This window comes from Ranitomeya variabilis, chromosome 2 (assembly GCF_051348905.1).
Source record: "Ranitomeya variabilis isolate aRanVar5 chromosome 2, aRanVar5.hap1, whole genome shotgun sequence".
Taxonomy (NCBI): domain Eukaryota; kingdom Metazoa; phylum Chordata; class Amphibia; order Anura; family Dendrobatidae; genus Ranitomeya; species Ranitomeya variabilis.
In genome coordinates this window covers 985529087-985817444 of record NC_135233.1, presented here as the reverse complement: position 1 = coordinate 985817444, position 288358 = coordinate 985529087, and positions in this window count along the sequence as shown.

The window sequence follows — 288358 nt, the reverse complement described above, 5'->3', positions numbered from 1 at the left end:
TGTTGAGCCTCCTGCTCCGGTGTTGGTTGAGGGCGAGTTGGAGTACGTGGTGGAGAAGATCTTGGATTCTCGTCTCTCCAGACGGAGGCTTCAGTATCTGGTCAAGTGGAAGGGCTATGGTCAGGAGGATAAATCCTGGGTGGTTGCTTCTGATGTGCATGCGGCCGATTTAGTTCGTGCCTTTCACGCTGCTCATCCTGATCGCCCTGGTGGTCTTGGTGAGGGTTCGGTGACCCCTCCTTAAGGGGGGGGTACTGTTGTGAATTAGACTTTTTGGCTCCCTCTTGTGGTTACTTGTGATATTACTCTGGGTTTGTCTTTCCTCAGTTTGGCACCCACCTGGGTCGTTAGTCCAGGGGTGTTGCTATATAAGCTTCCTGGATCCTTAGTCCAGTGCCTGGCATCGTTGTAATCAGATCCTTTCTGTTTGCTCCTGTCTGCTGGTCTTGGTTCGTGCTAAATTAAGCTAAGTCCTGCTTCTTTGTTTTTTGGTTATTTGCTTTGCTCTTAATTTTGTCCAGCTTGTACTAAATGTGATTCCTGACTTTGCTGGAAGCTATGTTTGTCTTTTCCTCTTACCTCACCGTTATTATTTGTTGGGGGCTTGTATCCAACTTTTGGGGTCTTTTCTCTGGAGGCAAGAAAGGTCTTTCTTTTCCCTTCTAGGGTTAGTTAGTTCTCCGGCTGGCGCGAGACGTCTAGAATCAACGTAGGCACGTTCCCCGGCTGCTGCTATTTGTGGTGCTAGGATTAGATATATGGTCAGCTCAGTTACCACTGCTGTTATGACCCCAATGGCGAGGGTCTCAGAGGAACGTGGAAGTCTGCAGAATACAAAAATCCAGCTCATAGGGCAGTGGTAACTGGGTTGACCATATATCTACTCCTAACGCCAACACTAGAAGTAGCCGGGGATCATTCCTACGTTGATTCTAGATGACACGCGCCAGCCGGAGAATCTAGCTACCCCTAGTAGAGGAAAACAAAAGACCTTTCTTGCCTCCAGAGAAGGGGACCCCAAAGCTGGATAGAAGCCCCCCACAAATAATGACGGTGAGGTTTGAGGAAATGACAAACACAGAAATGAACCAGGTTTAGCACAGAGAGGCCCGCTTACTGATAGCAGAATAAAGAAAGGTAACTTATATGGTCAACAAAAACCCTATCAAAATCCACACTGGAAATTCAAGAACCCCCGAACCGTCTAACGGTCCGGGGGGAGAACACCAGCCCCCTAGAGCTTCAGCAAAGGTCAGGATATAGATTTGGAACAAGCTGGACAAAAATACAAAACCAAAACAAATAGCAAAAAGCAAAAGGCAGACTTAGCTGATATAACTGGAACCAGGATCAGTAGACAAGAGCACAGCAGACTAGCTCTGATAACTACGTTGCCAGGCATTGAACTGAAGGTCCAGGGAGCTTATATAGCAACACCCCTAACTAACGACCCAGGTGCGGATAAAAGGAATGACAGAAAAACCAGAGTCAAAAAACTAGTAACCACTAGAGGGAGCAAAAAGCAAATTCACAACAGTACCCCCCCCTTAGTGAGGGGTCACCGAACCCTCACCACGACCACCAGGGCGATCAGGATGAGCGGCATGAAAGGCACGAACTAAATCGGCCGCATGAACATCAGAGGCGACCACCCAGGAATTATCCTCCTGACCATAGCCCTTCCACTTGACCAGGTACTGAAGTCTCCGCCTGGAGAGGCGAGAATCCAAGATCTTCTCCACCACGTACTCCAACTCGCCCTCAACCAACACCGGAGCAGGAGGCTCAGCAGAAGGAACTACAGGCACAATGTACCGCCGCAACAAGGACCTATGAAATACATTGTGAATAGCAAACGACACAGGAAGATCCAGACGAAAAGATACAGGATTAAGGATTTCCAATATCTTGTAAGGCCCAATAAAACGAGGTTTAAATTTGGGAGAGGAGACCTTCATAGGAACAAAGCGGGAAGAAAGCCATACCAAATCCCCAACGCGTAGTCGGGGACCCACACCGCGGCGGCGGTTGGCAAAGCGCTGAGCCTTCTCCTGTGACAACTTCAAGTTGTCCACCACATGATTCCAGATCTGCTGCAACCTATCCACCACAGAATCCACCCCAGGACATTCAGAAGGCTCCACATGACCCGAAGAAAAGCGAGGATGGAAACCAGAGTTGCAGAAAAAAGGCGAAACCAAGGTGGCGGAACTAGCCCGATTATTAAGGGCAAACTCAGCCAACGGCAAGAATGTCACCCAATCGTCCTGATCAGCAGAGACAAAACACCTCAAATAAGCCTCCAAAGTCTGATTGGTTCGCTCCGTCTGTCCATTAGTCTGAGGATGGAAAGCAGACGAAAACGACAAATCAATGCCCATCCTACTACAAAAGGATCGCCAGAACCTGGAAACGAACTGGGATCCTCTGTCTGACACAATATTCTCAGGGATGCCGTGCAAACGAACCACGTTCTGGAAAAACACAGGAACCAGATCGGAAGAGGAAGGCAGCTTAGGCAAAGGAACCAAATGGACCATCTTGGAGAAGCGATCACAAATCACCCAGATAACGGACATGCCCTGAGATAGCGGAAGATCAGAAATGAAATCCATGGAGATATGTGTCCAAGGTCTCTTCGGGACAGGCAAGGGCAAGAGCAAACCGCTGGCACGAGAACAGCAAGGCTTAGCTCGAGCACAAGTCCCACAGGACTGCACAAATGACCGCACATCCCTTGACAAGGAAGGCCACCAAAAGGACCTGGCCACCAGATCTCTGGTGCCAAAAATTCCCGGGTGACCTGCCAACACCGAGGAATGAACCTCGGAAATGACTCTGCTGGTCCACTTATCCGGGACAAACCGTCTGTCAGGTGGACAAGACTCAGGCCTATCAGCCTGAAATCTCTGCAACACACGTCGCAGATCCGGAGAAATAGCTGACAAGATAACTCCATCTTTAAGAATACCAACAGGATCAGCGACTCCAGGAGCATCAGGCACAAAGCTCCTAGAAAGAGCATCGGCCTTCACATTCTTTGAACCTGGTAAATACGAGACAACAAAATCAAAGCGGGAGAAAAACAATGACCAGCGGGCCTGTCTCGGATTAAGGCGTTTAGCAGACTCGAGATACATCAGATTTTTGTGATCAGTCAAGACCACCACACGATGCTTAGCACCCTCGAGCCAATGACGCCACTCCTCAAATGCCCATTTCATGGCCAACAACTCCCGATTGCCCACATCATAATTTCGCTCGGCAGGCGAAAACTTCCTAGAGAAAAAGGCACAAGGTTTCATAACAGAGCAACCAGGGCCTCTCTGCGACAAAACGGCCCCTGCCCCAATCTCCGAAGCATCCACCTCAACCTGAAAGGGAAGTGAGACGTCAGGCTGGCACAAAACAGGCGCCGAAGTAAACCGGCGTTTCAACTCCTGGAAAGCCTCCACGGCAGCAGGAGCCCAGTTAGCTACATCGGAGCCCTTCTTGGTCATATCCGTCAAAGGTTTCACAATGCTAGAAAAATTAGCGATAAAACGACGGTAGAAGTTAGCGAAGCCCAAGAACTTCTGAAGACTCTTAACTGACGAGGGCTGAGTCCAATCAAGAATAGCTCGGACCTTGACTGGGTCCATCTCCACAGCAGAAGGGGAAAAAATGAACCCCAAAAAGGGAACCTTCTGCACACCAAAGAGACACTTTGAGCCCTTGACAAACAAAGAATTTTCACGCAAAATTTTAAAGACCAACCTGACCTGCTCCACATGCGAATCCCAATTATCAGAAAAAACCAAAATATCATCCAGATAAACAATCAAAAATTTATCCAGATACTTCCGGAAAATGTCATGCATAAAGGACTGAAAAACTGAAGGCGCATTGGAGAGCCCAAAAGGCATCACCAAGTACTCAAAATGACCTTCGGGCGTATTGAATGTGGTTTTCCATTCATCACCTTGCTTAATGCGCACAAGGTTGTACGCACCACGAAGGTCTATCTTGGTGAACCACTTGGCACCCTTAATCCGGGCAAACAAGTCAGACAACAGCGGTAAAGGATACTGAAATTTGACAGTGATCTTATTTAAAAGCCGATAATCAATACAAGGTCTCAAAGATCCGTCCTTTTTTGCCACAAAAAAGAATCCCGCACCAAGAGGGGAAGAAGACGGACGAATATGTCCTTTCTCCAGAGACTCCTTGATATATGAACGCATAGCGGTATGTTCAGGTACCGACAGATTAAACAGTCTTCCCTTAGGAAATTTACTGCCTGGGATCAAATCTATAGCACAGTCACAGTCCCTATGAGGAGGCAGTGCACTGGACTCAGACTCACTGAAGACATCCTGATAATCAGACAAATACTCCGGAACTTCCGAAGGCGTAGAAGAAGCAATAGACACAGGCAGGGAATCCCCATGAATACCACGACAGCCCCAACTTGAGACTGACATAGCCTTCCAGTCCAGGACTGGATTATGGGTCTGTAACCATGGCAGCCCTAAAACGACCAAATCATGCATTTTATGTAAAACCAGGAAACGTATCACCTCGCGGTGTTCAGGAGTCATGCACATGGTAACCTGTGTCCAATACTGCGGTTTATTTGCTGCCAATGGTGTAGCATCAATACCCCTAAGAGGAATAGGATTTTCTAATGGTTCAAGAGTAAAACCACAGCGCTTAGCAAATGAGAGATCCATGAGACTCAGGGCAGCACCTGAATCTACAAACGCCATGACAGGATAAGATGACAGTGAGCAAATCAAAGTTACAGACAGAATAAATTTAGGTTGCAAATTACCAACGGTGATAGGACTAATAACCTTAGCTATACGTTTAGAGCATGCTGAGATAACATGTGTAGAATCACCACAGTAGTAGCACAAGCCATTCCGGCGTCTATGAATTTTCCGCTCATTTCTAGTCAGGATTCTATCACATTGCATTAAATCAGGTGTCTGTTCAGACAACACCATGAGGGAATTTGCGGTTTTTCTATCACATTGCACCGAATTAGGTGTCTGTTCAGACAACACCATGAGGGAATTTGCGGTTTTGCGCTCCCGCAACCGCCGGTCAATTTGAATAGCCAGTGCCATAGTATCATTCAGACCTGTGGGAATGGGAAAACCCACCATAACATTCTTAATGGCTTCAGAAAGGCCATTTCTAAAATTAGCGGCCAGTGCACACTCGTTCCAATGTGTCAGCACGGACCATTTCCGAAATTTTTGGCAATACACTTCAGCCTCGTCCTGCCCCTGAGACATAGCCAGCAAGGCCTTTTCTGCCTGAATCTCAAGATTGGGTTCCTCATAAAGTAAACCGAGCGCCAGAAAAAACGCATCAAGATCAGCCAATGCCGGATCTCCTGGCGCCAGTGAAAAAGCCCAATCCTGAGGGTCGCCCCGTAAGAACGAAATAACAATTTTTACTTGCTGAGCAGAATCTCCAGATGAACAGGGTCTCAGGGACAGAAACAATTTACAATTATTCACGAAATTCCTAAACTTAAACCTGTCTCCGGAAAACAGTTCAGGAATCGGTATTTTAGGTTCTGACCTAGGATTTCTGATAACATAGTCTTGTATGCCCTGCACACGAGTAGCCAGCTGGTCCACACTTGTAATCAAGGTCTGGACATTCATGTCTGCAGCAAGCATAGCCACTCTGAGGTAAAGGGGAAGAAGAAAAAAAAAAAAACTCAGAATCTTCTTTCTTATAATCCCTCTTCTGCAATGCATTAAACATTTAATACTGGCCTGGCAAACTGTTATGACCCCAATGGCGAGGGTCTCAGAGGAACGTGGAAGTCTGCAGAATACAAAAATCCAGCTCATAGGGCAGTGGTAACTGGGTTGACCATATATCTACTCCTAACGCCAACACTAGAAGTAGCCGGGGATCATTCCTACGTTGATTCTAGATGACACGCGCCAGCCGGAGAATCTAGCTACCCCTAGTAGAGGAAAACAAAAGACCTTTCTTGCCTCCAGAGAAGGGGACCCCAAAGCTGGATAGAAGCCCCCCACAAATAATGACGGTGAGGTAAGAGGAAATGACAAACACAGAAATGAACCAGGTTTAGCACAGAGAGGCCCGCTTACTGATAGCAGAATAAAGAAAGGTAACTTATATGGTCAACAAAAACCCTATCAAAATCCACACTGGAAATTCAAGAACCCCCGAACCGTCTAACGGTCCGGGGGGAGAACACCAGCCCCCTAGAGCTTCAGCAAAGGTCAGGATATAGATTTGGAACAAGCTGGACAAAAATACAAAACCAAAACAAATAGCAAAAAGCAAAAGGCAGACTTAGCTGATATAACTGGAACCAGGATCAGTAGACAAGAGCACAGCAGACTAGCTCTGATAACTACGTTGCCAGGCATTGAACTGAAGGTCCAGGGAGCTTATATAGCAACACCCCTAACTAACGACCCAGGTGCGGATAAAAGGAATGACAGAAAAACCAGAGTCAAAAAACTAGTAACCACTAGAGGGAGCAAAAAGCAAATTCACAACACACTGCCCTATGAGCTGGTTTTTTGTGTTTGCAGACTTAGTAATTATTTCTGAGACCCTCTGCCATTGGGGTCATAACACTACACCATCTAATTTACCTGGCTTGCCTCCTGTTTATTGGACATATGCTGATATCTTCAATAAAAAGGAGGCAGAGACATTGCCACCCCATAAGTCAAACGACTGTTCTATAGACCTCCTTCCTGGCTCTTTGCCTCAAAGAGGCCGTATTTACCACCTGTCCCAGGCTGAGACCCGAGCCATGTCCGAGTATATCAAAGAGAATCTAGGCAGGGGATTTATCCGGAAGTCATCCTCCCCGGCTGGAGCATTATTCTTCTTTGCAAAGAAAAAAGACAGCTCACTTCGAGAAGTATGAGTGTCCTAAGCTACCCTCGTATAAGTTGGGTTCTCGCTTCATCAGTCCGTTCGAGGTTCTCAAACAAATTAATGCCGTAGCTTACAAATTCCCAGCTTCTTTACAGATTTCCATTTCCTTTCACGTCTCTACTCAAGTCTCTCATCTTCAGTTTTTTCTTCAAGGACCCGAGTACCACTCCTGCTCCAGTCATCACTGAAGATGTTTTCGAGGTAGAGAATATTCTAGCCACTATAGAGGTAATAGGAAAAATCTTTTTTCTTGTGGATTGGAAGGGGTTTTGTCCTGATGGCAAGTCATGGGAGACCAGGGATTTCTTGAAGGCTTGAAGAAAAGGGGGGGCGTATAGAGAGGGTTACTGTAATGTTGGCATCCCTGCATGCTTCCTCTCTCCCCCAGGAGGGATGCCGACTCACTCACCACCCTGACGCCCGCACCTGCTCCTCCTTCCTCTTGTGTCCTGGGTCTGTGCAAAGGGACAGCACTCGCTATCCTAAAGTGTCTCCAGCCAATGGCTGGGAAACACTTATTATTTAAGGCACCTCAACCTGTTAGGAGGAGCCTGAGCAATGTGTTATGTCAGTAGTCTGCACGCTTGCTAGTTCTCAGGTCCTCAGTACCTTTCAGTCAGTTTGCCTGTCCTATACTTGCCTGCCCATGCTTGCCGTGTTTTCCTGTATTCCAGCCATGCTCGCCAGCACCTGCCTGCTTGCATATCAGCCGGGTCCCCCAGCACCTACCTGCTTGCATATCAGTCATGCCCGCCAGCACCTGCCTGTTTGCATATCAGCCATGCCCACCAGCACCCACCTGCATATCAGCCATATCTGCCAACACCTGCATATCTGTACATTAGCTACAGGGGTTGCAACCAGTAATTTCAGGACCCAATACTGGCAAAATTTTAAGGCAAAATTTTTGGGTCCCTTTGAGACACCGCCCATGCTCTACCCTATCTCTGCCTCCACCCCACAAACCTTCCACAGCCCCAACACCCATTCTTGGAAAAACTCCACTTATGCATTACGTCCTCACCAATCACACATTAACAGTTCCCATCAAACACCATATCACATACATAACCGTCAGCTTTTGGATTGGCAAAAAGATTTTTTAAATTGTCACCACGGCAAGATAAACTCTTTCGGCAGGACCCTACTCTCCTGTAACTTACTAAACATTTGCTAAAATATCCAATACACTCTTTAGGTATATTTTTATTAATTTTTCTTTAAGGGAATGTGTCACATACATTTTTTTTTAAATGACCAATAATACCACATACAACAAGGGACAAATACCGTCCTATCATGACCGGATCACACATTACCACCAAATAATGAGCAAATAATACCACATATAAGGAACAAATACCACCATGCCTTGACCAGATAACATATTACCACTACATAGTGAGCAAATAATACCACATCCAAGGAACAAATACTGCCACACCATGACCAGACCACATATTACCACCAAATATTGACTAGTGACTGAATACTACAATACTGATCATTAATAAAAAAACACAATACTAATATGACCATACATGCCATTATACACAGGAGCTCTGTACATAGTATACAGTGTATAGTATCAGTGTACAGGTAATAGTGACTCACCAGTAGAAATGAGCGAACCTTTCAAGGTTTGGTTTGGTTTGGTTCGCTGAATGCCTGAATGTTCGCCGAACGGTTCGATAAACATAACCAAATCTCATTAGATTCAATGGGAGGCCAAACCAAATGTATACGCAACACCTTAAGGGGTGACAAAAAGCTTCCCAAACAGAAAAAAATAGGGGCAGACCCATGAAAGGTGGCATCATTTGCTAATGGGACAGCAGCAGTCAGTCATGGGCCATGCATGATGTATCAGGGTCTGGGCCAGCATTTACAGCTTTGAAATGAAGTTTCAATGAAGATTTGGTGGTTAAGGAAGTGGTGTAAGCCTTCTTTGCTGGGAGCCCTGATGCCTCATGCAATAGTTCCAATTTTTTTTCCCAGCCACATTCAGATAGCACAAACATCAATATCATAGAATACTATGGGTAGAAAAAAGTAAGGAAATAACACAGGTTTTGACTGAACAACTGACCCACATTAGAACATTTTATAATGGCACAGAAACAGTCAGCCAGGGGACATGCATGCGGTATCACAGTCTGGGCCAGCATTTACAGTTTTGAATTGAAGTTTCAATGAAGACCTGGTGGTTAATGGAGCTGTGTAAGCCTTCTTTGCTGGTCCTCATACCTCATGCAACAGCTCCAACTTTGTTTTCCCAGCCACACTCAGATGGCACAAATTTAAGTTTCATAGTGTACTATTAGTAGAAAAATGTAAAGATAGTAACACAGGTAGTTGACTGAAGGTAATTGCAGGCCTGCCTGTCTGGGAGCCCTATTTCTACAGGCAACTCACATGAAGGAGACCCAAAATGGATTCTACACATTTCAAAAAATTATCGTCACTTACCACTAATGTGGCATCAACTTTCGCAATTTCCACACTGCATCAGGGCTTGTCGCTGCTGCCACAGTCACTGCAACATGTGCAGAGTAGAATTTTACCGTTTTCGAACATCGCAAATCAAATAGTTAACCAGTAGGCTGAAGGACCTCCTGTGGCAATGCAAGTCGATGATCTGCGGGGTGTGATCATCGGAAGTGAGCTCACAACAACCGTGCTTTCTGTAGCAGCTCATCCAGGCTGGGATAGTGTCAGGGAGATTGCTGCACCACCAGGTAGATGACGTGAGCTATGCAGGGCATGTGTGTGAGATTGCCACTAGGGTTGCCACAGGTTGGTACCGTTATTGCACACGGCCTTCCATGGCTCCAGGTTCAGTGGAGACAGCCATTGCTCTAAACAGCCTGAATAGCTGTCCAGAGCTCTTGGCTTGTGTGCCTGAGATTTTCAAGGCATATTAATTTTAACACTATCAAACAAAGTCCAGCTCACCATGATCGACATCCTTGGAGACTCGGAGCACGGAACTGCTGTGTCAGGGCGTGGAAGAATCAAGGAAATGATGAGGAATCCAGCTCAACGAGATAGTGAAAAAAACCTTTTCTTTATTCACTTGAAAAACAGAAATTAAAAGTTATCATAACTAAGGGTGCTTGGTCTCCAGAAAAGCGTTGATATCACATTTTATTTTCTGTTATTGCTGATGTTTTTATCCTCCACTGAACATATTTTTGTGAATAAAGAAAAGGTTTTTTCACTATCTCGTTGACCTGGATTCCTCATCATTTCCTTGATACTAATTTTAACGCTACCTGATTATGGTGAGCCATTGCTACACAGTACAGAGGTGGGGAGGATCTATCTGCACTGTCTGATTAAGAGAGAGGTTGAGGGAACAAGTAGAGGCCCTAGAGGAGGTCGAGGAGCCAGAAGCAGTTGAAGAAGTGTTAGATAGAGAGGCTTGTCCCGCAAGCCTTGAGGATTCAAAGACTTCTGGAGCAGCCCCTTCATATCCTGCCTCCACAGCCACCAGAGTCACCCAGTGCCTAGTCAGTGACGCCCCCACCCATGCTTGCTTATACAAGTGTCAGTGGTGAATTGCACCATGGCAGACATAGATTTTTTCAGGGAGCAGGTGATGTTATCCATGACATGCTGGAGTAGCGCAGGCACAGCTTTCTTAGAGAACTAATGGCAACTGGTACTGGGGGACTGCAACGGCATCAACTTTTGGAAACCATCTGTATCCACCAGGCGGAAAGGCAGCATTTCCATAGCCAACAGATTGGAGATGGTGAGTTCAAGTTCTTAGCTTTGGCATGTGTAGGAGAAAGCGTTATTTTACATAACAAAAACTGCAGGACCAAGGGCTGGTTGCTGTGAGTTTCATCTGGATCACCTCAACCCCTGGTGGTTAACGTCTGGCGACAAAGGTCTGGATTCTGCTTGGACCCTACTTCGTTTGGCCCTGGATCCAACATGAATTGATTTTATGCATCGATGCAGATGCTTTCCTCCTCTGGATTATGCGATTCTTTAGAACAGACCACTGATGCCCATGGAATAGAATGTGTGAACAGCTCTGCAGAATGGCCCGTCTGTGGTTCCCTACAGTCAATTGATCATTTGGAAATTAGTGACATGGGAAGGGGGAAACAAGGGTGATTATGGTGCCACCTCTGAGGATTGGACTGTGTGTGATGCTAACGTGGAGGAAAAGGAGAAGAGGCCACTTGATGCAGCACTTGCCATCCACTGGAGTGTATGCTCTTACTGGCCCCCATCTACAAGGCGTACCGCTGTGTGGCTACCAAAGGAAGGGAGTGGAGTAGCCAGTAACAGACATTCAGTGGTCTTTGGAAAGGACAACACTGTGTTTGTTCAGTTGAGCTTTCATTAACATTAACACCTAACCCACATACATGCCAACCCCAAGCCTATTCCCTCTTCCACCACAACTTTGCTTTTTCCCCATTCATGTTGTATGTGGCCTTCTCCTCTTGTAACCTGCTGTCTCACAGCTGTCAGTCATCTGTCACTAAATGAACAATCACTATTTATTTTCTTAGTGTGCCTGAACAACACTGTTATACCTAATGATTTTTAAGAGAAAATGTGGCCCTCTAATTTCTCACTGCAACACAGTTTTATCACAAATAATTTGGATTAGCAAATTGGGCCTCCTGGCTGAACCCCAATATTAAGCCGAATGATTATTAAGCGGAAATGTGGCCTTCTGATTTCTCACTGCAATACAGTTTTATCACAAACCATTTGGATTAGCAAATTGGGCCTCAAGGCTGAAACCCTATGTTAGGCCTAACTATTTTTAAGTGGAAATGTGACCTTCTGATTTGACACTGCAACACAGTTTTCGCCCAAATGATTTAGATTAGCATATGAAGCCTCCTGAGACTGCAACACAGTTTTAGCACAATCTTGTTAGATGCTGGAAGATCGATTTCACACAGAACAGGATCCTATCAAGCTAACTGACAAGTTCACTTTCAGTAGAAGCAGCACTGATAAAATGGCGGCAGCAAAACAAGATGTCCACTTTTAATATGGACAGGGACATGTGACTTCGGCAGCCAATCACAGAAGACCTTGCGTCATGATGTTGTGGATGGTTTCTGCGCCTTGATTTGCTGCTGGAATGTATACACATTAATTTATTAAAGAAAAAAAAAAAACACTCCGCAGCTCCTCTGACCTAGACACACCCTCCCCTTATCAAATACGTTCCCACCGCTCGTCACACAGCACCACTATCCTAGCCAAAGTCATAACAAAAGCATGAGTGGAAATGCAATGATTTATCCGACTGTGACCACATTTTTAAGACTATTAGTAAAAATGCTCGTAAAACCAAACACGAGTCCGAATGAGCGTGCAAAATTACGGATTGGAAAACGTTTTCCGAACAAGTTTGCTCATTTCTAGGTGTGGGCCCCCTTATGCCTTGGGCCGTTGTATGACCACACAGGTTGCACTTATGCAAAGTCCGCCCCTGCTCTGTACTCTTTAGTTACAGTAATTAATAAAACTACACAACTCCGAGGAAACCACCACTGCTGCCTCAATCAAAAGGCAAGTGTCTTATATTTATGGAGCGCCCCCACACCGCCGCAGGGCCGAGGGGTACCCGGAGCCGGGCCTCTGGGATCTCAGTCCTGGGGTTGTCACGGTGGCTAGACCCGGTCCGTGGCCCTGTCTGTCAGTGGGGGACGTCCGGTGCAATAAGTGGTGTTGTAACGGTGCAGTTGTGGGGTGCAGGTCGCGATAAATAATGAGGACACCAGGTTGCAGTCTCTTTACCTCTTTACTGAAGATCTCTGGGTCCTCAATCCAGAATACGGCTCACCAGGCTGCGCAAGTCCGGCCGGTCCAATGACACTTCCAGAGTTCTCTTCACAGGAGGAAATCTGTGCCTTCCCCCTAGCGCTATGTGTTGTAGTCCTTCCCTGCTGTGCTTACGGAAAGTACCCCACAACTGTTGTGTCTGTTTCTGATGTTCCCTCACAACTCGACTAGATGATGTTCTGCTAATCCTCCGTCCCTCCCTGAGGTTCGGGTAGGAACGGCACCCGTTTGACGGGTAGGCCTGGAGTTCTTCCGGGACCCTAGAGACGCCCCTCTCCCACAATTGCCTCCCAAGACTTCATAGGTGATTTGAGTTAGACAGCCCGCCTGAGACTGACTGTCCTGCCGCTGTTTGGAGTATTGCTTGAAGCTGAATGTTGTTCTACTCCCTCGGCGTTCCGGCCACCGGTATTGCGCCTCAGTAGGATGTTGCTTCGGTCTTACAGCACGACTCCTACTGGTATTTCTCCTTTGCGTGATCCCGTTTCTCACTCAGCACAATCTATCTCTCTTCTAATCCTTTCTTGGGCACCGCCGCTACCCGGAGCAGGCACGGTCCCGTTACGTTCGTTCTCGTTGCCAAGCCTCTGTCAGGATCCCACCCCTGACAGAGACCCTACTGTATCTTCCCCTACAACACCCTCTGCCACAAGGTGTTGTCTGGTTCCAACCCAGTCAGCTTTCTGATCTAACTTCCTGCCTGACCCCCAGTTTACCCACTATGGTGGGGAGTGGCCTAATGAATAGCACCCTTAGCTCCCCCCGGAGGCCCGGCTGTGAAATGTATTGGTGTCTGTGATACCTGATCAGATGAACTCCTTCAGTGCCATCGGACGCACCATAGCTCCCCATAGTGGCGGAGCCACAGTACTGCAACGACCAGGACTCTGGGGCGCTGCACTCCCCCCTGGTTAAACACAGTACTCCGGGACTGGGAAGAAAACAACAATACAAGTTTAGCAAAAAGACATACAGTTTGGTTGAGTGCAATAACAATAAGTATACTTGAACAAGCTTCCCTTTATGGGAGGTGAGGACACTTGAACGTTACAAAACATGGTTAAATATCATAGCAACATGCTATAATTAACTTTCCTTACCCAACCGGGTATTCTACTAAGTGCAAAAATTGTTGAACAATAATTTAACCTTGCCTTTAAGGACATACACTCTTAGTCCACTAAAGACCTTCCTATAATCACATTATAAGGTATTTTAACTTTTTCATTCTCCTTCTTTAAATCTGCAGGACCGCCTGTCCTATCGGCACCAGACCTACTGCCTCTCCTTTCTGTTACAGGACCGCCCCGTTCAGCCAGGGCCTACTGCCTTTTCAACTACTATACACAGTATAGAACATAACATTACTTTCAGTTTAAGAGCACTGAGCCATCTCTACATGACTCCTATGAGGACTCAGGGTTTACCTTCTATCCTAACTATCTATCAACATTATCAAGCATTTTCTTCTGAACATTAAGCCTTCTCATTATCTTTCTTTCTATCATGCATGCTGGACTCCACGTCTATCCCTACGGGTCCACTGCATCCTTCTTCTACCTTTCACCTTTTTACTTCTCAGAGCACATCATCAGTATTTCTTCACATTTAACTAATTAAACACATATAACTTTCTCGTACAACATTATCATCACTTTTCTCTCATCAACATTATTGCTACTTGTCTTAAGCAATATTTCTATCGAAATGCGGCAAATGAACATCCCCTTTAAGAGAGGACCAAGTCTCTGTGAGGTAGCGTATTTTCTCAAGCTACCAGTCCATACTCAGCAAAGGTTCCAGTGCGGTATCTTCGCAAAGAGTCCTTCTTTAAGTAAAACCAGTAGGGAGCGCCTTTAATAAGGTGCAAACTATGTACAAGAAGTTCGGATCATGCACTGTTCATGATTTCAGCAGTTTTTAAATAACATAGAAAAAATAGAAAATAACCAAAAACAATAGGGATCCATAAGGAATTAACCCTGAACGGGTTTAGCAGCAACAGTAAACAAACAGTTAAAAGAAGAACTATTTACACTTTCTTAAAGCATTCATGCTTACTCTTTTTCAGAATCCCCCACGAGGCGCCACCTGGCGGGTGAACCCCTGCAGCCCAGGTTCCAGGTCCACTCCCGCTGCCAGGTACACCCCATGGGTTCGGGTCTGTTGCACAACCAGATCGTGTGCGGTAATAAAGGTCTGTGTCCCCACTTCTCTCTGTGCTGGCACAGCAGGAACACCGGTCACTCGAGGAGGCGCCTCCTTGGCCACTACAGTGGTGGTGGTGGCAATACTGCAGGTCATGGTCTTCACTAGTGTACCGGTGGGGGTGACCACGGTGGTCTGGGTAGTGGTCACGGGTCGGCCACAAGGCGGCACTTTGGCTACAGGGGACGGTTTCTCCTTGTGGACGTTCAAAGCAAACCACCCCTTCTCCCCAAAATGCCTGGTATAGGTGACGCTGTCCCCCGGGTAGAGGTCTCGATCGGGGTGACCCTCTCTAAGGTGCGACTCCACGTCCCGGCGGTTAACAAAGACCTCCGCGTATAGCCCCGGTTCTTTAATAAAGCCCCAGCCTCCTCGGAGCTTAAAGGTGGTGACGATGCCCTGCCTGCGCGGGGCCTGGTGAGCGGTGGGGTCCTTGCGGGCCCGGTCCTTAACTGCTAGGTCTTTCTGATGGTACGCCTCCATCCCGGCCTGGTGCTCCTCCTTCCACCGCTGCTCCAGCTGGGCCTGATATGCCTCCCAGCTCAGGGCCTGCACCATCTCCCCTTCTCGTGTCTGCACCCCGGGGAATCCCATGAGGTCAGACCCTGGGTTCACCCAGCGGTATACCGTGCGCTCCGCACGGGCCTCGCAGGACAGGGTGATTGGTGTGATCGGGGCCTTCATACGATGTTCCATGCCCGTAGCTTCCTCCCAGGGCAACAGACGTTGGAGCTTATGAGTCCCAGGGGAAGGGGGCGCTGCAACGGGGCCCACTAACACACCCTCTGCTAGCGGGGCAGGATCGGCGGACTCACCAACCGGTGCAAGTTCACTTTCCGCGACAGGTCCCGCTGGTTCCTCCGGTGAGGTCTCCGATGTCTGGGAACTCTCTGCCGGTACCACTAAGCGCGGAGCCTGGACCCCCACATTCAGTTGGAGAAGTTGGTTGAATAAGTCCTCCATCTCGGCCCTCAGGAATCTGGTGTTGTCCACGGAAGACGGGCTGCTGTGCTCATCCGGGTAGTCGGGGGAGATTTCCACTTCAACCCCACTGTCGGGTTCAGAGCTGCTGGCCATGGCGTCCTCCACGTGGGTCGCTTCCGGGTCTCTTTCCCGCTCTCTCCTTCGTGGGCGGTGACGTTTTCTCGGTCTTCGCCCTCCATTGAGGATTAGGAGGCGGATCTCTGCCGCTGACGGACACGTCCTCACCGTGCAGAAATATTTAGACTGGGCGGCCATTGTCCTTCGCGCTCTCCAGTTTGTCTACGCCCACTCCACGCCCCTCTTCTTCTCCTGCGCTCTCCTCAGCGCTGCAATGGCGGCAGATTTTGGCGGCAAGTGGCGCAGCACACAGTCTTTGCAATAAAGTACAGTCCAAGCACAGTAAATCACAGTTCCAAGGCACACATGACCTGATTCTTCAGGCTTAAGTAGATCCTGTTCGTGACGCCACGTTTGGAGCGCCCCCACACCGCCGCAGGGCCGAGGGGTACCCGGAGCCGGGCCTCTGGGATCTCAGTCCTGGGGTTGTCACGGTGGCTAGACCCGGTCCGTGGCCCTGTCTGTCAGTGGGGGACGTCCGGTGCAATAAGTGGTGTTGTAACGGTGCAGTTGTGGGGTGCAGGTCGCGATAAATAATGAGGACACCAGGTTGCAGTCTCTTTACCTCTTTACTGAAGATCTCTGGGTCCTCAATCCAGAATACGGCTCACCAGGCTGCGCAAGTCCGGCCGGTCCAATGACACTTCCAGAGTTCTCTTCACAGGAGGAAATCTGTGCCTTCCCCCTAGCGCTATGTGTTGTAGTCCTTCCCTGCTGTGCTTACGGAAAGTACCCCACAACTGTTGTGTCTGTTTCTGATGTTCCCTCACAACTCGACTAGATGATGTTCTGCTAATCCTCCGTCCCTCCCTGAGGTTCGGGTAGGAACGGCACCCGTTTGACGGGTAGGCCTGGAGTTCTTCCGGGACCCTAGAGACGCCCCTCTCCCACAATTGCCTCCCAAGACTTCATAGGTGATTTGAGTTAGACAGCCCGCCTGAGACTGACTGTCCTGCCGCTGTTTGGAGTATTGCTTGAAGCTGAATGTTGTTCTACTCCCTCGGCGTTCCGGCCACCGGTATTGCGCCTCAGTAGGATGTTGCTTCGGTCTTACAGCACGACTCCTACTGGTATTTCTCCTTTGTGTGATCCCATTTCTCACTCAGCACAATCTATCTCTCTTCTAATCCTTTCTTGGGCACCGCCGCTACCCGGAGCAGGCACGGTCCCGTTACGTTCGTTCTCGTTGCCAAGCCTCTGTCAGGATCCCACCCCTGACAGAGACCCTACTGTATCTTCCCCTACAACACCCTCTGCCACAAGGTGTTGCCTGGTTCCAACCCAGTCAGCTTTCTGATCTAACTTCCTGCCTGACCCCCAGTTTACCCACTATGGTGGGGAGTGGCCTAATGAATAGCACCCTTAGCTCCCCCCGGAGGCCCGGCTGTGAAATGTATTGGTGTCTGTGATACCTGATCAGATGAACTCCTTCAGTGCCATCGGACGCACCATAGCTCCCCATAGTGGCGGAGCCACAGTACTGCAACGACCAGGACTCTGGGGCGCTGCACTTACTTCATACATTAAATATGTGCCAATAGGCCATTGTATCATATATGGAAGTGCAGCGTCCCAGGGTCCTGGTCGTTGCATTAATGTCATTTTCCTCTAGGGGAGAGTGATATTACATTTGGAGGCAAAGAAGGACAACTGCATCCAGGTATCACAAACATGCAACACATTTCACACTTCAGGCCACCAGGGGGAGCTCTGCTCCTATTTATTAGGTCACTCCTCACATTGGTAAAACTGGTTGCCTGTAGAAAAAGTTAGTTAGTTGCTGGCTGAGCTCTGCTCAGGTAGTTGGTCCCTTACAGGGGTGGGATCCTGTCAGAGATCGAGGAAGAAGGACACGGAGCTGTGCATGCCCTGAGAGCTGCAGCTCCTACAAAGAGACACAGAAGGAGAACTATATTGCAGCGAGGGTGAAAGAAGTCGTAGCAAAGGAGTGGATACCAGAAGGGGATCAGCCCTACACAGGCTGCCTCCTTCTGAGGCGCAGGATCCCGGTAGCCGGAACACCGAGGGAGCAATGACCCTTTATTCCTTGCTCCAGAGACCGGCAGGACAGATAATTTCATGTTACCTGTATTGTATTGCAGCGAGGGTGAAAGAAGTCGTAGCAAAGGAGTGGATACCAGAAGGGGATCAGCCCTACACAGGCTGCCTCCTTCTGAGGCGCAGGATCCCGGTAGCCGGAACACCGAGGGAGCAATGACCCTTTATTCCTTGCTCCAGAGACCGGCAGGACAGATAATTTCACGTTACCCAGGAGGCAAGGTGGCACCCCTTAGAGGCTGGGGCCTGATAGAGTCCCTATAAACCGCCTCAAGCCACCGGTCATACGGGTTTGTCCTATCCTATCCGGGGGGATAGAGGGAGAGAGAGACATAACATCTACAACATCTGTGAGGACCTTATGAGAAGCTTAGCAGTAAGGGACTACAACACCACTGCGCTAGAGGAAGGCTACTGATTTCCACCTGGACAAGGGGACTCTGGACTTGCCTCCAAACCGGCCGGACTCTGTCTACCCTGTGATCTGGTGCTCTGGACTGTGGATGCTGAAGTCTTCAGTAAAGGTAAAGAGATTGCAACCTTGTGTCCTAGTTCTTCACTGCGCCACTCACCATCCACCATCTACACACCGGGAAGCCCTGGGGATACACTTCACCTGTGAGAAGGTATACCATCTAGCTGCCATAAAATCACCCCAGCGGACCCCTTAAAGCAGCGTCGGTCACCCTGACCGAATACCACAGGTGGCGTCACGAACACTTCCTTTTACACGGACATCCCAGGGCCTTGGACAGCCACCGTGACATCCCACCGTGAACTGAAGGACACGGTACCGAGTACCCCACGGCCCCATGGGGGCGCTCCAGAAGCATCAAGATTCAGAAATTTGTTTGAGATCTGTCAACTGAAGAAAAGCAATATAAAGAGGCAATGACTGCAGACAGTAATTAGCAATGGGCTCAACTATTTCCTGCAAACCCTCCTGGGGCCTGAAGAATTCTTACACTTATTTTATTTCTGAAGGACCAAGAAGAATCCCTGAATAATAGATCATGCTTTTACGTGATGAGAAACTAACTGATTTACTCGCAGATCCAAACCTCTATCTAGCCATTTAACCTGTTACTGAGAGACATCAGAGGTCATTACTCTCATGTACTGTGGAACCATCACAAATAGCAGTGAAGAACACAGTGGATAATATCAGATTTGGGACAACTCAAGGTAATAATTCTATTGCTCACCATCAGGGGTGTACCTAGAAGTCATGGAGCCCAAATCACCCCCTTACGATACCAAACAAAACAAAATATTTTGCTAAGTAGGTGAGGTCAGGGCACATAGTTGTAGTTACTGAAAAGCATACCTCCCAACTTTTAGACATTGGGTGAAGGACACTCACTCACTACAATACCCCTTTCATAGCCCCCATTCATTATGATGTCTCCCAAAATGAGACACACACAGAGTAAAACCTCACAGTGAATTCCTCCACAAAATGTGCCCCCACAATACACCTCAGGTGCACATTATGATGACAACATAGCAAATCTACACAGTATGTTGTACCCACGCTGGCCACCACAAAATAATGTCTGCACAGTGACTACCCCACTGTTTAAATCCCCCACAGTTGTCCCACACAGCATGAAGGCCCCAGAGTACATGCTCTTCACATCTCCCCCAGTATGATGGCCCCACACTGACTCCCCAAAAATAATGCCCTCACAATGACTTGCCCCACATTATGATGTTCCCACAGTGCATCTCCCCCACACAGTATGATTTTTTTCACAGTATACCTCCCACAGAATAATGGTGTGCTCAAAGCCCCCTTAGTATGATGCCCCCACAGTTCCCTCATAGAGTTTGAATCCCCCACAGTTCCCCCCCACACACACAATATTATGTCCATATAATTCCCCCACAAAGTACAGTGGGGGAAAAAAAGTGTTTAGTCAGCCACTAACTGTGCAAGTTCTCCCACTTAAAAAGATGAGAGAGGCCTGTAATTGACATCATAGGTAGACCACAACTATGAGAAAATCACCTTGTCTGATTTGGCAAGATTTATTTTGCAAATTATGGTGGAAAATAAGTATTTGGTAATTAACAAAAGTTCATCTCAATATTTTGTTATATATCCTTTGTTGACACTGATAGAGGTTAAACATTTTCTGTAAGCCTTCACAAGGCTGGCACACACTGTTGGTGGTATGTTGGCCCAAAGGTTTTCTATGGGGTTGAGATCTGGAGACTGGCTAGGCCACTCAAGGACCTTCATATGCTTCTTACAAAACCACTCCTTCGTTGCCATGGTGGTGTGTTTGGGATTACTATCATGCTGAAAGACCCATCCACGTTTCATCTTCAATGCCCTTGCTGATGGAAGGGGGTTTGCACTCAAAATCTCACAATACATAGCCCCATTCATTCTGTCATGTACACAGATCAGTTGTCCTGGTCCCTTTGCAGAGAAACAGACCCAAAGCATGATGTTGCCACCCACATGCTTCACAGTAGGTATGGGGTTCTTTGGATGCAACTCACCATTCTTTCTCCTCCAAACACGACGAGTTTTGTTTCTACCAAGCAGTTCTACTTTGGTTTCATCAGGCCATAAGACATTCTCCCAAAACTCTTCTGGATAATCCAAATGCTCTCTAGCAAACTTCAGATGGGCCCGAACATGTACTGGCTTAAGCAGGGGGCATGTTTGGTACTTCAGGATCTGAGTCCCTGGTGGCATAGAGTGTTGCTGATGGTAGCCTTTGTTATGGTGGTCCCAGCTTTATGCAGGTCATTCACTAGGTCTCTCCCGTGTGGTTCTGCGATTTTTGCCCACCGTTCTTGTGATCATTTTGACCCCACGGGGTGAGATCTTGCATGGAGCCCCAGATCGAGGGAGACTATCAGTGGTCTTGTATGGCTTCCATTTTCTTATTATTGCTCCCACAGTTCATTTCATCACACCAAGCTGCTTGCCTATTGCAGATTTAGTCTTCCCAGCCTGGTGCAGGGCTACAATTTTGTTTCTGGTGTCCTTCAAGAGCTCTTTGGTCTTCACCATAGTGGAGTTTGGAGTGTGACTGTTTGAGGTTGTGGACAGGTGTCTTTTATACTGATAACAAGTTCAAACAGGTGCCATTGTTACAGGTAATGAGTGGAGGACAGAGGAGCCTCTTAAAGACGATGTTACAGGTCTGTGAGAGCCAGAAATCTTGCATGTTTTTAGGTGACCAAATACTTATTTTCCACCATAATTTGCAAAATAAATCTTGCCAAATCAGACAAGGTGATTTTCTGGATTTGTTTTCTCATTTTGACTCTAATAGTTGTGGTCTACCTATGATGTCAATTACAGGCCTCTCTCATCCTAATAAGTGGGAGAACTTACACAATTGGTGGCTAACTAAATACTTTTTTCCCCCACTGCATGATGCCTAAACTGCTCCCCCCATACATAGTATTGTGTTCCCACACTACATTTAATTAACACAGTATGATTTATTCACAGTACATCCCCTTAGATTATGATGGCCATCCACAATTTCCCCCACAATATTATGCCCCTACATTTTCGCTGAACCTTTAATGATGCCCCCATAACCCTCTGCACAGTATGATGACCAACACAATCCTCCACCATGAATGATGGGTCCTACAGCTCCCGAAACAGTATCATAGTACCATTGGCTCCTTACAGTATGATGTCTCCACAGGCACCACGCAGTATTATAGATTCGTAGACCCCACACAGATTCAGATGCACTAGCAGAATAGTGGAGTATTGAGCCAACTGCTCACTGGTATTCACTGGTATCCTCATCCTGAGGATATAGATACCATTGAAATCGAAATGCCTGGTGGAAGAGGGGTGGTACTACTCAGCACAGGACCTCCCTCATGGGCCCCTTGGCCGCATGGTCTGCCTCTTTGGGTGGTACGCCCCTTCTTACTATTTATAGCAAACACAAGGACATTTACCTGTGATCTCACTGTAATCATTGTTACTGTGTTATCACACACAGGACCCTCATTATTTTATAGCCTAATTGTGAATAAACTTCAAAAACATAGCCTCAAGTGGTAAATGTTGGAGCCAAAGTTGCCTTCAAATATGATGTAGGGACATTTAGTTATAAAAGTGCCTATATGTTACAATAATATTAATATATTTAAAGGGAACCTGTCACTCCCAAAATCGAAGGTGAGCTAAGCCCACTGGCATCAGGGGCTTATCTACAGCATTCTGTAATGCTGTAGATAAGCCCCCGATGTATCCTGAAAGATGAGAAAAAGAGGTTAGATTATATTCACCCAGGGGCGGTCCCGGTTCTGTTATGGTCCGATGGGCATCGGGGTCTGGTCCGGGGCCTCCCATCTTCTTACGATGACGTCCTCTTCTTGTCTTCATGCTGCGGCTCCAGCACAGGTGTACTTTGTCTGCCCTGTTGAGGGCAGCGCAAAGTACTGCAGTGCGCAGGCGCCGGGAAAGGTCAGAGAGGCCCGGCGCCTGCGCACTGCAGTACTTTGCTTTGCCCTCAACAGGGCAGGCCCCTGGGTGAGTATAATCTAACCTCTTTTTCTCATCTTTCAGAATACATCGGGGGCTTAGCTACAGCATTACAGAATGCTGTAGATAAGCCCCTGATGCCGGGGGGGCTTAGCTCACCTTTGATTTTGGGGGTGATAGGTTCCCTTTAATCTTTGCACTCTCTAGCTCCCCCACCTGCCTGAGATGTTTTAAACATTTTTTGGACCAATAAAGTTTGGACTTTATTCCGGTGAGTGCCACCTCTTTGCATTTAATTTGGATTATGCACTTTGCTCTGGTGTGCACCTGAAGGAAACAAGGTTTTATTCCTGCGGTATTTTTGATCAGCTGATGGTATTGGCTCCAGTGGTGCTCGGCTTTCTCTATTTCTGTGATTAATATATTTAGGTAAGGCTATATAACCTCCCATAAACAAATGTTTGGATTATTTTCCGCAGGCCTGCTTTTTACAGTAGAGGAATATTTCATGAAAATTTTGTAAATTTGCCTCATTCATGGATTTCCTATAGTAGAATCATATTTCCCCCACTGAAAGTGACCCTTTAGTCAAAGCTAGAAATTTGCCAATAAAAGTCAAATGTATGTGCCTTGTATGTGCCTATAGAATGATCCTGCCACCGTTAGTTCATTGCAGAACCCCCACTGGCAATAGGTACTATGGGATTGTCCCAGCAACAACAGGAGAGTTGATATTTATGTTCTTTATAAGAATGAAGGTAAATGAGGTCTAGTTCTAGCTCATAATTGAAAAATGAAAATTATGGAAATTTTCTTCCAAAGACTTCAATGTTGGTTATATGAGATTTGCAACTCATAGGTGATCTGTCTGTGATTTGGCTGTGATTTTTTATTTACAGCCAAATCACAGCTCTATAATAGTCACACAAAATTTTCGCAAGCCGCGCAAATGTTTTTGGTCCAGGGACTTGTCTTGGGGAGGTTGTTTTGTTGATGTGGGATTATTCTTAGGTGGTTCAAGGATTGGACTTATTTTATTTCCACTTTTTAAATCCGCCATATGATTTCTGAGATATAGTTTTTTTTGTTCAGTACTAATATTGGTCTTTACAAATGGAGGGTGGCTCACAGGATTCTTTGGAGGTATGTCCGGCTACCATTCATTATGCCAGCCAGACACTTCTAATCTTCTTCATTAACCACTTGGTGTTACATTGATTTGGTGGTAAAACCACTGGTGCAGCTTTTTTTCTTAAGTGTCCTAGGAGCCATTTTAAGACGACATTTGATACTCACACTCAACATTGAATAAATCGAGATGTTTTGAAAATTTATGTTCAATTTTTTCATCACTTGCATGCTATTAACATGTCTGTCCATAGTGTGTTTTCCAATATCCCACTAATAAAAAGACCCATATATCGTAAACCATGTGGTCAACTTAGAAATAATAAAAAGTGGAATACTTACGAGCAGCTGGAATAAAATAAGAGCAAACACTGGCCACTTTGGAAGTGTTGATGTTGATCCAACTGTGGTCTTCACTGTATCCTCTGTGTCTACATCTTTTTCTTGAACCTACATTCCATTATTCACTGTCCCTCGCCTCCTGCTTTCGGGCTCTGCTGTATCCTAATTTAGGGAATATACCCAAATTTCACAGAGTTTCTACTACAGATTTCTATTGAATTTTCTGTGTTTAAGATTACATCAGCGTATACTTCTTGCATCTCTGTGTTGTATATCACTGGCAGATATAGAAAGAAAAAGGCCCCTGTGCAAGAACAATATATGGGCCCTTTGCAACCAAAAAGCTCCTAAAAAATGCTAAATTGGACCTGCTTTGGAGGCAGAAAGGGGCCCCATTACCTCTCGGCCCCTGGGCAGCTGAGCAGGTGGCACCAATGATATGTCCCCCCCTGTTGTACATACCAGCATTATAGTATTTGTTTGCACTATCACAAAGGAACATTATCTATTTCACCACCAGGAGGCAGTAAAAGACTAATTTGCCAAATATTTTATCACTAGAAAATAAAATATAATATTATGCAAATAATAAAAAATATTTATTTTTACAAGATTAAATTTTTGCTCTGGAATTCTTGATTTTGTTAATGAAATGTTAACATTCCGAAAGATTAAATAAATGTTAAAATGTTCCAGCATAATTTGTCCTCCATGACATTGCTATTGTAAAACATCTGGACATGAAGGTTTAAGATCTGTCTTTTGTCTGTGTCGTTTTTAAAGCAAAGGGATGGAGTGAAGGTTGATACCTACAATAAAGTGGTAGTGGCTGGCGTGTCTATATTTATCCAGCCATGAACAATGTGTGAGTCACTGATAGAAAAGTGAAGACGTTGCTTGACAGTGTTAGTAAAAGGGCCCCTAAACTTTGCTAACACATAACAGACATGGTCATTAGGTTAAAGTAGTGTTGAATGTGATTAAGCCCAACAGGAATCCCTCAGTATTATCTGTATAGTTGCATCTAAACCTCCCCCGCATCTGCACAACATATTGCCGGCAGAACAATGTTGTGCGGCACACAGAGCTGTCCGGGAGATGCCACTCCTTCCCCCCGTATTCAAATGTATTAGCATCTTTCAAATGGCAATTTGGTACATTATGGGCAATCTGGAACATTATGGGGGACATTATAGGGCAATTTGGGACATGGGGCAGTTTGGCACATTATGGGGAAAATTATGGATCAATATGGAACATTATGATGCAATTTGGAACCTTAAGAGGATATTATGGGGCAATTAGGGGCGATTATAAAAGGGGGTATAGTGTAGCGAGGGTCAGTAGGGTAGAGGGACTGTTGTGAATTCTGTTCTCGAACTCCCTCCTGTGGTTATGAATTGTACTTCGGCGAGTTCTGTTCATGGACTCCCTCTGGTGGCTGTGAGTGGAGCTGCTGGTCCTGAGGTTCCTTCCCCAGCTGATCTCGTTCAGGCCTTGGCTGGCTGCTCTATTTAACTCCACTCAGATCGTTACTTGATGCCAGCTGTCAATGTCCTAGTACTGGTTCAGTTCTCTTGGATCTTTCAGATGACCTGTCTACTTCAGCAAAAGCTAAGTCCCTGCTAGCTTATTTGTTTACCACTGTTTTTTTGTCCAGCTTGCTATCATGATTTTGTCTTGTTAGCTGGAAGCTCTGGGATGCAGAGTGGCACCACCGCGCCGTGAGTCGGTGCGGTGGTCTCTTTTGCACACTCTGCGTGGTTTTTTGTTAGTTTTTTATGCTGACCGCAAAGATACCTTTTCGATCCTCAGTCTGTTTAGTTAAGTCTGGCCTCCTTTGCTGAAACCTATTTCATTCCTGTGTTTGTGACTTCCATCTTAACTCACAGTCAATATGTGTGGGGGGCTGCCTATTTCTTTGGGGAATTTCTCTGAGGCAAGGTAGGCTGTATTTTCTATCTTTAGGGGTAGTTAGCTCTTAGGCTGTGAAGAGGTGTCTAGGCAGAGTCAGGTACGCTCCACGACTATTTCTAGTTGTTGTGATAGGATTAGGGGTTGCGGTCAGCAGAGCTCCCACTTCCCAGAGCTCGTCCTGTATTACTAGTTTGCTCATCTGGTCATTTCTAGTGCTCCTAACCACCAGCCCATCATAACAGGGGACTTGGAAAGGAGCATTTTGGGGGAGATATGGAAAGGGGCAATATGCAAGGGGACATTATTGTGTAAGGAGGTTGCTTTCCCTGCTCCTTACCTGGAACCACTTAGTCAGACAGCTGGGTTGTCGGGGGAAGACTGTTTACTGTTTGATTCATCTCTATTAACCCCCTGTCTACTCCCTGCGAGGAGAATCTTACTCCTGTTAATAAATTCCCCTCAACAGTTGGTCTGTCTGTTCCGTGGTGACATACTCAACCCTGCACTCTATTACACTTGGCGTAGTCGGCAGGATGTCACACGGTAGCGCGGAAGGGGCAGACCAAGCAGTTGGGGGAGGCCCCAGGTCTAGAATCTCTCTGGGAACCATGTTGGTTAACCTGCCAAAATTCTAGGGGAGCGATGTCATGTTGTGGAGTTGGACGGAGCGCATCCGAGGGATGATGCGGATGCATCCTATGATGCCGGCTCTGCAGGCGGAAATAGCTGTGATGGCCCTAGAGGGGGATGCACGGGACTCTGTTATGCTCAGACCCGCTCAGGCGAGAGATACCCTGGACAAAGTATTACGTATACTTGAGGAGACGCATGGGGACCCCACTGACGTAGGGGAGCTGCGCATGCAACTGTTTCGCCGGGTACAAAGAGAGGGGAGACCGTGATGCAATATATGAGTGCCCTGCAGGAGCTTCATACTGCCATCATACGGAAGGACGGCGTAGGTGTGGGGGCAGTTGACGTTGTGCTGCGAGACCAACTGGTGACAGGCTTGCGAGATGTGTTGATGAAACAGGCCCTGCGAGAGCGCATGCGCGTAAAGCCAGATATGACTTTCTCTGAGGTCGGGAGTGAGGCACGCACGCGCGAGCAAGAGCAAGGGGTGGTAGTGCCAGTGGGAAAGTATGGAGTGGGGAGGTAACCGCCCCTCAATGGGTAGAAGACTTGAAGAAGGAGGTGAAGCGGGTCCATGAGGAAGTGGCTGAATATAAGAAGACCTCTGCTGCAGAGTACAGACCTCCAGTGCGAGAAAGAGAGACCGCTTCCCAAACTGAGACTAGCGCCGCTCAGCGAAGAAGACTGCCTACATGCTACCATTGCGGAGCATCCAGTCAGAATGAAGAGGAGATGACATGGACCTGGGATTCCCGGTTGAAGATAAGAATCTGGGAAGAGATTGAGAGTCTGAGGAGAGCCCTTACTGCAGTCTTGGGGATCAGCAGCATATCCCGAGGTAACGTGAGAAAGCAGCCAGAGGGAGATAGAGGAGAGGTGCGCAGCATGAAGAAGGCTTCAGTGGCGGCTCCAGAGAGTAACTCTGTATCCTGGAGTGAACAGCAACCGCAGATGAGAGATGTCTCTCGCTGAGATCGACGATCCGGACGAAAGCGCCCTCCAGACAGACGCAGACGTGAGTGCTGGGCGTGCAGAAGGGTGGGACACCTGTCCAGAGATTGCCCTACCCGAGAAAAGCGGTGGCCGAGATCCGTTCACCCCTCTGAAGGTCCTGCTAACTGGAGGGAACGTTGCCCCTGGAGGGAATGGTACCGCAAGAAGAGAAGAGTTCCACCTAGAGCAAGACAGTACCACAATGTCGGATGCCAAGGAGAGGTGGAGAAGGTGTCGAGCATCTCTGGTGGAATGACTGCGCTGTCCCGACGTGTGAAGGCGAGCCTGGTGGAACTCCAGCTTGGGTCTGAAGGTTCTGTCTGTGAGACTCAGCCCGGAGGGAAGAAAGGGACGTCCACTCGAGAAGACCACCTAAGTGCTTTACTACCTTGCCCAGCACGAGTTCCCGAAGAAGGAGAGAAAGTGCCAAGTGTTCCTGCGGCACTCGTTTTTGAAGCCCCCGTCGATCAGAAGGAGGAAACACTAATATTGTCCCCTGAGGTGAAGAGTGTGCTGGCTGTCAGCTCACAGGATCCTGATCGAACAGAGGAAATGGAACAGCTGTGTGAGACAGGGAGTGTGCCTGAGAAGCCCTGTGGAGTGATGCCCGCAGAGCCCGGCAAGGATGACGAAGAGTCCGACCTGACTGATGAACAGCTCCTAGACCATTTAGTTTGGCAGTATGTGCAAGAAGAAAGGCAGAAGGAGATGTGAGAATTGCAGGTATCTGACTCCCCTCAAAAGAACAAAGAGAAGCACAAAGAGTCCTCGCCCGTGGAATGGCGAGCTTCAAGAGAGGGGGAATGTAAGGAGGTTGCTTTCCCTGCTCCTTACCTGGAACCACTTAGTCAGACAGCTGGGTTGTCGGGGGGAAGACTTTCTGCCCTGGACAGAGGAGACCATGTGACTGCTGGGGGCAGAGAGGAAGAGAGGGCGGTGTGGTCAGAAAAGAGCGGGAGAGCAGAGCACGCGAGACAGAGGGGACAGCGTGCCAGACAGAGAGCAGGCTGCAGTGCCGTGCTCCCCGAAAGAGAGTGCTCGCCATGAGGGCACTGAGGCTGAGATACCAGCCGTAGTAGAGGCTGGATGTGAGAGTGTGGACTTGGAAGCCTCCGTAATCAGAGAAGACGTATCCCCTTACAGTGACCTGAGCATGCAGCCCCGGTGACCGCAGTGACAAGCCAGGACCCCCGAGTGTGACAAGTAAACTGCTCGGTGTGTGTGTAGCATTGCTACTGCAGAAAGCCTGCCAGCCTGATATACAGAGACTCACAGCAGAGTGACTGAGTTACTTCCTGCTTTCAGCTTCACTGGAAGAAAAGACTTAACCCCGGAGTCTCCAGTTCTCAGGACACAGAGGAGAGACTTCAGGATCTCAAGCACTGCTGGTGACTGTACCCACGTTGGAATTAGGACCCTCCAGTCAGGACCTCCCTGGACTGATAAGTTACAAGAACACTCATTAACCCTTTTGATTCCGCTTAACTGTTTACTGTTTGATTCATCTCTATTAACCCCCTGTCTACTCCCTGCGAGGAGAATCTTACTCCTGTTAATAAATTCCCCTCAACAGTTGGTCTGTCTGTTCCATGGTGACATACTCAACCCTGCACTCTATTACAATTGAGTGGGGTTGTGTGTGGGGATAATTTGGAGAGGTGTAGTGGGGGGATATTGTACAGATGGGCAGAGTGGGGGGATATTGTACAGAAAGGGGAGAGTGGGGGATATTGTACAGAAGGACAGAATGTTGGATATTTTAGTGACGGTCAGTGTGTGTGGTATTTTATAGAGGGGAAGTGTGGGGGGTATTTTGGAGAGAGGAAGTGTGTGTGGGATATTTTGATTATGGGAAATGGTGGGTATTATAGAGAGAGGTAGTGTGGGTGGGATAGTATTGTTCCACATGCTCCCACTTCTCCATATTATGCCCCCTATACGCCATTCAATCCCCCCACACTACCACTTCTCCATACAGTATATCTATATATGGTGTTATACAGAATTAGTGAGTACACAATGTACTAAGGGACTGTGTTATACATAATAAGTATATACACTATATACTAAGGGACTGTGTTAGACATAATAAGCAATAATAATGTCTTCCTCCACCTACCCCTGTTCCTAAGTCCATTATATGTCCCCCTTTCTTCCCATCCCAATCACCCAGACCCCTCATTGTCCACCTCCCCGCATCCCATTATTGTCCTCTCCCCACCCCATCATTGCCCATTCCACCACCTCCATCATTTTCTCCTTCCCCACCATCCCCATCATTGCCATTTCTCCCACCTCAATCATTTCCTCCTCCCACACCATCCCCACCATTGCCCTTCCCACCATCTACATCATTTCCTCCTCCCCACCACCCTCCATTATTGTCCTTTCCACTACCACCATCATTGCATTCTCCCCCACCACCCCATCATTGTCCTATCCACCACCACCATCATTGCATTCTCCTCCACCACCCCATCATTGTTCTTTCCACCACCTCCATCATTGCTTTTTCCGCCACCATCCCATCATTGCTCTTTCCACCACCTTCATCATTGCTTTCTCCCCTACCACCCCAATCATTGCCCTCTCTATCACTCCCATAATTGCCCTTTCCACCACCTCCATCTTTGCCTTCTCCTCCACCAATTCTATCATTGCCTTCTTCCCCACCACTCCCATCATTGCCCTTTCCACCACCTCCATTTCCGCCTCACCACCATCCCAATCCTTGCCCTTTCCACCACTTCCATCATTTCCTCCTCTCCCACCATCCCCATCCTTGCCCATTCCACCACTTCCATCATTTCCTCCTCCCCCACCATCCCCATCCTTGCCCATTCCACCACTTTCATTATTTCCCCCTCCCCACCATCTCCATCGTTGCCTTCTCCATCACCCCATCATTGCCTTCTCCCCATTACCCCATCATTGCCCATTCCACCACTTCCATCATTTCCTCCTCTCCACCATTCCCATCCTTGCCCATTCCACCACTTCCATCATTTCCTCCTCTCTCACCATCCCCATCCTTGCCCATTCCACCACTTCCATCATTTACTACTCCCCCACCATCCCCATCCTTGCCCATTCCACCACTTCCATCATTCCCCCCTCCCCACCATCCCCATCATTGCCTTCTCCATCACCCCATCATTGCCTTCTCCCCATTACCCCATCATTGCCCTCTCCATCACCCCATCACTGTCTTCTCCCCATTACCCCTCCATCATTGCCCTCTCCTCCACCTAGACATACACACACAGACACACACAGCACCAATCACATCTCTGCACATTCCCCTGCAGCGCTTAGCATGCACACACATACACACACCACCACTCATCTCTACACACACACACACACACACAACACACATACATACAACAAAACACACACAGCACCTGTCCGCGCATTTTCCCACAGCTGAAGCATCACCGTCAGCAGCTTCCTCTCTCTGGCACAGCCAGCCGCTGAATGATTACATCATCCAGAGGTGCTGCTGTCTGTGTGAGAGGAAGCAGGACAGATCGCTGCAGCTCTGCTCCACTGCTATTTTCTCCTGTAGGCAGCAGAGCCGCAGGGATCACTCGCTGCCTGACGCACATAAGGGTAATCTGGCCAGGGGCCCCCCGGAGCCTCGGGGCTCGATAAACAGGCCAGATTGCCCTCATTATTTGCCACCCTGCAGGGGCTCGATCCACCTCCGGGCCCCGGTGGACATGCGGTATGTCCGCTCATGAAAGAAACTATTAGGTGCCATTCAAGGGACCAGGGTAATTTACAATAGCCAGTAGAATAACCATAGGCATCCCAATCAATGAATTAATGCATGCCTTCATAATAATATTTTCATGTAGCCATATGTGCCCCAACTAATATCTTTCTTAATTCTTGTTGGAGTATCAAAAATATATAATAGCCAGCATCACACAGACAAACTAAGGGCAGATAATAGTGATGATATTAAATGAGTAGCCATAAGTATCCCAATCTGTGTTTCTATTCAATAGATATGGTACAAACCACAGCAAGAGTATACCATTATATAACCAAGGGCACTCCAATCAATGTCCCATGAGCATCTCAAGCAATGCCTCTCTCATAATCTTGACACGTGCCAGAGTCGACACTATGGTGCATGTTACCACCAATGCAATTACAGGGCTGATGCAATGACAGTGCCAATGCAATTATGGTGCCAGTCCTCCCCTTACTGTAACCAATCTGCTACTACTTCAAGTACCTGAGTTAAAAATGAATACTAGAGAAAAACAGGAGGTACTCCATGGCAAGAATGAAGAAAGCTTTGATTTACAGTAGCAAAATATTAAACAAGGGATTTAAAGTGATATTGTCACCCTCCTTTCAAGTGCATCCCTAACTACCCTGGACTTTGTTCACAATTGCACGGTAGTGACCCATGGTATGTGCCTATCCTACATCAAAGAGTGCTGACATCATGGTACATGTTAGCGCCACTGAAATTACAGCCCTAATGCAATTCCAGCGCCAACGCCTCTACTCAAAGTCTGGACTCTGTGCAGGTTCCAAACGCTATTAACCTGCAGATTGATCCCATATCAGCAAGTTAATGGAAGTATCCACTACTAGGACAACCTCTTCTCGATCTGAATGTTTGGTGCCGATAAAATTAAAACACTTATACTCACCTCCCATGCCGGCATCGTTACAGTAGTGTCAGCACTCGCGTTCCCGGGGCTCTTGTGTGGTTGTTATGACACGTGAGCTCTGCACCCTATCAGGAGGTATTGAACATCAATAAGAAGTCAGTGATGCTCTATGACTTCCTGTTGATGCTCGATTTGTCTGAAAGTGGGGACAGTGACACCAGCACTGATTGGGCGCAGGGCTCATGTGTCATAACAACTGCGAGGGAGCCCCAGGAACGAGAGTGTCGATGCTACTGGAACGGCGAAGTCAATGGAGGTATAAGTTTTTTATTGTATAAATATTCAAATCGAGAAGGGATTATGTTTTTTCATGTAACAGGTTCTCTTTAAATCCATGATCCATTATAGGTGTCAGGACTCTGAACATTTTTTATTACCTTTTAGTGCATTACTGCCCTTTTCCAAGATGGCGTCTTTGGTCTCATGTGCACTGTGTCTTCCTGCTATAAAACTCCACCCCAGCCTCAGTCTGTGCTAGAGTATTCTGCCTTGCATCCAGCTCCTGACCTCTGTTGACTCCCTGGCTATATACCTGCTCCTGTGAACCTGTGGGGTTATCTTGCTACTCTGCTCTGAGTTCCTGCTGCATACACCAGTTCCAGTAATCCTCCTTCATCTGCTGCTTGTGTTTGCTTCCATCTGCATTTTCTGGACATGTAAGCTGTTTCTGCTCTGCAAGAACCTGAGACTATTACCCAGACCTCCCTGGTTGAGCTAAGATATTATTTGAACTGCCTTATAAGCATACCTATCTGTGTTTTGGACTAAGCAAGAATAATTGTACTTCATAGACTTTCTGCGTGATTGCATTTTCCTCTGAAGTTTCCTATAGACTGCTGAGCTGCATTTGATATTTGCACCAAGTGTTGTGGACTTGAGTTTCTCTCTGCACCTGTTTGAATCACCGTGTGATAATATAGACTTTACCACTTATAAAACTGTGTCCTGTAGTTGTCTTGTTCCACGCAAAGAGTCTCCTGAGTTATCCCCTATAATTATTACAGGATACTCTAGCCTAAAAAAAAAAAGGAGACTGCTGGAACAATGACTGCAAAAAGCAGACTAGAGCAGGTGTTTTCCATAATTAGATCACTGCAGAAAGATGTGGAAGGTCTGCAAAAGAAGTTTGGAAGCTTTGAAATCAATCAACAAGTGTTTAGACAGACTTTGCAGGACTTAAGCACCCGCATGGCAGCCCAGGAAAACAAACTTGCTGGCATAGAGTCCCAGTATGGACGGGCTTTTCAGGACATAAGCACGCGAATAGCTGCACAAGCGACTTTTCCCTCTGGTCAACCGCCACCAGCTAGCCCACCTAAGTTGCCCCCATTCAGATTTAATGGTGATCGTGACATATTTCGTGGCTTTGTGAATCAATGTATGCTATATTTTGATGTGCATGCTGACCGTTTTCCTAATGATAGATCCAAAGTATTGTGTGTAATAATGCTGCCGACCGCACGAGCGCTTGCCTGGGCGAATCCGATGATTGAGTCTCGTAACCCATGGTTAAATAACTTGGATGATTTCTTGGCCGCTATGACATTAATGTTTGATGATCCTAATCGCTGTGCAACCGCTGAATCTGTTTTATTGTCTTTACGCCAGGCAAAACGTTCTGTTATTGAGTATGCTACTGAATTCAGGAGATTAGCGGTAGATACCAATTGGGACAGTTATGCACAATTGCCTGTTTTTAAAAGGGGTCTGTCTAGTATTGTAAAAGATGAACTAGCTCGCTCTGAGTCACCACAAGAGCTAGAGACATTTATACAGCATTGTGTGCACATTGACATTCGCCTTACTGAGCGCAGGCAGGAGAAGTTTGCTGCATATAACCATATTTCTAACTTTTCCCTTCCTTCCAAAGAGCCTGCAGGTAAAACATCTCGGGAGGTGGAGGAGGTGCCCATGCAAATTGATTCCGTTCAGAGGCGCGAGATCAATGAGCGCCGGGAGCATCGCCTTTGTGAAAGTCTATGTTTCTACTGCGGCCAGTCTGACCACTTCTTGATCAATTGTCCTAAGTGTCCTAGACGGCCTAACAAGGTGCTAGCTGCAGTAGGGGAGAATGACAACTGTGATGATGAATCTGACATCTCTGAATGTAGCCTGCCTTTAAACGCTGTATTCCATTCACTTTCTATGACTTCACCCCCCAAGAAGCTTAAGGAAAAGAACTCTCACTGTTCTCTCCCTATTAAGATCCTGTGTTCAGGACAGTGGATTTCCAGTGCAGCTATGATTGACTCTGGTGCAGGTGGCAATTTCATGGATATCGCATTTTCCAAGGAACATGGTATTGAAATTCAGCAAAGAGCCTCTCCAATTACCATGGAAACAGTGGATGGTTCACCTTTAATCTCTGAGCCTGTGGATCAGGAGACCGTACCCCTTGAAATTTTGTTGGAGCCTAATCATCAGGAGCAACTTTCTTTCTTGCTAATTTCTTCTCCTCATTTTCCTGTGATTTTAGGCATTCCTTGCGTTCTCAGAACCCAATTATCAACTGGGAGACCAAGGAGATTATCTTTTCAACAAGGAGCAACTCAGCGTTAACAGAAGCTGTCCCTGAGTCCATGGCTACGGAACCACATGTACAGGTATTTTCTTTACTTCCAGCATATAAAGAGTTCTCTGACATCTGTGACAAGAAGAATGCAGATCAGCTTCCTCCACACAGGCATTATGACTGTCCCATTGAGCTGCTTCCTGGGGCAGCTATTCCTTTTGGTAACGTATACCCTTTGGCGGCACCTGAGCTTCAAGCCTTAAAGGAGTATATTGATGAAAATCTGGCCAAAGGCTTCATACGTCCTTCTTCCTCACCAGCAGGGGCACCTATCTTTTTTGTAAAGAAGAAGGATGGGACCCCGAGACCCTGTGTTGACTATCGGGAACTCAATAAGGTAACCGTACGAAACTGTTACCCTTTGCCTCTGATTCCCGAATTACTGGAAAGAGTCCGCCATGCTAAGGTGTTCTCTAAACTGGATCTTCGTGGGGCTTATAATTTGGTGCGTATTCGTCCAGGGGATGAGTGGAAGACAGCATTCAGATGCCGGTATGGACACTTTGAATCTCTTGTGATGCCCTTCGGGCTTTGTAACGCCCCTGCAATGTTTCAACACCTTGCAAATGACATTTTCAGAGATTTGTTGGACCAGTTTGTAGTGATCTATTTGGACCATATACTAATCTTTTCTGACTCTCTACAGGAACATGAAGAACATGTCAAAACTGTTTTAAGACGTCTGAAAGAGAACCATCTGTATATTAAGCCGGAGAAATGCAAGTTCCATCGTTCTGAGATACAGTTCTTAGGTTATATCATCTCTCCCCAGGGGCTGAACATAGAATCTGGTAAGATTCAGGCTATCCTTGACTGGCCGGTACCCAAGAACGTTAAGGAGGTCCAACGTTTTTTTGGTTTTGCAAATTTCTACAGACGCTTCATTCGAAATTTTTCTGATATTGTCCGTCCCATTACTTCCTTGACAAAGAAGGAAAAGCCCTTTAAGTGGTCATCACAGGCTCAAGAAGCTTTTGATCGGCTTAAGATCTGTTTCACATCAGCACCGCTGTTGATACACCCAGATCCAACACTTTCTTTCATTGTGGAGGTGGACGCTTCTGATAATGCTTTGGGGGCTATTCTCTCCCAAAGAACTGGAGAGAAAGGTCTGCTACATCTTTGTGCTTTCTTTTCCCGTAGACTAACCTCAGCAGAGAAGAATTACGACGTGGGAGACAAGGAATTGCTGGCTATTATTGCAGCTTTCAAAGAATGGAGGCATCATCTGCAAGGAGCTGCACAACACATCATAGTGCTAACTGACCATCGCAATTTAGAGATCCTTAGATCCGCTAGATGAATTTCTCCTCGTCAGGCTCGTTGGAACTTATTTTTAAATCAATTTAACTTTGTTATCTCGTACCGTCCAGGTTTTCGTAATGGGAAGGCTGATGCTTTATCCCGAATCCATGCTGCGGATTCCGTTCCTGGAGCCCCGTCCAAGACCATTCTATCTGATGCCAATTTCGTCGGAGTTATCCACGATCAGGACTTGTGGAAAGAGTGCAGGGAGGCCTATGACGGTGATGTATTTCTGGCCAACCCACCTGTGGATATTAATCTTGTCTTTAAGGGTGGCATGTGGTTCAGAGATCGATGTATCTATGTCCCTGAGGTCGTCCGTCTGCAGATCCTCAAGTTGGTACATGACTCCAAGTTGGCTGGTCACAGGGGGGTACAGAAGACACAAGAGTTCCTGAGCCGATTCTTCTGGTGGCCAACTTGCCTGAAGGATACCAAGGACTATGTTCTCTCTTGCGAGGTATATGCTCATTACAAGACTCCTCATGTGGCACCTGTGGGTCTTCTACAACCATTACCTGTTCCGTCCCGCCCTTGGGGGTCTATATCAATGGACTTTATTGTGGAGCTGCCTACATCGGGGGGGGAATGAATACAATCATGGTGGTAGTTGATCGTCTGACTAAAGCTGCTCATTTTGTTCCGTGCACTGGCCTCCCCTCAGCTAAAGATACAGTGAACTTGGTTATACAGAATGTCTTTCGGTTGCATGGGGTTCTGGATGAGATCATCTCTGACTGTGGAGTGCAGTTCAGTTCAAGATTCTGGAAGGGGTTTTGCTCTGCACTCAATATTAATGTCTGTCTCTCTTCCGCTTACCATCCCCAGACAAATGGTCAGACTGAGCGTACCAACCAGACCCTGGAACAATATCTAAGATGCTATGTCAGCCATCTCCAGGATGATTGGTTGGAGTTGCTGCCGTTAGCCGAATTTTCATATAACAATTCTCAGATTAAATTTACACCTTTCTTTGCCAATCTGGGTTTTCATCCGTGCATCTTACCTAGGTCTCCAATTAATTCTCCAGTTCCGGCAGTGGAGGAAAGGCTGACTGCGATGAGGCAAAATCTGGAGGTTCTGAAGGAATCCCTGACCACAGCTCAAGAACGTTATAAGAGATCGGCTGATAGATTCCGTAAACCTGCACCCATGTTCAAGGTAGGAAATTCCGTGTGGTTAGCAACTAAGAAGCTGAAGTTAAACGTTCCTTCACAAAAACTTGGAGAGAAATTCATTGGCCCTTTCAAGATCAACGGTATTGTGAGCTCTGTGGCCTGCCGGCTGAAGCTGCCTAGGACTATGAAGGTACACCCAGTTTTTCATGTATCTTTACTAAAGCCTGTATCTCCTAATACCTTCCAGGGACGTGTAGTGCCACCTCCGCAGCCTGTGGTGATTGATGGGCAAGAACAATTTGGGGTGGAGGAAATTGTTGATTCCAGGATTCGCAGGAATCGGCTCCAATATCTGATAAGATGGCAGGGATATCCCCCCCCCCCCCCCCGAGGAAGACTCTTGGGAACCTGTGGAAAACATCAATGCCCAACAGAAGATTTCTCGTTTTCATCAGAGATTCCCTGAGAAACCAGGTCCAGGATCGTCCTGAGGCCGCTTTTAAGGAGGGAGTAATGTCAGGACTCTGAACATTTTTTATTACCTTTTTGTGCATTACTGCCCTTTTCCAAGATGGCGTCTTTGGTCTCAGTGCACTGTGTCTTCCTGCTATAAAACTCCATCCCAGCCTTCAGTCTGTGCTAGAGTATTCTGCCTTGCATCCAGCTCCTGACCTCTGGTGACTCCCTGGCTATATACCTGCTCCTGGCAACCTGTGGGGTTATCCTGCTACTCTGCTCTGAGTTCCGGCTGCATACACCAGTTCCAGTAGTCCTCCTTCATCTGCTGCTCGTGCTTGCTTCCATCTGCATTTGCTGGACATGTAAGCTGTTTCTGCTCTGCAAGAACCTGAGACTATTACCCAGACCTCCCTGGTTGAGCTAAGATATTATTTGAACTGCCTTAAAAGCATATCTATCTGTGTTGTGGACTAAGCAAGGACTTATTCGTGTCAAGTATCCTCAAGAATAATTGTGCTTCATAGACTTTCTGCGTGATTGCATTTTCCTCTGAAGTTTCCTATAGACTGCTGAGCTGCATTTGATATTTGCACCAAGTGTTGTGGACTTGAGTTTCTCTCTGCACCTGTTTGAATCACCGTGTGATGATATAGACTTTACCACTTATAAAACTGTGTCCTGTAGTTGTCTTGCTCCACGCAAAGAGTCTCCTGAGTTATCCCCTATAATTATTACAACAAGTAAGGAATGATATAGTAGGGGTCTGATGGCTCCTCTCTGTTTGACTATTTTGTTTAACTGTATTTGTGCCCTAATTAAGGAACAGTTGTGAGGTATGATGAAACCAATATCTTGTTGTAGCAGATATTAGCCATGGGAAGGTCGGGATCCATGATAACACTGTTGGACTGGGGTGAGAAGAGCCCACCACTGACAATGATTCTGGAACCCCACTGTTCAGCTACATGCAATATTACCTGACCCTTATTACCTGACCAAATTTTTTTATGCTTCTGTGACACCTCGGGGTCCTGGTTGTCACAGTGGCATTGCTTTCCTCACGGGGGGAGTGATGTCACGCTTTGAAGCGAAGGAAGATCTTCTTATCAGGTAACCACAAAGCACACAACATGTTCACACTCCAGGCCAGAAGGGGGAGCTCTAAACCTGGTTTAGGGGGAACTTCAGTATATATATTCTGGTCTGGAGGGAAAGTTAGTCAGTGAATGCCAGACAGCAGACTGGAGCAGTCTGAGGCAGAGAACAATGTGAGGGGCCGTGCAGCCAAAGGTGCTGCAGCTCCAGGATTGAGAGAGTACGGAAGGAAGAACAGCATATAGTGAGCATGTAGGAGAGCAAATCACAGGAGAGTGACAATTTGGGAGGACAGCTGTGACTGGGCTACCTCCCTGTCAGAGTGCAGATACCGGTAGCTGGAGACCGAGGTTGTGTCGGACTCTAGGAGGCACAGCAGAAACCGGCAGGACAGCTAGAATATGTAACCTGTCCGCCCTAATACCCAGGAGACACAGTGGCGCATAGAGCCCGAGCCATGATAGAGACCCTGTAAAAAATCTCGAGCCACCTGTCATATGGGTTTGTGTCCCACCTTTATGGAGGACAGAGAGAACTGTGAGGACCTTGCCAGAAGCCATAGGCAGTAAGAGACTACAACACCACAGCGCTAATAGGAAGGCTTTTAACTCCACCTAGTAAAGGGGACTCTGAATTCACTTCTATGCCGGCCGGACCCTGCCTGTACCTGTGATCTGGTGCCCTGGACTGTGGCTGCCTGAAGTCTTCAGTAAACCAGGTAAAGAGTCTGCAAACCTGTGTCTTCCATTCTTTACTGCATCACTCACCATCCTCATCCATACACCGGGAGCCCTGGGGACCTGCTTCACCTGTGGGAAGTTATACCATCTCAGCTGCCTTAACATCACCCCAGTGGATCCCTTTAAGCAGCGTCGGTCCGTACTGACCGAATACCACAGGTGGCGTCACGAACACAAACTTTATTTCAAACCCCTTTTAAGACTGTATTCCTTTTACTTGGGTGCCCAGGGCCACGGACCGGGTAGCAGCTACAGTGACATCCCCTTTAAGTACTGGACCCCAAGGTCCTGGTGGCCGACTCAGGAAGGGTATTTTAGTGACTGATGTACCCGCTTGAGTGGTTTATAGGCAAGGCAAGCTTTGACAAAGGAAGCCACACAGGGTAGGGCAGACTGCATTACCTACTATATGATCACTTTCACGTGACCAAGATCCCCAGCCATGGAAGAGACTACTCAAAGGGAATCTGCCACCAGGTGTTTGCACCTAATCTGAGAGCAGCATAAAGTAGAGACAGAGACACTGATTCCAGCAATGTGACACTTTCTGTGCTGCTTGGTGCAGTTTTGAGAATATCACCGTTTTATCAGCAGAAGGTTATCATAGAGGACTAGTAAACCTGCTGCCATATAGTTAAGCATATAACCCTGACGTTCAGTGAACTAGAAGATCTGCAACAGATAAAACAGTGATTTTATAAAAATGACAGCAAGCAGCTCAGAAAGTGACATTACTGGAATCAGGGTCTCCACCCCTACATTATGCTACTCTTAGGTGGGGCAGCAAAAACCTGGTGACAGATTCTCTTTAAGTCATGACATATTGCATCATTAAAAATATGTTTCGGCACCATCTATGGCTTATTCGTGTGCACTCTTGCATGCTGCTGGACATCAATGCTCAGTCTGTTTTCCCACAGCCAGGGCTCTGCAAAATGATTCCCTGCTCACTACAGAGGAGCTAATAGAAATAACTTCCAGCCCTACTTATCAGGAAAGAGCAGAGACTTTTCAGTATCATGGCAGTATACAGCTGAGAAGATTCATTCTGCAGGGAAAATAAGAAGTGTACTATGTTGTCAGCTGCCAGAAGGGGAAGAGGTCTAATCTCGTACAGAGGCTGCTCCAGCAGGACAGAATATGATTGAACGACAACTATTGTGTCGTTATTTAGAACAACAGGTTCTAACAAAGCCCAACTACTGTTCTTTCATCTAGGTCTCTCAGATTTGGCAAGAAAGGCATTTGCATTCTTAGTCTAGTTTGCAATCAGCTGCGTGTAAAGTTTATTTTTATTTTCATCAATTCAATGACCTGAAAACAACAGATCTCAGCTAATCCAGATTCTGAACCCCGTAATGTAGCTTTGATTTAGATTTTCTGTCATATAGGCCCCTCAAAGTCACTTTTTCCCTAAAACAAAATGGTTTTGTAAATTTAGTTGTAAAAATGAGAAATCGCTGGTAGTCAACTTTTAACCTTTCTAAGGCTACGTTCACATTTGCGTTGTGCGCCGCAGCGTCGGCGCCGCAACGCACAACGCAAACAAAAACGCAGCAAAACGCATGCACAACGCTGTGTTTTGCGCCGCATGCGTCCTTTTTTTCATTGATTTTGGACGCAGCAAAAATGCAACTTGCTGTGTCCTCTGCGCCCGGACGCGGGCGCCGCAGGGACGCATGCGGTGCAAAACGCAAGTGCGACGCATGTCCATGCGCCCCCATGTTAAATATAGGGGCGCATGACGCATGCGGCGATGCTGCGGCGCCCGACGCTGTGGCGCCGACCGCAAATGTGAACGTAGCCTAAATTCCTCACTTTGAAAAATTATCAAAAATTGTACTGATGTACAGTAGACATGTGGGAAATATTATTTATTAATTACTTTGTGTGACATGACTTTCTGATTTAAGGGCATAACATTTTTCGCCAAATTTCAATTTATTTTTTTTACAAATAAACACAAATCATATCAAGCAAATTTTACCACTATAATGAAGTACATTATGTCACTAAAAAACAATCTCAGATTCACTGGGATCCGGTGAAGCGTTCCAGAGTTATTACCACATAAAGTGACACTGGTCCGAATAACATTTGGCCTGGTCATGAAGATGAAAACAGGCAAGGGGGTGAAGGGGTTAAAGAGAAATTAAGCTATTGCCTATGTGTACTAACAACAACTGGACTAGCAGTAGAAAAATATTTAGAATTGAGAGTCCTCAGTGGTTGATACCTTTTAATGGCTGACTGAAAAGATGGTAACAAATTGCAAGCTTTCGAGAGAACTCAGGACCCTTCATCAGGCCAAGGCCACACAGGCAGAGGAGACTGGTAAATGCTCCATGAAGGAGCCGAAGATTAAATGCTAGGTTATTTTAGATGAGGAGTTGGGGGGGGGGGGGGTAGTGCTACAAAGGGGGCACATAATATGGTAATTTGGGACATTAGAGGGGACATTATGGGGCAATTTGGGGAGATTGTGAAAGGTGAATGGGAGGATAGTACAGTGATGGGTCTGTTCCAAAAAACTCAGTTTAAGCATGTGTTAACACTGATTTTTCTGGGAGCAGAAACTCTCCAAATTCTTCTTAAATACTCAAAATTTGGTTCTGGTGATGCATTAGTGCACGGATAGTGGTTCTGGTGATGTATTCGTGCACGGATAGTGGTTCTGGTGATGTATTCATGTAACTACCCCTTTAAAAAAATGTTTCCGCCTTTGGGATGGGTTTGGTATGGCAATATGGCCCTTGGACGAAAAATTGTTGTGAACTCTTGGATTACACCATTATAAAAATACTATACACAACCTTTTTCAGGATTGTGATTATTACCCAAAAAAACAAAGAGATCCATAATAAATATTAAAAATTGCAATAATCTTTATTTATATAAATGTACGAAAGGTACAAGTAAAGTTAACAAAAATGTTAGTGTATTGAGCTCTTTTTTGGGATACGATATGGCGCCAACCTCCGCTGTTAAGAAGGGACTCTATTATGGATAGGCAACTCTATCTTCCCTAGTCCATTTTCCTTAACCCCTTAACGACCGCCGATACGCCTTTTAACGGCGGCCGCTAAGGGTACTTAAACCACAGCGCCGTTAATTAACGGCGCTGTGGAAAAAGTGAATAGCGCCCCCCAGAGTCGGATTTTCTCTGGGGTCTCGGTTGCCGAGGGTAGCCGAGACCCCAGAGAACATGATTCGGGGGGTTTTTACCGACCCCCGAGTTGCGATTGCCGGTAATTAACCGTTTACCGGTGGTCGCAACAAAAAAAAAAAAACGCGATTTGCCGTTTAATTTCTCTGTCCTCCGATGTGATCGCACATCGGAGGACAGAGAAATGTGGTCCCCGATGGCCCCCAATAGCCCCCCGATACTTACCTACCTCCCCCGGTGCTCCTCGTGGCTCCCGATGGGCGCCGCCATCTTTTTTCCGGGAAAAAATGGCGGGCGCACGCGCAGTACGCCCGCCGCCCGGCACCCGGAAGATCTTTGGGGTCTCGGCTGCCGGGGGTAGCCGAGACCCCAAAGAACATGATCGGGGTTGGTTTGCACCGACCCCTGCTTTGCGATCGCCGGTAATTAACAGTTTACCGGCGACCGCAAAAAAAAAAAAAAAAAAAAAAAAAAAGCGATCAGTTATTTCTCTGTCCTCTGACGTGATCGCACATCAGAGGACAGAGAAATAGGGGGATTCGGGGACCCTAACATACTCACCTGGTGTCCCTGGGTCCTCTTCTGTCTTCTCCTGCCAGCCGGCTTTTTCATCATGGCGGGCGCATGCGCAGTGCGCCCGCCATCTGCTGCCATCTGCCGGCCGGCAGGAGAAGACAATTTGGGGCTAAAATTAGGGTTAGGGTTAGGGTTAGGGTTAGAGTTAGGGTTAGAGTTAGGATTAGGGTTAGAGTTAGGGTTAGAGTTAGAGTTAGGATTAGGGTTAGGGTTAGAGTTAGGGTTAGAGTTAGGGTTAGAGTTAGGGTTAGAGTTAGGGTTAGGGTTAGGGTTAGAGTTAGGGTTAGGGTTGGGGCTAAATTTAGGGTTAGGGCTAGGGTTAGGGTTAGGCTACTTTCACACTAGCGTTTTTTGGCTTCCGTCGCAATGCGTCGTTGGAGAAAAAACGCATCCTGCAAAAGTGCTTGCAGGATGCGTTTTTTCTCCATTGGCTTGCATTAGCGACGCATTGCGACGGATTGCCACATGTCGCATCCGTCGTGCGACGGATGCGTCGTGCTTTGGCGGACCGTCGACACAAGAAAAACTACATGTAACTTTTTTGTGCGACGTGTCCGCCATTTCCGACCGCGCATGCGTGGCCGGAACTCCGCCCCCGCCTCCCCGCACCTCACAATGGGGCATCGGATGCGTTGAAAAAACAGCATCCGCTGCACCCGTTGTGCGGCGCTTACAACGCTAGCGTCGGTACGTCGGCCCGACACACTGCGATGGGCCGAGTACGACGCTAGTGTGAAAGTAGCCTTAGGCTTCTTTCACACTTGCGTCGGTACGGGGCGGTCGCAGTGCGTCGGCCCGACGTACCGACGCACGTTGTGAAAATTGTGCACAACGTGGGCAGCGGATGCAGTTTTTCAACGCATCCGCTGCCCAGTCTATGTCCTGGGGAGGAGGGGGCAGAGTTACGGCCACACATGCGCGGAAATGGCGGACGCGACGTACAAAAAAAAGGTTACATTGAACTTTTTTTGTGACGACGGGGGCTAAAGTTATGGTTAGGGTTGGGGCTAAAGTTAGGGTTGGGGCTAAAGTTAGGGTTAGAGTTGGGATTAGGGTTAGGGTTTGGATTAGGGTTGGGATTAGTGTTACGTTTGGGATTAGGGTTGGGATTAGGGTTAGGGGTGTGTTGGATTTAGGGTTTTGATTAGGGTTATGGTTAGGGTTGAGATTAGGGCTGTTTTGGAGTTAGGGTTGTGATTATCGTTAGGGTTGTGATTAGGATTATGGATCGGGTTGAGATTAGGGTTTAGGGGTGTGTTGGAGTTAGGGTTGGAGTTATAATTTGGGGGTTTCCACTGTTTAGGTACATCAGGGGGTCTCCAAACACGACAGCCAATTTTGCGCTAAAAAAGTCAAATGGTACTCCCTCCCTTCTGAGCTCTGCCGTGCGCCCAAACAGTGGTTTACCCCCACATATGGGGCATCAGCGTACTCGGGATAAATTGGACAACAACTTTTGGGGTCCAATTTCTCCTGTTACCCTTGTGAAAATAAAAACTTGGGGGCTAAAAATCTTTTTTGTTGGAAAAAAAAATATTTTTTTATTTTCACTACTCTGCATTATAAACTTCTGTGAAGCACTTGAGCTTTCAAAGTTCTCACCACATATCTAGATAAGTTCCTTAGGGGGTCTAGTTTCCAAAATTTGGTCACTTGTGGGGGTTTCTACTGTTTAGGTACATCAGGGGCTCTGCAAACGCAACATAACACCCACAGACAATTCTATCAAAGTCTGAATTCCAAAATGGCGCTCCTTCTCTTCCGAGCTCTGCCGTGTGCCAAAACAGTGGTTTACCCCCACATATGGGGTACCAGAATACTCAGGACAAATTGGAGAACAAATATTGGCATCCAATTTCTCTTGTTACCTTTGTGAAAATAAAAATTTGGAGGCTAAAAAAATCTTTTTTGTGGGAAAAAAAATATTTTTTATTTTCACTACTCTGCATTATAAACTTCTGTGAAGCACTTGGGCATTCAAAGTTCTCACCACATATCTAGATAAGTTCCTTGGGGGGTCTATTTTCCAAAATGGGGTCACTTGTTGGGGGTTTCTACTGTTTAGGTACATTAGGGGTCTGCAAACCCAACATAACGCCCGCAGACAATTCTATCAAAGTCTGCATTCCAAAATGGCGCTCCTTCCCTTCCGAGCTCTGCCGTGCGCCCAAACAGTGGTTTACCCCCACATATAGGGTACCAGCATACTCAGGACAAATTGGACAACAACTTTTGGGGTCCAATTTCTCTTGTTACCCTTGTGAAAATAAAAACTTGGGGGCTAAAAATCTTTATTGTTAAAAAATATATATTTTTTATTTTCATGACTCTGCATTATAAACTTCTGTGATGCACTTGGGCATTCAAAGTTCTCACTACACATCTAGATAAGTTCCATGGGGGGTCTAGTTTCCAAAATGGGGTCACTTTTGGGGGGTTTCTACTGTTTAGGCACATCAGGGGCTCTCCAAACGCGACATGGCGTCCGATCTCAATTCCAGTCAATTTTGCATTGAAAAGTCAAATGGCGCTCCTTTGCTTCCGAGCTCAGCCATGCGCCCAAACAGTGGTTTACCCCCACATATGGGGTGTCGGCGTACTCAAGACAAATTGTACAACAACTTCTGGGGTCCATTTTCTCCTTTTACCCTTGGTAAAATAAAAATTTGGAGGCAAAAAGATCATTTTTGTAGAAAAAATGCGATTTTTTTATTTTCACGGCTCTACGTTATAAACTTCTGTGAAGCACCTGGGGGTTTAAAGTGCTCACCACACATCTAGATAAGTTCCTTAAGGGGTCTAGTTTCCAAAATGGTGTCATATGTGGGGGGTCTCTACTGTTTAGGCACATCAGCGGCTCTCCAAACGTGACATGGCGTCCGATCTCAATTCCAGCCAATTCTACATTGAAAAAGTAAAACGGCACTCCTTCTCTTCCAAGCTCTGCGGTGCGCCCAAACAGTGGTTTACCCCCATATATGGGGTATCGACGTACTCAGGAGAAATTGCACAACAACTTTTGTGGTCTAATTTCTCCTGTTACCCTTGTGAAAATAAAAATTTGGGGGCAAAAAGATCATTTTTGTAGAAAAAATTAGATTTTTTATTTTCACGGCTCTACGTTATAAACTTCTGTGAAGCACTTGGGGGTTCAAAGTGCTCACCACACATCTAGATAAGTTCCTTGGGGGGTCTAGTTTCCAAAATGGTGTCACTTGTGGGGGGTTTCCACTGTTTAGGCACATTAGGGGCTCTCCAAACGCGACATGGCGTCCGATCTCAATTCCAGCCAATTCTGCATTGAAACAGTCAAACGGTGCTCCTTCACTTCCAAGCTCTGCGGTGCGCCCAAACAGTGGTTTACCTCCACATATGGGGTATCGGCATACTCAGGAAAAATTGCACAACAAAATTTGTGGTTAAATTTCTGTTTTTACACTTGTGAAAATTAAAAAAAATGGTTCTGAAGTAAAATGTTTGCAAAAAAAAGTTAAATGTTCATTTTTTTCTTCCACATTGTTTTAGTTCCTGTGAAGTACGTAAAGGGTTAATAAACTTCTTGAATGTGGTTTTGAGCAGCTTGAGGGGTGCAGTTTTTAGAATGGTGTCACACTTGGTTATTTTCTATCATATAGACCCCTCAAAATCACTTCAAAGGTGATGTGGTCCCTAAAAAAAACATGGTGTTGTAAAAATGAGAAATTGCTGGTCAACTTTTAACCCTTATAACTCCCTAACAAAAAAAAAAATTGATTCCAAAATTGTGCTGATGTAAAGTAGACATGTGAGAAATGTTATTTATTAACTATTTTTTGTGACATATCTCTCTGATTTAAGGGCATAAAAATACAAAGTTTGAAAATTGCAAAATTTTAAAAATTTTCGCCATATTTCCATTTTTTTCATAAATAATTGCAAGTAATATCGAAGAAATGTTACCACTAACTTGAAGTACAACATGTCACGAAAAAACAATCTCAGAATCAGCGGGATCCAATAAAGCGTTCCAGAGTTATAACCTCATAAAGTGACACTGGTCAGAATTGTAAAAATTGGCTCGGTCATTAAGTACCAAATTGGCTCTGTCACTAAGGGGTTAATAAGAATAAATATAAACAATATTTGGCATACATATATCACAAAAGGAGCTAGGCGGCTATATATATATTTATTCATTTTTTAACTTATCCATAAGGTACCCTGCCAATTTTTAATGTGTGGTCTTTTTCTTGATATTTTTAATCATTACTATTAAAAATCATTGTTTTAGGTATTTTGTTTTTTGCTGGTTCTCATATTTGATATAAAGCCTTAAAAATATATTTTTTTGTGGTTTTCAATGCTATTTTGATAAGTCTTTAAAACAATGCATATCTTTGCATCAATATACGCATTTATAAAATCCAGATTTAAATTCCGAGTGGAGAACTGCATGGCTTCTAAGTCTCTTTAGGCCGACTTAGCATTCTCTACAAGGAGAAACTTTACCCCTAAGACTCCCTGCCAGAGACCTCTCACCCAGCCAAATGACCTCTCTTGCACTGATGAGGGGCCAACAGCTTGAAACATATGTCTGAAAATGTAGTTTCTGGCTTGGCTTCTTATCCTGAGTTTTTTGGCAATTCCCTTAAAGGGTTCATATTGATTTTTAGGACTGCTACTTCCAATAGGTTGCACTGGAATTCACGTCCTCTTCCTCTCTGAAGACACTATTTGCATGTACAAAGAGATACGTTATGTATACCCATCTTTGAGATCTGCCTTCCTGTTCCTTCCTAACTTCCAGGCCTAAAACCATAATCCAGCTAAGAGGAGACCATTTTGAGTTACCATTATATATATTTCAATGAACTGGAATCAGGGTCTTAGCCTCTACATCATGCTGCTTTCAGAATACATAACAAAAACCTGTTCAAAGATCCCCTTAAAAATAAATCCTCTTTAATCCAAGTTTGCTTATTACAACCTTATGATGAATCTTAATTCTCATCAGCATAACTAGTGCCATCTCCTTAAAGTTTCAAGCAGCTTAATTTATTGGATTGAATGTTGTGCCCTTTTCTCCTATCTTCCATCTGCAATTTCTACTGGTATCACATAAACAGCAGAGAAGTTTAGTTTGGTTGCAGGGTGATACTTAGATAAAATCCCATCCAATGAAGATAAAACTATCAAACTATAATAAATAATAATAATAATAATTTTATTTATATAGCGCCAACATATTCCGCAGCGCTTTACAACTTATAGAGGGGACTTGTACAGACAATAGACATTACAGCATAACAGAAATCACAGTTCAAAACAGATACCAGGAGGAATTATGGCCCTGCTCGCAAGCTTACAAACTATGAGGAAAAGGGGAGACACGAGTGGTGGATGGTAACAATTGCTTTAGTTATTTGGACCAGCCATAGTGTAAGGCTCGGGTGTTCATGTAAAGCTGCATGAACCAGTTAACAGCCTAAGTATGTAGCAGTACAGACACAGAGGCTATTGACTGCATAGAGTGTATGAGAACATGATGCGAGGAACCTCATTATGTTTTCTTTTTTTTGTTGTTTTTTTTTTATATTAGGCCACACAGGGATAGTTAGGTTAATGCGTTGAGGCGGTAGGCCAGCCTGAACAAATGCGTTTTTAGGGCAGCTTAAAACTGTGGGGATTGGGGATTAATCGTATTAACCTAGGTAGTGCATTCCAAAGAATCGGCGCAGCACGTGTAAAGTCTTGGAGACGGGAATGGGAGGTTCTGATTATTGAGGATGCTAACCTGAGGTCATCAGCGGAGCGGAGGGCACAGGTAGGGTGGTAGACTGAGACCAGAGAGGAGAAGTAGGGTGGTGCCGAGCCATGGAGTGCTTTGTGGATGAGGGTAGTAGTTTTGTACTGGATTCTGGAGTGGATGGGTAGCCAGTGTAATGACTGGCACAAGGTAGAGGCATCGGTGTAACGGTTGGTGAGGAATATGATCCTGGCAGCAGCATTCAGGACAGATTGGAGCGGGGAGAGTTTGGCAAGAGGGAGGCCGATTAGTAGAGAGTTACAATAGTCCAGACGAGAATGAATAAGTGAGACAGTAAGAGTTTTTGCAGAGTCGAAAGTAAGAAAAGGGCGAATTCTAGAAATATTTTTGAGATGCAGATAAGAAGAGCGAGCCAGTGATCGGATGTGGGGGGTGAACGAAAGCTCGGAATCAAGGATGACCCCCAAGGCAGCGGGCATGTTGCTTGGGAGTAATGGTGGAACCGCACATGGAGATGGCAATGTCAGGCAAAGGTAGGTTAGTAGAGGGAGAGAACACGAGGAGTTCAGTTTTTGACAGGTTCAGTTTCAGATAGAGGGAGGACATGGTGTTAGAGACAGCGGTAAGACAATCACTGGTGTTTTCTAAGAAGGTCGGAGTGAAAGCAGGAGAAGAGGTGTATAATTGGGTGTCGTCAGCATAGAGATGGTACTGGAAACCAAATCTACTGATTGTTTGTCCAATAGGGGCAGTATACAAAGAGAAGAGGAGGGGGCCTAGGACTGATCCTTGAGGAACCCCAACAGTAAGGGGAAGGTGAGAGGAGGAGGAACCAGCAAAACATACAGTGAAGGAGCGGTCAGAGAGATAGGAGGAGAACCAAGAGAGAACAGTGTCCTTGATGCCGATGGAGCGGAGCATAGTGAGGAGGAGCTGATGATCCACAGTGTCGAATGCTGCGGAAAGATCCAAGAGAATTAGCATGGAGTAGTGACCATTAGATTTAGCTGTTAGTAGGTCATTAGAGACTTTAGTGAGGGCAGTTTCAGTAGAGTGTAAAGAGCGGAAGCCAGATTGAAGAGGGTCGAGAAGAGAGTTATCTGAGAGATAGCGGGTAAGACGGGAGTGGACCAGGCGTTCCAGGAGTTTAGAGATGAAGGGAAGATTAGAGACAGGTCTATAATTAGCGGCACAGTTTTGGTCAAGGGAGGGTTTTTTAAGTAATGGATGTATGATGGCATGCTTAAATGAGGAGGGAAAAATACCGGAAGTGAGGGAAAGGTTGAATATTTTTGTTATGTGAGAGGTGACAGCCGGGGAAAGGGACTGGAGGAGATGTGACGGAATGGGGTCACTGGTGCAAGTGGTCGGGCGAGAAGATGCAAGGAGCCTGCTTACTTCTTCTTCTGTAACTGGTTCAAAGTCAGAGAGTGAACTAGATGCAGTGGGGGAGGGAGGACAGTGCCTGGTATGAAGAGATTGGGAGATGATTTCCTGGCGAATGTGGTCAATTTTTTCTTTGAAGCAATTGGCCAGATCGTCAGCGCAGAGATCTGTGGTTGGGGCCTGCTCTCTTGGGTTGAGTAGGGACTGGAAAGTGTCGAAGAGACGTTTAGGGTTAGTGGACAGTGAGGTGATGAGGGTGTTGAAATAGGTTTGTTTGGAGAGGTGAAGGGCAGAGTTGTATGTTTTTAGCATGAACTTATAATGGATGAAATCTTCGGGTAGATTAGATTTTCTCCACAGACGTTCGGCGCACCTGGAGCACCGCTGCAGGAAACGTGTTTGCAGCATGTGCCACGGTTGTCACCGTCTGTGTCGAGTTGCTCTATGTATAGGAGGAGCAGCTTCATCCAGGGCACTTTGCATGGTTTCATTGTAATGCTTCAGAGCAGAATCAGGACATGAGATGGAGGAGATTGGGGCCAATGAGGACTGCAAGTTCTTCATAAGTTTCTGGGTGTTAATGGCCTGTATGTTTCTATAAGTGTGGAAAGTGGGGGTGACCTGAGCGGGATGGCAGTTCTTGATAGAGAATGAAAGAAGGTTGTGGTCAGAGAGCGGGAGAGGGGAGTTTGTGAAATCATCCACTGAGCAAAGCCGGAAGAAGACCAAGTCAAGGGAGTTTCCATCTTCATGCGTTGGAGAGTTAGTATGCTGGGAGAGGCCGAAAGAGGAGGTTAGAGATAAAAGGTGAGAAGCAGATGGGGAGAGGGGAGAAGCAATGGGGATGTTGAAATCACCCATGATAAGGGTGGGGGTGTCACAGGAGAGAAAGTGTGGAAGCCAGGTGGCAAAATGATCCAGGAACTGATGAGAGGGGCCAGGAGGACGATACACCACCGCCACTCGCATGGAGAAGGGGATGTAGAGTCTGACAGCATGGACCTCAAAGGAAGGGAATACAAGTGAGGGTACTTGGGGGATAACTTGGAAGGTACATTTGGGTGAAAGGAGCAGACCAACGCCTCCACCTGCTCTGTTGTCTGATCTTGGGGTATGAGAAAAGTGTAATCCACCATATGAGAGAGCAGCAGCAGCGGTGGTGTCTGACTGCTGGATCCAGGTTTCAGTAAGAGCCAGGAGATTAAGAGAATTAGAAAGGAAGAAGTCATGAATGAAGGAGAGTTTATTACACACAGAGCGAGAATTCCAAAGAGCACAATTGAAAGAGACAGAAGGCATGCATGGAATATTAATAAGGTTAGAGGGGTTTCTGGGTGTAGCAATTGGGAGGTTTGACTGGCTATAACATGGGGGGCCGGGGTTTGGAGAGATGTCTCCAGCGACTAGGAGAAGGAGGATAGAAAGAGTGAGCAGATGGTTAAGTGATTTGTGAGAGCGTCTCTTGTGTTGGATGGTGGGACTGAATGGATCTGTGCTGTTAAGCAATGTGAACAGAGCATGAGTGCTATACATAGGAGAGGCAAGGACAGAGGGGCCGATATGGATGGAGTTTAAAGAGTTTATGCAAGGGCGGTGAGTGAATGCAGCAGCCAGGATATAGATTATACAGATACATATGGTGTGTATTTGTTTTGTTTCAAGTGAATAGGGAATTGTTTTAGATTGTCTTACCTGTCTCCTGCCCTGTCTAACTGCCATGTTATAACTGCCGCATACTTTGAAAAAAAAACTACACGAATAATAGTGCACGAATGCACCCCTGCATGAATGCATCCCCAAGCTATGTCTACATTTATAGAAGGCTAGCTCTTAGATCTCACTTTTTTTTTTTTTTTTTTTTAAAGGGTGTTTCTCCCCCTCTTGTTACCAATCAATCTAACTCAGTTGAGACAGCAGGACACAATAAATGTAGTGATCAGATAAACAAATGTCCAGGTCTACATGGATCATAAACCCCTTTGAAAACAGTTATGTGATCTCTCCACATAAGGACAAGCAAAAGTGAGTTAAATAGCTATAAACACAAACAAATGCATAATAAGATGACTAACATATATAGATATATGCAGGATTCAATGCCGAAGATTAGAATGACTCAGATACCATCCAAGCCGCTTGCTGTCAGGGAATGGAGCAATAGACATGCAGGATATTTCAGTTTAGGGAATGAATGATATGTTTACCATCCAAGCCGCTTGCTGTCAGGGAATGGAGCAATAGACATGCAGGATATTTCAGTTCAGGGAATGAATGATATGTTTACCTGTATGAAGAGAAGAGAGATGCTTGTTATATTCTGCCATGTTATAACTGCCGCATACTTAAAAAAAAAAAATACTTTGAAAAAAAAACTACACGAATAATAGTGCACGAATGCACCCCTGCATGAATGCATCCCCAAGCTATGTCTACATTTATATTGTATCCCAAGGCAACAAAAAGAAACAAACATTTAGCCTAATGTTATACAGAGTGCCAGAGAGATAAAGGAATATATTTGGTAACAGCTGAGGGTCACCCATAAATTCCAGTTATTTACTGTAGATAATCTTTGCTTTATATGGAGCTGGAGACTCTGAACTACAATATTACACATCTATCAGTAGATTTCATTGCAGACATTCACGCTTCGGATAGACACATGACTGTTAACTGTTGCCTCTTAGGCTGGAAACACATGTACAGTTTTTGATAGATTTTTTTTCAAAGCCAGTGAATCCAGCAGAAAGAAAAGATTAAAGGTTTTTATTTTATATTTTCTATTTCTTTTAATTCACTTATGGCTAAGACTCAAAAAGACTGCAACAAAACTGCACCAAAAAAACGTGAAAATCAAAATCTGCTCTCTAGGCAGTAAAAATTCTGTATTCAAAATGCAGGTTCTGCTGTGTTTTTGCAGCTTTTTTGTTAAGGTTTTTTTCTGCATTTTTTGGGGGGTGCGGATTACTTGTATGTTTTGTCTACAATACAGGTATAATTAAGTTAATTTTATTCACCAAAAGGCCAGAGTCACACTAGCGAGGAATACGCACGAGTGCTATGCGAGAAAAAAAATCACAATTTTCAAGTCTTGCCACAGATTCTTAAAGGGAATTTAGGTCTGGACTGTGACTGGCCATTCACACACATGAATATGTTTTGATTTAAACCATTCCATTGGATCTCTGGCAGTATGTTTACGGTCGTTGACCTGCGGGAAGGTAAACCTACTGCCCAGTCTCAAGTCTTTTGCAGCCTCTAACAGGTTTTCCAGGATTGCCCTGTATTTAGTGCCATCCATCTTCCCATCAACTCTGACCAGCTTCCCTGCCCATGCTGAAGAAAAGCATCCCCACAGCATGATGCTACTACCACCATGTTGGAAGGTGGGGATGGTGTTTTCAGGGTGATATGCAGTGTTAAAAGACATGACAGGAAAAAAAATCAGCCATTCTTGGAATACCATGTCCAGACACAAATGCACAAATGCATAACAAGATGCAGCAGGTCTCTCATGATAAAGGCAGGGGCAGTACAGCTTCAAAATACTAATAGAAAAACCATTTACTACCCCACCAAACATCAGTGAGGTGGCTGCCTACTATTCAAAATGCACACAGGCTTGCATAGGGTGCCATTCAGACCATTACAGGAGATGCACCTCTGTCCATATTACTACATCAGGTGGGCTGATGTGGACATTCCACATTACCCAGCCACCACAGAAGGGCCTGGACCCTGACCATATGTACAGTAGAACGTGTCTATCCACATATAATACCATAAGGCCGTGTTCACATGCAGCTTTTTTTTTTTGCTGCATATTCTTCTGCAGCAAAGAAAATTTGTTTTATAGTACCAACTAAGCTATGATATTTCAAAAAATCTCATGCACACGCTTGTTTTTTTTCAGACTGAATTTGAGAACTGCAGCATTTTGAAAAAAATGTCAGCATTTTTTCACTCATAGAAAGCAATCAGAGTGCAAAAACTGCTGCAAACAGGTTTCTCTTAGTTTGTCCGGAGTCACACTCAACATATAAAAAATCGGTCCGACTTTGATGGCTAAGAATCGTATATATATATATATATATATATATATATATATACGTATATAAATACCGTATATATATATTAGATTAAAAGCCAGCAAATTATCTGCCATGTACAGTATAGAATAGGTTATAATAGAAAAGTTAGAATATAGAATATATACACATAGAATAGATGTATATATATATATATATATATATATATATATATATATATATATATATATATATATGTATATATATATTCAAAGAAAAGGAACAGCACAACACTTCCACTTATCTCTGGGTGCAAAGCCTCCAGGCAACCTGTCCACTGGTTATCCAAAGTCCATAAAATTCAAAAAAGAAGGCAGCACTCCATTTTTTCTTAGCAACTATGCAGGATTTAATCAGACCCACATGTCTGTGCGACGTTTCGGCTCTGAATGAGCCTTTCTCAAGCAAAGGCTCATTCAGAGCCGAAACGTCGCACAGACATGTGGGTCTGATTAAATCCTGCATAGTTGCTAAGAAAAAATGGAGTGCTGCCTTCTTTTTTAAAATATATATATATATATATATATATATATATATATATATATATCTTTATATTTCATAGAGAGAAGAAAAGCCAGTAATTCATTTGTTGGCTTCTGTAAAATCATAGCAGGAGCCTACAGGATAGAAGATATGGTTAACATACAGGAAATAGATGCAGAATAGGTAAATATATAGATGTCAGTGACCAATACAATTAGTGGTGTGTGTGTGCAAATTAGGGGACATGTATTTAATTAATAAATGATTCTTTCTGGGGGAAAAAATGGCGTGCGCTCTTTGAAATTTTCAAAAAAAGCAGAGGGAAAGCCAACAACTGGGGACAGATGTTTATAGCCTGGGAAGGGGGTAATAACCATGGAGCTTCCCAGGCTATTAATATAAGCTCACAGCTGTATACTTAGCCTTTACTGGCTATTAAAATGGGGGACCCCCCAAAAAAATGACATTTGGGTCCCCCCATAATTTATAACTAGCAAAAGCTATGCAGACAGCTGCAGGCTGATATTAATAGCCTAGGAAGGGACCATGGATATTGCCCCCCCCTGGCTAAAAACATCAGCACTCAGCCACCCCAGAAGAGGCACATTTATAAGATGCGCCAATACCGGCACTTAGCATCCCTCTTGACACTTGCCCTGTAGCGGTGGCAAGTGAGGTAATAGTTTGGGAGTTATTGTCACCTTTGTATTGCAAGGTGACATCAAGCCCGGCTTAGTAATGGAGAGATGTCAATAAGACACCTATCCATTGCTAATCCTATAGTTGTTACAGGTTAAATAAAGACACAGCCAGAATAAAGTATTTTAATTAAATAAAACACTACAGTTTCCCATCTTTATTATACTGCTAATCCATGCGACTCCTCAATCCCCTGTAATAAAAATAAAATAAAAAAACAATAATATATCCATACCTGTCCATTTCTGTCTCCCACACAGTAATCCATGTCGGGGGATATACAGTTTACAACCAGGACGGTGCTAAGGTGCGACCATCCTGGCTGTAAACCACTGATGAATGAATGAGATGCTGCCGGAGCATCAGTGACTAGCTGTGCCATCACTGATGCTGCACACCCTAACAACCTGACCTGCGCTGAACTCTGGAACATGGGAAAATGCCAGTTCATTTTCCCATGCTCCAGAGTTCAGTGCAGGTCAGGCTCAGGGCCGGACTGGCTATCTGGCAATTCTGGCAAATGCCAGAAGGGCCTGTCTGGTCATGGGCTGCCTTGTCTGCTATGTTGTTAGCAGAATTGCTGTTCTCAAGACACCCATACTGTTAAAGAGTTGTGATGGAGCACAAAGTGGCTGACTCCATCACTTACCCCAGCAGGCCACGGGTATTATTAGAAATATTTGTCTTGTAGAAAATCTTCCTTTCCTCCATCCAGGGTAATATTAGTAATATATCCACATCTTGTGCTTGGGGATGGGGACCGCATGGGCCTGTGTGATTTCAAATGCCAGGGCTGAATTTCAGCCCCAGTCCGTACCTGGTCAGGCTATGAGGGTGTACAGCATCAGTGACGGCACCGCTAGTCACTGATGCTGCGCCGTAGCATCTCATTCATTCACCAGTGGTTTACAGCTGGGGCAGTCGAATCTTAGCACCGTTCTGGTTGTAAACTGTATATCCCCAATCCCAGACATGGATTACTGCGTGGGACACAGCAACGGACAGGTATGGGTATATTGTTGTTTTTTTATTTTATTTTTATTGCATGTGTTCAGGTTGTCTAGCAGCCGTAAATCATACAGCTGCGGGTACTCAAACATAATCTATGAGCACGCCCAAGATACTCGGAGAACACCCGAGCATGCTCGGAAAACTCGAGTAACAAGCACACTCTCTCCTCACTTGTCTTATGTAAATATTATGTAACATGAACTGTATGGTATTGTGGTGTTTGTCTGTGTAATGCTTAGTGTGTATTTATCTATAGTGTGGGTTAGAGTTAATGTTTAGGATGAGCCCATAGTTAGAAGGGCTAATGTTAAGGAAAAGTGAGCAGTGCTGCTTAAGAGGGTTACCTTAAATGAGAGGAGACTGAATAAGAGGGATAGCGAGATTATTATTATTATTATTATTATTCATTTATATAGCACCATTAATTCCATGGTGCTGTACACGAGAAGGGGTTACATCAAAATACAAATATCACTTACAGTAAACAAACTAACAATGACAGACTGGTACAGAGGGGAGAGGACCCTGCCCTTGCGAGCTTACATTCTACAGGATTGTGGGGAAGGAGACAGTAGGTCAGGGGTTGCAGGAGCTCCGATGGTGTTAAGGTGGTTGTGTGGTCATTACAGGTTGTAAGCTTTTTTGAAGAGATGGGTTTTCAGGTTCCGTTTGAAGGATCCAAATGTGGTGGATAACCGGACGTGTTGGGGCACAAAATTCCAGAGGATGGGGGATATTCGGGAGAAATCTTGGAGGCGATTGGGTGAGGAGCGAATAAGCGTGGAGGAGAGAAGGAGGTCTTGGGAGGACCGGAAATAACGTGAAAGAAGATATTGAGAGATTAGTTCGGAAATATATGGAGGAGAAAGGTTATGAATGGCTTTGTAGGTCAGTGTTACTTGTTTAAACTGGATACGCTGGGAAATTGGGAGCCAGTGAAGGGATTTGCAAAGAGGGGAAGCAGGAGTGTAGCGAGGAGAGAGATTAATTAGTCGGGCAGCAGAGTTAAGGACGGACTGGAGGGGTGCGAGAATGTTAGAAGGTAGGCCACAGAGGAGGCTGTTGCAGTAGTCGAGGCGGGAGATGATTAGGGAATGCACAAGCATTTTGGTAGAGTGAGGGTTAGGGAAAGGACGGATTCTGGAAATAGTTTTGAGCTGGAGGCGACATGAGGTCTCGAGAGCTTGGATGTGCGGTTTGAAGGACAGGGCAGAGTCGAGGGTTACTCCGAGGCAGCGGATTTCCAGTACAGGGGAAAGTGTAATTTCATTTATTTTGATGGATAGATCAGGTAGGGAAGATATGCAAGATGGAGGAAAGATAATTAGTTCAGATTTGTCCACATTGAGCTTGAGGAAGCGAGAGGAGAAGGAGGGCATGGCTGATAGACACTCTGGGATTCTGGAAAGCAGAGAGGTGACATCTGGGCCAGAGAGGTATACCTGAGTTTCATCAGCACATAGATGGTGCTGGAAGCCATAGGACTTTATGAGTTGTCCCAGGCCAAGGGTATAGATTAAGAAGAGAAGGGGTCCTAGGACAGAGCCTTGAGGGACACCAACAGAGAGGGGGCGAGATGAAGAGGTAGTATGGGAGACATCTTGAAGATAAGTGAATAAGAGAGACAGAGTGGCCTTTCTGAGATGGTCCTAGGAGACGACGCCTAGCCACGAGACCCTGGGCTAAGATTTAACAGGTCTGAACAGGAGTGAGTACGGGGGACTAGTGAAGGGTCCCGGGTGGGAGATCTAGGATGACAGTAGTGGAAGAAATAGAATGCAGAACTGCTGAGCAAGTAAAGCAGACTTTTTGATCAGGACTGTAGTGTTAAAGATGGGTTGTGACAAAGAAGGGAGAAACAGTGTGCCTCACTAGCCCTGGAGTAAACTACCGAGAAAGGACATTGTGTGGAAAATAATTCATACTGTAAAAGAAAAGTCCATAAGACTGTGTAAATCAAAAGAGAAAAGTAGAATGGCACTAAGAAACAGTCTACTTACTGGTGGAGTAGGTGGACTCTGAGTCAGCGACACCTTGATCTGGACCAGTGGAAGCGTGTTATACGCGAAACGGCTGTAATCCTGTTCTTTTACCTGCATGCCTGCATTTGTCCTACCCTTATACAACTTGTCCATGGCAAGTATTCATAAATAAAGGACTAAGGTTTTTATGACACGATAAACGGAGTGTTGCTGCTTTTTTCTTCATTCTTGGATTATTATAAGACTGAGTACCCGCTATCCCTAGTATATAACTTTTTAACCTTTATCAAGTTACTATTCAGTAAAGAGTTTATCTTTGAATGGTGGTCTTCCTTATTGAACCGTGAAACATCTGGTCCTGGCAAGTCCACAACACCGGGTCCATGTGGCCTGCAAGGACTGAGGGCCTCACAGCAGAAGTCCATGCTCAGTCAGGACCCACACTTTCATTTAAGGTGCCAGAGCACTGAGGACAAGTGCCTCACCCATGGCTACTGTCCGCATCATATGACAGAGACCACCCCCTAAATACTTTCAGCGATAATTGCAATGAAAAGTGATCCTTCAAAATATTGACTCAGGGGGCTGAATACAAATGCACGCCAGAAATTTCAGATTTATAAAATATTTAGTAAACTGTGTACCATCATTTCCTTTACACTTCACAAATACTTACTACTTAGTTTTAGTATATCACATAAAATCCTAACACAACACATTTAAGTTTGTGGCTGTAATGTGAAAAATTTTTAGAAACGTTCATGGGTATGAGTACTTTTTCAAGGCATTGCACATAGTGCATATAACAATAAGGTTCAAAATATTATTTAAAAAACAAAACAGCATATTGATGGCAAAACTGAATGGCGATTAAAATCAATCATGCCATTCTGTTGGTAAAACCTGTTAGTTTTTTAGTACTTAATTTCACCCATTTAGCAGCTCATCAGGGTGATAGCATTGCTATCCCATCTGGCCTTAAACTACTGGCCAGCGATTGGCTCCAAATTCAACTTTTTCTGGACCTTTGGTATCTATTATTGTGTCAAATATCAGAGGCTGTATTAACAATGTTTTTTTATCCTTTCAGTTGCTTTCAAAGCCTTGTTTTGAGACTTCCATCTACTGAAAAATGAATCTTTCCGTAAAAATGGCAGAATTCGACTGTCCCCAATAAGGTCAAATTAAGTTAAAGTCCAGTAAAGCTGACATTGCTCAGATAAATGAATGCCATGACTCCTGGGTGAACAAAGTCTCTCTTGCATCTCTTATGTGAGCATAAAAATTATCAACTGTCAGCAGAATATTCTGTAATGTATACAAAGATGACCTGCCGACAATCATGTCCATTCAATTTGCACATTCAATAATCACCACGAGTTCTGAGTGTCTTCTACATCAGTGATCAGTGCTGGCAGTGGAATAGCTACAGTCCGATGGGCCGTGGTGAAAAATTTGGACTTGAGTCTATGTATGGGCCCTTGTAGCGATCTAGATACTATAAAGATATACGTGTTAATCCTCCATGTAATAATGTCCCCGTCCTGGCTCCTTCCTTTAATAACCTCCCCCATCCTGGGTCCGTTCCTATAATAATGTCCTCTGTCCTGCCTCCTTCCTGTAATAACTGCCCCCATCCTGGGTCCATTCCTATAATAATGTCCTCCATCCTGGCTCCTTCCTGTAATAACTGCCCCCATCCTGGGTCCGTTCCTATAATAATGTCCTCCGTCCTGGCTCCTTCCTGTAATAATTGCTCCCATCCTGGGCATGTTCCTATAATAATGTCCTGTGTCTGGCTCCTTCCTGTAATAACCGCCCCCATCCTGGGTCCGTTCCTATAATAATGTCCTCTGTCCTGCCTCCTTCCTGTAATTACTGCCCCTATCCTGGGTCCGTTCCTATAATAATGTCCTCTGTCCTGCCTCCTTCCTGTAATTACTGCTCCCATCCTGGGTCCGTTCCGATAATAATGTCCTCCGTCCTGGCTCCTTCCTATAATAATTGCCCCGATCCTGGGCCTGTTCCTATAATAATGTCCTCCGTCCTGGCTCCTTCCTGTAATAACCGCCCCCATGCTGGGTCCTTTCCCATAATAATGTCCTCCATCCTGGGCCTCTTACTGGTATAATTCCCACCATCCTTGGCCCCTATCATTCTTCTCCAGCACATTTTAAAAAGAAGCAAACGATTATTCTTACGTTCCTCTTCATCCACAGCATATGGCATCCTCCTCTATAGCCGGCGCAGAAGCCGGCAGCTGACTTTGGCGTGTCATCATGCGCCACCTATCACAGTCAAGCTGATGTCTGCTACCGGCTTCTGATTGTCCAGCAGCGGGTATTGCAGTGCAGGGAGTCGGCAGGTGTCTGTCTCGCAATATATTTCAGAGGAGTGTGCATCCAATGATACACATCTAGGGGAAATTGGGGCTGGTATTGGTGAGCCCCCCCACCGCATGGGCCCGGTCTTTACACCTCTGAGTCCTGGTTGTTGCCTGCGTGAAAGGACTATAAGGTTATTTGAAATGCAATGTTGAATAATGTGATATGATACAACTGTAAAGGCATAGAGCAGTCACCATTATACAAAAATGCAACGTCTAAATCCTGATTTGCCCAAATAATGTAATAAAATAGCACATTTTCCTTAACAGGCAAATATTCTCCCTTACATTCCAGCATGCCGGCTTATGGAGTGAATCCCGAACTCTGATATGATCAAACAGCAAGACGTGGCCTATTGAGGTGTAGCAGCTTTATTATACACAGATAAGATACAGGACTTTACATGGACTGGAATCTGCATATTTAGGGTAGCAGCAAAGATAATAATATAAAGGGGGAAGTCTTAAAGAAACATTACCTTTTTAAAAGATATGCTGCTTGTATGTAAATGAAGATATCCGTGACATCACTTAGTTTGATATTTTGATACTAGGCATAGCTGGGTGATATGGCATCATAAAGCAATGATAGCAAGAAGTGACAGGAAATTCAGTGACCAGAGCTATCGGAATAGGCACACATTTTAAGTGTAAGCATACCACTAGTTTTTTTTCTTAAAGGGCTGGTACATAATTCTTTTCTTCCACAAATCGCTCACAAGTTGTTTGGTATTACAGCTCACTACCATTCAATGGAGTCAACCTGCAATAATAGACTCAATCTGAAATGCCATTGATTGGTCGCCTTGCAGAGCTCAGGTTCTAGGTTTGAATCGGACCAAGGTTAGAATTTGCATGGAGTTTCTGTCCATTTACTCTAGGTGCTATAGTATGGTTTCCTCGCACACTTTGAAGGCATATTGAAAAGTTATGCAATTTAGATTGGGACTGAACCCAAGATACAGTAAGTGATGGCAATTTCTGTATAGCGCTGTTGAATACATAGGCATTATATAAACAGACTAAACATGTTTAGATAAAAAATAACTAACTTACTGATACTTTTGTTTTACCTTTTTAACTGGGTCCCCTCTCTACCATGACCCCCTTTGGTCAGAAACATGAAAAGTTAGTAATTATTTTGGCCTAATGCATAAAGTGATGTAACAATAGAAGAAAATCACAGACAGATATGTAATCATTAAAAAGGAAATTTACACAGTGATGTCACAATAGGGACATATTGCAAACAGTGATTTCATATCACAGGAAATGTGCACACCATGATGCTACAATAGTGGAATAATATCAACAATGGTGTAAGTACAGAGCACAGTGATGAAGGGATAATCAACTCTGAAGATACAACACAGAGATTATACTAGCAGTGATGTCATAGCACAGAGGTAACACATGAAGTGATGTCAGAGTGAAAGTAAAAGGGCAGACAGTGATCTCATAGTACAGGGTAAGTTTACAACATCATAACACAGCAATAAGTTTTGCAAAAAAAACATGTTATATGCCGGTATAATCCACAAACGCTACGATTAAAACTGTTGAGTCGAAACGCATCAAGGTCCATTTTCCATACAGTTTTACAAAGCTACCTGTTCTTGCACATTTTTGGAGTTTCTTATCTGCTGTAGGGTCTCTACTCACTCGGTTGTGTTTTAGGTAGGCACAGGAAGCGTGTTCAGTAAAAATGTCCAGGCTGGTTTACTAAGAATTCATAAACCGCTCAGGAAACCAAGCAAAACAGACTTTTCTGCAACAAAGTGAAAACACAAATTAAATAGTCCGTACAGTATTGCGAGTTTGCCCACTTGGATAAAGGTACCGTTACACTAAACGACTTACCAACGATCACGACCAGCGATTCGACCTGGCCGTGATCGTTGGTAAGTCGTTGTGTGGTCACACAGACAGCTCTCTCCAGCAACCAACGATCAGGGGAACGACTTCGGCATCGTTGAAACTGTCTTCAACAATGCCGAAGTCCCCCTGCAGCACCCGGGTAACCAGGGTAAACATCGGGTTACTAAGTGCAGGGCCACGCTTAGTAGCCCGATATTTACCCTGGCTACCATTGTAAAAGTAAAAAAAAACAAAACACACTACATACATTCCGATGTCTGTCACGTCCCCCGCCGTCAGCTTCTCGCACTGACTGTGTCGACGCCGGACATAAAGCAGAGCACAGCGGTGAAAAAGGTCCTGATCATTCCCTACAACCAACGATCTCCCAGCAGGGGCCTGATCGTTGGTCGCTGTCACACATAACGAGATCGTTAGCGGGATCATTGCTACGTCACAAAAAAGCGTGACGTTGCAACGATATCGTTAACAAAATCGTTATGTGTGAAGGTACCTTTAGTGTCCAGTTCTTGAGTCGTTGGCAAAGACAAACAATACTAGAGGTCTGCTCACTCCCATAGATGGACACTGAAATAGACACCTGATCTCCTTTTTATCTGCCATACCGCGCCCTGGGGTGAAGATGAGTGAACAGCCAGTCCCATCCATTTCTCGGATTGCTTGTAAAAACCCAGTCTTGACATGCCCTATTAAATCTCTCAGCATTATAAGTGCTAGAGCCCGCTTTTCCGGGCTTACATCAGTGAGGCTACCAGCCTTAATGAGCCATATTTCCAATTGAGGACCTGTGCGGCGGCCATCTTACACTGCCTTGACCGACGGGTTTACTGGACTTCGGCATTTTAGATCTGCAGCAATGGCAGTTATCGCTCTGGTAAGTGGAGAAAAAACTTTTTTTTGATAATGCACAAATGTTCATTACAGGGAATGGGATGACAATTATTTGCATAGATGGATCCCATATAGTTGTTGTTGTTGACAAGCGCCATTATGCAGAAGCTATATATTCTAGGAAGATAATTCAAGAAAGTCCCAGTGTATATAATGCTGTCAGAATGTAGATGAAGAGTAACCATTCATCCAGAGAGAGCGGATAGCAAGTTATCGAATATGAGAACTGTGACAGCTCCAAGATAGAGATGGGGCAAATTGATTATTCGCAGGGTCTAGTTCTACTAGTTTTGTGTGAAAGGATAGCAGTATTAAATGCAGTATCCAAAATGCCATTAAGAATCAGAGCAGGCTACACAATAGTAGCCAGTTATAGTTGCAAGTGATTGGACAGATCTCTCACTATGGAAGAGAACGGCCGGCCGGAAGCTGCGCCGGACTATTCTCTTCTCTGACTATGGTTCATATATTTGTATGAAGCCACCATGCTTGGAAAGTAAGACCCACCGGCCAGTCCAGCAATTGTCGTCCTATCTCAGTCCGATTTATACGGCCCTCTGACTGTGATCTTCTTATACAGGTCTTATTTTCTGCTCACCAATGCTTGCTATGTTATATAGAGATACAAAGTAATAATTATGGTATCTTGTACAGAGAATGAAATGACAACTTGGATTCAGTAGATTCTGAACGATGTGAAAACAAAGTGGAAAACCTCAGAGTACTGTCAAGGAAAAGCTGTTTCAGAACTGTGGGAACAAATGCATTTGAACTAAGTAACCAATTACAAGTGTGTGGGCTTTGAACTATAGACATTACCACTGACCTCGGTTATTAGTAACATTTTCCAGCCTGTACACAGCAAAATAAATATACATAGCAGAGAGCATCTACAAGGAACCAGTAAGGGGTATTTCAAGGAAAAGGCTACTCCCAAACAGTTATTTTATAAAGTGAGTGTTTGCAGCCATTTGGGTTTGACATCAGTTTACGTTCGTTTCAGACTAGCAAGTAATATGAATAATAATATCTTTATTTTAATAAGACAATGGAGGCCAGTATATCACTGTATTAGGAATAGTATCTACCATTTGATCACCATTGACCAGAGAAAATCGAGAATGTAATCGTCATGATTTTCACCAAGTTTATAAAAAGATACAAGCCAGTTAAGCAATTTGGTGCAAAAATGCAAAAGGGCATATCTATCAGTTTTGTCTAATTCTTAGACAGTGCAAAGGTAGACTACACAGTTTTAAAATGCTTCTGATTTATGTCATAGTGGTTCCTGAAGCTTTGCAAACTTGTCTGATATTAAGAATCTCTAGTCAAAGTTTACACCCAGCAACTTTTCTTATCACTTTAGAGGGGAAGAATAGTTCAAAAAACCTGCAAAAATGTGAGATATCCAAAACTGCCATAAATACATTTGTAAATGAAAGTGGTTGTTTTACTCTTAAAGGGGTTGTCCACTACTTTCAATTAACCCCCCAATGTACCCCCCCGGGGCCCCTAATGAATTGTGCCATTACCTTCTGTTGACGTTTTCGCCTGTGAGCGGCGCTATTCCTCCTGCTGAGTCCGGGTCACATGACCCCCAGACTGCAGCCGCCGCTCATTTCCGCCGACGTCACGTCAATTTCCAGGTTCTGAAAATTGACGTGACGTCAGCAGCAGGCGTGACCAGCCCCCACAGTCAGCAGTCACTCAGCAAGAGTGACTGGGCTGTGGGCGGTGCTGGGGGCTGCCTGCAGGGCTGTGCTGGGGGCGGGCAGGGCTGTGCTGGGGGCGGGCGGGGCTGTGTGTGCTCACTGCCAGTGCTCAGTGCTGGGATCATGATGTGTGGCTGGGCTGTGCTTCGGTCGCCGGGGGTCTGCCGGTGCTTGTGCCCGCCGGCGCCGGTGTTTCTGCCCGCCGGTGCATGTGCCCGCCGGCGCCGGTGCTTCTGCCCGCCGGTGCTTGTGACCGCCGGCGCTTGTGCCCGCCGGCGCTGTGCGTGTGTGTGCCGGCGCTGTGTGTGCGTGTGCCGACGCTGTGCGTGTGTGTGTGTGTGCCGGCGCTGTGCGTGTGTGTGCAGGCATCGTCCGATGGGACTACAAGTCCCATCGGGCTCTGCCTGCTACACTGACAGTGAGTGACACATTAGCCAATGATGGGACAGTAGTAGTCCCATCATCCGGCTAATGTGTTGAATGTTAAAAAAAAAAAAAAAAAACACAGTACATACATACATACACACCATGCGGCAACATGCACCATGCGGCACCATGCGACACATGCACCATGCGACGACATGCACCATGCGACGACATGCACCATGCGACGACATGCACCATGCGACACATGCACCATGCGACGACATGCACCATGCGACACATGCACCATGCGACACATGCGCCATGCGGCGACATGCACCATGCGACGACATGCACCATGCGACATGCACCATGCGACATGCACCATGCGACGACATGCACCATGCGACGACATGCACCATGCGACGACATGCGCCATGCGACGACATGCACCATGTGACATGCACCATGCGACGACATGCGCCATGCGACGACATGCGCCATGCGGCGACCTGCACCATGTGATGACATGCGCCATGTGACGACATGCGCCATGCGACGACATGCGCCATGCGACGACATGCACCATACGACACCATGCGACAACATGCACCATGCGACGACATGCAACAACATGCACCATGCGGCACCATGCGACATGCACCATGCGACGACATGCACATGCGTCAACATGCGACATGCAGCATGCGTCGACATGCGCCATGCGTCAACATGAGACATTGCACCATGCGACGACATGCACCATGCATCGACATGCACCATGCATCAACATGCACCATGCGACGACATGCGCCATGCGACAACATGCGACATGCACCATGCGACGACATGCAACATGTGACATGTGACATGAAACATGCCACATACAGTACGTACATACAACAGACATACAGTACATATAACATAGATTACATACTCACCATCACTTGTCACTTTGATCCCCGAAGCCATTGTCATCTGTAAAAAATATTAAAATAATAAACAAACACTATACTCCCTGATCCGCAGAAATCCAATTAAAACGAGTGTCCCACGACGATCTCCCGTGGAGAGCAGGAGCCTCTGCTGATGCAACCACTCTCCAGGGGCTCCAGGAACACAATGAGGGGAGGAAGGTATCCTTCCACAATGTATTCCCCACAATGTATTCCTACACCCCTGTGAGAAAATAGTCCCTAGTCTCACTTTATGGCATGCTGTATGAGAAAGTTCCCATGCAGCTTTTTGCCATAAAGTGATACCAGTGAACTTTAGTAACCTCAGTGATGCACTACAGGAGCCATTGTCTTCTGTCAGTGTGTCACTGAGGGTCCTATAGAGCAGTGACACTACCCAATGTCACTGTTCTATAGGGGAGATCGTCGTGGGACACTCGTTATTAATTGGACTACGGCGGACAGGTAGTATACGGGTTATTATTTTACTTTTTTGCAGGTGCTGGAGTATGGTAAGTATGGTTAAATGAAGAATATTAAAATACTTTTTCCTAATGTGTGTGTGTTTCATTAACCCTTTTTTAGTATTGGATTAATAATGGATAGGCGTCTTATTGACGCCTCTCCGTTATTAACCCGGCTTAATGTCACCTTACAATAGCAAGGTGACATTAACCCCTTATTACCCCATATCCCACCGCTACACGGGAGTGGGACTGAAATACATGGCACTTTAATACGTGGCACTGAAATACGTGGCACTTACGTACGTGGCACTGAAATATGTGGCACGTGGCACTGAAATACGTGGCACTTACATACGTGGCACTTATATACGTGGCACTGAAATAGGTGGCACTTAAATCCGTGGCACTGAAATACGTGTCACGTGGCACTTACATACGTGGCACTTACATACGTGGCACTTACATACGTGGCACTTACATACGTGGCACGTGGCACTTAAATCCGTGGCACTTAAATCCGTGGCACTTAAATCCGTGGCACTGAAATACGTGGCACTGAAATACGTGGCACTGAAATACGTGGCACTGAAATACGTGGCACTTACATACGTGGCACTTACATACGTGGCACTTACATACGTGGCACTTACATACGTGGCACTGAAATATCGTGGCACTATGACTGTCAGAAAATGTTCATTAAACGGTTAGGGGTGAGGTTAGGGGTAGGGTTAGGGTTTGGATCCCTTTATCACCGTGATGGTGGTGGGTGTTTTTTCAGTTTTTTTTCTATAAAAACGCATCATCGGTGAGGGTGGAAGATATGGTTATCGCAATCCCAGTGATGACATAACCAAAGTAAAGACCATAAATATAAAGTAATGGACAAGTACTGAACAATCCCTTTAATATATGATACTAAAACTGTTTTGAATCTATAAAATGCACAGTGTAGACTACAGTCTACAAATCTGTAATTTCTCAGTGTGAATGCAGATTTTTGGTTACTCATATTACACTCAGAGTGAATACAAGGATGTGATTTGAATACCCCCAATGTTGTCACCACGGTTTCTCTCACGGAGAATTTGTGTCAGTGTCATTATGTGAACCCTGTGGACAATCAGTGGCTGCTTCACTGTCTTCGCCTTAGGAAGAAGTGGCTTACATTTGGTAATTCTTAAAAAAAATGCAGCAACACTCACTTCCTACAGATATAAGAGTTTGCTTAGAAGGTGGTGAGAGTGATGCGGCCACTGATTGACCACAGGTACAATCGCTGCGAGACACCGCGCCGACACTATTGGAACGTGCAGGCACTGGAATCTAGTAAACATACAGACTGAGAGGGGGTTGTTAGAATAGTGGACAAACCCTTCAAAGTTCTATATGTATGTATATATCACTGCAACAAAATATTAAAGTGTATGTATATGAATAAATAATTTATTCCATACATACACATAGAAGTATATATTGGTGTGTATATAAAAGGTGTGATCGCATATTGGTGCAATCTGTGCAGCTAAAATGCAATGGGGGCCATTTCTACCTCGAAAGCAGGTGGAATTGTGACTTAGGATGAGCTGTTATTTCTGCAAATGGCCCATATATTGTTTCTGAAACTGGGGCCTCTCCTGTATATGAGCACAAATAGTGTAAAATAAGAACACACATAATATATATACATGCACACAAGCGTATGTAGATGGACACATATAACCACACATGTACTGTGTAATTTACATATCTAAGACATATACGCAGTAGGATCTCTTTACAGTATATCATATGTATACTAAACTATATATACTATGAAATAGATGAGAAAGAAAAAAAGCTAAAAGCTTGATCACCATGGTTGTGCAGTGCTTGGTGCTGCTTTACAGCTTGTGACCAAGATGTGACCTCTCCTCATCAGCCTGAAGAGAGAGGAGGGAGAGGAGGGAGGGTTTGGGGTGTGTTTTGGAGTGGGTGTGCTAAGTTCGGGCTTAGAGGACAGTGCAAAGCATCATGGAACTTGTAGTATTAGGGCACAATAAGGAAGTAGTCGATTAACCCCATGAGAGCTGAATCCAGCACTGAAGATGTGCTGCTACAGCATGATAACAGGTAATATTGTTAAAATAAACACAGTGGATGTTTTCAGTGGCACATAATAGCAAGATTTATGAAAAAAATACTACATGATGAGTGGTTGAAAAAGTTAGGCTTGTTTAGCTTAGAAAAAAGACGCCTCAGAGGGGATCTCATTTACATGTAGAAATATATGTGTGGCCAGTACAAAGAAGTGGCACATGACTTGTTCCTTCCAAGGACCATACTAAGGACCAGGGGGCACTCATTACAAGTGGAAGACAGGCGATTCCGACAGCTAAATAGGAAAGGGCTCGTTACAGTTAGAGCAGTCAGACTGTGGAATGCCGACCACAAGAGGTAGTAATGGCAGACACTAGAAAAAAGGAAGTAAATCCCCAGTGTGAAACTTGGATAAAAGTTCAATTTATTTAGACAAATCCATTAAATCCCCGTTCCATAGTGGCACAGCAAACAATGGAGAACATGATGCGACCAATGCGTTTCGACCCGTTAAGGTCTTAATCATGTCTTTATCCTGTTTCTACATAGAGCTTTGAAGTGTTCAGCTTGTCTGTTTGTAATCATGTGATGTCATAGATCTAATGGAAAAGAGAAGAATTAGCTGGGTAGAAGGACAAAATTGTAAGCATACAGTGACATACAATATGATGATTGCAATATATTAAGAAGATGAAAACTTTGATGAGAGGAGTGCTTCTTTAAATTGAAAGTTACTTTTCAAGTTATTCAATAACAGTTGTCCGGTTTTCTCACTTTAAAGAAGCATACCAACAATTGTGTTCACGTGTGTATGAAATATACAGGATGGGTGGCTCACATGTCCAAGCACCCTTTTATTCAATCACTGACTGAGGTTGTGGGACAATGTTCTACTGACAGGTGAGGTCCTAGAGGTGGATATACTGTATATATCCTGTTAATAAGTCATAAATCATGGGAAAACCTCTTTTATAATAGAAGCTAAGGTGATAGATAGATAAATAGACCATGAATTAGTGATTCAGCAATGACATTGATGCACCAGAGATGGATGAGAAAGACTTTCTTCTGCTGAAGGAGACATGACTTAGTAGACTATTAGGTATTTAACTACAATACCCCTTAAGTATTATTTAGCTAGATGTCAGTCTGGTTCCTGTGCGCTAAACAAAAAGAGCTAAAAATGGCTAATGTAAAAACAAGAAAAAGAAACGAGACGGTCATTAGTTTAGATAGTCAAACAAAATCCTTTCTATAATATCACAATATTTATCTGGAGAATGATTTAGGTTTTACACTGCATTTACTCTGCGTACTTCTGGTCGTGATATTCCTTCGTATTTTTAGATCTATATTTATGAGAAAAAATCATTTTGTTAAGGTTAGCATGTCTGCATATTATACACTTTTTCACCAAAGTACTGTGATTGAGACAACAGGCCTTAGCTTTGTTTTTCCCTAAAAAAAATAAGTTTACAAATAGCTTCATTCCTTTCTCTATATTTATAGAAATTATCTGTCACCCTCAATCTAATTACTCACAGGCTGGTTTTAGTACAATGGCATTATTATACTGAATACATTTGACTTTTTATCATAAAGTGAAGCCACTTGTTTCTTTGTACAGGGATAGTGACTTGACAATTGCCTTAGGATACAATATTGTATTGGTGCAGGAGGTGTGATGCATTAATGTAATTAATTACAATGGGATGGCACAAAGAAGGCCACTATAAAAGTATGGTGCAAAGGGGGATTTATTAACGTTTTGGAGGGGGTAAACAAGGATGCGTCCTGGCTGACAAAAGTTTTCAAGGATGACCAGTACCAGATATGAAAAAAATCAACTATAATTAGAAAAGATGCCGCAGGTAAGGCCGGGGCCACACTTGTGAGTGCAATGCGAGAAACTTGCACGAGTCTCTCGCATCAATACTCGGCACTGCCACCGGCTCTCGGGACCGGAGCGTGCGGCTACATGTAACATCGCATAGCACTCGGACCAGTATTCATCTATGGGGCAGCTCACATCAGCGTTTTTTTTCTCAGCCGTTTCCAACATGCAAGTAAAATCACAGCATGCTGCGATTGTCACCGACGCTCGTCCGAGTCTCGCTCACTCATCTACTATATAATTGTCTAAGGGTCACTTCCGTCTGTCCTTCTGTCTGTCTGTCACGGATATTCATTGCTCGCGGCCTCTGTCTGTCATGGAATCCAAGTCGCTGATTGGTCTCGCTAGCTGCCTGTCATGGCTGCCGCGACCAATCAGCGACGGCCACAGTCCGATTAGTCCCTCCCTACTCCCCTGCAGTCAGTGCCTGGCGCCCACTCCATACTCCCCACAGTCACGGCTCACACAGGGTTAATGCCAGCGGTAACGGACCGCATTATGCCACGGGTAACTCACTCCATTACCGCCGCTATTAACCCTGTGTGACCAAGTTTTTACTATTGATGCTGCCTATGCAGCGTCAATAGTAAAAACATCTAATGTTAAAAATAATAAAAAAAATAAAAAATCATTATATACTCACCTTCCGCTGCCTTTCCCGCTCCTCGCGATGCTCCGGTGACCGCTCCATGCAAGCGGCAGGTTCCGGTGCTAAAGATGGTATGCGACAAGGACCTGCCATGACGTCACGGTCATGTGACCACGACGTCATCACAGGTCCTGCGACGTCATCACACCCTGGGACTGGAAGCTGCCGCCTGCACAGCACACAGGCGACAGAACTACAAGGGGCCCTCAGAAGGTGAGTATATGTTTATTTTTTATTTTTTAACCTGTGACATACCTGGCTGGGCAATATACTACATAGCTGGGCAATATACTACGTGACTGGCCAATACACTACGTGGCTGGGCAATATACTACGTGGCTCTGTGCTGTATACTACGTCGCTGTGCAATATACTACGTGGCTCTGTGCTGTATACTATGTCACTGGGCAATATACTATGTAACTGGGCAATATACTACGTGACTGGGCAATATACTACGTCACTCGGCAATATACTACGTAACTGGCCAATATACTACGTGGCTGGGCAATATAGTACGTGGGCTGTGCAATATACTACGTGGACATGCATATTCTAGAATACCCGATGCGTTAGAATCGGGCCACCATCTAGTACTCATATAAGCCTATTAGTGCGAGTGAGACAGTGCACATCACTCGACTATCATCCGATTGCTGTGCGATATACGCTGACCCCGGCAATGGAGGAGATGGAGAAATTAATTTCTCCGTCTCCTCCGCACCTGTGCTGAGATTCTCTCTGTGCGTGAGGCTCGGAGCACAGACGCATGACACTCGGCTCCCGCTTGCAGCAGAGCAGGAGCCAAGGGTCATTAGCATATCTCATCCAATGCTCTCGCATCGGATGCCACACGCTAGTCTGACCCAGGCCTAAGTCATTTAATTTATCTGAATTAATGCTCACTCACATAGCCATCTATTCTCTCCTGCAAGAGAATAGGGTCAATTATGCAAATGACACTCGGCTCAAAGTCCTCTCTCATCTCTGTCTATCACCCTACATGTGCCCTCCGTTCTGAAACTGGCCTAAGGTTGGGTTCACATTGCGTTATGGCAGTTCGTTAATGCTGCCATTAACCCCCATTATCGGGCGCATCGCCAACGCATGCCATAATCGGCATGCCCTAGCGATGTGCTGTCATTCAGTGAGGGAGCCTCAGACGCGGGCTGCAGCATCTGAGGCTCCGTCACCGCTAGCACAGATGAATCATCTGCGCTAGCGGTATAGCATAACGAGATGGCATGTATGCTACAGCTTTACCGCAGCCCGTCAACGCTATGCGTTGAACCGGCTGCTTTAACGCAATGTGAACCTGGCCTTAGACTAACAACCTGAATCTCGCACCTCCATCTCCCAGACCTCTACCGTGCTGCCCCAGTTCTCTGGAATTCACTACTCCAGACAATCCGACTGATACCTAGCCCCTATCTCTTTAAACAAGCCCTTAAGCTTCAACTCACTAACCTAACTCTCCCCTGTTCCCTCCTTTTAAATATTATTCAAAATCTGTTACCTCCTATTTATCCATCTCCACACCCTCCATGCACATGATAACTGAACTTGATAATTGCACTTAAAACACTCTGGCTGATGACCAGATAATGCAGCTCTATATGAAGGTCCCTATTTATTATGATTGCTGGTCCAGATATAACCTGCTCTTATAATACATTTCAAAAAACTGACCGTCACATCCAAACATAGACTAAGTGTGAACAGGTGCTGAACCTTAGAGTCACCAACTCCTATACAGTCAAGCAAATAAGGCAGCACACTGCAGCGCTAAAATATACAAACATGAAACACGAAAATTTAACTGCATTACTGCACTAGAAATATGAAAAATGAGAGCGTTTAGCGCATAAAAAAGGCCAATTTTATGTGTACCTGGTAGCCACTTTACGGCATCTCTCTTATACCAGGTCCTATGCTTTCCTTCCTCGCTGAGAATAAACGTCTCCATGTGAATGGGTACCTGTGAAAACCTCTTATGAGACTAACATTCTCTCTCTCTATGGAGGGGTACTGGACCTGTTGCAATCAAAACACCTGTGACTAGGAGGCGGAGTGCTCGGTCAGAAGGCTAAATAATACATTTCAAAAAACTGACCGTCACATCCAAACATAGACTAAGTGTGAACAGGTGCTGAACCTTAGAGTCACCAACTCCTATACAGTCAAGCAAATAAGGCAGCACACTGCAGCGCTAAAACATACAAACATGAAACACGAAAATTAATTTTTCATATTTCTAGTGCAGTAATGCAGTTAAATTTTCGTGTTTCATGTTTGTATGTTTTAGCGCTGCAGTGTGCTGCCTTATTTGCTTGACTGTATAGGAGTTGGTGACTCTAAGGTTCAGCACATGTTCACACTTAGTCTATGTTTGGATGTGACGGTCAGTTTTTTGAAACGTATTATTTAGCCTTCTGACCGAGCACTCCGCCTCCTAGTCACAGGTGTTTTGATTGCAACAGGTCCAGTACCCCTCCATAGAGAGAGAGAATGTTAGTCTCATAAGAGGTTTTCACAGGTACCCATTCACATGGAGACATTTATTCTCAGCGAGGAAGGAAAGCATAGGACCTGGTATAAGAGAGATGCCGTAAAGTGGCTACCAGGTACACATAAAATTGGCCTTTTTTATGAGCTAAACGCTCTTTTTTTTCATATTTCTAGTGCAGTAATGCAGTTAAATTTTCGTGTTTCATGTTTGTATGTTTTAGCGCTGCAGTGTGCTGCCTTATTTGCATAACCTGCTCTTATCACCTATTGTGTCCCCCTATTTCCTTGTAAGCTTGTGAGAAGCCAGACCCTCACTCAAACTCTCTTACCTTGTATTGAATTTATGGTCTGTATATGTCATCGCTTAATTGCGGAATATGTTGGTGCTATATTAACAAAAAATATTATTACGATGATTATTATTATTATGATTATTATTAAACTCTGTCAGAGTTTGATCCAAGTGTCAGTGCGCTGGGCTCCGATTCTCTTGCATGAGAGAATCGCAGTACAGGTGCAGAGAAGATGGAGAAAGTAATTTCACCATCTCCTCCATTGCTGGTGTTCGCAGGAATCTGACTGAACGCAGATGACATCCTAGTAGAGTCGGATGTTTGACATGCACCCCTAGACTTGTATGGGTGAGTGTGATCCGATTCTCTGATACACTCACAGCATGCTGGTTTTGCCTTCTCATGCTGAATCAGCATGAGAAAATAATCACTGATCGGCACTGCCCCATAGTATAACATTGGGCTGAGTGTTATCCAATAACACATCGGATAGCAGGCGGCCGTGTTATACGGCATTGTGAGCGATCATTAATATTCACTTTTGACTATGTGTTACAGTATATTGTGTCCCGATTAGTGTTGAGCATTCCGATACCGCAAGTATCGGGTATTGGCCGATATTTGCTGTATCGGAATTCCGATACCGAGTTCCGATATTTTTGTGATATCGGAAATCGGAATCGGAAGTTCCCAGTGTATGGTTCTCAGGGTCTGGAGGAGAGGAGACTCTCCTTCAGGCCCTGGGATCCATATTCATGTAAAAAATAAAGAATTAAAATAAAAAATATGGATATACTCACCCCTCCGGCGGCCCCTGGACCATAGCGATGTAACCGGCAGCCTCCGTTCCTAAGAATGCAGTGAGTTTAGGACCTGCGATGACGTCGCGGCTTGTGATTGGTCACGTGAGCGGTCACATGAGCTGTCACGTGACCAATCACAAGCCGCGACGTCATCGAAGGTCCTTCACTCCTCATTCTTAGGAACGGAGGCTGCCGGTTGCATCGCTAAGGTCCAGGGGCCGCCGGAGGGGTGAGTATATCCATATTTTTTATTTTAATTCTTTATTTTTTACATGAATATGGATCCCAGGGCCTGAAGGAGAGTTTCCTCTCCTTCAGACCCTGGGAACCATCCAGGATAGCTTCCGATACTTGCGTCCCATTGACTTGCATTGGTATCGGGTATCGGTATCGTCGATATCCGATATTTTTTGGATATCGGCCGATCCCATCCGATACCGATACCTTTGAGTATCGGAAGGTATCGCTCAACACTAGTCCCGATTATTTAAAAGTATACCATTAAATACAAAGCTGAACCACTGCATCTAAGACTCCCACATTATCAAAGTTGTCTTATAGATATGTTGTCTTTGGTTTTTTTTTCCTTTGAAGTGGAGGGTTATAACATATGTCTTGTGCCCTCTCTCTTTTAAGGAGGTCACAGGACCTTGAAATCCAAATTCTTTTTAGCTAATCTGTTCTGTTTTGTAACATATAACACCCCCAGACATTTTTTTTTTATTGCAACCTTTCGTTCCTCATGAATTTCACTTTATTCCCTGCACCCAGTTTGCAGACCAGGCTTGACTTTTCTTTCTGGGCTTACAGCCAGAGCTAGCCCCGCCACTGACCTCAGTGTCCAACACCGTGCACTGCCTGCCCACACCACACTCATTGGCTGTTAGTAACTGTACCAGCACCACGCTCTACCCACCCACTACATATTCATTTGCTGTTAGTTACTGCCCCAGCACTGCCTGACTGCTCGCCCACTACACATCCATTGGCTGTTAGTAACTGCCCCAGCACCACCCTCTGCCCTCCCACTACACAGTCATTGGCTGTAACTGCCCCAGCACCACCCTCTGCCCGCCCACTACACACTCATTGGCTGTTAGTAACTGCCCCAACACCACGCTCTACCCACCCACTACATATTCATTTGCTGTAACTGCCCCAGCACTGCCTGACTGCTCACCCACTACACATCCATTGGCTGTTAGAAACTGCCCCAGCACCACCCTCTGTCTGCCCACTACACACTCATTGGCTGTTAGTAACTGCCCCAGCACCACGCGCTACCCACCCACTACACACTCATTGGCTGTTAGTAACTGCCCCAGCACCACGCTCTACCCACCCACTACATATTAATTTGCTGTTAGTAACTACCCCAGCACTGCCTGACTGCTCGCCCACTACACATCCATTGGCTGTTAGTAAGTGCCCCAGCACCACGCTCTACCCACCCACTACATATTCATTTGCTGTTAGTAACTACCCCAGCACTGCCTGACTGCTCGCCCACTACACATCCATTGGCTGTTAGTAAGTGCCCCAGCACCACGCTCTACCCACCCACTACATATTCATTTGCTGTTAGTAACTGCCCCAGCACTGCCTGACTGCTCGCCCACTACACATCCATTGGCTGTTAGTAACTGCCCCAGCACCACGCTCCACCCACACACTACATACTCATTGGCTGTTAATAACTGCTCCAGCACTGACCTCTGTCATTCATCTCTGTATTTGAAGGGACAGAGGGGTAATCCTCGTCCTCTCATCTGTGGCAGTGCAGTTCCGTTCATATATACCTCACATCCATATCCACAGTGGTGACTGAGCCATGATATGTCCCCTACATCACCACTTCTGTATGAAAACTGTGAAGTGAAAAGTCTATAGTCATGCGTATGTGTGTATACATCTGCAGTATAGCCCACACACACACACACACACATAACACACACACGGTCTATTCTATGCTGGGGCTACACAACTTTTTGGTCAAAACATAGGTCAAGCTGCCAAACTTGATTCTATGCCACTTCTACATAGCAGTGTGATGCTACATTGCATCCCCTGCGGAAGTCGAGCACGTTTAGTTTGCACGTGACCGCAAGTTTGCACTGGGGAATCCTGACAGCGTGCAATCTAGAAAAAGGCTCTTTGTAACCGAAACGTCACCAAGCAACTTGTGATAATAAAAGTCCACTTATTTGCATAATTTGTAATGCTGTTGTTTTTTATTTTTCATATTTACCTTACAACTGGAAATTTGTTTGGGAGGCTTTACACCCGCATTCTACTGTACATTGTGCTGTTCCATTTTTTTCTTCATAGATTAAGAGATATTAGACAGATGATAAATAGATGATAGATATTTGATTGATAGATAGCTGATTACACTGGTTAGTCCAATCAGCTGAGTCTTGCCACTGCTGCCTTGTACTGTTTGTGCCTTGATCGGGTAGGCTGAAGCAGGAGGAGGGTCTGGCAGAGACAGGGTGTGAGCAGCTCCTCTAGAATCAGGAGGAAGATTTGTCATGTGCTTAAGTGTGGTATCTAGGCAACAGTGCAGAATGCTGAGAGGGAATATATTACAAACTGTCAGCATTCTGGAGCCTAGATGCACACAAAGGATAGATAAGTAGATAGATAGATAGATAGATAGATAGATAGATAGATAGATGCTTGAGAAAGGCTGTTCACAGCCGAAACATTGCCACATCAGATGAACCAATAAAGTCCTCTTTTTTTCACTATTTTTGGAGTGCCGCCTGCTTTTCTTATAACATATTTATATGACAACGGGATAGTTGTCTGGGAGATCTTGCACTCAATTTGTGTTTATTTGGTGCTGTTCCTGTACTTTTTCTCTAAATTGAAAGATATATAGATATGTGATAGATAGATAGATAGATAGATAGATAGATAGATAGATAGATAGATAGATAGATAGATAAAGAGAAAACAGGACCAGCAAAGAAGTAAGGGTGCCAAGCCTCCCAGGCAAGGACCTAACCTTGAATGTATAACAAAGAAAATGAAGGCAGAAAACCAATTGAACAAAGTGAAAAATGCTATTTTATAGCTCATAATGGTGATGTTTCGGCTCCAAGTGTGAGCCTTTTTCAAGCAATGACAAAGTGAATGTGTATACCTTATAAAGCATATCAATTATTAACAGTGTTTAACAAGATTTACATGAGTAACAGCATAACACATCATCTAATATATAAAGCTGAATGTGTGTATGTGTGTATATGTCCGGGATTGGCATCTGAACCGTCGCAGCTACAGCCACAAAATTTTGCACAGTCACACGTCTGGACCCCGAGAGCGTCAAAGCTATGTTGTGAGGTGAAATTTTAACCCCGCGCTTTCCAATTCACCAAACAATTTTGCCCCTATCTACATAATGGGGAAAAAATGAAAGGAAAAGTGTTGGAGGCAAATTAACAGCTGCCAGATGTGAACAAGGGGGACTTAAAGAATGACAGCGATGGCGCCAAAGAGTATATACTGTACAGTTGCTAAGGTGGGGCCCCGACATGGGATAATCACCACACCACCACGGGGATATGAACACACACACAAAATGCGCCACACACTACCACGTGCTCGAACACATATACCACCCTCAGCGCACATTTCACCACACATACACCAACCTCGCCACATAAAAGTCGAAACACAAAAGTCGCCGCTCAAAACTCGCCACGCGCAAAACTCTCCACATGCAATACTCGCCACACGTGCAAAACTCACCTCATGGAAAACTCGCCACATGCAAAACTTGCACACGCAGAAAAATTGCCACATGCACAAAAGTTGCAACACATGCAAAAGTTGCCTCACACAAAACTTGCACATACTCAAAAGGCACCACACATAAAACTCGCCATGCGCAAAACTCGCCATGCGCAAAACTTGCTGCACACAACTTGCTACACTAACCTGTCACATGCAACTCGACACACAAAAAGTTGCTACACGCATGTCGCCACACAAAACTCATCTCACAAAAGTCGCTACATGCATGTCGCCACACGCAACTCAACACACACAACTTGACACACGAAACTCGCCCTAAAACACACACAAGTCTGGTATTATCCTTCAAAAATAAAAATCTGATTAATAAGCAGACAAACTACAAGAGCAACAAATGTACCATATAGGAATCCGGCAGCTGTCAGTCACATGACCAGTCTATTATGTGTATGTGTGAGCTAATATATACTGCCAGGGGGTGGGCTTACTGTTGGCTGGGGATTTATCAGGCTGTCAATTTAGCTTACAAATACTGAGGTAAAAATACTGACCAAATAACCTGTGAACGAGGACTAATACAGGAGGAGATGACATACAGATATATACTATATACAGGAGGAGATGAAACACAGGTATATACTATTTACAGGGGAGATGACACACAGGTGTATACTATATACAGGAGGAGATGACACACAGATATATATTATATACAGGAGAGATGACACACAGGTATATACTATATAGAGGAGGAGATGACATACAGGTATATACTATATACAGGAGGAGATGACACACAGGTATATACTATATACAGGAGCAGATTACCTACAGGTATATAGTATATACAGGAGGAGATGACATACAGGTATATGCTATGTATAGGAGGAGATGACATACAGGTATATACTATATACAGGAGGAGTTGACACACAGATATATACTATATATAGGTGAGATGACACACAGGTATATACTATATACAGGAGGAGATTACATACAGGTATATACTATATATAGGAGGAGATGACATACAGGTATATACTATATACAGGGGAGATGACACACAGCAGGTATATACTATATACAGGGGAGATGACATACAGGTATATACTATATACAGGAGATGACATACAGGTGTATACTATATATAAGGGAGATGACAAACATGTATATACTGAGGTGAAAATGAGAGGTGTGAGGTGAAAATGAAAAGGTGTGAGTGCAAAATGAGAGTAGTGAGGGAAAATAGTGGAGTGATCGGAAAATGACAGATGTGAGGTCGAAATGACAAGTGTTAGGGGGGAACGAGAGGAGTGAGGGGGAAAATAAGAGGAGTGAGGGGGAAAATGAGAGGTGTGAGGGAGAAAATGAGAGATGTGAGGGGGAAAATGAAAGATGTGATGGGGAAAATGAGAGGCGTGATGGGAAAATAAGAGAAGTGAGGTGCTATAACTAACCACAGATATTTACTATGCCCAGGCAACGCCGGGCTCTTCAGCTAGTATTAAATACAATACACATATTGTGAATACCAATTTAAATGAAGGACATCCAGTTAAAGTGCATTATAGTGACTACAGTGTAACAATAACTGACATTATACAGTACATGAGTAACATTAATTGTTAATTAAGAATCTGCTGTACATGATTAATCATGCCATGACTCATCCCCAGCTCTCCCTGGCTCCTGAATGTCTCTGCATATTGCATTGATTTTCTATGGTATGCACGGACTTTCCCTAGCTCTCCCTGGCTCCTGAACGTCTCTGTATATTGCATTGATTTTCTATGCTTTCCCTGGCATCTGAGTGTCTTGGTGCAGCACATATAATCCTTTTCTGGTATGCTTTCTTACCTATCATCTTGTTTCCAGGACCTGTTTCATGTCTCTCATTATGTTATTCTGGCATCTCTTTGAGTGGTCACTCCAACCCCTCCCTCTCTTTATGACATCTGCTTAACTCTCTACATCTGGTCTCCCATACCCAGCCACCTCCTCATTCACACCTGATCGCCCTTAACTGGGGATATATTCACATGCAGGCGTCTGCTCCAGATGCAGTCTGCTGCATTCATCTTTTAACTTCCATCTTTTAAATTACATCTTTTTAATTACGTTGAATTAGACTGAATTGGACTGGAATTAACTGGAAGGTAACAGAATACCAACCACTACAATGTTTCGGTTTCTTTTCTCTTTTACTCCCATACTACTTTCCTTCTTACAATCTCCTGCGATCCCTCAACCTAGTAAAGAACTAGTCATTTCTCCCTCAATACTCCCCAGCCATCTCACCTTCTCCTCAGAACTGTTCCTCTATGTCACGCTCATGCCCTGAATGGTGGGCGTGAGCTCGGGGGGTTTGTGGCCCCACTGTGCCACAAACCAGACTACCCTGGAAGGGGCGTGACTATGACAGCTGCCTGGGTTTTCACTGGAGCCTCTGATGGAGAGGTCATGCTTGTGCAGCAGGCAGCTGCCAGGTGCTACTCCAGGGTGGTGTCTGGCTGTGGCTGCTGATCCCACTTGGAGAACAGGAACACTAGGACAGGTGCGAGCATCAGGCAGGACTGGCAGAAGAGCACGGCTGAAACTCAGACGAGTAGGCTGGCACAGCTGAGACACAGGGCTGGCAGAGAACACAGGGTTGGCAGGCACAGCAGAGAACACAGGGCTGGCAGACACGGCAGAGAACACAGGGCAGATTGGTGTGGTGTATGAAGGAACAGGTAGGGACCTGTTCACACAGGAGGTGCAGGTATGGATATGTAGTATGAATGAACAGATAGGGACCTGTTCACACTGGAGGTGCATGTACGGAAACAAGCAGGAAGGAATGAAATGGGAAGGAACAGGTAGGAACCTATTCACACAGGAGGGAACCGCAAGGCTGCGGATAGGAATGGTAGAGCAGCAAGAGTTAGCATAGCAACAAAAGCTAAGCAGAGCGGAACTGCAAGGAATGCAGAGAGCAGCTGCAGCAAGAGATTTCTGCAGAAGCTAAGCAGAGCGGAGCCACAAGGAATGTGGAGAGAAGGTGCAGCAAGAGATTACTGCAGCAGCAGAAGATAAGCAGAGCGGAGCCACAAGGAATGTGGAGAGGAGCTGCAGCAAGAGGTTTCTGCAGCAGCAAAGCAGAGCAGAACCGCAAGGAATTCGGAGAGGAGCTGCAGCAAGAGATTACTGTAGCAACAGGAGTGGAGCAGAGTAGAACGGAGCAAAACCGCAGGAGTGTGGAGCAGAGGTAAAGCCACAAAGGTACGGAGCAGACAGAGCAGCAAGAGTGCGGAGCATAAGCAGACTGAGAACACAAGGAAAGACACAACAGGGAAGGAAGCCACAGACAAGGAGACCGAGATAAGACTAAGTACAGACAAGGAAATGAAACAAGACAAGAAACAAGAACAAAGACACAGGGACCAGGATATTCTGCCTCCTGGAGGGCGGACAACAAGATCAAGGCAAAAACACTGAGAAAAGCCTCTAGAGAGGGAGTAACACAGAGCAAGGCCTGGCAAACTCAGAAGCTAAGCACAAACTGAGCTAACACATTGCACAGGCCCAGTCCACTGGGTGGAGCCACACTAAATACTGGAGGCCTCTTGGTAATTGGTCAGGAACAGATTAGGCAGGTGCACCGATTCCTATAAGAACCAGAGAGTTCAGGCGCCTCCCCCCTATACACACAGCCAAGAAGCATGCAGAGAGCAGAGGAACAGAATATGGAGCTGGCAAGAAACAGAAACCACAATATGACCTGGAGCAGTGGGTAAGATAGTGTGAGAGATGAGAGGCCATGCCGTGATGCCAGCAGAGTTGTTACACTCCACATACAATCCTTTCTCTCCAGACACTCACGGCCGCATCATGTCCTATCCTTCTCCCACCTTCTAACGCTCTGTCTGCTACTCCTCATCTCTCGTGACGTATGCCCAAATCCCAGCCCTCCTCAACACATCCCCACACTCATTTCTAACCCCCTGCCATGATCTTCTGCACATTTTCCCAACCATGACAACCTCATACCCATTCATCCAGCCCCCAGTCCCCTTACCTGGAGTATTATGGAATGCACTCTCCGTCTGCAACAAACTACTATTTCTCCATGACCTCTTCATCACCAACAAACTCTCCTTCCTCAGCATCACTAAAACCTGGCTCACCCCCTCTGACTCAAACTCTCCAGTTGCGCTTTCCTATGGCAGATTCCACCGCTCTCACACCCCTCTCTCCAGCAACAAATGTGGTGGAGGGGTTGGCTTGCTCCTGTCCGACACCTGCTCCTTCACTCCAATCCCGCTACCACCCTCCGCTACTTTTCCATCATTTGAGGTGCACTCCATCTGCATCTATTCCCCCTCCAACCTCCAGCTGGCTGTCATCTACCGCCCCCCAGAACTAGCCATCTCCACCTTTCTCGACCACTTCACCACCTGGCTACTTCATTTCCTCTCTGCTGACATCCCCACTATCATCATGGGTGATTTCAATATCCCCATTGACACTTCCACCTCAGCTGCCTCTAAACTTTTATCCCTCACTGCCTCCTTTGGCCTCACTCAATGGTCCTCTGAGGCGGCCACTCACAAAGATGGCCACATGCTGGACCTCATCTTCACCTGCCTCTGCTGCCTTACTAATCTCATTAACACACCCCTTGCCCCGTTTGACCAAAACCTATTGACCTTCTCTTTCCTCTCCTCTCCTAGTGTGCAACCCCCACTCCACAAATTCACTCACCCTCACAGAAATCTCAAACGCCTCAATTTACAATCACTCTCTGAGTCCCTTCTCCCTCTTACAGACATAACTTCCTTCCATGACATAGATGCTGCTGCCACTTTTAATAACACCACCATAACAGCAACACTTGATTCGGCCGCCCCGCTCATGCATAACAAAACTCGTACACTCAAGAGGCAGCCCTGGCTGACCAGCCTGACTAAAGAACTGAGATGGGTTTCCAGGATCACTGAGCGGAGATGGAAGCGATCCTGCTCTGCCGACCACTTCACTGCATACAAGCAGTCCCTTGCCAGCTTCAAGTCCACGCTCACTGCCGCAAAACAAACTTACTTCTCATCTCTCATATCTTCCCTGTCTCACAACCCTAATCAGCTTTTCAACACTTTCAATTCTCTACTCCATCCCCCTGCACCCCCTCCCTCCCCTCTCATTTCTGCTGAAGACTTTGCCTCTTTCCTTAAACAGAAGATCGATACGATCAGAGAAAGCTTTGGCCCACAGCGCCCAATGCCCCTCTTAGCTGCTCAACCCTGCTTCTCCAAAACCAGCTTCTCCACCATGACAGAAGATCAGCTCTCTACCCTCCTGTCAAGATCACACCTCACCACCTGCACGCTCGAACCACTCCCGTCTTACCTCATCCCTAACCTTTCCACGGTCTTCATCCCAACTCTAACGCACCTCTTCAACCTCTCATTAACAACAGGTGTCTTCCCCTCATCCTTCAAGCATGCCAAGATCACACCCATTCTCAAAAAGCCCTCCCTCGACCCATCCTCTGTGTCTAGCTATTGCCCGATATCTCTTCTCCCTTATGCCTCCAAATTACTGGAGCAACAAGTCCATCTTGAACTGTCCTCCCACCTCTCCTCCTGCTCCCTCTTTCATCGGTTACAATTTGGCTTCCGACCCCATCACTCAACTGAAACTGCCCTAACTAAAGTCACCAATGACCTACTAACTGCCAGGAGCAAGCGACACTACTCTGTCCTCCTTCTCCTGGACCTGTCTTCTGCCTTCGACACTGTGGACCACTCCCTTCTGCTACAGATCCTCTCATCTCTTGGCATCACAGACTTAGCCCTATCCTGGATCTCGTCTTATCTGATAGACCGAACATTCAGTGTCTCCCTCCCCCACACCACCTCCTCACTTTGCCCCTTGTCAGTCGGTGTTCCTCAAGGCTCTATTCTAGGACCCCTACTCTTCTCCATCTACACCTTTGGCCTTGGACAGCTCATAGAATCCCACAGTATGCAGTACCATCTCTACGCCGATGACACACAGATCTACCTATCCGGACCTGACCTCACCTCCTTACTTACCAAAATCCTGAACTGTCTGCTATTTCAGCTTTCTTTTCTGCTCGCTTTCTAAAACTGAACATGGACAAAACAGAATTCATCATCTTTCCCCCATCTCACTCTTCCCCTCCACCAGACCTATCTATCAATGTCAATGGCTGCTCACTTTCCCCAGTCCCAGACGCCCGGTGCCTTGGGGTGATCTTCGACTCTGCCCTCTCTTTCAAGCCATATATCCAAGCCCTTGCCTCCTCCTGCCGTCTCAAACTCAAAAATATTTCCCGAATCTGTGCATTCCTTGACAGCGACACCACAAAAACACTAGTGCATGCGCTTATCTCCCACCTTGACTACTGCAACCTCCTACTCTCTGGACTCCCCTCTAGCACTCTGGCACCACTTCAATCCATCCTACACTCTGCTGTCCGACTAATCTACCTGTCTCCCCACTATTCCCCAGCCTCTCCCCTATGCCAAGCACTTCACTGGCTTCCTATCGCCCAGAGACTTCAGTTCAAATCCCTCACAATGACATACAAAGCATCCACAATCTATCTCCTCCATACATCTGTGACATGGTCTCCCGGTACCTACCTACATGCAACATCCGATCCTCTCAAGACCTCCTTCTCTACTCCCCTCTCATCTCTTCTTCCCACAACTGCATCCAAGACTTCTCCCGTGCTTCCCCCATACTCTGGAACTCTCTACCCCAACACATCAGACTTTTGCCTACCATAGAAACCTTCAAAAAGAACCTGAAGTCTCACCTCTTCCGACAAGCCTACAGCCTGCAGTGATCCTCAACCTACTGAACCACCACACAACCAGCTCTACCCTCTTCTAATGTATCCTCACCCATCTCCTGCAGACTGTGAGCCCTCGCAGGCCAGAGGCCTCCTTATGTACCTGTGTGCCTTGTTTTTGCTCATGTTTAATGTATTTGTCTATATTTGCCCCGTATTCACATGTAAAGCGCCATGGAATAAATGGCGCTATAAAAGTGTATAATAATAATAATAATGACTCACCTTATTAGATTTATGAAAAGAGCGCCAATATCAGCATTTTGCTATGTAAAGTGTGTATGTCAGAAAAAGAAAGGAAGTAAAGGAGAGAGAGAGGACAATTTTATTTAAATTGAAACCCCATGCATATGAAATTTGGCACAGGACCAATCCAAAGTAATACATGATCACCCCCCATTAGCTGGAGTTGGTGTCTTGCAAACACAAAGGCTCAAGGGGAGGTATGCATTTTATGAGAAACACAACTAACTGGGAAATATAGAGTGGGATTTTAATGGGGGGTGATCATGTATTACTTTGGATTAGTCCTGTACCAATTATCATGTAGATGGGGTTTAAATATAAGTTAAATGTTTCTCTCTCTCTCTCTAGACTGTATACAGTATATTAAATATGTTGCTGTATTAACAATCCTCTGTACAGACCTCCCTAACTGGGAAAACAGGGAAAGAATGGGATGTTATCCGTGTCTCAATTGTATGAATTGTTCTAATATATTGAAGGGAGATCACTTTCAACATCCCATAACCAATAAGACTTTTTACATTCCTATCTCCAAGATCCTATTCTAATATACACTCACCGGCCACTTTATTAGGTACACCTGTCCAACTTCTTGTTAACACTTAATTTCTAATCAGCCAATCACATGGCGGCAACTCAGTGCATTTAGGCATGTAGACATGGTCAAGACAATCTCCTGCAGTTCAAACCGAGCATCAGTATGGGGAAGAAAGGTGATTTGAGTGCCTTTGAACGTGGCATGGTTGTTGGTGCCAGAAGGGCTGGTCTGAGTATTTCAGAAACTGCTGATCTACTGGGATTTTCACGCACAACCATCTCTAGGGTTTACAGAGAATGGTCCGAAAAAGAAAAAAAATCCAGTGAGCGGCAGTTCTGTGGGCGGAAATGCCTTGTTGATGCCAGAGGTCAGAGGAGAATGGGCAGACTGGTTCGAGCTGATAGAAAGGCAACAGTGACTCAAATCGCCACCCGTTACAACCAAGGTAGGCCTAAGAGCATCTCTGAACGCTCTGAACTGCGTCGAACTTTGAGGCAGATGGGCTACAGCAGCAGAAGACCACACCGGGTACCACTCCTTTCAGCTAAGAACAGGAAACTGAGGCTACAATTTGTACAAGCTCATCGAAATTGGACAGTAGAAGATTGGAAAAACGTTGCTTGGTCTGATGAGTCTCGATTTCTGCTGCGACATTCGGATGGTAGGGTCAGAATTTGGCGTAAACAACATGAAAGCATGGATCCATCCTGCCTTGTATGGAGCATCTTTGGGATGTGCAGCCGACAAATCTGCGGCAACTGTGTGATGCCATCATGTCAATATGGACCAAAATCTCTGAGGAATGCTTCCAGCACCTTGTTGAATCTATGCCACGAAGAATTGAGGCAGTTCTGAAGGCAAAAGGGGGTCCAACCCGTTACTAGCATGGTGTACCTAATAAAGTGGCCGGTGAGTGTATATTAGGTATAATAATAATATAAGCAAATTCCTCCAATTAGAAATGTAGTAAAGTATTTCTGATTCGCTATGTCTCTTTCCTCATGTGCAGGTATTGCAGGACCTTAGGTATCAATGATTACATCCACTGATGAAGTGACAGTTAGCTAATTGTTAGTGGTCGTAACCATGGATATCTAAGGTCCTGCAATGCCTGCACATGAGGAAAGAGACATTGTGAATAAGAAAAAACTATACTACATTTCTAATTGGAGGTATTTGCTAATATTATTACACTTACTACATGGGGGATAGGATCTTGGAGATGGGAATACCACTTTAATTATTATTTGACATGTTCCACTGAATATGTGATTTACTTACGACAATGTTCTTGCAATATGTGGTATGGGGGTGGAACCACGTGGGATTTTTTTTATTTTATAGGTCTGTTTGCCTTTGCAATTCTGATCTTGCTCTGATTCTTAGAATTCATGGTATATCTATTAAGAAACATTTCTCATACTTTTTTCTTCTTTTGTAGAGTATTGAAATACTGTGGAAGATTTTTTTTGTGTACTTCATGTGCTATCCTTATTATTTTTTCATTTCTTTTTTGTGCCCTTTTTTCCCTTTGTTTTCTCTTATTATTGATGCCAGAGATATAGAGTTTTTGAGGACGCTGCCCCTTTAAATATTACATTATGGCTGTTATATAAACAGTATGTTCCAAAACGGTGCTTGGGTTGACGATTGTGCTTCTCACGAGATACACAGTCCTCTTCAGCCCTTGTCTTTGCGAGGTACCAACTCCAGCTAATGAGGGGTGATTATGTATTACTTTGGATTAGTCCTGTGTTCGAGTCAGCAAGACTCCTCTCATCGCAACTTATCTCAGGGAAAACAAAACAATTGGCAGCCCAAAATTGGACACATCCAATCTTTCTCTCCCCTGAGATGATCTGTCAGAGGAGAGTAGAAAGGCCTTGATACTCATTAGGTTGTCAGACAATTCTGCCTATATTGGGGGATTCAGCCAACTTTATTCTAATGTCTATGGTGGCCTTTAGGATACTCATATATCTCAGAATGTAAGACTCTCCCTAATACCTTCTGGTTCTATCATCCTTCATCAGCAACAGGTAAGCCACCATTTAATCTGGTAGTGTAGCCAAAAAGGTGCTCTGCATAAACCTCCAATGCTCACACATTTGTCTGTTTAGTCTGTGTTTATTTTATATCATTAGTTTCTATTCCTAGATCATGCATAGTATTCCACAATGGAAGGTATGTGCATAGCTAGAAATCAGCCTTCCCCGCTTTCTGTGAACATGATGTCCACCTTCAATTCATGTTTTATAGAATTGCACTATATCAGTGGTGATTATGTACAGTAAGTAGGTGACCGGATGCATTGCACAGATGAGCATGTGGTGGGAACAGACAACAATCTATTTATTGTTTCCATTATGGCGGGAACATGTGGAACTTGGGAAGCATTTTAATAATAGAAAACAGCACAAACACAAGTGGGTTATACAAAGCAGAACATACAATAAGTTTTAAAGTTCAATCTGAACAATGGGAGAAGTCACTTAAAGGATTATACTGGTGTCTCTCAGACAGGGCTAGTACATCCATTTCTGGGAGAGGTGCTACACTAGCTCTTCTTGACACAATGGGCCTAGCGGGGGGTCACCGTTTTTTCCAGCTTAACCAAAAGTCCTCCTGACTAAATTTATCAAGGAATGCTGAGCCTCTTTTGCCCAGCCGACCCTCCCCCCACCTGTTGTCCTAGCTCAGGTCGACCCCTGTACCATATATTGGTGCCAGAAGCAAAGACCCAGGTCACTCTTGTCTTCCTCCTATTACCACAGGCCTCCTCCCTCAGTCAAAGTCTTCTCTTGGATCTTCAGTGCTTGACTGATGGCCTGGTCCTGGGGTAAAGAAGGCTAGGCTCCAGCTCTCTGCTGGCTTCATCTCATTTCTGGAATTTAACTGGCATAGAGAGGGGATTTGGACCTTGACCAATATAGTCTGGGCTCTGGCCCTTGACCAGCATACAGTGTACATCGGGTCCTCGAGTCTTGACCGGCGTAGTCGGGTATTTGAATCTCACTGGGCGACGTCAGGGCTTTGTCTGACTTTGCTGGCACATGCTTTCCACTGAGGCCTGTCACTCTGGCTTCAGAGTCGTCCTTGGTGAAAGTCTGCTCCTTTCCTTCTCTTGGTGCAAAATCTTTGGCGTGCAGTACCTTTATATCTGGGAACTTCGTCATCCAAGGCACCTGACCGGGTGCCATATCCGAACTCGTCCCCCCTGCAACTCTTCCTGTTGATTCTGCATAGTCCCATCTAGCCAGTAGGTGACAGGTTTCCTGCACAAATGATACATGACGCAGGGGCTCTACAAGAGTGTCATCGCTTCCTCTTACAGTTATTTTGTTAAAAAAGTGTGAGGTAAATATTGGATGCAGATGACTCAACTATAAGACATATTTAAATCCCTGCTACAGTTTGTAAGAGTGCAGCAGCAGGCTACCAAAAAGAGCACAAGGCTATTAAAGAGATTATAATGCATAAAACCCACATTCCATTAGGACTTATGATGTCATAGAGAGAGATCCCCACTCAGAATCCCCCTACACATGCCACCGTTGGGAGTCCTATGATAGAAGTTCCCTCTCTGACTGACCCAACTCATTTATGTACAGTATAACATTACAGTCATTTAAAGACCGGCTATTAAAGAAATAAATCACATCCATATAAAAATAGTAAGTGCGGTTCTGGCCACAGTGGTTACAACCGACGCGTTTCAGCTCCGATGAGCCTTATTCATGGTTGTTTAGACAGTGTGAACAAGCACAGTTCTGAGAATAAAATGCTTTATTAAAGAGGGATTTCAATGACCCTTCAGGTGCTTCACTGGAATAAATGGAATGTGAAAGGAAAAAATTAAAGTTTTACTTTTCCCCACAAAAATAATTGATACTTTAACCCCAAATTTTGCATTTTCAAAAGGGTAACAGGAGAAAGCACACCATAAAATTTGTTGTGCAGTTTCGCCTGAGTATGTCGAAACCCCATATGTGGCGGAAAACTACCGTTTTACAGAGAGCCCCTGATGTGCCTAAACAGTGGAACCCCCCACAAGTGACACCATTTTGGAAATTAGGCCCTTCAAGGAACTTATCTAGATGTGTGGTGAGTACTCTGAACCCCCAGGTGCTTCACAGAAGTTTATAATACTGAACCGGGAAAAGAAAAAATCTAATTTTTACCACAAAAATGTTCTTGTAGCTCACATTTTTTATTTTCACATGGATAACAGGAGAAAGTACACCATACAATTTGTTCCGCAATTTCTCCCGAGTACACCGATACCCAGTATGCGGAGGAAGACTACTGTTTAGGTGCACAGCAGAGCTTGGATGGGAAGGAACTACATTTGACTTTTGGAGGTCAAAATTAGCTGGAATCATTAGCAGATGCCATGTTACATTTGGAGAGCCTCTGATATGCCTAAACAGTAGAAATCCTCCACAAGTGACTCCATTTTGGAAACTAGACCCCTTAAGGAATTTATCTAGACGTGTGGTGAGCACCTTGAACCCGCAAGTGCTTCACAGAATTTTACAATGCTGATCTGTGGAAATGAAAAAAAAAAGATATCCACAAAATTGTTGTTTTAGCTCCAATGTTTTTCATTTTCACAATGCTAACAGGAGAAAATGGACCCCAAAATTTGTTGCGCAAATTCTACTGAGTACACCAATAACCCATGTATGGCACAGTGCAAAACTCAGAAGGGAAGACGCCCAATTTTGGAGTTCAGATTTTGTTGGACTGGCTTGGGTGTGCCAAGTCACATTGGCTGAGCCCTTGAGGTGCCAGAACAGCAGAAACCCCCATAAGTGACCTCATTTTACAAGCTATATTTCTAAATGAATTAATCTAAGGGTGCAGTGATCATTTTATTTGATTGGGCAGTGACGAAAAAATAATTACATTTTTAGCACCAAAATGTTGCTTTAGCTCCAGATTTTACATTTTCACACTGGGAAATGGGTAAAAATGGCACAAAAATTTCTCCCACAATTTCTGCTGAATGTAGAAAAGCCCCATATGTGGGTGTAGAATACTGCTTAGCCACATGCATGCCTAAAAAGACAGACACCGCTGGATCAAAGGCTAGGAAATGTCCACAGTGCCTCCATCTGCCTCATTATAGGGAGTCTTCCACCAGGGTTACGTCTGAATCGTGTATTTCAGAGATTTACACAGAAACCACGGTGTAAGTGCGTGTGTTAAAATTTATAAGGCAGCTTTATTGTTCAGATCAGTATGATTACAGTGATACCACATTTATATCTTATTTTAATTATTTTTGCATCGCTTTATTCTGAGAGCTATAACTTTTCTATTTTTCCGCTGATAGAGCTGTATGGAAGCTTGTTTATTGTGGAACAAGATGACGTTTTCAGCTATTCCATTTTTATTTCCATTCATCTTTTTGATCGCCTTTTATTTAACTTTTTGTTCGGCGGTATTACAGTGTTTACTGAAGTGAAAGTTTAACTAGTGGAAAAGTTTTATAGGTCGGGTTTTCCCTGACTGGGGCTATACCAAATATGTGTACTTTTGTCATAAAAATATTTATTTATGGGTACAATATATATATATATATATATATATATATATATATATATATATATATATATATGTAAATATATATATATATATATATAGAGAGAGAGAGAGAGAGAGAGATTTTTTTTATTATTATTATTTTGTAGTTTTAACAATTTTTTAAAATTTTGAAATTACTTTTTTACTTAATCCCTTTATGGGACTTTCACTCTATCACTTATAAAGCATAGCAATGAATGAGCATTGCTATGCTTTATAAACTGTGAGCACTGCATTAACATACAAGCTTGATAGACTCATACACCATGCTCTGAGCATGGTGTAACTGTTACGGAACTGCAACGCAGAACTAGAATAGAAGGGGGGAAAACTGACCCTGCATTGAGACTAGGCTGATACCCTATAACGGAGTGGGCAACCCATTCCTTGCGAATAGACCCACCGACGATCCTAGGATAAACTCAAGCGAAGACCTATAGACAGGAGGAAGGAGGTCCCTGAAAGATCTAAGGACTGGTTATAAAAACAGTATATATCCAAAAACTCAGCATTAGTACCGAGTTTTTGGATATATATTGATGGTTTGGGAACCTACTCGAGCACCTCTTCTGGTTTTGCGCACGATTATCTATTTCACTTGGTTATAAAAACAGGTCACCTCCTAATAGAAAACACAGAGATGGTTGCAGAAACCAACTGAAAACAGAAACTAAGGATAGCAGAACCAGAGATCCCAGAACTGCACAATATCAAATACAGAAAGCTATCAAAGCACCTAACCAGAACTCTAGAGGATTAACACTGTTGTCCAGCAAGGAATGGGAGGCAGGTGCTGGGTAATAAAGGGTGATACAATCACCTGACCTAAGACAATCCAGCACCAGGGGGAAAAGACCAGCAGCCAGAAAACCACAACAAGATGGCAGATGGTCAAAAAACAAAACAGATTCTACCAGTACCTCCCCTTTTACGAGGATCCTCTAGATCCTCTTGGCCGAGCCTTATTCGGAAATCTCCTGTGAAAAGCCTTAATCATCCTTGAGGCCGAGACATCCTCAGCTTTCACCCAGGAATTATCCTCGGGACTGAAACCCTTCCAGGACACGAGATACTGCAACCTTCCTCTGTGCCACCTGGAATCTAAAATGCGTGAAATCTCAAACTCGCCGTCCTCATCAACTGGAGGAACAGTCGGCATCACCTCCTTATCTGGTGGTCAACTTTCTTCAGTAAAGATACATGAAAAACTGAATTAATTCCCCAGGACGATGGGATGTCTAATCTCACCACTGCCGAGTTGACAACCTGAACCACTTTGAAGGGTCCTACAAACTTATGCCCCAGTCTTTTAGAAGGGATCTTCAAATGCAGATTCCCAGAGGACAACCAGACCATGTCCCCAACTGCAAACAATGCCTCCCTTCTTTTCTTGTCAATATATTTCTTTGACCTCCTATTTGCCTCTTTCAGATTATAGCGTACATTGGTCCACACCCTGTCCAAATTTCCAGAAAAACTCTCCTCCTCAGGCACCGCTGCCCCAATCTTTGAAAATGGACCGAAAGATGGATGTCTCCATGTACAGCAAAAAAAAGGAGAACAGTTGATGATTTCTGTTTTCCATCCTTGCCACCAGAAACTTCTACCGATCGACTTTCTAGTTTCCGAAATCCCTGGATGACCCGCCAACCGAGACTCATGACATTCAGCAAACAAAGCTCTCCGCAAGGCTCTAGGCACAAATAATTTACCATACGGAGTATTATTTGGTGCAGCATTCTGGGCCTGTAGGATGCTACTCTCCAACTCAGAAACCAATGCTGCCACCACCACCCCTCTCTGCAAAATACATTCCTCCTTCTCAGAATTAACTGCTGGAGAGAAACTACGAGAAAAAGCATCCACTTTAACATTCTTCGTCCCAGGGATATATGTTACGGAGAAATGAAACTGGGCAAAAAACAGTGCCCACCTGGCTTCACGGGCATTCAAATGTTTAGCAGCATCCAGATATATCAGATTCTTATTATCAGTAAAAACCTGTATCGGATGTCTAGCCCTCTCCAAAAAATGTCACCAATAGTGTTGAGCGATACTTTCCGATATCGGAAAGTATCGGTATCGGAAAGTATCGGCCGATACCGTCAAAATATCGGATCCAATCCGATACCGATACCCGATCCCAATGCAAGTCAATGGGACGAAAATATCGGAATTAAAATAAACCCTTTATACACTTGTAGGTTCATTCTACATGAAGGAAAACAACTAAGAATAATGTAGGATGTATTGGGGGACGTGGCGGAGACATTAAAGGCACAGAGGTTTAGCCCAATGTAATAGAATAGCAGGATTTTTTTTTTTTTGGATGACGTTCGGCGTTAGAAAGAATTTGACTATGTTAATTTTTTTTTTTTTTTTATGCCACATATTGATGTTTCACTACTTCAACGCCCTTCACCTTCTTTTTTTCTTCTCCCACGCTTTCTTCTTCATTATCCTCATCATCAGCTTCTTTGACATCAACTTCTTCACCTTATTCATCTTCTTCTTCATCTTCTACCTATTATTTTTTGGGTTACATTGTTCATATTCTTTTTATTTTACTATTATCTTCATCATATTCTACTTCTTCATCATATTCTTATTTGTGACAGGCATTCCTGTAGTTGTTATCTATAAAAGTTTGAAGATTACACCTTCCGTTCTGCCTGTCACAAAACAGTTACATTTGTCCGCGTTCAGTTTGGCCTGCAGCATCAGGCTTTATCCAGGGGCACCACGAGGAGGAACGGACTCACCCCCATACACTGCTTAGTCTTCTTCTGCTTATAATTTAGATAATATTTTTTGCTCTGATATTTAGTGTTATGCTTAATGTTCTTCTGCTCTTTGTTCTGCAGCCTCTTGTTCTTCTGCTTCTCGGTCTTCCAGGTCGTCGTCGTCTCCAGGGTCGTCGTCTCCAGGGTCGTCGTCTCCCGGGTCGTCGTCATCGGGGTGGTCTTCAGGGTCGTCGTCTCCGGGGTCGTCGTCATCACGGTGGTCTTCAGGGTCATCGTCTCCAGGGTCGTCGTCATCACGGTGGTTGTCGTCTCTGGTGTCGTCGTCATCTTAGGGGTGTTCTTCCGGGTCATCGTGTTTAGTCTCTTGAACTTGGAAATGTAGCAGAAGGTACAAGAAGGCTGAGAAAATGCCGAGAACCAGCTGATGGAACTGGAACTCGGATGGCTACCCAAAGGTCCAAGAGCCAATGGAACTACCGAGGACCAGCTGACGTTACTGGAACCCGGTTACTAAGCAGGAGGTACCCGTGCCTGAAAGCACTACCAAGGACCACCTGACGTTGGTGGAACTCGGATACCCAGAGGGAGGCACCTAAGCCAAAGGCTCTGCCCGGAACCAGCTGACGGTACTGGAACCAGGATGGGGAGCAGAAGGTACAAGAGCAAGTGTCTGCGTGGCTTTTGCAGGACACGATGCCGGCTGCACAGCAGGGGAACAGCTGGCGGTGCTGAACCCCACTGACACATTGGCGAGGTGTTTTTCTCTGTGCAGCTAGCAGTACCGGGCCCCAACTGGCGGTGTTGGAGCCCGGGGTCAGCAGGAGGAGGAGAGGGAGCAGAGTGTAGGCCGAAGCCTGCACTGGCGGCAGCTTTGGGTCTGTTGTGCCTGCGTGGCTGTTGCAGGACACGTTGCCGGCTGCACAGCAGGGGAACAGCTGGCGGTGCTGAACCCCACTGACACATTGGTGAGGTGTTTTTCTCTGTGCAGCTAGCAGTACCGGGCCCCAACTGGCGGTGTTGGAGCCCGGGCTCTGCAGGGGGAGCAGAGTGTAGGCCGAAGCCTAATCGAACCAATTTCAAAGGTAACCTTTAACCCCCCCTCAGGGGTTACAAAGTAGAAGAGCCACAGCTTATGCAGCAGTAGTGGTGCACAAGTCAAAGGTTGCTCTTTTAATTTGGCTCCTTGCACACGCTGAATGGAACACGTATAACATTTAGCCCTTTATACAGTCAAACTGTGTTGGAGGCGCGAGTTCCCTTTGTAATGAGACGCAGCACAGATGTCAAGAATCCCACCTTGGTGCTGGGTGCAGCCTCCTGAGCGTTGTTATTTGCTGTACAGGAGTCTGCGCTGTCGTGTTATCCCCTGGCCTAGCGCTGTTAGCGCTGCCCATCTTCTGACCTCATTTAATGTTGGCTGGTGCGGTTCGCGATGCCCATGAATCACAGCCCCGCAGTGTATTGACATAGTTAAAACACTGCGGGGCTGGGATTCATGGCCTGGCGCAGTACATATGTTCGCCTCTCGCTTGGGTTCTTACACCTGCTTCAGACTATGTGGCGTCAGCTGATCCCTTATCGCATGCCACGGCCATGAAGCCGCACAGTCTGAAGAAGGCGGAAGGAGATGAGGGACAGGCGAACTGATGCACTGCTCATGCCCATCAAACACACCCTCGCAGTCCCAAGAAATAAGACACCGAGGGGCGTTGTGTGGGTCAGGGCGGCCGCAGAGGCGCAGGCAGCCAAACAATGATGCCAGAAGACGGGCAGCGCTACCAAGGGGGTTGCAGCGTGTCATTACAAAGGAAAGTCACACCACCGGGACGGTTAAATGGTCACACAGAGGACACATTTTAGACGTGTTTTCCGTTCCACATGTGCGAGGAGAATACGTTTATGAGCCACCTTGCACACATGCAGCATTACCGCTGTACAAGGTGGCCTTAAAAACGTACAAACGCCTGGGGGAGGGGGGACAGGTTCCCTTCAATTTCAGTTCTGGTGTCTGCGTGGCTTTTGCAGGACACGATGCCGGCTGCACAGCAGGGGAACAGCTGGCGGTGCTGAACCCCACTGACACATTGGCGAGGTGTTTTTCTCTGTGCAGCTAGCAGTACCGGGCCCCAACTGGCGGTGTTGGAGCCCGGGGTCAGCAGGAGGAGGAGAGGGAGCAGAGTGTAGGCCGAAGCCTGCACTGGCGGCAGCTTTGGGTCTGTTGTGCCTGCGTGGCTGTTGCAGGACACGTTGCCGGCTGCACAGCAGGGGAACAGCTGGCGGTGCTGAACCCCACTGACACATTGGCGAGGTGTTTTTCTCTGTGCAGCTAGCAGTACCGGGCCCCAACTGGCGGTGTTGGAGCCCGGGCTCTGCAGGGGGAGCAGAGTGTAGGCCGAAGCCTAATCGAACCAATTTCAAAGGTAACCTTTAACCCCCCCTCAGGGGTTACAAAGTAGAAGAGCCACAGCTTATGCAGCAGTAGTGGTGCACAAGTCAAAGGTTGCTCTTTTAATTTGGCTCCTTGCACACGCTGAATGGAACACGTATAACATTTAGCCCTTTATACAGTCAAACTGTGTTGGAGGCGCGAGTTCCCTTTGTAATGAGACGCAGCACAGATGTCAAGAATCCCACCTTGGTGCTGGGTGCAGCCTCCTGAGCGTTGTTATTTGCTGTACAGGAGTCTGCGCTGTCGTGTTATCCCCTGGCCTAGCGCTGTTAGCGCTGCCCATCTTCTGACCTCATTTAATGTTGGCTGGTGCGGTTCGCGATGCCCATGAATCAAAGCCCCGCAGTGTATTGACATAGTTAAAACACTGCGGGGCTGGGATTCATGGCCTGGCGCAGTACATATGTTCGCCTCTCGCTTGGGTTCTTACACCTGCTTCAGACTATGTGGCGTCAGCTGATCCCTTATCGCATGCCACGGCCATGAAGCCGCACAGTCTGAAGAAGGCGGAAGGAGATGAGGGACAGGCGAACTGATGCACTGCTCATGCCCATCAAACACACCCTCGCAGTCCCAAGAAATAAGACACCGAGGGGCGTTGTGTGGGTCAGGGCGGCCGCAGAGGCGCAGGCAGCCAAACAATGATGCCAGAAGACGGGCAGCGCTACCAAGGGGGTTGCAGCGTGTCATTACAAAGGAAAGTCACACCACCGGGACGGTTAAATGGTCACACAGAGGACACATTTTAGACGTGTTTTCCGTTCCACATGTGCGAGGAGAATACGTTTATGAGCCACCTTGCACACATGCAGCATTACCGCTGTACAAGGTGGCCTTAAAAACGTACAAACGCCTGGGGGAGGGGGGACAGGTTCCCTTCAATTTCAGTTCTGGTGTCTGCGTGGCTTTTGCAGGACACGATGCCGGCTGCACAGCAGGGGAACAGCTGGCGGTGCTGAACCCCACTGACACATTGGCGAGGTGTTTTTCTCTGTGCAGCTAGCAGTACCGGGCCCCAACTGGCGGTGTTGGAGCCCGGGGTCAGCAGGAGGAGGAGAGGGAGCAGAGTGTAGGCCGAAGCCTGCACTGGCGGCAGCTTTGGGTCTGTTGTGCCTGCGTGGCTGTTGCAGGACACGTTGCCGGCTGCACAGCAGGGGAACAGCTGGCGGTGCTGAACCCCACTGACACATTGGCGAGGTGTTTTTCTCTGTGCAGCTAGCAGTACCGGGCCCCAACTGGCGGTGTTGGAGCCCGGGCTCTGCAGGGGGAGCAGAGTGTAGGCCGAAGCCTAATCGAACCAATTTCAAAGGTAACCTTTAACCCCCCCTCAGGGGTTACAAAGTAGAAGAGCCACAGCTTATGCAGCAGTAGTGGTGCACAAGTCAAAGGTTGCTCTTTTAATTTGGCTCCTTGCACACGCTGAATGGAACACGTATAACATTTAGCCCTTTATACAGTCAAACTGTGTTGGAGGCGCGAGTTCCCTTTGTAATGAGACGCAGCACAGATGTCAAGAATCCCACCTTGGTGCTGGGTGCAGCCTCCTGAGCGTTGTTATTTGCTGTACAGGAGTCTGCGCTGTCGTGTTATCCCCTGGCCTAGCGCTGTTAGCGCTGCCCATCTTCTGACCTCATTTAATGTTGGCTGGTGCGGTTCGCGATGCCCATGAATCACAGCCCCGCAGTGTATTGACATAGTTAAAACACTGCGGGGCTGGGATTCATGGCCTGGCGCAGTACATATGTTCGCCTCTCGCTTGGGTTCTTACACCTGCTTCAGACTATGTGGCGTCAGCTGATCCCTTATCGCATGCCACGGCCATGAAGCCGCACAGTCTGAAGAAGGCGGAAGGAGATGAGGGACAGGCGAACTGATGCACTGCTCATGCCCATCAAACACACCCTCGCAGTCCCAAGAAATAAGACACCGAGGGGCGTTGTGTGGGTCAGGGCGGCCGCAGAGGCGCAGGCAGCCAAACAATGATGCCAGAAGACGGGCAGCGCTACCAAGGGGGTTGCAGCGTGTCATTACAAAGGAAAGTCACACCACCGGGACGGTTAAATGGTCACACAGAGGACACATTTTAGACGTGTTTTCCGTTCCACATGTGCGAGGAGAATACGTTTATGAGCCACCTTGCACACATGCAGCATTACCGCTGTACAAGGTGGCCTTAAAAACGTACAAACGCCTGGGGGAGGGGGGACAGGTTCCCTTCAATTTCAGTTCTGGTGTCTGCGTGGCTTTTGCAGGACACGATGCCGGCTGCACAGCAGGGGAACAGCTGGCGGTGCTGAACCCCACTGACACATTGGCGAGGTGTTTTTCTCTGTGCAGCTAGCAGTACCGGGCCCCAACTGGCGGTGTTGGAGCCCGGGGTCAGCAGGAGGAGGAGAGGGAGCAGAGTGTAGGCCGAAGCCTGCACTGGCGGCAGCTTTGGGTCTGTTGTGCCTGCGTGGCTGTTGCAGGACACATTGCCAGCTGCACAGCAGGGGAACAGCTGGCGGTGCTGAACCCCACTGACACATTGGCGAGGTGTTTTTCTCTGTGCAGCTAGCAGTACCGGGCCCCAACTGGCGGTGTTGGAGCCCGGGCTCTGCAGGGGGAGCAGAGTGTAGGCCGAAGCCTAATCGAACCAATTTCAAAGGTAACCTTTAACCCCCCCTCAGGGGTTACAAAGTAGAAGAGCCACAGCTTATGCAGCAGTAGTGGTGCACAAGTCAAAGGTTGCTCTTTTAATTTGGCTCCTTGCACACGCTGAATGGAACACGTATAACATTTAGCCCTTTATACAGTCAAACTGTGTTGGAGGCGCGAGTTCCCTTTGTAATGAGACGCAGCACAGATGTCAAGAATCCCACCTTGGTGCTGGGTGCAGCCTCCTGAGCGTTGTTATTTGCTGTACAGGAGTCTGCGCTGTCGTGTTATCCCCTGGCCTAGCGCTGTTAGCGCTGCCCATCTTCTGACCTCATTTAATGTTGGCTGGTGCGGTTCGCGATGCCCATGAATCACAGCCCCGCAGTGTATTGACATAGTTAAAACACTGCGGGGCTGGGATTCATGGCCTGGCGCAGTACATATGTTCGCCTCTCGCTTGGGTTCTTACACCTGCTTCAGACTATGTGGCGTCAGCTGATCCCTTATCGCATGCCACGGCCATGAAGCCGCACAGTCTGAAGAAGGCGGAAGGAGATGAGGGACAGGCGAACTGATGCACTGCTCATGCCCATCAAACACACCCTCGCAGTCCCAAGAAATAAGACACCGAGGGGCGTTGTGTGGGTCAGGGCGGCCGCAGAGGCGCAGGCAGCCAAACAATGATGCCAGAAGACGGGCAGCGCTACCAAGGGGGTTGCAGCGTGTCATTACAAAGGAAAGTCACACCACCGGGACGGTTAAATGGTCACACAGAGGACACATTTTAGACGTGTTTTCCGTTCCACATGTGCGAGGAGAATACGTTTATGAGCCACCTTGCACACATGCAGCATTACCGCTGTACAAGGTGGCCTTAAAAACGTACAAACGCCTGGGGGAGGGGGGACAGGTTCCCTTCAATTTCAGTTCTGGTGTCTGCGTGGCTTTTGCAGGACACGATGCCGGCTGCACAGCAGGGGAACAGCTGGCGGTGCTGAACCCCACTGACACATTGGCGAGGTGTTTTTCTCTGTGCAGCTAGCAGTACCGGGCCCCAACTGGCGGTGTTGGAGCCCGGGGTCAGCAGGAGGAGGAGAGGGAGCAGAGTGTAGGCCGAAGCCTGCACTGGTGGCAGCTTTGGGTCTGTTGTGCCTGCGTGGCTGTTGCAGGACACGTTGCCGGCTGCACAGCAGGGGAACAGCTGGCGGTGCTGAACCCCACTGACACATTGGCGAGGTGTTTTTCTCTGTGCAGCTAGCAGTACCGGGCCCCAACTGGCGGTGTTGGAGCCCGGGCTCTGCAGGGGGAGCAGAGTGTAGGCCGAAGCCTAATCGAACCAATTTCAAAGGTAACCTTTAACCCCCCCTCAGGGGTTACAAAGTAGAAGAGCCACAGCTTATGCAGCAGTAGTGGTGCACAAGTCAAAGGTTGCTCTTTTAATTTGGCTCCTTGCACACGCTGAATGGAACACGTATAACATTTAGCCCTTTATACAGTCAAACTGTGTTGGAGGCGCGAGTTCCCTTTGTAATGAGACGCAGCACAGATGTCAAGAATCCCACCTTGGTGCTGGGTGCAGCCTCCTGAGCGTTGTTATTTGCTGTACAGGAGTCTGCGCTGTCGTGTTATCCCCTGGCCTAGCGCTGTTAGCGCTGCCCATCTTCTGACCTCATTTAATGTTGGCTGGTGCGGTTCGCGATGCCCATGAATCACAGCCCCGCAGTGTATTGACATAGTTAAAACACTGCGGGGCTGGGATTCATGGCCTGGCGCAGTACATATGTTCGCCTCTCGCTTGGGTTCTTACACCTGCTTCAGACTATGTGGCGTCAGCTGATCCCTTATCGCATGCCACGGCCATGAAGCCGCACAGTCTGAAGAAGGCGGAAGGAGATGAGGGACAGGCGAACTGATGCACTGCTCATGCCCATCAAACACACCCTCGCAGTCCCAAGAAATAAGACACCGAGGGGCGTTGTGTGGGTCAGGGCGGCCGCAGAGGCGCAGGCAGCCAAACAATGATGCCAGAAGACGGGCAGCGCTACCAAGGGGGTTGCAGCGTGTCATTACAAAGGAAAGTCACACCACCGGGACGGTTAAATGGTCACACAGAGGACACATTTTAGACGTGTTTTCCGTTCCACATGTGCGAGGAGAATACGTTTATGAGCCACCTTGCACACATGCAGCATTACCGCTGTACAAGGTGGCCTTAAAAACGTACAAACGCCTGGGGGAGGGGGGACAGGTTCCCTTCAATTTCAGTTCTGGTGTCTGCGTGGCTTTTGCAGGACACGATGCCGGCTGCACAGCAGGGGAACAGCTGGCGGTGCTGAACCCCACTGACACATTGGCGAGGTGTTTTTCTCTGTGCAGCTAGCAGTACCGGGCCCCAACTGGCGGTGTTGGAGCCCGGGGTCAGCAGGAGGAGGAGAGGGAGCAGAGTGTAGGCCGAAGCCTGCACTGGCGGCAGCTTTGGGTCTGTTGTGCCTGCGTGGCTGTTGCAGGACACGTTGCCGGCTGCACAGCAGGGGAACAGCTGGCGGTGCTGAACCCCACTGACACATTGGCGAGGTGTTTTTCTCTGTGCAGCTAGCACATCTGGGCCCCAACTGGCGGTGTTAGAGCCCAGGGTCAGCAGGAGGAGCAGGGGGAGCGGAGTGTAGGCCGAAGCCTGCACTGGAGCAAGTTGAAAGGAAACCTTTAACCCCCCCCCCAGGCGTTTGTAGCTGGAAGAGCCATCGTGTACAGCACTAATGCTGGAAAAGGTAAACTTAGCTCTTTTAATTATGGTCCTTGCAGATGCTGAACCTAACACTTATGAAATGTGTCCCCTCACAGCGTTCAACCGTCCGGTAGGTGGAACTTTCCTTTGTCATGTGACGCAGCACAGCCGTCATTTTTACCCCCTTGTCGCCGTGCGCCGCCTCCTCAGCGTTGTTTGAATCTGTCCCGGAGCCTGCGCTGTTAGGTTACCCCTTGACCATGCACACATTTTGCGCTGCCCGTCTTCTGACATCATTTGCTGTCAGGCTGGCTGCGCCTGTGCGGGTGCGCTGTCCGAGATTCAGCCTCGCGGTGTCGTCTAATGTAATCCCACCGCGGGCCTGGGATCCGTGTCCATGCGCAGTGCATATCCTCGCCTCTCACTCCCCTCCCTACGGCTTCTTAAGACTGTGCGGTGTCACGGCCGTGGCATGCTATTAGGGATCAGCTGACACCGAACAGTCTTTAGAAGCCGTAGGCAGGGGAGTGAGAGGCGAGGATATGCACTGCGCATGGACACGGATCCCAGGCCCGCGGTGGGATTACATTAGACGACACCGCGAGGCTGAATCTCGGACAGCGCACCCGCACAGGCGCAGCCAGCCTGACAGCAAATGATGTCAGAAGACGGGCAGCGCAAAATGTGTGCATGGCCAAGGGGTAACCTAACAGCGCAGGCTCCGGGACAGATTCAAACAACGCTGAGGCGGCGGCGCACGGCGACAAGGGGGTAAAAATGACGGCTGTGCTGCGTCACATGACAAAGGAAAGTTCCACCTACCGGACGGTTGAACGCTTTGAGGGGACACATTTCATAAGTGTTAGGTTCAGCATCTGCAAGGAGCACCACGAAAAGAGGCACTTTTTCCCTTTGCATCATTACTGCTGCACAAGGTGGCTCCTTCAGTAACAAACGCCTGGGGGGGGGGGGGGACAGGTTCCCTTAAATTTAACTTGTTGTGCCTGCGTGGCGGTCGCAGTACACGTCGCCGTATACACAGCAGGGGAACAGCTGGCGGTGCTGAACCCCACTAACACATTGGCGAGGTGTTTGGCTCTGTGCGTACAGCACTTCTGGACGGCAACTGGCGGTGTTGGAGCCCAGGGACAGGTGGAGGAGGAGGAGGTTGGAGGAGGTAGGAGGGATTGCCACACACACAGCAGGGGAACAGCTGACGTTACTGAACCCCAATAACAGAGGAGGGACTGTTGACTGTGCGTACAGCACTTCTGGACGGCAACTGGCGGTGTTGGAGCCCAGGGACAGGTGGAGGAGGAGGAGGTTGGAGGAGGTAGGAGGGATTGCCACACACACAGCAGGGGAACAGCTGACGTTACTGAACCCCAATAACAGAGGAGGGACTGTTGACTGTGCGTACAGCACTTCTGGACGGCAACTGGCGGTGTTGGAGCCCAGGTACAGGTGGAGGAGGAGGAGGTTGGAGGAGGTAGGAGGGATTGCCACACACACAGCAGGGGAACAGCTGACGTTACTGAACCCCAATAACAGAGGAGGGACTGTTGACTGTGCGTACAGCACTTCTGGACGGCAACTGGCGGTGTTGGAGCCCAGGGGCAGGTGGAGGAGGAGGAGGTTGGAGGAGGTAGGAGGGATTGCCACACACACAGCAGGGGAACAGCTGACGTTACTGAACCCCAATAACAGAGGAGGGACTGTTGACTGTGCGTACAGCACTTCTGGACGGTAACTGGCGGTGTTGGAGCCCAGGGGCAGGTGGAGGAGGAGGAGGTTGGAGGAGGTAGGAGGGATTGCCACACACACAGCAGGGGAACAGCTGACGTTACTGAACCCCAATAACAGAGGAGGGACTGTTGACTGTGCGTACAGCACTTCTGGACGGCAACTGGCGGTGTTGGAGCCCAGGGGCAGGTGGAGGAGGAGGAGGTTGGAGGAGGTAGGAGGGATTGCCACACACACAGCAGGGGAACAGCTGACGTTACTGAACCCCAATAACAGAGGAGGGACTGTTGACTGTGCGTACAGCACTTCTGGACGGCAACTGGCGGTGTTGGAGCCCAGGGACAGGTGGAGGAGGAGGAGGTTGGAGGAGGTAGGAGGGATTGCCACACACACAGCAGGGGAACAGCTGACGTTACTGAACCCCAATAACAGAGGAGGGACTGTTGACTGTGCGTACAGCACTTCTGGACGGCAACTGGCGGTGTTGGAGCCCAGGGACAGGTGGAGGAGGAGGAGGTTGGAGGAGGTAGGAGGGATTGCCACACACACAGCAGGGGAACAGCTGACGTTACTGAACCCCAATAACAGAGGAGGGACTGTTGACTGTGCGTACAGCACTTCTGGACGGCAACTGGCGGTGTTGGAGCCCAGGGGCAGGTGGAGGAGGAGGAGGTTGGAGGAGGTAGGAGGGATTGCCACACACACAGCAGGGGAACAGCTGACGTTACTGAACCCCAATAACAGAGGAGGGACTGTTGACTGTGCGTACAGCACTTCTGGACGGCAACTGGCGGTGTTGGAGCCCAGGGGCAGGTGGAGGAGGAGGAGGTTGGAGGAGGTAGGAGGGATTGCCACACACACAGCAGGGGAACAGCTGACGTTACTGAACCCCAATAACAGAGGAGGGACTGTTGACTGTGCGTACAGCACTTCTGGACGGCAACTGGCGGTGTTGGAGCCCAGGGGCAGGTGGAGGAGGAGGAGGTTGGAGGAGGTAGGAGGGATTGCCACACACACAGCAGGGGAACAGCTGACGTTACTGAACCCCAATAACAGAGGAGGGACTGTTGACTGTGCGTACAGCACTTCTGGACGGCAACTGGCGGTGTTGGAGCCCAGGGGCAGGTGGAGGAGGAGGAGGTTGGAGGAGGTAGGAGGGATTGCCACACACACAGCAGGGGAACAGCTGACGTTACTGAACCCCAATAACAGAGGAGGGACTGTTGACTGTGCGTACAGCACTTCTGGACGGCAACTGGCGGTGTTGGAGCCCAGGGACAGGTGGAGGAGGAGGAGGTTGGAGGAGGTAGGAGGGATTGCCACACACACAGCAGGGGAACAGCTGACGTTACTGAACCCCAATAACAGAGGAGGGACTGTTGACTGTGCGTACAGCACTTCTGGACGGCAACTGGCGGTGTTGGAGCCCAGGGGCAGGTGGAGGAGGAGGAGGTTGGAGGAGGTAGGAGGGATTGCCACACACACAGCAGGGGAACAGCTGACGTTACTGAACCCCAATAACAGAGGAGGGACTGTTGACTGTGCGTACAGCACTTCTGGACGGCAACTGGCGGTGTTGGAGCCCAGGGGCAGGTGGAGGAGGAGGAGGTTGGAGGAGGTAGGAGGGATTGCCACACACACAGCAGGGGAACAGCTGACGTTACTGAACCCCAATAACAGAGGAGGGACTGTTGACTGTGCGTACAGCACTTCTGGACGGCAACTGGCGGTGTTGGAGCCCAGGGGCAGGTGGAGGAGGAGGAGGTTGGAGGAGGTAGGAGGGATTGCCACACACACAGCAGGGAAACAGCTGACGTTACTGAACCCCAATAACAGAGGAGGGACTGTTGACTGTGCGTACAGCACTTCTGGACGGCAACTGGCGGTGTTGGAGCCCAGGGACAGGTGGAGGAGGAGGAGGTTGGAGGAGGTAGGAGGGATTGCCACACACACAGCAGGGGAACAGCTGACGTTACTGAACCCCAATAACAGAGGAGGGACTGTTGACTGTGCGTACAGCACTTCTGGACGGCAACTGGCGGTGTTGGAGCCCAGGGGCAGGTGGAGGAGGAGGAGGTTGGAGGAGGTAGGAGGGATTGCCACACACACAGCAGGGGAACAGCTGACGTTACTGAACCCCAATAACAGAGGAGGGACTGTTGACTGTGCGTACAGCACTTCTGGACGGCAACTGGCGGTGTTGGAGCCCAGGGACAGGTGGAAAAGCAGAGGAACACAATGTAGGCCGAAGCCTGAGAAAGTCGAAAGGGAACCTTTAACCCCCCCCAAGGCGTTTGTAGCTGAAAGAGCCAGCTTGTGCAGCACAAAAGATGCAAAAGGAAAAGGTGGCTCTTTTCATCATGCTCCTTGCAAACACAGAACTAAACACTTATAAAATGTGTCCCCTGCAACCGTAAAACCGTCCCGGAGGTGGGACTTTCCTTCGTAATGTGACGCAGCACAGCCGTCATTCCTACCCCCCCGGCGCCGCGCACCGGCTCCTCAGCGTTGTTTTATTCCGTCCCGGAGCCTGCGCTGTTATGTTATCCCGTGGCCAGGCACACTTAGCGCTGCCCGTCTTCTGGCATCATTTGGTGTCAGGATGGCTGCGCCTGTGCGGCCGCGCTGGCAGAGAGCCCGCCTCGCAGTGTCTTCTGATTTAATCCCACTGGGGGCCTGGGATCCATGGACATGCGCAGTGCATATCCTCGCCTCTCACTCCCCTCCCTACGGCTTCTTAAGACTGTGCGGTGTCACGGCCGTGGCATGCTATTAGGGACCAGCTGACACCGAACAGTCTGAAGAAGCCATAGGGAAATGAGTGAGAGGTGGAGGTTCAGATATGCACTGCGCATGTCCATGGATCCCAGGCCCCCAGTGGGATTAAATCAGAAGACACTGCGAGGCGGGCTCTCTGCCAGCACGGCCGCACAGGCGCAGCCATCCTGACACCAAATGATGCCAGAAGACGGGCAGCGCTAAGTGTGCCTGGCCACGGGATAACATAACAGCGCAGGCTCCGGGACGGAATAAAACAACGCTGAGGAGCCGGTGCGCGGCGCCGGGGGGGTAGGAATGACGGCTGTGCTGCGTCACATTACGAAGGAAAGTCCCACCTCCGGGACGGTTTTACGGTATCAGTGGACACATTTTATAAGTGTTAAGTTCTGCGTGTGCAAGGAGCTAAACAAAAATAGCTACCTTTTCCTTGTGCAGCATTACTGCTGCACAAGGTGGCTCTTTCAGTAACAAACGCCTTGGGGGGGGGGGGACAGATTCCCTTACATTTCAGTTGTTGTGTCAGCGTGGCGGTCGCATGACACATTGCCGGCTACACAGCTGGGGATCAGCTGACGTTACTGAAACCCAATAACACTGGGTCGTATGTTTTGACTGTGCAGACGGCACTTCTGAGCCTCAACTGGCGGTGTTGGAGCACAGGAATTTAAGTTCAGGTGGTAGAAAGATGAACACAACAGGAGACCTGGATAACGTATACAGTGACCTAATTATTTAATCAGGAGGAGGAGTGGCAAATTCCTGCGAGATCCAGGCCTTGTTCATTTTCAGGAAAGTAAGCCGGTCAACGTTATCGGAGGATAGTCGCATGCGACGGTCAGTTAGTACACCACCTGCAGCACTAAAGACACGTTCCGATAATACACTGGCCGCAGGGCAAGACAGCACCTCCAATGCATACTGGCTTAGCTCTGGCCATGTATCCAGCTTTGAGACCCAAAACTTGAAAGGGGAAGAGCCGTCTGGGAGTACAGCAAGAGGGCAAGACATGTAGTCTGTCACCATCTGACGGAACCGTTGCCTCCTGCTGACTGGAGCCGTCTGTGATGGTGTAGACTTTTGTGGGGGGCACAGAAAACTGTGCCACAGTTGGGCCATACTGGTCTTGCCTTGGGCAGAGGCACTGCTTCTGCTCCCTCTTTGTGCAGAGCCTCCTCCACTGCCTGGACGCACTGAGCTGCTTTGGAATGCACTAGCAGCACTTCTCTCAGTTGGAATGGAGAAGATGATGGAATTGACCAGTGTGTCTTGGTACTCCCGCATTTTTCGCTCCCGGTTCAACGGTGTGATGAGGCTTTCTACGTTGTCCCGGTAGCGAGGATCGAGGAGGGTGAACACCCAATAATCAGACATGTTGAGAATGTGGGCGATGCGGCGGTCGTTTCTCAGGCACTGCAGCATGTAATCCACCATGTGCTGCAGACTGCCAACTGCCCAAGAAACGCTGTCCCCTGCTGGAGGCGTGATCTCTGCCTGCTCGTCATCACCCCACCCTCGCTGTACACACTGAGTACTGGACAATTCGGTAACTCCCTCCTCTGGACGGACGTCTTCCTCCTCCATTGACTCCTCCTCATCCTCCTCACAAACTGTCCCCTGCCTACGCGTTTGTGAGGAACCACGTGGCGCTGACTGTCCAGAAGATGATGGAAATGGTGAATCCTCATCCTCCACCTCTTCCACAACATCATCCCTTAGCGCTTGCAGTGATTTTTCAAGCAGGCAGATAAGGGGGACAGTCATGCTGACTAGTGCATCATCTGCACTCGCCATCCGCGTGGAATAATCAAAGGGACGCAAAACCTGGCAGACGTCATTCATAGTGGCCCACTCTGTGGTTGTGAAGTCTGTACGGCGCTGACTGCGACTTTTTTGCGCCTGAAGCAGCTGGTACTCCATTACAGCTTGCTGCTGCTCACACAACCGCTCCAACATATGTAACGTGGAATTCCACCTGGTAGGTAGGTCACATATGATGCGATGTTCCGGCAGGCGGTGTCGGCGCTGCAGAGCCGCAATGCGCGCTTTTGCCGTGCTGGAACGCCGCAAGTGAGCACACTCTAGGCGGACCTTGTGCAGCAGTGCATCAAGATCCGGATAGTCCCTCAAAAAGCTCTGCACGACCAAATTGAGCACATGTGCCAGACATGGGATGTGAGTGAGGTTGCCGAGGCCCAGAGCTGCCACCAGATTTCGGCCATTATCACACACTACCATGCCTGGCTGGAGATTCGCTGGCACAAACCACACATCGCTCTCCTGCTTGATGGCATTCCAGAGCTCCTGCGCTGTGTGGCTACGATTCCCCAAAAAAATTAATTTCAAGACGGCCTGTTGACGTTTGGCCACGGCTGTGCTCATGTCGGTCGTAACAGGTACACGTTCATCACGGGTCCATGTGGAGGTGGACTGTGACGGCTCCTGCAGCGATGATTCTGAGGAACTGGTGTAAGAGGAGGAGTCAATGCGTACAGAATGGATTCCTGCAATCCTTGGAGTGGGCAGGACACGTCCTGCGCCACTCGCACGGTCTGTACCTGGCTCAACGACATTAACCCAATGGGCAGTGAGGGAAAGGTATCGCCCCTGTCCATGTTGACTGGTCCACGTATCGGTGGTGAGGTGGACCTTGCTACTGACGGCGTTCAGAAGCGCGTGTTTTATGTGTCCCTCCACATGCTTGTGCAGGGCAGGGACGGCTTGCCTGCTGAAGTAAAAGCGGCTGGGCACATTGTACTGTGGGACTGCCAATGACATCAAGTCACGGAAGCTGTCAGTCTCCACCAGCCTGAATGACAGCATTTCCAGTGACAGCAGTTTGGCAATGCCTGCAGTCAGAGCCTGTGCTCGTGGGTGGTTTGACGAGAAAGGCCGCCTTTTCTCCCATGCCTGTACTACTGATGGCTGTAGACTGGGCTGGGAGTGTGTGGATGACTGGGAAAGTGGTGCTGCGGGTGGAATTACAGCGGGTCTCTGGACAACAGGGCCAGAGGTTCTTCCACGGCGATCCTGGGAGGAAGCCGAACCAGCTGCGTGTGAGCTAGAGGAAGAGGCAACACGAGCTGAAGAGGTGGTAGCTGCCGCTGTTGGTTGGCCTACCTCTTCAGTGTGTTTTTCTAACTCCGCCGGGTGCCTGTTGCGCACATGTTTCCACATGTTGGAGGTATTGAGGTTGCTGACATTTCGACCTCTTTTGACTTTTTGATGACACACGTTGCATCTGACATAGCAAATGTCATCTGCAACTGTGTCAAAAAAGGACCAGGCACTGCAAGTCTTGGGAGCGCCCTTTTTGGCTTTTGGAAGAGACATGCTCCTAACGGGTGCCAAAGCGGAGGCTGCAGGATCCGCAGTCTTCCCCCTCCCTCTCCCTCTTTGGGCCGTACGGGGAATCTCTTCCTCAGAGCTGCTCCCACCACCTTCCTGTCCCTCACGCCAAGATGGGTCGAGGACCTCATCATCTACACTACCCTCTGCCCCCAACTGCTCCTCCTGGGTAGTCTCAGCAGCAGAGCACGCACCAGTAAGTGGCACCTGAGTGTCATCATCAGCTGATGCGGCCTGCGATGTGGTGACCGGAGCCACTGGCCCACCCGCCTCTTCAGAGGAAGACAGAAAAAGCTGTTGGGCATCACTGCACCCTGCCTCTTCTTCCATTTCTCCAATGCTGCTTGGCTGGCCCCCTGTTTCCAAGCCAAGAGATTCAGAGAACAGAAGTAGAGACGGCTCCTGTCCTGGGCTCTCTGTCTGCCTGGGCAATTTGGCAGGTGGTGAAGAGACAGATGGCTGCTCTCCAGTGCTCTGTGTCTGAGAGGATGTGGCACTAATGGAAGTTGATGCATTAGCTGCCATCCATCCGACAACAGCTTCAATTTGGTCTTGACGCAGCAGCGGTGTACGGCGCTCTGACACAAAGCTGCGCATGAACGACTGTTGCCTGGTGAAAGTGGGTGCTGATGAGTCACCGGTGCCCGCAGCAGGCACAGAATCCCCACGTCCCCTCCCTGCTCTGCGCCCACGCCCACGCCCACGTGCCTTACTCACTGCCTTTTTCATCTTGGTTGACTGATAAAGATAAGCAGAAAAGTACTAACGGATTTGTGTGCTTATTCCTGAGCAACTCCTCCTAACAGGTATAAGAAACACTAATTTTCTAAAGTGTGGACTAGACTTTAATATGACCTAATGTGGCCTACAGAAATGTAAAGTGGTGTAACTGGTGTGTTTGGTGAACTTTATTATTTATTTCTTTTTTGGGGGCTGAACTGACAACAGATAGAGCTGCAGTCACACAGAGACCGTGCAGACAGACGTAAACGGCGCTGCAAGGCCCAAAAACCCTCCTCTACTTTATCCTATGTAGTGTTTTTCCACAAATTAGCTGGAGACGGGTGGAAAGACACTAATAGGATTTTTTTAAATTAATTAGCAGCAGACTACACTACTTGAAAAAAAATTAAAATTGATTTGGCGGTATGACGCAGTGAACAACCCTGAGCTGGAGACAACCAGGCTACGGCTGCTCACAGACTACAGGGCGAGCTGCAGTCACACGGAGACCGTGCAGACAGCCGTAAACGGCGCTGCAAGGCCCAAAAACCCTCCTCTACTTTATCCTATGTAGTGTTTTTCCACAAATTAGCTGGAGACGGGTGGAAAGACACTAATAGGATTTTTTTAAATTAATTAGCAGCAGACTACACTACTTGAAAAAAAATTAAAATTGATTTGGCGGTATGACGCAGTGAACAACCCTGAGCTGGAGACAACCAGGCTACGGCTGCTCACAGACTACAGGGCGAGCTGCAGTCACACGGAGACCGTGCAGACAGCCGTAAACGGCGCTGCAAGGCCCAAAAACCCTCCTCTACTTTATCCTATGTAGTGTTTTTCCACAAATTAGCTGGAGACGGGTGGAAAGACACTAATAGGATTTTTTTAAATTAATTAGCAGCAGACTACACTACTTGAAAAAAAATTAAAATTGATTTGGCGGTATGACGCAGTGAACAACCCTGAGCTGGAGACAACCAGGCTACGGCTGCTCACAGACTACAGGGCGAGCTGCAGTCACACGGAGACCGTGCAGACAGCCGTAAACGGCGCTGCAAGGCCCAAAAACCCTCCTCTACTTTATCCTATGTAGTGTTTTTCCACAAATTAGCTGGAGACGAGTGGAAAGACACTAATAGGATTTTTTTAAATTAATTAGCAGCAGACTACACTACTTGAAAAAAAATTAAAATTGATTTGGCGGTATGACGCAGTGAACAACCCTGAGCTGGAGACAACCAGGCTACGGCTGCTCACAGACTACAGGGCGAGCTGCAGTCACACGGAGACCGTGCAGACAGCCGTAAACGGCGCTGCAAGGCCCAAAAACCCTCCTCTACTTTATCCTATGTAGTGTTTTTCCACAAATTAGCTGGAGACGGGTGGAAAGACACTAATAGGATTTTTTTAAATTAATTAGCAGCAGACTACACTACTTGAAAAAAAATTAAAATTGATTTGGCGGTATGACGCAGTGAACAACCCTGAGCTGGAGACAACCAGGCTACGGCTGCTCACAGACTACAGGGCGAGCTGCAGTCACACGGAGACCGTGCAGACAGCCGTAAACGGCGCTGCAAGGCCCAAAAACCCTCCTCTACTTTATCCTATGTAGTGTTTTTCCACAAATTAGCTGGAGACGGGTGGAAAGACACTAATAGGATTTTTTAGAATAAATTAGCAGCAGACTACACTACTTGAAAAAAAAAAAAAAAAAAAAAAAAGAACAGTATGAGGCAATGAACCACCCTCCCTGAACTGAATACAACCAGCTATGGATGGCCTATGTGGCTGCACTCAGACTAGAGAGTGGGCTGCACTCACACACACACACACACACAGACCTTGCAGATCGCTGTGAAAACAGCGCTACAAGGCAAAAGCAAGGTGAATAGTAGGTGAACACAGCGGTTGCTAAATTAGCCTTTGGAAAGCACAAAGAAGCAAATCGCTATCTCTAAACTGTCCCTCAGTCAGCAAACAGCGTCCTGTCACTAACTGAATTCACAGCAGAGTGATCGCAAAATGGCGCCAGCGACTTTTAAACTGCATCATGACATCATTTCAGCAGCCAATCACAGCCTTGCCAGTAGTTTCATGCCCTCCATGCTAAACAGGATGTGCCCACACTTGGAATCATTCTCATTGGCTGAATTTTGGAATTTTGAATCTGGGAACTTCCGATTCCGGTATCCGATACGCGGCAAGTATCGGAATCCCGGTATCGGAATTCCGATACCGCAAGTATCGGCCGATACCCGATACTTGCGGTATCGGAATGCTCAACACTAGTCACCAATGCTCAAACGCGAGTTTAATAGCCAGCAACTCTATGTTCCCAACATCATAGTTGAGCTCAGTCTCCGATAAAATTTTAGAAAAGAAAGCACAGGGATGCACCCCATCCTCTCCCTCTTGGGACAGAGCTGCCCCCACCCCTACTGAAGAGGCATCAACCTCTACCAGAAATGGCTTTCTCTCATCTGTCTGGATCAAAACAGGAGCAGAGCTAAACCTCTCCTTGAGATGCTCAAAAGCCTTAACAGCCTCAGATGACCATTGGACAGTATTGGAACCCTTCTTGGTGAGATCAGTTATAGGTTTAGCGATCACAGAAAAATTATTTATGAATTTTCTGTAATAATTAGCAAACTCTAAAAATCTCTGAACTGACTTCAAACATTCAGGCCTAGGCCACTCCAGCACTGCCTGAACCTTCACCGGGTCCATCTCAAACGCATCACTGGAGACAAGGTACCCCAAAAAACTCATTTTCTGTACCGCAAACTCGCACTTCTCCAATTTAGCAAAGAGAGAGTTTTCGTTCAAAATCTGTAGAACTTCGCGGACTCTCTGCCAATGCGACTCCAGATCAGGGGAATACATCAAAATATCATCCAAATAAACAATAACACTCCTACCAATCAACGACCTCAGAATGTCATTAATGAAATTTTGAAAAAACGCAGGCGCATTAGTAAGGCCAAAAGGCATCACCAGACACTCAAAACGACCTTCCGGGGTATTAAAGGCTGTCTTCATCCTTCGTCGCCCTCCTTCACCCGTAGCAAATTATATGCCCCACGAAGGTCAATCTTAAAGAACCACTTCGCTCCGGTTAGTTGGTTAAACAAATCCAGAATCAGCGGGAACGGGTAAGGATTGCACACAGTCATCTTATTAATCTCCCGAAAATCCAGACACGGCCTAAGGCCCCCATCCTTCTTTTTGACAAAAAAGAATCCTACAGCCACAGGGAACTTAGAGGGTCTTATATGACCTGCAGCTAAACTAGTCTGTAGGTATTCCTTTAAGGCCTCCCTGTCGAGAATCGTCAGATTAAATAAACAACTCTTAGGAAATGTGGCACCTGGAACGAACTCAATAGCACAGTCGTAATCTCTATGGGTTGGTAGAGCTTGCGACTCAACCTCCGAAAATACCCTCCAGAAATCCTGAATGGCATCAGATAGCTCCTTCTTCTCAACAGCAGCAATGTGAACATTACAACAATTACCATAACACCCTTGACCCCAGGACCTTATAGTACTAGACGACCAGTCCAGCAAAGGATTGTGCATTTTTAACCAGGGTAAACCCAGGACGACTGGGCAAGGTAATTTAGCAGGAACAAACAAGTCTATACACTCCTGATGTTCCATATTCAAAATAAGTGGGAACGCGGTAACCTTTCGAGAAATACACCCATGTTCCAGAGGAGTGTTATCAATAGCCACAACAGGAATAGGAGATAACAATGGTTCAGAATCAAACTTATATTTGTCTAGAAATTGTTGATCACTCAAATTAAGTGCAGAACCACAATCCACCATTACCTGAAAATCAATGGAATGACCATGATATGTGGTATTACCAGAAAAAAAAACTCCTGCAGACTGTGAAAACGCAATGCGAACTGTAGTGCTACTCCTACTGACCTTTTTTTTCTTTCCTTATGCGAACCTCACATTGCTTAATAAAATCGTCAGCCTTACCACAATACAAGCATAGCCCTTGAGAAAACCTTTTCTCCCTCTCCTGGGAATGAGAGGACATCACCCCAAGTTGCATCGGTTCCCCGCAATCGACAGGGCTATCCTGAGAGACGGGCTTCAGCATTATAAGAGCCTTCTCTTCATTCTGTCTGCCTCTCAATCTTCTATTGACATGGATAGCTAACTGCATAGCAGTTTCCAAAGTATCAGGTGCAGGATATGCAATGAGCAAATCTTTAACTCTTTCACTCAAGCCTGCTCTTGACCGCTGGGTCATTCCACCTGAGGCTACTTTCACACTAGCGTCGGACGACGCACGAGGAATTGCGTCGTTGCGATGTACCGACGCTAGCAGTGAATGCGCCGCACAATGGGGGCAGCGGATGCTGTTTTTCAACGGGAACGATGCACCAAAAAACGTTACAAGCAACGTTGTTTGGTGGTGACGGTCCGACGCAACACGACGCAACCGTCGCACGACGGTTGCGACGTGTGGCAATGCGTCGCACTGCGTCGCTAATGCAAGTCAATGGAGAAAAAACACATCCTGCAAGCACTTTTGCAGGATGCGTTTTTTCTACAAAATGACACATAGCGACGTGCAGTGCACGACGCTAGTGTGAAAGTAGCCTGACCTCTGCGGACCATCGTCTGAACTGAGTGCAATACCTCTCCGCATCAACAGAACCCTGTTTAAGCCGTCTGAGCTCTGCCTCAGCTGATGTGACCCGATCAGGATCATGATTAGTGTTGAGCGATACCTTCCGATATCCAGAAGTATCGGTATCGGATTGGAACGGTCGATATCCAAAAAATATCGGATATCGCTGATACGATACCCGATACCAATGCAAGTCAATGGGACACAAATATCGGAATGTAAATAAGCCCTTTCTGTGCTTCTACATCCTGTTCCGGAGGGGGGTAGAGTGTGGGCGGTGCATGGGCGGACACTGTGCGTGTCTGTGTGTGCGGGCGGGGTCAGTGCGGGCTGCCGGGGATCTGTATTGGCCTGCCAGGGATCTGTATGGGTGTCTCGGGGCTCTGTGCGGGCTGCCAGGGCCTTGTGCATGCCTGCCGGGGCTCTGTGCTGCCTGCCGGGGCTATGTGCGGGCTTCTGGGCCTCTGTGCGGGCCTGTCAGGGCTCTGTGCTGCCTGCTGGGGCTATGTGCGGGCTGCCAGGGCTCTAGGCAGGCCTGCTGGGGCTCTGTGCTGCCTGCCGGGGCTATATGCGGGCTGCCGGGGCTCTGTGCGGGCTGCCGGGGCTCTGTGCGGGCTGCCAGGGCTCTGTGCGGGCTGCCGTGGCTCTGTGCATGTGTGCAGGCATCGTCCGATGGGACTACAAGTCTCATCGGACGATGCCTGCTACAGTGACAGTGATTGACACATTAGCCAATGATGGGACAGTAGTAGTCCCATCATCCGGCTAATGTGTTAAATGTAAAAAAAAAAGTACTACATACATACTACATACTACATACATTCTACATACATACATACTACATACATACATACATACTACATACATACTACATACATACATACTAAATACTACATACATACTACATACATACATACAACATTCATACTACATACATACTACATATATACTACATACTACATACATACTACATACTACATACATACTACATACATACTACATGCTGATGCGACCGCTCTCCAGGGGCTCCAGGAACACAATGACGGGAGGAAGGTATCCTTCCGCACTGTATTCCTCCGCCGCTGTAAAAAAATAGTCCCTAGTCTCACTTTATGCCATTGCTGTGTGAGAAATTTTCCCACGCAGCAATTGCCATAAAGTGAGACTCAGAGGTTACTATAGTTCAGTGATGCACTGCAGGAGCCATTGTCTCCTGTCAGTGTGTCACTGAAGGTCCTATAGAGCAGTGACATCACCCAATGTCACTGTTCTATAGGGGAGATCATCGTGGGACACTCATTATTAATTGGACTACGGCAGACAGGTAGTATGCGGTTTATTATTTTAAAATTTTTTGCAGTCACTGAAGTATGGTAAGTATGGTGAAATGAAGAATATTAAAATACTTTTTTACTAATGTGTGTGTGTTTTATTAACCCTTTATTACTATGGGATTAATAATGGATAGGCGTCTTATTGACGCCTCTCCGTTATTAACCCGGCTTAATGTCACCTTACGATAGCAAGGTGACATTAACCCCTTATCACCCCATATCCCACCGCTACACGGGAGTGGGAAGAGAGGGGCTAAGTGCCGGAATTGGCGCATCTTACAGATGCGCCATTTCCGGGGCGGCTGCGGACTGGTATTTGTAGCCGGGGGGGTCCAATATCCATGGCCCCTCTCTAGGCTATGAATATCAGCCGGCAGCTGTCTGTGTAGCCTTTCTGGCTATAAAATATAGGGGGACCCCACGTCATTTTTTGGGGGGGTCCCCCTATTTTAATAGCCAGTAAAGGCTACGCAGACAGCTGCGGGCTGATATTCATAGCAGGCTACAAATATTGGCCCCCGGCCGTCGGCTTTCCCCCTCTGGCGCAAAATATTGTGCGGGAGCCCACGCTGTTTTTTTTTTTTAAATTCAGCGCTCATTAAGGCCTCTTTCATACTTGCGTCGGTACAGGTCCGTCGCTATGCATCGGGCCGACGTACCGACGCACGTTGTGAAATTTCTGCACGACGTGGGCAGCGGACGCAGTTTTTCAATGCATCAGCTGCCCATTCTGAAGTCCGGGGAGGAGGGGGCGGAGTTTCGTCCGCGCATGCAAGGTAGAAAATGGCGGACGCGATGGACAAAAAACCGTTCACTTGAACATTTTTTCGTGCCGACGGTCCACCAAAACACGACGGATCCGTTGCATGACGGACACAACGTGTGGCCATCCGTCGCGATCCATCGCTAGTACAAGTCTATTGGTAAAAAACGCATCCTACAAGCACATTTGCAGGATCCGTTTTTTTCCACCAGATCCGTTTTTTTCTCATAGAGTTGTATTAGAGCCAGATTGCGCCTGATGGCCACACGTTTCATCCGTTTTTTTGCAGGATCCGTCAAAAAAGCTGTTTCCGCCTGACGGAAAACATACGAAAAATGCACAGCGACGGATCCGGTAAAAAACGTATGAAACTGAGATGTGAAATGATGAATCCGGCCACCGATTCAGTTTTTTCATGCATGTTTCCATTCAAATCATGCATGTAACGGGGTCTACCGTGCTGGAGTACCTCTTTCAGTACCACCCCGTGTTTCAGGAGGTCCACTCTGCTTTGGCTGGAGTCTGAATGAAGGACGCTGGCTGGAATTGCTTGGTTACATGGGCGCATATAAAAGATCACTGCTTCTCCAAATATTTCTAGTGTGACAACGCTTTACTCACAGGACACAGAATATATCACACAGATACAGAGGGCAGGCCAGACATACATTACAATAGCCGCAGGTGGCTGGAGCCTGCCAATATTTACTGTGGGAATTACAAAGGTGGGAGAGGTCAGAAGGGGGATATCTTGTCCCCTCTGCCCAGGGGCGCAGCCTGTGGGCTGATGCATTAGGGACATGCATCTCACATGGAACCTATTATACATACATATAACTGCACAACATATTCTGAGTACTGGAGGTTCCGTAACACGGCTCCCCTTTTCAGCAACGCAATCGGCATACACAGTCTGATCCTTAACGGATCGGTTTGGGAATGACCGAAGTTTATGGGGTTGGTACAAGTTCCGTTTGTCGACTTAAGGTACCGTCACACTAAACGATATCGCTAGCGATCCGTGACGTTGCAGCGTCCTGGCTAGCGATATCGTTTAGTTTGACACGCAGCAGCGATCAGGATCCTGCTGTGATGTCGCTGGTCGCTGAATAAAGTTCAGAACTTTATTTGGTCGTCCGATCGCCGTGTATCGTTGTGTTTGACAGCAAAAGCAACGATACCAGCGATATTTTACACTGGTAACCAGGGTAAACATCGGGTTACTAAGCGCAGGGCCGCGCTTAGTAACCCGATGTTTACCCTGGTTACCAGCGTAAAATGTAAAAAAAACAAACAGTACATACTCACATGCGTCCCCCGGTGTCCGCTTCCCACACTGACTGAGCGCCGCAAAGTGAAAGTGAAACCACAGCACAGCGGTGACGTCACCGCTGTGCCCTGCTACTGCCGGCGCTCAGTCATTGCAGGAAGCGGACGCCGGGGGACGCATGTAAGTATGTACTGTTTGGTTTTTTTACATTTTACTCTGGTAACCAGGGTAAACATCGGGTTACTAAGCGCGGCCCTGCGCTTAGCAACCCGATGTTTACCCTGGTTACCCAGGGACCTCGGCATCGTTGGTCGCTGGAGAGCGGTCTGTGTGACAGCTCTCCAGCGATCAAACAGCGACGCTGCAGCGATCGGCATCGTTGTCGCTATCGCTGCAGCGTCGCTTAGTGTGACGGTACCTTTAGTCCATCGGCGTTACCGTTTTGTTTGCCGGGTCTGTAGTGGATGGTGAAGTCCAGAGGTTGTAGGGCTAAACTCCACCGCAGTAATCTGGCGTTGTCTCCGGAGACCCGATTAAGCCAGACTAGGGGATTATGGTCCGTTAGGAGGGAAAATTGTCATCCATACAAATATGTTTGCAACTTTTTGAGTGCCCATACTACCGCCAGGCACTCCTTCTCGATGGCCGCATAGCTTACTTCACGGGGCAGTAGTTTCCGACTCAGGTAAGCTACCGGGTGTTCTTGGCCGTCCGGCCCGACTTGGCTCAGTACTGCCCCCAATCCAAACATAGAAGCGTCTGTGTGAACAAGGAAACGTTTAGTTGGATTGGGTGCGGCCAATACAGGGGTATTGGTGAGGGCGTCCTTTAGCTGGCAGAAGGCTTCCTCACACTCTGGGGTCCAGGTTACTTGGCGGGGTTGGTTCTTATGGGTCAGATCAGTGAGGGGCTTGGCTACTCTGCTGTAATTGGGAACAAATTTCCTGTAATACCCCGCTGTCCCTAGAAATGCCATGACCTGGGTTTTTGTGTGTGGGGTGGGCCATTTGGTTATGGCCTCAATCTTGGCTGGTTCTGGTCACTGTTTCCCACTTCCAGCCCAATGCCCTAAATACTGAACCTCTGCTTTGCGCACGTGACACTTGTTTGAGTTCAGGGTGATTCCGGCCTTGTGGATCCTGTCCAATACTGTCTCTAGGTGCTTTATATGCTCTTCCCATGTCGCGCTGTAGATGGCGATGTCATCCAGGTAGGCACAAGCATAGTCCTGGAGACCATCCAGAAGCCGTCAGCCAGCCTCTGGAAGGTCGCCGGGGCATTCTTCATCCCAAATGGCATAACTCGAAACTGGAGTAAGCCGAACGGGGTGACAAATGCAGACTTGGGAATAGCATCAGGACTAAGGGGAATCTGCCAGTAGCCTTTGCATAGATCGATGGTGGTCAAATACTTTGCCTCCGCCAGCCGGTCTAACAACTCATCCACACGCGGCATGGGATACGCATCCGTCACCGTTTTCTCATTGAGCTTACGATAGTCTACACAAAACCGTGTAGTCCCATCCTTCTTGGGCACTAACACTACGGGGGATGCCCAGGGACTATCTGACTCTTCAATGACTCCTAAACGCAACATCTCTTGTATCTCTTGTCGCATCCCTTCTCGTACAGACTCAGGGACGCGAAAGGGGGGTTGTCGCAGGGGGGTCTGATCCTGGGTCTCAACCTTGTGTTGTGCCAGGCAAGTGTACCATGGTCTCCCCGAAAACATCCTTTGTCGCTGCCTCAACAACGCCTCCGCCTGCTGTCTCTCCCGGGGACCTAGGCCTTCACCCAAGTGTTCCTGGTCCCGTGTTTTGGACTGAGTCCTTTCCCCTAAGACATCAGGCAAGGGTAGTCCGGCTACATCCTCTGCTTCAGGTGCACAGATGGCCACTACCTCTTCAGGGCGCTCACGTTAGGGCTTCAGCATATTCACGTGGAACATGCGGATAACCCTGGGGTCGTCACAATCGGCGACATTATAGGTGGTGTCAGCTATTTTCCCCACTACCTGGTAGGGCCCCTGCCATGCAGCTTGGAACTTGTTCTGACTAGTGGGCTCTAACACCAGGACCTTCTGTCCTATTTCCAAAGTGCGTTCTCTGGTCCTCCGATCGTACCATATGCGCTGGCGCCGCTGGGCCACCTGCATGTTCCCACGTACAGCCTGGGTCAGCTCCTGTAGGCAGTCCTGGAATTCCAGCACATAGGGTACAATAGGTACCCCTTCTATGATGCCCTCCCCTTCCCAGTGTTCTAGCACTAAGTCTAGGGGTCCCCTTACCCGCCTCCCGTATACCAGTTCAAACGGGGAGAACCCCGTTGATTCTTGGGGTACCTCCCGATAGGCAAACAGGAGGTGTGGCAAGAACTTCTCCTAGTCCCTGTAGGTCCTGGTGAAAGTCCCAATGAGTTGTTTTAACGTCCCGTTAAAGCGTTCACACAACCCATTGGTTTGCGGGTGGTACGGGGCGCTTCTAATGGACTTTACGCCGCACAGCTTCCACAGTTGGTTGGTCGCCTCTGCTGTAAACTGGGTACCCTGGTCCGAGATAATCTCCCGGGGAAATCCAACCCGTGAGAAAACCTGGAGCAGGGCAGCCGCCACCGTCTCTGCCAGTATGTTATTTAAGGCAACCGCCTCTGGATACCGTGTGGCATAATCTACCACTGTCAATATATACCTTTTCCCTGACAGACTGGGTTTGGCTAACGGCCCTATCAGATCGACCGCTACTTGGCTAAATGGTTCCTCCACAATGGGGAGGGGGCGTAATTTGGCCTTACATCGATCTCCCCTCTTGCCAATGCACTGGCAACTGTCACAGGTCTGGCAGTACTGACGAACATCATAGGTTACCACCGGCCAAAAGACGTTTTGTGTCAGACGATGCCTGGTGTGACTGACGCCGAAGTGCCCGGCCAAGGGTATGTCATGAGAGATTCTGTTATGACCTGGTGGTTAACAGGCCACACTGATATGACCTGGTGGCTAAAACGCAACATGGGACGAGCTCTGAGGAGGTGGTATCTCTACTGACCGCAGTTCCTAATCCTAACAACAACACTAGTAATAGCCGTGGGATGTTCCTGACTCTCCCTAGACACCTCGTCACAGCCTAAGAGCTAACTACCCCTAAAGTAGGAAATAGAAAGCTATCTTGCCTCAGAGAAAACCCCCAAAGGAAAGACAGCCCCCCACAAATATTGACTGTGAGTGGAGAGGGAAATGACGTACACAGAAATGAAATCAGATTTCAGCAAAGGAGGCCAATACTAAACTTGATAGACAGAGAGAAAAGGATACTGTGCGGTCAGTATTAAAAACTACAAAATCCACGCAGAGTTTACAAAAATGAACTCCACACTGACTCACGGTGTGGAGGGGCAAATCTGCTTCCCCAGAGCTTCCAGCTAGCCTGAATATGACATAGTGACAAGCTGGACAAAAAGAGACATATTTGCAGAGCAATAGAGTCCAAACAAATGGACAAACAAGAACTAGCAAAAACTTATCTTTTGCTGACAAGGACAGGCCATATGAGAAATCCAAGGAGAGAACCAAATCCAACCAAGAACATTGACAGCTGGCATGAACTAAAGCCCAGAGCAGGTTTAAATAACAAACCCAGGCAAGGCGATTAGTGGAGGCAGCTGCTACAGCTACCTAAAGGAGCAGCAGTTCCACTCAAAACCACCAGAGGGAGCCCAAGGGCAGAACTCGCAAAAATACCATTAGCAACCACAGGAGGGAGCTCCAGAACGGAATTCTCAACAGTACCCCCCCCTTGAGGAGGGGTCACAGAACCCTCACCAGAGCTCCCAGGCCGATCAGGACGAGCCAAATTGAAAGCACGAACCAAATCGGCAGCATGAACATCGGAGGCAACAACCCAAGAATTATCCTCCTGGCCATAACCCTTCCACTTGACCAGATATTGGAGCTTCCGCCTCGAAAAACGAGAATCCAAAATCTTCTCCACCACATATTCCAATTCCCCCTCAACCAACACCGGAGCAGGAGGATCAACGGAGGGAACCATAGGTACCACATATCTCCGCAACAAGGATCTATGGAACACATTATGAATGGAAAAAGAAGCTGGAAGGGACAAACGAAAAGACACCGGATTGATAATTTCAGAAATCTTATAAGGCCCAATAAAGCAAGGCTTGAACTTAGGGGAAGAAACCTTCATAGGAACACGACGAGAAGACAACCAGACCAAATCCCCAACACGAAGCCGGGGACCAACACACCGACGACGGTTAGCAAAACGTTGAGCCTTTTCCTGAGACAACGTCAAATTGTTCATCACCACATAAGTCCAAATTTGCTGCAACCTGTCCACCACAGAATCCACACCAGGACAGTCAGAAGGCTCAAGCTGCCCCGAAGAAAAACGAGGATGAAAACCAAAGTTACAAAAAAAAGGCGAAACCAAGGTAGCCGAACTAGCCCGATTATTAAGGGCAAACTCGGCCAACGGCAAAAAGGTCACCCAATCATCCTGATCAGCAGACACGAAGCATCTCAAATAGGTTTCCAAGGTCTGATTGGTTCGCTCCGTTTGGCCATTTGTCTGAGGATGGAATGCTGAAGAAAAAGACAAATCAATGCCCATTCTAGCACAAAAGGACCGCCAAAACCTAGAAACGAACTGGGAACCTCTGTCAGACACAATATTCTCCGGAATACCATGTAAACGAACCACATGCTGAAGAAATAATGGAACCAAATCAGAGGAGGAAGGCAACTTAGGCAACGGTACCAAATGGACCATCTTAGAAAAACGATCACAAACCACCCAGATGACAGACATCTTCTGAGAAACAGGAAGATCAGAAATAAAATCCATGGAAATATGCGTCCAGGGCCTCTCAGGAATAGGCAAAGGCAAAAGCAACCCACTGGCATGGGAACAGCAAGGCTTAGCCCGAGCACAGGTCCCACAGGACTGCACAAACGAACGCACATCCCGCGACAAGGAAGGCCACTAAAAAGGACCTAGCCACCAAATCTCTGGTACCGAAAATCCCAGGGTGACCAGCCAACACCGAACAATGAACCTCAGAAATTACCCTGCTAGTCCATCTATCAGGAACAAACAGTCTCCCCACTGGACAGCGGTCAGGTTTATCAGCCTGAAACTCCTGAAGTACCCGCCGCAAATCAGGGGAGATGGCAGAAAGAATCACCGACTCCTTGAGGATCCCAGCCGGCTCAAGAATTCCCGGAGAGTCAGGCAAAAAACTCCTAGAAAGGGCATCAGCCTTCACATTCTTAGATCCTGGAATATACGAGACCACAAAATCAAAACAGGAGAAAAACAGAGACCACCGAGCTTGTCTAGGATTCAACCGCTTAGCAGACTCAAGGTAAATCAGATTCTTATGATCAGTCAAGACCACCACGCGATGCTTGGCTCCCTCAAGCCAATGTCGCCACTCCTCAAATGCCCACTTCATAGCCAACAACTCCCGATTGCCGACATCATAATTACGCTCAGCAGGCGAAAACTTTCTAGAGAAGAAAGCACATGGTTTCATCAAAGAGCCATCAGAATTTCTCTGAGACAAAACGGCCCCTGCCCCAATCTCAGAAGCATCAACCTCAACCTGAAAAGGGAGCGAAACATCTGGCTGACGCAACACAGGGGCAGAAGTAAAACGACGTTTAAGCTCCTGAAAGGCCTCAACAGCCGCAGAGGACCAATTCATCACATTAGCGCCTTTCTTCGTCAAATCGGTCAGAGGCTTCACCACACTAGAAAAATTAGCAATAAAGCGGCGATAAAAATTAGCAAAGCCCAAAAATTTCTGAAGGCTCTTTACAGATGTGGGTTGAGTCCAATCATGAATGGCCTGGACTTTAACAGGGTCCATTTCAATAGGGAGAAAAAATGAAACCCAAAAAAGAAACCTTCTGAACTCCAAAGAGGCACTTAGACCCCTTCACAAACAACGCGTTAGCACGAAGGACCTGAAACACCATCCTAACCTGCTTCACATGAGACTCCCAATCATCGGAGAAAAACAAAATATCATCCAAATACACAATCATGAATTTATCCAGATAATTCCGGAAGATATCATGCATAAAGGACTGAAATACCGATGGAGCATTAGAGAGCCCGAATGGCATCACAAGATATTCAAAATGGCCTTCTGGCGTATTAAATGCTGTTTTCCATTCATCACCTTGTTTAATACGCACGAGATTATACGCCCCTCGAAGGTCGATTTTAGTAAACCAACTGGCACCCTTAATCCGAGCAAACAAATCAGAAAGTAAAGGCAAAGGGTACTGGAATTTGACCATGATCTTATTGAGAAGGCGATAATCTATACAGGGTCTCAAGGAGCCATCCTTCTTGGCAACAAAGAAGAATCCAGCCCCCAACGGTGACGAAGACGGGCGAATATGCCCCTTCTCCAAGGACTCCTTTACATAACTCCGCATAGCGGCATGCTCTGGCACAGACAGATTGAAAAGTCGGCCCTTAGGGAACTTACAGCCAGGAATCAAATTAATGGCACAATCGCAGTCCCTATGAGGAGGCAGGGAACTGGACTTGGGCTCATCAAATATATCCTGGAAATCCGACAAAAACTCAGGAACTTCAGAAGAAGGGGGCGAGGAAATTGACATCAAAGGAATATCACTATGTATCCCCTGACAACCCCAACCAGTTACAGACATAGATCTCCAATCCAGCACTGGATTATGTACCTGTAACCATGGAAAACCCAGCACAACAACATCATGCAAATTATGCAACACCAAAAAGCGAATATTTTCCTGATGTGCTGGAGCCATGTACATGGTTAACTGTGTCCAGTACTGAGGTTTATTCTTGGCCAATGGCGTAGCATCAATCCCCCTTAAGGGAATAGGGCTCTGCAAAGGCTCCAAGGAAAAACCACAGCGCTTGGCAAATTCTAAGTCCATTAAGTTCAGGGCAGCGCCAGAATCCACAAATGCCATAACAGAAAAGGACGACAATGAGCAAATCAGGGTAACAGACAAGAGAAATTTAGGCTGTACAGTACTAATGGTAACAGACCTAGGGACCCTCTTAGTACGCTTAGGGCAATCAGAAATAGCATGAGCAGAATCACCACAGTAAAAACACCGGCCATTCTGACGTCTGAATTTCTGCCTTTCTGCTCTAGTCAAAATCCTATTACATTGCATAGGCTCAGGACTCTGCTCAGAGGACACTGCCATATGGTGCACCACCTTGCGCTCGTGCAGACGCCGATCGATCTGAATGGCCAAAGACATTAACTCATTCAGGCTTCAGAAAGACCCTTTCTGAAAATCGCTGCCAGAGCATACTCATTCCATTTTGTGAGCACAGACCACTTTCTAAATTTCTGGCAGTATACTTCTGCTGCTTCCTGACCCTGACACAGAGCCAGCAAAGTCTTTTCTGCCTGATCCACAGAATTAGGCTCGTCATACAGCAATCCGAGCACTTGAAAAAATGCGTCAGTATTGAGCAATGCAGGATTTCCTGGCTCAAGGGAGAATGACCAGTCCTGCGGGTCGCCACGCAGCAAAGAAATAACAATCTTCACCTGCTGAATGGGGTCACCAGAGGAACGGGGTCTCAGAGCAAAAAACAATCTGCAATTATTTTTGAAGTTCAAAAATTTAGATCTATCCCCAGAAAACAAATCAGGAATAGGAATTCTAGGCTCTAATACCGGAGTCTGGACAACATAATCTTGGATACTCTGTACCCTTGCAGCAAGTTGATCCACACGCAAGGACAGACCCTGAACCTCCATATCAGCACCAAAATCCTGAACCACCCAGAGATTAAGGGGAAAAAAAGACAAAACAAGCTACAAAGGAAAAAAAAAATGACTCAGAACTTTCTTTTCCCTCTTTTGAGATGCATTTAACACATTGTGGGCCAGCTGTACTGTTATGACCTGGTGGTTAAGAGGCCACACTGATATGACCTGGTGGCTAAAACGCAACATGGGACGAGCTCTGAGGAGGTGGTATCTCTACTGACTGCAGTTCCTAATCCTAACAACAACACTAGTAATAGCCGTGGGAAGTTCCTGACTCTCCCTAGACACCTCGTCACAGCCTAAGAGCTAACTACCCCTAAAGTAGGAAATAGAAAGCTATCTTGCCTCAGAGAAAACCCTCAAAGGAAAGACAGCCCCCCACAAATATTGACTGTGAGTGGAGAGGGAAATGACGTACACAGAAATGAAATCAGATTTCAGCAAAGGAGGCCAATACTAAACTTGATAGACAGAGAGAAAAGGATACTGTGCGGTCAGTATTAAAAACTACAAAATCCACGCAGAGTTTACAAAAATGAACTCCACACCAACTCACGGTGTGGAGGGGCAAATCTGCTTCCCCAGAGCTTCCAGCTAGCCTGAATATGACATAGTGACAAGCTGGACAAAAAGAGACATATTTGCAGAGCAATAGAGTCCAAACAAATGGACAAACAAGAACTAGCAAAAACTTATCTTTTGCTGACAAGGACAGGCCATATGAGAAATCCAAGGAGAGAACCAAATCCAACCAAGAACATTGACAGCTGGCATGAACTAAAGCCCAGAGCAGGTTTAAATAACAAACCCAGGCAAGGCGATTAGTGGAGGCAGCTGCTACAGCTACCTAAAGGAGCAGCAGTTCCACTCGAAACCACCAGAGGAAGCCCAAGGGCAGAACTCGCAAAAATACCATTAGCAACCACAGGAGGGAGCTCCAGAACGGAATTCACAACAAGATTCGCAGTAACTCCTGCCTATACTTCTTGGGAACTACCAGCTGTCATTTTATAGTGGGGCTCATCCCTGTGTGGTGCTGCTCTGTGATCCGGTAGAGGAGTCCCTGCTTCCATACAAACTGTTCCCCTTCCAGTACCCCTCTCCCCTCCGGTGCCTTCCCATGATATCAATCCAATGAAGGATTCTCAAGTAACCCTCTTAAATTCAGCTGGGGTGGCCCAAGAAATGTGTCTGGCTATGGGAATACGTGTAGGGCTGGGATGTCATACCTGGGCCTCCTCTGAGTGTGATTCCGCCTCCGCAGCTCGAGCTTGTCTCCGGGTGGTCACAGGATATGTCTCAGCCAGAGGGGCAACCGAGAAGGCAAACAACATGGGCCCCAAGTCATTTCCCAGCAAGACATCTGCAGGCAAATCCTCCATCAAGCCGACCTCAACAAGGCCATCCCCGACTCCCCAGTTCAGGTGAATCCTGGCAGTGGGCAGTCGATGTATGGCTCCCCCTGCTACACGGACTGCCACTGTTCAGTCCGTCTTCTCTTGGTCCCGGACGAGATGAGGCTTCACAAGGGTCAAAGTTGCCCCGGAATCTCTTAGTCCCTGCATACGTTTCCCATTAACCCACATGACCTGTCGATGCTGTTGCCGATTATCTGCCCGGGCTGCCTTCATGGGGTCTACTTCATGCAGCACTTCCTCCATCTCTTCCACCCCCCTGGTGAGCAGTAGCCCCCAATGCCGGGTCAGCTTTGTCTTGGTAGCAGTGTACAGCAGTCCGGCGGAAGGTAGCTGTTGCCGCCTTTGGCCACTGGGTAAGCTGAGTCCGGTTGGGACATTGTCTTTGCAGGTGGCCCAGGTGATGGCAGGTGTGGCATCGCGCCCCAGGGGAACTGTGGTAGGCCGGGTTTTTCGCTGGTCCCCCTACAATCTTCTGTGGTTTAGGGGCCTCCAGGTCCATGGGCGGACCCCTTGTGACCATCTTTGATCCGGACAACTGAGACCTCCTGGCATCATGATGTTCATCGGCCAGACGAGCGGCCTCCTCAAGAGTCGTTGGCCGCCTGTCCCGAAGCCCTTCCTGTGTCTCGGGGGTTAGTCCATTAAAGAATCATTCTAACAAGAAGAGCTGGAGGACGTCCTCCTTAGTGGTTGCTTGGCTCCTACTGTAGCAGTGACCGCTGTAGTTTACAGGCCCATTTAGCGTGGGTATCGGTTACACATTTAATAAGTCCGTGGAACTTTTGGTGGTATGCCTCTGGTGTCAGTGCATACCGGGCCAAGATCACTTCTTTGATCCGATCATAGTCCATACAGTCCTCATCAGGTACCGTGCGATAGGCGTCCGCTGCCCGGCCTGTCAGCTTGCTGGCCAGAATCTGAACCCGTTCCTCCGGCTTCACTTGATGAAGGGCACACTGCCGCTCAAAGTCCTGCAGAAAGCCATCAATGTCTTCCTCTGCCTCACCCAACTGTCGGAAGGCATTATACTGGATCTTTTTGTGGCTTACTGTTGAAGGTACCTGGGCGGAGGCCAGAGCTCCCCCTGCTCCCTGACTCTCCTCTCTCTGCTCTGCCATCTCCATTTTGGCCAGCTCCACTTTGGTCCGCTCTACCATCTCCATCATGGCTAGCTCGATCCTGGTCTGCTCGGCCATCTTTTCCTTCAGATCAGTACACACATCAGCCATCACCTCTCGTATAGAATGCCAGTCTGTTCTTTACCTCCCTCTGGAATTCAGTCTCCTCCACGTTCACATTGAGGGGCGCTGCACTGTCGTGTTCCATGATGGCTGTTATCAAATCCGCATTTGTTTTGTTGCTGGCGATTAACCCTCGGGCTTCCACCAGATCTTTTAATGTAGTCCTCTTTAACTTCTGGTAGTTGTTTTCCATTCATTCCTTTCCTCCTGTAGATGGGGTATCACATCCCGCTGTCTGCCACCAGTGTAATGGGGTCTGCCGTGCTGGAGTACCTCTTCCAGTACCACCCCATGTTTCAGGAGGTCCACTCTGCTTTGGCTGGAGTCTGAATGAAGGACGCTGGCTGGAATTGCTTGGTTACATGGGCGCATATAAAAGATCACTGCTTCTCCATATATTTCCAGTGTGACAACGCTTTACTCACAGGACACATAATATATATCACACAGATGCAGAGGGCAGGCCAATTGAAAAGCGGCAGGCCAGACATACATTACAATAGCCTCAGGTGGCCGGAGCCTGCCGATATTTACTGTGGGAATTACAAAGGTGAGGGAGGTCAGAAGGGGGATATCTTGTCCCCCCTGCCCAGGGGCGCAGCCTATGGGCTGATGCATTAGGGACATGCATCTCACATGGAACCTATTATACATACATATAACTGCACAACACATTCTGGGTGCTGGGGGGTTCCGTAACAGCCTCCGATACCTCCGAGCTGGGGAGTGGCCTCCGTTACCCTCCGAGTTGGGGTGTGGCTTCCGGTAACCTTCGAATTTTGATGTGGCCTCTGTGTGGCCTCGGTACCCTCCGAATTAGGGTGTGGCCTCCTGTACTTCCGAATTGGGGTGTGGCCTCCGAGTACCCTCCGAGTTGGGGAGTGGCATCCGGTAGCCTTCGAGCTGGGGTGTGGCCTCCGATACTCTCCAAGTTGAAGTGTGGTTTCCGGGCACACTCTGAGTTGAGGTGTGGCCTCTGGGTACCCTCCGAGTTGTGGTGTGGCCTCCGAGTATCCTCCAAATTGGGGTGTGGCCTCTGAGTATCTTCAGAGTTGGAGTGTGGAAACCGATACCTTCCAGGCACCCTTGGAGATTGGGTGCGGCCTTCAGATAACCTCTGAGTTGACATGTGGCCTTCGGTACCCTCCGAATTTGGGTGTGGCATCCTGTACCCTACGATTTGGGGTGTGGACTCCAGGCACCCTCCGAATTGGGGTGTGGACTCCAGGTGCCATCTGTGTTGGGGTGTGGCCTCTGCTACCCTCCGATCTGGGGTTTGGCCTCCGGTACCCTCTGAGCTGAGGTGTTGCCTACAGTACCCTCCGAGTTGGCGTGTGGCTTCTGTTACCCTTCGAATTTTGGTGTGGCCTCCGGTACCCTCCGAGTTGGGGTGTGGCAACCAGTACCTTCCCGACACCCTCAGAGTTTGGGTGTGGCCTTCAGATACCCTCTGAGTTGGCATGTGGCCTCCGGGTACCCTCCGTGTTTTTGGTGTGGCCTCCAGGTACCCTACGTGTTGGGGTGTGCCCTCCGCTACCTTCTGAGCTGGGTTTCGACCTCCGGTACCCCTCTGAGCTGAGGAGTTGCCTACGGTACCCTCAAAGTTGGTGTGCAGCCTCTTGGGGTGTGACCTCTGGCACCCTCCAAGTTGGGGTGTGGCCTCCAGTACCCAGTTGGTGTGTAGCCTCTTGGGGTGTGGCATCCGGTACCCTCCGAGTTGGAGTGTGGCCTCTAGTACCCTCCGAGTTGGGCTGTGGCAACCGGTACCTTCCAGGCAACCTCAGAGTTTGAGTGTGGCCTTCAGATACACTCCGACTAGGCATTCGGCCTCCAATACCCTCCTTGTTTTTGGCGTTGCCTCCGGGTACCCTCCGTGTTGGGGTGTGCCCTCCGCTACCTTCTGAGCTGCGTTTTGACCTCCGGTACCCCTCCGAGCTGAGGTGTTGCCTACGGTACCCTCAAAGCTGGTGTGTAGCCTCTTGAAGTGTGACCTCTGGCACCCTCTGAGTTGGAGTGTGGCCTCCAGTACCCAGTTGGTGTGTAGCCTCTTGGGGTGTGGCATCCGGTACCCTCCAAGTTGGGGTGTGGCCTCTAGTACCCTCCCAGTTGGGCTGTGGCAACCGGTACCTTCCAGGCACCCTCAGAGTTTGGGTGTGGCCTTCAGATACACTCCGAGTAGGCATTCGGCCTCCAATACCCTCCGAATTGGGGTGTGGCATCCTGTAGCCTACGATTTGTGGTGTGGATCCCGGGAACCCTCAGAGTTAGGGTGTGGCCTCTGCTGCCCTCCAAGTTGGGGTGTGGCATACGATACCCTCCGAGTTGGGGTGTGACCTCTGGTACCCTCCGAGTTGGAGTGTGCCCTCTGGTACCCTCCGAGTTGGGGTGTGGCCTACAGTACCCTCTGAGTTGGGGTGTGGCCTCCTATACCCTCGAATTTGGGGTGTGGCCTATGGTACTCTCTGAGTTAAGGTGTGGCCTCTGGTACCCTCTGAGCTGAGATGCTGCCTACAGTACCCTCAGAGTTGGGGTGTGGCTTCTGGTACCCTCTGAGCTGGGGTGTGGCATCAGATACCCTCCGAGTTGGGGTGTTGCCTCCGGTACTCTCTGAATTGTGGTGTGGCCTCCGATACCATCCAAATTGGGGTGTGGCCTCCGTGTATCCTCCAAATTGGGGTGTGGCCTCTGAATATATTTTACGAGTTGGGGTATGGCATACGGTATCCTCTGAGTTGGGGTGTGGTCTCCGATACCCTCAAAGTTTGTGTGTAGCCTCTTGGGGTGTGGCCTCCAGTAGCTGCCAAGATCCTCATCTTGGCAGGTATGGCAACCGCAACCTTCCAGGCACCCTCAGAGTTTGGGTGTGGACTACAATACCCTCCGAATTGAGGAGCGGCCTCCAGTACCCACCAAGTTGGGGTGTGGCAACCAGTACCTTCCAGGCACCCTCGTAGCTTGGGTGTGGCCTTCAGATACCCTCCGAGTTGGCGTGTGGCTACCGGGTACCCTCTGTGTTTTTAATGTGGCCTACGGGTACAATCCGTGTTGGGGAGTGCTCTCCGCTACCCTCCGAACTGATGTGTTCCCTACGGTACCCTACGAGTTGGGGAGTGCACAGGCTCTGGAACCCTCCGAGTTGGGGTTTGGCATCCCGTACCCTACGATTTGTTGTGTGGCCTCCGGGCACCCTCTGAGTTGAGGGGTGGCCTCCGGGTACCCTCCATATTGGGGTGTGGCCTCTGAATATCTTCAGAGTTGGGGTATGGTACACGGTACCCTCTGAGTTGGGGTGTGGTCTCCGATACCCTCAAAGTTTGCGTGTAGCCTCTTGGGGTGTGGCCTCCAGTAGACTCCGAGTTGAAGTGTGGCAACCGCTACCTTCCAGGCACCCTCAGAGTTTGGGTGTGGCCTTCAGATACCCTCCGAGTTGGCGTGTGGCCTCCGATACCCTCCGAATTGGGGTGTGGCCTCCAGTACCCTCCAAGTTGGGGTGTTGCAACCAGTACCTTCCAGGCACCCTCATAGTTTGGATGCGGCCTTCAGATACCCTCCAAGTTGGCGTGTGGCCTCCGGGTACCCTCCGTATTTTTGGTGTGGCCTTCAGGTACCCTCCATTTTGGGGTGTGCCCTCCGCTACCCTCTGAGCTGGGTTTTGACCTCTGGTACCCTCCGAGCTGAGGTGTTGCCTACGGTACCCTACAAGTTGGGGTGTGGCCTCTGCTACCCTTCGAGTTGGGGTTTGGCATCCTGTACCCTACGATTTGAGGTGTGGCCTCTGGGCACCCTCCAAGTTGGGGTGTGGCCTCCGGGTACCCTCCATGTTGGGGTGTGGCCTCCACTACCCTCTGAGTTGGGTTCTGACCTCTGGTAACCAACAAGCTGAGGTGTTGCCTACGGTATCTTCCGAGTTGGGGTGTGGCCTCTGGTACCCTCTGAGTTGGGGTGTGGCCTATGGTACCCTCCAAGTTGGGGTGTGGCCTCTGGTACCCTCTGAGTTGGGGTGTGGCCTCTGGTACCCTCCGAGTTGGGGTGTGGTCTCTAGTACCCTCCAAGTTGGGGTGTACGCCTCTTTGGGTGTAGCCTCCAGTACCCTCCGAGCTAGGGTATGGCCTCCGATAACCTCCGAGTTGGGGTGTGTCCTCCGGCACTCTCCGAGTTGGTGTGTGGCCTCTGGTGCCCTTTGAGATGGGGTGTGGAGTCCAAGACCCTCCGAGTTGGGGTGTGGCCTACGGTACACTCAGAGTTGGGGATTGGCCTCTGCAAACCCTCCGAGTTGGGTTGTGGCCTCGTGTACCTTATATGTTGGGGTGTGGCCTCCGATACCCTCTGAGTTGCGGTGTGGCATCAGGTATGTTTCGAGCTGAGGTGTGGTCTCCGATACCCTTCGAATTGGGGTGTGGACTCTGATACCTTCTGAGCTGGGGTGTGGCCCCAGTACCCTCTGAGTTGGGGTGTGGCCCCAGTACCCTCTGAATTGGGGTGTGGTATCCCGTAGCTGACGATTTGGGGTCTGGACCCCGGGCACCCTCAGAGTTGGGTTGTGGACTTTGCTGCCTTCTGAGCTGGGGTGTGGCCTACGATACCCTCCGAGTTGGGGTGTGGCCTCTGGAGCCCTCTGAGTTGGGGTGTGGCCTCTGGTACCTTCCGAGTTGGGGTGTGGCCTCTGGTGCTCTCCGAGTTGGGGTGTGGCCTTCAGTACCCTCCAAGATGGGGTGTGGCCTCTTTGGGTATGGCCTCCGATACCCTCTGAGCTGGGGTGTGGCCTCCGTTACACTCCGAGTTGGGGTGTGGCTTCCGGTAACCTTTGCATTTTGATGTGGCCCCCATTACCCTCCAAATTGGGGTGTGGCCTCTGAGTGTTACGGAACCCCCCAGCACCCAGAATATGTTGTGCAGTTATATGTATGTATAATAGGTTCCATGTGAGATGCATGTCCCTAATGCATCAGCCCACAGGCTGCGCCCCTGGGCAGGGGGGACAAGATATCCCTCTTCTGACCACCCCCACCTTTGTAATTCCCACAGTAAATATCGGCAGGCTCCGGCCACCTGCGGCTATTGTAATGTATGTCTGGCCTGCCGCTTTTCAATTGGCCTGCCCTCTGTATCTGTGTGATTTATATTCTGTGTCCTGTGAGTAAAGCATTTTCACACTGGAACTACGTGGAGAAGCAGTGATCTTTTATATGCGCCCATGTAACCAAGCAATTCCAGCCAGCGTCCTTCATTCAGACTCCAGCCAAAGCAGAGTGGACCTCCTGAAACACGGGGTGGTACTGAAAGAGGTACTCCAACTCGGCAGACCCCGTTACACTGGTGGCAGCAGTGGTATGTGATTCCCCGTCTACAGGAGGAAAGAAATGAATGGAAAACAACTACCAGAAGTTAAAGAGAACTACATTAAAAGATCTGGTGGAAGCCAGAGGGTTAATCGCCAGCAACAAAACAAAAGCGGATTTGATAGCAGCCATCATGGAACACGACCCTGCAGTAGAGATCATACGAGAGGTGATGCCTGATGTGCGTACTGATCTGAAGGAAAAGATGGCCGAGTGGACCAGGATAGAGCTAACCAAGATGGAGATGGCAGAGTGGACCAAAGTGGAGCTGGCCAAGATGGAGATGGCAGAGCGGAGAGAGGAGAGTCAGGGAGCAGGGGGAGCTCTGGCCTCCGCCCAGGTACCTTCAACAGTAAGCCACAAAAAGATCCAGTATAATGCCTTCCGACAGTTGAGGGAGGCAGAGGAAGACATTGATGGTTTTCTGCAGGACTTTGAGCGGCAGTGTGCCCTTCATCAAGTGAAGCCGGAGGAACGGGTTCAGATTCTGGCCAGCAAGCTGACAGGCCGGGCAGCGGACACCTATCGCACGGTACCTGATGAGGCACTGTATGGACTATGAGCGGATTAAAGAAGTGATCTTGGCCCGGTATGCGCTGACACCACAGGCATACCGTCAAAAAGTTCCGCGGACTTATGAAACGCGTAACCGATACTCACTCTGAATGGGCCTCTAAATTACGGCGGTCACTGCTACAATGGGTACAAGGGAACCAAGCAACCACTAAGGAAGACATCCTCCAGCTCTTCTTGTTAGAACGATTCTTTAATGGACTAACCCCCGAGACACAGGAATGGCTTCGGTACAGGCGGCCAATGACTCTTGAGGAAGCCGCTCGTCTGGCCGATGAGCATCATGACGCCAGGAGGCCTCAGTTGTCTGGATCAAAGATGGTCACTAAGGGTCCGCTCATGGACCTGGAGGGCCCCAACCACCGAAGATTGTAGGGGGACCAGCTAGAAACCTGACCTACCACAGTTCCCCTGGGGCGCGATGCCACACCTGCCGTCAGCTGGGCCACCTGCAAAGACAATGTCCCAATCGGACTCAGCATACCCAGTGGCCAAAGGAGGGAACAGCTACCTTCAGCCGGGCCGCTGTACACTGCTACCAAGGCGAAGCTGACCCGGCATTGGGGGCTACAACTAACCAAGGGGTGGAAGAAATGGAGGAAGTGCTGCATGAAGTAGACCCCGTGCAGGCAGCCCGGGCAGATAATCGACAACAGCATAGACAGGTCATGTGGGTTAATGGGAAACGCATGCAGGGACTAAGAGATTCCGGAGCAACTTTGACCCTTGTGAAGCCTGATCTCGTCCGGGACCAAGAGAAGATGGACCGGACAGTGGCAGTCCGTGTAGCAGGGGGAGCCATACATCGACTGCCCACTGCCAGGATTCACCTGAACTGGGGAGTCGGGGATGGCATTGTTGAGGTCGGCTTGATGGAGGATTTGCCTGCAGACGTCTTGCTGGGAAATGACTTGGAGCCCATGTTGTCTGCCTTCTCGGTTGCCCCTCTGGCTGAGACATATCCTGTGACCACCCGGAGACAAGCTCGAGCTGCTGAGGCGGAATCACACTCAGAGGTGGCCCAGGTAAGACATCCCAGCCGTACACGTATTCCCATAGCCAGACACAATTCTTGGGCCACCCCAGATGAATTTAAGAGGGAGATACTTGAGGATCCTTCATTGGAGGGATATCGTGGGAAGGCACAGGAGGGGAGAGGGATACTGGAAGGGGAACAATTTATATGGAAGCAGGGACTCCTCTACCGGATCACAGAGCAGCACCACACAGGGGCGAGCCCCACTATAAAACGACAGTTCGTAGTTCCCAAGAAGTATGGGCAGGAGTTACTGTGAATCTCTCATGACATACCCTTGGCCGGGCACTTCAGCGTCAGTCGCACCAGGCATCGTCTGACACAAAACTTCTTTTGGCCGGGGGTAACCTATGATGTTCGTCAGTACTGCCAGACCTGTGACAGTTGCCAGCGCATTGGCAAGAGGGGAGATCGATGCAAGGCCAAATTACGCCCCCTCCCCATTGTGGAGGAACCATTTAGCCGAGTAGCGGTCGATCTGATAGGGCCGTTAGCCAAACCCAGTCCGTCAGGGAAAAGGTATATATTGACAGTGGTAGATTATGCCACATGGTATCCAGAGACGGTTGCGTTACCTAACATACTGGCAGAGACGGTGGCGGCTGCCCTGCTCCAGGTTTTCTCATGGGTTGGATTTCCCTGGGAGATTATCTCGGACAAGAGTACCCAGTTTACAGCAGAGGTGACCAACCAACTGTGGAAGCTGTGCGGCGTAAAGTCCATTAGAAGCGCCCCATACCACCCGCAAACCAATGGGTTGTGTGAACGCTTTAACGGGACTTTAAAACAACTCATTGGGACTTTTACCAGGACCTAGAGGGACTGGGAGAAATTCTTGCCTCACCTCCTGTTTGCCTGTCGGGAGGTGCCCCAAAAATCCACGGGGTTCTCCCCGTTCGAACTGGTATACGGGAGACGGGTAAGGGGACCCCTAGACTTAGTGCTAGAACACTGGGAAGGGGAGGGCACCATAGAAGGGGTACCTATTGTACCCTATGTGTTGGAATTCCGGGACCGCCTACAGGAGCTGACCCAGGCTGTACGTGGGAACCTGCAGGTGGCCCAACGGCACCAGCGCGTATGGTATGATCGGAGGGCCAGAGAACGCACCTTTGAGATAGGACAGAAGGTCCTGGTGTTAGAACCCACTAGGCAGAACAAGTTCCAAGCTGCATGGCAGGGGCCCTACCAGGTAGTGGGGAAAATAGCTGACACCACCTATAATGTCGCCGATTGTGACGACCCCAGGGTTATCCGCATGTTCCACGTGAACATGCTGAAGCCTTACCGGGAGCGCCCTGAAGAGGTAGTGGCCATCTGTGCACCTGAAGCAGAGGATGTAGACGGACTCCCCTTGCCTGATGTCTTAGGGGAGAGGACTCAGTCTAAAACATGGGATCAGGTACACTGGGGTGAAGACCTAGGTCCCCGGGAGAGACTGCAGGCAGGGGCATTGTTGAGGCAGCGACAGAGGATGTTTTCAGGGAGACCGGGGTACACCCACCTGGCACAACACAAGGTTGAGACCCAGGATCAGACCCCCCTGAGATAACCCCCCTTCCGTGTCCCTGAGTCTGTACGAGAAGGGATGCGACAAGAGATACGAGAGATGTTGCGTTTAGGGGTCATTGAAGAATCAGATAGTCCCTGGGCATCCCCCGTAGTGTTAGTGCCCAAGAAGGATGGGACTACATGGTTTTGTGTAGACTATTGCAGGCTCAATGAGAAAACGGTGACGGATGAGTATCCCATGCCGCGCGTGGATGAGCTGTTAGACCGGCTGGCGGGGGCAAAGTATTTGACTACCATCGATCTATGCAAAGGCTACTGGCAGATTCCCCTTAGTCCTGACGCTATTCCCAAGTCTGCATTTGTCACCCCGTTCGGCTTATTCCAGTTTTGAGTTATGCCATTCGGGATGAAGAATGCCCCTGCGACCTTCCAGAGGCTGGCTGACCGGCTTCTGGATTGTCTCCAGGACTATGCGTGTGCCTGCCTGGATGACATCGCCATCTACAGCGCGACAAGGGAAGAGCATCTAAATTACCTAGAGACAGTATTAGACAGGATCCACAAGGCCGGAATCACCCTGAACCCAAACAAGTGTCACGTGGGCAAAGCGGAGGTTCAGTATTTAGGGCATTGGGTAAGAAGTGGGAAACAGAGACCAGAACCAGCCAAGATTGAGGCCATAGCCAAATGGCCCACCCCATGCACTAAAACCCAGGTCATGGCGTTCCTAGGGACAGCGGGGTATTACAGGAAATTCGTCCCCAATTACAGCAGCGTAGCCAAGCCCCTCACTGATCTGACCCATAAGAACCAACTCCGCCTGGTAACCTGGACCCCAGAGTGTGAGGAAGCCTTCCGCCAGCTAAAGGACGCCCTCACTAATACCCCTGTATTGGCCGCACCCGATCCAACTAAACGTTTCCTGGTTCACACAGACGCTTCTATGTTTGGATTGGGGGCAGTACTGAGCCAAGTCGGGCTGGACAGCCAAGAACACTCGGTAGCTTACCTGAGTCGGAAACTACTGCCCCGTGAAGTAAGCTATGCAGCCATTGAGAAGGAGTGCCTGGCAGTAGTATAGGCACTCAAAAAGTTACAACCCTATTTGTATGGACGACAGTTTTCCCTCCTAACGGACCATAATCCCCTAGTCTGGCTTAATCGGGTCTCCGGAGACAACGCCAGATTACTGCGGTGGAGTTTAGCCCTACAACCTCTGGACTTCACCATCCACTACAGACCCGGCAAACAAAATGGTAACGCCGATGGACTAAGTCGACAAATGGAACTTGTACCAACCCCATAAACTTCGGTCATCCCCAAACCGATCCGTTAAGGATCAGACTGTGTATGCCGATCACGTCGCTGAAAGGGGGAGCCGTGTTACAGAACCCCCAGCACCCAGAATATGTTATGCAGTTATTTGTATATATAATAGGTTCCATGTGAGGTATATGTCCCTAATGCATCAGCCCACAGGCTGCGCCCCTGGGCAGAGGAGACAAGATATCCCCCTTCTGACCTCCCCCACATTTGTAATTCCCACAGTAAATATCAGCAGGCTCCGGCCACCTGCGGCTATTGTAATATATGTCTGGCCTGCCGCTTTTGAATGGGCCTGCTTTCTGTATCTGTTGTGATATATATTCTGTGTTCTGTGAATAAAACGTTGTGAGACTGGAAATACGTGGAGAAGCAGTCAGCTTTTGTATGCTCTCATGTAATCAAGGAATTCCAGCCAGCGTCCTTCATTCAGACCCCAGCCAAAGCAGAGTGGACCTCCTGAAACATGGGGTGGTACTGAAAGAGCTACCCCAGCTTGGTAGACCCCGTTACACTTGGGTGAAGACCTAGATCCCCAGGAGAGACAGCAGGCGGAGGCATTGTTGAGGCAGCGACAGAGGATGTTTTTGGGGAGACCAGGGTACACTCGCCTGGCACAACACAAGGTTGAGACCCAGGATTAGACCCCCCTGCGACAACCCCCCTTCCGTGTCCCTGAGTCTGTATGAGAAGGGATGCGACAAGAGATACAAGAGATGTTGCGTTTAGGGGTCATTGAAGAGTGAGATAGTCCCTGGGCATCCCCCGTAGTGTTAGTGCCCAAGAAGGATGGGACTACATGGTTTTGTGTAGACTATCGTAAGCTCAATGAGAAAACGGTGACGGATGCATATCCCATGCCACGTGTGGATGAGTTGTTAGACCGGCTGGCGGGGGCAAAGTATTTGACCACCATCGATCTATGCAAAGGCTACTGGCAGATTCCCCTTAGTCCTGATGCTATTCCCAAGTCGGCATTTGTCACCCCGTTCAGCTTATTCCAGTTTCGAGTTATGCCATTCAGGATGAAGAATGCCCCGGCGACCTTCCAGAGGCTGGCTGACCGGCTTCTGGATTGTCTCCAGGACTATGCGTGTGCCTGCCTGGATGACATCGCCATCTACAGCGCGACAAGGGAAGAGCATCTAAATTACCTAGAGACAGTATTAGACAGGATCCACAAGGCCGGAATCACCCTGAACCCAAACAAGTGTCACGTGGGCAAAGCGGAGGTTCAGTATTTAGGGCATTGGGTAAGAAGTGGGAAACAGAGACCAGAACCAGCCAAGATTGAGGCCATAGCCAAATGGCCCACCCCATGCACTAAAACCCAGGTCATGGCGTTCCTAGGGACAGCGGGGTATTACAGGAAATTCGTCCCCAATTACAGCAGCGTAGCCAAGCCCCTCACTGATCTGACCCATAAGAACCAACTCCGCCTGGTAACCTGGACCCCAGAGTGTGAGGAAGCCTTCCGCCAGCTAAAGGACGCCCTCACTAATACCCCTGTATTGGCCGCACCCGATCCAACTAAACGTTTCCTGGTTCACACAGACGCTTCTATGTTTGGATTGGGGGCAGTACTGAGCCAAGTCGGGCTGGACGGCCAAGAACACTCGGTAGCTTACCTGAGTCGGAAACTACTGCCCCGTGAAGTAAGCTATGCAGCCATTGAGAAGGAGTGCCTGGCAGTAGTATAGGCACTCAAAAAGTTACAACCCTATTTGTATGGACGACAGTTTTCACTCCTAACGGACCATAATCCCCTAGTCTGGCTTAATCGGGTCTCCGGAGACAACGCCAGATTACTGCGGTGGAGTTTAGCCCTACAACCTCTGGACTTCACCATCCACTACAGACCCGGCAAACAAAATGGTAACGCCGATGGACTAAGTCGACAAATGGAACTTGTACCAACCCCATAAACTTCGGTCATCCCCAAACCGATCCGTTAAGGATCAGACTGTGTATGCCGATCACGTCGCTGAAAGGGGGAGCCGTGTTACAGAACCCCCAGCACCCAGAATATGTTATGCAGTTATTTGTATATATAATAGGTTCCATGTGAGGTATATGTCCCTAATGCATCAGCCCACAGGCTGCGCCCCTGGGCAGAGGAGACAAGATATCCCCCTTCTGACCTCCCCCACATTTGTAATTCCCACAGTAAATATCAGCAGGCTCCGGCCACCTGCGGCTATTGTAATATATGTCTGGCCTGCCGCTTTTGAATGGGCCTGCTTTCTGTATCTGTTGTGATATATATTCTGTGTTCTGTGAATAAAACGTTGTGAGACTGGAAATACGTGGAGAAGCAGTCAGCTTTTGTATGCTCTCATGTAATCAAGGAATTCCAGCCAGCGTCCTTCATTCAGACCCCAGCCAAAGCAGAGTGGACCTCCTGAAACATGGGGTGGTACTGAAAGAGCTACCCCAGCTTGGTAGACCCCGTTACACTTGGGTGAAGACCTAGATCCCCAGGAGAGACAGCAGGCGGAGGCATTGTTGAGGCAGCGACAGAGGATGTTTTCGGGGAGACCAGGGTACACTCGCCTGGCACAACACAAGGTTGAGACCCAGGATTAGACCCCCCTGCGACAACCCCCCTTCCGTGTCCCTGAGTCTGTATGAGAAGGGATGCGACAAGAGATACAAGAGATGTTGCGTTTAGGGGTCATTGAAGAGTGAGATAGTCCCTGGGCATCCCCCGTAGTGTTAGTGCCCAAGAAGGATGGGACTACATGGTTTTGTGTAGACTATCGTAAGCTCAATGAGAAAACGGTGACGGATGCATATCCCATGCCACGTGTGGATGAGTTGTTAGACCGGCTGGCGGGGGCAAAGTATTTGACCACCATCGATCTATGCAAAGGCTACTGGCAGATTCCCCTTAGTCCTGATGCTATTCCCAAGTCGGCATTTGTCACCCCGTTCAGCTTATTCCAGTTTCGAGTTATGCCATTCAGGATGAAGAATGCCCCGGCGACCTTCCAGAGGCTGGCTGACCGGCTTCTGGATGGTCTCCAGGACTATGCATGTGCCTACATGGATGACATCGCCATCTACAGCGCGACATGGGAAGAGCATCTGAATCACCTAGAGACAGTATTGGACAGGATCCACAAGGCAGGAATCACCCTGAACCCAAACAAGTGTCACGTGGGCAAAGCAGAGGTTCAGTATTTAGGGCATTGGGTGGGAAGTGGGAAACAGAGACCAGAACCAGCCAAGATTGAGGCCATAGCCAATTGGCCCACCCCACACACTAAAACCCAGGTCATGGCGTTTCTAGGGACAGCAGGGTATTGCAGGAAATTTGTTCCCAATTACAGCAGCGTAGCCAAGTCCCTCACTGATCTGACCCGTAAGAACCAATCCCGCCAGGTAACCTGGACCCCAGAGTGTGAGGAAGCCTTCCACCAGCTAAAGGACGCCCTCACTGTGAAGAAACCAGATTATATCTTAATTACCCAGACAGCTACGTTTTTGCAGACCAATAAGAACTGGCTTTTCATCTGTATATTGGCTTGTGCATTTGAGTGTTTGTGTCTGGTGGGTCAGGAATACAGACTTACCAACTGATATACTATCTAACATGCTGTGTAGGTCTGTAATGGTGACTGTACATTGAGTGTATTGGGCTTTGTTTATTGATGTGTGCTTATATGCTAATAGTGCTACTTAATCCCATCACCATTGTTTGCCTTATCTTGATGTTGGACTGGGAGACCCTGGGTGATTCTGGGAGTGGCTTACATGCCTTGGGCTTAAGGTACCTTCACACGAAACGACTTTGTAACGATATCGCTAGCGATCCGTGACGTTGCAGCGTCCTCGCTAGCGATATCGTTTAGTTTGACACGCAGCAGCGATCAGGATCCTGCTGTGATGTCGCTGGTCGCTGAATAAAGTCCAGAACTTTATTTGGTCGTCCGATCGCCGTGTATCGTTGTGTTTGAAAGCAAAAGCAACGATACCAGCGATGTTTTACACTGGTAACCAGGGTAAACATCGGGTTACCAAGCGCAGGGCCGCGCTTAGCAACCCGATGTTTACCCTGGTTACCAGCGTAAAAGTAAAAAAAAAAAACAGTACATACTCACCTGCGCGTCCCCCAGCGTCTGCTTCCTGACACTTACTGAGCGCCGGCCCTAAAGTGAAAGTGAAAGCACAGCGGTGACGTCACCGCTGAGCTGTTAGGGCCGGAGCTCAGTCAGTGTCAGGAAGCAGACGCTGGGGGACGCGCAGGTGAGTATGTACTGTTTGTTTTTTTTACTTTTACGCTGGTAACCAGGGTAAACATCGGGTTACTAAGCGCGGCCCTGCGCTTAGCAACCCGATGTTTACCCTGGTTACCCGGGGACCTCGGCATCGTTGGTAGCTGGAGAGCGGTCTGTGTGACAGCTCTCCAGCGATCAAACAGCGACGCTGCAGCGATCGGCATCGTTGTCGCTATCGCTGCAGCGTCGCTTCGTGTGAAGGTACCTTTAGAAAGACTCAGAGATCACATCCTAGAGACTGAATTATACAGAGCTTCGAGCCAGACATTCTGCAAACCACCCAACAGACAAGAGAAAGGACTGCAGCCAATTCATCATGGCACCATCACGAGGGACACTGATCTAGGATTCTATAGGATACAACCTAGGGGTTTTCGGCTCCGGTTGGAAGGACACCGATCAGATCCAGTGACCATCTCTGAACCATGGATCTGTTTGGAGAAAGCCAGGGTTGGGACCCGCTGGTCGCCTGTTTCCATGGAGATGCTCAGATAAGCCAGGTGGTGACTCTCATGTCAACTGGCTTTGGACCTTGTATGGACTCTCTGGACAGTTCTTGGTCATCTCCCTATGCTTGTCATTACCCCTTCTCTGTGCGTTCATCCACAGATGGAGTAGCGACCCTGGGAGCTCTGGCATCGTGTCAACTGGTTTTGGACCTTGTATGGACTCTATGGACAGTTCTTGGTCATCTCCCTATGCTTGTCGTTACCCCTTCTCTGTGCGTTCATCCGCAGATGGAGTAGCGACCCTGGGAGCTCTGACATCGTGTCATACTGGAAATACGTGGAGACGCAGTGATATTTTATATGCGCCCATGTACCCATACAATTCCAGGCATGTTGGGAATGTTCTGTTCGCTATTGTGTGCAGTGGTTCAATAAAGTATTGCCATCCTGTTTTACCTTAACCCTGTGTTGTCTGTGTAGTGTATTGCCCACTGGGAGATAGAGCAGGCGTTCAGTGGTATGAGCCGTGGTCCATGCAGTCTTGCTAAAGACAGCCGGGCCAGCAGACGAGAGCACCCACTGACCCCGCTTCTCCGTAACATTGGTGGCAGCAGTGGGACACTACTCAGCCCGGCGGAACCGGGGGAGCTGCAGGGGACTGGTGTTCTTACACACCATCCAGGGCTCCACAACAAGGGAGGTATACAGACAGACCCAGCAGACCATTGATGAGGCATGCACAGCAGGTTTCGGATGCCACTATATCCAACCCCACCAAATCGGCCTTGGGAAGAGGACCAGAGTAGCTATATGACCTCAACAAGAAACGGAAACTACAGGAGATGTTCCAGCTTCAACAGATTGAATAGAATTAAGGCAGGAACTACAGAATGCGGAGGAAGCCATGCGTGGACCCAATGGATACCAGTTGTTACTCTTCAATTACGTATGGAGTTTATTTTCGTAAGGAGCATATGGAATATGCTCTAAGGAAACTGAATGATCGGAAGCCTATCATGTCTGGTTAATTAAGATGGGGAGGAATGTGAAGAAACCAGATTGTATCTTAATTACCCAGACAGCTACGTTTTTGCAGACCAATAATAACTGGCTTTTCATCTGTATATTGGCTTGTGCATTTGAGTGTTTGTGTCTGGTGGGTCAGGAATACAGACTTGCCAACTGATATACTATCTAACATGCTGTGTAGGTCTGTAATGGTGACTAGTGTTGAGCGATACTTTCCGATATCGGAAAGTATCGGTATCGGAAAGTATCGGCCGATACCGTCAAAATATCGGATCCAATCCGATACCGATACCCGATCCCAATGCAAGTCAATGGGACGAAAATATCGGAATTAAAATAAACCCTTTATAAACTTGTAGGTTCATTCTACATGAAGGAAAACAACTAAGAATAATGTAGGATGTATTGGGGGACGTGGCGGAGATATTAAAGGGACAGAGGTTTAGCCCAATGTAATAGAATAGCATGATTTTTAATTTTTTTTTATGAAGTTCGGCGTTAGAAAGAATTTGACTATGTTATTTTTTTTTTTTTTTATGTCAGATATTGATGTTTCACTACTTCCACGCCCTTCACCTTCTTTTTTACTTCTCCCACGCTTTCTTCTTAATTATCCTCATCATCAGCTTCTTTGACATCAACTTCTTCACCTTATTCATCTTCTTCTTCATCTTCTACCTATTATTTTTTGGGTTACATTGTTCATATTCTTTTTATTTTACTATTATCTTCATCATATTCAACTTCTTCATCATATTCTTATTTGTGACAGGCATTCCCGTAGTTGTTATCTATAAAAGTTTGAAGATTACACCTTCCGTTCTGCCTGTCACAAACCAGTTACATTTGTCCGCGTTCAGTTTGGCCTGCAGCATCAGGCTTTATCCAGGGGCACCACGAGGAGGAACGGACTCACCCCCATACACTGCTTAGTCTTCTTCTGCTTATAATTTACATAATATTTTTTTGCTCTGATATTTTGTGTTATGCTTAATGTCCTTCTGCTCTTTGTTCTGCAGCCTCTTGTTCTTCTGCTTCTCGGTCTTCCAGGTCGTCGTCGTCTCCAGGGTCGTCGTCTCCGGGGTCGTCGTCATCGGGGTGGTCTCCGGGGTCGTCGTCATCGGGGTGGTCTTCAGGGTCATCGTCTCCAGGGTCGTCGTCATCACGGTGGTTGTCGTCTCTGGTGTCGTCGTCATCTTAGGGGTGTTCTTCCGGGTCATCGTGTTTAGTCTCTTGAACTTGGAAATGTAGCAGAAGGTACAAGAAGGCTGAGAAAATGCCGAGAACCAGCTGATGGAACTGGAACTCGGATGGCTACCCGAAGGTCCAAGAGCCAATGGAACTACCGAGGACCAGCTGACGTTACTGGAACCCGGTTACTAAGCAGGAGGTACCCGTGCCTGAAAGCACTACCAAGGACCACCTGACGTTGGTGGAACTCGGATACCCAGAGGGAGGCACCTAAGCCAAAGGCTCTGCCCGGAACCAGCTGACGGTACTGGAACCAGGATGGGGAGCAGAAGGTACAAGAGCAAAAGACAGTGCCGAGAACCAGCTGACGGTGCTGGAACCCGGATGGGTAGCCGAAGGTCCAAGAGCCAATGGAACTACCGAGGACCAGCTGACGTTACTGGAACCCGGTTACTAAGCAGGAGGTACCCGTGCCTGAAAGCACTACCAAGGACCACCTGACGTTGGTGGAACTCGGATACCCAGAGGGAGGCACCTAAGCCAAAGGCTCTGCCCGGAACCAGCTGACGGTACTGGAACCAGGATGTGGAGCAGAAGGTACAAGAGCAAGTGTCTGCGTGGCTTTTGCAGGACACGTTGCCGGCTGCACAGCAGGGGAACAGCTGGCGGTGCTGGACCCCACTGACACATTGGCGAGGTGTTTGGCTCTGTGCAGCCAGCACTTCCGGACAGCAACGAGCGGTGTTGTAGCCCGGGCTCTGCAGGGGGAGCAGAGTGTAGGCCGAAGCCTACTTGAACCAATTTCAAAGGTAACCTTTAACCCCCCCTCAGGGGTTAGAAAGTAGAAGAGCCACAGCTTATGCAGCAGTAGTGCTGCACAAGTCAAAGGTTGCTCTTTTAATTTCGCTCCTTGCACACGCTGAATGAAACACGTATAACATTTAGCCCTTTATACAGTCAAACTGTGTTGGAGGCGCGAGTTCCCTTTGTAATGAGACGCAGCACAGATGTCAAGAATCCCACCTTGGTGCTGGGTGCAGCCTCCTGAGCGTTGTTATTTGCTGTACAGGAGTCTGCGCTGTCGTGTTATCCCCTGGCCTAGCGCTGTTAGCGCTGCCCATCTTCTGACCTCATTTAATGTTGGCCGGTGCGGTTCGCGATGCCCATGAATCCCAGCCCCGCAGTGTATTGACATAGTTTAAACACTGCGGGGCTGGGATTCATGGCCTGGCGCAGTACATATGTTCGCCTCTCGCTTGGGTTCTTACACCTGCTTCAGACTATGTGGCGTCAGCTGATCCCTTATCGCATGCCACGGCCATGAAGCCGCACAGTCCGAAGAAGGCGGAAGGAGATGAGGGACAGGCGAAGTGATGCACTGCTCCTGCCCATCAAACACACCCTCGCAGTCCCAATAAATAAGACACCGAGGGGCGTTGTGTGGGTCAGGGCGGCCGCAGAGGCGCAGGCAGCCAAACAATGATGCCAGAAGACGGGCAGCGCTACCAAGGGGGTTGCAGCGTGTCATTACAAAGGAAAGTCACACCACCGGGACGGTTAAATGGTCACACAGAGGACACATTGCAGACGTGTTTTCAGTTCCACATGTGCGAGGAGAATACGTTTCTGAGCCACCTTGCACACATGCAGCATTACCGCTGTACAAGGTGGCTGGATAACGTAAAAACGCCTGGGGGAGGGGGGACAGGTTCCCTTCAATTTCAGTTCTTGTGTCTGCGTGGCTTTTGCAGGACACGTTGCCGGCTGCACAGCAGGGGAACAGCTGGCGGTGCTGGACCCCACTGACACATTGGCTGGTGTTTTTCTCTGTGCAGCTAGCACATCTGGGCAAAAACTGGCGGTGTGTTAGAGCCCAGGGACAGCAGGAGGAGGAGCAGGAGGAGGAGGAGCAGGGGGAGGGGAGTGTAGGCCGAAGCCTGCACAGGCGGCAGCTTTGGGTGTGTTGTGTCTGCGTGGCTTTTGCAGGACACGTTGCCGGCTACACAGCAGGGGAACAGCTGGCGGTGCTGGACCCCACTGACACATTGGCGAGGTGTTTGGCTCTGTGCAGCCAGCACTTCCGGACAGCAACTAGCGTTGTTGGAGCCCGGGCTCTGCAGGTGGAGCAGAGTGTAGGCCGAAGCCTAATTGAACCGATTTCAAAAGTCACCTTTAACCCCCCCTCAGGGGTTACAAAGTAGAAGAGCCACAGCTTATGCAGCAGCAGTGCTGCGCAAGTCAAAGGTTGCTCTTGTAATTTTTCTCCTTGCACACGCTGAATGGAACACGTATAACATTTAGCCCTTTATACAGTCAAACTGTGTAATGGAGGCGAGAGTTCCCTTTGTAATGAGACGCAGCACAGGTGTCAAGAATCCCACCTTGGTGCTGGGTGCAGCCTCCCGAGCGTTGTTATTTGCTGTACAGGAGTCTGCGCTGTCGTGTTATCCCCTGGCCTAGCGCCGTTAGCGCTGCCCATCTTCTGGCATCATGTAATGTCGGCCGGTGCGGTTCGCGATGCCCATGAATCCCAGCCCCGCAGTGTCTTAACATTGTTAAAACACTGCGGGGCTGGGATTCAGGGCCTGGCGCAGCACATATGTTCGCCTCTCACACTCGGGTCCTTACACCCGCTTCAGACTGTGCGGCGTCATCTGATCCCTTATCGCATGCCACGGCCATGAAGCCGCACAGTCCGAAGAAGGCGGAAGGAGAGGAGGGACAGGCGAACTGATGCACTGATCCTGCCCATCAATCACACCCTCGCAGTCCCAATAAATAAGACACCGAGGGGCGTTGTGTGGGTCAGGGCGGCCGCAGAGGCGCAGGCAGCCAAACAATGATGCCAGAAGACGGGCAGCGCTACCAAGGGGGTTGCAGCGTGTCATTACAAAGGAAAGTCACACCACCGGGACGGTTAAATGGTCACACAGAGGACACATTGCAGACGTGTTTTCAGTTCCACATGTGCGAGGAGAATACGTTTCTGAGCCACCTTGCACACATGCAGCATTACCGCTGTACAAGGTGGCTGGATAACGTAAAAACGCCTGGGGGAGGGGGGACAGGTTCCCTTCAATTTCAGTTCTTGTGTCTGCGTGGCTTTTGCAGGACACGTTGCCGGCTGCACAGCAGGGGAACAGCTGGCGGTGCTGGACCCCACTGACACATTGGCTGGTGTTTTTCTCTGTGCAGCTAGCACATCTGGGCAAAAACTGGCGGTGTGTTAGAGCCCAGGGACAGCAGGAGGAGGAGCAGGAGGAGGAGGAGCAGGGGGAGGGGAGTGTAGGCCGAAGCCTGCACAGGCGGCAGCTTTGGGTGTGTTGTGTCTGCGTGGCTTTTGCAGGACACGTTGCCGGCTACACAGCAGGGGAACAGCTGGCGGTGCTGGACCCCACTGACACATTGGCGAGGTGTTTGGCTCTGTGCAGCCAGCACTTCCGGACAGCAACTAGCGTTGTTGGAGCCCGGGCTCTGCAGGTGGAGCAGAGTGTAGGCCGAAGCCTAATTGAACCGATTTCAAAAGTCACCTTTAACCCCCCCTCAGGGGTTACAAAGTAGAAGAGCCACAGCTTATGCAGCAGCAGTGCTGCGCAAGTCAAAGGTTGCTCTTGTAATTTTTCTCCTTGCACACGCTGAATGGAACACGTATAACATTTAGCCCTTTATACAGTCAAACTGTGTAATGGAGGCGAGAGTTCCCTTTGTAATGAGACGCAGCACAGGTGTCAAGAATCCCACCTTGGTGCTGGGTGCAGCCTCCCGAGCGTTGTTATTTGCTGTACAGGAGTCTGCGCTGTCGTGTTATCCCCTGGCCTAGCGCCGTTAGCGCTGCCCATCTTCTGGCATCATGTAATGTCGGCCGGTGCGGTTCGCGATGCCCATGAATCCCAGCCCCGCAGTGTCTTAACATTGTTAAAACACTGCGGGGCTGGGATTCAGGGCCTGGCGCAGCACATATGTTCGCCTCTCACACTCGGGTCCTTACACCCGCTTCAGACTGTGCGGCGTCATCTGATCCCTTATCGCATGCCACGGCCATGAAGCCGCACAGTCCGAAGAAGGCGGAAGGAGAGGAGGGACAGGCGAACTGATGCACTGATCCTGCCCATCAATCGCACCCTCGCAGTCCCAATAAATAAGACACCGAGGGGCGTTGTGTGGGTCAGGGCGGCCGCAGAGGCGCAGGCAGCCAAACAATGATGCCAGAAGACGGGCAGCGTTACCAAGGAGCTTGTTGCGTGTGTCAATACAAAGTCAAATCACACCTGAGGGACGTTTTAATGGTCACAGAGGACACATTTTAGACGTGTTCACTTCAACATGGGCAAGGAGAATAAGTTTCTGAGCCACCTTGAACACATGCAGCATTACTGCTGTTCAAGGTAGCTGTAAAACATAGAAACACCTGGGGGAGGGGGGACAGGTTCCCTTCAATTTCAGTTCTTGTGTCTGCGTGGCGGTCGCAGGACACGTTGCCGGCTACACAGCAGGGGAACAGCTGGCGGTGCTGGACCCCACTGACACATTGGCTGGTGTTTTTCTCTGTGCAGCTAGCACATCTGGGCAAAAACTGGCGGTGTTAGAGCCCAGGGTCAGCAGGAGGAGCAGGGGGAGCGGAGTGTAGGCCGAAGCCTGCACTCGAGCAAGTTGAAAGGAAACCTTTAACCCCCCCCCCCCCAGGCGTTTGTAGCTGAAAGAGCCATTGTGTACAGCACTAATGCTGGAAAAGGTAAACTTAGCTCTTTTAATTATGGTCCTTGTACATGCGGAACCTAACATTTATGAAATGTGTCCCCACACAGCGTTAAACCGTCCGGTAGGTGGAACTTTCCTTTGTCGTGTGACGCAGCACAGCCATCATTTTTACCCCCTTGTCGCCGTTCGCCCCCTCCTCAGCGTTGTTTGAATCTGTCCCGGAGCCTGCGCTGTTAGGTTAGCCCATGGCCATGCACACATGTTGCGCTGCCCGTCTTCTGACCTCATTTGGTGTCAGGCTGGCTGCGCCTGTGCGGGTGCGCTGGCCGAGATCCCGCCTCGCAGTGTCGTCTAATGTAATCCCACCGCGGGCCTGTGATCCGTGCCCGTGCGCAGTGCATATCCTCTCCTCTCACTCCCCTCCCTACGGCTTTTTCAGACTGTGCGGTGTCACGGCCGTGGCATGCTATTAGGGACCAGCTGACATCGCACAGTCTGAAGAAGCCGTAGGGAGGGGAGTGAGAGGAGAGGATATGCACTGCGCACGGGCACGGATCACAGGCCCGCGGTGGGATTACATTAGACGACACTGCGAGGCGGGATCTCGGCCAGCGCACCCGCACAGGCGCAGCCAGCCTGACACCAAATGAGGTCAGAAGACGGGCAGCGCAACATGTGTGCATGGCCAAGGGCTAACCTAACAGCGCAGGCACCGGGACAGATTCAAACAACGCTGAGGAGGGGGCGCACGGCGCCAAGGGGGTAAAAATGATGGCTGTGCTGCGTCACACGACAAAGGAAAGTTCCACCTACCGGACGGTTTAACGCTGTGTGGGGACACATTTCATAAGTGTTTGGTTCAGCATGTGCAAGGAGCATCACGAAAAGAGGCACTTTTTCCCTTTGCATCATTACTGCTGCACAAGGTGGCTCCTTCAGTAACAAACGCCTGGGGGGGGGGGGGTCAGGTTCCCTTACATTTAACTTGTTGTGCCTGCGTGGCGGTCGCAGTACACGTTGCCGTATACACAGCAGGGGAACAGCTGACGTTACTGAACCCCAATAACAGAGGAGGGACTGTTGACTGTGCGTACAGCACTTCTGGACGGCAACTGGCGGTGTTGGAGCCCAGGGACAGGTGGAGGAGGAGGAGGTTGGAGGAGGTAGGAGGGATTGCCACACACACAGCAGGGGAACAGCTGACGTTACTGAACCCCAATAACAGAGGAGGGACTGTTGACTGTGCGTACAGCACTTCTGGACGGCAACTGGCGGTGTTGGAGCCCAGGGACGGGTGGAGGAGGAGGAGGTTGGAGGAGGTTGGAGGAGGTAGGAGGGATTGCCACACACACAGCAGGGGAACAGCTGACGTTACTGAACCCCAATAACAGAGGAGGGACTGTTGACTGTGCGTACAGCACTTCTGGACGGCAACTGGCGGTGTTGGAGCCCAGGGACGGGTGGAGGAGGAGGAGGTTGGAGGAGGTTGGAGGAGGTAGGAGGGATTGCCACACACACAGCAGGGGAACAGCTGACGTTACTGAACCCCAATAACAGAGGAGGGACTGTTGACTGTGCGTACAGCACTTCTGGACGGCAACTGGCGGTGTTGGAGCCCAGGGACGGGTGGAGGAGGAGGAGGTTGGAGGAGGTAGGAGGAGGTAGGAGGGATTGCCACACACACAGCAGGGGAACAGCTGACGTTACTGAACCCCAATAACAGAGGAGGGACTGTTGACTGTGCGTACAGCACTTCTGGACGGCAACTGGCGGTGTTGGAGCCCAGGGACGGGTGGAGGAGGAGGAGGTTGGAGGAGGTAGGAGGGATTGCCACACACACAGCAGGGGAACAGCTGATGTTACTGAACCCCAATAACAGAGGAGCGACTGTTGACTGTGCGTACAGCACTTCTGGACGGCAACTGGCGGTGTTGGAGCCCAGGGACAGGTGGAGGAGGAGGAGGTTGGAGGAGGTAGGAGGGATTGCCACACACACAGCAGGGGAACAGCTGACGTTACTGAACCCCAATAACAGAGGAGGGACTGTTGACTGTGCGTACAGCACTTCTGGACGGCAACTGGCGGTGTTGGAGCCCAGGGACGGGTGGAGGAGGAGGAGGTTGGAGGAGGTAGGAGGGATTGCCACACACACAGCAGGGGAACAGCTGATGTTACTGAACCCCAATAACAGAGGAGCGACTGTTGACTGTGCGTACAGCACTTCTGGACGGCAACTGGCGGTGTTGGAGCCCAGGGACAGGTGGAGGAGGAGGAGGTTGGAGGAGGTAGGAGGGATTGCCACACACACAGCAGGGGAACAGCTGACGTTACTGAACCCCAATAACAGAGGAGGGACTGTTGACTGTGCGTACAGCACTTCTGGACGGCAACTGGCGGTGTTGGAGCCCAGGGACGGGTGGAGGAGGAGGAGGTTGGAGGAGGTAGGAGGGATTGCCACACACACAGCAGGGGAACAGCTGATGTTACTGAACCCCAATAACAGAGGAGCGACTGTTGACTGTGCGTACAGCACTTCTGGACGGCAACTGGCGGTGTTGGAGCCCAGGGACAGGTGGAGGAGGAGGAGGTTGGAGGAGGTAGGAGGGATTGCCACACACACAGCAGGGGAACAGCTGACGTTACTGAACCCCAATAACAGAGGAGGGACTGTTGACTGTGCGTACAGCACTTCTGGACGGCAACTGGCGGTGTTGGAGCCCAGGGACGGGTGGAGGAGGAGGAGGTTGGAGGAGGTAGGAGGAGGTAGGAGGGATTGCCACACACACAGCAGGGGAACAGCTGACGTTACTGAACCCCAATAACAGAGGAGGGACTGTTGACTGTGCGTACAGCACTTCTGGACGGCAACTGGCGGTGTTGGAGCCCAGGGACAGGTGGAGGAGGTTGGAGGAGGTAGGAGGGATTGCCACACACACAGCAGGGGAACAGCTGACGTTACTGAACCCCAATAACAGAGGAGGGACTGTTGACTGTGCGTACAGCACTTCTGGACGGCAACTGGCGGTGTTGGAGCCCAGGGACGGGTGGAGGAGGAGGAGGTTGGAGGAGGTAGGAGGAGGTAGGAGGGATTGCCACACACACAGCAGGGGAACAGCTGACGTTACTGAACCCCAATAACAGAGGAGGGACTGTTGACTGTGCGTACAGCACTTCTGGACGGCAACTGGCGGTGTTGGAGCCCAGGGACGGGTGGAGGAGGAGGAGGTTGGAGGAGGTAGGAGGGATTGCCACACACACAGCAGGGGAACAGCTGACGTTACTGAACCCCAATAACAGAGGAGGGACTGTTGACTGTGCGTACAGCACTTCTGGACGGCAACTGGCGGTGTTGGAGCCCAGGGACAGGTGGAGGAGGAGGAGGTTGGAGGAGGTAGGAGGGATTGCCACACACACAGCAGGGGAACAGCTGACGTTACTGAACCCCAATAACAGAGGAGGGACTGTTGACTGTGCGTACAGCACTTCTGGACGGCAACTGGCGGTGTTGGAGCCCAGGGACAGGTGGAAAAGCAGAGGAACACAATGTAGGCCGAAGCCTGAGAAAGTCGAAAGGGAACCTTTAACCCCCCCCCCAAGGCGTTTGTAGCTGAAAGAGCCAGCTTGTGCAGCACAAAAGATGCAAAAGGAAAAGGTGGCTCTTTTCATCATGCTCCTTGCAAACACAGAACTAAACACTTATAAAATGTGTCCCCTGCAACCGTAAAACCGTCCCGGAGGTGGGACTTTCCTTCGTAATGTGACGCAGCCCAGCCGTCATTCCTACCCCCCCGGCGCCGCGCACCGGCTCCTCAGCGTTGTTTTATTCCGTCAAGGAGCCTGCGCTGTTATGTTATCCCGTGGCCAGGCACACTTAGCGCTGCCCGTCTTCTGGCATCATTTGGTGTCTGGATGGCTGCGCCTGTGCGGCCGCGCTGGCAGAGAGCCCGCCTCGCAGTGTCTTCTGATTTAATCCCACTGGGGGCCTGGGATCCATGGACATGCGCAGTGCATATCTGAACCTCCACCTCTCACTCATCTCCCTATGGCTTCTTCAGACTGTGCGGTGTCACGGCCGTGGCATGCTGTTAGGGACCAGCTGACACCGAACAGTCTGAAGAAGCCATAGGGAAATGAGTGAGAGGTGGAGGTTCAGATATGCACTGCGCATGTCCATGGATCCCAGGCCCCCAGTGGGATTAAATCAGAAGACACTGCGAGGCGGGCTCTCTGCCAGCGCGGCCGCACAGGCGCAGCCATCCAGACACCAAATGATGCCAGAAGACGGGCAGCGCTAAGTGTGCCTGGCCACGGGATAACATAACAGCGCAGGCTCCTGGACGGAATAAAACAACGCTGAGGAGCCGGTGCGCGGCGCCGGGGGGGTAGGAATGACGGCTGGGCTGCGTCACATTACGAAGGAAAGTCCCACCTCCGGGACGGTTTTACGGTATCAGTGGACACATTTTATAAGTGTTAAGTTCTGCGTGTGCAAGGAGCTAAACAAAAATAGCTACCTTTTCCTTGGGCAGCATTACTGCTGCACAAGGTGGCTCTTTCAGTAACAAACGCCTTGGGGGGGGGGGGACAGATTCCCTTACATTTCAGTTGTTGTGTCAGCGTGGCGGTCGCATGACACATTGCCGGCTACACAGCTGGGGATCAGCTGACGTTACTGAAACCCAATAACACTGGGTCGTATGTTTTGACTGTGCAGACGGCACGTCTGAGCCTCAACTGGCGGTGTTGGAGCCCAGGAATTTAAGTTCAGGTGGTAGAAAGATGAACACAACAGGAGACCTGGATAACGTATACAGTGACCTAATTATTCAATCAGGAGGAGGAGTGGCAAATTCCGGCGAGATCCAGGCCTTGTTCATTTTCAGGAAAGTAAGCCGGTCAACGTTATCGGAGGATAGTCGCATGCGACGGTCAGTTAGTACACCACCTGCAGCACTAAAGACACGTTCCGATAATACACTGGCCGCAGGGCAAGACAGCACCTCCAATGCATACTGGCTTAGCTCTGGCCATGTATCCAGCTTTGAGACCCAAAACTTGAAAGGGGAAGAGCCGTCTGGGAGTACAGCAAGAGGGCAAGACATGTAGTCTGTCACCATCTGACGGAACCGTTGCCTCCTGCTGACTGGAGCCGTCTGTGATGGTGTAGACTTTTGTGGCGGGCACAGAAAACTGTGCCACAGTTCGGCCATACTGGTCTTGCCTTGGGCAGAGGCACTGCTTCTGCTCCCTCTTTGTGCAGAGCCTCCACCACGGCCTGGACGCACTGAGCTGCTTTGGAATGCACTAGCAGCACTTCTCTCAGTTGGAATGGAGAAGATGATGGAATTGACCAGTGTGTCTTGGTACTCCCGCATTTTTCGCTCCCGGTTCAACGGTGTGATGAGGCTTTCTACGTTGTCCCGGTAGCGAGGATCGAGGAGGGTGAACACCCAATAATCAGACATGTTGAGAATGTGGGCGATGCGGCGGTCGTTTCTCAGGCACTGCAGCATGTAATCCACCATGTGCTGCAGACTGCCAACTGCCCAAGAAACGCTGTCCCCTGCTGGAGGCGTGATCTCTGCCCGCTCGTCATCACCCCACCCTCGCTGTACACACTGAGTACTGGACAATTGTGTAACTCCCTCCTCTGGACGGATGTCTTCCTCCTCCATTGACTCCTCCTCATCCTCCTCACAAACGGTCCCCTGCCTACGCGTTTGTGAGGAACCACGTGGCGCTGACTGTCCAGAAGATGATGGAAATGGTGAATCCTCATCCTCCACCTCTTCCACAACATCATCCCTTAGCGCTTGCAGTGATTTTTCAAGCAGGCAGATAAGGGGGACAGTCATGCTGACTAGTGCATCATCTGCACTCGCCATCCGCGTGGAATAATCAAAGGGACGCAAAACCTGGCAGACGTCATTCATAGTGGCCCACTCTGTGGTTGTGAAGTCTGTACGGCGCTGACTGCGACTTTTTTGCGCCTGAAGCAGCTGGTACTCCATTACAGCTTGCTGCTGCTCACACAACCGCTCCAACATATGTAACGTGGAATTCCACCTGGTAGGTAGGTCACATATGATGCGATGTTCCGGCAGGCGGTGTCGGCGCTGCAGAGCCGCAATGCGCGCTTTTGCCGTGCTGGAACGCCGCAAGTGAGCACACTCTAGGCGGACCTTGTGCAGCAGTGCATCAAGATCCGGATAGTCCCTCAAAAAGCTCTGCACGACCAAATTGAGCACATGTGCCAGACATGGGATGTGAGTGAGGTTGCCGAGGCCCAGAGCTGCCACCAGATTTCGGCCATTATCACACACTACCATGCCTGGCTGGAGATTCGCTGGCACAAACCACACATCGCTCTCCTGCTTGATGGCATTCCAGAGCTCCTGCGCTGTGTGGCTACGATTCCCCAAGAAAATTAATTTCAAGACGGCCTGTTGACGTTTGGCCACGGCTGTGCTCATGTCGGTCATAACAGGTACACGTTCATCACGGGTCCATGTGGAGGTGGACTGTGACGGCTCCTGCAGCGATGATTCTGAGGAACTGGTGTAAGAGGAGGAGTCAATGCGTACAGAATGGATTCCTGCAATCCTTGGAGTGGGCAGGACACGTCCTGCGCCACTCGCACGGTCTGTACCCGGCTCAACGACATTAACCCAATGGGCAGTGAGGGAAAGGTATCGCCCCTGTCCATGTTGACTGGTCCACGCATCGGTGGTGAGGTGGACCTTGCTACTGACGGCGTTCAGTAGCGCGTGTTTTATGTGTCCCTCCACATGCTTCTGCAGGGCAGGGACGGCTTGCCTGCTGAAGTAAAAGCGGCTGGGCACATTGTACTGTGGGACTGCCAATGACATCAAGTCACGGAAGCTGTCAGTCTCCACCAGCCTGAATGACAGCATTTCCAGTGACAGAAGTTTGGCAATGCCTGCAGTCAGAGCCTGTGCTCGTGGGTGGTTTGACGAGAAAGGCCGCCTTTTCTCCCATGCCTGTACTACCGATGGCTGTAGACTGGGCTGGGAGTGTGTGGATGACTGGGAAAGGGGCGCTGCGGGTGGAATTACAGCGGGTCTCTGGACAACAGGGGCAGAGGTTCTTCCACGGCGATCCTGGGAGGACGCTGAACCAGCTGCGTGTGAGGTAGAGGAAGAGGCAACACGAGCTGAAGAGGTGGTAGCTGCCGCTGTTGGTTGGCCTACCTCTTCAGTGTGTTTTTCTAACTCCGCCGGGTGCCTGTTGCGCACATGTTTCCACATGTTGGAGGTATTGAGGTTGCTGACATTTTTCCCTCTTTTGACTTTTTGATGACACACGTTGCATCTGACATAGCAAATGTCATCTGCAACTGTGTCAAAAAAGGACCAGGCACTGCAAGTCTTGGGAGCGCCCTTTTTGGCTTTTGGAAGAGACATGCTCCTAACGGGTGCCAAAGCGGAGGCTGCAGGATCCGCAGTCTTCCCCCTCCCTCTCCCTCTTTGGGCCGTACGGGGAATCTCTTCCTCAGAGCTGCTCCCACCACCTTCCTGTCCCTCACGCCAAGATGGGTCGAGGACCTCATCATCTACACTACCCTCTGCCCCCAACTGCTCCTCCTGGGTAGTCTCAGCAGCAGAGCACGCACCAGTAAGTGGCACCTGAGTGTCATCATCAGCTGATGCGGCCTGCGATGTGGTGACCGGAGCCACTGGCCCACCCGCCTCTTCAGAGGAAGACAGAAAAAGCTGTTGGGCATCACTGCACCCTGCCTCTTCTTCCATTTCTCCAATGCTGCTTGGCTGGCCCCCTGTTTCCAAGCCAAGAGATTCAGAGAACAGAAGTAGAGACGGCTCCTGTCCTGGGCTCTCTGTCTGCCTGGGCAATTTGGCAGGTGGTGAAGAGACAGATGGCTGCTCTCCAGTGCTCTGTGTCTGAGAGGATGTGGCACTAATGGAAGTTGATGCATTAGCTGCCATCCATCCGACAACAGCTTCAATTTGTTCTTCACGCAGCAGCGGTGTACGGCGCTCGGACACAAAGCTTCGCATGAACGACTGTTGCCTGGTGAAAGTGGGTGCTGATGAGTCACCGGTGCCCGCAGCAGGCACAGAATCCCCACGTCCCCTCCCTGCTCCGCGACGGCTCCCACGCCCCCGTGCCTTACTCACTGCCTTCTTCATCTTGGTTGACTGATAAAGATAAGCAGAAAAGTACTAACGGATTTGTGTGCTTATTCCTGAGCAACTCCTCCTAACAGGTATAAGAAGCACTAATTATCTAAAGTGTGGACTAGACTTTAATATGAGCTAATGTGGCCTACAGAAATGTAAAGTGGTGTAACTGGTGTGTTTGGTGAACTTTATTATTTATTTATTTTTTGGGGGCTGAACTGACAACAGATAGAGCTGCAGTCACACGGAGACCGTGCAGACAGACGTAAACGGCGCTACAAGGCCCAAAAACCCTCCTCTACTTTATCCTATGTAGTGTTTTTCCACAAATTAGCTGGAGACGGGTGGAAAGACACTAATAGGATTTTTTTGAATAAATTAGCAGCAGACTACACTATTTGGAAAAAAAAGAAAATTGATTTGGCGGTATGACGCAGTGAAAAACCCTGAGCTGGAGACAACCAGGCTATAGCTGCTCACAGATTACAGGGCGAGCTGCAGTCACACGGAGACCGTGCAGACAGCCGTAAACGGCGCTGCAAGGCCCAAAAACCCTCCTCTACTTTATCCTATGTAGTGTTTTTCCACAAATTAGCTGGAGACGGGTGGAAAGACACTAATAGGATGTTTTTAAATTAATTAGCAGCAGACTACACTACTTTGAAGAAAAAGAAAATTGATTTGGCAGTATGACGCAGTGAAAAACCCTGAGCTGGAGACAACCAGGCTATAGCTGCTCACAGATTACAGGGCGAGCTGCAGTCACACGGAGACCGTGCAGACAGCCGTAAACGGCGCTGCAAGGCCCAAAAACCCTCCTCTACTTTATCCTATGTAGTGTTTTTCCACAAATTAGCTGGAGACGGGTGGAAAGACACTAATAGGATTTTTTTAAATTAATTAGCAGCAGACTACACTACTTTGAAAAAAAAGAAAATTGATTTGGCGGTATGACGCAGTGAAAAACCCTGAGCTGGAGACAACCAGGCTACAGCTGCTCACAGATTACAGGGCGAGCTGCAGTCACACGGAGACCGTGCAGACAGCCGTAAACGGCGCTGCAAGGCCCAAAAACCCTCCTCTACTTTATCCTATGTAGTGTTTTTCCACAAATTAGCTGGAGACGGGTGGAAAGACACTAATAGGATTTTTTTAAATTAATTAGCAGCAGACTACACTACTTTGAAAAAAAAGAAAATTGATTTGGCGGTATGACGCAGTGAAAAACCCTGAGCTGGAGACAACCAGGCTACAGCTGCTCACAGATTACAGGGCGAGCTGCAGTCACACGGAGACCGTGCAGACAGCCGTAAACGGCGCTGCAAGGCCCAAAAACCCTCCTCTACTTTATCCTATGTAGTGTTTTTCCACAAATTAGCTGGAGACGGGTGGAAAGACACTAATAGGATTTTTTAAAATAAATTAGCAGCAGACTACACTACTTTGAAAAAAAAGAAAATTGATTTGGCGGTATGACGCAGTGAAAAACCCTGAGCTGGAGACAACCAGGCTATAGCTGCTCACAGATTACAGGGCGAGCTGCAGTCACACGGAGACCGTGCAGACAGCCGTAAACGGCGCTGCAAGGCCCAAAAACCCTCCTCTACTTTATCCTATGTAGTGTTTTTCCACAAATTAGCTGGAGACGGGTGGAAAGACACTAATAGGATTTTTTTGAATAAATTAGCAGCAGACTACACTACTTGGGAAAAAAAAAAAAAAAAGGAACAGTATGAGGCAATGAACCACCCTCCCTGAACTGAATACAACCAACTATGGATGGCCTATGTGGCTGCACTCAGACTGGAGACTGGGCTGCACTCACACACACACACACACAGACCGACCCTGCAGATCGCTGTGAAAACAGCGCTACAAGGCAAAAGCAAGGTGAATAGTAGGTGAACACAGCGGTTGCTAAATTAGCCTTTGGAAAGCACAAAGAAGCAAATCGCTATCTCTAAACTGTCCCTCAGTCAGCAAACAGCGTCCTGTCACTAACTGAATTCACAGCAGAGTGATCGCAAAATGGCGCCAGCGACTTTTAAACTGCATCATGACATCATTACACCAGCCAATCACAGCCTTGCCAGTAGTTTCATGCCCTCCATGCTAAACAGGATGTGCCCACACTTGGAATCAATCTCATTGGCTGAATTTCTGCTTTTTGAATCTTAGAACTTCCGATTCCGGTATCCGATACGCGGCAAGTATCGGAATCCCGGTATCGGAATTCCGATACCGCAAGTATCGGCCGATACCCGATACTTGCGGTATCGGAATGCTCAACACTAATGGTGACTGTACATCGAGTGTGTTGGGCTTTGTTTATTGATGTGTGCTTATATGCTAATAGTGCTACTTAATCCCATCACCATTGTTTGCCTTATCTTGATGTTGGACTGGGAGACCCTGGGTGATTCTGGGAGTGGCTTACATGCCTTGGGCTTAGAAAGACTCAGAGATCACATCCTAGAGACTGAAGTATACAGAGCTTCAAGCCAGACATTCTGCAAACCACCCAACAGACAAGAGAAAGGACTGCAGCCAATTCATCATGGCACCATCACGAGGGACACTGATCTAGGATTCTATATGATACAACCTAGGGGTTTTCGGCTCCGGTTGGAAGGACACAGATCTGATCCAGTGACCATCACTGAACCATGGATCTGTTTGGAGAGAGCCAGGGTTGGGACCCGCTGGTCGCCTGTTTCCATGGAGATGCTCAGATAAGCCAGGTGGTGACTCTCATGTCAACTGGCTTTGGACCTTGTATGGACTCTATGGACAGTTCTTGGTCATCTCCCTATGCTTGTCATTACCCCTTCTCTGTGCGTTCATCCACAGATGGAGTAGTGACCCTGGGAGCTCTGACATCGTGTCAACTGGCTTTGGACTTTGTATGGACTCTATGGACAGTTCTTGGTCATCTCCCTATGCTTGTCATTACCCCTTCTCTGTGCGTTCATCCACAGATGGAGTAGCGACCCTGGAAGCTCTGACATCGTGTCATACTGGAAATACATGGAGACGCAGTGATATTTTATATGCGCCCATGTACCCATACAATTCCAGGCATGTTGGGAATGTACTGTTTGCTATTGTGTGCTGTGGTTCAATAAAGTATTGCCACCCTGTTTTACCTTAACCCTGTGTTGTCTGTGTAGAGTATTGCCCACTGGGAGATAGAGCGGGCGTTCAGTGGTATGAGCCGTGGTCCACGCAGTCTTACTAAAGATAGCCTGGCCAGCGGACGAGAGCACCCACTGACCCCGCGTCTCCGTAACATTCACCAATACCCCTGTATTGGCCGCACCCGATCCAACTAAACGTTTCCTTGTTCACACAGATGCTTCTATGTTTGGATTGGGGGCAGTACTGAGCCAAGTCAGGCCGGACGGCCAAGAACACCCGGTAGCTTACCTGAGTCGGAAACTACTGCCCCGTGAAGTAAGCTATGCGGCCATCGAGAAGGAGTGCCTGGCGGTTGTATGGGCACTCAAAAAGTTGCAACCCTATTTGTATTGACAACAGTTTTTTCTCCTAACGGACCATAATCCCCTAGTCTGGCTTAATCGGGTCTCCGGAGACAACGCCAGATTACTGCGGTGGAGTTTAGCCCTACAACCTCTGGACTTCACCATCCACTACAGACACAGCAAACAAAACGGTAACGCCGATGGACTAAGTTGACAAACGGAACTTGTACCAACCCCATAAACTTCGGTCATCCCCAAACTGATCCGTTAAGGATCAGACTGTGTATGCCGATCGCGTCGCTGAAGAGGGGAGCCATGTTACGGAACCCCCCAGCACCCAGAATATGTTGTGCAGTTATATGTATGTATAATAGGTTCCATGTGAGATGCATGTCCCTAATGCATCAGCCCACAGGCTGCGCCCCTGGGCAGGGGGGACAAGATATCCCCCTTCTGACCTCCCCCACCTTTGTAATTCCCACAGTAAATATCAGCAGGCTCCGGCCACCTGCGGCTATTGTAATGTATGTCTGGCCTGCCGCTTTTCAATTGGCCTGCCCTCTGTATCTGTGTGATATATATTCTGTGTCCTGTGAGTAAAGCGTTGTCACACTGGAAATATATGGAGAAGCAGTGATCTTTTATATGCGCCCATGTAACCAAGCAATTCCAGCCAGCGTCCTTCATTCAGACTCCAGCCAAAGCAGAGTGGACCTCCTGAAACACGGGGTGGTACTGAAAGAGGTACTCCAGCACAACAGACCCCGTTACAGTACCGTATGCCATACCCCAACTCTGAAGATATTCAGAGACCAAACGCCAATTCGGAGGGTACCAGAGGCCTCACCACAATTCGGAGGGTAACAGAGGCAACACCCCAACTCGAAGGGTTTTGGAGGCCACACCCTAACTCGGAGGGTATCAGAGGCCACACCCCAACTCGGAGGGTACCGTAGGCAACACCTCAGCTCGGAGGATACCAGAGGCCACACCCTAACTCGGAGGGTACCAGAGGCCACATCCCATCTCGGAGGGTATCAGAGGCCACACCCCAACTCGGAGGGTACCGTAGGCAACACCTCAGCTCGGATGATACCAGAGGCCACACCCCAATTTGGAAAGTACCAGAGGACACACCCCAAATTTCGAGGCTACTCGGAGGCCACACCCCAACTCAGAGGGTACCCGTACGTCACTCCCCAAATCAGAGTGTGCCCGGAAACCACACTTCAACTCGGAGGGTATCGGAGGCCACACCCCAGCTCTAAGGGTACTGGATGCCTCACCCCAAGAGGCCACACCCAAACTCGGAGCGTACAGGAGACCACACCCCAACTCGGAGGGTACCAATGGCCACACCCCAATTCTGAGGGTACTCGGAGGCCACATCCCAATTCAGAGGGTACCGGAGAGTTCCAAGCCACAACCCAATTTGGAAGGTAACAGAGGCCACACCAAAATTCAAAGGGTATTAGAAGCCACACCCCAACTCAGAGGGTACCGTAGGCAGCACCTCAGCTCGGAGGGTACCGCAGGCCAAACCCCAGCTCGGAGGGTAGCAGAGGCCACACCCCAACACGGAGGGTACCTGGAGGCCACACCCCAATTCGGAGGGTGCCCGGAGTCCACACCCCAAATCGTAGGGTAAGGGATGCCCCACCCCAATTCAGAGGGTACCGAAGGCCTCACGCCAACTCGGAGGTTATCTGAAGGCCACACCCAAATTCCAAGGGTGACTGGAAGGTAGCGGTTGCCACACCCCAACTCGGAGGGTACCGGATGCCACAACCCTTCAAGAGGCTACACACCAACTGGGTACTGGAGGCCACACCCCAACTCGGAGGGTGCCAGAGGTCACACCCCAAGGGGCTACACACCAACTTTGAGGGTACCCTAGGAACACCTCAGCTCGGAGGGTACCGGAGGTCAAAACCCAGCTCAGAATGTAGCGGAGGACGCACCCCAAAACAGAGGGTACCAGGAAGCCACACCAAAAACACGGAGGGTATCCAGAGGCCACACGCCAACTCGGAGGGTATCTGAAAGCCACACCCAAACTCTAAGGGTGCCTGGAAGGTACTGGTCACCACATGCCAGCTCGCAGGGTACTGGAGGCTACACCACAATTCGGAGGGTATCGGAGGCCACACCACAATTCGGCGGGTACCGTATGCCACACCCCAACTCTGAAGATATTCAGAGACCACACTCCAATTCGGAGGGTACCGGAGGCCACACCACAATTCAGAGGGTACCGGAGGCAACACCCCAACTCGGAGGGTAGCGGAGGCCACACCCCAACTAGGAGGGTACCAGAGGCCACACCCCAACTCGGAGGGTACCAGAGGCCACACCCCAACTCGGAGGGTATCAGAGGCCACACTCCAACTCGGAGGGTACCAGAGGCCACACCCCAACTCGGAGGGTACCGTAGGCCACACCCAAATTCCAAAGGTGCCTGGAAGGTACCGGTTGCCACACTCCAACTCGGTGGGTACCAGTGGCCACACCCCAAGAGGCTACACACCAACTTTGAGGGTACCGGAGGCCACACCCCAACTTGGAGGGTAAAGTAGGCCATACGCCAACTCTGAAGATACTCAGAGGCCACACCCCAATTTGGAGGATACTCGGAGGCCACACCCCAACTCGGAGGGTACCAGAGGCCAGACCCCAACTCAGAGGGTACCAGAGGCCACACCCCAACTCGGAGGCTACCGTAGGCCACACCCAAATTCCAAAGGTGCCTGGAAGGTACCGGTTGCCACACTCCAACTCGGTGGGTACCAGTGGCCACACCCCAAGAGGCTACACACCAACTTTGAGGGTACCGGAGGCCACACCCCAACTTGGAGGGTAAAGTAGGCCATACGCCAACTCTGAAGATACTCAGAGGCCACACCCCAATTTGGAGGATACTCGGAGGCCACACCCCAACTCGGAGGGTACCCGTAGGCCACTCCACAACTCAGAGTGTGCCCGGAAACCACACTTCAACTCGCAGGGTATCGGAGGCCACACCCCAGCTCTAAGGGTACCGGATGCCTCACCCCAAGAGGCCACACCCAAACTCTGAGCGTACAGGAGGCCACACCCCAACTCGGAGGGTACCAATGGCCACACCCCAACTCGGAGGGTACCGAACACCACACCCCAACTCAGAGGGTACCGAAGACCACACCCCAATTCTGAGGGTACTCAGAGGCCACACCCCAATTCGGAGGGCAATGGAGGCCACACCAAAATTCGAAGGGTAACAGAAGCCACACCCCAATTCAGAGAGTACAGGAGGCCACATAAAAATTTGAAGGTTACCGGAAGTCACATCCCAACTTCGAGGGTATAGGAGGCCACACCTCAACTTTGAGGGTTTAGGAGGCCACACCTCAACTCGGAGAGTACCAGAGGCCACACCCCAACTTGAAGGGTACTGTAGGCCATACTCCAACTCAGAGAGTACCAGAGGCCACACTCCAACTCGGAGGGTACCAGAGACCACACCCCAACTCGGAGGGTATCGTAGGCCACACCCCAACTCGGAAGGCAGCAGAGGCCCACACCACAAATCGTAGGCTACAGGATAACACACCCTATTTCAGAGGGTAACGAAGGCCACACGCCAACTCGGAGTGTATCTGAAGGCCACACCCAAACTCTGAGGGTTCCTGGAAGGTACCGGTTGCCACAGCCCAACTTGGAGGGTACTGAAGACCACACCCCAACTCGGAGGGTACCGGATGCCACACCCCAAGAGGCTACACACCAACTGGGTACTGGAGGCCACATAAAAATTTGAAGATTAAAGGAAGCCACACCCCAACTTCAAGGGTATAGGAGGCCACACCCCAACTTGGAGGGTTTAGAAGGCCACACCTCAACTTGGAGAGTACCAGAGGCCACACCCCAACTTGAAGGGTACTGTAGGCCATACTCCAACTCGGAGAGTACCAGAAGCCACACTCCAACTCGGAGGGTGCCAGAGGTCACACCCCAAGAGGCTACACACCAACTTTGAGGGAACCTTAGGCAACACCTCAGCTCGAAGCGGTACCGGTGGTCAAAACCCAGCTCAAAATGGGTGAGTGGAGGGCGAACCCCAGCACGGAGGGTACCCGGAAGCCACACCTAAAACATGGAGGGTTTCCAGAGGCCACACGTCAACTCGGAGGGTATCTGAAGGCCACACCCAAACTCTGAGGGTGCCTGGAAGGTACTGGTCACCACATGCCAACTCGGAGGGTACTGGAGGCTACACCCCAAATCAGAGGGTATCGGAGGCCAAACCACAATTCGGAGGGGACCGTATGCCACACCCCAACTCTGAAGATATTCAGAGACCACACCTCAATTAAGAGGGTACCGGAGGCCACACCACAATTCAGAGGGTACCGGATGCAACACCCCAACTCGGAGAGTATCGGAGGCCACACCCCAACTAGGAGGGTACCAGAGGCCATACCCCAACTCGGAGGGTACCAGAGGCCACACCCCAACTCGGAGGGTATCAGAGGCCACACTCCAACTCGGAGGGTACCGTAAGCAACATCTTAGCTTGGAGGATACCAGAGGCCACGCCCTAACTCGGAGGGCACCAACTCAGAGGGTACCAGAGGCCACATCCCAACTCGGAGGGTACCGTAGGCCACACCCCAACTCGCAGGGTACCAGAGGCCACACCCCAACTTGGAGGGTACCAGAGGCCACACTTCAACTCAGAGGGTACCGTAGGCAACACGCCAACACGGAGGGTTTCTGGAGGCCACACCCCAATTCGGAGGGTGACTGGAGTTCACACCCCAAATCATAGAGTACGGGATGTCACACCCCAACTAGGAGGGTACCAGAGGCCACACCCCAACTCGGATGGTACCAGAGGCCACACCCCAACTCGGAGGGTATCAGAGGCCACACTCCAACTCGGAGGGTACCGTAGGCAACACCTTAGCTTGGAGGATACCAGAAGCCACACCCTAACTCGGAGGGTACCAGAGGCCACACCCCAACTCAGAGGGTACCAGAGGCCACACCCCAACTCGGAGGGTACCGTAGGCCACACCTCAACTCTGAGGGTACCAGAGGCAACACCCCAACTTGGAGGGTACCTGGAGGCCACACCCCAATTCGGAGGGTGCCCGGAGTTCACACCCCAAATCGTAGGGTACAGGATGCCACACCCCAATTCGGAGGGTACCGGAGGCCACACTCCAACTCGGAGGGTATCTGAAGGCCACACCCAAATTCCAAGGTTGCCTGGAAGGTACTGGTTGCTGAACTCGAACTCGGTGGGTACTGGAGGCCCCACCCCAACTCAGAGGGTACTAGAGGCCACACCTCAAAAGGCTATACACCCACTTTGAGGGTACCGGAGGCCACACCCCAACTCGGAGGGTACCGTAGGCCATACGCCAACTCTGAAGATACTCAGAGGCCACACCCCAATTTGGAGGATACTCGGAGGCCACACCCCAACTCGGAGGGTACCCGTGGGCCACTCCACAACTCAGAGTGTGCCCGGAAACCACACTTTAACTCAGAGGGTATCGGAGGCCACACCCCAACTCGGAGGGTACTGTAGGCAGCACCTCAGCTCGGAGGGTACCGCAGGCCAAACCCCAGCTCGGAGTTTAGCGGAGGCCACACCCCAACCCGGAGGATACCTGGAGGCCACACCCCAATTCGGAGGGTGCCCGGAGTCCATACCCCAAATCGTAGGGTACGGGATGCCACACCACAATTCAGAGGGTACCGAAGGCCACACGCCAACTCGGAGGTTATCTGAAGGCCACGCCCAAACTTCAAGGGTGCCTTGAAGGTACCGGTTGCCACACCCCAACTCGGAGGGTACTGGAGGCCACACTCCAACTCTGACTTTACCGGAGACCACAACCCAACTCGGAGGGTACCGTAGGCCACACCCCAACTCTGAAGATACTTAGAGGCCACACCCCAATTTGGAGGATACTCGGAGGCCACTCCCCAACTCGGAGGGTACCCGGAGCCACGCCCCAACTCGGAGTGTGCCCGGAAACCACACTTCAACTCGGAGGGTATCCAAGGCCACACCCCAGGTCGAAGGATATCGTATGCCACACCCCAAGAAGCCACACCCCAACTCGGAGGGTACCGAAGACCACACCCCAATTCTGAGGGTACGCGGGGGCCACACCACAATTCGGAAGTACAGGAGGCCACACCCTAATTTGGAGGGTACCGAGGTCACACCCCAATTCGGAGGGTAACGGAAGCCACACCAAAATTTGACAGGTTCCAGAAGCCACACCCCAATTTGTAGGGTACCGGAGGCCAAACCCCAATTCGTAGGGTACCAGAAGCCACACCCCAACTCTGAAGGTACTCTGAGGCCACACCCCAATTTGGAGGGTATCGGAGGCCACACCCCAACTCGGAGGGTAACGTAGGCAACACCTCAGCTCGGAGGATACTAGATGCCACACCCTAACTCGGAGGGTAAGAGAGGCCAAACCCCAATTCGGAGGGTATAGGAGGCCACACCCAAATTCGGAGGGTAACGGAAGCCACACCAAAATTTGATGGGTTCCAGAATCCACACCCCAATTCGTAGGGTACCAGAGGCCACACCCCAACTCGGAGGGTACCAGAAGCCACACCCCAACTCAGAGGGTACCATAGGCAACACCTCAGCTCTGAGGATACCAGATGCCACACCCTAACTTGGAGGGTATCAGAGGCCACACCCCAACTCGGAGGGTACAGTAGGCAACACCTCAGCTCGAAGGATACCAGAGGCCATACCCTAACTTGGGGGATACCAGAGGCCACACCCCAACTCGGAGGGTACCAGAGGCCACACCCCAACTCGGAGGTACCGTAGGCAACACCTCAGGTTGGAGAGTACCGAAGGCCAAACCCCAGTTCGGAGTGTAGCATAGGCCATACCCCAACACGGAGGGTACCCGGAGGCCACATACCAATTCGGAGGGTGCCCAGAGTTAATACCCCAAATCGTAGGGTACGGGATGCCACACCCCAATTCGGAGGGTACCGGAGGCCACACTCCAACTCGGAGGGTATCTGAAGGTCACACCCAAACTCCAAGGGTGCCTGGAAGGTACCGGTTGCCAACTCGGTGGGTACTGGAAGCCACACCCCAACTCAGAGGGTACCAGTGGCCACACCCCAAGAGGCTACACTCCAACTTTGAGGGTACCGGAGGCCACACCCCAACTCGGAAGGTACCGTAGGCCATACGCAAACTCTGAAGATACTCAGAGGCCACACCCCAATTTGGAGGATACTTGGAGGCCACACCCCAACTCGGAGGGTACCCGTAGGCCACTCCACAACTCAGAGTGTGCCCGGAAACCACACTTCAGCTCAGAGGGTATCAGAGGCCACACCCCAACTTGGAGGGTACCGTAGGCAACAACTCAGCTCGGAGGATACTAGATGCCACACCCTAACTCGAAGGGTAAGAGAGGCCACACCCCAATTCGGAGGGTAGAGGAGGCCACACCCCAATTCGGAGGGTAACGGAAGCCACACCAAAATTCGACGGGTTCCAGAAGCCATCCCCCCAATTTGTAGAGTACCAGAGGCCACACCCCAACTCGGAGGGTACCAGAGGCCACACCCCAACTCAGAGGTGACCGTAGGCAACACTTCAGCTCGGAGGATACCAGATGCCACACCCTAACTCGGAGGGTAACAGAGGCCACACCCCAACTCGGAGGGTATCAGAGGCCACACCCCAACTCGGAGGGTATGGGAGGCCACACCCCAACTAGGAGGGTACCAGAGGCCACACCCCAACTCGGAGGGTACCAGAGGCCACACCCCAACTCTGAGGGTATCAGAGGCCACACTCCAACTCGGAGGGTACCGTAGGCATCACCTTAGCTTGGAGGATACCAGAGGCCACACCCTAACTCGGAGGGTATCAGAGGCCAGACCCCAACTCAGAGGGTACCAGAGGCCACACCCCAACTCGGAGGGTACCGTAGGCCACACCCAAATTCCAAAGGTGCCTGGAAGGTACCGGTTGCCACACTCCAACTCGGTGGGTACCAGTGGCCACACCCCAAGAGGCTACACACCAACTTTGAGGGTACCGGAGGCCACACCCCAACTTGGAGGGTAAAGTAGGCCATACGCCAACTCTGAAGATACTCAGAGGCCACACCCCAATTTGGAGGATACTCGGAGGCCACACCCCAACTCGGAGGGTACCCGTAGGCCACTCCACAACTCAGAGTGTGCCCGGAAACCACACTTCAACTCGCAGGGTATCGGAGGCCACACCCCAGCTCTAAGGGTACCGGATGCCTCACCCCAAGAGGCCACACCCAAACTCGGAGCGTACAGGAGGCCACACCCCAACTCGGAGGGTACTGTAGGCAGCACCTCAGCTCGGAGGGTACCGCAGGCCAAACCCCAGCTCGGAGTTTAGCGGAGGCCACACCCCAACCCGGAGGATACCTGGAGGCCACACCCCAATTCGGAGGGTGCCCGGAGTCCATACCCCAAATCGTAGGGTACGGGATGCCACACCACAATTCAGAGGGTACCGAAGGCCACACGCCAACTCGGAGGTTATCTGAAGGCCACGCCCAAACTTCAAGGGTGCCTTGAAGGTACCGGTTGCCACACCCCAACTCGGAGGGTACTGGAGGCCACACTCCAACTCTGACTTTACCGGAGACCACAACCCAACTCGGAGGGTACCGTAGGCCACACCCCAACTCTGAAGATACTTAGAGGCCACACCCCAATTTGGAGGATACTCGGAGGCCACTCCCCAACTCGGAGGGTACCCGGAGCCACGCCCCAACTCGGAGTGTGCCCGGAAACCACACTTCAACTCGGAGGGTATCCAAGGCCACACCCCAGGTCGAAGGATATCGTATGCCACACCCCAAGAAGCCACACCCCAACTCGGAGGGTACCGAAGACCACACCCCAATTCTGAGGGTACGCGGGGGCCACACCACAATTCGGAAGTACAGGAGGCCACACCCTAATTTGGAGGGTACCGAGGTCACACCCCAATTCGGAGGGTAACGGAAGCCACACCAAAATTTGACAGGTTCCAGAAGCCACACCCCAATTTGTAGGGTACCGGAGGCCAAACCCCAATTCGTAGGGTACCAGAAGCCACACCCCAACTCTGAAGGTACTCTGAGGCCACACCCCAATTTGGAGGGTATCGGAGGCCACACCCCAACTCGGAGGGTAACGTAGGCAACACCTCAGCTCGGAGGATACTAGATGCCACACCCTAACTCGGAGGGTAAGAGAGGCCAAACCCCAATTCGGAGGGTATAGGAGGCCACACCCAAATTCGGAGGGTAACGGAAGCCACACCAAAATTTGATGGGTTCCAGAATCCACACCCCAATTCGTAGGGTACCAGAGGCCACACCCCAACTCGGAGGGTACCAGAAGCCACACCCCAACTCAGAGGGTACCATAGGCAACACCTCAGCTCTGAGGATACCAGATGCCACACCCTAACTTGGAGGGTATCAGAGGCCACACCCCAACTCGGAGGGTACAGTAGGCAACACCTCAGCTCGAAGGATACCAGAGGCCATACCCTAACTTGGGGGATACCAGAGGCCACACCCCAACTCGGAGGGTACCAGAGGCCACACCCCAACTCGGAGGTACCGTAGGCAACACCTCAGGTTGGAGAGTACCGAAGGCCAAACCCCAGTTCGGAGTGTAGCATAGGCCATACCCCAACACGGAGGGTACCCGGAGGCCACATACCAATTCGGAGGGTGCCCAGAGTTAATACCCCAAATCGTAGGGTACGGGATGCCACACCCCAATTCGGAGGGTACCGGAGGCCACACTCCAACTCGGAGGGTATCTGAAGGTCACACCCAAACTCCAAGGGTGCCTGGAAGGTACCGGTTGCCAACTCGGTGGGTACTGGAAGCCACACCCCAACTCAGAGGGTACCAGTGGCCACACCCCAAGAGGCTACACACCAACTTTGAGGGTACCGGAGGCCACACCCCAACTCGGAAGGTACCGTAGGCCATACGCCAACTCTGAAGATACTCAGAGGCCACACCCCAATTTGGAGGATACTTGGAGGCCACACCCCAACTCGGAGGGTACCCGTAGGCCACTCCACAACTCAGAGTGTGCCCGGAAACCACACTTCAGCTCAGAGGGTATCAGAGGCCACACCCCAACTTGGAGGGTACCGTAGGCAACAACTCAGCTCGGAGGATACTAGATGCCACACCCTAACTCGAAGGGTAAGAGAGGCCACACCCCAATTCGGAGGGTAGAGGAGGCCACACCCCAATTCGGAGGGTAACGGAAGCCACACCAAAATTCGACGGGTTCCAGAAGCCATCCCCCCAATTTGTAGAATACCAGAGGCCACACCCCAACTCGGAGGGTACCAGAGGCCACACCCCAACTCAGAGGTGACCGTAGGCAACACTTCAGCTCGGAGGATACCAGATGCCACACCCTAACTCGGAGGGTAACAGAGGCCACACCCCAACTCGGAGGGTATCAGAGGCCACACCCCAACTCGGAGGGTATGGGAGGCCACACCCCAACTAGGAGGGTACCAGAGGCCACACCCCAACTCGGAGGGTACCAGAGGCCACACCCCAACTCTGAGGGTATCAGAGGCCACACTCCAACTCGGAGGGTACCGTAGGCAACACCTTAGCTTGGAGGATACCAGAGGCCACACCCTAACTCGGAGGGTATCAGAGGCCAGACCCCAACTCAGAGGGTACCAGAGGCCACACCCCAACTCGGAGGGTACCGTAGGCCACACCCAAATTCCAAAGGTGCCTGGAAGGTACCGGTTGCCACACTCCAACTCGGTGGGTACCAGTGGCCACACCCCAAGAGGCTACACACCAACTTTGAGGGTACCGGAGGCCACACCCCAACTTGGAGGGTAAAGTAGGCCATACGCCAACTCTGAAGATACTCAGAGGCCACACCCCAATTTGGAGGATACTCGGAGGCCACACCCCAACTCGGAGGGTACCCGTAGGCCACTCCACAACTCAGAGTGTGCCCGGAAACCACACTTCAACTCGCAGGGTATCGGAGGCCACACCCCAGCTCTAAGGGTACCGGATGCCTCACCCCAAGAGGCCACACCCAAACTCGGAGCGTACAGGAGGCCACACCCCAACTCGGAGGGTACCAATGGCCACACCCCAACTCGGAGGGTACCGAAGACCACACCCCAACTCAGAGGGTACCGAAGACCACACCCCAATTCTGAGGGTACTCGGAGGCCACACCCCAATTCGGAGGGCAATGGAGGCCACACCAAAATTCAAAGGGTAACAGAAGCCACACTCCAATTCGGAGAGTACCGGAGGCCACATAAAAATTTGAAGGTTACCGGAAGTCACATCCCAACTTCGAGGGTATAGGAGGCCACACCTCAACTTTGAGGGTTTAGAAGGCCACACCTCAACTCGGAGAGTACCAGAGGCCACACCCCAACTTGAAGGGTACTGTAGGCCATACTCCAACTCAGAGAGTACCAGAGGCCACACTCCAACTCGGAGGGTACAAGAGACCACACCCTAACTCGGAGGGTATCGTAGGCCACACCCCAACTCGGAAGGCAGCAGAGGCCCACACCACAAATCGTAGGCTACATGATAACACACCCCATTTCAGAGGGTAACGAAGGCCACACGCCTACTCGGAGTGTATCTGAAGGCCACACCCAAACTCTGAGGGTTCCTGGAAGGTACCGGTTGCCACAGCCCAACTCGGAGGGTACTGGAGACCACACCCCAACTCGGAGGGTACCGGATGCCACACCCCAAGAAGCTACACACCAACTGGGTACTGGAGGCCACATAAAAATTTGAAGATTAAAGGAAGCCACACCCCAACTTCAAGGGTATAGGAGGCCACACCCCAACTTAGAGGGTTTAGAAGGCCACACCTCAACTCGGAGTGCCAGAGGCCACACCCCAACTTGAAGGGTACTGTAGGCAATACTCCAACTCGGAGAGTACCAGAGGCCACACTCCAACTCGGAGGGTGCCAGAGGTCACACCCCAAGAGGCTACACACCAACTTTGAGGGAACCTTAGGCAACACCTCAGCTCGAAGCGGTACCGGTGGTCAAAACCCAGCTCAAAATGTAGTGGAGGGCGCACCCCAACACGGAGGGTACCCGGAAGCCACACCTAAAACATGGAGGGTTTCCAGAGGCAACACGCCAACTCGGAGGGTATCTGAAGGCCACACCCAAACTCTGAGGGTGCCTGGAAGGTACTGGTCACCACATGCCAACTCGGAGGGTACTGGAGGCTACACCCCAAATCGGAGGGTATCAGAGGCCACACCCCAACTCGGAGGGTACCGTAAGCAACATCTTAGCTTGGAGGATACCAGAGGCCACACCCTAACTCGGAGGGCACCAACTCAGAGGGTACCAGAGGCCATATCCCAACTCGGAGGGTACCGTAGGCCACACCCCAACTCGCAGGGTACCAGAGGCCGCACCCCAACTTGGAGGGTACCAGAGACCACACTTCGACTCAGAGGGTACCGTAGGCAACACCCCAACACGGAGGGTACCTGGAGGCCACACCCCAATTCGGAGGGTGACCGGAGTTCACACCCCAAATCATAGAGTACGGGATGTCACACCCCAACTAGGAGGGTACCAGAGGCCACACCCCAACTCGGATGGTACCAGAGGCCACACCCCAACTCGGAGGGTATCAGAGGCCACACTCCAACTCGGAGGGTACCGTAGGCAACACCTTAGCTTGGAGGATACCAGAGGCCACACCCTAACTCGGAGGGTACCAGAGGCCACACCCCAACTCAGAGGGTACCAGAGGCCACACCCCAACTTGGAGGGTACCGTAGGCCACACCTTAACTCTGAGGGTTCCAGAGGCAACACCCCAACTTGGAGGGTACCTGGAGGCCACACCCCAATTCGGAGGGTGCCCGGAGTTCACACCCCAAATCGTAGGGTACAGGATGCCACACCCCAATTCGGAGGGTACCGGAGGCCACACTCCAACTCGGAGGGTATCTGAAGGCCACACCCAAATTCCAAGGGTGCCTGGAAGGTACTGGTTGCCGCACCCCAACTCGGTGGGTACTGGAGGCCCCACCCCAACTCAGAGGGTACTAGAGGCCACACCTCAAAAGGCTATACACCCACTTTGAGGGTACCGGAGGCCACACCCCAACTCGGAGGGTACCGTAGGCCATACACCAACTCTGAAGATACTCAGAGGCCACACCCCAATTTAGAGGATACTCGGAGGCCACACCCCAACTCGGAGGGTACCCGTGGGCCACTCCACAACTCAGAGTGTGCCCGGAAACCACACTTTAACTCAGAGGGTATCGGAGGCCACACCCCAACTCGGAGGGTACCATAGGCAGCACCTCAGCTCGGAGGGTACCGCAGGCCAAACCCCAGCTCGGAGTTTAGCGGAAGCCACACCCCAACCCGGAGGGTACCAGGAGGCCACACCCCAATTCGGAGGGTGCCCGGAGTCCATACCCCAAATCGTAGGGTACGGGATGCCACACCACAATTCGGAGGGTACCGAAGGCCACACTCAAACTTCAAGGGTGCCTTGAAGGTACCGGTTGCCACACCCCAACTCGGAGGGTACTGGAGGCCACACTCCAACTCTGACTTTACCGGAGACCACAACCCAACTCGGAGGGTACCATAGGCCACACCCCAACTCTGAAGATACTTAGAGGCCACACCCCAATTTGGAGGATACTCGGAGGCCACTCCCCAAATCGGAGGGTACCCGGAGCCACGCCCCAACTCGGAGTGTGCCCGGAAACCACACTTCAACTCGGAGGGTATCCGAGGCCACACCCCAGGTCGAAGGATATCGTATGCCACACCCCAAGAAGCCACACCCCAACTCGGAGGGTACCGAAGACCACACCCCAATTCTGAGGGTACGCGGGGGCCACACCACAATTCGGAAGTACAGGAGGCCACACCCTAATTCGGAGGGTACCGAGGTCACACCCCAATTCGGAGGGTAACGGAAGCCACACCAAAATTCGACGGGTTCCAGAAGCCACACCCCAATTCATAGGCTACCGGAGGCCAAACCCCAATTCGTAGGGTACCAGAGGCCACACCCCCACTCTGAAGGTACTCTGAGGCCACACCCCAATTCGGAGGGTATCGGAGGCCACACCCCAACTCGGAGGGTAACGTAGGCAACACCTCAGCTCGGAGCATACTAGATGCCACACCCTAACTCAGAGGGTAAGAGAGGCCAAACCCCAATTCGGAGGGTATAGGAGGCCACACCCCAATTCGGAGGGTAACGGAAGCCACACCAAAATTTGACGGGTTCCAGAATCCACACCCCAATTCATAGGGTACAGTAGGCAACACCTCAGCTCGAAGGATACCAGAGGCCATACCCTAACTTGGGGGATACAAGAGGCCACACCCCAACTCGGAGGGTACCAGAGGCCACACCCCAACTCGGAGGTACCGTAGGCAACACCTCAGGTTGGAGAGTACCGAAGGCCAAACCCCAGCTCGGAGTGTAGCATAGGCCAAACCCCAACACGGAGGGTACCCGGAGGCCACATACCAATTCGGAGGGTGCCCAGAGTTAACACCCCAAATCGTAGGGTACGGGATGCCACACCCCAATTCGGAGGGTACCGGGGGCCACACTCCAACTTGGAGGGTATCTGAAGGTCACACCCAAACTCCAAGGGTGCCTGGAAGGTACCGGTTGCCAACTCGGTGGGTACTGGAAGCCACACCCCAACTCAGAGGGTACCAGTGGCCACACCCCAAGAGGCTACACACCAACTTTGAGGGTACCGGAGGCCACACCCCAACTCGGAGGGTACCGTAGGCCATACGCCAACTCTGAAGATACTCAGAGGCCACACCCCAATTTGGAGGATACTCGGAGGCCACACCCCAACTCGGAGGGTACCCATAGGCCACTCCACAACTCAGTGTGCCCGGAAACCACACTTCAACTCAGAGGGTACCGGAGGCCACACCCCAACTTGGAGGGTACCGTAGGCAGCACCTCAGCTCGGAGGGTACCGCAGGCCAAACCACAGCTCGAAGTTTAGCGGAGGCCACACCCCAACCCGGAGGGTACCTGGAGGCCACACCCCAATTCGGAGGGTATCGGAGGCCACACCCCAACTCGGAGGGTACTGTAGGCAACAACTCAGCTCGGAGGATACTAGATGCCACACCCTAACTCGAAGGGTAAGAGAGGCCACACCCCAATTCGGAGGGTAGAGGAGGCCACACCCCAATTCGGAGGGTAACGGAAGCCACACCAAAATTCGACGAGTTCCAGAAGGCAACCCCCCAATTTGTAGGGTACCAGAGGCCACACCCCAACTCGGAGGGTACCAGAGGCCACACCCCAACTCAGAGGTGACCGTAGGCAACACTTCAGCTCAGAGGATACCAGATGCCACACCCTAACTCGGAGGGTAACAGAGGCCACACCCCAACTCGGAGGGTATCAGAGGCCACACCCCAACTCGGAGGGTACAGTAGGCAACACCTCAGCTCGGAGGATACCAGAGGCCACACCCCAACTCGGAGGGTACCAGAGGCCACACCCCGATTATCGTAGGGTACGGGATGCCACACCACAATTTGGAGGGTACCGAAGGCCACACGCCAACTCGGAGGTTATCTGAAGGCAACGCCCAAACTTCAAGGGTGCCTTGAACGTACCGGTTGCCACACCCCAACTCGGAGGGTACTGGAGGCCACACTCCAACTCTGACTTTACCGGAGACCACAACCCAACTCGGAGGGTACCGTAGGCCACACCCTAACTCTGAAGATACTTAGAGGCCACACCCCAATTTGGAGGATACTCGGAGGCCACTCCCCAACTCAGAGGGTACCCGGAGCCTTGCCCCAACTCGGAGTGTGCCCGGAAACCACACTTCAACTCGGAGGGTATCGGAGGCCACACCCCAGGTTGAAGGATACCGTATGCCACACCCCAAGAAGCCACACCCCAGCTCGGAGGGTACCGAGGTCACACCCCAATTCGTAGGGTACCAGACCCCGCACCCCAACTCTGAAGGTACTCTGAGGCCACACCCCAATTCGGAGGGTACCAGAGGCCACACCCCAACTCGGAGGGTACCATAGGCAACACCTCAGCTCTGAGGATACCAGATGCCACACCCTAACTTGGAGGGTAACAGAGGCCACACCCCAACTCGGAGGGAACCAGAGGCCACATCCCAAATCGGAGGGTACAGTGGACAACACCTCAGCTCGAAGGATACCAGAGGCCACACCCTAACTCGGGGGGTACCAGAGGCCACACCCCAACTCGGAGGGTACCAGAGGCCACACCCCAACTCGGAGGGTACCGTAGGCCACACCTTAACTCGGAGGGTACCAGAGGCCGCAACCCAACTCGGAGGGTACCAGAGGCCACACTCCAACTGAGAGGGTACCGTAGGCAATGCCTCAGGTCGGAGGGTACCGGAGGCCAAACCCCAGCTCGGAGTGTAGCGGAGGCCACACCCCAACACGGAGGGTACCCGGAGGCCACATACCAATTCGGAGGGTGCCCGGAGTTAACACCCCAAATCGTAGGGTACGGGATGCCACACCCCAATTCGGAGGGTACCGGAGGCCACACTCCAACTCGGAAGGTATCTGAAGGCCACACCCAAACTCCACGGGTGCCTGGAAGGTACCGGTTGCCACACTCCAACTCGGTGGGTACTGGAAGCCACACCCCAACTCAGAGGGTACCAGTGGCCACACACCAAGAGGCTACACACCAACTTTGAGGGTACCAGAGGCCACACCCCAACTCTGAGGGTACCGTAGGCCATACGCCAACTCTGAAGATACTCAGAGGCCACACCCCAATTAGGAGGGTACCCGTAGGCCACTCCACAACTCATCAGAGTGTGCCCGGAATCCACACTTCAACTCGCAGGGTATCGGAGGCCACACCCCAGCTCTAAGGGTACCGGATGCCTCACCCCAAGAGGCCACACCCAAACTCGGAGCGTACAGGAGGCCACACCCCAACTCGGAGGGTACCAATGGCCACACCCCAATTCTGAGGGTACTGAAGACCACACCCCAATTCTGAGGGTACTCGGAGGCCACACCCCAATTTGGAGGGCAATGGAGGCCACACCAAAATTCGAAGGGTAACAGAAGCCACACCCCAATTCGGAGAGTACCGGAGGCCACATAAAAATTCGAAGGTTACTGGAAGCCACACCCCAACTTCGAGGGTATAGGAGGCCACACCCGAACTTGGAGGGTTTAGGAGGCCACACCTCAATTCAGAAAGTACCAGAGATCACACCCCAACTCGATGGGTACTGTAGGCCACAACCCAACTCGGAGAGTAACAGAGGCCACACTCCAACTCGGAGGGTACCAGAGGCCACACCACAACTCGGAGGATATCATAGGCCACACCCCAACTCGGAGGGCAGCAGAGGCCACACCCCAACTCTGAGGGTGCCTGGGGTCAACACCACAAATCGTAGGCTACAGGATGCCACACCCCATTTTAGAGGGTAACGGAGGCCACACGCCTACTCGGAGTGTATCTGAAGGCCACACCCAAATTCTGAGGGTTCCTGGATGGTACCAGTTGCCACAGCCCAACTCAGAGGGTGCTGGAGGCCATATCCCAATTCGGAGGGTACCGGATGCCACACCCCAAGAGGCTACACACCAACTGGGTACTGGAGGCCACACCCTATCTCGGAGGATGCCAGAGGTCACACCCCAAGAGGCTATACACCAACTTTGAGGGCACCGTAGGCAACACCTCAGCTTGGAGGGGAACCGGAGGTCAAAACCCATCTCAGAAGGTAGCAGTGGCACACCCCAACACGAAGGGTACCTGGAGGCCACACCAAAAACACGGAAGGTACTCGGAGGCCACATGCCAACTCGGAGGGTATCTGAAGGCCACATTCAAACTCTGACGGTGCCTGGAAGGTACTGGTTGCCACACCCCAACTTGGAGGGTACTGCAGGCCACACCAAAATTCGAAGGGTAACAGAAGCCACACACCAACTCTGAGGGTACTGTAGGCAACACCTCAGCTCAGAGGGTACCGGAGGCCAAACCGCAGCTCGGTGGGTAGCAGAGGCCACACCCCAACACGGAGGGTACCTGGAAGCCACACCCCAAATCGGATGGTGCCCGGAGTCAACACCCCAAATCGTAGGGTACGGGATGCCACACCCCAATTCGGAGGGGACCGAAGGCCACACGTCAACTAGGAGGTTTTCCCAAGGCCACACCCAAACTCTAAAGATACTCAGAGGCCACACCCCAATTTGGTGGACATTCGGAGGCCACACCCCAATTTAGAGGGTATCCGGAGGCCACACCCCAACTCAATGTGCCCGGAAACCACACAACTCAGAGGGTACTGGATGCCACACCCCAACTCGGAGGGTACCAGAGGCCACACCCCCAGAGGCCACACACCAACTCGGAGGGTAACAGAGGCGACTCCTCAACTCGGAGGGTACTCGGAGGCCAAACCCAATTCAGAGGGAATCGGAGGGCACACCACAATTCGGAGGGTACCGGAAGCCACACCCCAACTCGGAGATTACCGTAGACCACACCCCAATTCTGAGGGTAATCGTTACCCAATACAGAGTTTGCCCGGAAACCACACTTCAACTCGGAGGGTATCGGAGGCCACACCCCAGCTCTAAGGGTACCGGATGCCTCACCCCAAGACGCCACACCCAAACTCGGAGCGTACAGGAGGCCACACCCCAACTCGGAGGGTACCAATGGCCACACCCCAATTCTGAGGGTACTCGGTCGGAGGCCACACCCTAACTCGGAGGATGCCAGAGGTCACACCCCAAGAGGCTATACACCAACTTTGAGGGCACCGTAGGCAACACCTCAGCTTGGAGGGGAACCGGAGGTCAAAACCCATCTCAGAAGGTAGCAGTGGCACACCCCAACACGAAGGGTACCTGGAGGCCACACCAAAAACACGGAAGGTACTCGGAGGCCACATGCCAACTCGGAGGGTATCTGAAGGCCACATTCAAACTCTGACGGTGCCTGGAAGGTACTGGTTGCCACACCCCAACTTGGAGGGTACTGCAGGCCACACCAAAATTCGAAGGGTAACAGAAGCCACACACCAACTCTGAGGGTACTGTAGGCAACACCTCAGCTCAGAGGGTACCGGAGGCCAAACCGCAGCTCGGTGGGTAGCAGAGGCCACACCCCAACACGGAGGGTACCTGGAAGCCACACCCCAAATCGGATGGTGCCCGGAGTCAACACCCCAAATCGTAGGGTACGGGATGCCACACCCCAATTCGGAGGGGACCGAAGGCCACATGTCAACTAGGAGGTTTTCCCAAGGCCACACCCAAACTCTAAAGATACTCAGAGGCCACACCCCAATTTGGTGGACATTCGGAGGCCACACCCCAATTTAGAGGGTATCCGGAGGCCACACCCCAACTCAATGTGCCCGGAAACCACACAACTCAGAGGGTACTGGATGCCACACCCCAACTCGGAGGGTACCAGAGGCCACACCCCCAGAGGCCACACACCAACTCGGAGGGTAACAGAGGCGACTCCTCAACTCGGAGGGTACTCGGAGGCCAAACCCAATTCAGAGGGAATCGGAGGGCACACCACAATTCGGAGGGTACCGGAAGCCACACCCCAACTCGGAGATTACCGTAGACCACTCCCCAATTCTGAGGGTAATCGTTACCCAATACAGAGTTTGCCCGGAAACCACACTTCAACTCGGAGGGTATCGGAGGCCACACCCCAGCTCTAAGGGTACCGGATGCCTCACCCCAAGACGCCACACCCAAACTCGGAGCGTACAGGAGGCCACACCCCAACTCGGAGGGTACCAATGGCCACACCCCAATTCTGAGGGTACTCGGTCGGAGGCCACACCCTAACTCGGAGGATGCCAGAGGTCACACCCCAAGAGGCTATACACCAACTTTGAGGGCACCGTAGGCAACACCTCAGCTTGGAGGGGAACCGGAGGTCAAAACCCATCTCAGAAGGTAGCAGTGGCACACCCCAACACGAAGGGTACCTGGAGGCCACACCAAAAACACGGAAGGTACTCGGAGGCCACATGCCAACTCGGAGGGTATCTGAAGGCCACATTCAAACTCTGACGGTGCCTGGAAGGTACTGGTTGCCACACCCCAACTTGGAGGGTACTGCAGGCCACACCAAAATTCGAAGGGTAACAGAAGCCACACACCAACTCTGAGGGTACTGTAGGCAACACCTCAGCTCAGAGGGTACCGGAGGCCAAACCGCAGCTCGGTGGGTAGCAGAGGCCACACCCCAACACGGAGGGTACCTGGAAGCCACACCCCAAATCGGATGGTGCCCGGAGTCAACACCCCAAATCGTAGGGTACGGGATGCCACACCCCAATTCGGAGGGGACCGAAGGCCACACGTCAACTAGGAGGTTTTCCCAAGGCCACACCCAAACTCTAAAGATACTCAGAGGCCACACCCCAATTTGGTGGACATTCGGAGGCCACACCCCAATTTAGAGGGTATCCGGAGGCCACACCCCAACTCAATGTGCCCGGAAACCACACAACTCAGAGGGTACTGGATGCCACACCCCAACTCGGAGGGTACCAGAGGCCACACCCCCAGAGGCCACACACCAACTCGGAGGGTAACAGAGGCGACTCCTCAACTCGGAGGGTACTCGGAGGCCAAACCCAATTCAGAGGGAATCGGAGGGCACACCACAATTCGGAGGGTACCGGAAGCCACACCCCAACTCGGAGATTACCGTAGACCACACCCCAATTCTGAGGGTAATCGTTACCCAATACAGAGTTTGCCCGGAAACCACACTTCAACTCGGAGGGTATCGGAGGCCACACCCCAGCTCTAAGGGTACCGGATGCCTCACCCCAAGACGCCACACCCAAACTCGGAGCGTACAGGAGGCCACACCCCAACTCGGAGGGTACCAATGGCCACACCCCAATTCTGAGGGTACTCGGTCGGAGGCCACACCCTAACTCGGAGGATGCCAGAGGTCACACCCCAAGAGGCTATACACCAACTTTGAGGGCACCGTAGGCAACACCTCAGCTTGGAGGGGAACCGGAGGTCAAAACCCATCTCAGAAGGTAGCAGTGGCACACCCCAACACGAAGGGTACCTGGAGGCCACACCAAAAACACGGAAGGTACTCGGAGGCCACATGCCAACTCGGAGGGTATCTGAAGGCCACATTCAAACTCTGACGGTGCCTGGAAGGTACTGGTTGCCACACCCCAACTTGGAGGGTACTGCAGGCCACACCAAAATTCGAAGGGTAACAGAAGCCACACACCAACTCTGAGGGTACTGTAGGCAACACCTCAGCTCAGAGGGTACCGGAGGCCAAACCGCAGCTCGGTGGGTAGCAGAGGCCACACCCCAACACGGAGGGTACCTGGAAGCCACACCCCAAATCGGATGGTGCCCGGAGTCAACACCCCAAATCGTAGGGTACGGGATGCCACACCCCAATTCGGAGGGGACCGAAGGCCACACGTCAACTAGGAGGTTTTCCCAAGGCCACACCCAAACTCTAAAGATACTCAGAGGCCACACCCCAATTTGGTGGACATTCGGAGGCCACACCCCAATTTAGAGGGTATCCGGAGGCCACACCCCAACTCAATGTGCCCGGAAACCACACAACTCAGAGGGTACTGGATGCCACACCCCAACTCGGAGGGTACCAGAGGCCACACCCCCAGAGGCCACACACCAACTCGGAGGGTAACAGAGGCGACTCCTCAACTCGGAGGGTACTCGAAGGCCAAACCCAATTCAGAGGGAATCGGAGGGCACACCACAATTCGGAGGGTACCGGAAGCCACACCCCAACTCGGAGATTACCGTAGACCACACCCCAATTCTGAGGGTAATCGTTACCCAATACAGAGTTTGCCCGGAAACCACACTTCAACTCGGAGGGTATCGGAGGCCACATCCCAGTTCTAAGGGTACCGGATGCCTCACCCCAAGACGCCACACCCAAACTCGGAGCGTACAGGAGGCCACACCCCAACTCGGAGGGTACCAATGGCCACACCCCAATTCTGAGGGTACTCGGTCGGAGGCCACACCCCAATTCGAAGGGTACCGGAGGCCACTCTAATTCGGAGGGTACCAAGCCACACCTGTTGTGAATTGACTTTTTGGCTCCCTCTTGTGGTCACTAGTGGTATGACTCTGGGATTGTCTTTCTTCAGTTTGGAACTCACCTGGGTCGTTAGTCCAGGGGTGTCGCTATATTAACTTCCTGGATCCTTAGTCCAGTGCCTGGCATCGTTGTTATCAGATCCTTCTGTTGCTCCTGTCTGCTGGCCCTGGCTCTTGCAAAATTAAGCTAAGTCCTGCTTCTTTGTTTTTTGAGTTACTTGCTTTGCTTCTATTTTTGTCCAGCTTGTACTAAATGTGATTTCTGACTTTGCTTGAAGCTCTAGGGGGCTGGTGTTCTCCCCCCGGCCGTTAGACGGTTCGGGGGTTCTTGAATATCCAGCGTGGATATTTTAATAGGGTTTTTGCTGACCATATAAGTCATCTTACTATATTCTGCTATTAGCTAGTGGGCCTCTCTTTGCTAAATACCTAGCTCATGCTTATGTTTGTCTTTTCCTCTTACCTCACCGTTATTATTTGTTGGGGGCTTGTATCCAACTTTTGGGGTCTTTTCTCTGGAGGCAAGAAAGGTCTTTCTTTTCCCTTCTAGGCAGTGGCGTAACTACAAAGTTATGGGCCCCGGTGCGAACTTCCAAATGGGGCCCCCCCCCGCAGCCCTGCCATACAACTCAAGGTAACCCCCATAGAATACAACGCAGCCCCCCTCATAGTGCTCCATACCGTTGATTATTGCCCCATAGATGCTCCATATAAAGCTGCCCCATATATAATGCTCTGCACCGTTCATTATGGCCCCATAGATACTCCATAGAAAGCTGTGCCATATATAATGCTCTGCACCGTTCATTATGGCCCCATAGATGCTCCATAGAAAGCTGTGCCATATATAATGCTCTGCACCGTTCATTATGGCCCCATAAGATGCTCCGCACAGCCACTTGCCCCTTATAGTGCTGCACAAGCGTTATGGCCCCATAAGAAGCTCCGCACAGCCACTGCCCCTTATAGTGCTGCACAAGAGTTATGGCCCCATAAGATGCTCCGCACAGTCACTGCCCCTTATAGTGCTGGCGCTGCACAAGAGTTATGGCCCCATATAGTCCATGAGCCAAGAACCAAATTTGACGATATCGGTACCAAGCGGAGTGACTAATTCTCTTTGGTATTTTTAGGTAGATGCATGTCTGTAGTTTATTTTTTGATATGATAGCCCTTACATATACGTAGCTTATTAACCCCTTCAGCCCTAGGCCTATTTGTACCCAAGTGCCTAAGCCAATCTGACCTGTGCCACTTCATGGGCTAATAACTTTGGAACGCTTTCACCTATCCAAGCCATTCTGAGATTGTTTTCTCGTGACATATTGTACTTCACGTCAGTGCTAAATGGGAGTCAATATATTTTACCTTTCTATATAAAAAAATGCTAAATATTCGGAAATTTTGGAAAAATCGGCAATTTTTTAACTTTGAAATTCTCTGCTTTTTACAAAAATACTGATACCCCCCATAATAGTTATTAATTTACACTCCCCACATGTTTACTTCATATTGGCATCATTTTGAAAATGAAACCTTATTGTTTTACGACGTAATAGGGCTTATAGTTTTATGCGCAATTTTTCACATTTACAGCAAAACCCACTTTTCAAAGGACCAAGTCACTTCTGAAGTCACTTTAAGGGGCTTACATAACAGAAACCACCCATAAATTACCCCATTTTGCAAACTACACCCCTCATGCTGTTCAAAACTCATTTTTAAAAACTGTTAACCCTTTAGGTGTTCCACAGGAATTTTAGCAGAATGAAGGCGAAATTTCAAAATTTCATTTTTTTTCCAGATATTACATTGTAATCCAATTTTACCTGCAACCTAGCAAGGGTTAACGGCAAACCCAAACTTGGTTACCCTAATTCTGCAGTTTATAGAAACACCCCACATGTACTCGTAAACTAAAGTATGGGCACACAGCACAGCTCAACACGGAAGGAGCGCTATGTGGTTTTTGGGTGGCGGATTCACTGGAAGAAATCTAGGGGGCCATGTCACATTTGAAGGCTGCCTGAGGTACCCCCACAGTGGAAACCCCAAAAAGTGACCCTATTTTGGAAACTACACCCCCAAGGAATCTTTTAGGGGGTATAGTGACCACTTTGACCCAACCAGTGTTTCACAGTAGTTGGAAACACTTGGTTGAGAAAATGGAAAAAGTGCATTTTTTACATGAAGGTGTCATTTTAGGCTCATTTTTTTATTTTTAAGAGGTGTACCAGCAAAAAATGCACCCCACTATTTGTTCACCAATCTCTCCCGAACACAACAACACCCGATATGTTGTCGTACACTGCAGTATTGGGGAACGGCAGGCCTCGGAAGGGAAGGAGCGCCAAATGACTTTTGGAGTGCAAATTTTACTGGAAGAAATCTAGGGGGCTATGTCACATTTGAAGACACCCTGAGGTGCCCCAACACACGCACACACACTGACACATACACGTTCTGTGCTGAACAGGACTCTCCGGTCTTCTCTGCAGAGCTCCTATCTCCCTCTGTAGAGGCTGACACCTCCCAGGCTTGTGACTGATCACATGGCCGTGACATCACCACAGGTCCTGTAGTCCTGTACTGTGTGCTGCTGCTGGTAAGGAACTTGTGGAGAGAGGGGGAACAGTCACCTAGCACCAGCGCTCCCAGCTCTAAGAACGAGCGCCTCATGAAGGTGGGCCCCTGCCTCCTCCTTCCCTGCGCGGCGGCCTTTCCCCCCGGCGGCTGTATTCGGCGTATAAGACAACCGCCCTCTTGGAGCCATGTTTTTCATGGCTAAAAAGTCGTCTTATACGCCAGGAAATACGGTAAATAAAATTTTAATGTTTTTCTTTGTGTTTGCAGGTGTTTACTGACTATCTAACGGCATGATGGAAGTACCAGCAAGGAAGAAATCACGGATCGACTGTATCATACACTGCTCTAATGATGACAGCGATGATCTGGCGTCCCTTAAGGATTTGGACTCCTGGAAAACATTGCTTAGGGCTGCAGAGATCAGGCAGCATGAATCAGTCCTGGTAGCAGCTAAGGGCCTTGAAGAAGGAGAAATACCACACATACAATATCACCGTAAATGTCGTAGTATCTTTACAATGAAGAAGTCACTGGATTCTATCCTTGGCAAGGGTGTCAATGTCGAAACAGCAAGCAAAATCTCCATGAGGAAGCTACCGAGGGGTGCCCCCAGTGATAGCAGGGTGTATGCCAAAGTATGTATCTTCTGTGAGAAGTCAAGCAAGTACCTAAAAGGAAAACAAACAAGGGAGCCAATTGTCCAGTGTGTTGAGCTACGAGCAGATGAGACGATCCGCAGAGCAGCGATAAGGAAAGGCACACAGAGAATACTTGGTTTACTTAGCAGAGACCTTGTTGCTGCAGAGGGGCACTACCACAAGTCGTGCTACAAACTATTCACAAAAGATGATTCCCAAGTGGCCTGTAGGTCTAGTGCAGCTGAAAATCAGGTCGAAAGCGAGGAAGTACGCTACGAAGAGGCAGAGAAAGAGGCCCTTGAAGAACTCTTCTTGTATATAAGGACTAAATTGTTCCCAAACCCAGAAGTACTGCCTATGATAAACCTCACATCTAGGCTTGAGAGATTAATGATATCCCGTGGTATCATCCAACTGAAACCATCGACAAAGAAACATGTTCGACGAAAACTTGAAACAGAGATTGGGGAATCACTCCGCTTTCTCTCAGATGAGAAAGGTAAGCTTCTAGTCTATCCATGTAGCCTATCAATGGACGACCTTGTCCGGCAAGTACACAGCATGACAAAAGATCTGCAAGAAGCAAGAGCTGCTAACTCTGGAGATATCGTAACCAAAGCAGCAATGCAGCTAAGGAATGAGATCAAGAAGCAAGATGTGAGTCAGCCATGGCCTCCCAATACAGATCAGAATGTCGTTCCTGCATTAGTCACTCAATTCCTGCAAACCCTGCTTACAGGAGATTGTGAGTGCCAAACTACCTGTGAAAGAGCTCAACGTCTTGCCACATCCTTCGGCAGTGACTTGGTTTTTGCTGTTACCAATGGAAAGACAAAGCCACCAAAGCACGTACTGCTATCCTTTGCAGTTAAGTCTTTGACCGGCAATACAGAACTGATTCGAACTCTGAATCGTCTTGGCCACTGTGTGTCATATTCAATGGCTGAGGAGATCGATACAGCCCTTTGTATCCAGAAGTTGGAATGTTCAAAGGATGACATCCCAATGCCAGCAAGTATCTACCCAGGTGTGTTCACAACCCTGGCCTGGGATAACATTGACAGACTTGAGGAGACACTAAGTGGAGCAGGTACATCTCATAGAGTCAATGGCATTGCTGTTCAGTCCAATGTTGCATGCTCTGTGACAAAGAAAGTCCTGCCAGATGTAACCAAGTCGAAGAAAAGAAGCATAACTCTGACAGAATTAATGCTACCGATATACAATGTTGGGCAGCGGGGAGAGCCACCCAGGATTGAGACTTCGAATGTTAACACTACCAAGGAGGTCCAGGATTCAAAAACCAAAAACCATATCTGGCTTCTGGCTAGAATGTCAGACCATGAGGATCAGACCACCAGCAGTTGGACTGGGTTCAACATAAAAATTAGAATGGGTGTCTTCCACACAATCTGTAATCTCCTCTCTATCATAGGGAACAGATTTCAGGATGCAGGCCTTAGAGATCTGTGTGTTGAATCCGGTGTAATTGCTGAAGGATCAGTGTCTGGAGTGATGGACGGCCGGAGGTACAACAGAGCAGTGAGACTACACAAGCTGGTCTATGAAGCACTTATGAGGCTTGCATGGAAAAACTTCCTTCCATGGCTAGAAGAAAACCATGCAAGGGACCTTCACCATCTGGATGAAACACTGAAGAACATCACAAACTTTCGCATCAGTGTGTCGCAGGGATCCTTCGAAAAGCTCTTGGATAATGAATCTTGCACACTTACCCTGAAGCTCTTTCAAGTTTATCTTGAGACCCTCAGAAATGAACAACTCTCAGCATTCTGGATGTCATACTTGGACATGGTCGAGACCATGCTGGCCCTGGTTCGAGCTTCAAGAGAAGGCAACTGGATGCTTCACCTAGGAGCAATCCGACAGATGATACCATGGTGTTTTGCCTATGACAAGGTCAACTATGCCCGATACCTAACCTATTACTATGCCACAATGTCTCGGCTGCCCATAGAGCACCCAGAGGTCCATGAATACTTCATGCAAGGTGGCTTTTCGGTCCAGATCGGTAGCAAGAATCCTTTTGGACGAATTCCTGTGGACCAGACCATTGAAGAGACAATCAACAAAGACACCCAGACACCAGGGGGCACAAAAGGCTTCAGCCTCAAAGTTGGAGCTGTTTCCAGGTTCTACCTGACATCAGAGTACCGCAGTATGTACTTGAGGCAGCTGAGGGCCCTGGTAGGCCAACAATATACTGACTTCAGCCATTCAGACCTACAGGTGTCTAGGATTAGAAGAGATGAAGCCGATGTCCAATCTTTCGTTCAACTGCTGGAGACAGGTTGGGTGAACCCCTTCAACAAAGAGCATAATGGTGAACTTATCAGTTTGTCAACAGCGACTGTAGCACCACCAGATGTAGCCAAAGACCTTCAAGGGGCATACAGTATAGGAGAGGATGCATATCAAACATTCAAGGATGAGCGTTTGGGTACCGATAAGCCAACTACATTGTTTCATGACAAGATGACGAAGAACAAACTTAAAACGTTCTCTAACATCCAAATGAAGACACGCAGACAAGGTCTTGGCAAGGAGGTAATTTTGAAGGCTGACAGAAACCTATTTGGCCAGATGATACTTGTAGCTGAGAACAGAAAGCTACAAATGAGTGATGTCTTGACTCATCCCCTGGGTCCATTGCCATGGGCACTTGCCAATGGTGATGGGTCTATCCGCAAGACCAACAAGGCTGCCCTCGCAAGGGAGTTGGAGAGGAATGCTCGTCCTGCAGAAGTGATCCCCGAGCCCTCTGCAACCATCATTGATGGGATGAGCCTGGTTCAGAAACTGAAGGGAAACAATGCAACATTTGGCCAGCTAGCAGGCACAGCAATGAGTCGCGCTATCCATGAGGGTGCTAAGAGCAAGCGCATTGATATTGTCTTTGACGTCTACAAGGAGACATCCATCAAAGATACAGAAAGAGTCAACAGATATGAAGGCACAGGGATCCATTTCAAGAACATTCAACATGGGCACAACATCCAGCAGTGGAAAAAGCTTCTAAGTAGTTCCTCCAACAAGGCAAGTCTCATAAAGTTTCTGGTAGAAGAATGGAAGGCGAAACACCACAGGGAGAAGCTTGAGGAGAAGGAGCTGTATGTCACATGTGAGCAGCTCTGCTTTAAGATCACCAAAGAACAGTGGGAAGAGGCTGCTGACCTTAAGTCAAATCAAGAAGAAGCAGACACACGCCTCCTTCTCCATGCTCTTCATGCAGCAGAATCTGGTTACAAGTCGGTCATCATCACTTCGGAGGATACTGATGTCATGGTCCTGTGTCTGGGCATGTGCCACAAAATCCCATCCCACCTGTTCCAGAAATGCGGTACACAGAACCGGACAAGATTCCTGGATATCACCACTCTGAGCCGAACATTGGGAGGCAGCGTATGTGATTCATTGATTGGTATGCATGCATTTACAGGCTGTGACACCGTCAGTGCATTCGCTGGCCGTGGGAAGATGACGACACTCAAGCAGTTGAAGATGAACAAGACATACCAGGATGCCTTTCAGGAAGTTGGTCGTTCATGGGAAGTGTCTACCGAACTTTTTGAGAAGTTACAGGAAATCACCTGCCACATGTACCTGCCAACTACCCAAACAACTGAGGTAAACAGGCTCCGTTATCAGCTGTTCTGTGCCAGACGTGGAGTGGTAGAGTCAAGTCAACTCCCTCCTTGCCAGGACTGCCTTTTCATGCATGCACTGCGTGCAAACTACCAGGCTGCGATCTGGAGGAGAAGTCTGCAGAGCCAGCCATGGGTTGCAAACCCAACAGACTGCGGTTGGATGATAGATAACGACGGAAAGCTTGTTGTCAAGTGGATGCAAGGGGCACCAGCACCAGAAGCTATTATACAGCTACTGTCCTGCAAGTGTGTGCGGTCATGTGAACTTCCTCAGTGTACTTGCCTCAGCAATGGCCTGAAGTGCACAGACATGTGCAGATTACAGACATGCCAGAACAAGGGTACTGAAGACGAGCCAGTAGAACAACAGTCAGATTCAGAGTCCGATGTTGAAGATATTATGGAGTAACATATATATATATATATATATATATATATATATATATATATATATATATATATATATATATGCACATGACATGTTCAGTGTGTATTTACATAACTTGGATTAAATTTTGTTACAAATACTACATCTAGTCACTCCGGGTGGTACCGATATCGTCATATTTGGTTCTTGGCTCATGCTAAAATTCCTGTGGAACACCTAAAGGGTTAACAGTTTTTAAAAATGAGTTTTGAACAGCTTGAGGGGTGTAGTTTGCAAAATGGGGTAATTTATGGGTGGTTTCTGTTATGTAAGCCCCTTAAAGTGACTTCAGAAGTGACTTGGTCCTTTGAAAAGTGGGTTTTGCTGTAAATGTGAAAAATTGCGCATAAAACTATAAGCCCTATTACGTCGTAAAACAATAAGGTTTCATTTTCAAAATGATGCCAATATGAAGTAAACATGTGGGGAGTGTAAATTAATAACTATTATGGGGGGTATCAGTATTTTTGTAAAAAGCAGAGAATTTCAAAGTTAAAAAATTGCCGATTTTTCCAAAATTTCCGAATATTTAGCATTTTTTTATATAGAAAGGTAAAATATATTGACTCCCATTTAGCACTGACGTGAAGTACAATATGTCACGAGAAAACAATCTCAGAATGGCTTGGATAGGTGAAAGCGTTCCAAAGTTATTAGCCCATGAAGTGGCACAGGTCAGATTGGCTTAGGCACTTGGGTACAAATAGGCCTAGGGCTGAAGGGGTTAATAAGCTACGTATATGTAAGGGCTATCATATCAAAAAATAAACTACAGACATGCATCTACCTAAAAATACCAAAGAAAATTAGTCACTCCGGGTGGTACCGATATCTGGCCCGGCTCATGGACTAATAAGATGCTCCACACAGCCACTGCCGACTGCCCCTTATAGTGCTGCACAAGTTATGGCCCCATAAGATGCTCCGTCCAGTCACTGCCCCTTATAATGCTGCACAAGAGTTATGGCCCCATAAGATGCTCCGCACAGCCACTGCCCCTAATAGTGCTGCACAAGTGTTATGGCCCCATAAGATGCTCCGCACAGCCACTGCCCCTTATAGTGCTGCACAAGAGTTATGGCCCCATAAGATGCTCCGCACAGCCACTGCCCCTTATAATGCTGCACAAGAGTTATGGCCCCATAAGATGCTCCGCACAGCCACTGCCCCTTATAGTGCTGGCGCTGCACAAGCGTTATGGCCCCACAAGTTGCTCCGTATAGCCACTTGCCCCTTATGCTTTTGCTGCCATAAAAAAAAAAAAAAAATCACATACTCACCTCACCTCTCTCTCTTCGCTCAGGACCCCCGGCACTATCAATATTTACCTGGCTGCTCCTGGTGCGGCTCCGTCTTCGGCACTGACGTTCAGCAGAGGGCGCGCACTGACTACGTCACCGCGCCCTCTGACCTTGAACGTCACTGCCAGAGGACGCTGATGACAGAGCCGCACCGGAACGAGGAGAGGTAAATATCGCCCAGCGCTGCGCAGCGCTGTATACTCACCAGTCACCACCAGTCACCTGCAGGCTGCTCCTGGCGCTGCGTCCCTGCTTCTTCCACCGCTGCATCTTCTTCCTGTATTGAGCGGTCACATGACCCGTTCATTACAGAAATGAATATGAGGCTCCGCCTCTATGGGAGGTGGAGCCGCCTATTCATTTCTGTAATGAGCGGGACCATGTGACCGCTCAGTGCAGGAAGAATCTGCAGCGCTGGAAGAATCAGGGACTTCCAGGGACCGCGCCGGGAGTAGGTAAGTATAATTAGAGAGCGGTGACGGCTCCCTGCTGCGGGTCACTCACAAATGGGTGCAATCATGGGTCATTTCATTCTCCGGCTTACTGTCCATGGGGCCCCCTAAGTAGTCTGGGCCCCGTCGCAACTGCGACCGCTGCGACCGCGGTAGTTACGCCCCTGCTTCTAGGGTTAGTTAGTTCTCCGGCTGGCGCGAGACGTCTAGAACCAACGTAGGCACGTTCCCCGGCTACTTCTATTTGTGGTGCTAGGATTAGATATATGGTCAGCCCAGTTACCACTTCCCTATGAGCTGGTTTTTTGTGTTTGCAGACTTGGTATTTATTCCTGAGACCCTCTGCCATTGGGGTCATAACACACACCCCAATTTGGAAAGTAACGGAGGCCACACCAAAATTCGAAGGGTAACAGAAGCCACACCCCAACTCGGAGGGTACCGTAGGCAGCACCTCAGCTCGGAGGGTACCGCAGGCCAAACCCCAGCTCGGAGGGTAGCGGAGGCCACACCCCAACCCGGAGGGTACCTGGAGGCCATACGCCAACTCTGAAGATACTCAGAGGCCACACCCCAATTTGGAGGATACTCGGAGGCCACACCCCAACTCGGAGGGTACCCGTAGGTTACTCCACAACTCAGACTGTGCCCGGAAACCACACTTCAACTCAGAGGGTATCGGAGGCCACACCCCAACTCGGAGGCTACCGTAGGCAGCACCTCAGCTCGGAGGGTACCGCAGGCCAAACCCCAGCTCGGAGTTTAGCGGAGGCCACACCCCAACCCGGAGGGTACCTGGAGGCCATACCCCAATTTGGAAGGTGCCCGGAGTCCACACCCCAAATCGTAGGGTACGGGATGCCACACCACAATTCGGAGGGTCCCGAAGGCCACACGCCAACTCAGAGGTTATCTGAAGGCCACGCCCAAACTTCAAGGGTGCCTTGAAGGTACCGGTTGCCACACCCCAACTCGGAGGGTACTGGAGGCCACACTCCAACTCTGACTTTACCGGAGGCCACAACCCAACTCAGAGGGTACCGTAGGCCACACTCCAACTCTGAAGATACTCAGAGGCCACACCCCAATTTGGAGGATACTCGGAGGCCACTCCCCAACTCGGAGGGTACCCGGAGCCACGCCCCCAACTCAGAGTGTGCTCGGAAACCACACTTCAACTCGGAGGGTATCGGAGGCCACACCCCAGGTCGAAGGATACCGTATGCCACACCCCAAGAAGCCACACCCCCAACTCGGAGGGTACCGAAGACCACACCCCAATTCTGAGGGTACGCGGAGGTCACTCCACAATTCGGAAGTACAGGAGGCCACATCCTAATTCGGAGGGTACCGAGGTCACACCCCAATTCGTAGGGTACCAGACCCCGCACCCCAACTCTGAAGGTACTCTGAAGCCACACCCCAATTCGGAGGGTACCAGAGGCCACACCCCAACTCGGAGGGTACCATAGGCAACACCTCAGCTCTGAGGATACCAGATGCCACACCCTAACTTGGAGGGTAACAGAGGCCACACCCCAACTCGGAGGGTATCAGAGGCCACACCCCAACTCGGAGGGTACAGTAGACAACACCTCAGCTCGAAGGATACCAGAGGCCACACCCTAACTCGGGGGGTACCAGAAGCCACACCCCAACTCGGAGAATACCAGAGGCCACACCCCAACTCGGAGGGTACCGTAGGCCACACCCTAACTCGGAGGGTACCAGAGACCACAACCCAACTCGGAGGGTACCAGAAGCCACACTCCAACTGAGAGGATACCGTAGGCAGCACCTCAGGTCGGAGGGTACCGGAGGCCAAACCCCAGCTCGGAGTGTAGCGGAGGCCACACCCCAACACGGAGGGTACCCGGAGGCCACACCCCAACTCGGAGGGTACCGTAGGCCACACCCTAACTCGGGGGGTACCAGAGGCCACACCCCAACTCGGAGGGTACCGTAGGCCACACCCTAACTCGGAGGGTACCAGAGACCGCAACCCAACTTGGAGGGTACCAGAGGCCACACTCCAACTGAAAGGGTACCGTAGGCAACACCTCAGGTCGGAGGGTGCTGGAGGCCAAACTCCAGCTCGGAGTGTAGCGGAGGCCACACCCCAACACGGAGGGTACCCGGAGGCCACATACCAATTCGGAGGGTGCCCGGAGTTAACACCCCAAACCGTAGGGTACGGGATGCCACACCCCAATTCGGAGGGTACCGGAGGCCACACTCCAACTCGGAGGGTATCTGAAGGCCACACCCAAACTCCATGGGTGCCTGGAAGGTACCGGTTGCCACACTCCAACTCGGTGGGCACTGGAGGCCACACCCCAACTCAGAGGGTAACAGTGGCCACACCCCAAGAGGCTACACACCAACTTTGAGGGTACCGGAGGCCACACCCCAACTGTGAGGGTACCGTAGGCTATATGCCAACTCTGAAGATACTCAGAGGCCACACCCCAATTAGGAGGGTACCCGTAGGCCACTCCACAACTCAGAGTGTGCCCAGAAACCACACTTCAACTCGCAGGGTATCGGAGGCCACACCCCAGCTCTAAGGGTACCGGATGCCTCACCCCAAGAGGCCACACCCAAACTCGGAGCGTACAGGAGGCCACACCCCAACTCGGAGGGTACCAATGGCCACACCCCAATTCTGAGGGTACTCGGAGGCCACACCCCAATTTGGAGGGCAATGGAGGCCACACCAAAATTCGAAGGATAACAGAAGCCACACCCCAATTCGGAGAGTACCAGAGGCCACATAAAAATTTGAAGGTTACTAGAAGCCACACCCCAACTTCGAGAGTATAGGAGGCCATACCCAAACTTGGAGGGTTTAGGAGGCCACACCTCAATTCAGAAAGTACCAGAGATCACACCCCAACTCGATGGGTACTGTAGGCCACAACCCAACTCGGAGAGTACCAGAAGCCACACTCCAACTTGGAGGGTACCAGAGGCCACACCACAACTCGGAGGATATCGTAGGCCACACCCCAACTCGGAGGGCAGCAGAGGTCACACCCCAACTCTGAGGGTGCCTGGGGTCCACACCACAAATCGTAGGCTACAGAATGCCACACCCCATTTCAGAGGGTAGCGGAGGCCACACGTCTACTCGGAGTGTATCTGAAGGCCACACCCAAATTCTGAGGGTTCCTGGAAGGTACCGGTTGCCACAGCCCAACTCGAAGGGTGCTGGAGGCCATACCCCAATTCGGAGGGTACCGGATGCCACACCCCAAGAGGCTACACACCAACTGGGTACTGGAGGCCACACCCTAACTCGGAGGATGCCAGAGGTCACAACCCAAGAGGCTATACACCAACTTTGAGGGTACCGTAGGCAACACCTCAGCTTGGAGGGGTACCGGAGGTCAAAACCCATCTCAGAAGGTAGCAGTGGGCACACCCCAACACGAAGGGTACCTGGAGGCCACACCAAAAACACGGAGAGTACTCGGAGGCCACATGCCAACTCGGAAGGTATCTGAAGGCCACATTCAAACTCTGAGGGTGCCTGGAAGGTACTGGTTGCCACAGCCCAACTCAGAGGGTACTGCAGGCCACACCAAAATTCGAAGGGTAACAGAAGCCACACACCAACTCTGAGGGTACTGTAGGCAACACCTCAGCTCAGAGGGTACCAGAGGCCAAACCCCAGCTCGGTGGGTAGCGGAGGCCACACCTCAACACGGAGGGTACCAAAGGCCACACGTCAACGAGGAGGTTGTCCCAAAGCCACACCCAAACTCCAAGGGTGCCTGGAAGGTATTGGTTGCCACACCCCAACTCGGAGAATACTGGAGGCCACACTCCAACTCGGACGTTCCTGGAGGCCACAACCCAACTCTGAGGGTACCGTAGGCCACACCCCAACTCTAAAGATACTCAGAGGCCACACCCCAATTTGGTGGATATTCGGAGGCCACACCCCAATTTGGAGGGTATCCGGAGGCCACACCCCAACTCAGTGTGCCCGGAAACCACACAACTCAGAGGGTACTGGATGCCACACCCCAACTCGGAGGGTACCAGAGGCCACACCCCCAGAAGCCATACCCCCAGAGGCCACACACCAACTCGGAGGGTAACAGAAGCGACTCCCCAACTCGGAGGGTACTCGGAGGTCTAACCCAATTCAGAGGGAATCGGAGGGCACACCACAATTCGGAGGGTACCGTAGACCACACCCCAATTCTGAGGGTAATCGGAGGCCACACCCCAACTCGAAGGGTACCCGTACGTCACTCCCCAATTCAGAGTTTGCCCGGAAACCACACTTCAACTCGGAGGGTATCGAAGGCCACACCCCAGCTCTAAGGGTACCGGATGCCTCACCCCAAGAGGCCACACCCAAACTCGGAGCGTACAGGAGGCCACACCCCAACTCGGAGGGTACCAATGGCCACACCCAAATTCTGAGGGTACTCGGTCAGAGGCCACACCCCAATTCGAAGGGTACCAGAGGCCACTCTAATTCGGAGGGTACCAAGCCACACCCCAATTTGGAAAGTAACGGAGGCCACACCAAAATTCGAAGGGTAACAGAAGCCACACCCCAACTCGGAGGGTACCGTAGGCAGCACCTCAGCTCGGAGGGTACCGCAGGCCAAACCCCAGCTTGGAGGGTAGCGGAGGCCACATCCTAACATGGAGGGTACCTGGAGTCCACATGACAATTCGGAGGGTGCCGGAATCCACACCCCAAATCGTAGGGTGAGGGATGCCACACCCCAATTCGGAGGGTACCGAAGGCCACACGCCATCTCGGAGGTTATCTGAAAGCCACACCCAAACTCCAAGGGTGCCTGGAAGGTACCGGTTGCCACACCCCAACTCGGAGGGTACTGGAGGCCACACCCCAAGAGGCTACACACCAACTTTGAGGGTATCGTAGGCAACACCTCAGCTCGGAGGGTACCGGAGGTCAAAACCCAGCTCAGAAGGTAGCAAAGGGCACACCACAACACGGAGGGTACAAGAAAGCCACACCAAAAACAAAGAAGGTACCCGGAGGCCACACGCCAACTCGGAGGGTATCTGAAGGCCACATCCAAACTGTGAGGGTGCCTGGAAGGTACTGGTCGCCACACGCCAACTCGGAGGGTACTGGAGGCCACACCCCAATTCAGAGGGTATCGGAGGGCACACCACAATTTGGAGGGTACCGTATGCCACACCCCAACTCTGAAGATATTCAAAGACCACACCCCAATTAGGAGGGTACCGGAGGCCACACCACAATTTGGAGGGTACCGGAGGCAACACTCCAACTTGGAGGGTATCGGAGGCCACACCCCAACTCGGAGGGTACCAGAGGCCACACCCCAACTCGGAGGGTACCATAGGCCACACCCCAACTCAGAGGGTACCAGAGGCCACACCCCAACAAGGAGGGTACCTTAGGCCACACCCCAACTTGGAGGGTACCGTAGGCAACACCTCAGCTCGGAGGATAACAGAGGCCACACCCTAACTCTGAGGGTACCAGAGGCCACACCCCAACTCAGAGGGTATCAGAGGCCACACCCCAACTCGGAGGGTACCGTAGGCAACACCTCAGCTCGGAGGATACCAAAGGTCACTCCCTAACTCGTAGGGTACCAGAGGCCACACCCCAACTTGGAGGGTATCAGAGGCCACACCCCAACTTGGAGGGTACAGTAGGCAACACCTCAGCTCAGAGGATACCAGAGGCCACACCCGAACTCGGAGGGTACCAGAGGCCACACCCCAACTCTGAGGGTACAGTAGGCATTACCTCAGCTCAGAGGATACCAGAGGCCACACCCTAACTCGGAGGGTACCAGAGGCCACACCCCAACTCGGAAGGTACCAGAGGCCACACCCCAACTCGGAGGGTACTGTAGGCCATACCCCAACTCGGAGGGTACCAGAGGCCACTCTCCAACTCAGAGGGTACCATAGGCAACACCTCAGCTCAGAGAGTACCGGAGGCCAAACCCCAGCTCAGAGTGTAGCGGAGGCCACAACCCAACATGGAGGGTACCCGGAGGCCACACCCAAATTCAGAGGATGCAGGGTGTCCACACCCCAAATCGTAGGGTATGGGATGCCCCACCCCAGGTCGGAGGGTACCGAAGGCCACACCAACTCGGAGGTTATCTGAAGGCCACACCCAAACTCCAAGGGTACCTGGAAGGTACCGATTGCCACACCCCAACTCGGAGGGTACTGGAGGCCACACTCCAAGAGGCTACACACCAACTGGGTACTGGAGGCCACACCCCAACTCGGAGGGTGCCAGAGGACACTCCCCAAGAGGCTACACACCAACCTTGAGGGTACCGTAGGCAACACCTCAGCTCGGAGGGTACCGGAGGCCACACCAAAATTCAAAGGGTAACAGAAGCCACACGCCAACTCGGAGGGTACTGTAGGCAACACTTCAACTCGGAGGGTACCGGAGGCCAAACCCCAGCTCAGAGGGTAGCGGAGCCCACACTTCAACACGGAGGGTACCTGGAGGCCACACTCCAATTCGGAGGGTTCCCGGAATCCACACCCCAAATCGTAGGGTACAGGATGCCACACCCCAATTTGGAGGGTACCGGATGCCACACCCCAAGAGGCTACACACCAACTGGGCACTGGAGGCCACACCCCAACTTGGAGGGTGCCAGACACTCCCCCAAGAGGCTACACACCAACTTTGAGGGTACTGTAGGCAACACCTCAGCTCGAAGGGTACCGGAGGTCAAAACCCAGCTCAGAAGGTAGTGGAGGGCACACTCCAAAATGGAGGGTACCCGGAAGCCACACCAAAAACATGCAGGGTACCCGGAGGCAACACGCCAACTCGGATGGCATCTGAAGGCCACACCCAAACTCTGAGGGTACGTGGAAGGTACCGGTTGCCACAGCCCAACTCGGAGGGTACTGGAGGCCACACCCCAACTCGGAGGGTACTGGATGCCACACCCCAAGAGGCTACACACCAAGTGGCTACTGGAGGCCACACCCCAACTCGGAGGTTGCCAGAGGTCACACCTCAAGAGGCTACACACCAACTTTGAGGGTACCGTAGGCAACACCTCAGCTCGGAGAGGTACCGGAGGTCAAAACCCAGCTCAGAAGGTAGCGGAGGGCACACCCCAACATGACGGGTACCCGGAAGCCACACCAAAAACACGGAGGGTACCCGGAGGCCATACGCCAACTCGGAGGGTATCTGATGGCCACACCCAAACTCTGAGCGTGCCTGGAAGGTACCGGTTGCCACAGTCCAACTCGGAGGGTACTGGAGGCCACACCCCAACTCGGAGGGTGCCAGAGGTCACACCTTAAGAGGCTACACACCAACTTTGAGGTTACCGTAGGCAACACCTCAGCTCACCCCAATTTGGAAAGTAGCGGAGGCCACACCAAAATTCGAAGGGTAACAGAAGCCACACCCCAACTCGGAGGGTACCGTAGGCAGCACCTCAGCTCGGAGGGTACCGCAGGCCAAACCCCAGCTCGGAGGGTAGCGGAGGCCACACCCTAACACGGAGGGTATCATAGGCCACATCCCAATTCGGAGGGTGCCGGAGTCCACACCCCAACTCTGAGGGTGCCCGGGGTCCACACCCAAATCTTAGGCTACGGGATGCCACACCCCAATGCAGAGGGTACCGATTGCCACACCCCAAATCTGAAGGTACTCTGAGGCCACACCCCAATTGGAGGGTTTCGGAGGGCAAATCCCAATTCAAATGGTATCGGAGGCCACACCCCAATTCGGAGGGTACCGGAGGCCACATGAAAATTCGAAGGTTACCGGAAGCCACACCCCAACTGGGAGGGTATCGGAGGCCACACCCCAGCTTGGAGGGTATCATAGGCCATACCCGGTGAGGCCACACCCCAACTTAAAGGGCACCAGAGGCCACACCCCAACTCGCAGAGTACGAGAGGCCACACCCCAACTCGGAGGGTACCAGAGGCCACACCACAACTCAGAGGGTACCGTAGGCCACACCCACAATCGGAGGGTGCCACAGGCCACACTCCAACTTGGAGGGCACCAGAGGCCACACCCCAACTCAGAGGGTATCGTAGGCCACACCACAGCTCGGAGGGCAGCAGAGGACACACCCCAACTCTGAGGGTGCCCAGGCTCCAGACCCCAATTCGTAAGCTACGGGATGCCACACCCCAATTCAAAGGGAACTGGATGCCACACGCCTAAACGGAGAGTATCTGAAGGCCACACCCAATCTCCGAGGGTGTCCGGAAGGTACCGGTTGCCACAGCCCAACTAGGAGGGTACTGGAGGCCACACCCCAAATCGGAGGGTACCAGATGCCACTTCCAAAGAGGCTACACACAAACTGGGTACTGGAGGCCACACCCCAACTCAGAGGGTACCAGAGGCCATACCCCAAGAGGCTACACACTAACTTTGAGGGTACCAGAAGCCACACCCCAACTTGCAGGGTGCTGTAGGTCATACCTCAACTCTGAAGATATTCAGAGGCCACACCCCAATTTGGAGGATGCTCGGAGGCCACACCCCAACTCAGTGTGCCCGGAAATCACCCAGCAACTCAGAGGGTACTGGATGCCACACCCCAACTTGGAGGGTACCAGAGGCCACACCCCCAGAGACCACACACTAACTCGGAGTGTACCAGAGGCGACACCACAACTCAGAGGGTACTCGGAGGCCAAACCCAATTCAGAGGGAACCGGAGGGCACACCACAATTCAGAGTGTACTGGAGGCCACACCCCAAATCGGAGGGTACCGTAGACCACACCCCAATTCTGAGGGTAATCGGAGGCCACACCCCAACTCGGAGGGTACCGTAGGCAACACCTCAGCTCTGAGGGTACCTGAGGTCAAAACCCAGCTCAGAAGGTAGCGGAGGGCACACCCCAACATGGAGGGTACCCGGAAGCCACACCAAAAACACAGAGGGTGCCCGGAGGCCACACGCCAACTCAGAGGGTATCTGAAAGCCACAACCAAACCCTGAGCGTGTCTGGAAGGTACTGGTCGCCACACCCCAACTCGGAGGTTAGTGGAGGCCACACCCCAATTCGGAGGGTATAGGAGGCCACATGCCAACTCGGAGGGTATCTGAAGGCCACACCCCAACTCAGAGGGTACTGGATGCCACACCCCAAGAGGCTACACATAAACTTTGAGGGTACTGGAGACCACACCCCAACTCAGAGGGTACTACGTATGCCACCCCCCAACTCTGAAGATATTCAGAGACCACACCCCAATTCAGAAGGTAACGGAGGCCACACGACAACTCGGAGGGTATCGGCGGCAACACCTCAACTCGAAGGGTATCGTAAGCCACACCCCAACTCGGAGGGTACCAGAGGCCACAACCCAAATCGGAGGGTACCAGAGGCCGCACCCCAACTCGGAGAGTACAGTAGGCAACACCTCAGCTCGGAGGATACCAGAGGCCACACCCTAACTCGGAGGGTACCAGAGGCCACACCCCAACTCGGAGGGTATCAGAGGCCACACCCCAACTTGGATGGTACCGTAGGCAACACCTCAGCTCGGAGGATACCAGAGGCCATATCCTAACTTAGAGGGTACCAGAGGCCACACCCTAACTTGGAAGGTACCAGAGGCCACACCCCAACTGGGAGGATACCGTAGGCAACACCCCATAGGCAATACCTCAGCTTGGTGGGTATCGTAGGCCAAACCCCAGCTCGGAGGGTTGCGGAGGCCACACCCCAACACGGAGGGTTCAAGAGGCCACACCCCAACTCGGAGGGTATTAGAGGCCACACCCCAATTTGGAGACTACCGTAGGCAACACCTCAGCTCTGAGGATACCAGAGGCCACACCCTAACTCGGAGGGTACCGGAGGCCGCACCCCAACTCGGAAGGTACCAGAGGCCACACCCCAACTGGGAGGGTACCGTAGGATACACTCCAACTCGGAGGGTAGCAGAGGCTGCACCCCAACTCGGAGGGTACCAGAGACCACACCAACTCAGAGGGTACCGTAGGCAACACCTTAGCTCATTGGGTATCGAAGGCCAAACCCCAGCTCAGAGGGTAGCGAAGGCCACGACCCAACACGGAGGGTACCCGGAGGCCACACCCCAATTCGGAGGGTACCAGAGACCACACTCCAACTCAGAGGGTATCTGAAGGCCACACCCAAACTCCAAGAGTGCCTGGAAGGTGTGTGTTGCCACACTCCAACTTGGTAGGTACTGGAGGCCACATCCAAACTCAGAGGGTACCAGAGGCCACACCCCAAGAGGCTACACACCAACTTTGAGGGTTTTAGAGGCCAAACCCCAACTCAGAGAGTACCAGAGACCGCACCCCAACTCTGAGGGTACCGTAGGACATACCCCACCTCTGAAGAAACTCAGAGGCCACACCCCAAATTGGAGGATACACGGAGGCCACACTCCATCTCGGAGGGTACCCATAGGCCACTCCCCAATTCAGAGTGTGCCCGGAAACCACACTTCAACTCGGAGGGTATCGAAGGCCACACCCCAGCTCTAAGGGTACCGGGTGCCTCACCCCAAGAGGCCACACCCAAACTCAGAGCTTACAGGAGGCCACACCCCAACTCGGAGGGTACCAATGGCCACATCCCAATTTGGAGGGTACCGTAGACGACACCCCAACTCAGAGGGTACCGAAAACAACACCCCAATTCTGAGGGGACTCGGAGGCCACACCCTAATTCGGAGGGTACCGGAGGCCACACTCTAATACGGAGGGTACCAAGCCACACCCCAATTCGGAGGGTAACGGAGGCCACTCCAGAATTCCAAGGGTAACAGAAGCCATACCCCAACTCGGAGGGTACTGTAGGCAACTCCTCAGCTCGGAGGGTACCGTAGGCCAAACCCCAGCTCAGAGGTTAGTGAAGGCCACACCCCAATATGGAGGGTAACTGGATGCCACAACCCAATTCGGAGGGTACCGAAGGCCACACGCCAACTCGGAGGTTATCTGAAGGCCATACCCAAACTCCGAGGGTGCCTGGAATGTACCGGTTGCTACACCCCAACTCGGAGGGTACTGGAGGCCACACTCCAACTTGCAGGGTACCGGATGCCACACCCCAAGAAGCTACACACCAACTGGGTACTGGAGGCCACACCCCAACTCGGAGGGTGCCAAAGGCCACACCCCAAGGGGCTACACACCAACTTTGAGGGTACCGTAGGCAACACCTCAGCTCTGAGGGTACCGGAGGTCAAAACCCAGCTCAGAAGGTAGCGAAGGGCACACCCGAACACAGAGGGTACCCGGAAGCCACACCTAAAACACGGAGGGTACCCGGAGGTCACAAGTCAACTCGGAGGCTACTGGAAGCCACACCCCAACTCGGAGGGTATCAGAGGCCACACCCCAATTTCGATGGTACCGTAGGCAACACCTCAGCTCGGAGGATACCAGAGGCCACACCCTAACTTGGAGGGTACCAGAGGCCACACCCCAACTGGGAGGATACCGTAGGCCACACCCCATAGGCAACACCTCAGCTTGGTGGGTATCGTAGGCCAAACCCCAGCTCGAAGGGTTGCGGAGGCCACACCCCAACACGGAGGGTTCCAGAGGCCACACCGCAACTCGGAGGGTATTAGAGGCCACACCCCAATTTGGAGTGTACCGTAGGCAACACCTCAGCTCGGAGAATACCAGAGGCCACACCCTAACTCGGAGGGTACCGGAGGCCGCACCCCAACTCGGAAGGTACCAGAGGCCACACCCCAACTGGGAGGGTACTGTAGGATACACTCCAACTCGGAGGGTAGCAGAGGCTGCACCCCAACTCGGAGGGTACCAGAGACCACACCAACTCAGAGGGTACCAGAGACCGCACCCCAACTCTGAGGGTACCGTAGGACATACACCACCTCTGAAGATACTCAGAGGCCACACCCCAAATTGGAGGATACTCGGAGGCCACACTCCATCTCGGAGGGTACCCATAGGCCACTCCCCAATTCAGAGTGTGCCCGGAAACCACACTTCAACTCGGAGGGTATCGAAGGCCACACCCCAGCTCTAAGGGTACCGGGTGCCTCACCCCAAGAGGCCACACCCAAACTCAGAGCTTACAGGAGGCCACACCCCAACTCGGAGGGTACCAATGGCCACACCCCAATTTGGAGGGTACCATAGACCACACCCCAACTCAGAGGGTACTGAAAACAACACCGCAATTCTGAGGGGACTCGGAGGCCACACCCTAATTCGGAGGGTACCGGAGGCCGCACTCTAATACGGAGGGTACCAAGCCACACCCCAATTCGGAGGGTAACGGAGGCCACTCCAGAATTCCAAGGGTAACAGAAGCCATACCCCAACTCGGAGGGTACTGTAGGCAACTCCTCAGCTCGGAGGGTACCGTAGGCCAAACCCCAGCTCGGAGGTTAGTGGAGGCCACTCCCCAACATGGAGGGTAACTGGATGCCACAACCCAATTCGGAGGGTACCGAAGGCCACACGCCAACTCGGAGGTTATCTGAAGGCCATACCCAAACTCCAAGGGTGCCTGGAATGTACCGGTTGCTACACCCCATCTCGGAGGGTACTGGAGGCCACACTCCAACTTGCAGGGTACCGGATGCCACACCCCAAGAAGCTACACACCAACTTTGAGGGTACCGTAGGCAACACCTCAGCTCTGAGGGTACCGGAGGTCAAAACCCAGCTCAGAAGGTAGCGAAGGGCACACCCGAACACAGAGGGTACCCGGAAGCCACACCTAAAACACGGAGGGTACCCGGAGGTCACAAGTCAACTCGGAGGCTACTGGAGGCCACACCCCAATTGGGAGGGTATCGGAGGCCACACGCCAACACGGAGGGTATCTGAAGGCCACACCCAAACTCTAAGGGTGTCTGGAAGGTTGCGGTTGCCACACCCCAACTCGAAGGGTACTGGAGGCCACACCCCAAGAGGCTACAAACAAACATTGAGGGTAACGGAGGCCACACCCCAATTGGGAGGGTATTGGAGGCCACACGCCAACACGGAGGGTATCTGAAGGCCACACCCAAACTCTGAGAGTGTCTGGAAGGTTGCGGTTGCCACACACCAACTCAGATGGTATCGTATGCCACACCCCAACTCTGAAGATATTCAGAGACCACACCCCAATTCGGAGGGTACCGGAGGCCACACCACAATTCAGAGGGTACCAGAGGCAACACCCCAACTTGGAGGGCATCAGAGGCCACACCCCAACTCGGAGGGTACCAGAGGCAACACCCCAACTCGGAGGGTACCGTAGGCAACACCTCAGCTTGAAGGATACCAGAGGCCACACCCTAACTTGGAGGGTAGCAGAGGCCACACCCCAACTCGGAGGGTATCAGAGGCCGCACCCCAAATTGGAGGGTACCGTAGGCAACACCTCAGCTCGGAGGGTACCGGGGCCAAACTACAGCTCGGAGGAGAGCGGAGGCCACACCCCAACACGTAGGGTACACGGAGGCCACACCCCAATTCGTAGGGTGCCCAGAGTTCACACCCCAAATCGTAGGGTACGGGATGCCACACCCCAATTCGGAGGGTACCGGAGGCCACACTCCAACTCAGAGGGTATCTGAAGGCCACACCCAAACTCAAAGGGTGCCTGGAAGGTATCGGTTGCCACACCCCAACTTGGTGGGTACTGGAGGCCACACCCCAACTCAGAGGGTACCAGAAGCCACACCCCAAGAGGCTACACACCTACTTTGAGGGTACCGGAGGCCATACCCAAACCTAGAGAGTACCAGAGGCCGCACCCTAACTCGGAGGTTACTGTAGGCCATACCCAAACTCTGAAGATACTCAGAGGCCACACCCCAACTCGGAGGGTGCCCGGAGTCCACACCCCAACTCGGAGGGTACAGGAGGCCACACTCCAACTCGGACGTTATCAGAGGCCACAATCCAACTCGGAGGGTACCGTAGGCCACACACCAACTCTGAAGATACTCTGAGGCCACACCCCAATTTGGAGGATACTTGGAGGCCACACCCCAACTCGGAGGGTACCTGGAGGCCACACCCCAACTCAGAGTGTGCCCGGAAGCCACACTTCAACTCGGTGGGTATCGGAGGCCACACCCCAGCTCGAAGGGTACCGGATGCCACACCCCAAGAAGCCACACCCCAACTCAGAGGGTACCGAAGACCACACCCCAATTCTGAGGGTACACAGAGGCCACACCCCGATTTAGAAGTACAGGAGGCCACACCCTAATTCGGAGAGTACCGATGTCACACCCCAATACGGAGGGTAATGGAAGCCACACCAAAATTCGAGGGGTTCCAGAAGCCACACGCCAATTCGTAGTGTACCGGAGGCTACACCCCAATTTGTAGGGTACCAGAGGCCACACTCCAACTCTGAAGGTACTCTGAGGCTACACACCAATTCGGAGGGTATAGGAGGCCACACCCCAATTCGGAGGGTATCGGAGACCACATCAAAATTCAAAGGTTACCGGAAGCCACACCCCAACTCGGAGGGTATCGGAGGCCACACCCCAGCTCGGAGGGTATCGGAGGCCATACCCGAAAAGGCCACACCCCAACTCGGAGGGTACCGGAGGCCACACCCCAACTCGGAGAGTACCAGAGGCCACACCCCAACTCGGAGGGTACCAGAGGCCACACCCCAACTTGGAGGGTACCGTAGGCCACACCCCAACTCAAAGGGTACCAGAGGCCACACCACAACTCGAAGGGCACCAGAGGCCATACCCCAACTTGGACGGTATTGTGGGCCACACCCCAGCTCAGAGGGTGTCCGGGGTCCACACCCCAAATCGTAGGCTACGGGATGCCACACCCCAATTCAGAGGGTACTGGATGCCATACGCCTAATCGGAGTGTATCTGAAGGCCACACCCAAACTCTGAGGGTGCCTGAAATGTACCGGTTGCCACAGCCCAACTTGGAGGGTACTAGAGGCCACACTCCAACTCGCGGGGTGCCATAGGCCACACCCCAAATCTGAAGATATGCAGAGGCCACACCCCAATTTGGAAGGTACCCGGAGGCCACACCCCATCTCAGTGTGCCCGGAAACTACACAGCAACTCACAGGGTACTGGATGCCACACCCCAACTCGGAGGGTACTCGGAGGCCAAATCCAATTCAGAGGGAACCGGAGGGCACACTCTAATTTGGAGGGAACCAAGCCACACCCCAAATCGGAGGGTAATGAAGGCCACACCAAAATTCAGAATTCGGAGGGTATCGGAGGCCGCACCCCAACTTGGAGGGTACCGTAGACCACACCCCAATTCTGAGGGTAATCGGAGGCCACACCCCAATTCGGAGGGTACCGGAGGCCACACTCTAATTTGGAGGGAACCAAGCCACACCCCAAATCGGAGGGTAATGAAGGCCACACCAAAATTCGAAGGGTAACAGAAGCCAAACCCCAACTCGGAAGGTTTCGGAGGCCACACCCCAAATCAGAGGGTACCTGGAGTCCACATCAAAATTCGAAGGTTACCGGAAGCCACACCCCAACTCCGGGGGTATCACAAAGAGGCCACACCCCAACTTGAAGGGTTTAGGAGGCCACACCCCAACTCGGAGAGTACCAGAGGCTACACCCCAACTCGGAGGGTACCGTAGGCCACACTCCAACTCAGAGGGTACCAGAGGCCACACTCCAACTCGGAGGGTACCAGAGGCCACACCCCAGCTCGGATGGCAGTAGAGGCTACACCCCAACTCTGAGGGTGCCCGGGGTCCACACCCCAAATCGTAGGCTACGGGATGCCACACCCCAATTCGGAAGGTATCGGAGGGCAAATCCCAATTCAAAAGGTATCAGAGGCCACACCCAAATTCGGAGGGTACCGGAGGCCTCATCAAAATTCGAAGGTTACCGGAAGCCACACCCCAACTGGGAGGGTATCGGAGGCCACTCCCCAGTCGGAGGGTATCGGAGGCCATACCCGAAGAGGCCACTCTCCAACTTGGAGGGTAATGGAAGCCGCACCCCAACTCGGAGAGCACCGAAGGCCACACGCCAACTTGGAGGGTTTCTGAAGACCACACCCAAACTCCGAGGGTGCCTGGAAGGTACCGGTTGCCACACTCCAGCTTGGAGGGTACTGGAGGCCACACCCCAACTCAGAGGGTACCAGAGGCCACACCCCAAGAGTCTACACACCAACTTTGAGGGTACGGAGGCCACACCCCAACTCAGGGAGTACCAGAGGCCACATCCCAACTCGAGGATACCGTAGGCCATACCCCAACTCTGAAGATACTCAAAAGCCACAGCTCAATTTGGAGGATACTTGGAGGCCACACCCCAACTCGGAGGATACCCGTAGGTCACTCCCCAATTCAGAGTGTGCCCGGAATCCACACTTCAACTCGGATGGTATCGGAGGCCACACCCCAGCTCTAAGGGTACCGGATTCCTCACACCAAGAGGCCACACCCAAACTCGGAGCGTACAGGAGGCCACACCCCAATTCGGAGGGCACCAATGACCACACCCCAATTCTGAGGGTACTCGGAGGCCACACACCAACTCGGAAATTATCTGAAGGCCACATGCAAACTCCAAGGGTGCCTGGAAGGTACTGGTTGCCACACTCCAACTTGGAGGGTACCGGATGCCACACCCCAAGAGGCTACACACCAACTGGGTACTGGAGGCCACACCCCAAATCGGAAGTTGCCAGAGGCCACTCCCCAAGAGGCTACACACCAACTTTGAGGGTACCATAGGCAACACCCCAGCTCGGAGGGTACCTGAGGTCAAAACCCAGCTCTGAATGTAGCGGAGGGCACACCCCAACACGCAGGGTACCCGGAAGCAACACCAAAAATACGGAGGGTAACCGAAGGCAACACGCCTACTCAGAGGGTATCTGAAGGCCACACCCAAACTCTGAGGGTGCCTGGAAGGTATTGGTCACCACACCCCAACTCGGAGGGTACTGGAGGCCAGCCCCCAATTGGGAGGGTATCGGAGGCCACATGCCAACTCGGAGGGTATCTGAAGGCCACACCCAAACTTTGAGGGTGCCTGGAAGGTAGCGGTTGCCACACCCCAAATCAGAGGGTACTGGAGGCCACACCCCAAGAGGCTACACACAAACTTTGAGGGTACCAGAGACCACACCCCAACTCAGAGGGTACCGCATGCCACACCCCAACTCTGAAGATATTTAGAGACCACACCCTAATTCAGAGGGTACCGGAGGCCACACCACAATTCGGAGGGTACCGGAGGCAACACCCCAACTCGGAGGGTATCAGAGGCCACACACCAACTCGGAGGGTACCAGAGGCCATACACCAACTAGGAAGGTACCAGAGGCCACACCCCAACTAGGATGGTTCCGTAGGCCACACCCCAAATAGGAGGGTACCCGATGCCGCAACCCAACTCGGAGGGTACCAGAGGCCACACTCCAACTCAGAGGGTACCGCAGGCAACACCTCAGCTAGGAGGGTACCGGAGGCCAAACCCCAGCTCGGAGTGTAGCGGAGGCCACACCCCAACATGGAGGGTACCCGGAGGCCACACACCAAATTGTAGGGTTAGGGATGCCACACCACAATTAGGAAGGTACTGGAGGCCACACACCAACTCGGAGGGTATCTGAATGTCACACCCAAACTATAAGGGTGGCTGGAAGGTACCGGTTGGGACACTCCAACTTGGTGGGTCCTGGAGGCCACACCCCAACTCAGAGGGTACCAGTGGCCACACCTCCAAGAGGCTACACACCAACTTTGAGGGTACCGGAGGCCACACCCCAACTCGGAGGGTACCATAGGCCATACGCCAAATCTGAAGATACTCATAGGCCACACCCCAATTTGGAGGATACTCGGAGGCCACACCCCAACTTGGAGGGTACCCATAGGCCACTCCCAATCTCAGAGTGTGCCCGGAAACCACTCTTAAACTCGCAGGGTATCAGAGGCCACATCCCAGCTCTAAGTGTACCGGATGCCTCACCCCAAGAGGCCACACCCAAACTCGGAGTGTACAGGAGGCCACACCCCAACTCGGAGGGTACCAATGGCCACACCCCAATTCTGAGGGTACCGAAGACCACACCCCAATTCAAAGGGTACCTAAAACCACACCCCAATTCTGAGGGTACTCGGAGGCCACACGCTAATTCAGGGGGTACCAAGCTACACCCCAATTCGGAAGGTAATGGAGGCGACACCAAAATTCAAAGGATAACAGAAGCCACACCCCAATTTGGTGCGTACTTTAGGCCTCATCAAAATTTGAAGGTTACCGTAAGCCACACCCCAACTTTGAGGGTATAGGAGGCCACACCCCAACTTGGAGGGTTAAGGAGGCAACACGTCAACTCGGAGAGTACCAGAGGCCACACCACAACTCAGAGGGTACTGTAGGCCACACCCCAACTCGGAGGGTTCCAGAGGCCACTTTCCAACTCGGAGGGTACCAGAGGCCACACCCCAATTCGGAGGGTATCGTAGGCCACACCCCACCTCGAAGGGCAGCAGAGGCCACACCCCAACTCTGAGGGTGCCCGGGGTCCACACCACAAATCGTAGGCTACGGGATGCCACACCCCAATTCGGAGGGTAACAGAGGCCACACGCCTACTCGGAGTGTATCTGAAGGCCACACCCAAACTCTGAGGGTGCCGGATGCCACACCCCAAGAGGCTACACACCAACTGGGTACTGGAGTCCACACCCCAACTCGGAGGGTGCCGGAGGTCACACCCCAAGAGGCTACACACCAACTTTGAGGGTACCGTAGGCAACACCTCAGCTTGGAGGGGTGCCGGAGGTCAAAACCCAGCTCAGAAGGTAGCGGATGGCACACCCCAACACGGAGGGTTTCTGGAGGCCACACCAAAAACACAGAGGGTACCCGGAGGCCACATGCCAACTCGGAGGGTATCTGAAGGCCACACCCAAACTCTGAGGGTGCCTGGAAGGTACTGGTTGCCACACCCCAACTCGGAGGGTACCGGAGGCCACACCAAAATTTGAAGGGTAACAGAAGCCACACGCCAACTCGGAGGGTACTGTAGGCAACACCTCAGCTCGGAGGGTACAGGAGGCCAAACCCAAGCTCGGAGGGTAGCGGAGACCACACCCCAACACAGAGGGTACCTGGAGGCCACACCCCAATTCGGAGGGTGCCCGGAGTCCACACCCCAAATCGTAGAATACAGGATGCCACTCTCCAATTCGGAGGGTACCGAAGGACACACGTCAAGTCGGAGGTTATCTAAATGCCACACTTAAACTCCAAGGGTGCCTGGAAGGGACCGGTTTCCACACCCCAACTCGGAGGGTACTGGAGGCCACACTCCAACTCGGACGTTACCGGAGGCCACAACCCAACTCGGAGGGAACTTAGGCCACACCCCAACTCGGAGGGTACCCGGAGGCCACGCCCCAACTCAGTGTGCCCGGAAACCACACTTCAACTCGGAGAGTATCGGAGGCCACACCCCAGCTCGAAGGCTACCGGACACCACACCCCAACTCGGAGGTTACCGAAGACCACACCTCAATTCTGAGGGTACTCAGAGACCACACCCCAATTCGGAAATACAGGAAGCCACACCCTAATTCGGAGGGTACCAAGGCCAGACGGAGGCCACACCAAAATTCGAAGGGTACCAGAAGCCACACCCCAATTCATAGGGTATCGGAGACCACACCTCAACTTTGAAGGTACTCTGAGGTCACACCCGAATTCAGAGGGTATAGGATGCCACACCCCAATTCGGAGGGTACCGGAGGCCACATCAAAATTCGAAGGTTACCGGAAGCCACACCCCAACTTGGAGGGTAACGGAGGCCACACCCTAGCTCGGAGGGTATCGGAGGCCATACCCGAAGAGGCCACACCCCAACTTGGAGGGTAACGGAGGCCACACCCCAACTAGGAAAGTACCAGAGGCCACACCCCAACTCAGAGGGTACCAGAGGCCACACCCCAACTCAGAGGGCTCCAGAGACCACACCCCAACTCAGAGGGTATCGTAGGCCACACCCCAGCTCGGAGGGCAGCAGAGGCCACAACCCAACTCTGAGGGTGCCCGGGGTCCAGACCCCAAATCGTAGGCTATGGGATGCCACACCCCAATTCAGAGGGTACTGGGGCCACACCCCAGCTCAAAGGGTACTGGGGCCACACCCCAGCTCAGAAGGTATCAAAGTCCACACCACAATTCGAAGGGTATCGGAGACCACACCTCAGCTCGAAACTTACCTGAGGCCACATCGCAACGCCTCCGAGTTGGCGTATGGCCTCCGGGCACCCTCCGTGTTTTTGGTGTGGCTTCCGGGTACCCTCCATGTTGGGGTATGCCCTCCGCTACCTTCTGAGCTGGGGTTTGGCCTGCGGTACCCTCTGAGCTGAGGTGCTGCTTATGGTACCCTCCGAGTTGGGGTGTGGCTTCTGTTACCCATCGAATTTTGGTGTGGCCTCCGTTACCTTCCAAATTGGGGTGTGCCTTGGTACCCTCTGAATTGGGGTGTGGCCTACGAGTAACCTCAGAATTGGGGTGTGGCCATTGGTACCCTCCGAGTTGGGGTCTGGCCTCCTATACTCTCCCAGTTTGGTTGTGGCCTCTTGGGGTGAGGCATCCGGTACCCTTAGAGCTGGTGTGTGGCCTCCGATACCCTCCGAGTTGAAGTGTGGTTTCCGGGCACACTCTAAATTGGGGAGTGACGTACGGGTACCCTCCGAGTTAGGGTATGGCCTCCGACTATCCTCCAAATTGGGGTGTGGCCTGAGTATCTTAAGAGTTGGGGTATGGCCTACGGTACCCTCCGAGTTGGGGTGCGGCCTCTGGTGCTCCCTGAGATGGGGTGTGGCTTCCGGTATCCTCAAAGTTGGTGTGTAGCCTCTTGGGGTGTGGCCTCTGGTACCCTCTGAGTTGGGGTGTGGCCTCCAGTACCCACTGAGTTAGAGTGTGGCAACCGGTACTTTCCAGGCACCCTTGGAGTTTGGGTGTGGCCTTCAAATACCCTCCGAGTTGGAGTGTGGCCTCCGGAACCCTCCTAATTTGAGTGTGGCATCTCGTACCCTACGATTTGGGGTGTGAACTCCGGGCACCCTCCGAATTGGGGTGTGGCCTCCAGGTACCCTTCAAATTGGGGTGTGGCATCCCGTAGCCTATGATTTGGGGTGTGGACCCCGGGCACCCTCAGAGTTGTGATGTAGCCTCTGCTACCCTGTGAGCTGGGGTGTGGCCTACGATACCCTCCGAGTTGGGGTGTGGCCTCTGGTACCCTCCGAGTTGGAGTGTGGACTCTAGTATCCTCTGAGTTGGGGTGTGACCTACGTTACCCTCCGAGTTGGGGTGTGGCCTCTGGTACTCTGCGAGTTGGGGTGTGGCATCCTAAACCCTCCAAGTTGGGGTGTGGCCTCTTTGTGTGTGGCCTCTATACCCTCCGAGCTAGGGTGTGGCCTCCTATACCCCCGGAGTTGGGGAGTGGCTTCCGGTAACCTTCGAATTTTGATGTGGCCTCCGGTACCCTCCGAATTGGGGTGCGGCCTCCGATACCTTCTGAATTCAGGTGTGTCCTCTGATACCCTACAAATTGGGGTGTGGCCTCCGATACCTTCCGAGTTGGGGTGTGGCTTCTGTTACCCTTCGAAATTTTGTTGTGGCTTCCATTACCCTCCAAAGTGGGGTGTGGCTTGGTACCCTCCGAATTAGAGTGTGGCCTCCGCTACCCTTTGAATTGGGGTGTGGCCTCCGATTACCCTCAGAATTGGGGTGTGGTCTACGGTACCCCCCCCCCCCCCGAGTTGGGGTGTGGCCTCCGGTACCCTCCGAATTGAATTGTGGTGTGCCCTCCGGTTCCCTCTGAATTGGGTTTGGCCTCTGAGTACCCTCTGAGTTGGGGTGTCGCCTCTGGTACCCTCCGAGATAATGTGTTGCCTCTGGGGGTGTGGCCTCTGGTGCCCTCCGAGTTGGGCTGTGGCATCCAGTACCCTCTGAGTTGCTGTGTGATTTCCGGGCACACTGAATTGGGGTGTGGCCTCCGGATACCCTCCAAATTGACGTGTGGCCTCTGAATATCTTCAGAGATGGAGTGAGGCCTACGGCACCCTGCGAGTTGGGGTGTGGCTTCTGGTACCCTCAAAGTTAGTGTGTATCCTCCTGGGGTGTGGGCTCTGGTACCCTCCGAGTTGGGTGTGGCCTCCAGTACCCAGTTGGTGTGCAGCCTCTTGGGGTTTGGCCTCTAGTACCCTCCGAGTTGGGCTGTGGCAACCGGTCCTTTCCAGGCACCCTCGGAGTTTGAGTGTGGCCTTCAGATACACTCTGATTAGGCGTGTGGCATCCGGTACCCTCTGAATTGGGGTGTGGCATCTTGTAGCCTACCATTTGGCGTGTGGTGTGGCCTCTGCTGCCCTCTGAGCTGGGGTGTGGCCTACGATACTCACCAAGTTGGGGTGTGGCCTCTGGTGCCCTCCGAGTTGGGGTGTGGCCTCTGGTACCCTCTGAGTTGGGGTGTGGCCTACGGTCTCTCAGAGTTGGGGTGTGGCCTCTGGTACCCTCCAAGTTGGGGTGTGTCCTCTGGTGCTCTCCAAGTTGGGGTGTGGCCTCCGGTACCCTCCGAGTTGGGGTGTGGCCTCTTCGGGTATGGCCTCCGATACCCTCCAAGCTGGGGTGTGGCCTCCGGTACCCTCCAAGTTGGGGTGTGGCTTGCGGTAACCTTCGAATTTTCACGTGGCCTCCGGTATCCTCCGAATTGGGGTGTGGGCTCCGATATCTTTTGAATTGGGGTTTCGCCTCCTAAACCCTCCAAGTTGGGGAGTGGCCTCTTTGTGTATGGCCTCCGATACCCTCCGAGCTAAGGTGTGGCCTCCTATACCCCGGAGTTAGGGTGTGTCTTCCGGTAACTTTCGAATTTTGATGTGGCTCTGATACCCTCCGAATTGGGGTGTGGCCTCCTATACCTTCCGAATTGGGGTGTACCTTCAGAGTTGGGGTGTGGCCTCTGGTACCCTATGAATCGGGGTTTGGCCTCTGGTTACCCTCAGAATTGGGGTGTGGTCTACGGTACCCTCCGAGTTGGGGTGTGGCTTAATGTACCCTCCGAATTGTGGTGTGCCCTCCGGTTCCCTCTGAATTGGGTTTGGCCTCTGAGTACCCTCTGAGTTGGGGTGTGGCATCTGGTACCCTCCAAGTTGGTGTGTGGCCTCTGGGGGTGTGGCCTCTGGGGGTGTGGCCTCTGGTACCCTCCGAGTTGGGGTGTGGCATCCAGTACCCTCTGAGTTGTGTGGTTTCCGGGCACACTGAGTTGGGGTGTGGCTTCCGGGTACCCTCCAAATTGGGGTGTGGCCTCCAAATATCCTCCAAATTGGGGTGTGGCCTTTGAGTATCTTCAGAGTTGGGGTGTGGCCTACGGTACCCTCCGAGTTGGGTTGTGACCTCCGGTAATGTCCGTGTTGGAGTGTGGCCTCCAGTACCCTCCGAGTTGGGGTGTGGCAACCGATACCTTTCAGGCACCCTTGGAGTTTGGGTATGGCCTTCAGTCAACCTACGAGTTGACGTGTGGCCTTCAGTACCCTCCGAATTGGGGTGTGGCATCCTGTAGCCTACGATTTGTGGTGTGGACCCTGGACACCCTCAGAGTTGGGGCGTGGCCTCTGCTGCCCTCCGAGTTGGGGTGTGGCCTACGATACCCTCCAAGTTGGGGTGTGGCCTCTGATACCCTCCGAGTTGGGGTGTGGCCTCTGGTATCCTCCGAGTTAGGGTGTGGCCTCTGGTATCCTCCGAGTTAGGGTGTGGCCTCTGGTACTCTCCGAGTTAGGGTGTGGCATCTGGTATCCTCCGAGCTCAGGAGTTGCCTACGGTACCCTCCGAGTTGGAGTGTCGCCTCTGATACCCTCCAAGTTGGGGTGGGCCTCTGGTACCCTCCGAGTTAGGATGTGGCCTCTAGTATCCTCTGAGCTGAGGTGTTGCCTACGGTACCCTTCGAGTTGGGGTGTGGCCTCTGGTACCCTCCAAGTTGGGGTGTGGCCTCTGGTACCCTCCAAGTTGGGGTGTGGCCTCCGATACCCTCCGAGATGGGTGTTGCCTCTGGTACCCTCCGAATTGGGATGTGGTCTCTGAATATCTTCAGAGTTGGGGTGTGGCATACGGAACCCTCCGAATTGTGATGTGGCCTCCGACACCCTCCGAATTGGTGTGTGGCCTCCGGTACCCTCCGAGTTGGCGTGTGGCGACCAGTACCTTCCAGGCACCCTCAGAGATTGGGTGTGGCCTTCAGATACCCTCCGAGTAGGCGTGTTGGCCTCCGGGTACCCTCCGTGTTTTTGGTGTGGCTTCCAGGTACCCTCCGTGTTGGGCTGTGCCCTCCGCTACCTTCTGAGCTGGGTTTTGACCTCCGGTACCCTCCGAGCTGAGGTATTAACTACGGTACCCTCAAAGTTGGTGTGTAGCCTTTTGGGGTGTGGCATGTGGTACCCTCCGAATTGGAGTGTGGCCTCCAGTACCCTCCGAGTTGGGGTGCAGCAATCAGTACCTTCCAGGCACCCTTGGAGTTTGGGTGTGGCCTTCAGATAAACTCCGAGTTGGCGTGAGGCCTTCGGTATCCTCCGTATTGGGGTGGGGCATCCCGTACCATACGATTTGGGGTGTGGACTCCGGGCACCCTCCGAATTGGGGTGTGGCCTCCAGTTACCCTTCAAATTGGGGTGTGGCATCCCGTAGCCTACGATTTGGGGTGTGGTCACCGGGCACCATCAGAGTTGTGATGTAGCCTCTGCTACCATGTGAGCTGGGGTGTGGCCTACGATATCCTCTGAGTTGGGGTGTGGCCTCTGGTACTCTCCGAGTTGGGGTGTGGCCTCCTAAACCCCCCAAGTTGGGGTGTGGCCTCTTTGTGTATGGCCTCAGATACCCTCCGAGCTAGGGTGTGGCCTCCTATACCCCCGGAGTTGGGGAGTGGCTTCCGATAACCTTCGAATTTTGATGTGGCCTCCGGTACCCTCCGAATTGGGGTGTGGCCTCCAATACCTTCTGAATTCAGGTGTGTCCTCCGATACCCTACGAATTGGCGTGTGGCCTCTGATATCTTCTGAGTTGGGGTGTGGCTTCTGTTACCCTTTGAAATTTTGGTGTGGCTTCCATTACCCTCCGAAGTGGGGTGTGGCTTGATACCCTCCGAATTAGAGTGTGGCCTCCGCTACCCTCCGAATTGGGGTGTGGCCTACGATTACCCTCAGAATTGGGGTGTGGTCTACGGTACCCTCCGAATTGGGGTGTGCCCTCCGGTTCCCTCTGAATTGGGTTTGGCCTCCGAGTTGGGGTGTGGCCTCTGGTACTCTCCGAGTTAGGGTGTGGCATCTGGTATCCTCCGAGCTGAGGTGTTGCCTACGGTACCCTCTGAGTTGGAGTGTCGCCTCTGATACCCTCCGAGTTGGGGTGGGCCTCTGGTACCCTCCGAGTTAGGGTGTGGCCTCTGGTATCCTCCGAGCTGAGGTGTTGCCTACGGTACCCTTCGAGTTGGGGTGTGGCCTCTGGTACCCTCCGAGTTGGCGTGTAACCTCCGATACCCTCCGAGTTGGGTGTTGCCTCCGGTACCCTCCGAATTGTGGTGTGGCCTCTGATACCCTCCGAATTGGGGTGTGGTCTCTGAATATCTTCAGAGTTGGGGTGTGGCATATGGAACACTCCGAATTGTGGTGTGGCCTCCGACACACTCCGAATTGGGGTGTGGCCTCCGGTACCCTCCGAGTTTGTGTGTGGTGACTAGTGTTGAGCGATACCGTCCGATACTTGAAAGTATCGGTATCGGAAAGTATCGGCCGATACCGGCAAAGTATCGGATCCAATCCGATACCGATACCCGATACCAATACAAGTCAATGGGACTCAAGTATCGGACGGTATTCCTGATGGTTCCCAGGGTCTGAAGGAGAGGAAACTCTCCTTCAGGCCCTGGGATCCATATAAATGTGTAAAAGAAAGAATTAAAATAAAAAATATCGCTATACTCACCTCTCCGACGCAGCCTGGACCTCAGCGAGGGAACCGGCAGCGTTGTTTGTTTAAAATTCGCGCTTTTACTTGGTTACGTGAAGTCCCGGCTTGTGATTGGTCAGGGCGGCCATGTTGCCGGGACGCGGACCAATCACAGCAAGCCGTGACGAAATTACGTCACGGCTTGCTGTGATTGGTCCGCGTCCCGGCAACATGGCCGCCATTAACCAATCACAAGCCGGGACGTCACAGGAGGCTGGACACGCGCCTATTTTAAAATGGGCGCGTGTCCAGCCTCCCGTGACGTCCCGGCTTGTGATTGGTTGCGCCGCGGTCAACCAATCACAAGCCGGGAGGCTGGACACGCGCGCATTTTAAAATTTTAAAATGGGCGCGTGTCCAGCCTCCCGGCTTGTGATTGGTTGATCGCGGCGCAACTAATCACAAGCCGGGACGTCACGGGAGGCTGGACACGCGCCCATTTTAAAATGCGCGCGTGTCCAGCCTCCCGTGACGTCACGGCTTGTGATTGGTTGCGTCTCCCATGTGACTGCGACGCAACCAATCACAAAGCCGGGACGTAATTTTAAAATCCTTAAGGACCTGAAATTACGTCACGGCTTGCTGTGATTGGTTGCGTCTCCCATGTGACTGCGACGCAACCAATCACAACGCCGGAACGTAATTTTAAAATCCTGAAGGACCTGAAATTACGTCACGGCTTGCTGTGATTGGTTGCGTCCCGGTCACATGGGCGGCACGCAACCAATCACAAGCCGGGACTCACGTAAAGGAAAGAAAAGCGCGAATTTTAAACAAAGAATGCTGCCGCTTCCTTCGGTAAGGTGCAGGCTGCGTCGGAGAGGTGAGTATAGCAATATTTTTTATTTTAATTCTCTCTTTTACACATTTTTACATTAATGTTGTTTCGATACCGATACCCGATATCACAAAAATATCGGATCTCGGTATCGGAATTCCGATACAGCAAGTATCGGCCGATACCCGATACTTGCAGTATCGGAATGCTCAACACTAGTGGTGACCAGTACCTTCCAGGCACCCTCAGAGATTGGGTGTGACCTTCAGATACCCTCCGAGTTGGCATGTGGCCTCCGGGTACTCTCTGTGTTTTTGGTGTGGCTTCCGTGTACCCTCCGTGTTGGGTTGTGCCCTCCGCTACCTTCTGAGCTGGGTTTTGACCTCCAGTACCCTCCGAGCTGAGGTGTTGCCTACGGTACCCTCAAAGTTGGTGCATAGCCTATTGGGGAGTGGCTTCTGGCACCCTCCGAGTTGGGGTGTGGCCTCCAGTACCCTCTGAGTTAGGGTGTGGCAACCGGTACCTTCCAGGCACCCTTGGAGTTTGGGTGTGGCCTTCAGATAACCTCCGAGTTGGCGTGAGGCCTTCGGTACCCTCCAAATTGGGGTGGGGCATCCTGTACCATACGATTTGGGGTGTGGACTCCGGGCACCCTCCGAATAGGGGTGCGGCCTCCAGGTACCCTCCGTGTTGGGGTGTGACCTCCGCCAACCTCCGAGCTGGGGTTTGGCCTGCGGTACCCTTCGAGCTGAGGTGCTGTTTACGGTACCCTCCAATTTGGGGTGTGGCTTCTGTTACCCTTTGAATTTTGGTGTGGCCTCGGTTACCTTCCAAATTTGGGTGTGGCTTGGTACCCTCCGAATTAGAGTGTGGCCTCCGGTACCCTCTAAATTGGAGTGTGGCCTCCGAGTACCGTCAGTATTTGGGTGTGGCCATTGGCACCCTCCATGTTGGGGTGTGGCCTCCTGTACCCTCCCCGAGTTGAGGTGTGGTTTCCGGGCACACTCTAATTGAGGTGTGACCTACGAGTACCCTCCGAGTTGGGGTGTGGCTTCCGAGTATCCTCCAAATTGGGGTGTGACCTCTGAGTATCTTCAGAGTTGCTGTATGTTGCCTCTGGTACCCTCAAAGTTGGTGTGTAGCCTCTTGAGATGTGACTTCTGGTACCCTCTGAGTTTGGGTGTGGTCTTCAGATACCCTAGGAATTGGGGTGTGGCATCCCGTACGCTATGATTTGGGGTGTGAACTCCGGGCACCCTCCGAATTGGGGTGTGGCCTCCAGGTACCCTCTGTGTTGGGGTGTGGTCTCTGCTACCCTCCAAGCTGGAGTTTTGCCTCTGGTACCCTCCGAGCTGAGGTGTTGCCTACGGTACCCTCTGAGTTGGAGTGTGGCCTCTGGTACCCTCCGAGATGGGGTGTGGCCTCTGGTACCCTTTGAGTTGGGGTGTGGCCTACAGTACCCTCCGAGTTGGGGTGTGGCCTCTGGTAGCCTCCGAGTTGGGGTGTGGCCTATGGTACCCTTCGAGTTGGGGTGTGGCCTATGGTACCCTCTGAATTGGGGAGTTACCTCCAGGTACCCTCCGTGTTGGGGTGTGGTCTCTGCTACTCTCCAAGCTGGGGTTTTTCCTCCGGTACCCTCTGAGCTGAGGTGTTGCCTACCATACCCTCCGAGTTGGGGTGTGGCCTACGGTACCCTCCGAGTTGGGGTGCGGCCTCTTGTACCCTCTGACTTGGGGTGTGACCTCTGGTACCCTCAAAGTTTGTGTGTAGCCTCTTGGTGTGTGGCCTCCAGTACCCTCCGAGTTGGGGTGTGGTTCCAGGCACCCTCGGAGTTTGGGTGTGGCCTTCCGATAACCTCCGAGTTGGCGTGTGGCCTTCTGAACCCTCCGAATTGGGGTGTGGCATCCTGCACCCTATGATTTGGGGTGTGGCCTCTGTTACCCTCCGAATTGGGGAGTGGCTTGGTACCCTCCGAATTAGTGTGGCCTCCGGTACCCTCCGAATTGGGGTGTGGCCTCCGAGTACCCTCAGAATTGGGGTGTGGTCTACAGTACCCTCCGAGTTGGGCTGTGGCAACCGGTACCTTCCAGGCACCCTCGGAGTTTGGGTGTGGCCTTCAGATACACGCCGAGTAGGCGTGTGGCCTCCTGTACCCTCCAAATTGGGGTGTGGCATCCCATAGCCTACAATTTGGGGTGTGGACCCCTGGCACCCTCAGAGTTGGGGTGTAACCTCTGCTGCCCTCCGAGCTGGGGTGTTGCCTACGATACCCTCCGAGTTGGACTGTGGCCTCTGGAACCCTCCGAGTTGGGGTGTGGCCTACGGTACCCTTTGAGTTGGGGTGTGGCCTCTGGTACTCTCCGAGTTGGGGTGTGTCCTCCTAAACCTTCCAAGTTGGGGTGTTGCCTCTTCTTTTATGGCCTCGTTACCATCCGATCTGCGGTGTGGTCTCCTATACCCCCCGAGTTGGGGAGTGGCTTCCGGTAACCTTCGAATTTTGATGTGGCCTCTGGTACCCTCCGAATTGGGGTGTGGCCTCCGATACCTTCTGAATTCAGGTGTGCCCTCCGATACCCTACGAATTGGGGTGTGGCTTCCGGTAACCTTCGAATTTTGATGTGGCCTACAGTACCCACCAAGTTGCTGTGTGGCCTCTGATACCCTCTGTGTTAGGGTGTGGCCTCTGGTATCCTCCGAGCTGAGGTGTTGCCTATGGTACCCTCCGAGTTTGGGTGTGGCCTCTGGTACCCTCGGAGTTGGGGTTTGGCCTATGGTACCCTCCGAGTTGGGGTGTGCTCTACGCTTTCCTCTGAATTGGGTTTGGCCTCCGAGTACCCTCCGAGTTGGGGTGTGACCTCTGGGGGTGTGGTGTCTGGTATCCTCCGAGCTGAGGTGTTGCCTACGGTACCCTCCGAGTTGGGGTGTGGCCTCTGATACCCTCCGAGTTGGGGTGTGGCCTCTGATACCCTCCGAGTTGGGGTGTGGTCTCTGGTACCCTCCAAGTTAGAGTGTGGCCTCCGATATCCTCCGACCTGAGGTTTTGCGTATGGTACCCTCCGAGTTGGGATGTGGCCTCTGGTACCCTCTGAGTTGGGGTGTGGCATCTGGCACCCTCCAAGATGGGGTTTGGCATCCAATACCCTCCGAGTCGGGGTGCTGCCTCTGGTACCCTCCGAATTGTGGTGTGGCCCCGGTACCCTCCGAATTGGGGTGTGGTCTCTGAATATCTTCAGTGTTGAGGTGTGGCATACGGTACCCTCAAAGTTTGTGTGTAGCCTCTTGGGATGTGGCCTCCAGTACCCTCTGAATTGGGGTGTGGCAACCGCTACCTTCCAGGCACTCTCAGAGTTTGGGTGTGGCCTTCAGATACCTTCCGAGTTGGCGTGTGGCCTCCGATACCCTCCGAACTGGGGTGTGGCAACCAGTACCTTCCAGGCACCCTCAGAGTTTGGGTGTGGCCTTCAGATACCCTCTGAGTTGACGTGTGGCCTTCGGGTACTCTCCGTGTTTTTGGTGTGGCTTCCGGGTACCTTCCGTGTTGGGGTGTGGCCTCCACTTCATTCTGGGTTTTGACCTCTCGTACCCTCAGAGCTGAGGTGTTGCCTACGGTACCCTAAAAGTTGGGGTGTGGCCTCCAGTACTCAGTTGGTGTGTAGCCTCTTGTGGTGTGGCATCCGGTACCCTCCGAGATGGAGTGTGGCCTCCAGCACCCTCCGAGTTGGGGTGTGGCAACTGGTACCTTCCAGGCATCCTTGGAGTTTGGGTGTGGCCTTCAGATAACCTCCGAGTTGGCGTGTGGCCTTCGGTACCCTGCAAACTGGGGTGTGGCCTCCAGGTACCCTCTGTGTTGGGGTATGGCCTCCTCTACCCTCCGAGCTGGGGTTTGGCCTCCAGTACCCTCCTAGCTGAGGTGTTGCCTACTGTACCCTCCGAGTTGGGGTGTGGCTTCTGTTACCCTTTAAATTTTGGTGTGGCCTCCGTTACCTTCCGAATTGGGGTGTGGCTTGGTACCCTCCGAATTGGGGTGTGGCCTCCGAGTACCCTCAGAATTGGGGTGTTGTCTTCAGTACCCTCCGAGTTGGGGTGTGGTCTTTGGTACCCTCCGAGTTGGGGTGTGGATATTGGTACCCTCCGAGATGGGGTGTCGCCTCCTGTACGCTACGAGTTTAGGTGTGGCCTCTTGGGGTGAGGCATCCGGTTCCCTTAGATCTGGGGTGTGTTTTCCGATACCCTCCGAGTTGAAGTGTGGTTTCCGGGCACACTATGAATTGGGGAGTGGCCTACGGGTACCCTCCGAGTTGGGGTGTGGCCTCTGACTTTCCTCCAAATTGGGGTGTGGCCTCTGAGTATATTCAGAATTGGGGTATGGCCTACGGTACCCTCCGAGTTGGGGTGCGGCCTCTGGTGCTCTCTGAGTTGGGGTGTGGCCTCCGGTAACCTCAAAGTTGGTGTGTAGCAACCAGTACCTTCCAGGCACCCTTGGCGTTTGGGTGTGGCTTTCAGATACCCTCCGAGTTGAAGTGTGGCCTCCGGGACCCTCCGAATTGGGGTGTGGCATCCCGTACCCTACGATTTGGGGTGTGAACTCCGGGCACCCTCTGAATTGGGGTGTGGCCTCTGGGTACCCTCTGTGTTGGGGTTTGGTCTCCGGTACCCTCCGATCTGAGGTGTTGCCTATGGTACCCTCCAAGTTGGGGTGTGGCCTACAGTACCCTCCAAGTTGGGGTGTGGCCTCTGGTACCCTCCGATTGGGGGTGTAGCCTCTGGTACCCTCCGAATTAGGGTGTGGCCTCTGGTATCCTCCGAGCTGAGGTGTTGGCTACGGTACCCTCTGAGTTGGGATGTGGCCTCTGGTACCCTCCGAGTTGGGGTGTGGCCTCCAATACCCTTTGAGTTGGGGTGCTGCCTCCCGTACCCTGTGAATTGTGTTGTGGCCTCCGGTACCCTCAGAATTGGGGTGTGGTCTCTGAATATCTTCAGATTTGGGGTGTGGCATACTGTACCCTCTGAGTTGGGGTGTGGTCTCCAGTACCCTCAAAATTCGTGTGTAGCCTTTTGGGGTGTGGCCTCCAGTACCCTCTGAGTTGGGGTGTGGCAACCAGTACCCAGTTAGTGTGTAGCCTCTTGGGGTGTGGCATCCGATACCCTGCGAGTTGGAGTGTGGCCTCCAGTTCCCCCCCAGAGTTGGGGTGTGGCAACCGGTACATTCCAGGCACCCTCGGAGTTTGGGTGTGGCCTTCCGATAACCTCCGAGTTGGCGTGTGGCCTTCGGAACCCTCCGAATTGGGGTGTGGCATCCCGTACCCTATGATTTGGGGTGTGGCCTCCATTACCCTCTGAATTGGGGTGTGGCTTGGTACCCTCCGAATTAGAGTGTGGCCTCCGGTACCGTCCGAATTGGGGTGTGTCCTTCGAGTACCCTCAGAATTGGGGTGTGGTCTTCGGTACCCTCCGAGTTGGGGTGTGGTCTACAGTACCCTCCGAGTTGGGCTGTGGCAACCGGTACCTTCCAGGCACCCTCGGAGTTTGGGTGTGGCCTTCAGAAACCTTCCGAGTTGGGGTGTAGCCTCTGCTGCCCTCCGAGCTGGGGTGTTGCCTACGATACCCTCCGAGTTGGGGTGTGGCCTCTGGTACCCTCCGAGTTGGAGTGTGGCCTCTGGTACCCTCCGAATTGGGGTGTGGTCTCTGAATATCTTCAGTGTTGAGGTGTGGCATACGGTACCCTCAAAGTTTGTGTGTAGCCTCTTGGGATGTGGCCTCCAGTACCCTCTGAATTGGGGTGTGGCAACCGCTACCTTCCAGGGACTCTCAGAGTTTGGGTGTGGCCTTCAGATACCTTCCGAGTTGGCGTGTGGCCTCCGATACCCTCCGAATTGGGGTGCAGCATCCCGTAGCCTACGATTTGGGGTGTGGACTCCGGGCACTCTCAGAGGTGGGGTATAGCCTCTGCTGCCCTCCGAGCTGGGGTGTGGCCTACGATACCCTCTGAGTTGGGGTGTGGCCTCTGGTACCCTCCGAGTTGGAGTGTGGCCTCTGGTATCCTCCGAGTTGGGGTGTGGCTTCCGGTAACTTTCAAATTTTGATGTGGCCTCTGGTACCCTCCGTATTGTGGTGCGGCCTCCTATACCTTCCGAATTGGGGTGTGGCTTGGTACCCTCCGAATTGGGGTGTGGCCTTCGAGTACCCTCAGAATTGGGGTGTGGTCTTCGGTACCCTCCGAGTTGGGGTGTGCAAACCGTTACCTTCCAGGCACTCTCGGAGTTTGGGTGTGGCCTTCAGATACACTCCGAGTAGGTGTATGGCCTCCGGTACCCTCCGAATTGGGGTGCAGCATCCCGTAGCCTACGATTTGGGGTGTGGACTCCGGGCACCCTCAGAGGTGGGGTATAGCCTCTGCTGCCCTCCGAGCTGGGGTGTGGCCTACGATACCCTCTGAGTTGGGGTGTGGCCTCTGGTACCCTCCGAGTTGGAGTGTGGCCTCTGGTATCCTCCGAGTTGGGGTGTGGCCTATGGTACCCTCCGAGTTGGGGTGTGGCCTCTTGTACTCTCCAAGTTGGGGTGTGGCCTCCTAAACCCTCCAAGTTGGGGTGTGGCCTCTTTGTGTATGGCCTCTGATACCCTCCGAGCTGGGGTGTGGCCTCCTATACCCCTGGAGTTGGGGTGTGGCTTCCGGTAACCTTCGAATTTTGATATGGCCTCCAGTACCCTCCGAATTGGGGTGTGGCCTCCGATACCCTTTGAATTCAGGTGTCCCCTTTGATACCCTACGAATTGGGGTGTGGCCTCCGATACGTTCCGAGTTGGGGTGTGGCTTCTGTTACACTTTGAATTTTGTTGTGGCCTCCATAACCGTCCGAAATGGGGTGTGGCTTGGTACACTCCGAATTAGAGTGTGGCCTCTGGTACCCTCCGAATTGGGGTGTGGCCTCCGATTACCCTCAGAATTGGGGTGTGGTCTACGGTACCCTCCGAGTTGGGGTGTGCCCTCCGGTTCCCTCTGAATTGGGTTTGGCCTCCAAGTATCCTTCGAGCTGGGGTGTCGCCTCTGGTACCCTCCGAGTTGGTGTTGCCTCTGGGGGTGTGGCCTCTGGTACCCTCCGAGATGGGGTTTGGCATCCAGTATCCTCTGATGTGTTGTGTGGTTTCCGGGCACACTGGGTTGGGGTGTGGCCTCTGGGTACCCTCCAAATTGGGGTGTGTCCTCTGAGTATCCTCCAAATTGGGGTGTGGCCTCTGAATATCTTCAGAGTTGGGGTGAGGCCTACGTCACCCTTTGAGTTGGGGTGTGGCTTCCGGTACCCTCAAAGTTAGTGTGTAGGCCCCTGGGGTGTGGCCTCTGGTACCCTCCGAGTTGGGATGTGGCCTCCAGTACCCAGTTGGTGTGTAGCCTCTTGGGGTGTGGCCTCCAGTACCCTCCAAGTTGGGCTGTGGCAACATGTACCTTCCAGGCACCCTCAGAGTGTGGGTGTGGCCTTCAGATACACTCCGATTAGGCGGGTGGCATCTGGTACCCTCTGAATTGGGGTGTAACATCCTGTAGCCTATGATTGGGGGTGTGGACCTCAGGCACCCTCAGAGTTGGGGCGTGACCTCTGCTGGCCTCTGAGCTATGGTGTGGCCTACAATACCCTCCAAGTTGGGGTGTGGCCTCTGATACCGTCCAAGTTGGGGTGTGGCCTATTGTACCCTCCGAGTTGGGGTGTGGCCTCTGGTACTCTCTGAGTTGGGGTGTGGCCTCCGATACTCTTCGAGTTGGGGTGTAGCCTCTTCGGATATGGCATCTGATAACCTCAGAGCTGGGGTGTGGCCTCTGACACCCTCCGAGTTGGGGTGTGGCTTCCGGTAACCTTCGAATTTTGATGTGGCCCCGGTACCCTCCGAATTTTGGTGTGGCCTCCTAAACCCTCCGCATTGGGGTGTGGCCTCAGAGTACCTTCAGAGTTGGGGTGTGGCCTCTGATACCCTACGAATTTGGGTGTGGCCTCTGGTACCCTACGAATTGGGGTGTGGCTTCTGGTACCCGTCGATTTTTGGTGTGGCCTCTGTTACCCTCCAAATTGGGTTGTGGCCTCCGGTAACATCCGAGTAGGAGTGTGGCCTCCAGTACCCTCCGAGTTGAAGTGTGGTTTCCAGGCACACTCTGAGTTGGGGCGTGGCCTCCGGGTACCCTCCGAGTTGGGGTGTGGCCTCCGAGTACCCTCCAAATTGGGTTGTGGCCTCTGAGTATCTTCAGAGTTGGGGTGTGGCCTCCAGTACCCTCCGAGTTGAGTGGGGCAACCGGTACCTTCCAGACCCCCTTGGAGTTGGCGTGTGGCCTTCGGCACCCTCCGAATTGGGGTGTGGCCTCCGATACCCTGCGAGTTGAAGTGTGGTGTCAAGGCACACTCTGAGCTGGGGAGTGGCCTACGCGTACCCTCCGAGTTGGGGTGTGGCCTCCAAGTATCCTCCAAATTGGGGTGTGGCCTCTGAGTATCTTCAGAGTTGGTGTATGGCCTACGGTACCCTCCGAGTTGGGGTGTGGCCTCTGGTAATCTCTGAGTTGGGGTCTGGCCGCCGGTACCCTCAAAGTTGGTGTGTAGCCTCTTGGGGTATGGCCTCTGGTACCCACCGAGTTGGGTTGTGGCAACCGGTACCTTCCAGGCACCCTTGGAGTTTGGGTGTGGCCTTCAGATACCCTCTGAGTTGGATTGTGGCCTCCGGTACCCTCCAAATTGGGGTGTGGCATCCCGTAGCCTACGATTTGGGGTGTGGACCCCGGGCACCTTCAGAGTTGGGGCGTGACCTCTGCTGCACTGTGAGCTATGGTGTGGCCTATGATTACCTCCAAGTTGGGGTGTGGCCTCTGATGTCCTCCGAGTTGGAGTATGGCCTCTAGTACCCTCCGACTTGGGGTGTGGCCTACGGTACCCTCCGAGTTGGGGTGTGGCCTCTGGTACCCTCCGAGTTGGGGTGTGGCCTCTGGTACCCTCCGAGTAGGGGTGTGGCCTCCAGAACCATCCGAGTTGGGGTGTGGTCTCTTCGGGTATAACCTCCAATAGCCTCTGAGCTGGGCTGTGGCCTCCGATACCCTCCCAGTTGGGGTGTGGCTTCCGGTAACTTTCAAATTTTGATGTGGCCTCTGGTACCCTCCGTATTGTGGTGCGGCCTCCTATACCCTCCAAATTGGGGTGTGGCCTCGGTACCCTCCGAATTAAGGTGTGGTCTCCTGTACTTCCAAATTGGGGTGTGGCCTTCGAGTACCCTCAGAATTGGGGTGTGGTCTTTGGTACCCTCATAGTTGGGGTGTGGCTTCTTGGGGTGTGGTATCCGGTACCCTTTGAGCTGGGGTGTGGCCTCCAATACCCTCCGAGTTGAAGTGTGATTTCCGGGCACACTCTGAGTTGGGACATGGCCTCCGGGGTACCCTACGAGTTGGAGTGTGGCCTCCGAGTACCCTCCAAATTGGGGGGTGGCCTCTGAGTATCTTCAGAGTTGGGGTGTGGCCTACAGTACCCTCCGAGTTGGGTTGTGGCCTCCGATACCCTCCGAATTGGGGTGTGGCGTCCCATACCCTACAATTTGGGGTGTGGACTCCGGGCACCCTACGAATTGGGGTGTGGCCTCCAGGTACCATCCATGTTGGGGTGTGGCCTCCGCTACCCTCCCAGCTGGGGTTTGACCTCTGGTACCCTCCGAGCTGAGGTGTTGCCTACGGTACCGTCCAAGTTGTGGTGTAGCTTCTGTTACCCTTCGAATTTTGGTGTGACCTATGTTACCCTCCAAATTGGGGTGTGGCTTTGTACCCTCTGAATTAGAGTGTGGCCTCCGATACCCTCCAAACTGGGGTGTGGCCTCCGAGTACCCTCAGAATTGGGATGTGGTCTTCGGTACCCTCCGAGTTGGGGTGTGGTCTATGGTACCCTCCGAGTTGGGGTGTGGCCATTGGCACCGAGTTGGGGTGTGGCCTCCTGTACACTCCGAGTTTGGGTGTGGCCTCTTGGGGTGAGGCATCCGGTACCTTTAGAGCTGGGGTGTGGCCTCAGATAACCTCCGAGTTGAAGTGTGGTTTCCAGAGACACTCTGAGCTGGGGAGTGGCCTATGAGTAGGTCTGTAGCCTCTTGGGGTGTGGCCTCAGGCACCCTCCGAGTTGGGGTGTGGCCTCCAGTACCCAGTTGGTGTGTAGCCTCTTGGGGTGTGGCATCCGATACCCTCCATGTTGGGGTGTGGCCTCCAGTACCCAGTTGGTGTGTAGCCTCTTGGCATGTGGCCTCCGGTACCCTCCAAATTGGGGTGCGGCATACCGTAGCCTACGATTTGGGGTGTGGATCCCGGGCACCCTCAGAGTTGGGGTGTAGCCTCTGCTGCCCTCCAAGCTGGGGTGTGGCCTAAGATACCCTCCGAGTTGGGGTGTGGCATCTGGAACCCTCTGAGTTGGGGTGTGGCCTCTGGTACCCTCCGAGTTGGGGTGTGGCCTACGGTACCCTCCGAGTTGGGGTGTGGCCTCTGGTACCCTCCGAGCTGGGGTGTGGCCTCCTATACCCCCGGGGTTGGGGTGTGGCTTCCGGTAACCTTCGAATTTTGATGTGGCATCCGGTACCCCCGAATTGGGGTGTGAACTCCGATACCTTCTGAATTCAGGTGTCCCTTCCGATACCCTACGAATTGGGGTGTGGCCTCCGATACCTTCCGAGTTGGGGTGTGGCCTCTGTTACCCTTTGAATTTTGGTGCGGCCTCCATTACCCTCCAAATTGGGGTGTGGCTTGGTACCCTCCGAATTAGAGTGTGGCCTCCGGTACCCTCCGAATTGGGGTGTGGCCTCCGATTACCCTCAGAATTGGGGTGTGGTCTACGGTACCCTCCGAGTTGGGGTGTTGCCTCCAGTACCCTCCGAATTGTGGTGTGCCCTCCGGTACCCTCTGAGTAGGTGTGTGGCCTCTGGGGGTGTGGCTTCTGGTACCCTCCGAGTTGGGGTGTGGCATACAGTACCCTCTGTTGTGTTGTGTGGTTTCTGGGCACACAGAGTTGGGGTGTGGCCTCCGAGTATCCTCCAAATTGGGGTGAGGCCTCTGAATATCTTCAGAGTTGAGGTGTGGCCTACGGCACCCTGCAAGTTAAGGTGTGGTTTCCGGTACCCTCAAAGTTAGTGTGTAGCTTCCTTGGGTGTGGCCTCTGGTACCCTCCAAGTTGGGGTGTGGCCTCCAGTACCCAGTTGGTGTGTAGCCTCTTGGAGTGTGGCCTCCAGTACCCTCCGAGTTGGGCTGTGGCAACTGGTACCTTCCAGGCACCCTTGGAGTTTGGGTGTGGCCTTCAGATACACTACGATTAGGTGTGTGGCATCCGATACCCTCTGAATTGGGGTGTTGCATCCCATAGCCTACAATTTGGTGTGTGAACACCGGGCATCCTCAGAGTTGGGGCGTGACCTCTGCTGCCCTCTGAGCTATGATGTGGCCTACGATACCCTCCAAGTTGGTGTGTGGCTTCTGGTGCCCTCCGAGTTGGGGTATGGCTTCTGGTACCCTCCGAGTTGGGGTGTGGCTTCCGGTAACCTTCGAATTTTGATGTGGCCTCTGGTACCCTCCAAATTGGGGTGTGGCCTCCTATACCCTCCGAATTGGGGTGTGGTCTCTGTACCCTCCGAATTAGGGTGTGGCCTCCTGTACTTCCGAATTGGAGTGTGGCCTCCGAGTACACTCAGAATTGGGGTGTTGTCTTCGGTATCCTCCGAGTTGGGGTGTGGCTTCTTGGGGTGTGGCATCCGGTACCCTTCGAGCTGGGGTGTGACCTCCAATACCCTCCGAGTTGAAGTGTGGTTTCCGGGCACACTGAGTTGATGCGTGGTACCCTACGAGTTGGGATGTGGCCTCTGAGTACCCTCCAAATTGGGGTGTGGCCTCTGAGCATCTTTAGAGTTGGGGTGTGGCCTAAAGTACCTTCTGAGTTGGGTTGTGGCCTCTGATAATGTCCAAGTTGGAGTGTGGCCTCCAGTACCCTCTGAGTTGGGGTGTGGCATCCGGTACATTCCAGGCACCCTTGAAGTTTGGGTGTGGCCTTCAGATAACCTCCGAGTTGGCGTGTGGCTTTCGTTACCCTCCGAATTGGGGTGTGGCGTCCCGTACCGTACGATTTGGGGTGTGGACTCCGGGCACCCTCTGAATTGGGGTGTGGCCTCCAGGTACCCTCCATTTTGGGGTGTGGCCTCCGCTACCCTCCGAGCAGGGGTTTGGCCTCCGGTACCCTCCGAGCTGAGTTGTTGCCTACGGTACCCTCCGAGCTTAGGTGCGGCCTACATTACCTTCCGAATTGGGGTGTGGCTTGGTACCCTCCAAATTAGAGTGTGACCTCCGGTACCCTCCGAATTGGGGTGTGGCCTCCGAGTACCCTCAGAATTGGGGTGTGGTCTTTGGTACCCTCCGAGTTGGGGTGTGGTCTACGGTACCCTCCGAGTTGTGGTGTGGCCATTGGTACCCTTCGAGTTGGGGTGTGGTCTCCTGCACGCTCCGAGTTTGGGTGTGGCCTCTTGGGGTGAGGAATCCGTTACCATTAGAGCTGGGGTGTGCCTCCGATACCCTCCGAGTTGAAGTGTGGTTTCCAGGCACACTCTGAGCTGGGGAGTGGCCTACGGGTACCCTCCGAGTTAGGGTGTGGCCTCCAAGAATCCTCCAAATTTGGGTGTGGCCTCTGAGTATCTTCAGAGTTGGGGTATGGCTTACGGTACCCTCCGAGTTGGGGTGCGGCCTCTGGTTCTCTCTGAGTTGGGGTGTGGCCTCCGGTACCCTCAAAGTTGGTGTGTAGCTTCTTGGGGCGTGGCCTCTGGTACCCTCTGAGTTGGGGTGTGGCCTCCAGTACCCACCGAGTTGGGGTGTGGCAACCGGTACCTTCCAGGCACCCTTGGAGTTTGGGTGTGGCCTTCAGATACCCTCCCAATTGGGGTGTGGCATCCTGTAGCCTACGATTTGGGGTGTGGACCCCGGGCACCCTCAGAGTTGGGGCGTGACCTCTGCTGCACTGTGAGATATGGTGTGGCCCACGATACCCTCCAAGTTGGGGTGTGGCCTCTGGTGCCCTCTGAGTTGGAGTATGGCCTCTGGTACTCTCCGAGTCGGGGTGTGGCCTACGGTACCCTCCGAGTTGGGGTGTGGCCTCTGGTACCATCCGAGCTGGGGTGTGTCCTCTGGTACTCTCTGAGTAGGAGTGTGGCCTCCGGTACCCTCCAAGTTGGGGTGTGGTCTCTTCGGGTATGCCCTCCAATAACCTCCGAGCTGGGCTGTGGCCTCCGATACCCTCCCAGTTGGGGTGTGGCTTCCGGTAACTTTCAAATTTTGATGTGGTCTCTGGTACTCTCCGAATTGGGGTGTGGCCTCCTATACCCTCCGAATTGGGGTGTTGGCTCGGTACCCTCCGAATTAGGGTGTGGTCTCCTGTACTTTAAAATTGGGGTGTGGCCTTTGAGTACCCTCAGAATTGGGGTGTGGTCTTTGGTACCCTCCGAGTTGGGGTGTGGCTTCTTGGGGTGTGGCATCCGGTACCCTTCTAGCTGCGGTGTGGCCTCCAATACCCTTCGAGTTGAAGTGTGGTTTCCGGGCACACTCTGAGATGGGACGAGGCCTCCGGGTACCCTCCAAATTGGGGTGTGGCCTCTGAGTATCTTCAGAGTTGGGGTGTGGCCTACAGTACCCTCTGAGTTGGGGTGTGGCAACCGTTACCTTCCAGGCACCCTTGGAGTTTGGGTGTGGCCTTCAGATAACCTCCGTGTTGGCGTGTGGCCTTCGACACCCTCCGAATTGGGGTGTGGCGTCCCGCACCCTACGATTTGGGGTATGGAGTCTGGGCACCCTCTGAATTGGGGTGTTGCCTCCAGGTACCCTCCGAGTTGGGGTGTGGTCTACGGTACCCTACGAGTTGAGGTGTGGTTTCCAGGCACACTCTGAGCTGGGGAGTGGCCTACGGGTACCCTCTGAGTTGGGGTGTTGCCTCCAAGTATCCTCCAAATTGTGGTGTGGCCTCTGAGTAACTTCAGAGTTGGGGTATGGCCTACGGTACCCTCAAAGTTGGTGTGTAGCCTCTTTGGGTGTGGCCTCTGATACTCTCTGAAATGGGGTGTGGCCTCCAGTACCCACTGAGTTGGGGTGTGGCAACCGGTACCTTTCAGGCACCCTTGGAGCTTGGGTGTGGCCTTCAGATACCCTCCGAGTTGGAGTGTGGCCTCCGGTACCCTCCGAATTGGGGTGTGGCATCCCGTACCCTACGATTTGGAGTGTGAACTCCGGGCACCCTCCGAATTGGAGTGTGGCCTCCGGGTACCATCAGTGTTGGGGTGTAGCCTCCGCTACCCTCTGAGCTGGGGTTTGGCCTCTGGTACCCTCCGAGCTGAGGTGTTGCCTACAGTACCCTATGAGTTGGAGTATGGCCTCTTATACCCTCCGAGTTGGGGTGTGGCCTCTGGTATCCTCCGAGCTGAGGTGTTGCCTACGGTACCCTCCGAGTTGGGGTGTAGCCTCTGGTTCTGTCTGAGTTGGGGTGTGGCCTCTGGTACCCTCCGAGTTGGGGTGTTGCTTCTGATACTCTCCGAGTTGGGGTGTTGCCTCCGGTACCCTCCGAATTGTAGTGTGGCCTCCGGTACGCTCCGAATTGGGGTGGGGTCTCTGACTATCTTCAGAGTTGGGGTGTGACATACGTTACCCTCTGAGTTGGGGTGTGGTCTCCGGTACCCTCAAAGTTTGTGTGTAGCCTCTTGGGGTGTGGCCTCCAGTACACTCTGATTTGGGGTGTGGCAACCGTTACCTTCTAGGCACCCTCAGAGTTTGGATGTGGCCTTCAGATACCCTCCAAGTTGGTGTGTGGCTTGCGATACCCTCCAAATTGAGGTGTTGCCTCCAGTACCCTCCGAGTTGGCGTGTGGCGACCAGTACCTTCCAGGCACACTTGGAGTTTGGGTGTGGCCTTCAGACACCCTCCAAGTTGGAGTGTGGCCTCCGGTACACTCCGAATTGGGGTGTGGCATTCTGTACCCAATGATTTGGGGTGTGAACTCTGGGCACCCTCCATGTTGGGGTGTGGCCTCCGCTACCCTCCAAGCTGGGGTTTGGCCTACGGTACCCTCAGAGCTGAGGTGTTGCCTACGGTACCCTCTGAGTTGTAGTGTGGCCTCTGGTACCCTCCGAGTTGGGGTGTGGCCACCGGTACCCTCTGAGCTGAGGTGTTGACTACGGTACACTCCGAGTTGGGGTGTAGCCTCCGGTACACTCCAAGTTGGGATGTGGCCTCTGGTACCCTCCGAGTTGGGGTGTGGCCTCTGGTATCCTCTGAGTTGGGGTGTGGCCTCTAGGACGCTCCGAGCTGAGGTGTTGACTACGGTACCCTCCGAGTTGGGGTGTGGCCTCTGGTACCCTCTGAGCTGAGGTGTTGACTACGGTACACTCCGAGCTGAGGTATTGCCTTCGGTACCCTCCGAGTTGGAGTGTGGCCTCTGATAACCTCTGAGTTGGGGTGTGGCCTCTAGGACGCTCCGAGCTGAGGTGTTGACTACGGTACCCTCCGAGTTGGGGTGTGGCCTCTGGTACCCTCTGAGTTGGGGAGTGGACTCTGGTACCCTTCGAGTTGGGGTGTTGCTTCCGGTACCCTCCGAATTGTAGTGTGGTCTTCGGAACCCTCTGAATTGGGGTGTGGTCTCTGAATATCTTCAGAGTTGGGGTGTGGCATACGGTACCCTCTGAGTTGGGGTGTGGTCTCCGGTATCCTCAAAGTTTGTGTGTAGCCTCTTGGGGAGCAGCCTCCAGTACCCTCCGAATTGGGGTGTGGCCTTCAGTACCCTCCGAGTTGGGGTGTGGCGACCAGTACGTTCCAGTCACCCTCAGCGTTTGGTTGTGGCCCTCTGATACCCTCCGAGTTGGCGTGTGGCCTCCGGGTACCCTCCGTGTTTTTGGTGTGGCTTCGGGGTACCCTCCTTGTTGGGGTGTGCTCTCCGCTACCTTCTGAGCTGGGTTTTGACCTCCGGTACCCTCCGAGCTGAAGTGTTACCTACAGTAACCTCAAAGTTGGTGTGTAGCCTTTTGGGGTGTGGCCTCTGGCACACTCCGAGATGGGGTGTGGCCTCCAGTACCCAGTTGGTGTGTAGCCTCTTGGGGTGTGGCATCCGATACCGTTCGAGTTGGGGTGTGGTCTCCAGTACCCTCCGAGTTTAGCTGTGGCAACCGGTACCTTCCAGGAACCCTCAGAGTTTGAGTGTGGCCTTCAGATACAATCTGAGTAGGCGTGTCACATCCGGTACCCTCCAAATTGGGGTGTGGACCTCGGGCACCCTCAGAGTTGGGGTATAGCCTCTGCTGCCCTCCGAGCTGGGGTGTGACCTACGATACCCTCCGAGTTAGGGTGTGGCCTCTGGTACCCTCCGAGTTGGGGTGTGGCCTACTGTACACTCCGAGTTGGGGTGTGGCCTCTGGTACTCGCCGAGTTGGGGTGTGGCCTCCTAAACCCTCCAAGTTGGGGTGTGGCCTCTTTGTGTATGGCCTCCGATACCCTCCGAATTGGGGTGTGGCCTCCGATACCTTCTGAATTCAGGTAAGCCCTCCGATACCCTACGAATTGGGGTCTGGCCTCCGGTGCCATCTGAGTTGGACTGTGGCAACCGTTACCTTCCAGGCACCCACAGAGTTTGGGTGTGGCCTTCGGATATACTCCGATTAGGCGTGTGGCATCCGGTACCCTCTGAATTGAGGTGTGGCATCCCGTAGCCTACGATTTGGGGTGTGGACCTCGAGCACCCTCAGATTTGGGGTGTGGCCTCTGCTGCCCTCTGAGCTATGGTGAGGCCTACGATACCCTCCAAGTTGGGGTGTGGCCTTTGGTGCCCTCCGAGTTGGGGTGTGGCCTCTGGTACCCTCCGAATTAGGGTGTGGCCTCCAATACCCTCTGAATTGGGGTGTGGCCTCAGAGTATCTTCAGAGTTGGGGTGTGGCCTCCGGTAACCTACGAATTGGGGTGTGGCCTCCAGTACCCTACGAATTGGGGTGTGGTTTCTGGTACCCATTGAATTTGGGTGTGGCCTCCTGTACTTCCGAATTGGGGTGTGGCCTTTGAGTACTCTCAGAATTGGGGTGTGGTCTTCAGTACCCTCCTAGTTGGGGTGTGGCCTTTAATACCCTCTGAGTTGAAGTGTGGTTTCCGGGCACACTCTGAGTTGGGGCGTAGCCTCCGGGTACCCTCCGAGTAGCAGTGTGGCCTCCGAGTACCCTCCAAATTGGGGCGTGGCCTCTGAGTATCTTCAGAGCTGGGGTGTGGCCTACAGTACCCTCTGAGTTGGGTTGTGGCCTCCGGTAACGTCCGAGTTGGAATGTGGCCTCCATTACCCTCCCAGTTGGGGTGTGGAAACCGGTTCCTTTCAGGCATCCTTGGAGTTTGGGTATGGCCTCCTCTACCCTCCGAGCTGGGGTTTGGCCTCCAGTACAATTCTAGCTGAGGTGTGGCCTACGTTACCTTCCGAATTGGGGTGTGGCTTGGTACCCTCCGAGTTGGGGTGTGGCATCCCGTACCCTATGATTTGGGGTGTGGACTCCGGGCACCCTTCGAATTTTGATGTGGCCTCCGGTACCCTCCGAATTGGGGTGTGTCCTCAGAGTACCTTCAGAGTTGGGGTGTGGCCTCCAGTACCCTACGAATTGGGGTGTGGCCTCCAGTACCCTACGAATTGGGGTGTGGCTTCTGGTACCCGTAGAATTTTGGTGTGGCCTCCTATACTTCCGAATTGGGGTGTGGCCTCCGAGTACTCTCAGAATTGGGGTGTGGTCTTCAGTACCCTCCGAGTTGGGATGTGACCTCCAATACCCTCCGAGTTGAAGTGTGGTTTCCGGGCACACTCTGAGTTGGGGTGTGGCCTCCGGGTACCCTCTGAGTTGGGGTGTGGCCTCTGAGTACCCTCCAAATTCGGGTGTGGCCTTTGAGTATCTTCAGAGCTGAGGTGTGGCCTACAGTACCCTCCGAGTTGGGGTGTGGCCATTGGTACCCTCAGAGTTGGGGTGTTACCTCTGGCACTCTCCGAGTTGGGGTGTGGACTCTTGGGGTGAGGCATCCGGTACCCTTAGAGTTGGGGTGTGGCCTCCGATACCCTCCGAGTTGAAGTGTGGTTTTCGGGCACACTCTGAATTGGGGAGTGGCCTACGGGTAACCTCCGAGTTTTGGTGTGGCCTCCGAGAATCCTCCAAATTGGGGTGTGGCCTCTGAGTATCTTCAGAGTTGGGGTATGGCCTAAGGTACCCTCCGAGTTGGGGTGCGGCCTCTGGTACTCTGTGTTGGGGTGGTGCCTCCGGTGCCCTCAAAGTTGGTGTGTAGCTTCTTGGGGTGTGGCCTTTGGTACCCTCTGAGTTGGGGTGTGGCCACCAATAACCACCGAGTTGGAGTGTGGCAACCGCTATATTCCAGGCACCTTTGGAGTTTGGGTTTGGCCTTCAGATACCCTTCGAGTTGGAGTGTGGCCTCTGGTACCCTCCGAATTGGGGTGTGGCATCCCGTACCCTACGATTTGGGGTGTAAACTCCGGGCACCCTCTGAATTGGGGTGTGGCCTCCAAGTACCCTCCATGTTGGGGTGTGGCCTCCGCTACCCCCCGAGCTGGGGTTTGGCCTCCGGTACCCTCAGAGCTGAGGTGTTGCCTACGGTACCCTCTGAGTTGGAGTGTGGCCTCTGGTACCCTCCAAGTTGGGGTGCGGCCTCTGGTACCCTCTGAGTTGGGGTGTTGCTTATGGTACCCTCTACCCTTCCAGGCACCCTCAGAGTTTGGGTGTGACCTTCAGATACACTCCGAGTTGGCGTGTGGCCTCCGGGTACCCTCCATGTTTTTGGTGTGGCCTCCGGGTACCCTCCGTGTTGGGGTATGCCCTCCGCTACCTTCTGAGCTGGGTTTTGACCTCCGGTATCCTCCGAGCTGAGGTTTTGCCTACGGTACCCTCAAAGTTGGTGTGTAGCCTCTTGGGGTGTGGCCTCTGGCACCCTATGAGATGGGGTGTGGCTTCCAGTACCCAGATGGTGTGTAGTTTCTTGGGGTGTTGCTTCTGGGTACCCTCCGTGTTGGGATGTGGCCTCCAGTACCCTCTGAGTTGGGGTGCGGTAACCGGTACCTTCCAGTCACCCTCAGAGTTTGGGTGTGGCCTTTAGATACACTCCGAGTAGGCGTGTGGCCTCCGGTACCCTCCAAATTGGGGTGTGGCATCCCGTAGTCTATGATTTGGGGTGTGGACCCCGGGCACTCTCAGAGTTGGGGTGTAGCCTCTGCTGCCCTCCAAGCTGGGGTGTGGCCTATGATACCCTCCGAGTTGGGGTGTGGCCTCTGGTACCCTCAGAGTTGGGGTGTTACCTCTGGTACTCTCCGAGTTGGGGAGTGGCCTCCTAAACCCTCCAAGTTGGGGTGTGGCCTTTTCATGTATGGCCTCCGATACCCTCCGAACTGGGGTGTGGCCTCCTATACCCCCAGAGTTGGGGTGTGGCTTCCGGTAACCTTTGAATTTTGATGTGGCCTCCGGTACCCTCCGAATTGGGGTGTGGCCTCCGATACCTTCTGAATTCAGGTGTGCCCTCCGATACCCTTCGAATTGGAGTGTGGCCTCCGATACCTTCCGAGCTGGGGTGTGGCTTCGGTTACCCTTCGAATTTTGGTGTGGCCTCCGTTACCCTCTGAATTGGGGTGTGGCTTGGTACCCTCGGAATTAGAGTGTGGCCTCCGATACCCTTTGAATTGGGGTGTGGCCTCCGATAAAGCTCAGAATTGGGGTGTGGTCTACGGTACCCTCCGAGTTGGGGTGTGGCCTCTGGTACCCTCCGAATTGTCATGTGCCCTCCGGTCCCCTCTGAATTGGGTTTGGCCTCCGGGTACCCTCCGAGTTGGGGTGTTGCCTCTGGTACCCTCTGAGATGGTGTGTGGCCTCTGGGATGTGGCCTCTGGGGGTGTGGCCTCTGGTACCCTCCGAGTTGGGGTGTGGCATCCAGTACCTTCTGAGTTGTTATGTGGTTTCCGGGCACACTGAGTTGGGGTGTGGCCTCCGGGTACCCTCCAAATTGGGGTGTGGCCTCTGAGTATCCTCCAAATTGGGGTGTGGCCTCTGAATATCTTCAGAGTTGGGGTGTGGCCTACTGCACCCTGCGAGTTGGGGTGTGGCTTCCGGTACCCTTAAAGTTAGTGTGTAGCCTTTTGGGGTGTGGCCTCTGGTACCTTTCGAGTTGGGATGTGGCCTCCAGTACCCTCCGAGTTGGGCTGTGGCAACCGGTACCTTCCAGGCACCCTCAGAGTTTGTGTGTGGCCTTCAAATTCACTCCGAGTAGGTGTGTGGCCTCCGGTACCCTCCAAATTGGGGTGTGGCATCCCGTAGTCTACGATTTGGGGTGTGGACCCCGGGCACCCTCAGAGTTGGGGTGTAGCCTCTGCTGTCCTCCAAGCTGGGGTGTGGCATATGATATCCTCCAAGTTGGGGTGTGGCCTCTGGTACCCTCCAAGTTGGGGTGTGGCCTCTGGTACCCTCCAAGTTGGGGTGTGGCCTACGGTACCCTCCAAGTTGGGGTGTGGCCTCCTAAACCCTTCAAGTTGGGGTTTAGCCTCTTCATGTATGGCCTCCGATACCCTCCGAGCTGGGGTGTGGCCTCCTATACCCCCGGAGTTGGGGTGTGGCTTCTGGTAACCTTTGAATTTTGATGTGGCCTCTGTTACCCTTGGGGTGTGGCTTCTGTAACCCTTCGAATTTTGGTGTGACTCCCATTACCCTCCGAATTGGGGTGTGGCTTGGTATTCTCCGAATTAGAGTGTGGCCTCTGGTACCCTCCGAATTGGGGTGTGGCCTCCGAGTACCCTCAGAATTGGGGTGTTATTTTCGGTATCCTCCGAGATGGGGTGTGGCCATTGGTACCCTCTGAGTTGGGGTGTGGCCATTGGTACCCTCCGAGTTAGGGTGTGGCCTCCTGTACGCTCCGAGTTTGGGTTTGGCCTCTTGGGGTGAAGCATCCGATACCCCTAGAGGTGGGGTGTGGCCTCCGATACCCTCCGAGTTGAAGTGTGGTTTCCGAGCACATTCCGAGCTGGGGAGTGGCCTACGGGTGCCCTCTGAGTTGGGGTGTGGCCTCTGGTACCCTCCGATTTGGGGTGTGGCCTACGGTACCCTCTAAGTTGGGGTGTGGCCTCTTCATGTATGGCCTCCGATACGCTCCGAACTGGGGTGTGGCTTCCGGTAACCTTCGAATTTTGATGTGGCCTCCGGTACGCTCCGAATTGGGGTATGGGTATACCTTCTGAATTCAGGTGTGCCCCCCGATACCCCACGAATTGGGGTGTGGCCTCCGATACCTTCCGAGTTGGGGTGTGGCTTCTGTTACCTTTCGAATTTTGGTGTGGCCTACGTTACCCTCCGAATTGGGGTGTGGCTTGGTACCCTCCGAATTAGAGTGTGGCTTCCGATACCCTTTGAATTGGGGTGTGGCCTCCGATTAACTTCAGAATTGGGGTGTGGTCTACGGTACCCTCCGAGTGGGGTGTGGCCTCCGGTACCCTCCAAATTGTGGTGTGCCCTCCGGTTCCCTCTGAATTGGGTTTGGCCTCCATGTACCCTCCGAATTGGGGTGTCACCTCTGGTACCCTCCGAGATGGGATGTAGCATCCAGTAACCTCTGAGTTGTTGTGTGGTTTCTGGGCACACTGAGTTGGGGTGTTGCCTCCGGGTACCCTCCAAATTGGGGTGTGGCTTCCGAGTATCCTCCAAATTGGGATGTGGCTTCTGAATATCTTCAGAGTTGGGGTGTGGCCTACGGTACCCTCCGAGTTGGGGTGTGGCCTCTGATACCCTCTGAGTTGGGGGTGTGGCCTTTGGTACTCTCCGAGTTGGGGTGTGGCCTCCGATACCCTCCAAGTTGCGGTGTGGCCTCTTCGAGTATGGCCTCCGATACCCTCCGAGCTGGGGTGTGGCCTCCGATACCCTTCCAGTTGGGGTGTGGCTTCCGGTAACCTTCACATTTTCATGTGGCCTCCGGTACCCTCCGAATTGGGGTGTGGCCTCCGATACCATTTAAATTGGGGTTTGCCCTCCCATACCCTCCAAATAGGGGTGTGGCCTCAGAGTACCTTCAGGGTTGGGGTGTGGCCTCCGATACCCTCCGAGTTGGGGTGTGGCTTCTTGGGGTGTGGCATCCGGTACCCTTCGAGCTGGGGTGTGGCCTCCGATACTCTCTGAGTTGAATTGTGGTTTCCGGGCACAGTCTGTGTTGGGGCGTGGCCTCTGGGTACCCTCCGAGTTGGGGTGTGGCCTCCGAGTATCCTTCAAATTGGGTTGTGGCCTCTAAATATCTTCAGAGTTGGGGTGTGGCCTACGGTACTCTCCTAATTGAGTTGTGGCCTCCGGTACCGTCCGAGTTGGTGTGTGGCCTTCGGGCATCCTCCATGTTTTTGGCATGGCCTACGGGTACCCTCTTGTGTTGGGGTGTGCCCTCCACTACCCTCTGAGATGGGTTTTGTCCTCCGGTACCCTCCAAGCTGAGGTGCTGCCTACGGTACCCTACGAGTTGGGGTGTGGCCTCCAGTACCCTCCGAGTTGTAGTGTGGCAACCGGTACTTTCCAGGCACCCTTGAAGTTTGGGTGTGGCCTTCAGATGCCCTCCGAGTTGGTGTGTGGCCTTCGGTACCCTACGAATTGGGGTGTGGCATCCCGTACCCTACGATTTGGGGTGTGGACTTCAGGCACCCTCCGAATTGGGGTGTGGTCTCCAGGTACCCTTCGTGTTAGGGTGTGGCCTCAGCTACCCTCCGAGTTGAGGTGTTGCCTACGGTGCCCTCTGAGTTGCGGTGTGGCCTCTGTTACCCTCCGAGTTGGGGTATGGCCTCTGGTACCCTCCGAGTTGGGGTTGTGGCCTACGGTACCCTCCAAGTTGGGGTGTGGCCTCTAGTACCCTCCCAGTTGGGGTGTGGCCTACGGTACCCTCTGATTTGGGGTGTGGTCTCTGGTACCTTCCGAGTTGCGGTGTGGCCTACGGTACCCTCCGAGTTGGGATGTGCCTTCTGGTACCCTCTGAGTTGGGGTGTGGCCTATGGTACCCTCCAAGTTGGGGTGTGGCCTCTGATATCCTCCGAGCTGAGATGTTGCCTATGGTACCCTCTGTGTTGGGTTGTGGCCTCTGGTACCCTCCAAGTTGGGTTGTGACCTCTGGTACCCTCCGAGTTGGGGTGTGGCATCCAATACCCTCTGAGTTGGGGTGTGGCCTCCTGTACCCTCCGAATTTTGGTGTGGCCTCCGGTACCCTCCGAGTTGGGGTGTGGCCTCCGAGTATCCTCCAAATTGGGGTGTAGTCTCTCAATATCTTCAGAGTTGGGGTTTGGCATACGGTACCCTCTGAGTTGGGGTGTGGTCTTCGGTACCCTCCGAGTTGGGGTGTGGCAACCGCTACCTTCCAGGCACCATCAGAGTTTGGGTGTGGCCTTCAGATACCCTCCGAGTTAGCTTGTGGCCTCCGATACCCTCCGAATTGGGGTGTGGCAACCAGTACCTTCCAGGCACCCTTAGAGTTTGGCTGTGGCCTTCAGATACCCTCCGAGTTGGCATGTGGCCTCCGGGTACCCTCTGTGTTTTTGGTATGGCCTCCGGGTACCCTCCTTGTTGGAGTGTGCCCAACTCTACCTTTTGAGATGGGTTTAGACCTATGTTACCCCTCCGAGCTGAGGTGTTGCCTACGGTACCCTCAAAGTTGGTGTGTAGCTTCTTGGGGTGTGACCTCTGGCAACCTCCAAGTTGGGGTGTGGCCTTCAGTACCCAGTTGGTGTGTAGCCTCTTGGGGTGTGGCATCCGGTACCCTCCGAGTTGGGGTGTGGCAACCGGTACCTTCCAGTCTCCCTCAGAGATTAGGTGTGGCCTTCAGATACACTCCGAGTAGGCGTGTGGCCTTCGGTACCATGCGAATTGGGGTGTAGCATCCCGTACCCTACGATTTGGGGTGTGGACTCCGGGCACTCTCCCAATTGGGGTGTGGCCTCCAGGTACCCTCCGTGTTGTGGTGTGGCCTCCGCTACCCTCAGAGATGGGGTTTGGCCTCTGGTACCCTCCAAGCTGAGGTGTTTCCTACGGTACCATCCAAGTTGGGGTGTGGTTTCTGTTACCCTTTGAATTTTGGTCTGGCCTCCGCTACCCTCCAAATTGGGGTGTGGCTTGGTACCCTCCAAGTTGGGGTGTGGCCTACGGTATCCTCTGAGTTGGGGTGTGGCCTCCTAAACCCTCCAAGATGGGGTGTGACCTCCTATACCCTCGAAGTTGGGGTGTAGCTTCCGGTAATCTTCGAATTTTGATGTGCCTCCGGTACCCTCCAAATAGGGGTGTGGCTTCTGTTACCCTTCAAATTTTGGTGTGGCCTCCATTACCCTCCGAATTGGGGTGTGGCTTGATACTCTCCAAATTAGAGTGTGGCCTCCGGTACCCTCCAAATTGGGGTGTGGACTCTGAGTACCCTCTGAATTGGGGTGTGGTCTTCGATACCCTCCGAGTTGGGGTGTGGTCTACGGTACACTCCGAGTTTGTGTGTGGCCTCTTGGGGTGAGGCATCCGGTACACTTAGCGCTGGGGTGTGGCCTCCGATACCCTCCTAGTTGAAGTGTGGTTTCTGGGCACACTCTGATCTGGGGAGTGGCCTACGGGTACCCTCCGAGTTGGGGTGTGGCTTCCGAGTATCCTCCAAATTGGGGTGTGGACTCTGAGTATCTTCAGAGTTGAAGTATGGCCTACAGTACCCTCCGAGTTGGGGTGCGGCTTCTGGTACTCTCTGAGCTGGGGTGTGGCCTAGGTTACCCTCAAAGTTGGTGTGTAGCCTCTTGGGGTGTGGCCTCTGGTACCCTCAGAGTTGGGCCATGACCTCTGCTGCCCTCTGAGCTATGGTGTGGCATACGGTACCCGCCAAGTTGGGGTGTGGCCTCTGGTACCCTCCGAGTTGGGGTGTGGCCTCTGATACTCTCCGACTTGAGGTGTTGTCTCTGGTACCCTCCGAGTTGGGGTGTGGACTCTGATACCCTCCGAGTTGGGGTTTTGCCTCTGGTACCCTCCGAATTGTGGTGTTGCCTCCGGTACCCTCCGAATTGGGTTGTGGTCTCTGAATATCTTCAGAATTGGGGTGTGGCATAAGGTACCCTCTGAGTTGGGGTGTGGCCTCCGGTACCCTCCGAGTTGGGGTGTGGCAACAAGTACCTTCCAGGCACCATCAGAGTTTGGGTGTGGCCTTCAGATACCCTCTGAGTTGGCATGTGTTCTTCGGGTACCCTCCGTGTTTTTGATGTGGCTTCCGAGTACCCTCTGTGTTGGGGTGTGCCCTCCACTACATTAAGCTGGGTTTTGCCCTCCGATACTCTCCGAGCTGAGGTGTTGCCTATGGTACCCTCTAATTTGGTGTGTAGCCTTATGGGGTGTGGCCTCTGGCACACTCCAAGTTGGGGTGTGGCCTCCAGTACCCAGTTGTTGTGTAACCTCTTGGGGTGTGGCCTCTGGCACCATCCGAGTTTGAGTGTGGCCTCCAGTACCCTCCGAATTGGGGTGTGGCAACCGGTACCTTCCGGGCACCCTTGGAGTTTGGGTGTGGCCTCCGCTACCCTCCGAGCTGAGGTATTGCCTACGGTACCCTCAAAGTTGGTGTGTAGCCTCTCTGGGTGTGACCTCTGGCACCCGCCAAGTTGGGGTGTGGCCTCCAGTACCCAGTTGGTGTGTAGCCTCTTGGGGTGTGGCATCCAGTACCCTCCGAGTTGGGCTGTAGCAACCAGTACCTTCCAGGCACCCTCAGAGTTTGGGTGTGGCCTTCAGATACACTATGAGTAGGCGTGTTGCCTACTCCGAATTGGAGTGTGGCATCCTGTAGCCTATGATTTGTGGTGTAGACCCCGGGCACCCTTAGAGTTGGGGTGTGGCCTCTCCTGCCCTCCGAGTTGGGGTGTGGCCTACGATACCCTCCGAGTTGGGGTGTGGCCTCTGGTACCCTCCCGAGTTGGGGTGTGACCTACGGTACCCTCCGAGTTGGGGTGTGGCCTCTGGTACTCTCCGAATTGGGGTGTGGCCTCTTAAGCTCTCCAAGTTGGGGTGTGGCCTCCTATACCCTCGAAGTTGGGGTGTGGCTTCCGGTAACCTTTGAATTTTGATGTGGCCTCCGGTACCCTCCGAATTGGGGTGTGGCCTCCGATACCTTCTGAATTCGGGTGTGACCTCCGATACCCTACGAATTGGGGTGTGGCCTCCGATACCTTCTGAGTTGGGGTGTGGATTCTGTTACCCTCCGATTTGGGGTGTGGCTTGGTACCCTCTGAAATAGAGTGTGGCCTCCGTTACCCTCCAAATTGGGGTGTGGCCTCCGAGTACCCTCTGAATTGGGGTGTGGTCTTCGGTACCCTCTGAGTTGGGGTGTGGTCTACGGTACCCTCCGAGTTGGGGTGTGGCCATTGGTACCCTCCGAGTTGGGGTGTGGTCTCCTGTACGCTCCGAGTTTGGGTGTGGCCTCTTGGGGTGAGGCATCCGGTACCTTTAGAGCTGGGATGTGGCCTCCGATACCCTCCGAGTTGAAGTGTGGTTTCCAGGCACACTCTGAATTGGGGAGTGGCCTACGGGTACCCTTTGAGTTGGGGTGTGGCCTCTGAGTATCTTCAGAGTTAGGGTATGGCCTACGGTACCTCCGAGTTGGGGTGTGGCCTCTTGTACCCTCAAAGTTTGTGTGTAGCCTCTTGGGGTGTGGCCTCCAGTAGCCTCCGAGTTGGAGTGTGGCAACCGGTATTTTTCAGGCACCTTTGGAGTTTGGGTGTGGCCTTCAGATACCCTCCGAGTTGGAGTGTGGCCTCCGGTATCCTCCGAATTGGGGTGTGGCATCCCGTACCCTACAATATGGGGTGTGAACTCAGGGCACCCTCCGAATTGGGGTGTGGCCTCCAGGTACCCTCTGTGTTGGGGTGTTGCCTCCGCTACCCTCCGAGCTGGGGTTTGGCCTCCGGTACCCTCCGAGCTGAGGTGTTGACTACGGTACCCTCCGAGTTGGGGTGTGGCCTCTATTACCCTCCAAGTTGGGGTGTGGCCTCTGGTACCCTCTGAGGTAAAGGTGTGGCCTCTGGTATCCTCCTAGCTGAGGTGTTGCCTACGGTACCCTCCGAGTTGGGGTGTGGCCTCTGGTACCCTCCAAGTTGGGGTGTGGCCTCTGGTACCCTCCAAGTTGGGGTGTGGCCTCTGGTACCCTCCGAGGTAAAGGTGTGGCCTCTGGTATCCTCCAAGCTGAGGTGTTGCCTACGGTACCCTCCGAGTTGGGGTGTAGCCTCTGGTACCCTCCGAGTTGGGGTGTGGCCTCTGGTACCCTCTGAGATGGGGTGTGACATCCGATACCCTCCGAGATGGGGTGTCGTCTCCGGTACCCTCCGAATTGTGCTGTGGCCTCCGAATATCCTCCAAATTGGGGTGTGGTCTCTGAATATCTTCAGAGTTGGGGTGTGGCACATGGTACCCTCTGAGTTGGGGTGTGGTCTCCGGTACCCTCAAAGTTTGTATGTAGCCTCTTGGGGTGTGGCCTCCAGTAAATTCGAGTTGGGGTGTGGCAACTGCTACCTTCCAGGCACCCTCAAAGTTTGGGTGCTGCCTTCAGATACCCTCCGAGTTGGCGTGTGGCCTCCGATACCCTCCGAATTGGGGTGTGGCCTCCAGTACCCTCCGAGTTGGGGTGTGGCAACCAGTACCTTCCAGGCACCCTCAGAGTTTGGGTGTGGCCTTCAGATACCCTCTGAGTTGGCGTGTGGCCTCCGGGTACCCTCTGTGTTTTTGGTGTGGCCTCCGGGTACCCTCCGTATTGGGGTGTGCCCTCCATTACCTTCTGAGATGGGTTTTGACCTCCAGTACCCCTCCGAGCTGAGGTGTTGCCTACGGTACCCTCAAAGTTGGTGTGTAGCCTCTTGGGGTGTGACCTCCAGCACCCTCCGAGTTGGGGTGTGGACTCCAGTACCCTCCGAGTTGGACTGTGGCAACTGGTACCTTCCAGGCACCCTCGGAGTTTGGGTGTGGCCTTCAGATACACTCCGAGTAGGCGTGTGGCCTCCGGTACCCTCCGAATTGGGGTGTGGCATCCCATAACATACGACTTGGGGTGTGGACCCGGGCACCCTCAGATTTGGGGTTTTGGCCTCTGCTGCTCTCCGAGCTGGGGTGTGGCCTACGATACCTTCCGAATTGGGGTGTGGCCTTTGATGCCCTCCGAGTTGGAGTGTGGTCTCTGGTACCCTCCGAGTTGGGGCGTGGCCTACGGTACCCTCCGAGTTGGGGTGTGGCCTCTGGTAAACGCTGAATTGGGGTGTGGCCTCTGATACCTTCTGAATTCAGGTGTGCCCTCCAATACCCTACGAATTGGGTTGTGGTCTCCGATACCTTCAGAGTTGAGGTGTGGCTTCTGTTACCCTTTAAATTTTGGTGTGGCCTCCATTACCCTCCGAATTGGAGTGTGGCTTGGTACCCTCCTAATTAGAGGGTGGCCTCCGGTACCCTCTGAATTGGGGAGTGGCCTCCGAGTATCCTCAGAATTGGGGTGTAGTCTCCTGTACCCTCCGAGTTGGGGTGTGGTCTACGGTACCATCCCCGTTGGGGTGTGGCCATTGGTACCCTCCAAGTTGGGGTGTGGCCTCCTGTACGCTCCGATTTTGGGTGTGGCCTCTTGGGGTGAGGCATCCGGAACCCTTAGCACTGGGGAGTGGCCTACGGTACCCTCCGAGTTGGGGTGTGGCCTCCGGTAAACGCTGAATTGGGGTGTGGCCTCTGATACCTTCTGAATTCAGGTGTGCCCTCCAATACCCTACGAATTGGGTTGTGGTCTCCGATACCTTCAGAGTTGAGGTGTGGCTTCTGTTACCCTTTAAATTTTGGTGTGGCCTCCGTTACCCTCCGAATTGGAGTGTGGCTTGGTACCCTCCTAATTAGAGGGTGGCCTCCGGTACCCTCTGAATTGGGGAGTGGCCTCCGAGTATCCTCAGAATTGGGGTGTAGTCTCCTGTACCCTCCGAGTTGGGGTGTGGTCTACGGTACCATCCCCGTTGGGGTGTGGCCATTGGTACCCTCCAAGTTGGGGTGTGGCCTCCTGTATGCTCCGATTTTGGGTGTGGCCTCTTGGGGTGAGGCATCCGGAACCCTTAGCACTGGGGAGTGGCCTACGGGTACCCTCCGAGTTGGTGTGTGGCCTCCGAGTATCCTCCAAATTGGGTGTGGCCTCTGAGTATCTTCAGAGTTGGGGTATGGCATACGGTACCCTCCGAGTTGGGGTGCGGCCTCTGGTACTCTGAGTTGGGGTGTGGCCTCCAGTACCGTCTGAGTTGGAGTGTGGCAACTGGTACCTTCCAGGCACTCTTGGAGTTTGCGTGTGGCCTTCAGACATCCTCCGAGTTGGAGTGTGGCCTCGAATACCCTCCGAATTGGAGTGTGGCATCCTGTAGCATACGATTTGGGGTGTGGACCTGGGCACCCTCAGAGTTGGGGTGTGGCCTCTGCTGCCCTCCGAGCTGGAGTGTGGCCTACGATACCCTCCGAATTGGGGTGTTGCTCTGATGCCCTCTGAGTTGGAGTGTGGTCTCTGGTACACTCCGAGTTGGGGTGTGACCTCTGGCACCCTCCGAGTTGGGTTGTGGCCTCCAGTACCCAGTTAGCGTGTAGCCTCTTGGGGTGTGGCATCCGGTACCCTGTGAGTTGGGGTGTGGCCTCCAGTACCCTCCGAGTTGGACTGTGGCAACCGGTACCTTCCAGGCACCCTCAGAGTTTGGGTGTGGCCTTCAGATACACTCCGAGTAGGCGTGTGGCCTCTGGTACCCTCCGAATTGGAGTGTGGCATCCTGTAGCATATGATTTGGGGTGTGGACCTGGGCACCCTCAGAGTTGGGGTGTGGCCTCTGCTGTCCTCCGAGCTGGAGTGTGGCATACGATACCCTCCGAATTGGGGTGTTGCCTCTGATGCCCTCTGAGTTGGAGTGTGGTCTCTGGTACACTCCGAGTTGGGGTGTGACCTCTGGTACCCTCTGAGTTGGGTTGTGGCATTCGATACCCTCTGAGTTGGGGTGTTGCCTCCGGTACCCTCCAAATTGGGGTGTGGCATCCGGTACCCCCCGAATTGGGGTGTGGCCCACGAGAATCCTCCAAATTGGGGTGTAGTCTCAGAATATCTTCAGAGTTGGGGTGTGGCATACGGTACCCTCTGAGTTGGGGTGTGGTCTCTGGTACCCTCCGAGTTGGGGTGTGGCAACCGCTACCTTCCAGGCACCCTAAGAGTTTGAGTGTGGCCTTCAGATACCCTCCGAGTTGGCGTGTGGCCTCCAGTACCCCTCCGAGGTGAGGTGTTGCCTACGGTACCCTCAAAGTTGGTGTGTAGCCTTTCTGGGTGTGACCTCTGGCACCCTCCGAGTTGGGGTGTGGCAGCCTCTCTGGGTGTGACCTCTGGCACCCTCCGAGTTGGGGTGTGGCCTCCAGTACCCAGTTGGTGTGTAGCCTCTTTGGGTGTGGCATCCAGTACCCTCCGAGTTGGGGTGGGGCTTCCAGTTCCCTCCGAGTTGGGCTGTAGCAACCAGTACCTTCAAGGAACCCTCCGAATTGGGGTGTGGCATCCTGTATCCTACGATTTGGGGTGTGGACTCTGGGCACCCTCTGAATTGGGATGTGGCCTCTGGGTACCCTCCGTGTTGGGGTGAGGCCTCCGCTACCCTTTGAGCTGGGGTTTGGCCTCTGGTACCCTCCAATCTGAGGTGTTGACTACGGTACCCACTGAGTTGGGGTGTGGCCTCTGGTACCCTTCGAGTTGGGGTGCAGCCTCTGGTACCCTCCGAGTTGGGGTGTGGCCTACGGTACCCTCTGAGTTGGGGTGTGGCCTCTGGTACCCTCCGAGTTGTGGTGTGGTCTCTGGTACCCTCCGAGTTAGGGTGCGGCCTCTGGTATCCTCCGAGTTGGGTTGCGGCCTCTGGTATCCTCCGAGCTGAGGTGTTGCCTACAGTACCCTCCGAGTTGGGGTGTGGTCTATGGTACCCTCCGAGCTTGAGTGTGGGCTCTGGTACCCTCCGAGTTTGGGTATGGCCTATGGTACCCTCCGAGTTTGGGTGTGGCCTCTGGTACCCTCCGAGTTGGTGTGTGGCATCAGATACCCTCCGAGTTGGGGTGTGGCCTCCGATACCATCCAAATTGGGGTGAGGCCTCCGAGTTTCCTCCAAATTGGGGTGTGGCCTCTGAATATCTTACGAGTTGGGGTATGGCATACGGTAAACTCTGAGTTGGGGTGTGGTCTCCGATACCCTCAAAGTTTGTGTGTAGCCTCTTGGGGTGTGGCTTCCAGTAGCCTCCGAGTTGAGATGTGGCAACCGCTAAGTTCCAGGCACCCTCAGAGTTTGGGTGTGGCCTTCAAATACTCTCCGAGTTGGCGCCTGGCCTCCGATACCCTCCGAGTTGGGGTGTGGCAACCAGTACCTTCCAGGCACCCTCGTAGTTTAGGTGTGGCCTTCAGATACCCTCCGAGTTGGTGTGTGGCCTCCGGGCATCCTCCGTGTTTTTGGCGTGGCCTACGGGTACCCTCTGTGTTGGGGTGTGCCCTCCACTACCCTCTGAGATGGGTTTTGTCCTCCGGTACCCTCCAAGCTGAGGTGCTGCCTACGGTACCCTCCGAGTTGGGGTTTGGCATCCCGTACCCTATGATTTGAGGTGCGGCCTCCGGGTACACTCCATGTTGGAGTGTGGCTTCAACTACCCTGAGCTGGGTTTTAACCTCCGGTACCCTACGAGCTGAGGTGTTGCCTATGGTACCCTCCGAGTTGTGGTGTGGCCTCCGTTACCCTTCGAGATGGGGTGTGGCCTACGGTACGCTCCGAGTTGGGATGTGGTCTCTGGTACCCTCCGAGTTGGGGTGTGGTCTCTGATATCCTCCAAGTTGGGGTGTGGCCTCTTGGGGTGTAGGCTCTGGTACCCTCTGAGCTAGGATGTGGCCTCCGATAACCTCCGAGTTGGGGTGTGACCTCCGGTACTTTCCAAGCACTCTCCGAGTGAGTGTGTGGCCTTTGGTGCCCTTTGAGATGGGGTGTGGCCTCCGATACCCTCCGAGTTGGGGTGTGGCCTACGGTATTCTCTGAGTTGGGGTGTGGCCTCTGGTACCCTCCGAGTTGGGGTGTGGCCTCTGGTACCCTCCGAGTAGGGGTGTGGCCTCTGGTACCCTCCGAGTTGGGGTGTGGTCTCCGGTACCCTCCGAATTGTGGTGTGCCCTCCAGTTCCCTCTAAATAGGGTTTGGCCTCCGAGTACCCTCGGTGTTGGCGTGTCAACTCTAGTACCCTCCGAGTTGGTGTGTGGCCTCTGGGGGTGTGGCCTCTGGTACCCTCTGAGTTGCTGTGCGGTTTCAGGGCACACTGAGTTGTGGTGTGGCCTCTGGGTGCTCTCCGAATGGGGGTGTGGCCTCGGAGTATCCTCCAAAGTGGGGTGTGGCCTCTGAATATCTTCAGAGTTGGGGTATGGCCTACGGCACCCTGCGAGTTGGGGTGTGGCTTCCAGTACTCTCAAAGTTAGTGTGTAGCCTCTTGGGGTGTGGCCTCTGGTACGCTCTGAGTTGGGGTGTGGCCTCCAGTACCCAGTTGGTGTGTAGCTTCTTGAGAGGTGGCATCCGGAACCCTCCGAGTTGGGGTGTGGCCTCCAGTACCGTCTGAGTTGGGCTGTGGCCACCTGTACCTTGCAGGCACCCTTGGAGTCTGGGTGTGGCCTTCAGATACACTCCGAGTAGGCGAGTGGCCTCTGGTACCCTCTGAATTGGGGTGTGGCATCCCGTAGCCTACGATTTGGGGTGTGGACCCCAGGCACCCTTAGAGTTGGGGTGTGGCCTCTGCTGCCCTCAGAGCTGGGGTGTGGCCTACGATACTCTCTGAGTTGGGGTGTGGCCTCTGGTACCCTCCGAGTTGGGGTCTGGCCTAAGGTACCCTCCGAGTTGGGGTGTGGCCTAAGGTACCCTCCGAGTTGGGTTATGGCCTCTGGTACCCTTTGAGTTGGGGTGTGGCCTCCGGTACCCTCCAAGTTGGGGTGTGGCCTCTTTGCGTATGGCCTCTGATAAACTCCGAGCTGGGGTGTGGCCTCCTTGTACCCTCAGAATTGGGGTGTGGTCTTCGGTACCCTCTGAGTTGGGGTGTGGTCTACTGTACACTCCAAGTTGGGGTGTTGCTTCTAGGGGTGTGGCATCCGGTACCCTTCGAGCTGGGGGGTGGCCTCCGGGAAACCTCCAATTTGGGCTGTGGCCTCTGAGTATCCTCCAAATTGGGGTGTGGCTACTGAGCATCTTCAGAGTTGGGGTGTGGCCTACAGTACCCACCGAGTTGGGGTGTGGCCTTCAGATACCCTCCGAGTTGGCGTGTGGCATCCCGTACCATACGATTTGGGGTGTGGACTCCGGGCACCCTACGAATTGGGGTGTGGCCTCCAGGTACCCTGCGTGTTGGGGTGTGGCCTCCGCTACCCTCCGAGCTGGGATTTGGCCTCTGGTACCCTCCGAGCTGAGGTGTTGCCTACGGTATTCTCTGAGTTGGGGTGTGGCCTCTGGTACCCTCCGAGTTGGGGTGTGGCATCTGGTACCCTCTGAGCTGGGGTGTGGCCACCTGTACCCTCCAAGTTGGGGTGTGGCCTCTTTGCGTATGGCCTCTGATAAACTCCGAGCTGGGGTGTGGCCTCCTTGTACCCTCAGAATTGGGGTGTGGTCTTCGGTACCCTCTGAGTTGGGGTGTGGTCTACTGTACACTCCAAGTTGGGGTGTTGCTTCTAGGGGTGTGGCATCCGGTACCCTTCGAGCTGGGGTGTGGCCTCCGGGAAACCTCCAATTTGGGCTGTGGCCTCTGAGTATCCTCCAAATTGGGGTGTGGCCTCTGAGCATCTTCAGAGTTGGGGTGTGGCCTACAGTACCCACCGAGTTGGGGTGTGGCCTTCAGATACCCTCCGAGTTGGCGTGTGGCATCCCGTACCATACGATTTGGGGTGTGGACTCCGGGCACCCTACGAATTGGGGTGTGGCCTCCAGGTACCCTGCGTGTTGGGGTGTGGCCTCCGCTACCCTCCGAGCTGGGATTTGGCCTCTGGTACCCTCCGAGCTGAGGTGTTGCCTATGGTATTCTCTGAGTTGGGGTGTGGCCTCTGGTACCCTCCGAGTTGGGGTGTGGCATCTGGTACCCTCTGAGCTGGGGTGTGGCCACCTGTACCCTCCAAGTTGGGGTGTGGCCTCTTTGCATATGGCCTCTGATAAACTCCGAGCTGGGGTGTGGCCTCCTTGTACCCTCAGAATTGGGGTGTGGTCTTCGGTACCCTCTGAGTTGGGGTGTGGTCTACTGTACACTCCAAGTTGGGGTGTTGCTTCTAGGGGTGTGGCATCCGGTACCCTTCGAGCTGGGGTGTGGCCTCCGGGAAACCTCCAATTTGGGCTGTGGCCTCTGAGTATCCTCCAAATTGGGGTGTGGCCTCTGAGCATCTTCAGAGTTGGGGTGTGGCCTACAGTACCCACCGAGTTGGGGTGTGGCCTTCAGATACCCTCCGAGTTGGCGTGTGGCATCCCGTACCATACGATTTGGGGTGTGGACTCCGGGCACCCTACGAATTGGGGTGTGGCCTCCAGGTACCCTGCGTGTTGGGGTGTGGCCTCCGCTACCCTCCGAGCTGGGATTTGGCCTCTGGTACCCTCCGAGCTGAGGTGTTGCCTACGGTATTCTCTGAGTTGGGGTGTGGCCTCTGGTACCCTCCGAGTTGGGGTGTGGCATCTGGTACCCTCTGAGCTGGGGTGTGGCCACCTGTACCCTCCAAGTTGGGGTGTGGCCTCTTTGCATATGGCCTCTGATAAACTCCGAGCTGGGGTGTGGCCTCCTTGTACCCTCAGAATTGGGGTGTGGTCTTCGGTACCCTCTGAGTTGGGGTGTGGTCTACTGTACACTCCAAGTTGGGGTGTTGCTTCTAGGGGTGTGGCATCCGGTACCCTTCGAGCTGGGGTGTGGCCTCCGGGAAACCTCCAATTTGGGCTGTGGCCTCTGAGTATCCTCCAAATTGGGGTGTGGCCTCTGAGCATCTTCAGAGTTGGGGTGTGGCCTACAGTACCCACCGAGTTGGGGTGTGGCCTTCAGATACCCTCCGAGTTGGCGTGTGGCATCCCGTACCATACGATTTGGGGTGTGGACTCCGGGCACCCTACGAATTGGGGTGTGGCCTCCAGGTACCCTGCGTGTTGGGGTGTGGCCTCCGCTACCCTCCGAGCTGGGATTTGGCCTCTGGTACCCTCCGAGCTGAGGTGTTGCCTACGGTATTCTCTGAGTTGGGGTGTGGCCTCTGGTACCCTCCGAGTTGGGGTGTGGCATCTGGTACCCTCTGAGCTGGGGTGTGGCCACCTGTACCCTCCAATTTGGGGTGTGGCATACGGTAGCCCCTGAGTTAGGGTGTGGCCTCCACTACCCTCCGAGTTGGGGTGTGGCCTTTGGTACACTCCAAGTTGGAGTGTGGTCTATGGTACCCTCCAAGTTGGGGTGTTGCCTCTGGTACCCTCCAAATTGAGGTGTCGCCTCCAATTACCCTCAGTGTTGGGATGTGTCCTACAGGACCCTCTGAGTTGGGGTGTTGCCTCAGGAAACCTCTGAGTTGCGGTGTGGCCTCCGGACCCTTCCAGTTGAGGTGTGGCCTCTTGAAGTGTGGCCTCTGGTACCCTCTAAGCTAAGGTGTGGCCTCTGGTACCTTCCAGGCACCCTCCGAGTTGGGGTGTGGCCTCCGGTCATTCTCAGAGTTGGGGTGTGGCCTCCGGGTACCCTCCAAGTTGGTGTGTGGCCTCTGTTACCCTCCGAGTTGGGCTGTGGCATCCATTACCCTCAGAGTTAGGGTGTAGCTTCTGGTACCCTCCGAGTAAGGGTTTGGCCTCCGATAACCTCCAAGTTGCGATGTGGCCTCCGGTATCCTCAGATTTGGGGTGTGGCCTCCGATACCCTCTGAATTGGGGTGTGGTTTCTGGTACTCTTCGAATTGGGGTGTCGTCTCCAGTACCCTCCGAGTTGAGATGTGGCCTCTGAGTATCCTCAGAGTTGGAGTGTGGCCTACGGTACCCTTCAAGTTGGGGTGTTGCCTCTGGTACCCTCCGAATTGAGGTGTGGCCTCCAAGTACCCTCAGAGTTGGTATGGGTTCTACAGTACCCTCCGAGTTGGGGTGTGGCCTCCGGAACTCTTCAAGTTGGGGTGTGGCCTCTTGAAGTGTGGCCTCCGGTACCCTCTAAGCTATGGTGTGGCCTCTGGTACCTTCCAAGCACCCTCCAAGTTGGGGTGTCGCCTCGGGTCATTTTCAGAGTTGGGTGTGTCCTTGGGTACCCTCCAAGTTGGTGTGTGGCCTCCGGTACCCTCGAAAGTGGGGTGTGGCCTCCAGTACTCTCCAAGTTGGGGTGTGGCATCCGGTACCCTCAGAGTTCGGGTGTAGCTTCTGGTACCCTCCGATTTGGGGTGTTGCCTCCGGTATCCTCCGAGTTGGGGTGTGGCCTCCGATAACCTCCAAGTTGCGATGTGGCCTCCGGTACCCTACAAATTGGGGTGTGTCCTCCAGTACCCTCCGATTTGGGGTGTGGCCTCCAGTACCCTTCGATTTGGGGTGTGGCCTGCGATACCCTCTGAATTGGGGTGTGGTTTCTGGTACCCTCCGAGTTGGGGTGTGGCTTCCGACACCCTTCGAATTGGAGTGTGGCCTCTGGTACCTTCTGAATTGGGGTGTGGCCTCCGATACTCTCTGAATGGGGTGTGACCTCAGAGTACCTTCAGAGTTGGGGGTGGCCTCCGGTAACCTCCGAGTTGGGGTGTGGTCTACAGTACCCTCCGAGTTGGGGTGTGAACTCTGGTACACTCCCAGTTGGTGTGTGGCATCCTGGGGTGTGGCCTCCGGTACTCTTCAAGCTGGGGTGTGGCCTCTGATACCCATCAAGTTGGGGTGTGGCCTCCAGTGCCTTCCAGGCACCCTTCAAGTTTGGGTGTGGCCTCCGGGCATCCTCCAAGTTGGAGTGTGGTTTCCAGGCACACTCTGAGTTTTGGTCTGGCCTCCCGGTACCCTCCAAATTGGGGTGTGGCCTCTAATATTCTCCGAGCCCAGTGGGGTGTGACCTCTGGTACGCTCCCAGTGGGGGTGTGGCTTCCTGGGGTGTGGCCTCCAGTACTCTTCGAGCTGGGGTGTGGCCTCTGATACCCATCGAGTTGGGTTGTGGCCTCCAGTGCTTTCCAGGCACCCTCCAAGTTTGGGTGTGGCTTCCGGGTATCCTCCGAGTTGGAGTGTGGTTTCCAGGCACACTCTGAGCTTTGGTGTGACCTCCCGGTACCCTCCGAGTTGGGGTGTGGCATACGGTACCCTCCGAGTTGGAGTGTGGCCTCCGGTACCCTCCGAATTGTGGTGTGCCCTCCGGTTCCCTCTGAATTGGGCTTGGCCTCCCAGTACCCTCCGAGTTGGGGTGTCACCTCTGGTACTCTCCGAGTTGGGGTGTGGCCTCTGGGGGGTGGCCTCTGGTACCCTCCGAGTTGGGGTGTGGCATCCAGTACCCTCTTAGTTGGAGTGTGGTTTCCAGGCACACTGAGTTGTGGTGTGGCCTCCGGGTACCCTCCGAATTGGGGTGTGGCCTGCGAGTATACTCCAAATTGGTGTGTGGCCTCTGAATATCTTCAGAGTTGGGGTGTGGAATACAGCACCCTCTGAGTTGGGGTGTGGCTTCCGGTACACTCAAAGTTAGTGTGTAGCCTCTTGTGGTGTTGTCTCTGGTACCTTCCGAGTTGGGGTGTGGCCTCCAGTACCCAGTTGGTGTGTAGACTTTTGGGGTGTGGCATCCGGTACCCTCCGAGTTGGGGTGTGGCCTCCAGTACCCTCCGAGTTGAGCTGTGGCAACCGGTACCTTCCAGGTACCCTCGGAGTTTGGGTGTGGCCTTCAGATACACTCCGAGTAGGCGTGTGGCTTCCGTTACCCTCAAAGTTGGGGTGTGGCATCCGCTACCCTCCGAGTTGGGGTGTGGTTTCCGAAACCCTCAGAGTTGGGGTGTGGCCTACGGTGCCCTCCCAATTGGGGTGTGGCCTCCACTACCCTCTCAATTGGGGTGTGGCCTCCGCTACTTTCCCAATTGGGGTGTGGCCTCTGAGTACCCTCAGAGTTGGGGTGGGGCCTCTGGTACCCTCTGAGTTGGGGTGTGGTCTAAGGTACCCTCCAATTTGGGGTGTGGCCTCTGGTACCCTCCAAGTTGGGGTGTGGCCTCCGATACCCTCCGAGTTCAGGTTCAGCCTCCAGTACCCTCAGAGCTGGGGTGTGGCCTCTGGTACCCGGAGGTAACCTCCGAGTTGGGGTGCAGCCTCCGGTACCCTCCGAGTTTGGGTTCAGCCTCCAGCACCCTCCGAGCTGGGGTGTGGCCTCTAGTTCCCCACCGAGCTGAGGTGTGGCCTTTGGTACCCTCTGAGTTGGGGGTGTGGCCTCAGGTACCCTCCAAGTTGGGGTGTGACTTCTGGGTATCCTCCCAGTTGGGGAGTGTCCTCCGTTACCCTCTGAGTTGGGGTGTGGCCTCCGGTACACTCCGAGTTGGGGTGTGGCCACCGGTACACTCCCAGCTGGGGTGTAGCCTCCGATATCCTCTGAGTTGGTGTTTGGCCTCCGGTCCCCACCTAGCTGGGGTATGGCCTCCGATCCCCTCCCAGCTGGGGTGCAGCCTCCGTTACCCAACGAGTTTGGGTGCGGCCTTCGGTCTTCTCTAAGCTGGGGTGTAGCCTCCAGTCCCTTTACACACAGGGAACAGTGGGCCACAAACCAACACATAGGGGCTGGGTAAATCAACACACATGGGCTGGGCTGGAGGGCACACACCAACACAGATACTGGAACCCATTTGTTCTACACTGAATAGTTTTTCCAGCTTTTTTATCGTTTTCCACTCCAGGAATCATTTAAAGGGGTTTTCCCACCAACAGTTAATTTTAATCAACATATGAATTAATAGAGCTTTGAATAATAATAAGTTCCCCAATTGGATGTTTAAAAAAAGTTAATCATATAATAATCATATAAATGTGCCCCTGCTATGTACTGACATAGCCTGATCATGCTACATCTCCTGGGAGGAGGAAGTAAAAGAGTATACAGACATTATAGCCTGTGATCACAGCTGACTCTTTCTTTGAGGTAAAAGATGGCTTAAAAATAGGCAGTTGAAATATTTTGCCTCACAGAAAGAATGAGCTGTGATCCCGTGCTATAATGCCTGTATACTTTTTTGCTTCTTCCCCTGCCCAGGAGCTGTGGTATGGTTTCTGCACGGTCAGACACGGCCACTACACAGTACACAGCAGGGGCACATTTATAAGATCGTGTAGAAAACAATATCTGGTGGCGCTAAGTATCCGTATGCCAGAGTCCTTGCAGCGACATCAACAAACCCATTTATAAACACATTTATAAGATCTCAGCACAGGAACATTTTTTTTTAACAAATCCAATTGTGGAACTTATTATTATTGCAAGATCCTTTAATTAAAATGTACTTTGTTCCTGGAAAAACCCCTTTAATCTTGCAGAGAAAACTTCAGCTTCCGAGAAGACATTTTTGGCGTCAGGAGCAGAATATCAGTGATGTCTTTCTGTCCACACTTTGTAACCTGGATCCTGCACAGGGATCACCAGTAATGGAGGAATTCTTTATACTGACTCCTGCGAGTCTGGTATCGGGCACACTACTACATTACCAGGACACATCCATCCATATTATAGTCAATATATTCACATTTTCCTTAAGCTTAAAGGAGTTGACCATAGTGATGGGTACTGGCGACCCAGTGAGAGCTGCTTGCAGTCTCATGGGGACAAAAATAGCTGTTGTCAGTGACTGATGAAACTGAATGTTAGACATCCACCCTCAATAATTCTGCTATTGGCTGACTGTAGGTGGACGGGGTTTCATTCACATTTGATTCTGTTGAATTTACCATAATTTGTATACACAGGTTAGCATATAATAAATTGGGATCCGTTTGGAATCCAAATGATCCATCTCTCCAAAAAATGGCCGAACTGCCCATCACTAGTTGTCGAAGTCCCTTTCATGAGAACCACCTGCCCCAGAGAAGCTCCTGTGGACTTACCTTGCTTTCTCTCATCCCTCTGTTACCTGAGCTGCCTTCCTGGTCACTTGGTCTCTGTGTTCTGACTTCCTGTGATGTCACGTCACCTTATCTCTGAGTTCCGGTCTCTGGCGTCTACTGTGACATCACAGTCACATGACATCATACCATGTTGTGTGTGGGGTTCCATCCACCAGCTCCTGTGCAGTATGTACTGTACACCCCTACTATATTCCTGAGTAACATATACACACCCTGCTGTATACCCATATAATGTACAGTATATATATGTACAACCCTTGCTATATACCTGAGTAACAGATACACACCCTGCTGTATACCCATGTAATGTACAGTATATATATGTACACCCCTGCTATATTCCTGAGTAACATATACACACCCTGCTGTATACCCATATAATGTACAGTATATATATGTACACCCCTGCTATATTCCTGAGTAACATATACACACCCTGCTGTATACCCATGTAATGTACAGTATATATGTACACCCCTGCTATATACCTGAATAATATAAACACACCCTGTTGTATACCCATATAATGTACAATATATATATGTACACCCCTGCTATATACCTGAGTAATATAAATACACCCTGCTGTATACTACTATAATGTACAATATATATATATGTACACCCCGAAATATGCCTGAGTAATATATACATACCCTGCTGTATACCCATATAATGTACAGTATATGTACACCCCTGCTATATACCTGAATAATATATACACACCCTGCTGTATGCCACTATAATGTACAGTATATATATGTACACCCCTGCTATATGCCACAGTAATACATACACACCATGCTGTATACCCTCTGAGAAATATATACATACCCTGCTGTATACCCATATAATGTACAGTACATATGTACACCCCTGCTATATACCTGAGTAATATATACATACCCTGCTGTATACCACTATAATGTACAGTATATATATGTACACCCCTGCTATATACCTGAGTAAAATATACACCTCCTGCTGTATACCACTATAATTTAGAATATATATATGTACATTCCTGCTATACGCCAGAGTAATATATACACACCCTGCTGTATACCACTATAATGTACAGTATATATGTTCACCCATGCTATATACCGGAGTAATATATACCCACCATGCTGTATACCCCTACAATGTGTATTTAGTATATATGTACACCCCTGCTATATACCTGAGTCATATATACACATCCTACTGTATACCACTATAATGTACAGTATATATATGTACACCTCTGCTATATACCTGAGCAAAATATACATACCCTGCTGTATACCCCTATAATGTGTATATACAGATGTACACCCCATGCCAAATACCTGAGTAATATATACAAACCCTACAATATACCTCTATAATGTGTATATATCTCTATATATGTACACCCCCTGCTATATACCTGAGTAATATATATATACATCCTGTTGTATACCCCTATAATCTATATATATATGTACACCTCCTGCTGTATACTCCTATATATATATATATATATATATATATGTACACCCCATGCTTTACTCCAGTATACACACTCTGCTGTATATCCCTATAAATATATATGAGCGATGAGTGTTGGCGACCCAGTAAGAGCCGCTTGCAGTCTCATGGGAATTAAAATGCCTGTTGTTGGCGGCTGATGAAACTGACTGCCAGAAATCCAAACTGCCCATCACTAGTTGTCGAATACTTCACAAGTCCCTGTCATGAGAACCACCTGCCCCAGAGAAGCTCCTGTGGACTTACCTTGCTTCCTCTCATCCCTCTGTTACCTGAGCTGCCATCCTGGTCACTTGGTCTCTGTGTTCTGACTTCCTGTGATGTCACGTCACCTTATCTCTGAGTTCCGATCTCTGGCGTCTACTGTGACATCACAGTCACATGACATCATACCATGTTGTGTGTGGGGTTCCATCCACCAGCTCCTGTGCAGTATGTACATCCCTGCTATATTCCTGTGTAATATATACACACCCTGCTGTATACCCATGTAATGTACAGTATATATATGTACACCCCTGCTATATACCTGAGTAAAATATACACACCCTGCTGTATACCACTATAATGTACAGTATATATGTACACCCATGCTATATACCGGAGTAATATATACCCACCAAGCTGTATACCCCTATAATGTATATTTACTGTATTTGTACACCCCTGATATATACCTGAGTAAAATACACCCCCCCTGCTGTATACCACTGTAATGTACAATATATATGTACACCCCTACTATATGCCAGAGTAATATATACACACCTTGCTGTATACCACTATAATGTACAGTGTATATATATGTATACCCCTGCTATATACCAGAGTAATATATACACACCCTGCTGTATACCCCTATGTTCAGTATATGTATGTACACCCCCTGATATATACCTGAGCAAAATATACATACCCTGCTGTATACCCCTATAATGTGTATATATATATATATATATGTACACCCCATGCCAAATACCTGAGTAATATATACAAACCCTAATGTATACCTCTATAATGTGTATATATCTCTATATATGTACACCCCCTGCTATATACCTGAGTGATATATGTACACCCTGTTGTACACCTCTATAATCTCTATATATATACACTCACTGGCCACTTTATTAGGTACACCTGTCCAACTTCTTGTTAACACTTAATTTCTAATCAGCCAATCACATGGCGGCAACTCAATGCATTTAGGCATGTAGACATGGTCAAGACAATCTCCTGCAGTTCAAACCGAGCATCAGTATGGGGAAGAAAGGTGATTTGAGTGCCTTTGAACGTGGCATGGTTGTTGGTGCCAGAAGGGCTGGTCTGAGTATTTCAGAAACTGCTGATCTACTGGGATTTTCACGCACAACCATCTCTAGGGTTTACAGAGAATGGTCCGAAAAAGAAAAAAAATCCAGTGAGCGGCAGTTCTGTGGGCGGAAATGCCTTGTTGATGCCAGAGGTCAGAGGAGAATGGGCAGACTGGTTCGAGCTGATAGAAAGGCAACAGTGACTCAAATCGCCACCCGTTACAACCAAGGTAGGCCTAAGAGCATCTCTGAACGCACAGTGCGTCGAACTTTGAGGCAGATGGGCTACAGCAGCAGAAGACCACACCGGGTACCACTCCTTTCAGCTAAGAACAGGAAACTGAGGCTACAATTTGTACAAGCTCATCGAAATTGGACAGTAGAAGATTGGAAAAACGTTGCTTGGTCTGATGAGTCTCGATTTCTGCTGCGACATTCGGATGGTAGGGTCAGAATTTGGCGTAAACAACATGAAAGCATGGATCCATCCTGCCTTGTATGGAGCATCTTTGGGATGTGCAGCCGACAAATCTGCGGCAACTGTGTGATGCCATCATGTCAATATGGACCAAAATCTCTGAGGAATGCTTCCAGCACCTTGTTGAATCTATGCCACGAAGAATTGAGGCAGTTCTGAAGGCAAAAGGGGGTCCAACCCGTTACTAGCATGGTGAACCTAATAAAGTGGCCGGTGAGTGTATATGTACACCTCCTGCTGTATACCCCTATAATGTGTGTGTATATATATATATATATATATATATATATATATATATGTACACCCCATGCTTTACTCCTGTGTAATATATACACACTCTGCTGTATATCCCTATAAATATATATATGAGCGATGAGTGTCGGTGACCCAGTAAGAGCCGCTTGCAGTCTCATGGGAATTAAAATGCCTGTTGTCGGCGGCTGATGAAACTGACTGCCAGAAATCCACACTGCCCATCACTAGTTGTCCAATACTTCACAAGTCCCTTTCATGAGAACCACCTGCCCCAGAGAAGCTCCTGTGGACTTAACCTTGCTTTCTCTCGTCCCTCTGTTACCTGAGCTGCCTTCCTGGTCACTCCAGTCTCTGGAGTCTATTGTGACATCTGAGTCACGTGACATCATACCATTTTCAAACCTCCCAACCGTCCCAGATCCAGAGGGGCAGTTCTGATTTTGAGAGTCTGCCCCGCTGTCACGGGCAGGATCTTACTTTTCCCACACTGCAGAGCCACATATCTCCACCTGCAGAGCTGCACACCACATATAGCTGCTCTGTGCGCACAGGACCTGTGATGAGGTCACAGGAGGGGAGGAGTCAGGGGGTCACATTATCAGGGGCCTCCGTGTATGCAGGACAGGACCTGTGATGAGGTCACAGGAGGGGAGGAGTCAGGGGTCACATGATCAGGGGCCTCCGTGTATGTAGGACAGGACTCTGCTGTGCTGTCATGGTGCTGGAAGACGGTAAGTTTATGTGTGGGGTCAGGGTGTGTACGACGTGTATGGAGCAGAGCCGTGTGTGTACAAGGTGTACGGAGTGCAGCCAGGTTTGCAAGAGGTGTATGGAGCGGAGCCGTGTGTGCAAGTTGTATGGAGCTGAGCCACGTGTTTGTTCAAAGTGTATGTAGCAGAGCCGCATGTGTACGAGGTGTACGGAGCAGAGCCATATGTGTACGAGGTGTACGGAGCGGAGCCGCATGTGTACGAGGTGTACGGAGCGGAGCCGTTTGTGTGTACAGAGTGGAGTCACGTGTACATAACTCCCAACCATCCCGGATCCAGTGGGACAGTCCCAATTTTGAGACTCTGTACCGCTGTCCTGGCCAGGATCCTCATTTTCCCGCATGGCCTCAGACCAAATGTACCGCCGCTTGAAACTGCTAGTGCGATCGCTAGCTGTGTCGGATCAGAGCAGATATTGATCCTCGCTCTGACACTGACTGGCACAGGAGACACGGAGAGGTCTTTATCAGTGGCGTACCGGAGTTGCAGTTAAGTGAGCAGTCAGTGGCATGGCATGGCTGGATGACATCATTCAGCGCCGCGGGAGAGGAAGCTGCCGGCTGCTGTGAGGGAGCGCGGTGAGAGGTGTGTGTGTGTAGGTGTGTGTGTGGTGAGGCAATGATGGGGGTGGGATAACTGTGGGGCTACTATACTGTACCCAGCATCATGTGGGGCCATTATACTGTACCCAGCATCATGTGGGGCCATTATACTGTACCCAGTATCATGTGGAGCCATTATACTGTACCCAGCATCATGTGGGACCATTATACTGTACCCGGCATCATGCGGGGCCATTATACTGTACCCGGCATCATGTGGGGCCGTTATACTGTACCCACCATCATTTGGGGTCATTATACTGTATCCAGCATCATATGGGCCCATTATGCCATATGCAGCATCAAGTGGGCCCATTATGCCACACGCAGCATCATGTGGACCCATTATACCGTACCCAACATCATGTGGGGCCATTATACTGTATGGAGCATCATGTGGGGCCATTATACTGTACCCAGCTTCATGTGGGGCCATTATACTGTACCCAGCATCATGTGGAGCCATTATACTGTATGGAGCATCATGTGGTGCCATTATACTGTATCCAGCATCATGTGGGGCCATTTTACTGTACCCAGCACCATGGGGAGCCATTATACTGTATGGAGTATCATGTGGGGCCATTATACTGTACCCAGCATCATGTGGGGCCATTATACTGTACCCAGCACCATGTGGGGCCATTATACAGTATGGAGCATCATGTGTGGCCATTATACAGGATGGAGCACAGTGTGGCCATATTTTTTTGTTTATAATTATTGTTTATGAAACAGTGTGATCAGCAGTGCTAAATGGATGTGGTTGGGGCGTGGATATGAGTGTGATTATTTGTGAAATGGGTGTGGTTAGAGGCGTGGCCTAAAATTTGCCGCTGTGCACAACACAACCTTTATCTCTTTTTTAAACACAATTATACCCAAAAAGGATATCAAGAAAAATACAATAGGAAAACTCAAAATATCAATATCACACAACAAACCCTAATTGGGATATAGAAGGCCACAAAGGGTCACGAGTATATTTTACCAAAATATCATTTATTAATACAAAAATTGTACAAAATAGCAACATATCAGAGTAGCACTACCAAAGCAGGTACCATGGGAATCTTTGTGAGCCAAAATACAGCAATGTTCATGACAGAAAGAATTATTAATGCAAAAAAATGCAAATACTATGCTCCATAAAAGCGCACTAAATACATGGGAATACAGCTAGCCACATTCCTATTAGTCCCATAAGGGGTCAAACTCCAAATGGAGTAGGGAGATGGACATGACTTGATCCTATACTAAAGTGCCACAGTGCGTTATTAGTGCATATATTTGGACAAAGTGTCTATGAATAAAGTGCAAATGCAAGCACCACAGCTTACATGGTCTATCACAAGATTAAGCCCAGGCCTGCCGCCTCTACGCGCGTTTCGCCGGTCTTTGTCACGAGGCGTGGCTAAAAATCATATGTGTCGGTATATAAAGGGCACTGTACCAATCAGGGGTGTCCAATAGTTGGTGACGCAGGTCAATGAGCGGTGCATGTGCAGCGCCCCAGAGTCCTGGTCGTTGCAGTACTGTGGATCCGCCACTATGGGGAGCCATGGTGCGTTCGATGGCACTGAAGGAGTTCATCTGACCAGGTATCACAGACACCAATATGTTTCACAGCAGGGCCTCCGGGGGGAGCTAAGGGTTCTATTCATTAGGCCACTCCCCACCATAGTGGGTAAACTGGGGGTCAGGCAGGAAGTTAGAGGAGAGAGCTGACTGGATTGAACGAAGCAACACCTTGTGGCAGAGGGTGTTGTGGAGGAAGAGACAGTAGGGTCTCTGTCAGGGGTGGGATCCTGACAGAGGCTTGGCATTGGAAAGAACGTAACGGGACCGTGCCTGCTCAGCATAGCGGCGGTGCCCAAGAAAGGACTAGAAGCGAGATAGATTGTGCTGAGTGAGAAACGAGATCAAGCAAAAAGGAGAATACCAGTAGGGGTCATGCTGTAGGACCGGAGCAACATCCTACTGAGGCGCATTACCGGTGGCCGGAACGCCGAGGGAGTGGAATAGCATACAGCTTCAAGCCATACTCCAAACAGCGGCAGGGCAGTCAGTTTAAGGCGGGCTGTCTACCACATATCACCTATGAAGTCTTGGGGGGCAATTGCGGGAGAGGGGCGTCTCTAGGGTCCCGGAAGAACTCCAGGCCTACCTGACAAACGGGTGCCGTTCCAACCTGAATAACAGGGAGGGATGGAATACGAGAAGAACATCAGTGAATCGAGTTGTGAGGGAACTTAAGAAACAGACACAACAGTTGTGGGGTACTTTCCGTGAGCACAGCAGGGAAGGACTACAACACATAGCGCTAAGAAGGAGGGCACTGATTTCCACCTGTGAGGAGAACTCTGGAAGTGCCATCGGACCGACCGGACTTGCGCAGCCTGGTGAACCGGATTCTGGACTGCGGACTGAGAGATCTCCAGTAAAGAGGTAAAGAGACTGCAACCTGGTGTCCTCGTTATTTACCGCGACCTGCACCCCACAACTGCACCGCTACACCACCGTTACTGCACCATCATCATCACTTATTCTACCGGACGTCCCCCACTGACAGACAGGGCCACGGACCGGGTCTAGCCACCGTGACAACCCCAGGACTGAGACCCAGAGGCCCGGCTCCGGGTACCCCTAGGCCCTGCGGCGGTGTGGGGGCGCTCCAACTTGGCGTCACGAACAGGATCTACTTAAGCCTGAAGAATCAGGTCATGTGTGCCTTGGAACTGTGATTTATTGTGCTTGAACTGTACTTTATTGCAAAGACTGTGTGCTACCATTGACCAAGAGAAGTTCCCGCCAAAAGCCGCCGCCATTGCTACTTCGGAGAAGAAGGAGGGCATGCTATGGGAGGAGACTACCAGAATGGCGCGAGAAATGGATACCGCCCCCTGCGCTTCTGGCTGCAAGGAGATGACCTGCCCCAAAGCAGAGGACAACCTCCTGATTTGCAACGGCGGGAAGCGGGTGATGAAGAAGCCCGACCTCGGAGAAATGGCGGAGTCAGATGCATGCATTGCCACCGATCAGCAGATCATGATGAAGAACAGCGAGTGCCGGAACGGGTAAGGAGCAGTCCCGGCTTACCCTCGTTCACTAGAGGTGGACCCGTGTCCTCTACAGCCAGCGGATCCGAAGCCTTTGGAACAGATAGCGGAGCCGAGTCCCCCAATCCTGGCCTCGGAGTCAGCGGAGGAGGAACCACAGCGAGCGGAACAGCGTTCGGGGACCGCATCGGAGGAGCCGCGGTCCGGGCTGCGTCCGATTCCAGCGCCCTTGTTAATGGACCAGATCGGCATCGATGGAACCACATCAGGCGCAGGTACGGAAAGCGCCCCTGCGCCCCCCCACGAGCCCGCTTCCACGATCGGCCCCCATCTCAGTGAGGGTCGACGCTTCTCGGCGGGGTTAATGGTATTACCCCCCGATGCCCTGGGAAGGATGGTGCCACCGCTGTCGACTAGAATGGGGGAACCTGTGGATGTGAGCCCAGACGGGGTAGTTCTTCGGTGGGACAACCCCTGGGTTGGGACAGATGGATCCCGGGAGAACGGATTCACTCTTGCGGTGCTTACGTGGGAACAATATAGACAGTGCTTGATCCTACATTGGGAAGGACGGAACGAGGTCGAGTTGATGGGTCCATTGAAAGTACAACAATCCCCTCCAGCATGGGATGACCGAGACGCGGTCAGGCGGGGAACTGTGTTGGCCTACCATGTAAAAAGGGGATGGGGCCTCATACATGAGCCGGGATTGGATACTGATGTTTTTGTTGCGCACTGTAACGTAAGGACTCCCTGCTGTGGCCGAGGCGGAGAACCGTTGCAAAAGGGGGATCAGGTGACCTACAACCGCCACCAGAACCCGCTCGGGTGGTATGCACGGAACGTTCGGCGGTGTATGTCTGGAGCCGCGACACTCACTACCCCGGACCTGGTCCCAGGAGCACCCGACCTTGTCACCATTGCAACGGTGCGCCTGGTAGCAGCCACCGAGTTGGCCAGCCGAGTTCACCTTCACGTTCGGGCCACGGGCACCGGCGCCACAGCAGCCGGAGGCCCGGACCCCCGGCCACCTGAACAAGAGTAAACCTCGGAAACCTGAAAATGTAAATAGTTTTCCAGTTAACTGTTTGTGTACTGTTTGCTGCTAAACCCGTCCAGGGTTAACTCTTTATGGATCCCTTAGTTGACCCGGGATCCCTATTGTTTGCTTTTCCTACCAGTTTTGCACAAGTTTTACAAACTGAGAAATCATGAACAGTGCATGATCCAAACTTTCTTGTAAATAGTTTGCACCTTCTTAAAGGCGCTTTCTACTGGTTTTACTTAAAGACTCTTTGCGAAGATACCGTTCTGGAACCTTTGCTGAGCAAAGACTGGTAGGCTGAGAAGACGAGCTACCTCAGAAAGACTTGATCCCCTCTTAAAGGGGATGTTTGACCTGAACTTGAAAAGTGATACTGTTTTAGAACAGTAATATGATGATGCTCTGGAAGAAATGTAACTGTTTTTGCATAAAGAAAAGTTATGTGTGTTTAATCTGTTTGAAATGTGAAACCTAGATAATGTTCTTTAAAAAGAAAGATGCAGAGAGCCCGTAGGGGAGGAATTAGAGTCCTGCATAGTTGAAAGAAAGGAAGTAATAACGAAGGTGAGGATAGAAGGTAAACCCTGAGTCCCCATAGAAAGTTAATAATGTGTTACTAAGGACAGAAAGTGAACCCGTAGGGGTTAGTGAGTGAGTCCTTATAGGAGCCAAGTAGAGCCGGCTCAGTGTTCTCAAACTGAAAGAAAAGTTATGTTCTATACTGTGTATAGTAGTTGAAAAGGCAGTAGGCCCTGGCTGAACGGGGCGGTCCTGTAATAGAAAGGAGAGGCAGTAGGTCTGGTGCCGTTGGGACAGGCGGTCCTGCAGATTCCAAAGAAGGCGAATGCAAAGTTAAAATACCTTATAATGTGATTATAGGAAGGTCTTTAGCGGATTAAGAGTGTATATCCTTAAAGGCAAAGTTAAATTATTGGTCAATAATGTTTGCACTTAGTAGAATACCCGGTTGGGTAATGAGAGCTAATTGTAGCCTGTTGCTATGATATTTAATTATGTTTGTAACGTTAAAGTGTCCTCACCTCCCATAAAGGGAAGCCTGTTCAAGTATACTTATTGTTTTGCACTCAACAAAAATTGTATGTCTTTTTGCTAACCTGTATTGTTGTTTTCTTCCCAGTCCCGGAGTACTGTGTTTAACCAGGGGGGAGTGCAGCGCCCCAGAGTCCTGGTCGTTGCAGTACTGTGGATCCGCCACTATGGGGAGCCATGGTGCGTTCGATGGCACTGAAGGAGTTCATCTGACCAGGTATCACAGACACCAATATGTTTCACAGCAGGGCCTCCGGGGGGAGCTAAGGGTTCTATTCATTAGGCCACTCCCCACCATAGTGGGTAAACTGGGGGTCAGGCAGGAAGTTAGAGGAGAGAGCTGACTGGATTGAACGAAGCAACACCTTGTGGCAGAGGGTGTTGTGGAGGAAGAGACAGTAGGGTCTCTGTCAGGGGTGGGATCCTGACAGAGGCTTGGCATTGGAAAGAACGTAATGGGACCGTGCCTGCTCAGCATAGCGGCGGTGCCCAAGAAAGGACTAGAAGCGAGATAGATTGTGCTGAGTGAGAAACGAGATCAAGCAAAAAGGAGAATACCAGTAGGGGTCATGCTGTAGGACCGGAGCAACATCCTACTGAGGCGCATTACCGGTGGCCGGAACGCCGAGGGAGTGGAATAGCATACAGCTTCAAGCCATACTCCAAACAGCGGCAGGGCAGTCAGTTTAAGGCGGGCTGTCTACCACATATCACCTATGAAGTCTTGGGGGGCAATTGCAGGAGAGGGGCGTCTCTAGGGTCCCGGAAGAACTCCAGGCCTACCTGACAAACGGGTGCCGTTCCAACCTGAATAACAGGGAGGGATGGAATACGAGAAGAACATCAGTGAATCGAGTTGTGAGGGAACTTAAGAAACAGACACAACAGTTGTGGGGTACTTTCCGTGAGCACAGCAGGGAAGGACTACAACACATAGCGCTAAGAAGGAGGGCACTGATTTCCACCTGTGAGGAGAACTCTGGAAGTGCCATCGGACCGACCGGACTTGCGCAGCCTGGTGAACCGGATTCTGGACTGCGGACTGAGAGATCTCCAGTAAAGAGGTAAAGAGACTGCAACCTGGTGTCCTCGTTATTTACCGCGACCTGCACCCCACAACTGCACCGCTACACCACCGTTACTGCACCATCATCATCACTTATTCTACCGGACGTCCCCCACTGACAGACAGGGCCACGGACCGGGTCTAGCCACCGTGACAACCCCAGGACTGAGACCCAGAGGCCCGGCTCCGGGTACCCCTAGGCCCTGCGGCGGTGTGGGGGCGCTCCACATGCGCAGACGTCACCGCACCACGTGGGGGCACTTCCTCCTGCTCTCATGGAATGCAATTGATCCACCGCTGCATAGCAGCGGGGATCATGTGCACGCCACTGGAGCGCATCGGGAAGGCCCTGGTACAGTGAAGCACAGGCATGCGCACTGACCATGGAACCGAAGATAATGAATGATTGCTAGTAATGATTAGAGAATGTGGACAAATAGCGCAAAATTAAAAAAAAAAAGTTGGGAGGTATGGTGTTTGTGCACAAGGTCCTTGTGAAAGGACATTGCTAACCTTGAGTGGGCTGAACCCGCTACTACAAGGACTGCATGTAGTGCTGTTGTTTTCTTTTGTTATGCTGCTTATGCGCTTTATATTTGCGCTTTGTATTTAGATTATGATCTATTTTATCCACTACTCACACTGTGGTCCTTTTTATGCTCCACAGATTTTTCACCTCTCTTACCTCCTCTGAACAAGGTAACACGTTTACCCCTCTTTTCATGCCCCTATATTATTCAATGTGTAGCAATTATTCCTATTATGATCTAGTGAATTCTTCTATGTTTTATACATATATATATATATATATATATATATATATATATATATATATATATATACATACATACACATATGTTTTATATTACTTAGGCTACCTGCAGCATGCATGCACAGGATCTTGCGTAATTACCTATTTACATTATTTGAAATCCTTTTAATATGTACAGGTCATCTGATATATCTTCTTGTGTTTTCTCATAGTGTCATATTTACCTGAGGGTGAGGACCCTCTTCTTTCACGTATAACTCTATTTGCAAATTTAATGTCCATTAATTATGATTATTATTAATACTTGATTATGTTAGTAGACAACAATTTTTGAAATGCCTGGTATGGATTTACTTATGTATTTCTTTTGTATTTTGTTTAGATAACCGTGAACATGGCCCTTTACGGCCAAAATGTTGTTTTTTGGAAATATCAAGTACAATTTATGCCAAGCATGTATTAGTATTCATGATCCAATAAATACATAATATCTTGGTAGAATCTACTACATGCCTCAAGGTGCTTCTTACATTGTTTCATATTGTTGTAATGTACCCACCCCTTCAACATAGGGCCCTTTCTCCTACTGCTGTAAAGGAGCTCCCTTCTCCCATAAGTCCGAGAACAGCCCCGAATCCCAGCCTACTATCACTGGATAGGCTAAGGGTACCGTCACACAGTGCCATTTTGATCGCTACGACGGTACGATTCGTGACGTTCTAGCGATATCCATACGATATCGCAGTGTCTGACACGCAGCAGCGATCAGGGACCCTGCTGAGAATCGTACGTCGTAGCAGATCGTATGGAACTTTCTTTCGTCGCTTGATCACCCGCTGACATCGCTGGATCGTTGTGTGTGACAGCGATCCAGCGATGTGTTCGCTTGTAACCAGGGTAAACATCGGGTAACTAAGCGCAGGACCGCGCTTAGTAACCCGATGTTTACCGTGGTTACCAGCGTAAACGTAAAAAAAACAAACAGTACATACTCACATTCCGGTGTCTGTCCCCCGGCGTCTCAGCTTCTCTGCACTGTGAGCGCCTGCCAGCCGGAAAGCGAGCACAGCGGTGACGTCTGACGTCACCGCTCTGCTTTCCGGCTATGGCGCTTACACAGTGGAGAGAAGCAGAACGCCGGGGGACAGACACCGGAATGTAAGTATGTACTGTTTGGTTTTTTTACGTTTACGCTGGTAACCAGGGTAAACATCGGGTTACTAAGCGCGGCCCTGCGCTTAGTAACCCGATGTTTACCCTGGTTACCCGGGGACTTCGGCATCGCTCCAGCGCCGTGATTGCACAGTGTGACCGCAGTCTACGACGCTGGAGCGATAATTATATGACGCTGCGACGTCACTAATCGTGCCGTCGTAGCGATCAAAATTGCACTGTGAGACAGTACCCGAAGTTATGGACCACGGCGACATCATGATTTGAGATGTCACTGGTCATCTCGAGGATCACTCTGGACACTGGGTAGCCTTTAGGGGCCCCATGGATGCAAGTGACCCCAATCCTCCTTTTCGGTATCTCAAAGACCTCGGGCGCAGCCTTCACTAGGGTCACCGAGCTCCCAGGATCAATCAGTCTGCATACGCCCTCTGCATTCATTTGCCGGGCACACCCATGTAGCCCCTGGCCAGGTGGGTAGTGCATATGGCAGACTGGACACAAATAGTACAATTGTCTCTGGCAATAGTTCGTCTGCGCCACCCCTTTGACTCTGGGATCCTCCGCCCCTTTTGGGCCACTACCACTTTCTGGGACTCTGCCATCTTTTGGGCAACTACCCCCTTTTGGGATGCTGCCCCTTTTGGGACTCCGCACCCTTTTGGGCAACTACCCCCTCTTTGGATACTGCCCCCTTTTGGGACTCTGCTCCCTTTTGGGCAACTTTCCGTGGATCCCCCCATCAGCTCCTGGGACCCTCCAGGTGGTTCTGCGGACCTCCAGACAATTAGCAGAGCTCCTGTTGCGGTCGCTCTTGGTCCTGGCATGCTCCTCCCAGCCACTGCAAATCTTCGTAATCTTGCTGAGTTACCACCCGAAGCTTTAAATCTTCATGGCCCCGCCAAACCACCACCAGATGGTTGCTTCTGCGTGTGCTACCGCAGCTGTCCAGAAGATGTATACCTCGTCCAATGCCCCAGCAACCGGGCTTGTAGGCCTCATCTGTTGCCCCTAGCAACAAGGCTACAAGAGTGCCCTTAGCATTCTCCACCACAGGTGATGTCGCGATCACTAGCGGGTTGGGGTATACTCCCTTGGCGGCAATGTTCAACTGTACAGGAGCAGATTCTCGTTTAAACAAGTCCAAACTCTGGTTTATTATAGCACCATAAACCACTCCATAACGCATGGTAGGGCACATGAACCATACAAAACCCACAAACAGTCCATTCCAGTCTGGTTTTGTATAGACAGTTCAAATGCCTGACATCCGTCAGAACACCATGCCCCAGGCTTTGGGTTACCTGGCTAACAGCACTTCAGGTTTTCCCAGCCTGGCTTCCTCTGGCTTCTGTCCGTAGTTCACACCTTTGGTGTCTCCTTGACCTTCAGTAGCTCTGTCCAGCTCCAGTCTCATACATGGATCTCTCCCCATGTGCCCACACAGGAACAAATAGGACCTTCCTGTCTTTACAGGAGAATAGCAAAAAAAGCAGAGATGCTTACCTGCCTAGGCCTCCAAACAAATGCACTATCAGAATGCATTGGACCCATGTGGTTAAGATGGCGGCAACACAGGTGCAGAAATACCGATGAGGCAGCCACTCACAGCCTACCAAATTAATGGAGGGGGTGGCTGCTTGGCATATGACTGCACATAAGAACTTTGTATGTGGCGCTGTTCACACAATGGGAATGCACAGCATCCAGGTTAGCAGCCTATTAGTGACACCCTTCTATTAGCTCAGGCGGGCTGCCCAGCGCTATTGAGATGCATCCCATGTGAACAGACACCACAGTTTACAGTGGCTCCTTCTTCAGGCAAGATTACAAATAGATTCTATTTCTAATATAATCTATTTGTAATCTTGCCTGAAGAAGAAGCCACTGTGCTCTGAAAGCTTGCAAACATATTATTTTCTGGTTAGCCAATAAAGGTATCACTCCGAGAATACTTCTGTCATCATTGGGCAGAAAAGTATTCACATCAAAAAGAGAGAGAGAATCATTTTCTCATCAATACTTGCCCTAATCAAGCCATATTCTATCTTGTTCCTAAAATCCACAAAAACACAATTTCTCCTGGATCTCCTATCATCTCAGAGATAGGGTCGCTTATGAGTACATTGTCTCACTTTATAGATCTGTACTTACAATGCTATGTCATTGCATTACCTTTGCATTTGAGAGATTCAGCACAATTGATCCTTGAAAACACAGATCTTAAGGTACCGTCACACTCAGCGACGCTGCAGCGATATAGACAACGAGCCGATCGCTGCAGCGTCGCTGTTTAGGTCGCTGGGGAGCTGTCACACAGACAGCTCTCTCCAGCGACCAATGATCAGGGGAACGACTTCGGCATCGTTGAAACTGTCTTCAACGATGCCGAAGTCCCCCTGCAGCACCCGGTAACCAGGGTAAATATCGGGTTACTAAGCGCAGGGCCGCGCTTAGTAACCCGATATTTACCCTGGTTACCATTGTAAAAGTAAAAAAAAAAACACTACATACTCACCTTCTGATGTCTGTCACGTCCCCCGGCGTCCACAGGGTTAAAACTGCTGCTCAGTGCTTCCTGCACTCACTGAATGTGTCAGTGCTGGCAGTGAAGCAGAGCACAGTGACGTCACCGCTGTGCTCTGCTTTCCGGCCGCGCTGACACATTCAGTGAGTGCAGGAAGCTGTGAGCAGCAGTTTTAACCCTGTGGACGCCGGGGGACGTGACAGACATCAGAAGGTGAGTATGTAGTGTTTTTTTTTTTTACTTTTACAATGGTAACCAGGGTAAATATCGGGTTACTAAGCGCGGCCCTGCACTTAGTAACCCGATGTTTACCCTGGTTACCATTGTAAAACATTGCTGGCATCGTTGCTTTTGCTGTCTAACACAACGATACACGCCGATCTGACGACCAAATAAAGTTCTGGACTTCTAGCTCCGACCAGCGATATCACAGCAGGATCCAGATCGCTGCTGCGTGTCAAACACAACGAGATCGCTATCCAGGACGCTGCAACGTCACGGATCGCTGTCGTTCTCGCTGCAAAGTCGCTCAGTGTGAAGGTACCTTTACCTAGGACAATGACTATTTCTTTTTAACCCTTGATGTTTCAGCTCTGTACGCGAAGGCCATGTGCACACGTTCAGTATTTTTCGAGTTTTTTCGCTATAAAAACGTGATAAAAACGCGAAAAAAACGTGAAAAACGCTTACATATGCCTCCTATTATTTACAGTGTATTCCGCATTTCTTGTGCAAATGTTGCATTTTTTTCAGCGAAAAAATCGCATCGCGGAAAAAAAAGCAACATGTTCATTAAATTTGCGGAATTGCGGGGATTCCGCACACCTAGGAATGCATTGATCTGCTTACTTCCCGCATGGGGCTGTACACCCCATGCGGGAAGTAAGCAGATTATGTGCGGTTGGTACCCAGGGTGGAGGAGAGGAGACTCTCCTCCACGGACTGGGCACCATATAATTGGTAAAAAAAAAAGAATTCAAGTAAAAAATAGTCATATACTCACCTTCGATGGCCCCCGCAGTCTTCCCGCCTCTCAGGTGCATGCTGCCGCTTCAGTTCCTATAGCTGGTGTGTGTGAAGGACCTGCGATGACGTAGCGGTCACATGACCGCGATGACATTGCGGTCACGTGACCGCGACGTCATCGAAGGTCCTGCACACACACACACCATCTATAGGAATGGACGCTGCTGAGGAGATCGGCTGTCTGCAGGTGAGTATAACCATTTTTTTAATTTTTTTTAAACATTCTATCTTTTACTATTGATGCTGCATAGGCTGCATCTATAGTAAAAAGTTGGTCACACTTGTCAAACACTATGTTTGACAAGTGTGACCAACCTGTCAGTCAGTTTTCCAAGCGATGCTACAGATCGCTTGGAAAACTTTAGCATTCTGCAAGCTAATTTCGCTTGCAAAATGCTAAAAAAAAATGCGAAAAAAACGCAAAATAAAAATGCGGATTTCTTGCAGAAAATTTCCGGTTTTCTTCAGGAAATTTCTGCAAGAAATCCTGACGTGTGCACATACCCGAATAATGAGCAGAAGCTGGATCTGGTATGCAGACAATTTTTATCTTTCCAGGGACCCCTCCATTCCCTTTAAACAACAAATCTTTCTATTGAATGGTTTAAAATTAGTGTTGAGCGATACCGTCCGATACTTGAAAGTATCGGTATCGGAAAGTATCGGCCGATACCGGCAAAGTATCGGATCCAATCCGATACCGATACCCGATACCAATACAAGTCAATGGGACTCAAGTATCGGACGGTATTCCTGATGGTTCCCAGGGTCTGAAGGAGAGGAAACTCTCCTTCAGGCCCTGGGAACCATATAAATGTGTAAAAGAAAGAATTAAAATAAAAAATATCGCTATACTCACCTGTCCGACGCAGCCGGGACTTCAGCGAGGGAACCGGCAGCGTTGTTTGTTTAAAATTCGCGCTATTACTTGGTTACGTGAATTCCCGGCTTGTGATTGGTCAGGTCGGCCATGTTGCCGGGACGCGGACCAATCACAGCAAGCCGTGACGAAATTACGTCACGGCTTGCTGTGATTGGTCCGCGTCCCGGCAATATGGCCGCCCTGACCAATCACAAGCCGTGACGTCACGGGAGGCTGGACACGCGCTCATTTTAAAATGGGCGCGTGTCCAGCCTCCCGTGACGTCACGGCTTGTGATTGGTTGCGCCGCGGTCAACCAATCACAAGCCGGGAGGCTGGACGCGCTCATTTTAAAATGGGCGCGTGTCCAGCCTCCCGTGACGTCACGGCTTGTGATTGGTCAGGGCGGCCATATTGCCGGGACGCGGACCAATCACAGCAAGCCGTGACGTAATTTCGTCACGGCTTGCTGTGATTGGTCCGCGTCCCGGCAACGTGGCCGACCTGACCAATCACAAGCCGGGAATTCACGTAACCAAGTAATAGCGCGAATTTTAAACAAACAACGCTGCCGGTTCCCTCGCTGAAGTCCCGGCTGCGTCGGAGAGGTGAGTATAGCGATATTTTTTATTTTAATTCTCTCTTTTACACATTTTAACATTAATGTTGTTGCGATACCCGATACCCGATACCACAAGAGTATCGGAATCCCGGTATCGGAATTCCGATACAGCAAGTATCGGCCGATACCCGATACTTGCTGCATCGGAATGCTCAACACTATTTAAAATACATTCTGGAACATAATTTATTCATGTTCCAGAACACATTGTGTTTACAGCAGTTTGGGACTGCGATGGGGTCACAGGCAACCCCTCCTTCATAGGGAGGTTCGAGTCCCTATCGCCGATCAGGTCCCAAAAATACAGTGGGAATATCAATTATTATCGACGTTATATAGATGATCTGCTCCTCATTTGGTGTGGTACGGAACAGGAGGCGTTCTTCTTGCTTGAAGAACTCAACACCAACTAATGGGGGCTCTCATTCACTGCAATCATTTCCAAGGAAAGTATTATCTTTCTGGACTTAGGGTATGTGTCCACGTTCAGGATTGCATCAGGATTTGGTCAGGATTTTTCATCAGTATTTGTAAGCCAAAACGAGGACTGGAACAATTAGAGGAAAAGTATAATAGAAACATATGCACCACTTCTGTATTTATCACCCACTCCTGGTTTTGGCTTACAAATACTGATGAAAAATCCTGACCAAATCCTGATGCAATCCTGAACGTGGACACATACCCTTAGAACTATACCATGAGGATAATAACATCAAAAGTCAAACTCATTTCAAACCAGTTGACACTGATGGCTATTTGGATTTTTTTAGTTCACACTACTCCAAATAGAAGGTAAATATTCCATCTAGTCAATTTCGTCGTATTGGATGTAATTCTATGTCCAATACAAACTATGTACAACAATCACAGATTTTATTTTCCAGGTTTAAAGAAAAAATTTATCCAAATTCATTAGTTCATGCAGCATATCGACGTAATCTCACTCTCACACACGATGATTGCCTGAAAAAACAATCTTCAAAATATGGTATTATTGAATGAACAGTGAAGTGAAAAGATAGCTTCATTACCACCTACAATGGAGGCCACCAATCCATCTGCTGTAGTCTCGAAAAATAACATTGCATTCAGAGGAGGTAGAATGATTAAAAATTATAAAGCACCTAGTTATTTACATCCCCCCTCCCCCCCAAAAAAAAAAAAAACCAACACCAATAAATGTGCCATCTGTCAAAAAAATGAGAAAAAAGGAATTTTTAAATGTGGAAAAAAATGTTGTGACTGTTGTAAAAGTATAGATCATGGAAAGAAAAATGTAAATATAAAAAACAGCAATACCACATTCAATTTTACCCCAGAATTAACCTGTGGTTCTGATTTTATTGTGTATGTGGTGACTTGTGAGTGTGGACTTTTATATGTCGGCCGCACCACACAGTCATTATGAAATCGTATGAATGGTCATAGACATAATGTGAAAATAGGGTTTCTGAAACAAAGTTTATCTAAGGGTACCGTCACACAGTGCAATTTTGATCGCTACAACGGCACGATTCGTGACGTTCCAGCGATGCATTTACGATATCGTTGTGTCTGACACGCTACTGCGATCCGGATCCCCGCTGAGAATCGTACGTCGTAGCAGATCGTTTGAAACTTTCTTTCGTCGTCTAGTGTCCCGCTGTGGCGGCATGATTGCATTGTGTGACACAGGTTGTATACGATGTGCGCACAGTAACCAATGGCTTCTACATCGCAAATACGTCATGAAATTATCGCTCCAGCGCCGTGTATTGCAACGTGTGACCGCAGTATACGACGCTGGAGCGATACTTATACGACTCTGCAACGTCACGAATCGTGCCGTCGTAGCGATGAAAATGGCACTGTGTGACGGTACCCTAAGCCCATCACTCTTGCACATAACAAAAACTTTGAATGTACAAGTATAAAAGTCACGCCAATAGAACAAATACCTGCATCCACAAGAAACACAAACACAGTTCTTCAAGCCAAAGAGTCTTATTGGATTTACAGACTTTGCAGTCTGTACCCCGATGGACTGAGCCCAATAGAGCCCTTGTTTCGTACGTGCACAATGTGGATGATAAGAGAGAAATAGTCCTTCAGCATGGATTCTGCTGCTATTCTCCTATGAATGGCCTGCGGTCCGCGTCCGCTACTCATAAGTCTTCTGATAATCACACTGGGATAAGATTCTGGATCGGTTGCATGTTGGAGGGGGTTGTCCGCAGGATGATGGATGCAGTGGACCTCCTCTGGCGGCTGCGGGTTGTTCTATGTTGGCCTCGTTTGATGGCTACCTGCAGTAAGAGCGCACACAGGAGAAATATCATCCTTGTAAACAAGTGTTATTTGCTAACCTATTGGATTTGTTACCTGATAGATGAATCTCACATTCAAATCATAATTGATGTATATGTGGCATTTGAGATGCCTAAATTTAAGAATAAAAGGAAAGGGAAAGAAAAAAGGGAAAAAAAGAGAAAAGGGAAGGAAAAAGAAAAGGAAAAAAAGGAAAAGGAAGGGAAAAAAGAGAAGGAAAAATATTTTTTTTTGTTATTATTAGTGCCTCCAGTTCTTCTAGTTTCCCGCTCGCACCAAGAGGAGAGAGGTGTTTAATCAGACATACAGCTCTGGCAAAAATTAAGAGACCACCACATCAAAACCCTGTCATGGGCGCCCAATCTCCAGACCTGAACCCCATTGAAAACCTCTGGAATGTAATCAAGAGGATGATGGATAGTCACAAGCCATCAAACAAAGAAGAACTGCTTACATTTTTGCCCCAGGAGCAGTGTGACAGACTGGTGGAAAGCATGCCAAGATGCATGAAAGCTGTGATTAAAAATCATTGTTATTCCACAAAATATTGATTTCTGAACCCTTCCTGAGTTGAAACATTAGTATTGTAGTTTCTAAATGATTATGAACTTGCTTTCTTTGCATTATTTGAGGTCTGAAAGCAATGTTTTTTTTCTAATTATGACCATTTCTCCTTTTCAGAAAAAAAAATACAAAATGTATTGCTTGGAAATTCGGAGACATGTTGTCAGAAGTTTATAGAATAAATGAAAAATTTATATTTTACTCAAAAATATACCTATAAAGAGAAAAATCAGACAAACTGAACATTTTGCAGTGGTCTCTTATTTTTTGCCAGAGCTGTATGTACAGGTGCGGGGTGTTTTTGTGAACATGTATACTGATATGGGTGATTGCCTACATTTTATAGACATATTGTTTTAACCCTGGGCTAGGTGAAGGAGGGGTGATGTTATATAATATGTATGTATAATAGTCTTTTCTTGGGGATGAAGTTATAATATATGTATTATAATTGATAAACAGTTTCACAGACAGCGATTGGTTCCTCAGTTAGTACAACTACATTAGTAATGAAAATGGGGTATTAATAGTGCGGCGCCCCCATAGGACAGTGGGGTACTCGGTACCGGGTCCTTCGGTTCTCTCGGCGGGGGATGTCACGGTGGCTGACACGGTCCGTGGCCCTAGGGGAACGTCCATTGTAAAATAAGGGAAAGGTCTTTAAAGGGGAAATGTTCGTGATGCCACCTGTGTTATTCGGTCAGGGTGACCGGCGCTGCTTAGGGGTCCGCTGGGGTGATGTTATGGCAGCTTGATGGTATACCTTCCCACAGGTGAAGTGTGTCCCCAGGACTTCCCAGAGTGTAGATGGTGAATGGTGTGAGGCACAGTAAATAACGAGGACACAAGGTTGCAGTCTCTTTACCTTTACTGAAGGCTTCAGTGTCCACAGTCCAGGGTACGGACCACAGGGCAGGCAGAGTCTGGCCGGTCTGAAGGCAAATCCAGAGTCCCCTTATCCAGGTGGAATTCAATAGCCTTCCTCTAGCGCCTGAATGTTGAAGTACCTCCCTGCTGAGCTTCTTGGTAAGGTCCTGGAGATGTTAAGTCTCTTTCTCTCTGTCCCCCGATGGATAGGATAGGACAAAACCTGTATGACTGGTGGCCTGAGGCTTTTTACAGGGACCCTACGACGCCCCTTCCCCCACAAGTTGTTACTGTGCCTCCTGGGTATAAGGTTGGGCAGCTAACGTTGAATTAACTGTCCTGCCAGTCTCTGAAGTAAAGCGTAGAGATCCTTACTCCCTCGGTATTCTGGCCACCGGGATTCCTGCGCCTCAGAAGGAGGCAGCCTTTCACAGGGCAGAACTCCTTCTGGTTTCTTCTCCTTTTGCTATGACTTCGTTTCTCACTCACTGCAATACACTTCTCTTCAATGTCTCTTTCTTAGGATGCTGCCGCATGTGGGGCAGGCACAGCTCCGTGGACCCTCGTCCTCCTCAGTCTGGATCTGGCTGGAGCTCACTCCAGCCAGTTTCTGCCAAACTCCATCGGGTTCTAACTGGGTGAAGCCCAGTCAACTTCTGACTAACTTTCTAACCAAACCACCAGTTTTACCTAACTGTGAGGAGTGCCCTAATAGATAGAAGCGTAGCTCCCCCTGGCGGCCTGGAGTGTGAAGTGTGTTGTGTGGTTTGTGAAACCTGGTAAAGAGATCTCGTTTATTGCCTTCAGACGTAATATCACTCCCCCTGGTGGAAGAATGACATTACTGCAACGACCAGGACTCTGGGGCGCTGCACTAGCGTTTAACAAAATCATTTTATTATTGACCTGATGAAGGCCTACAAAACGCGTTTTTTTTTAATACGTTTTTAATTGTCTTTTATAAAGTTTTTTATTTGCTGCACATAGCCAATAAAATATTATTTGATTCAACATCAGAGATACTTGGTTCTTTGGCTATATAACCCTCTTATTCCAAATTGGGTTAAGGATCCTTGAAGGAGGCATCCAGAAACATCCTTATTCACATAAAATCCCCCCTAGGGGGACTAGAGTTTGTTTTTATTTTTAAAAATCGCAAATTGATGAACCAGTGGAAAACATTTGAAACCCCACCAACAATAATAAGCATAAAAATCTTTTTTCCCACCTACAAAGAACAGGGATTTCTGTAATTTTTAGGCTATGTGCACACACTGCGGATTTTGCTGCGGATCTGCAGCGGTTCCGCAAATGCGGGTCCGCAGCAGTTTCCCGTGCGTTTACAGTACAATGTAAACCTATAGGAAACGCAATACGCAGTGCCCATGCTGCGGAAAAAAAACGCGCAGAAACGCAGCGGTTTATATTCTGCAGCATGTCAATTCTTTGTGCGGATTCCGCTGCGGTTTACACCTGCTCCTGAATAGGATTCCACAGGTGTAAAACCGCAGTGGAATCTGCACTAATTCCACAATAAATCCGCAGTAATTCCGCAGGAAATCCGCAGGTAAAGCGCAGTGCCTTTTACCTGCGGATTTCACAAATCCGCTGCGGAAAAATCCGCAGAGCTCCAAAATACGTGTGCACATACCATTATAGTAGTTAAAATTCAACTGTGAGAGACAGAATCTTAAAATAAAAACCAGAAAATCACTTTGTATGATTTTTAAATAATTAAATTGTATTTTATTGCATTAACCAATTTCTGTCATCAGACGTACTATCCCATTGAGGTGACCTGGGACCATATGACCATCGACGGGATAGTACGTCATATGCGATCAGCCACGCTCACAGGGGGAGCACGGCCGAGTGTCAGCTGATTATCACAGCTGACACCAGACACTATGTGCCAAGAACGGTCACGGACTGCTCCCAGCACTTTAGCCCCTGGAACACTGCGATCAAACAAGATCGCAGGGTTCCGGTGGCATAGAGAAGTATCGCTCAGGGAGGGGGCTCCCTGCGTGCTTCCCAGAGACCCTCAGAACAACACAAAAGCAATAAAAGTACACATATTTGGTATCCCCGCATCTGTAACTACCCGATCTATAAAACGGTCCCACTAGTTAACCCCTTCAGTGAACACCATAAAAAAAATAAAACAAAGCAAAAAACAATGCTTTATCATCATACCGCCAAACAAAAAGTGGAATAACACGCAATCAAAAAGACAGATATAAATAAACTTGGTACCGCGGAAAATGTCATCTTGTCCCGCAAAAAACAAGCCACATACAGCGCCATCATAATTTTTTATATAAAATAGTTTTTAATGTATAAAAGCGCCAAAACATAAAAAAAGATATAAATGAGGTATCGCTGTAATCATACTGACCTGAAGAATAAAATTGCCTTATCAATTTTATCACATGCAGAACAGTATAAACGCCCCACCAAAAAGAAATTCATGAATTGCTGGGTTTTTTTTATTCTGCCTCCAAAAAATCGTAATAAAAAGCAATCAAAAAATGTCATGTGCCCGAAAATTATACCAATAAAAACACCATCTCTTCCCGCAAAAAACAAGACCTCACATGACTCTGTGGGCCAAAATATGGAAAAATTATAGCTCTCAAAATGTGGCGATGCAAAAACTTTTTTGGAATAAAAAGCATTTTTGGCGTATGACAGCTGCTAAACATAAAAACCCGATATAAATAGGAAATCAAACCCCCCTTTATCACCACCTTAGTTAGGGAAAAATAATAAAATTAAAAAAATGTATTTATTTCCATTTTCCCATTAGGGTTATTGTTGGGGCTAATGTTAGGATTAGGGCTAAAGTTAGGGTTGGGGTTGGGGCTCAAGTTAGGGTTGAGGCTAAAGTTGGGGTTAGGATTACGTTTACGGCTGGGATTAGGGTTAGGGATTAGGGTTGGGATTAGGGTTAGGGGTGTGTCAGGGTTAGGTGTGTGGCTAGGGTTATGGTTAGGGTTGGGATTAGAGTTAGGGGTGTGTTGGGGTTAGGGGTGTGGTTAGGGTTGGGATTAGGGTTAGGGGTGTGTTGGGGTTAGGCGTGTGTTGGGGTTAGGGTTGTGGTTAGGGCTGGGATCAGGGTAAGGGGTGTGTTTGGGTTAGGGGTGTGGTCATGATTAGGGTTGAGATTAGGGTTAGGGGTGTGTTGGGGTTAGGGTTGAACTTAGAATTGGGGGTTTCCACTGTTTAGGCACATCAGGGGATCTACAAACGCGACATGGTGTTCGATCTCAATCCCAGCCAATTCTGCACTGAAAAGTAAAACAGTGCTCCTTCCCTTCTGAGCTCTGCCATGCGCCCAAACAGTGGTTAATGCCCACATATGGGATATCAGCGTACTCAGGACAAATTGGACAACAAATTTTGTGGTTCAATTTCTCCTGTTACCCTTGGAAAAATAAAAATTTGTGGGCTAACAAATCATTTTAGTGGGAAAAAAATGATTTTTTATTTTCACAGCTCTGCGTTATAAACTTTAGTGAAACACTTGGGGGTTCAAAGTTCTCACAGCACATCTAGATAAGTTCCTTTGGAGTTGTAGTTTCCAAAATAATGTTGCTTGTGGTTTTTTTTACTGCTTAAGCACATCAGGGGCTCTGCAAACAGAACATGATGCCCGCAGACCATTCCAACAAAGTCTGCATTCCAAATGTCACTACTTCCCTTCCGAGCCCCGACGTGTGCCCAAACAGTAGTTTTCTCCCACATATGGGGTATCAGCGTACTCAGGATAAATAGGACAACAACTTTTGGGGTTCAATGTCGCCTGTTACTCTTGGAAAAATACAAAATTGGGGGCTAAAATATAATTTTTGTGGGGGAAAAAATGTTTTTTTATTTTCACGGCTCTGCGTCATAAACTTTAGTGAAACACTTGGGGGTTCAAAGTTCTCACAACTAGTGTTGAGCGATACCGTCCGATACTTGAAAGTATCGGTATCGGAAAGTATCGGCCGATACCGGCAAAGTATCGGATCCAATCCGATACCGATACCCGATACCAATACAAGTCAATGGGACTCAAGTATCGGACGGTATTCCTGATGGTTCTCAGGGTCTGAAGGAGAGGAAACTCTCCTTCAGGCCCTGGGATCCATATTAATGTGTAAAAGAAAGAATTAAAATAAAAAATATTGCTATACTAACCTCTCCGACGCAGCCTGCACCTTACCGAGGGAAGCGGCAGCGTTCTTTGTTTAAAATTCGCGCTTTTCTTTCCTTACGTGAAGTCCCGGCTTGTGATTGGTCGCATGCCGCCCATGTGGCGGCGACGCAACCAATCACAGCAAGCCGTGACGTAATTTCAGGTCATTCAGTATTTTAAAATTACGCTCCGGCTTTGTGATTGGTTGCGTCGCAGTCACATGGGCCACGCAACCAATCACAGCAAGCCGTGACGTAATTTCAGGTCCTTAAGGATTTTAAAATTACGTCCCGGCTTTGTGATTGGTTGCGTCGCAGTCACATGGGCGCCGCAACCAATCACAAGCCGTGACGTCACGGGAGGCTGGACACGCGCGCATTTTAAAATGGGCGCGTGCCCAGCCTCCCGTGACGTCCCGGCTTGTGATTGGTTGCGGCGCGGTCAACCAATCACAAGCCGGGAGGCTGGACACGCGCGCATTTTAAAATGCGTTTTAAAATGCGCGCGTGTCCAAATTGTACACTTATTTATATGTATACAGAAGTATGATGTTTTCAACCCTGTAGTTTGGCACTTTTTGATGTATTGCGAGGCTCAGGTCTTGATTGTGAGCTTGGTACACACTTGTGATTGGTTGACCGCGCCGCAACCAATCACGAGCCGGGACGTCACGGGAGGCTGGACACGCGCCCATTTTAAAATGCGCGCGTGTCCAGCCTCCCGGCTTGTGATTGGTTGACCGCGCCGCAACCAATCACAAGCCGGGACGTCACGGGAG